Source organism: Strix uralensis, chromosome 13, assembly GCF_047716275.1.
Source record: "Strix uralensis isolate ZFMK-TIS-50842 chromosome 13, bStrUra1, whole genome shotgun sequence".
NCBI classification, from domain to species: Eukaryota; Metazoa; Chordata; class Aves; order Strigiformes; family Strigidae; genus Strix; species Strix uralensis.
In genome coordinates this window covers 15,049,477-15,279,841 of record NC_133984.1, presented here as the reverse complement: position 1 = coordinate 15,279,841, position 230,365 = coordinate 15,049,477, and the positions used below count along the sequence as shown (strand labels likewise).

The following is a 230,365-nucleotide window of genomic DNA, read 5'->3' as shown; positions in this document are numbered from 1 at the left end:
TTAAAGCGACCTGGATAGAATAATACTTTTCAAGACAACCAGGAAAAAAGCACTGTTTAAAGGGATACACTTGCCAGCAGTATGGGTTTTGTGTGCTGTCAAAAAATGGCCTAGCCTGCCATATGTACACATATGTGTGTGGCATGTAATGCAGTGTAATGGACTGTATGCTGTATAAAAAAGGAGCTCATGGTCTTTTGACTTTTACCCATAGGATAGTTAGGCCTTTCTGTTGGCAGGTTTTTTTGCCGCACTCACTAGATATAAAGACACTTCTGAGAAAATTGTGATGGCAAGGTGAGTGCCTGACAAAATCAGTTCTTTGCTGACAGAAAGGCTAAATGCAGAGGAACAGCCTACAACAGGCAAGCAAAGTGCAGGCAAAACAGAAGAAAACAGGTGTGCACTTACAAGAAACAAAATACAAAGATATGTAGACACCCAAACAAATGCATTGCTCACACATGGATGAAAACCTCCAGCCTGTGTAGGCTCTGGGGCAGAGGATCAAGACTTGTCAGAAGGCCTGGAAAAGCCTGGATGGGCCTTAAAGACAGGTTAGAGACACCTGTTTACCTAAGTTATGTGGCAATAAAAGCCAAAATAACACAAGTGGGAACAAACTAATAGGTGATGTGAAATCACCTGTTAGGTGACCACCTATTAGGATGGAGACCAGGCAAACATTACCATAGTTTATCATCTATAGCTATAAATCAGGGTTCAAATTAAATTTGGTCTAGCAATGGTCTCAATATAGACTGCAGAGTAAATCTGGAGTATATCCAGGGGTCCCTCCTGCGAATTAGTAAACCAGTCCTGAACTTCCAATAGCCAGCAGGGTCCTTGTAAATCAGAGGACCTGGACGGTGCTGGCAGTATCACCAGTGGGCAGGGACGTCTGGAAGTACTGAGGCTGATACAACATTCACCACGGCCCAAGAGTCAAATCCTAAACTGGTCCTTTAGGAATCCAGCCTTCCCAGCATCTGGGAGTGCTCCATTTTCAGATCGTCTTCCAGGGTTTGTTCAGCAGAAGAGCTCTCTCGGCTGCCAAGAGATGGTTTTACCCACAGAGCCTGAAGGGCAACTGACAGCAGGTGAACAAAGCTCACATTAAAGGGACTCTGGGTGAGAAGATAAGGAAGGGGTACTCCAGATCCACAGGAGCTGCAACTATTTCACTGTTCTGAATCTATTTCCTTCTCCATGTTCTACTTTGCGCTGTGCTGCTTTCTTCAAAGGCAACGGTTAAATTCCTTGATGCTGACTCAGAAAGGAAGGCTCCTTTCAGCTGAAGTCCATCCTTGCAGCACCTATTACTTTCCCCAGTAATCGGATTAATTCATTAGTACAAGAGCTTGCATGCCACCTCCTAGGGGTAAAAAAGTATGGAGGAGAAATGTCACAGTGCATGGCATGAACGCAGTAACTTGAGCACTCACAGTAATGTAAGATAGAAGATAGCTATATACCACAGCTGACCGAGGAGAGGGGACAGTGGGACACTTGCTAAGCCCCAGTCAGAAGACAGCATTCAGGAATAAAGGACTAAGGGAGACATAAATAAAAATCAGTAAATAAAACCCACTAAGAACACTCTACTCAATAGGACTAACTCCACTACAACCATATTCATCTAATAGTCTATATTGTATAAGAAGTCTGTAGTCATCTGAAATTAGAACCTTAGTGCAGTTATAAGAATCTGTTGTTTCAGGCAGAACTACAGCCATAGTTCATAAGGTGTACTCTGGTTTTACGCTTGCTTGCTTTTTCTCCATATTTTGGTGAAGAACAGAGGTAGGGGAATAGGGAGGAAGTCGCACGAGAACTTGTGGTGGCAGAACATAATTCCAGATGAGATGCAGCCAGGACACCAGAATTTGTGCATTTTAAGGAATTTACAAAGAAGGGGGAAACATTACAGGTGTGTTCAAGACTCAAAGCTCATTTCCATGCTTGAGTCACCTTTCTGTCCTTCCCTCCTGTTGTGAAATATTTGGAATATACTGCAAATATTTAAAGAAAAAAAGAGCCCATGCAAACAGTTCAAAACTTGTGCTTTTAAATTAACCAGTACAACAAAGCCAGGAGGTCAAAGGGCTGGTAACAAAAAAAAAAAAAAAAAGGATCTGGCATTAGACCTGTGACCATCCTAGGAAGTAATTTCTAGGAATACGAAACAGAAGCTGTACTTTAGACTGACATAGCCATCGCCTGTGTGATCCTGCCTGCTTCATTTTGCCAGAAGGAATGGGATTGTGGCAAGTTCAGACAGATCATGGGCTTTGGTGCACTGGCCTGCATATTTATATGAATCAAACCGAAGGGCTGTGGTTTGGAGACCAGTAATCTGCATCTTCATCTGTGTTGCATGATCCAGTCTTCAGAAACTTCCTGCTTTTATAACCACCCTCTGTATTTTAAGCTTCTGTTTAAAGACAGGTTCCAAGTTTTCTTTTCTCCTTGCAGTAGTGCAATATTCAAGCACAGGTATCTTGTAGGAAAGATGAGAGCATTCTTGAGAGAGATGGAAGAAGTTCAGGAGAGAGACTGAGAAATAGCCTTTTAAATTTTTTTTCAAATGCAGGCTCTCAACCTTATAGGCCTAGATTTCAGAAATACAGCATCACTGAATGAGTCTAGAGCAAGACCATTTATATTAAAAGGCTTTTACACATGTATCATATATTTCACTATGGGGTTTTAGTACCACAGTTTAAAAATAAGATTTTTTTAAAAAAAATATTTAAAACCTACTGAATTGATTTGTAATACAGATTTTCTTGGATAATCAAAGCTGATGGTGTTTGGGCCGTGTATTTTGATATTCAATATAAATATCAGACATACTCCCCTCATCAATTTGAACTGCACATTTATCTATTTTAATGCATTCAGCTCCTATCTTTTGCTTTAGACATTTAATACTGCCTACTTAAAAAATGGGTAACAAATTAGTCTAACAATAATCGCCAACTAATAAAAAGACAAATCCCCAGTTATACCCTCCCAATATATTTGGTACTGAACTGTGCATTCAGGTGAGAGTGGTTTGGGGCATCTGCCTCCTTGCCTCTTCCCCACCCCGAGGCTGCTGCCTGAGCCCTGGAGACGTCCCAGCACCCCCTCTTCTTGTGAGGCAGTTGCTGTTTCTGGAGTTTTTAAGAAACAGGGCCCTCTAGGAGAAGGTGGGTGACAAGTCACTGGGAAATGTTAATGCTCTACCAATATTTCTCTGTGGTTTCACAGTTCCTGTAAGGTGCAAGGGAAGGTTTTTCTCTGTCTCTCAGAAAGAAAATTCCTCCCCAAAACTCTGCCAGGTACTCTTTCTATGCTCTTTACCTTTTTCAAGTTACCTGATCCACTCATAGGCTTTCTGCTTTATCATGTTTTCTTCAATTGTGCTTATTTTAATTTACAACTTAAAATTCTTCTTTGTTAATTTGTAATTCACTCAGTTCTCAAATCACTGAGCGCTGAAGGAATAAGCAGATCTTGTCTTTTTCCCCTCAGTTTCTCTTATACCTCCTTAATGAGGGCAATTTCTTACAGCAAAAACCAAAGTTCGGGTGCTCCTGGGTAGGCAGGCTGCAGAGGTGACACCCCACTGGAAAACCATCCCAGCACCAAGTAAAAGAGAGGAGGCAGGAGAAAGCACCGATTCAGTTCTGCTCAGCTTTTGTCTTCTGAAACCATGAACAGGAAGAACCTCAGAGTGCTCTGCTGCTTCTGCACATCAGGCCTTTCGGACAAAGATGTTGTTAATTTCAGGCTATTCTGCATTCACCATGGATGTCTCCTGAGTTCACCTCCGTAGGTGACCGTACCTACTTTGAACTCGAGCATTTTACAGCAGGGAACATTCGTTTACATACTCTGTAAATTATCAGCTAGCTGTGGCTCTGTGGAATTAGCAAAGACTGAGAGATAGAAAAATTACAAGGGATTTGTTTCAGTGTGCATGCACAAGGTTAGCTTTCACCTTTTTATCCTAAATAAAAGGTGGAGTTACCTGCTGGCAAACTTCTCTGCCCTTCAGGGCAAGGCAGGGCCTCCGCCTCCATATGTGATCGCAAAGCACTCACTGCACTGTGAACATTACCAGGTAAGAGCATTGGAATTGAAGGACAAATTAGGCAAAAATATTAAGATTTATACCCACAAACTGACTACTGCTCTGAAGATCAAAGCTTATGTGAACACAAATCTTGTATATTCTCACCAGCTCTAGCTTTGTCTGGTTTTTGTAATCCTTCACAGCTCTTCCTTTTAACAATCGATTGGGATATGGAGTTTGAGTAGCCAGTCTGGCACTGTGGAAAATACTGCCTGAAGCATGGGCGAAATTCAAAGCTTCTAGCACTGCTGTAGCCAGAGAATGAACGTGTAGTCTCCTGGCTGCTCCCATCACCTGCCTAATGTTGGCAGGTTGGCAAGTGATTGTACACAGTCTCATTTCTAACAGTAGCAGGGAATGAAGGGCTTCAGGTCTGTCCGAGTATGGAATTGGATGGGGGTTTAAACTGAAAATCCTAAAGAATCCTACTCTATACACACTGTCTCTTTTTCCTTGCAGATGAGGATGTATGTGTACAGCTGTCAAACTCTCCTTAAGAAATTTATTTTAGAGATGTGTTTAATGGGATACAAAAAAAATAATCTTACCTCTTCAACAGTTTTCATTCATGACCTAGTAGACATGATAGAAATTCACAGCTACTACTTGAATTATCCAGTCAACTGGAAGGAAAAAAAATAACACTGCCAGTAGCATAGCTCTGGTATCAAGACAGATGCTGAATTTTGAGTCAAAGCCTGCCCTTTAGGGCTTGTCAAACTGTTCTGCAGAGATGTTTTCTAAAAATGTTACTTAAAAAGAAAAAAAAGAAAGCGCATCTTAAAAGAAGAAAATGTAGCCATACTAAAAGCATCTAGGGAGTGGTTAAAAAAAATAAATCCGTGCAGGAACTATGTGCTGGTAAAATGGATGCCATCGAGCCTGAAAACATGATGTTTCAGGCAGCAGCTGCAGCGACTCCAACATTAACCAATGGAGTACCTGGCTGTGGTAGGCTGCTGAAATACAACATTTCTATGTGCTTCTGTAATGCCACACAAGAAAATAAGTTTTAGAATACCCTTAAGCCTGTAATTATCTACTATATCATTTTCATTCAGAGCCCTAGAAGCTGATATTTGTTCCACTTATTTCATATAGGGTAAAATGAACCTGTGTTTGATCCAAATGATTTATTTTTTTTCCCCCACAAAAAAGTAATATTGAATGTGAGAGCTCTGCTCACCGCTCTCACGGGTGCTTGATGCCACCAAGAGATGTGAGGCAGGTGAGAGGGTGCTGCAGTAAACACCTATATGAGCCAATGTTAAACTGCAACAGAATTTACTCTGTGACAACTCAGAGTGGTCACTTTGGAAACACCATTGACTTGTCAGATTTCAGGGAAGGAGAGACATTTTCAAATTCCAGAGTCTTAATAATTTTGAATTCTAATACTATTAAACTTAGTGTTACTTGAATCACAGATGATGTATGTTGGCCAGATGAATACAGAGATTTTTGTATCGCACCTTGAACTCAAGAACCCATGCTCCAATTTTCCTCGTCTCTCATGGAAACGAGTTCATGGAATACCTGCCTCTCTTGGTCTAGTATGCTAATCAGCTAGTAAGATGAACTTAAAAGTGTCATTTCACCTTAATTTAACCTGAGGGTATCGTAGAACCTTTACAACTCTGAGCTCCCAGTTGGGGTTGTAACACCAATCTACCTGTGAACAGGCAATAAGGCATGGTGGAGAGGGAGCCTGGCGAACACAGGGAACAAGTGTTTTGGACAGAACAGGTTTTTGTCTGTGTGCTTTTTGGGGTGGGGGTGGGGGTGTTTGTTTGGGTCTTTTTGGTTTTTTTTTAATGTAAATAAGAAAAACAGCTCTAAGGAGTACTGGAGCAATTCAGTCATTGTTTACTTAAAGTGCTTGAGAGATGCTTCTAGAAAGCTCAAAAATGTAAGACCTGTTCAGGCTTTGCACCTTTTTCCTATCCTGACAAACTGAAGGTAGAAGCCCCCCTGCAGATGCGCTGGCCATCAGAGACCACAACCTGGGCACGAGTCAGGCTCCCAGGACCTATTCTAACAGGGTCAGCTGGAAAGCCAAGAAGGGGATCTGTTCCTTCTGTTACTGCTCCTCATAGCTTCAAACACTGTTGAGGACAGTATCTAGGCTTTGGCAGGAGATTTGTGCTAGATTTTGAACCAAATGATTATTTTGGTGATGGGAGTCCAGCCATCCCCATGAGAGGAACACTGGAGCACTCCCATGGACTTTTCTCCACCACTTCATGCTTGGCACTTTTCTTTGGGACACGGAGTGATTGCATAAACCACCACACTTCAGCCAGACTCTTCGCAGTAGCGCCCAGTGAAAGAGGCAATGGGCACAAGCTGAAACACAGGAAATTTCATCCTAACATCAGAAAACACTTTTTCACTGTGAAGGCGATTGACCACTGGAACAGACTGCCCAAAGAGGTTGTGAAGATATTAAAAATCTCATTCCTGGGCAACCGTCTCTAGCTCACCTGCTTTGGCAGGTTTTGTCTATGTGACCTCCAGCAGTCTCTTTCAGCCTCAGCTACTCCACGATTCTGTATTACAGTGATAATCTTTACATGATGATAATTCCACAGTTTCCCAACTTTCACCAACATCACTTGCCAACAGGCCTACAATTTCATGTAGGCTGAATGTCCTCCTCAAGGCCACGCAGTTTAGCAGAGCTGGAAACATACGTAAGAAACCCTGATCATCAGCCTTTTGCCAAACAAGCAAACAGCAACAGTGCTTCACCTTTCCCACTTCACCCAGAGTGCTCTTACTTGGGAAGATGAAGTGCATGTGACATGCAAAGCTGCTTTCAGAACCTCCATCCTGTACACGCACATTTCAACCTCCTGCAGGGCAATCCAACATCATCACATCCCCAAGGTGCCACGCCTGGCCTTTTCATCAAACAGTGCAGAGGAAGGAATGGAGAGAAATTTTGCACAGCTGGCAGTAGAATCTGTTAAGTCAGCTAAAGAAAGATTTGAAGGAAATCATAAAACATAATTTAAAACAGTCTTTGGATGTTACATTTTTATTATATAACTTATAATTGCCATTATAATGATGGAGGCACAGTCCTAAAAGAACAAGAAGCTGAGACTACATGTTTCTAGATGTAAAGAAATGTAACAGCACTAAATTAACATCCCACAACAGCATTCATTTCTCCACTCTTTATACCAAAATTGAATTAAAAAAAAAATATCTCAGGTTTAAAACATTTTGTTGGAAGTTCTAAGCAAAAATATAATCACAGTTTTTAATAAATAAAAATGCTTGTTTCCATTGTGTTCTGTCAACTTCACATTCTTTTTTGTATAAAAGTTCAAGTGTCTACTCTTTTAAAAGTTTATTGGTAAGATTCAAAGAGCAATTTTTAAAGCCTCGAGCATATGTACTTTGTTTTTTAAATAAAGCACAGGTTTTATAAATAGCTAGTTACAGAAAACAATAAAATAGACAAACTAGTAAAACAATTTCATTTGTAACTGTGTGTTTCCAAGTGATATTTTAAATTTCCGAATCCAAACTGTCTCCAACAGGAGTAACCTATTTACATAGTAAAACATTTACATTTGGGAGAACATTTAGCTCCCACATTATTTCACTTGCACTGTACATTCAAACTGAAAAATATTTTGGTTCTTCAACATAAAGCACCTTATATTTTAATCACAAGATAGACATTCTGCAAGTCAATATCACACGTTTGGGGGTATGTTGGACAGATATCCTATTTTCAAAGATCCGGACTCCGAATTTCTTAATCAGCTATACATTACTCAAACACACCGTGTACTATATTCAAGTTCAAAAGACAAGTCCAGACAGGTTTCCCTAAAAGAGGAAAACTGGATTGAAAGGGACTTCCTGGGTCAGTAAGTCCTGACCACTGCTTTTGCTGGCATCACTTCATTGAAGCCTCTTTCAGAAATATGAGAGCAATTTGCTTTCCACCCACACTAGCTCTAACAGAAGCTATCTTGGAACCTAATAGCTGTTATAGTTAAAAAGCTTCATCTCAGTTCAAGCCTAGATTTATCACAACCACCTTATACCCATTCATGCTTGGGCTAACACTGGTCTTTAGCTTAGTTATTTCTTCTCTCTAGAGTTTGATCCTCTGACTGTACTTACAAGCTGCTAGCCCATTCCCGATAATCATCTCCGCACCTCATTAAGTATCCTGGTTTTGAAAAGTAGCCTTATTTTGCTGGAACTGGATCAAATGCTGGGTTTCACAGCATGGAAAACATGGAAAAGCCTAGAAAGACATCTACACTGGGAAAAAGTTGGTGATAAAGCAAGCATTCCACTGTAAACATTCAACCTATGTACAATTTAGACAACAAAAGGTCAAAGCCTTTTGTTGTTCAAAGTGGACTAAAAAAATATATTTGGAAATAATTTAACAAATTCTTCAAGCTGCTTTATCTACCAACCAGAAATTTAACCCTAAATTACTACTCTCTTTCCTGCAGTAAGAGCATGCTATCATTTACATGCCACATATACCATAACCAGCACCTGCAGTAGCGAAACTTCCATATGAAAGCATGCTAGGATCTGCCTTGTGTCTGTTCTGCACGATTAAGACCACCCATCAGCACAATCCAGACAAAAATATGTAGAATGCATATTTCACTATACAAAAATGATGTTGCTCTACAAAAAAATCAGGACAGGCTGAAGAGGGCCCAGAGAAGGGCCACAGAGATGATCAGGGGACTGGGCAGCCTGCCCTGTGAGGAGAGGCTGAGAGAGCTGGGTTTGTTCAGCCTTGAGAAGAGAAGGCTTAGGGCAGACCTTATCACCATGTTCCAGTATTGAAAGGGTGAATGCAAAGCAGATGGAGACTCCCTTTTTACAAGGAGTCACATGGAGAAGATGAGGGGAAATGGGTACAAGTTACTCCTGGGAGATTCTGACTGGACACAAGAGGACAATTTTTCACCATGAGAACAATCAGCCACTGGAATGATCGCCCCAGGGAAGTGGTGGATTCCCCCACATGGGACACTTTAAGATTCAGCTGGACAGGGGCTGGGCCATCTTGTCTAGACCGTGCTTTGCCAAGAAAGGCTGGACCAGGTGATCCTTGAGGTCCCTTCCAACCTGGTATTTCATGATTCTTTCACCTGCAGAATCTTGCCAAGATCAACAGCGAGAATGAGTGTGGATAAACAAGAAAACTGAAATCTTTGGAAACCGTTTGCATGGTTGTGAGGCACTAAAAAACCATCACAACACAATCAGTTTTTAGGTAACTATCTGCTTTGTAAGAAACAGCTTTGTTGCTGAAAACTGGGAACAACATCTTACAGAAAGGCTTTGCAGTAACATATTTCAGCATTTCTTAACACTACTATATATATATATATAGCTATGATCTAATTTAAAAAAATTCTATATTCATATAGAGATATTAAGAACCTAAATCCTGCAACAGAAGTATTTTGTTTCTTACACTAGCAGCAGCAACAAATGACGTTGTTCTCCTCACTGCAATATAACAAGTATACTGATTTACTACAACATATTCCATAGCACAACTCTTGTTTTTATACACTGATATTTTTCCGGTAGTTCTCAGATAAAATGCAAAATCTATTTACTTATGACTTTATACATACACAATCTATGCACTGACATCAGACTTCAAGTTAAAAACTAGACCATTAGAGAGATCTCTTTCATACTCCAAACTGATTATTCCTCCTCTACAACCACAAATTTGAATTATGTGTTTACACCATGGACTGTATTCCATAATGTAATTCAACATTATCAAACCTAGTAATTGCTTTCGATAGCTGTCTCAGCAGAGGATTTAAAGAAAAAGGTTTATTAAATAACAAACACGTAGCTACCTACTGGGTGACAAACACCCTTATTTCTCATTGAGAATATTTTTAATATTAATGATTTAATGATCAAAACCTGCATTTTGATATTTCAGTTCAGTAACAAATGAAGACTGTCTTAATTCACAAAGCCTGGATCTGAGCATCCCAAGCAAAGGAGGTTTGGATCAATCTATGGAGTGGACTCTGGACCATTCCTGGTATGCAGACACTTATCTTTATAAGCAACTGAAGTTAGTGCAGTATCTGACACGTAACAACTTCTTTGATAGTGTTAGATATCTGCTAAGACTGAACTGAAAAGATTTTAAAGTCTGCGTGATACCAGTTCAAATTATTCTGGTTCATTTAAGGAGTGCTAGTAGATATTGGAAGTGAGCACTAACTACATTGCTGCCTTTTAAAAGCTAAACCTTATGGCTAACACCACATCCCATTCGTATCATGTTCAGATGTTGCAGAAGTTTTTGGCTTAGGAGAGGCTGGGAATGAGCAAACCTCCCAACCCATTCAACCTTCACGCAGACAGTCTTAGTAGCAGGAGTGTACTGGGGCATGGATGTATAGAGTCAAATGGGTATGACATTAGAAATCAAACCCAAAACTTCTCAATTATCTCTGCCCCGCAGGAATACAGATCACAAATGGTGAGATGATTTAAAGCTAGGAGTGTGAAGAGCTGGAACCAGATGTCTGTAAAAAGATAAGACATTGGAGAGGAACCGTTTCTGGTAGAAGGCAGGCTATGGAAACAAGAGGGGTCCTGGAAGTTTTGAAGTAAGGCACACCTATCTGCAAACACAGAACCTTCAGTATTTTGCAGATGCAGTAATCTATAATTTTTTAACACAGTACTAAACTTGACTATGCATAAAGTAGCCTGTTACAAGGCTGGGAAATAAGTTTCTGGTTCCTTACTTTCCTTAATTGTATTTTGCCATTTTGCCAAAAAAAATGCTATACTGCAAGCTTTATGGAATGATAACATGGCCCTGTTTGCAAGCATTAACAGCCCCTGCACCATTTTTTTGGTAAGTCTAGTTTTAAAAAACAAAAAAAAACCCTGCAAAAAAAAAAAAACAGTCACTGCAAGAACTATCTTTCTACATTAAAGAAGAAATAAATCTGCAAAGACCCCCAGAAACAATCAGTACATGCATGAACTTCTAGACAGCTCCTTTGGTTGTTTTTTCATTTTGCTTCAGGGTTTGGGGTTTTTTTTTTGCTTAGCAGGGGTGGGAGGGGATGGTTGAGTCTTTCATAATGCTGTGTCATCATCTTCTCCAAAATCTCCCACCAAAAGTGAATGCTTATCTGGTTCATTAAGAACTATGCTGTTCACTGAACGCTTGTCTGAAAAGAGAGAATTTATAGAGGCTCTACTGTAATTGATGATTCGATCCATTAAGCTCAGTTTAGGAGATCCTGTTCCAGTCTCATCAATTCCAATGTGGACACTGATTTCCGACGGGCTCTTATGTCTCATTTGGCCACGGGCCCGGAACTCGAGTTTCTCAGAACTTGGTTTCTGGTACCTAAGGAAGGAAAAAACGAAAAATGATAATACTTCAACCTGAGATGTATTGTATGTAAAGTACACTAAAATACGAAAAAAAACTAGCCTACGTGCTATGATGATGCACAAGCCAGAGACATTTATAATTTGATTGATTATACGAGTGATGAAAGTTTCACATTTTGCAAGGCTACTATACAACCAGAAGCTATTTCAGTGCTTTTTGGCCAGGACGCAGAAGAACAGGTAAAACTGACACGCATCACTCAGTATTTAACTGCTTCATTGATGCTGAGCATCTGCAAAACATACTGGCAAAATGCATCTACTGAGAGTGGATCACTGTAACTATCATTTACCAACTCTACTCTCCTTCACAGAATCACAGAATCATTCAGGTTGGAAAAGACCCTTGGGATCATTGAGTCCAACCATCAGCTCTACTCTACAAAGTTCTCCCCTACACCATATCCCCCAGCATCTCATCTAAACGACCCTTAAACACATCCAGGGATGGTGACTCCACCCCCTCCCTGGGCAGCCTATTCCACTGTCTGACCACTCTTTCTGTGAAAAATTTTTTCCTAATGTCCAGTCTGAACCTCCCCTGTTGCAGTTTAAAGCCGTTCCCTCTTGTTCTATCACTAATTACCTGTGAGAAGAGACCAGCACCAACCTCTCTACAATGTCCTTTCAGGTAGTTGTAGAGAGTGATGAGGTCTCCACTCAGCCTTCTCCTCCTCAAACTAAACAGTCCCAGCTCCTTCAATCGCTCCTCATAGGATTTATTCTCCAGGCCCTTCACCAGCTTCATTGCCCTCCTCTGCACTCGCTCCAGCGCCTCAAGATCTCTCTCATATTGAGGTGCCCCAAACTGGACACAATGCTCCAAGTGTGGCCTCACCAGTGCAGCGTACAGGGGGACTATCACCTCCCTACTTCTGCTGGTCACACTATTTCTAATACAAGCCAGGATGCTGTTGGCTTTCTTGGCCACCTGAGCACACTGCTGGCTCATGTTCAGCTGCTTGTCAATTAGAACGCTCAGATCCTTCTCTTCCACACAGCTCTCCAGCCACACCTCCCCAAACCTGTAGCGATGCACGGGGTTGTTGTGGCCCAAGTGCAGGACCTGGCACTTGGCCTTGTTGAAGCTCATCCCGTTAACTTTGGCCCACCGATCCAATCTATCCAAGTCTCTCTGTAGAGCCTCCCTATGCTCATGCAGATCGACACTCCCACTTAACTTGGTGTCATCTGCGAATTTACTGATGATACACCCTATGTCCTTATCAAGATCATCAATAAAGATGTTAAACAGAAATGGTCCCAACACCGAGCCCTGAGGAACACCCCTTGTGACTGGCCGCCAGCTGGATTTAACTCCATTGACCATCACTCTCTGGGCCCGTCCATCCATCCAGTGCTTGATCCAGCAGACTCCTTCTTCTGAAACCTCATGTGTTAACTAAATAGCAAAAGATACCATTCCCACCCCAGTGCTACACTACTCCTAACTGCAGAGTAAGGAAAAATAACGCAGTGACAAATGCAGCAGCTTGGTTTACTTACTGCAACAATCCTCAGTGTCAGTGTGGGGTTTACAGCTGCACTGTCTCAAAAGCCTGCATGTCCTGACAAGATTTCTCACAAATATACAAAGGAATTTTCCATTCTGAACATACTTCTGATTTGTACATTTCCCTTCACATGACATTTTTAAATATTACTGTCTGAAGCGCTTTGGACCAACTGACTGCTCAAGCAAGAACAAAACCAACTGCTGCTAAACAGAGACCTGCCTGAACTGTTCTTCAAAAAGCTATGAAATCTGTCATAGTCCCATACTTATCTTCTGCAACTCAAAGACCTGAGCTTCAAATCCAAATTACAAACCACGGAATTGTTCATACTCACATCTTTAACAGCAAAGAAGAAAGCACAACAGAAACAGAGGAGGCAGCCATTGCTGCAGATCCCATCCAGGGCTGCAAAACCAAACCAATGGGCAGGAAGACACCTAGAAAAAGAAGATAGCAGTAAGTTCAGAGCAGGAGCACAGCATTATTCATGTATTAACACATACAATGCCACGTAGATTGTCTAATTTTAGCTGTATTTCAGTATGTTAATAAATAGGATTTTAGTTTAGTGTTAAGTGACAAATATTTAATATATAAATATTTGTGGTTTATGTCTGCTAGAACCTATAGGTGAATACAGCTGGATATGCATTCTGAAATTCAGAGGTCTTGCCTGCCCTGCAGTAAACTGCTTATTCATAGGATCAGGCTCATTCAATAAACCTTTTATCTTAAGATTATTTGATGAACATAACTGTAATAGCCATAATGAGGGAGGAGGACAGCTCACAAATATACCACTACAACGTCCCCAGGCAGGGAACTCAGCAGTTACTGACAGTCATAAATAAAGAAAATGGATACTCTTCCACACAACAGTACATCACTGCAATCTTCTACTCACTAAGCACAATCTTATTACTGAAGGGAAACATTCACGTACCAGCAGCTATGGGAACCCCAATGAGATTATAAATTAGAGCAAAGACAAAGTTGATCCGGATTCTTTTCACAGTTTTCCTCGATAAATCTATACTTGCTACCACATCCATCAAGTCATCCTGCAAGTTAATATGTTTACTGGAGAACTCAAAAAGAGAAAAAAGAGCATACATGTAGTGTCATCATACTCCCATTTTAAAGCTAACCACCATAAACTGGATATAACAGACTATATGTAGTAACTATTCTGTAGGCTGCTCTAGTTTGTCTGCATAGAGCCCATACAATCAGCGCCACTCTTATTCCAGATGTCATGGTAACCCAAATAATGTATACAGCATCACACAGTACAGCTCTGGACACTGACCACAATTTCTGTCAAGGTGTTGTTGATATGTAGGAAGAAGTGACAATAACCTTGGAAGTACTGTGGTATGTTACTGAAATATAGTTTATGTTTGCCAAAGGTCAGGTCACTTCTTCCTCCTTTGCCCACTCTCAAACTTCAATTACCCCAAAATTTGTACTACCCAAAAAATGGGGAAGTTTCCTTCATAGGATAACACTACACTAAACAAACATGATTAACATGATCTCTCCTCTGCTCCAGTTCTCCTGGCTTATAAAGGTTGCACACCTCAGCAGTGGTCTGAATCATTCAAGACATCCTGGGCCTTCTAACCCCTCTTATTTTAATCAAGCACTCTTATTTCTTACCCTAATTAGAACCACATCAGCTGCCTCAATGGCTACATCAGTACCCGTGCCAATAGCAATTCCCACGTTGGCCATAGCAAGAGCTGGGGAGTCATTGATACCATCTCCAACCATGGCCACCCGTTTTCCTTCATCTTGTAACTGTTTCACTTTGGCTACTTTGTGGGAGGGAAGAACCTCTGCGAACACTTTGGTGATGCCAACCTAAAGAGAGAGAAAGTAGAAGACTGTCTTGCAGCTTTTCTACTAGCTAGCAAAGCTTCTGCCTTTAATAATGTGACCAGGAAGGCTGAAACCCATGTTATCACTCATGAGCTAAAGACCAAACCCATCTGATATGAAAATAGCTCTGAGTTCAAAGTTGATGTTGCTTCCATTGAAAAAGGCTTCTTTCATTCCCCCCCGTTATTCTGAATTTGTTTACATTACCATTTTTCACAATAGACTGGTTCTGTGCCAGCCACAAGCAATATCAACACAATACAACATGCTTCCTGTAAGTAGGCTGTAGCAAGCTTCAAACCCAAACACGCATGTAACAGCTTACCTGAGAGGCAATAGATCTTGCAGTTTTGCTGTTGTCACCAGTCATTAGGACAACTTCTAATCCCATACTCTTTAAAGTGTAGACTGCCAGCTCAGCTTCTGGTTTCACAGTATCAGCGATAGCTATCAAGCCACAAAGCATTCCTAAAAGAACAAAAGGAAAGAATGTGTTTGTAATAAAGATCTTTATTGCTTCATGAAAAAAACGTAATTTTTTTCCCCCCAACGAGACTAATTCCAGAAACAGTAATATCAACAGTAAAAAGCAGAATGAGAGCAGGTATCAAGGCAGCAATGTTTAGGACAATACAGAGCATGAACTGACCAATCACCAAAAAACTCCTTTTTTCTCCTTTCTTCCCCTTTGCTTTCTTTGAAGTCTTTGCATTATGTCCAACTCTCCTGTCAACTAAGAAAGGCAGGAAGAGGTCTTTCTCAATGAAAGTGTTATAAAACTAGCTAATGATCTCTTTTCATACTATCATTCTGTTTCAGGTATAACTGCTATGACATGACTATTTATTACTTTCTATTTAAATAGTGACAAATCAACCTCTGAATAAAAAAAAGACAGCACTGAACTTACCATCAACCGCCGCTAGAACTGCTGTGCGACCTCTCCGCTCATGTTCCGTCATGGCTTTATCAATCTCATTTTTAACAAGGAGGCCATTTCTATTCATCCATTCCCGGTTCCCAATGAGAACAGAGTATTTTTGAGAAGTCATAGTAGCTGAAGGAAGAAAATAACATCCTACCATCACATGGATAACCAGGAAGCTTCCCTCCAGCTAATCCTACCCAGGTTCTCCCAGTATGCACCAAAATATCATTACAGAGAATCCAAACAGAAAGAAAATACTTCTCAATACTTTCTGCCCTGCCAATCTTTTCACATGTTCTTGACAAGAGAGAAACTAACATATTTCTTGAGTAATGGGTAGTTACCATGTCAGTGGACCAAGAATCACAGGTCAAAGGACAATAAAGGACCAAGTCCCTTTTCTCAGTGATTCTAATTTATATGTAACAACCCAATATAGTTGAAAGATCTAACAATGAACTGTTCTTGACTGAAACCACTCAGCTGTGCAAATTCACATTTTGGCTAGCAAACAGTAACTTGGGGTGAAGCAAAGTAAAAACAGAGAGAGCTGAAAGAAATTCCAAAATGATTTTCCAGCCCCATATTCAACATGTAACTTCAGGCTGTATTTAATCAAAATGTCCTGAGTGATGTGTGAAAATAAACTAATGACCAACTATTTCATGTGTGCCTTTATGCAAGTCCAGTTCTCCAGGGCAGAAAAAAGTGACCTCACTCTTAAGGATTCTAAAGACCCAAAAGCAAAAATTACTTATTTTATTCTACAAAAATTACTTATTTTATTCTACAAACCAGAGTTAGCTTACTTGGTAGCTCAGCATCAATAATCAGAGCAGGCTGTACTGATTCGTCTGTATTTTCCTCAATTTTCACAAGTGTCACATTTTTAATATTGTTTTCTTCAACCATTTTATTTTTCCTGTAGAGTAATGCTTCAATATTGGTGACTTTACAACTAATGCCACAGCCTGGAACTACCTGAAAATCTGTACATGTCCCAAGGGTTTCTGAGTCCAGTTCCTAAAGAAAAAGGATGCAAACTGAGAAAATTTTTAAGTGTATGAAAGCATGCTGCATTTACAAACCCCAGAAAATAAAGTGCAGTCAAACCAACTCTTAACAGGAGCAGAGAAATATTCAATCAATCATCAAAAAGTTTGAGTATCCAGTGCATCTAATATGGTATTAAGTGATTTATGTGGCTCCACAATTTTCAGCTTTCCCAACTGAATACATCAATTACTTTCTAAATGACACAAGACTACTCATACATGTTAAGTACTGGAAGAGAGGTTCTTCCATAAGACAAACTACTCTTTTCCTGTATAAATAACTTACCTTTTTGCAGTATTTTGTTATTGCTACTCCAAGAGGATGTTCGCTATTACCCTCTGCAGTCCCCACTATCGCCAGCATTTTATTATGTGGTAGCTCGTTACTCTCCACTAGAAACTTCACTTGCATCACTTCTGGAGTCCCATGAGTAATAGTACCTGTTTTGTCAAATACAACCACTTTTACCTGCAGCAAAACAGGAAGACTTCATTCAATAAACGAAGCTTTAATGTATAGCTTCCTCAGAAACCCACCCAATTTAACCAAACTTACTAACACGTACTGATCATCCATCCCTTACTAACATGTACTGATGTACACGTCATGATCTGCTCAGGCAGCAGTTGGCAAAATGCCACCAATACCAGCCTTTACAGTTCCTGTAACAATAACCCACATTCCCTACCTTATGGGCCATCTCTAATGGCTCTCCTCCTTTGATCAGTATGCCGTTCTGAGCTCCTACTCCAGTACCAACCATCACAGCTGTCGGGGTGGCTAATCCCAGAGAACAGGGGCATGCAATACACAACACTGTGATAGAGGCTTGGAAAGCAAAGCGGATTATCACTTCGGCTGCAGAAATGCTCTTATTGTAACCCTAGTGACAGAAGTTTATTTTAGTAATAGAAGAAATTGAACAATGGAAACAATGTATTCAACTACACATTGCTTGTGATGTTAAAAAAAATCTGCAAATATGTAAACTAAAGTATTAATATTAAAAAGTAAAGCACAGGCAAATTATGCAAAAGCTAAGGTTAATGACTAAATTAATGACTAATTAACTAATGACTAAGTTCTGTTCTATACTGCATATACCCACAATCTGTTTTATTTACAGGACATTTTCCTAAATAAGGTACCACATGCTATAACTCATTTACACTGTAATGTAATAAAAGACACTCTAGTAACAATTTATACAATAACAAAGAAAGAGGATATGAAGATTGCTTTCCTGGAAAGTAATAAATTCTAATCAGAAATAGTCATGAACCAAGAAACCTGTGTTCTAAGCAACTCTGCGGTACAAGATCCTGATCCTCCTCTGGCATCTGTAACGAAGATGATCTCCACTGATTTCAAAGATGCATTTACACAAAGCTATGCTAACAAACCTAGATGAAGTGCAACTTGTGATGCAAGGGACTTCTATTGCCCACAGAGAAGGAATGGAAATTGGGAAATTTTGATGTATTTTTGTTATTTACTTTTTTTAAAATTAACTTTTTTTTTTTTTTTTAATACTAACTTTCAGGAGTTGATCAATTACTGCAGATTCTCTTTAAGTATAAATGTAGGAGTGATACAGTGCAATAACAATAATATAGTATCTACAGTCAGCAACTGCCTGCAAGGATAATTCAGAAAGGGAACCATTGCAGTCTAATAGACTTGTAGGCAAACTATTTTTTAAGTATTTCAGAAGATGTTTAAGGACACTTACTTACCAGAAAGTACTTTTCCACTATTTCAAAATCCACAAATCCAATTATAATCCAGGCAAAAAGGGTAACCACAGACACAGCCACAATAGAAGGAACGAAGTAGCCACTAAGTTTGTCTGCAAATTGCTGGATAGGAGCCTAGGAAGGAGAAACATGTCAGCTCCAGCAACATTACGCTTACTCTCTTCTATGCCCTCAGACATAGATAAAATCACAGCTTCTGTTTGCAGCACATTTAGCATACCACACTTTATAATTACACGTTTACTTAATCAGATGATGAAATTTGGAACAGTAGACCGTATCAAAGTCCTTATTCAGCAAGATGCTTCATTATGCAACTGCAATTCAAATCTGAACAGTTTTAACCACTCTTCAAATGATTTGGTATGCTGATGCCTAAATGATAAGACAAACCCCAAATACCTGACATGATAAATACTCTACCTTTGAGGTCTGGGCCTCCTCCACAAGTTTAACAATCTGGGAAAGAGTTGTATCAGCTCCAACATGGGTTGCTGAAATCAGTAGTGATCCATTCTGATTAATAGAACCTGCAATAACTGTATTGCCAGGTTTTTTAGTTACGGGCATCGCTTCACCTAAGGAAAGGTCAACAACAGATACTAAGCTATATTTTTCAGCAATATTATAATAGCTACCAACTCAATTAGAAGAGTGAGGAGAGTATCAGCTTCAGCTTCTCTTCTTCAGATTCCTTTAAAGGAAAAGAAAAACATTTTTACACTTGCAAAAAAGAAAATGCTTACCTGTGATAAGAGATTCATCTACCATAGAGTGTCCTTCAATAACACGACCATCCACTGGGAATTTGCCTCCTGGGATCACTTTGACAATGTCACCTCGTTGAACCAGTTCAACATCAACTTGCTCTTCACTAGAGTTATGTATAGTGTTTTTTTAAAAAAAAGAGATTGTTAACTGAAGTTACTCAGGCAAAAGGAATTGTCACTATACACAAAGCATAATCCCATTTCTTGACATTGCTAATGCATGCAAAAATTGTCAGAAGAAAGGCCATTCTAAAGAGTGCTACGATTATTTTAATCATAGTTTTATTAACTTTCCAGTTGAGAAAATCTTCTGATTTTCTTATCACAGCAAAAATTAGCAAGATTCCAATAAACCAAATCAGAGCAGTCTTAATTTTTCTGCATTTTAACATTTATAATTGGCAAATATGCCAGCAAATCTGAAGTTATTGGCTTCATAGTTCTACAGAATAGTAACATTTGTCTGTGAATTAAGCATATTAACTACAAAAAAAGAACAACAGAAAAAGCAAATGACAAAGCAAGATACCTTAAAAGAATGTTATCAGGGCCCAAGGTAACAATAGTAGCTTCAGTAGCTTGTAATGAAATTAGTCGTGCCAGTGCTTCTGATGTTTTACCCTAGAATAATAATTTTCATATTTTTGTGACTATGCTATTGAAAAAAAATGCTGGGTAAATGACAACTGCATATGTTGCAATTTACCCTATTAAGAAAATACTTTCTGCAAACAGACTCACATCATTTCATATTTTTACTAGTTCAGTTACTGAAGATGATTTTACAACAAAGAAGGTTAAAAGAACCTAACAAAGCTTTTTCATGGGATTTTTTTTTTAAAGGTACACAACATTCTGAAATGATTCTTAGTGTATTCCAGCTTGTAGATATCATGGGCTTTTATTTTCCTTACCTTTGCAACATGCTCTAGCCACCGGCCCAATGAGATGAACACAAACAGCATAGGAGGTGTGTCAAAGAAAGTTACAGGGTTTACTTTTGCTTTCTCAGCCATTGCAACTAGAAGAATAACAAACGAGTAGACGAATGCAATGGAGGTTGCCAAAACAATGAGCACATCCATATTTGCAGTTTTGTGCTTCAGTGCTTTGTATGCCTGTATATAGAAGTGCCAGCCTCCAAACATCTGTAACAAGAGCATCAGTTGCATTTTATACACACAGTTGTAACACACAGCACCGGTATTTCCATAAGAGAGAGAGACACTCATTTTATTCTGTTATTTGCCTTCTCCACCTCCTTCTGAACAAAATCCCATCTCTAGCCAAGGGCTATGATCTCTACCACAGTACTCTCAGGTCTTCTCACCTCATGCAGTTCCACCAGCTCCTCCCCGCACCCACCGGTGCGGTCAGGCTGGTGCCTCAGAGGCTGCCCACCTGCAGAGCACCTCTGCACTGACTGGCCTGCCCGCAACCGTCCCTAGCACCACTTATTCTGGCAACAGCAGAAGCACATAGCAACCTCCTCAAAAGCATTTTGAATGGGCATAATTACAGTCACTTTCCAAATTTAATTTCTTCTCCACCTTCCATTTTGCATGTTTAAGCCCAACAAATTAGGAGTTGTCATATTCCCGCTTACCTGTACAGGGACACACAGTAAAAATGACAGAAAATTCATAACAGACAATCCTGGTAGGAGCTGGTATTCCAGGACCATAGAGGAGTGAAGGGCCTCCATTTCCTCACTGCTCATGTTGTGATGTGTGTGAGCATCTGAAAGTTGACTGTCCATAACCATCATGTAAATCATCAGCCCCATGACAGGAATACAGAAAACGAGACTCACAACAAAAGACCTTTTCCACCTCAGATTTTAAAAAAGGGAAAAAAAAAAGAAAAGAAATTTGTTTTGCAGTCACATGCTTGATAACATTTTAGCTAGCAAGTCTGCACACTCACAAAAAAAATCGTAACCTTACTGTTGATTAAAAAAGAAGAATCAAAGATGTTTCTAGAATCTAAGTATGTTCAGGAATACTTACTGCCTTATTTCCTGTTTGTGATCGAGATGACTAGCAGATCTGTCTTTTTTGACTAATGAAGTAGTGAAACCTAAATCCTAAGGAAAAAAGCATAATAATAAAAAAAGATAAGTCAGTTTTTAAAGACACTTTGTGCTCATATAAAGTTATTGTCAGATTATTGATAGTGCCAGCCTTACATTTGATTTACTTTATTAACATTTCTGATATGATTGTTACTATTTTTTAGTTACCCTGCAAACAGGGAAAAGCAATCTGATGTAGAAATCAACCTTTCTAGAACATTAAAACACTATTCTGAAATGTGGCCTTCCAAACTGGTAATTCCTGAAGCACAGAAGTAGAGAAATTGAGGGAGAAAACCAAGCAACTTATTTCACCTCTCTCCTGCCACAGTACTCAGGGATGTGCTTTATTTTTCTGCAAACCTACAGCTGGTATCAACTCTACCATAACCTGGCTTTCCTAGTATTTCTGTTTAAAAACTTAGGCAAAGTCATAATAGAGAATTGCTTTTGAGCCAGAACACAGGTATTCTCTGCAGAAACCTGCACTAAGAAGGCAGTAGATGGAAGAAGAGAGACAGGCCCTTTTCCTTTAATAATCTTCCCTTCTGTTTCTAGGGTATGTAACTCTTCAAAGGACACTGGGTATTTTAAGAGACATGGTGCCTTCATGAAACTTACCTTTATCACTTGTATAACATCTCGAGGACCTATAATCTCAGGATCATATTTAATGTGTGCTTTGTTGGTTGCAAGAGCTACTGAGCAGTATAAAACACCATTAGTCTTCATGAGGGTGGATTCTATTTTGTGTACACAAGAAGCACATGTCATTCCTCTCACCTGTAAAACAGAAGTTCCTTCCTGTTATCAAAACCACAGGTTATTTGGTGAATGCATCTTGAAAAGTAGGAAAAGAAAGAGTGCTTATGATTATCCTGAATTACTTACTGCATATTTCTGGGGTTTGAAGTGATGAGATGGAGCTCTCTAGTTAAGGATGAGAGCACAATAGAGGAAGAAGACCATAGAGACAAGGTTATGAAGCTCTGCTGGCTCTTCAAGCTCAGAGCTGGGGTACACTGAGCTAGACTCAGCTACATATTTAAAAATACAAAAAAAAAAAAAAAAAAAAAAAAGGAAATTCCTGCAATAGGCAGAGTAATCAAAAAACTACAGGAATATTTCTCCAACTTCAGTGCAGTAGTAGGTAGTAGTGAGCCAGCACAGTTTTCAGGACAAAACATAGTTTGTGATACATACCTGATGTACCCTTATACTTAAGTTTTTGTAAATTAAGCTCTAATATATGATTAACGCTTTAGGAAGTGGATGCTTACACAAGCATATCCAATAGATAAAAGTAATAAAGATGGGGGTGTTTGGTTTTCAATTACTAGCTTACAACAAGTTCCAGAATTCCATCTCCTTCACCACAGTTTTCCATCACGGTAGCTCCAAATCCCAGCTCCCGTATGAGCTCTGCAATAGCTGAAGGGTGTATTACAGCAGGATTATACCTCACTTCTGCCTTTCCTGCCATTAGGGCAACAAGTATTGAATGTATTCCTAGAAAAAAAAAATGTGTGAATGGCAGATCATGTTTAAGAAAAACACTGCATTTACAGTAACATGATTACAGTAACATGGCACAATAGGCATCAATTTCAATTTAATCAATTGAAATTGAGAAAGATACCATATTGTAGGTATACATAAAGAAAAACATCACCATTTTTGGAAGATACATCAACAATGCAACAAACACACCTAAGTGTAGGTGTGACAGATGAAAGTATTACTTCACGAGTTGCATGTTTTTAACAGTCTAATTACAAACATTCAATCTATGATACATTAAAAGGTGATCTATTTTTACTTAAAAGAAGTTCTTCTAAAATACAGTTCTGCATATTTCCCCATTCACATTTACCATTTCTAAAAGCTTTTTCTTCAAGAGAGAACACGTATGAGAAAAGGTAGATCTAACAGTGTGCAATCCTACTGTACACTAAGTGAAAAGGATTTAAGTTCATCCATTTTCTAGGTTAACTTGGAACACATCCGTCTTCATTACAATAATTAAACACAGTCTACATTAATGGCTCTTCATTACATCACAGTCATGCAACTATTTGTTCCTGCAAATATAATCATCACAGTGACAGAAGACAGACATAGTTGCCTGACTCACAGAGCTAAAATTAACTTATGTCTCTGTAATCCATATTAATACTGTCCCTCACTAATAACTCCCTTCCTAATACAGGCACACATGCTTCTGCCTTTAAGTTGCAGATCTGGGCATGTCCCTCCAGTAGAAAAGATTTGTTTTAGTTTTAAAAGGATCTGTATTTGATCCCTACATTCTCTTTGGAGTGCTCCAACTCCTGCTTTTGTGAAGGCAGTCCCTAGCCAGCATGCCCACAAAGCAGCAAGAACAACACTGCTTTCATCCTATGAACCAACAGTGAGCGGACGATGTTCTCACCCACAAAACACACCAGCAGTGGTACTTCTCTTGACAACCCACCCATTAAAAATGCTGTAAAAAAGCTAGATGGATTTTCTAAAAGAAACGCTTAGAAATTTAACGATTACACTGACATGTATCTTACCATCTTCTCTTCTCAAATTTCTCTCAATGTTGGCTACACATGAAGCACATGTCATTCCTGTGACTTGGACATAGCACTTTGATACAGTCTTTGTCTCTTGTCTAGCAAGGTGGGTTGGTGACACTTTGGAGGGAGGTTCAGTTTTGTGAGATTCCAGCTGCACTTCGGGTGAGGGCTGAGCTATTGCCACAGGTAGTTCTGCCTTTGCTGAAAAGGAGATTGCAATTCATGACACTATGAAGAGCCATTGCAATGAAGTACGAGCTGGTACTACACCTGCCATGAATACATGTTGTGGTAAATTTAGACAAAAAAATGGCAATTGTACATGCCTTGTCTATCAGATTCATCCATCTGTCTGTCAATTAAGAGTAAGCAAAAGAAAACAAGACAAAGGGTTAGGCCACTAATTAACTTACTGTTTTGTTACTGTTTTTCTGTTTGCTTTTCCTCATTGTATTTGTCTGTTCTATTGCACATTCTTTGTCCTCTTCTGTAGGTTGTAAGCTAAACCTCAGCATTGCAACCTTAGTTGCTCTCAAACTACAGACAACTGCTTCTTACAGCAATTCACGAGCTGCTGTTTATGCAGAAGCAGTATGAAAGGAATTAAATGGGAGCACCTGACCATTTCTTCAGTTATTGCCATAAAATAGCTCACATACTGTATTTCTTGATTACTGAATCAAGAAACAGAGCTTCCCTGCCCCCTCAGGAAATCTCTCTTCCTATTAATATTTACCTGTATTCTCACCATAAGTCTTCTGCATTCTACTGTCTAGCCATCTGCTCCCACTCTGCAATTACTGTTAGTGTACCAGTCATCAAAGTAAGCATCTGTGCTGGTTTTGGCTATGACAGGGTTTTCTTTATAGTAGCTCATATGGTTCTGTCTTTTGGATCTATAACCAAACAGTGTTGGGAACACACCGGTGTTGTAGTTACTGCTGAGCAGCGCTTACACAGAGTCAGCTTTTCTGCTCCTCACCCCACCAAGCAAGGAGGCTGGGGGTGCACAAGGAGTTGGGAGGGGGCACAGCTGGGACAGCTGACCCCAGGGACATCCCAGACCATATGGCGTCATGAAGCTCAACAGAAGCTGGGGGAAGGAGGAGGAAAGGGGGATGTAGGGAGTGATGGTGTTTGTCTTCCCAAGTAACTGTTACGCATGGTGAAACCCTGCTTTCCTGCAGATGGCTAAACATCTGCCTGCTGATGGGAAGTAATGAATTAATTCCTTGCTTTGCTTGCACGTGCAACTTCTGCTTTACCTATTAAACTATCTTTATCTCAAGCCAAAAGTTTTCACTCTTTTACCCTTCTTTTCCCCATCCCACCACGGGGGAGTGAGTGGCTGGGTGGTGCTGAGCTGCCTACCAGAGTTATCTCAACAACATCATTTTAATTTCCTCAGTGATGTCCACACTTTTCAGATTCTTGTCGCTCCTGAGCCTGGTTAAACATTCCTTTGCTAGTTACTCCACAGGAGCCAAGTCTTTGATAATTAGCTATTAAAGAAACTTCAGCTCAGCAATCCATAACATTCTTCACAGCTAGTGAAGCTCAAATTCCATGTCATGAATATTATACAGTAGCAAACTGGAACACCATTCAAACATCAGTATTTATCTGACATATTTATGTTTCCAGGTATCTCAATAATTTTTAATTAATCTGATGTATTAAAGAAAGTGCACATTAATTATCTAATTGACAGTGAAGATATAAAGCTTCTCTTGGCAAGCACAAAGTATAGGTCAACTGCTAAATTTCATCTTGGGTGGTACCAAATCCTAGACAGAACTGCACAGTCCCTTTAAAATTAAAAGTTTAATATGTCATTACCTGATAAAGATGCATCAAATCCTATATCCTCTATTGACGATCGCAAGTCTTCTGGGCACGTTTGCAGAGGGTCGTACTCTATAGTCCCATTACGATTTGAAAGAGACACACGAATAGATTTTACACCTGCCTTTTGGGATATGACACCTTCAATGGACTGCACGCAAGAGTTGCAAGTCATTCCCTCAATATTTATCACAACAAATTGAGTAAGTGGCTGGCTAGCATCCTTCAAAGCTGGATGAGCAGACTTCAGTGGAGATGCCAGCATGGGGAAAAGTGCTACATTTTCATATTCATCAGGAAGGCTGACTTTAAACGTCTCTGGAGACACTGCCTCTATGGCTTTTCTCAGGACATCTATGCTAATTAAGTTTGGGTTATAGTTTATAATAGCAGTTTTCTTTTCTAATGAAACAACTATACTTGTTACGGATGGGAGTGCTGATACGGTACTCTGAATATTGAGGACACATGAACGGCAGTGCATGCCATCAATTCTGAAGACAATTGTCTTTGTATCATTCACATTCGAGTTTTCCTTCAGTGCTGTCTCAGAGCCTTTGGTCTGAGTTTTCTTCAACCTTTCCAGGTCCACAGCGCTGAGCTTGAGGGGTCTAGGCTGCTTTTTGAAAGATGCTGTGAAACCTGCAACTTCAATTTGATGTTTTATTTCTTCTGCTGTAATTAGATGAGGGTGGTAGACAACAACAGCTTCCTGATTGTCCAGGGATACTGAAAATTAATCAATAAAAGTAAGTGTGCATTACTTCCCTAAGCATAATAAGCATGTTGGCCTAAGAGCAACAGATCTTGTCAAAGATTTCCAAGAATACTTTCAATGCTCAGAAATGTAACTACAATGGAAAGGAGATTTAATTGGTTTGGTAAGTATCAAACAATTTAATTCTTCAACCATTTTTTGTTTTCAACTCCTCAATATTTTGCTCTTTCCCCAGGACTTTCACAAATGACATTACTATTTCTTACTAAATTTATCCTTTTATCAGGGGTCTGTGGCAATACAGGTAATTTTGTCTTGCTTTTTAGATACAATCATATATATGCCAGTATTAATTTTTAATTGAACAGAAAATAAAAACTGATTTAATTACAAGACAAAAATAAGGCATCTGGTATTAGAGATTTCTGTAACTGGTAATAAAATTATGGAACACGACTATTCCAGGCTGCCTACCAAAATACAAAGCAGCCACTGAATACTGCCACAAATGTAACAGCAGCAGCCTCACCACAATTTGGGCCCCTTTCTTCACTTCTAATCCAAATTAAACATGTAACTAAATACCTGGGACCACAAAGAGTAGCTGTCACACTAAGCTATCTAATCTAAACCCAAGATATCTCCACAATGCCATCAGAGAACAGCATGGTTAACTTCAACTTACTTAAAAATACACTAAGTTTTACCTTTAATCCGCTGAATTCCTTGCAATTTGCCAATCTTCCCCTCGATGGTGCTGGTGCAGGAATGACAGGTCATCCCCTCTACTTTCAGGCGCAGCACAATGCTACTTGCTTGAGACCAGCTGGAATCTTCACAAGTTCCAGGCGTTACCTCTGGTGCAGAGATATTTAAATCTACTCCTGGGACCATTTGGATAATCTGCTTGCCATTTACAATGGAAGAAATGAAGGTCACCACTGCAGTTTTTTGATCGGAGGACATTTTAACATCCATGATACCTTTGTTCTTTAGTAGTGTACTACAAATCTGTTTAGATGTTAGAGTTGACTGAGTAGGAATTGTAAGAAAAATAGTGTCAGGTAAAACAGGTTGTGGGTTTGAATCAGGCAATGTAGCATCAAATCCCATGTCATATATTGCTTCTTGCAGTGTTGCTGGAGTCTGCAGTTTTGAGTCATAAATGATGGCTGCATTCTTATCCTCTAGAGACACCTTGCAAGGGAAAAAAAAAAAACAATTTAGCTGCAATACTAAGAGATGAGAACTAATACCCTGCATGAGACTAGAAACAGCTTTTACTTGCATATATTAGTAATACTTGTCCAGTACAACTTTATCCATCACAACTCACCTTGAAGAGTAAAGCCATACCAATAGCCACCATAAAGTAACTTCTGCTCATCTGTGCAACATCTTGGCTAGAAAGAACAAATTCCACCTCCCTCCCTCTTTCAGAATCTTTCAAAAGTCTGTCTGGCCACTTTTACTTAAGACATCAGACAGCATCAATGCGTTTAATAAAATTTGCAGAGCCAAACTCTCTTGAATTATGATGACTAACCCAATTAAAGTCCCAAAAGCAAAACAGAAAAAATTCTAATCACATGTACAATTCTGCAGTTAGTAGTAATTACCCTTAGGCTACAAGGATGGAAGAAAACACTCTTTGAAAAAAAACTTCACAGATTTAAGTAGCAGTGAAAGCAGTCCAATATTTCTAGGCATCTTACACACAGGCTGTTAACTTGCTGTGAGCAGTGAAGTGCATCAGACTTCACAGAACAAAATTCAGTTTTGAAATTTGATATATGACAAACATTAAAGCTGTTTTTTCCTCTCTGTACATTTTGGTGATCCAGAAATGTCCTGATTTGGTACTAACCTTTCACATCAGATGGTACAAATATCCTCAATTTAATTTTCTCCCAACTGATGATGTATCAAACACAATTACTGCAGTTTCCAAAAGGGAAAGCCGATGCCTGCCAGAGGCCCAACACATTATCATTCAATTCTATCTTTCCTCTGGGCAAACGTACAACCTAAAGACCACAGTCATGATTAAATTTGACCAGTTAAATCATTTTAAGAACCACCTTTCTTCATTGTTGTCCCAATTACAGGCTTTAGCAGCATTAGCAACGTGGACATTTATTGGTTTCATTGTAGTTGGAGGCAAAATAACTTAAATGCAGCACTGTTTGTCTGTATTAGCCATATAAAATTAATCTTCATTGCTGATCTAATTCATATTCCCTAAACAAAATCCTGTTTTACTATTCTCAGGGATTTTTCTGAAACATATGATCTGGCTAAATTGAGGTTCTGATGCTGTAATGAGGATAATTACTATCAAATAAGTTGAAGTATGACTCTCTCCTCCTTCTCCTATATCAAATCATCTATATATCCTCAGAAATTAGCAGAAACAATAAAATGCAAGGTTGATGAGATTAAATCTTTTGCTAGAATAAGGGAGAAAGGGAAGATTCTGAAGTCAGATTATTTGGGGGTATTATTTCACAGGCTGCTTTTAGCTTTCATTTGACTTCATGCTTGCAGATACCTAGTAATTTATCTGACCATACCGTGCCACAGATGTTAAGAGCAGTATCCCTATTTCTAAAATGGTCTGTTCAGTGGTCCAAGGTTCTGGTGTCAGAGCATAGCCTCATATCACATTAAAGATCCATTAAAGTTGAAGGAAGATGAAAAATCATGAGTCTTGTAAATATTGCTGCTGTTCACCAAAATTTCCGTGTGTGTACATGAACGCCTACTTCAGGCAAAAGGAAACTGTACTAACCAGTGCATCATTTGACTTTGTACAGAATGGTGCCCACAACAGGCCCTTCAATATCAGCTAGAGGTAACGATCACATGCCCCCCAAATTATGACAGCGTACCCTATTCTGGGAAGGAAAGTGTTCATCTAAGACATATCCACTAAAATAGAATCTATCTTTTGATGAAGCCAGGAAGATATTCTTTTCTTTAAGAGTAAAACCAACCACTATAGAATGTTACAGCATGATTTCAGAACCTAGATACTAAGTAATTAAACTTTGCAATTTTCTGTTGCTGCTATTGTTAGGACTGTTCTTTCTAGCACAAATTAGGTTATAAAACTAATAGGAATCTCCCAGCTTTTACATTGTTTCCATTATTAAAACGGCTGTAAATTGGTGTCTTGTGTAAGAATACTCAGCTGACCCTGGAATACTCTACACTCCAATATTTTGCCCATGATAGAAAAATACTAACAAAATATTGTTATCTCCTCTGAGCTAAGGAAAAAAAAAAAAAAGTCATATCAAGGAAGTCTGGATTAAGGGCAAATGAAGTAGCTCTGTTAACAGTTCAAAACTACAGTTCTGCTGTTCTTTCTCTCATTTCCTCATGGACAGTATGTAGGAAAGGCAACTTCTAATGCCTGAAAGAGCTAGCAAGACTATCCTTTGTCACCTGGATTTCACAAATGACAACAAAACTGCTTTGTTTTTCATGGTGGGTCAACTACCACATGATTAACTGGACACCTCAAGGTCACAAATGCTTTTGAACCTGTGCAAGTGGCCTCTGTGTACTATCAGTTTGAAAGAAATGCCTTCAGGCTTATTCAGTATAAGGGACAAGGACAGCTTGGTTTTTTCACCAGTGTAAGTTCTAGGGCTTTTGCTTTATCTTATTTAAAAATTTTCTGTTCTTGCCTGTTTTTGACATTTTTTTCATTACTTCACCGAATTAACTGTAAAGCAGAAAATTACTTAGGAGTAACAGATAATGACTTAGCTCCCATTGCAGTAAAGTAAGCACTTGTTTTTCTCTTATACCAGAAATACACTAATGCGCTTCCAGCAATCAGCTTACCATGAAACATACTGAATATACTCTTTCCACATATTTTCCTCCCTTGGTGCCCACTTCATCATGGTTTCTCATATAAGAACAAAGCTTTGTAAGAAACAGCAATAGCATTACTTACGTTAATGTTATGGATACCATTCATCTTCCCAACATGCTGTTCAATGGTTTGGACACAGGAATTGCAGGTCATCCCCTCCACGCTGATGACTATGGATTTTGCCTCCATTGTGAAGTTCTACTCAAGTCTTCTCATTGCTGTTGGCCAAAAACATTTAAGATATTTGTTCTTAAATCATTTCACTAAGATTGAAATCAAAACAGGGATTTAACAGATGATGTACTTGGCCACATGTAACTCTAGTAGATGTCAAAATCTGAGCAAAGCTGAACAAGAAGAACTTTTAGGTATTTATTCCTACGAATTTTCAAAAAGGCAAAGTGTTCAGACATGTATTATTTGATTTGTGTTAAAATAGAGATAATTTAATCACATGCAGCAAGCTGTGATTCACCAGTGTGTTAGATGAAACTACAGAGAGAAGCAAGTGAGAGACACCAGCTCTTGGAATGCTAGAACCATAGAGGGCAGGATGTAAGCTACAGTGGCACCAGTGATGATCATTCTTTTTCCACATTTATATCTCATACATTACCCTATGCTAGCAAAACCAAGTGATACTGAAATCAGACCTAGGAAGCAAATCAAGTTTTTTCCACATCTCATTCACAGAAGTCTGATTTTTACTCCTCTGAAGATTATCATTATTTTTGCTCATTAAAACAAGCCCAGGAAAAAATGACTGAACCTAAATGAAATTAATTTGTAGAAATAATGGCTAATGCAAAGGACTTTTTATCCAATGCATGAACTGTTAAGTAACAGAGTGGAAAAGAGGGCAAAAGAAGTGATTTACCAATTTTTTTTTTAAACCTTTTGAAAATTTGCATTATTTTTTCCACTGACAAAGAGGTTAGTAACCAGGAAAATGATGACAGTCAACTACTTACTGTTTGGCTGCAGTGGAAGTAACAGCAAATTTTGATGATTAACTGAACAGCTAAAATTAAGCATGTGCTTAACTCGTTTTTTTACCCTGGGGACTTATCTTAGAAAACTAAATTACATTAACAATGTTTAATAAAATTAGTTTTCTTGCTCCTTGATGACATTTCAGAACTGTTCCCTGATATAGAAGGTCTGAAGGTTTCTGGTTTTGCTTTGAGACATGCTACAAATTGTGTAAGAATACAAGGATGTTTTATCATAGAAACCCCTGAATTAGTGAAGTTTCCAACAGATAAAATACATATCTTTCCTTTAACTCTGTTTTGTGTGAAGAGCCAGGAACACACTGCAAATTTCTGTCAGCCACTAACCTGTGGGAGAATTTATAATTTCTAGGTCAAAAAAAGAAAAACAAAAAAAAAAAGTATGACTACGTAAACAACATGAAAGATAGTCTGAGAAGTTGATCTTAAAGATTTATTTTCCCAATGCATCTCCTAAAATCCTCAAATGACCAGCTAATTCATCTAAACTGTGGCATGAACCTTCCTATTCTGATAGGCACTGAGTTTTGCTCGAGCTACGCAATAAATGACTAGACAAACCAAGAATCAGTGCTCATTAATGATAAGCATGGCGTAAAGGAAACCTCATAGCTGTAAGGACTTTTAACACCTGTATGTAACAATGTAGGAACCTTTTTCACTGACACGTGTGGAGAGCCTGAGCAGCGCTCCCATGGATCTTTAAACCTGATCAGAACCTTGAACAATCTGCAACATCTGACCCAAAAGGCATCGAGTATTTACTCTGAATGTATCGTAAAGCGCTAATGCTTCATCCTTCCATTCCAATCATGGATGAAGTTTGGAAGCATAAGGGCTGCAAGCACAGCTCGAGACCGTCAGTGGCTGCGGGATCAGAATCAAAAGCTGCATCCTGCTCTCGTCCTGTGTCTGGATGCAGGCGTGGGTGCACGCAGGACACACGGCAGCACGATGCGGTCTCAGTGCCAGGAGACAGAGGAAAGAGCTCCCACAAAGTGGGGCCTCAGGCAACGTGAGCTTTGACTATTGCTAAGGCTGGCCGAGCAAATAGCGTTAACACTTGCACTGGCTGTACTAACTGGGTGCTGCTGCTTCAGAAGATAGAACTGTGACAGTAAGTTACTATTACTAAAGAAGGCATCATACTATGCTACAGTCAGTAGAAAACAGTAACAATAACTCATCCCTGCTGAGAACAGAAATAAGACAAGTCTACCTGAAGAGTTATTACAGAACTCACTTCTCACCTATTCTTACAAGATCCAAGTTATTAGAAACACACACACACAAATATTTGTATGTAAATATTCACGCATTACAGAAATACAGAACTGTCACCTGACACACAAGAGAATTATGCATCAGCAGAAGAGTATATTTTAAGCAAACTTCATATGGCAGGTCTTTTCTCAGGCTCATCTGCACACTCAGAGGTACAAGATATTTTTAAAAACACTAAAAAGCTACCCAAGAAAATACATGCTTTCATGTCATCATATTGAAATATGATCCTTATTGATTACTTCAGTTCTTCCATAAGGAATGCTCAGTCCATATAGAGCAAGCAAAGACATAATTGTAACTCCACAATCAGGGAGCAATGAATATTCCCACAAGGCTGAAGTACAAATAAAGTTTCAAAGAATACTTGACCCACAGTCTGTTTTGTGAACACAACCAGACACACGCAACTAACTGAGACACAGTAGTCTTATCACAGACAGAGTCAATAAGGTTTGCATAGAAGTGAATTTAAAAGCATTTCAGATACATGATTAACTTTTCCAGTTGCCCTGCCCTGACAACTGCACTATTACTGTATTTAAAAAAAAACCAACAAAAAACAAAGTAAGGAAATACTTTGGCTGTGAGCTGCTACCTAAAATAATCAAAGCTTTGCAAGATGTTGCCTTGGATGAGAGGTACAGCTTGGGGTACAGCTTTGGGCTGTACACCAGTCTCTAAAAGTCTGCTGACCTCCTGGCTATCTTGCCCCTTCTTTGGTTTACGAGACTCAAGCTACAGTAAAATAATATTCAAACTAGGATACAGTGTTAAAGTCTCTTTTGTAAGTCATATGTCAAACTAACAGCAGCCACGTATGTAGTGAACCAGTGAACTAGTACTATTAAAGTGATTACAGTAGCCATCAGCACTGCTAACAAATGCCCACCAATGCATTAAAAAAAAATTAACTGCTTATATATGTAAAAATAACATATTTTTAACATCTACTATAATTATAGTTTGTAATGGACAAAGTATTTTCTCAGTCTGTTTCCTTGCCGTTCTGCTGTTCATTTCACATATAATCACTTCCACCATTTTTTACTCAGCCTCATGTTTTCCTACTTAAAAGGTAGCTTGTGGAAAGAGAACCAGGAATTATAAGAGCCATTCTGTCTCAGCGGCCTAATTAACTAAACAAAGTTCGTAAAGTGACTTCAAATAGGGTGGATGATATTTACAGAAGTGGAAGAAAATACTCTGATTGCAGTAACTCAGGACCACTTACAAAGCATGTTAGAATCCTATTATGTCAATAGAAGGTCCTGTTTATGTTTCAAGTGTATGCTTCATACAGACACAATCCTTCCTTTAAAATAAAACACATCATCTGCTATTTGTGTTTGGAGGTAAATAATAAGTCAAAAGCAATTAAGCTTCAATCATTCCACTGCCCCAGTAAGGTAATTTTGTTGGGTTGGTGAGTTTTTTTTAAAGACTGCTTTCCTAGGACCAACTGATTGGGGCCCCATGGCGTTTGGCATTGTATAAACACAGTACAGAAAATCCTTTCCTGGAAGAGACTCTAATTCAAACATGCAAAAAGCATAAAGGCATAGGAGAAAATGAATTTATTTTTATTTTTTTTTTACCCCTCAAGGACACAGAGTAATAGGACTGAATCCAGAAGTTCCATCATAGAATTTATCCATTGGATCAAACTGTCTCTTGTTTTTGTTCTCCAACTTTTAATTAAGAAACACTACTGGATCTATGTGATTATATGCATCATTAACAGGTCTCTGTTGGTGGGCAAGATGACAAGGATTTTGATTTGGTTTGCTGCAAGCTGCTAACAGTTTTCATACCATTTTTAAAAAGAGGCTGTTCTCTAAAAAATGAGATGTGTCCAAATCTAAAGGTAGAAAATGAGCCCTTGGTAAGCAATACTCTCTCTTCACATCAGTTACATTATATTACTAACACTGAATCGAGAAACAGCACATTCTCAGTCTCAGTTTTCTATACAGCCTTACTGAGATTTCTGAAGACCAAACTGTCTGGATTTCCAGTGCTCCTGATGCTTTAAAGAGATCTTGTTCTTAGAAGTACGTATACACACATCCTTTTTCCTCCCCCTACAAAATGGCCAGGACAAGGAGTTAAATTTAAAAGCTAATACATGCTTACATCTGAGACAGTACTCTACCTTGTTATATTCTATTTAATTTCTAATGCTCTGTCTCACGAGTGCTTCCTGGTAGAAATACTTTGGGTGAAACTTAAAAGAAGTATTTTTGTCATACTTTCCTCCTTCTGACAACATTAAATTAAGAAAAATTAATGACTACGCAGCCTGAAAAATAATTGTTACACCAATAAATTATGACTAGATGCACACAAGAGATGTACAAATATTGACAGTTTAATCCTACTTCTCCTTATATGTGTTAATATTTGACCAAGTTCACATGAAAATGGATGTAGAAGTCAAAAGATCTGCATGAGGGTATATAGCAATCTGTGTATACTACAGTGAGTGCTTGAACTTGTAACACGCCATTTCCTCACTCTTGCCATCATCCATCACTATATATCTGTTTGTTTTCTCCCCCTGTTTAAAAAAAAGTTTGTATATATCATGCTGCATATGTACACATGTCTATATTTATACACATTAGCTCAAAAGAGAACCTCACTGTACAAGGGACAGTTATGCTTCTGGCAGAATGCAGCTGAAACAATCTACGAATCTAAAACTTTGGTAGTATCTAAGAAGTTTTCTATGTGACCAACATATATTTTATAAGCTGACACTGAAGACCTCAATTATTACCACTGACTGCAAGGCAAATGACTGCTAATAAATAACTTGTAATTCAAAGTTATCATGGACATATTCTTTTAAGTGAGATGCTATCTAAGTTATAGATCACACATTATTTTAGAGAAGAATAACAGCTTTATTTTTAACCAATGCATTACTCCATCTATAAAACACCTTCATCATCAATTAGTAAAGAATTTTTGGATTTGACAATGCAAGCAAATGGCAGTCCTCCCCTCCCCCATTTAATCTAAGAGCTATGTATTCAGAATACAAGAAACCAAAAGGCTTCAGTTCAACTACTGTTGGTTTAGAACATCATCTAAAGCAGCTTCATCTTATGATGAACCTTGGCTTTGAACAAACTTTGTAAAAGCTTTTTGTACTTTCTACTATACTACTTACTGCTTAATACCTTCAGAAACTCCCACTTTCTATTCTTTCATTGCTTTCACCTGTGTTTTGCAGTACAAAGGCAGTAGTACTTCTGTGTTTGTATATTAACACCATCAATGAAGCAGCAGAGCCCTAGAAATAATCTGGCTCTGCAACAGTGCAGAACCGAACACAGTAAGCTACATCTGGTGGAGCAATGCTCAGTGACAGAACAGGAGGTGTACAAAGTACAATTAAAACCAAAACAGTATTTGGGAATAGGCATAAGTCCTTGTATGTTTTTTTCAGGTACAATTTTAGGCTTAAAGCTTGGGTTGCATGTGTGCAAATTAAAATCCAAACATTTTGTTTTCTTGAAGAAAGTCAACTAGTGTTTCTATTAAGTGAATGAAGAAACAGAAATAATTTCTACTTCCAACAGCAATTTCTTCCTATGGAAAGGAAAATTAAAGAGTGATCCAGCACAAGGTGACTGAGAAACTCAGATTCAAAGCAGGTTTTCTTGATATGCTAACAGCAGTCTTTGTAAGTAAAATATCTGAAGCAATATAAGGTTTGATGAAATCAAAGCAAAGTCATTCACAAGCTCACACTACCAAAAAAAAAAAAGCAAATATGAGTAATGCGAAAAGGAAGCTACAACACCGGTAAAAACCCAGACTCTCACTTTACCCCACAAAACACACTTTAGTGCTTCTAGTACCTGAGCTAACCCAGGCATCGCTGTGTAACCTGTGCACCACAAACAGGCTTTGTGCCTGTTCTAGGATCAGTAGGGATACATACCTGAGAAGCACACAATGTTTCTGGCTAAGCGTACAACTTCAGTTTTCTATATACAATTATCTTGTATTTATAGCTGCTGAAATTAGGAGGTCAAAGCTAGGCAAAAAAAAAAAAAAAAAAAAATCACACAAACACTAGAAACAGAATCTGTCAGATTTAACTACAGCCTTTGGATTTTATTAGATTTCTAAATGGCTGAATCCTACTTTGTAGCTCGCTTGATTTACAGCAGCAGAAATATAAATTTCTAATTACATTAAATGGAAAAAAGGTACCTGTCCCTAATAGTCTGCAAAGACATATGAAAAAGAGCAAAGGACAGCATGAAACAAAAAAGCTGTATCATCTCATCCATCTCATTCTTGGGCTTTTAAGAGTCCTAGAGAATCGTCCAATACAAAAGAACAAGGTTTTATTATGTTCATTGGCAAACAGACACATTTGAAAGTATGACTAGATATACGAGGCTTAATCACTGAGGGAGAAGCTGCACATCTATAATAAGTATGTCACAGACATGATACTCTAAATAGGTTGTAATTCATGTTGCTCAAGACTTTAAGAAGTCTTGCTTCATCAGCAGACTATGTAAATTGCTCTGAGGGACTTTATTTCTATCAAGCTAGATGAAAAAAAAAGTACACATTGAAAATACAAGTTTTATAATACTTGAGATAAATTCTCACAAATCCTTTTACTTGTTTGTGTCCTTCCACTACCTCTTCAAGTCAGATTTTGGAGAACATGAATGTTCTCCTAGAAGAATTGCAGAAAATATTAAGGACAGAATATAATTTATAAACCCTTGTTATGTGAGCATACTAAGGCCAAGTTGGGCTCCTCACTCTTGAGCTTAGTCTCAAAAATCAAGGCAGAACAATGTGGACTGCATTATACAAGTGAAACAATAACAAACCAGTAAATGACATGTAATGCTAGCTTTCACTTTCCCATTTAACCATCTGGGAAGGAAAAAAGCTTCATGTCTCTTTCTCTACAACAAAATACACTATAATTATTAATTTCTAATCAAATGGTGTTTGTGCATACAGTGCATTGTAATACACACAACTAACTTCCACATTACCAAACAGAAAAAGTTACTTCTTGGTCCATTTACATCCATGAATACAACTCAACAAGTATTTAAGTATGGAAATGCAATCTTTGGTGACTGCATAAAAGATTTTAAGGAACTTTACACTAGCAATAATGATGTGCCCTTTCCAGAACCTAGATACAGACAGGCAATAGTTAAGCCGGATATGGTCTTGCTCATTTCCATGAGATTTTACCCCAAAGCATCATAAACAACTAGCTGCCCTTTTCCAGAATATTTACACTAGTTTTTCAATGGAAACGTTGGAAAAATGTACTTGTGCACAGAGTGCTGCCATCAAAACGCAAAACGCTAAGTAAGATGTTTCAGAGGTACAAGTTAAGCAGCTCAGATTTGAAAAAAGGGACCGTGGAGAAGAGGCTTAGTGACTTGTGCATTCAAATCCACTACAGGCCTTTCTCCAAAGATCCTAATAGTAGAAGAGGTACTTTTTCAAGTCCATCAGTGAGTGCGCACTTACTGTACGCCAAGAAGCAACAAGATCTCACATGCAGATGTCCACTGACAAGAACAGCTGTTATACTTCCTTTCAGTTCCCCGTTTGATACTACTCAACCTGCTGGCATCGGCTGCATCCCAAAGAAGTCACAGGAGTGTTTTTGTGACTCCCAGTCTGCCTAGCACTGGGAGAAAAAAACGAAAGCAAAAGCAGTTTGCAGAGAGTGAAGCGGCCGAGCAGGAAATACCGTTTTGGATTCAGAGCTGTGTTTTGGTGACAGAGCCCTCGTTAGGTCGGGCTGCTTCTGAAACGCCGAGTCCCCCCCCGTACCCACCCGCCGCTCACCCCCCCCGAGCCCACCGAGCCCACGCCAACCCCCCCGGGATAGCGACACGGCGCGGTCTGCCTCGTAGCCGGGGGGGACCTCACCACCCTCCCTCATCCTCCGAAGCAGCAAATCCGCGGCCGAGCCGAAGCTGCTATTTTCGGGCTTGGAGCCCCCCCCGGCCGCGGGTCGCTGAGGGACCGCCCGCTCCCGCGCTGCGCCCCAGGCAGGGGCGCGGCGGGACCTCCCCTCCCCCCGCGCTGAGGGGACACGTAGCGCAGCCCGGCCCCGCAGCCCGGTCCCGCGTCCCGCCGCGGAAAGCGCCGGGCAACCGCCCCCCCCTCGCCCCGCCAGCCCGGGAGGCCGTGACAATGGCTCCGCCGGCGCCGGGCAGCGGCAGCCCCGAAGGAACCGCGTACCGGCTCCGTCTCACCGTGATCAGAGGGGAAAAGAGGGCACAAACCAGGCCGTGCCGCGGCGGAGCAGCCCCGCCGGCGCCCAGGGCCGCACTCACCGGAGGCTGCAGACGGCACCGGCTGCCTCTGCCCGGCCCGGAGTCGCGCCTGGCACTTTGCCCCATGCGACTTTGCCCCGCCCGGATTGCGCCGTCACGTGACCAGGCACCGCCTGTCACCTCACGTGACACGGCCGGGGCGGCCGGAAACTGGTAATTAAAATCTCTGCGAGTAAAGGCAGCCATTTCATACATCTCTGCTGTGTGTTTTCCAGGGTTTCAAACTGACTCTATAGTTTACAGAGTCTGCATATATCCCGGATCTACTGCCAAAGGCATTTTGATTGTGCAAGAATTCATCAGAAAAGTCACGCTTCCCTCCACCTCAGTGGGATACGGCCCACCTCTCTGAAGCATCCCCGACTCAAATAAAGTTCTTCACAACTTTCAAAGGCCTCGGAGAGAAGTAACTTATTTGCAGAGCGATTCAAGACATAAAAATTGGGATCTCAACGTTGTCATTAGACGTTCAGCAGAAGTCAGGGCGATGGGAACATCCCAGTGATGGGAACTCTGCAGTGGGAATGCATGGGAGGTTCATTTAAGCCACACACCTGGCTAAATGGACAATGTTGTGGATCTGTTCATTATCCACTAGTGACCTTTAGAGGAACAACTGCAACTACCTAAAATATGAGTTTAACTAGTTTGAGTTTTTACTGTTTCTTGTACTTCAGCAGACATGGAGCATAGAGGAAACATGGAAGAGCCAAACAGGTTTCTAGGTATGTTTATTAGACCAGGAATGCCACTGTATATGTGGTAATTAGGAAACAAATGCCATTACACAATCATTTTTTCAGTGAGAGTTTAGACCAGTTCATTATAAGCAACGGCTGTTACTCCCTCCATTCTTTTGGAGTGATTCGGCCAACAGGCGACAAACCCCACTCAATTCCAGCTTTTGTGAACACCTGTAGGAGTACAAAAATCAAGATTATTAACTCTGAAAACAGAAACCTTCTGACAGAGGGCTATTTCTATTATTTTCAGTTTAGATTTCCTGTATTAGAACATGACATCTCATTCATCTCCTAAGAAAGCAAGTAGAATATATTTATATCAAACAATATTTAAATTCTGCAGCTTTCTATTTCAAAATATTCAGCTTTAGATAAAGAATCTGGAATGTAAAACCCCATCACCATATTGTTATTTTCATCTATAAATTTTTCTGCTAAAAGCTCTACCTGTATAGCTTAGAAATCCCAATAGAGAACACTTGTGTTTCTACTACATTTTAAAATCAAGCAGTAGACTGACACAGAAATTTGTGTAATAACTCGAAACCAAAATATGAACTAACAAAACTTTCATCTCTATTGCATTACTATTCACTTACATAAAAAGCTTCTAAATTCTGACCACCTAAGTTATTTCAAACAAGTAAGCCCTTCTGAACTTAATAGCTTGCAAGTTTACAGCCATACTCACAACAGAGTGGTGAAAAAAAGGATGACTTACATATCCCCAGACAGCAGTAAAAACTGTGGCTCCACCAAGGAGTACCAGGTTTCCATATTTATCATGGAAGTTAGGCTCATATTTGCGATGAGCTTGTCTTACTGCAGTGCGCTGAATGCCACGAGCTAATGAATGTTACAAAGGGGATTAGAAGTGTAGAAATCAACTAACATATACAGTCAAACCATTCACAATTCTCATATCCCACCAACAGAAAGGCAAGCATAAGCATTAAGAAAGACTTTTAAGAAAAGCTGAAAAAAAATTAGTGTTTTGGACTGAGAGCTCTGGAATGATTCCAAAACATAGGATGTACAGAAAGCCCTACATTTTGTTTCAGTTCTCCCAATTTCTCGCTAGAAAGTTATTCCTGAAGTCTAATTCCCATAAGAAAATCCTCTAAGTTACCTTTTTCATTAATATGTTTTCTTTGGGCCCTCAGTGTGGAAGTTCAAGTACACTTTTAAGTATTACTGTTTCTCTAACAAAATATTTTGTTTTGTACTTAAAAGTTTCAGATTTCTATATGTAAATATCTATATTGTCAGTATGTGCACCTAATATAAGCATTTTCAGGATGAAACTCACCATCAAATTAAGGGGTTGAAGACAGCAGCTATGGGTAACACCTTTCTCATTCCTTCAAGATTTTTGAAGGGAAGGGAGGGAGGTGAAGTGGAAATAACTGTGGGCCTTTGCATGAGGTAAGTAACAGGAAGAAATACAGGAGGATATCTTCAGATGACAGAGTGTATTATGTACATTATAAAAGTACACTATAAAAGGTACGCTTATTAAGGAGAAGACAGAGTGAAGAATCAAATCAACAGCTTCAAAACACAGAGACTGTACAGTAGTTGTGTACAAAGCGTTTGATGAGATCTGTGCATAAACATCACAAAATATCATCTTTTAGTTCCGGGTCAATGGTTCACGTTTACCCAAACACAATGGTAATACCCATTGCGCTACTACATCCCTAGCATGCTCTGTGAGCCTGCACAAGATTTTTTTAAACAGAAAAAAAGAAGCTCAAATATCTACTAAGAGAAACACTTCTAAGCACGTTTATTTTAGGTGCATGCACCTCGGGCTAAGCACATCATGAACCAGGACCAGAGTTGAGAGAACCTGGTTAATCCCTGGGGAGTCTATCACTGAAGAGGTAACTTAACCCCTGAGTTTAAGGGCTGGTCACTGACTACACCTTGCCACCTCAGGTTACAAGACCTGGATGTGCCTTTGGTTACTATCAAGGAGGAAGAGCACTGAGGAAGGGAACCCAAGGTCAGCTCGAGTAAAAGCAACTCGAGACAGAAAAAAAGCAAAGAAAAAAAAAAGCGGCAGACTAAGGACGACGAGAGAGCCGTCCGCAGCCCCTCAGCTGCCCTCACGACCCTCCCGCGGGCACCAAGCGAGCGCAGGGACTGGTCAGGGACAGTCCGCGCAGGGAGGGCAAGAAATCGGGGGGAGGCCCCCTGACGAAACCGCCTACCGCCGAGAAACCCCCCCAGCACTTCCATACTCCAGAGAGCCTCCTCCTTGCTTACCCGTGAGGTTTAGAGCAGCTCTAGCCACAGGGAACATGCTGACAAGCGGAGTACGACCCCACCGCCGGCAGGACGCTGGTACCCTTGGCGAGCGGTGAAAAACAAAATGGTCGCGCCGGAAGTCACCAATTCGCCGCACCACTGAGCGGAGCCCTGTGGGTAATGCAGCCGCGCAGGGGCGGAGGGAAGGTACCTGCTCGCTGCTGTTGAGAGAGAGACGCTCCGGAGCTGGGGGAGAGGCAGGGGCTCGTCTCCGATGTACGGACTCGGAAGCGCTCCCCGCAGAACGCTGGGGAGAACGGGCACGGCCGTGAGGAAAGCGTTAAGAACCTCCCGGCGGGGGCTGCAATCGCAGTGTCAGGATGGCCGAGTGGTCTAAGGCGCCAGACTCAAGGCGTTCCGCGCCTTCCCGCGGCGGGTTGGGTATTCTGGTCTCCGTATGGAGGCGTGGGTTCGAATCCCACTTCTGACACCACTTTTTTCCCCCCCCCTTCCTCATTGTGTTAATTCAAATTTCTAAGAGGACCGGAGCTAGACATTTTAGTGCAAATAGAAATTGCAGCGAAGCCCGTGGTGCTAGAAATAATTTCTATTGTGTACACGTTCTCGAATACAGAGATAAAGAAAGACCGAAGTAAAACGACCATGGAGACATGGCAATTGTGCTTGCGAGCCTGTAACCAGCTGAGGACTTCGCAAGTGCCTTTACGATTTTAACAACCTTTTTAACACACAACAACATAGGCGCGTGCATAAAAATGAGCAAGCCTACGACCTTGGGGAGCTACCGATTAAGTTCCTTGGCGTTTTATTCTAGATTCCTTTTTTGGTTTCTTGGAGCTCAGCGATGCGAGGCCTGACCCCTCTCTGAGGTGCCGCCCCGCCCGGGACCCCGGGCACCCAAGCACACCACGGCTGTGCAGCAGTTTGCAATGTTTAAAGAGGGGCCGGAGCTGAGGAAATTACCGCCCGGGTGTATCCTCAAAGTGAGGGGCTGCTGCAGCAGGGCAGCGGCACGCTCTCGAAGGCGGGTAGCGAAGAGACCGCCACCGCCGCCATGTCCCGGGGGTCGCGGGGCAGCCCGGCCCCCCCTTCGGGCTCCGCCAATCGAAGGGCTCCAGCTTGCCTCGCTCCTATGGGCTAGCGGCAGCGCCTGCCGGAGACGGGCTCAGCGAATGGGAGGCCGGTGGCGAGGCGCGGGCCGGCACCGCCGCCAATAGGAAGTGCGAGGGCGGGGCCGCGCTGCCGGTGGGTCTGCGCCCGCCAATGGGCGCGAGGCGGCCGAGCGGGACGGACATGGCGGCGCTGCCGGTGCTGGCGCTGCTGCTGCTGGCGGCCTGGGGCGGGCCGTGGGCCGCGGGGCAGAAGCGGAAGGAGGTGAGGCGACGCGAGGCAAGGCGCTGCTGCCAGGCCGCCCCCGCCTGCGGCCGCCGCCGCTCTGCCCGGAGCAGGCAGCGCTGCGGGGCAGGGCCGGGCCGGGCCGGGCGCGGTGGGTTCCCGCGGGCGCTGGCCTGCGCTGTGGTGGTGGAGCGCCGAGCGCCGGGGAGGCTGAGGGCGGGGTGGGGGCCGGCAGGCTGCGCCCTGGGCGGCTTGGGCACGCCCTGGGTCGACCGCAGGTCTCGCCAGCCTGAGGCTCGGCCCTCCTCGGAGGCACTGGCCAGGCTCTGAGGGGAAGCCCGCGGGCACGCCTGGGGGCCGAGCGGGGCGGTTGTCTTTTTAGAATTAAACAGTTCTAATTTTTCTTTTATTTTTGAGTGTGTTTAATTCCAGGTTCTTCTGTTCTTGTAAAAATCACTTGTAAGAGTGTTGTCTCCCTACAGTACAGGATATGGAGGGGGAGAGCGGGTGGACTGACTGGCTTTGGTTGTAATCACAAAGGTGTCACTTCCACACGGTTGTCTCCTAGGGTTTGAAAAAATCCCTCCATACGTGCTTGTGTCAGTTGCAATTCAAAGAAGAATCATTGTTTACCCTAAAGTATTTATCTGAAGAAGGGTGTTCATGAGGAGTAGAGAAGTAGTTTATGATAAATGTAACATTTTGGGGTTTGTCACTTATCTAATACTTCTTTATATAATGTTACAGAATTGTTTGGCTCATTTTTAAAGAAGAGCTTAGTGTTGAGCACTCCTGAGTTCTCCAGATATGTACTGAATCAAGTTTTTTCCAGCAATGCTGAAAATTTGATGTTGAGCTCACTTCCACAGTGCTTCTGTCTCTGGTGTTGATTCCACTTCCACCAGGTTTTGAAATCTAACACTTAGTATTGAATAAACACTGTGGAGTGATTTGGGGCAGTTTGTGTATCTGAAAGAAATGTTACAATTAGCAAGGTGAGAAAGTACTAGTGAGCTGACAGTCTTTGCCAGCAGGTGTAATACTAAGTGCTTAAAGCATGTGTATTAAAAATACATTAATAATATTAGCATGACTGTCAAAATCATCGGTGAACACCTTCAAGAATCTTAATGAAGGACCACATCACGTGGTCGGTGTTCTTACGAAATGAAGTGCAGCTGTTCTTTCTGTCAGTTCTAAAAACCTTCAAGATTGTACAGTAAGACTAGAAAAACCAACCAAAATATCAACAGTGTTTCTATGACTTTATTTTCAGATGGTGTTATCAGAAAAAGTGAACCAGCTAATGGAGTGGGCTAGTAAAAGATCTGTTATTCGAATGAATGGTGACAAATTTCGACGCCTTGTGAAGGCACCACCCAGAAATTACTCGGTGATTGTGATGTTCACTGCTCTTCAGCCTCACAGACAGTGTGTTGTGTGCAAGTATGGGCTCAATTTAGTCCTAAATTAGAACTTGAAAGTCATCATATGCTTTGTAGGATATTAAATTTAAGAATAGGATAAAACTTTCACGTATGTGGGAGGAATATACTAGGCACATTATAGTAGGATTATCTTTGAAATTAAATGTGTGGGAGTATATATGTAGTACATATGTGAGAAAACAACATAGTCCTTAATTATGTATCTCCCTCCTAAAATAATCGCTGCTTTGCAGAAACAATGTTCACACTGATAGGCTTCTGGAGAAAGAGGGTGAAAACTCAATTTTCCTGGAATGACCTGCTGAAAAATGTTTGTAGAATTACTGCTGGCCATGCAGTCTAAAACTTGCTGTTAATGAATCTGTTGATTGGCACGTATTTACAATTATAATATGCTGGATCCTTAACCATATTATGACTTTCGTGTATTAATCCGGAGGTGGCAGAGGTCTGTAAAGATGATTTTTATACCTAGTTAGTTGAAGTTAACTGGTTTCCCATCCATCCACTGACATGGAAAAGAGGGCACACCTGTACTCATTTTGGTGCTCTGTGGACTAGCAAATCATGAGCTGCTGTCTTCCATTTCAAATTTCAGTTAGAAATTACAACTGCTTGTGTTCATGGACTCAACAAAACTTGCCCTTGCATTTAAAAAAACAGTGGTGCTGAATGCTTCACTTGATTGTTAGATGAATGTCTGGCCTTAAACTTTTTCTTTTAACAGTAGAAAATTAATGTAAGGGTGTGTGGGATGCACCCATTAATGGGGTGGGTGGCTACAGTTCCCTCAGCTGTTTTATAACATGAGTTCTGGACAAACATGATACAGCATCTCACTTTGTGTGTTTTACAGGCAAGCTGATGAGGAATACCAGATTCTGGCAAATTCCTGGCGATATTCCAGTGCATTTACCAATAAGATTTTTTTCGCTATGGTAGATTTTGATGAAGGCTCAGATGTATTTCAGATGGTAATGTCTTTTTTTTTCCTTTTCTAACATTATCTTTAATTCGTGTTGTGGAGACTGAGGGTAAGAAGGTAAAGATGTATACAAAATTTAGTGTTACAATCATTAAAGAAATAATTAAACAGTTAAAAGCTGCCACTCTTAGAAGAAATGAGAAGAGCAGAGGGCAGTAGCATGTTGGCAATAATATTAACAGAACTGACAAATCTGGAATAGGCACAAGGAGCAAATTTCCTTCTCTGACTTGTTTTTTCTGAGTTTGTCTCCTATAATAACTTACAGTGTAATTCTTAATGGAATTCTTCTATGATACCTGAAGAGGCAAGATAGAAAGCACTGATGTCATTGGGAACAGCTACTGCAATTTTTAGATTACTAGAGAATGACAGCTTAGGCTTTCAGTATGGGTTAACTTAGTTCTTTTCAAGTACCCAGTTGTTTTGCTTTTCTATTAACATTATGTAACCAGATTTTTTTTTTATATGTATGAGAACATTCCATGTACATATGCTTGGAATTGTAGATCCCATTAATAGTTCATGACAGTTTTGCAAGACAACTTTTTTTTTTTTGGTAAGAGATACTCGTCTCCATTTAAAAGCTACACAATTTAGGTAATGATATTTTATTAAATGGAAGCTTTTGGAGTGAAGAAATGGAAAGGGATGTCTTTTATTACTCTTGTTATATTTTCCCATACTGTTACATTAAAAATTCGTCAAGATATGGCCTTTATAAATTATTGTATATATTCCTATTTTGCAGATTTCTCTCCCAAAAGTAGTATTTAGAGAAGAAACGATTCAAAAAACCTGAAATGCTATGGGAAAAACAGTGTTAGGAAAAGATAGAACTGCATTTTGGAAACAACTGCTTTTATTTACCTATTATTATAATAATCCTTTTAACTAGTTTGAATCTTTTGAATCAGTAGCTATAGATCTGAGTGCTAACAAAGAAGTGTCAATCACTTTAGAAAGCATGCTTAATTGTGTTAAAAAGAAAAAAAAAAAAAAAAGGCAGCTTACTCCTAAGTAACAATTTTTTCTAAGACATCCAGAACAACTAGTGACAGAGCTAAAAAAATTGTGTTCCTCAATACTAAAAGGAGAAACTAGCATGGAACACAAGTGGGAAATTGCAGCAGTATATTGATTACTTTTATGAAATACAGAAATACAAGCTACTGTATGGTGGTTTTACTTTTTTTAAGTCATTGTCAATGAAATCTATTGAATAGTTACTTTTTCTGATTGATTTAGTGACAGTGTTGCAAGAAACAAATGGAATAGGGTTATGTTACTAAATAGACCTTTCATGGTGCTGTATCTTCTATGAATTTTCTAAATACAGCTAAACATGAATTCTGCTCCAACCTTCATTAACTTTCCTGCTAAAGGGAAGCCTAAACGGGGTGACACATATGAACTTCAGGTGCGCGGCTTTGCAGCTGAACAGCTTGCTCGTTGGGTGGCTGACAGAACTGATGTCAATGTAAGTATATACAGACTTTTCCCCATCACCACCTCTGCAGCACTCCCTCACTGTGTCATTCCAGCTATGAAATACGTCTGTGTTCTGTGGCTAATGATCTGCTCTTGTCTACAGAATCTAGTTTGGGCACATCTTTACGTTTTCTTACATTCTTACATTCTAATATTTTGTATAATTCTGTATTTGATAAGATAGTAGAACTCATCTTCCTTCTCCCTCTTGTGTTCTTATGGAAGGAGAACAGTTTTTAAATTACTAGGTGGAGTAAAGGTGTATAAAACTAAGGTGATGGTAGTAGGGGAAGAAGCATTACTTCCCAAGTCAGATTTATTATGTAGAAATTTTGTGTGTGTGTTGATATTTTTTTCCACTCTAATATATTGTGGGTTTTGTTAGCAGGAATGCGGGTATAATGTATAATCCCATTGAGGGAAAATAATTTAAATATCCTCTGTTTAGATTCGTGTGATAAGGCCACCAAACTATGCTGGACCGTTGATGTTAGGACTGCTGCTGGCTGTCATTGGAGGCCTCGTATATTTGCGTGGAAGTAATCTGGATTTTCTGTATAACAAAACTGGCTGGGCATTTGCTGCTTTAGTGAGTAATTATAACTCTTGTCTGCCTGTTGTCATGAGTTTTGTACCAATTTAGGTTTTTAAAAGCTTTTGTATTTAAAGATGCTTAAACTTGGTAGAGGAAAATGAGGTGCATTTAGTTTTACTCTTTGGTAGTCTGATAATATTATTTGATCTTGGTCTTTTCAGCTCAGTTAACGCTTGATTAGATGCCTTTTATACAAATAAATGTAACACAATGCCTAGCTTAAGACTGTATTCCAAACCAGTACATTTTGGAATGAAATGAAAAGAGATTGGGTAAAACCAAAATTTAAAAAAAAAAAAATCCTTATTAAATAGTGTTTCTTCTTTCCTTTTCAGTGTTTTGTGTTAGCAATGACATCAGGTCAGATGTGGAACCACATTAGAGGTCCACCCTATGCTCACAAGAATCCCCATACAGGACAAGTGGTAAGTATTTTCTTTGTTTTCTTTTCTGCATTTCTGTTGTGTTTCTACAGAATAAGGCTGATACTAAAAGGGGCAAGTCAGAGTGCAAATTCTGTTCTTGGCAGCTTCTTTGTAAGTCAGTGAGGTTAACCTTTTCTGCAGTGAGCATGGCAGATTAGAGAGCTCTTGATTGGTTCAGAGAGGATCTGTCTTCTCTTAAAATATGTCTGTAAAATAAGGGAGTTGTTTTGTTTGAAGCAGAAGGAGTGTCAGAGCTCCAGTCAAGATTTAGATTTTCTTCCAATTGGCTTTATCCTTTTCTTGGCTCAAGTAAAAGAAGAAACTCTGTTTGCAAACTTGTGCTTTACTACTGAGAAATCACAAAATACTGATCTTAATCCGAAGTGAGGTGCTCTGTTGTGTAATTGCTGTGTCATAACTTCAACCATTACTTAGAATTCCCTTTTTGATAGGACGGTCATTCTGGCAGTCTTTTGTTCCATTATTCATTAATTCTGTAAGAATGGTGGCATTAGTTCTGTGATGTTCTAAGAGTAAGGACAAATGTTGCTTAGGGGCTTTTTAGGTGTATTGCTTTCTGTGCTCAGTAATAAGCTTTTAAGAGATAGGATAAAAAATGCAATTCTTAATTGAGGCAATCCCAAGCACAGATAGAGACTGCATGAGGAGTGGATTGAGAGCAGCCTTGCAGGGAAGGACTTGGGGGTATTAGTGGATGGAAAACTGACTGTGAGGCAGCAATGTGCACTCACAGCCCAGAAAGCCAACCGTGTCCTGGGCTGCATCAAGAGAAGTGTGGCCAGCAGGTCGAGGGAGGGGATTCTTTCAACCCAAACCATTCTATGATCAGATGAGAAATATTAAGATTAATTTATTGTCTAGCAGCATGCTCAGTTTCTTGTTAGAAACTTCTCAAAGTGCAATAAAGCATTAGACTGCAGTCAGATGGATGGTACTTTGTTGGAAATGGGATATACTGGTTCCAAAGTGTTACCTTGGAGTTTATTTTTATTGTGTTAATAATACCTAGAGAGTTCAACATCTTTTTGTGTGGGGAAACTTTGATTATTCTAGTAATCACAGAAAGCTAAGAAGGTACTAAAATAATGCTCTAAGGTAAAGAGGATAGCATATAGAGTAACCAAAACTATTTGTTAACAAGTTACTTGGATGGAGGAGGTTCCTCCTTGCTTCGGAACCTAAGGTAAGCATTTCTGTCATCCTTCTTGCTGGTCTCCTTCCTGTTGTTCCCCATCTCTCCAGAATGTAAAAGTAAACAAATTGATACATTTTGAAGGAAGCATAACGACAGTGCTTTTTTGCCTAGGTTCTGAAGGTAGATTAATTTAAATTACTGGATCTCTTCCATTTCTCTGACTTCCTATGCCTCTTTTAACCATTCTTATTTGTTTTCATGTTTTCTTTTCAGCATTTATTTACCTGTGACATTTGCTTTCCTGTCTTATACATATATTGTATCTCCAGTGATGAAGAGACATGATAGTTATAAATTGCGAACAGCAAAATAAAGGTGTTTATGTTGAGTCTTACACGCTAAGCAGCCATTGCTGAGCCTGGCAATTTCATGTTTAACTGGTCTTTTTAGCTCATATACCCATCTAATGACTTCCATACAAAACCATCTTTCTTCACGATTCTTGAGGTAAATTAATGTCTAGTGACCTTAAGACTTAGGAAATACCATTCTTGGGAAAAATCAGTTTTAACATCACTTGAAATATACTGCTCTGTACGTGATATAGAATGGGATACACTGTAGAAGTAGCCAGAATGTATTGAGAGCATTGCATCTCTTCACATGCTCTTCACATATTGGCTTTTCTCATGTATTTTACTCAGAAGGGAATTAATTTGGTAAAATGTCCTTTCATGCCTGGTTAGGTGGGTCAGGCCCCCTGTATTCTTCCATAAAAAGTGGATCTACTTATCCAACTTGTTTTTTTTTTACTTAGATATAACATCACAACCATAGTGGTGTATAGCTTCCCATAAGGGAGTAAAAAATGGCATTCTTTTACAAATTCCAAATCTTCTGTTAACCCAGTTGGTTAGTAAACTATTAATGTAAATAAAACAGCCAGCTTACTGAGTGGAAGTTCTCATATTTTAAATATTTCCTTGAAAATGCTTCCTTTTGTTTCTTCTGTTTGCATCATTCCTAAGCCTTTTTGAGATTGAAGAATAAAGCTTCAGTGATACTGGTAGTGATGTTCCTTTTCCTGGTATGCCATAGGAAAGGTTTCACATGCTTGGTTCTGGAGCCAGATGAGTAGGGTTCACATGCAGGTTGAAGAGACTGTCCCTAAACTGAGGAGCAGTGTGCGTAACCTAAATCTAAGTCAGGGAACAGATCAGACTTGGATCACAGTGGGTGCAGAAGGGCATAATTATGGTATTCGGCCCTGCTGAACAGGGGATCCGGACCATGAAGGTTGTAGCTGCACTTGCACTTACTATAATCTGGCTGGTACTTTGAGCTGATTGCACATGTTAATAGAAGAAGGATTTTTGATGCTGACACAGCTCTCATGAACAATCAGTGGTCAACAGACAAAATTGTTTGTGCTCCAACTTCTGTCTCCTGAAAGAGAGTGCAAAACCCAGTTCCAAGTTCTGTAGCTGTTGTTAATCATGTCAAAGTTGACTCCAGTCTCTTCTAAATTCAATTACTCTTTGTCTCTTACAGAACTATATCCATGGAAGCAGCCAAGCCCAGTTTGTGGCAGAAACACACATTGTTCTTCTGTTTAGTATCCTTCCTACTGAGAAGCATGTGGTTGGTGATGATTTTTCTGTTAGCTTATGCTGCTGCCTTTTCTATGGGAGTACTTTGTCAAGGCTTGTAACTGTCAACTAATACTGATGCAGAAGCTTGTAGAGCCCTTCTGTGTTGACAATTACATTTTTCCTATGCCAGTGACCTTTAAGTCAAATAGAAAAATGTTTACTGCTTTCTTGTCACCTTCTTCCTTGCTTAATGACTGAACTGAATACAGTGTTAAAGATGTGGATCTTTGTGGAATTGTAAGATTCTTCAGGATAGCCCCTGTTCCTCTGTGCGTGTCTCTTTTCAATCTCACTTACTTAGTTCTTGCTTTGGTGTTGGATTCTTTCCTCTGTTACCAATCTTTGTTCTTTTATTTCTTTGCTTACCGTCTTTATTTTTAATCTTAGCACTTGTTCATGCTAATGATTCAGGATTTTTCCATGCCAGCATTATGCCGTCAAGAAAGGCAAGCCGAAATGTGCAGGTTAAGAGCTTTTGCCTTTCTCATTTGTATAAAAATGCTTCTTTGGAGTCATAAGAATGCTCTAAAATTCAATGTTCTTTTCTTCTGTTCCCACATGTATGTTTTTGATCCATCATCTGTAACTTTAGTCATGTCTGACTCAAGCTTTTCTTCCTTGTCTCATCACTTGTGTCAGCCTGTGTATTTTATCTTTTATTCAGAATTTTTAATTTCATTTAATATTGTATTTTTTCTTGCAGATTCACCATCCCAGATTGTTTACATTTTTTAGTACACAAGCATACAGAATAGCAGACTTACTACAGGCACATAATTTCAAAACTTCATTCAAGTACCTGTCCTCTTCACTGCTTGGCAATGATTAACAAGCCTCTTCTGTTGCAACATCTGTTCTTTAACAGAGTGACTTCTGCTAATGTATCCCTTTTCCTTCTTGCTTTATCTATTCAAAGTCCTAATTTCAGCAAGTGATTAATTATTTTTTGTAATAAAATAGTATAAAGTAAGCAATTGATGTTTAAATATGCAGGTGTTAAAAGAAATTTACTCTCTTGCTGTGTATTCATTACCAAAAATTTTTTTAACTTAAAGTTATATCATTTGGAGGGAGACTTCTGATCTTTTTCTAATTACTACTGTCCTTCTGATGCACTCAGTCATATTCAACCTAGAAACTTTTTGCTGATGTTTATTTGTGTTACTGCTATCCATCACATTATGGACTCAATCTAGCAGTCGCTGGAGACATTTAAAATGGTAGAAATTGGCAAGGTTCCTGTACATTAAAGTCACTTTTCTCTTGTGCTGAAGTAGACCGCATCTGAAATGGAAAAATTTCTTAACGGTCCCATTACAATCAATGAAAAGTATTGCTTGTTTCAGGGGGAGGATTGGGACTGAACATCTATAGTGAAATGGGATGAAATCTTAGGGAATTCTGTCTTTTGTTCTGCTGGATCCACTGTTTTCCTTTGCTAGGATTCATTCTTTGCAAATGTCAGGCCTTTCAAGTTGTCTGTGCTTCCTTAATTTTATAAGCTTTAATTTTTTTTAGTTGAAGAATTAGAAAAAACTAAAATATTGCTACTCAAAAGATATCCTGTTAGATTAAATATTGGATGCATTTTATTCATTCCATTAGCTAAGTAAAATGCAGAAGTTTAATTCCTTTTGGGATTTTCCAGTGGAGTAGAGCAGTAGTAGGAGTGGACTGATCTCTCTGGGAAGGAATGCTGTTTCATTAGAAGCTGAGGTAATAAACGCATGGTTTTAATTTTGTGTCAAGACCTACTATACCTTCCAGTTTATATTTTAAACTTTGTATTTATTTTTCTCTTAGAAGTTGATGTTATGAATGCCTTTCAGTTGCTTTTTTTTCCCCCTGATAGTTGCTGGTTTGGCTGGGAAGTCTTTAGTTTTTCCAGTGAATTTTAAAATTCCTCAGGTGTGGTGCAGGATCTGAATTTACAAGATTATGAATGAGAGTATATCATATTGAGTCTGTTGTATTTTGTTGATTTAGCCTTAAGCAGCGTTCGTAGATGGTGGTGTTACTTTAGGAATGGTACTCCTCCATGAAGCTGCTACTTCTGACATGGATGTGGGAAAAAGAAAAAGTAAGTACTAATACTTTTCTCTCTTAAGAGAAGACGTATTCAGTAAAGATTTTTGATACACTATTTAATAGAAATGCTTTTGTGCTGTGTCTTTTGTATACTTCCCACCTATAAGCAGAAGTGAATTGTTTGGTTTTCTGGCAGCATTTGGAGTTGTTTAGCAAACCGCAACATAAACTCAAAGCCCTTTTGGGAGATGGTGCGATATAAAGATGCTTTGCAGCATTTTGCTAGTAAGGGAGAGAAGGGACTTGCTTTCTCTTAAAGCAGTGGTATAAAATTGATTTACAGTAGGAATTTGAAAGAAAATTGGTGTTAATTTAGTTCTTCTCAGTGACTCCAATAGAAGGCTCCTGTGACCAAATCTGTAAATATTAGAGTGCTTTTGAAAATCCTAGTCACTGTGGTGTCACAGCTAGAATCTTATTGTGCATCTCTTGCAGTTATGTGTATTGCTGGTATTGGTTTGGTGGTGTTGTTCTTCAGCTGGTTGCTGTCTGTCTTCAGATCTAAATACCATGGCTACCCATACAGGTACGTCTTGTTTGCTTCTTCAGTCACGGTTTTCCTGTGCATTGTGATACAGCTTCACCACCATAGACTTTTTTGAAGGAAGTGGATAAACACAGATGAGGACTTAAAGATCAAGCATGATAGTAGAAGTTGTGGTGTTTTGGTTTTTTTTTTAAATTTGGACTGTATGCTTATGAATGAATCTGTTCTGCTGACTGGTATTCCTTGTCTGGTAATATTAATATAAACCAGAATGGAGAAATAGGCAAAGGCCTATTTTCTGAAATCTAATTTGGTGGGAAATACTCTTTTAAAAATACTTCACTTGCTTCTGAAAGAGTGGCAATATCGGTTGATACAATGACCAGAAATAACAGTATTTGGTGGATATCATTATTTATCAGTCTGGCCAAAGGAAGGATTGTGGTACTCTCCTTTTCATGCCATTACTTATTAAAAAAATATTTCTGTTTTCATAGTGATATCTCAGCCAATTTATACTGAAAACAAGTGTCTTTTTTTCCTACTTTTCCTCCATATCCGTATGTCTTGATTATTAATCCTTATTTGTGAGATCAAGGAGGATGGCTGATGCTTTAAAAGCTGCATGCCTCTTGAGATTGCTTCTGTAAAAGAGTCTAACACTATTAATTGACTGCTTTGTATATATATATATGATAGGTATAGATATCTTGTGTGGCTTTACTAGGTTTTATGCATTTTGAAGGAATAAATACATGTTGAGGGTTCAGGTTCTAACCATCTCAGCTTCTGCAAGGAGTTTAATTTGTCTGGAAGGCTAATACCATGGGCAAATATTATCCCCTTTCTATAAGAAGTAATTTCTTATTTAAAAATATCTAAATAATAAAACTTGTTCTTTCCTAAAGACTTTTCTCAAGACCATGACGGAACTGAACTTATTCCCTGTTTAATAACTGGTCAGCTTTTATTCTGGTCTATGCAATGATCTTACATACTTTTGCTAACTTTGTTGTAGGTAAGATGTGGTGGTCTTGGCTTTTGCGTTACTAGAAGACTGACTTTTAAGCAACTTCTCTACAGCTGCTTATGTTGTAGTTAAATCAGGCCCAGTTTCTCATTCTGATTTTCTCAGCATATATGAAAGCTAAGTAGAATGTTGCACACCTTTTGTTTCTTATAAAATTAATAAAAATGTTTGTTATTTTGTTCTTGCAGTTTCCTAATGAGTTAAAGGATTCCAGAATCTGTAACATCAGAAGGGTGGCGACTCCGAAATTACATGTAATGGAATGGAAGAGCTAAATATGTATGGTTCGTGCTACCTCTCTTTACACTGAATGAGATAGTTAAACACTGAACCAAAGACAACATGTAGTGCCTTAAATATAACAAGCAATTTGCTCTGAAGTATCCAGAGTATTAAGATGCAATCTCTTTTTCATAAGCTTTACATCTTCTTAAACAACTCTACTTCTAGTGAAATTCAGAACTTAATGCTTGCATAGACTAACTAGAAACAGTACTTCAAATGCAATTGGATGTTTTCCATGTTTCTTTTTCCCTCAAATATTTATCACTTTATTTCCTGTTTGTGCATAGCAGGTGGCAATAGCTTCTCTGTCATGTCTTTTCATGGTTGAGGAAAACATCTTTATGTACCTAGAAATCTTTTCCATTAATCTGTGCACAACCCTTGGAGTGTACTCCAAATTCCAGTTCGGAATGTGCACATCCTAGAGCTGTATCTCATTTTGGAGAAGAGTACTTAACTGCTGGATGATGTAAGAGGTTGTTTCACAGATGAAGGGAGAATTTTCAGTAGGTAGAACTGAGTTAATTCAATTATTCATTAAAAACTTTCTTTGCCAAATGCTGAAACTGCCACAGTTGTAAGCATTGGCTCAGAGCCAAAAAAAATACTCTTAAACTGACCAATGCTCACACTCTTAAAAATACAAACCAGAACTACAAAGGTAACTAGCTATCTGCAGCATGAATTAAAAGTTTGTAACTGGCTGACTGGCTTTCAAGTTATTGCTCAGAGCCCTGACAAACCAACAGATATCAGATTAGTTCTTGCATTTTCCATTGATTTTCTTCCAAGTTTTTATCCTTGGGGGAGGATATGGGAAAGGGCAGAGATATCTAATCCCAGGATAAATATTGTTACCCCAGGAAAGATTTCTTAGCCTTACAATTGAATGCATGTGCTTTTTGCTCTCTCCTTTTGTTCTCTCATCTCAAAGATACTTTGCCTTAAGGATTCTTGAGTGGAAGACGTTGTGCCTCAGCCCAAACTGTTGTGTAGTTCAACACCTGTACTACAGGAAATCTTTTCAGCCTGATTCAGTAATACTTCCTTCTGTAGACTGTGGTGGCCTTGGAGGTTACTAGTCAGGGGAAAATAGGATGAGACTTTTGTCTTCTGCTTCTGCCTCTCCCCTGTCTCAGGGGGTTACAGAATTTGGACGTTTTAGATTGAATCTTGGAAAGGACTGTGTCATTCAAAGTAGAATGTTATTCTTCTGCAATTTTGCTAAATTAACACTCATCTCAAGTGCCTTAACTTCACTAATTTAGTTGTTTGATGTTTCAACTTGTTGAGCTGCATTTTTCTATGCCATACAGAATGACAAGCCTTAGTGTGCCTGACTGGATTTTGGACAAGTTTCAATAAAATTTTTTAGTCTAATCCATGCTCCTGTGTCTTTTGAACTTTAACATAAAACAAAACAGACAAACCCCTCTTCTTCCACTATTGCTTCAATATGTTAATAAAAATGTCTGTATACAGTAAATAACCTGAGTATGGCTGAGTAGACTGGATTAATAGCATGTATGTGTTTATGCAGGAAATTACAGACCAAAATGTCAACACTAGAGATATTCTCATGTAGCCAACTAATAGCATAAAAATTGCATTGTTTTTACTTGTCTTTGACAGCTGTTCTGAGGTGAAAGTCTTGGCTTCCTGGAGTCCTAGGCAGATCAACTAACAGTGTTTTTTCAGGAGGAATCTAGTTAGCACTGTAGTTTTGCCTGGAATGATTCTGGACTGCTGTGCCTGTTGCTGATTTTCCTGCGCTGTTGTACAGTGCTTCCAATAAACTTGTTAGGTTGGTTGTACTTCAGTCATTAGCAGTGTAGGTGAATGTGGTTTATAATCTTACTCTAAAGAAGTAATGTTTTTTTCTTAAACTTTCAGACTTGTTTCTAATTTTTCTGACATTGTGCATACTTTATTCTATCCCTCTAAAAAGGATCTAGTCCTTTATTGACCAGCTTTACAAAGTTGCACACCATGCTGGTGGATGGTGGAGGCATGTTGGCCTTTCACTTAAGGAGGTGTAGGTGTTGAGAGTTTTGGATTTTCCTCTTTTCCATGATGACATGAAGTGAAAATAATGCTTACTTTTTCCAACAGTTTTTCTGCTCTTTAGACTGAAACTGAAGTGCATGGAGGAGGGAACAAGTGTGATAGTGGAGCAAAAGAAGATTGAGTGCTTGCAAGTACCTGTAGCAGATTGAGAGATGATGCAATTCTAGAAAGATTTGACTTGTGCAACATTTGAAAGGTAATGGCCATCTATAATTGGTACCCAAAGTGATTCTTTGGGACCATTGGCACGTGCATCTCACTAACTAGTTAGTATAATACAGTTCTGGACCAATAGAACAAAGGTGGAAGAGGCAATGCATTTGAGAACTGGTATGCTCAAATTTGGAGTTTGATGAGGCCATCTCCTTTAGAAAGTGAGTCATTGAACAGCTTGGAAGTACCCTAAAAGCTCACCTTTAGAGAACACTTACTATAATAAAGGGAGGAAATGGTATATTCTATAGCTGAAAGTGGACTGTGTAGTTTTGTTAATGTGGCTGGCCTCAAAGATTGCTGCTTTTCCTTTTTTGAGAAGGGGCTGTGGTGTATTTTAAAAATATTTTGGAATAATAGCTAGAAATAATTTGGGGAGCTCTCTGATGAGCTAAGCCCAAGGCAAGATAGTAAATCTAATTGGATTAATCTAGGTAATGCTTTGTGTTGTCTACAATTTACTGGAAGCTCCTGTCTTCAAACCATTCTGGTGTTCAGCACAGAACGTGCTTCTTAATGATGGTGTGTAGTAGTCATTCCTGCAGTTTAGCCTTGAACAGAGATGCTTCATAAATACATGCCCTTCAGGGCCAGAGCTGCTTAGTCCTCCAACAGGACAGAAAATGTGTGCAGCTCTGCATCTGCTGTGTATGGCCTGGTGCTTGTGCAAATAACCTCAGAGTCCCATCTGTGTGGCTGAGTGCACATAGGCAATCATGTGATTAAGATACCATCCCGTCTGAATGTGTAAGAACAAGTTAAACCTTTTGGCAGGCTGTGGGATAGCCATCAGTGTCTGGGGAATACGATGAGATGATGGCTGCCCAGAGGCTTTAGGAGAAAAATGTAGATGCTTTTATGGTTACACCTATTGGACATATCACTAAATACAGCAAGGCTCATTCTGAGCCTCGTTCAAGAAGTATAAAAGTAAGTGTAACAGTGACTTTTTTTTATATTCCTAGTCTATATTTCTGAAAAATCAAAGTAGAATTTTAAAAGTATTGAAAGTCCATGGCTTAATTTTCTAAACATTTGGAACATCAGAAGAAAATCAGATGCCTGAATTGCTTAAGGTTGTTTGGATATGCTGCCCGTGACACCAGATTATGCTAGATTGTGGCATCTTGTAGCCAGACTTTGTCAGGAGATAATAATGGTCTGTAGTGTTCCTTTATGGTTTATTAGCAATGGTTTCTGATAGCGTGTTCTAAAAATTAACCAGTCTATAACAAAATCACTCATGCTAAAATCAGGTATTTTAAGAAGTTAAAATTTCAAAGTGTTTTTCATCTGCTATGAGAAATTAATTCTCATAAAGGATTTGGAAAAGTACTGGTCCTTTTTTTCTGTGTTGGACCATGATGTTTCCTGCTTTCTCATGCTGAAAAGGTTTAATTATCAAATACAAACCACTATTCAACTTATTCCACACCATCACTTTGAACTTTATTAAGGGGAATAGAATAACAGCAAAACAAAGAACAAACCCAGGCTCTTGAGTAAGCAGTCATCTGTTTTCAGTTTTTATCATGCTTTTTGTCTGACGAATAGAGGAGTTTTGTTGCACATAATCTATTGCATTTAAAAGCTCAGATCTTGACCGCTCCTGTAAAATGAATTTAAGCATAGTGTTTTATTGTTCTGGATTAATTGTGCTACTTTTATCACAGATAATAATCTGAAAAAGATATATATGTAGTTTGTATTTCTAGGTCAGGAGCACATAAAGTTATTAAAATATTCTCTTGTCAATTGATAACTATACATGTCTTAGCCATTTTTCTTAAGTAGGCTAATATCTACTTAAGAAAACTAATTACTATCATTATGAAAAAAAAAATCGGTGTGATGAGACTGTACAGTGGCCCTTGGTTTGTCCTGCAAACTAAGCTCTGAATCCTCATTCTTCCAGGTATATTGGAGCAGCCAGCAGTCTTATTAGTAGAGCGCTGGGGGCAGGGGTCCTGTGTGCTGGGGAGACTTAACTTGTAGGTATGTTAGATGTGCAAAATGTTTCTTTACAGGTGCATGTAATAGCTGTCCATGCGCAGATTTCAGTGTGCTTCTGCAATCTGTTTTTCACAACCTCATGACAGTGTCAGATTTTGTCTTCTGGAGTAATTGCTGGGAGACGGAAACATTTCCATTCTTAATCTTGACCTGTTCTCACAACAGGATTTCTTTTTCACATGCAACGTATATGTAAATTTATGAATTGGAAGCAGCTAAATTTGGGGTTTTTTTAAACTTCTTTAAAATACCTTCTTCCATATCCCAAGGAAATAGCGAAAGAAAAAGTATAGAGTAATAGCAATAAATATATCCATGTAGTTATTCTAAATTGGTAGGGTATTAGTACATAAAGCAGACTAAATCCCTTGAAGAGAAAAAGAAATGTTTTGTGTTCTTATTTTAATCACACAGTTGAAATACTAATGCAAAGCTAAGAATAGATGAAGCTTCCAGTTTAATGCATCTCTCTAACAAAAAAATAGAATGTCTTTTTTACAATCTTTTTACAAAATTTGATGCAGTCAGTTAACACTGATTTATTTTTTTCCTTCTAAAACTTAGCTAGAAGGCAGGTGATGCTTTGGTCTTTTAAAACTGTAGCACTGACCATGAAATAGCATTTGTTAACAAAGGTGTTATTAAATCTGCTGTTTGGTATTACTAAAATTCAGCAAATACAGGATGCAGTTCTTGGTTAAAATGTAAAATTCTAAAGCAAATTCTGTTTAGACCAGTTTGTAGAATTTCCCTGGGATGTGTAAGCTTGTATATGTTAAAGTGCAAAAATGCTATTTATTTTGTTATCATTGCCTTTTGAAATGAAATAGATATTAAGAAGTAGTTATACTTAAGATGACAAGGCTTTCATGATTTTTTTCTTGTATGTTTCACATTGCTTTATTAAACCATTGTGAGTTGGTACTTTTTTTAGCTTCTGCAGAAAAATGTATTAGTTTTCAAAACTGGTTGTCTTTATAATAAGTGAATAATACTTGTCACCTGTTTCAGATTCTGTGACTGTGTGGTAGTGGACTTGGTGGTCTGTTCTGTTTTGGTGATGTGGGGAGATGAAGTTTACATGAAAAGCCCAGCCTGTGGAGTTTGGTAGCCTTCTCACAAAAGCATGTCACTTCTTTCCCTCTGAATAGGCATGTATTCCATTCCTCTTCTTTTCAGATTTTTAACATCTGACAGGAATGTAGAAGCTGCTAGTACAAGCAGGGAAAATGATCTTGACATACTCATGTGAGGCTGCCAACGATGCATTTCCTTAACTAATTGTCTGTTTTTAAAAAAAAAAAAAAAAGTTCTAGCAAAGCTGGGCTTAAGTGAAGCTCCAGCCATCAGTGTAACTTGGGTGCTGTTCAACAAGTTCAACCTTGATAATTCTCGGTATAGTTTACATAATTCATATCTTGCTGTCTTTTTACTCTGTACTTGGGAAACTGTCTCCTCCAAAGCTTGCTTCTGTGCTCGTGGCCTGGTCTGCTTTGTGTTGAGCGGCTGATCCCCACAGAGGATTGGGGTCGTTCTGGTGCTGCCGTTAGAGTCTGGCCGGCATGGCAGCGTTGCTCTTCCTGTGGCGGATTTACTGAAGCACCCCGATGTTGTAGAAGGCAGGGCGCAGCCCGCCCCAAGCCGCCGCCCTGGGAACTGGAGGTGGGTGGCTGGGGAGGGGCTGGGGGTGACGACGCCGCCGGCTGCCGGCCTGCACGGGCCGGGCGCGCGCGTGGCTCCCGCCACAGGGGCCGAGGCCGTGGGGGCAGCCGTTGGCTGGAGCCCCCTGCTGGGCAGAGCCCTCAGTGCACGTTGTTTTGAAATGATGTCACGCGACATGGTGCGTGACGCCAGGCCCGTGCCGGTGATGTAACCCTCCCTCCAGCCAATCAGAGCGGGGAAGGTTGGGACGGTGACGTGAACGACCCTAGCAACAGGCCTCGTCGCAGCCGCCCAATTAGAAAATAGCTGGGGGCGGCAAGGAGCCAATGGGAGTCGGCGAAGGAGGAAGGCGGCAGGAGGCAGGTCTCCCTCAGCCTCCCTCCGATAAGATGGCGGCGGAGCTGGCGATGGTGGCAATAGCGGCTTTGTCTCCTTTTAGCGCCTGAGCCCGGTTCCGGCCCGGCCGGCCGCACCGAGCAGCGGCGGCGGAGACATGACCGCAGAGCCCGTCAGGTACGGCCCGGAGCCCGCCCCCGCCGGGCGGCGGGGGGAGCGGCGGCCGCTGCTGGCGGGCGGCCTCCGCGGCTGCACCGCTTGGCCCGGCCCGCGGCCCCACGGCGGGGGTGGGGCGGGGACGGGGACGGGCCCGGGGCGGCGGGCGCTGGCGGGCGGGAGGCGGGATGGCGGCGGGAGGCCAGGTGGGTAGCGCAGGGGGAGGGGGCGGCGGCGGAGGCGGCCGGGCGGCGGGCGCTCGGCTCGGCTCGCTGGTCTCGCCGCGGTCCGGCGTTCGAGCAGCGGCGGCACGCCCGCCCCTCTTCCCCGGGCCCGAGGGGCGGGTAGGGCTGGGCTGGGCAGGGCCGCCCCGTCCCGTCCCGGCGGGAAGGCCTGGAGGGGCGGGGCCGCCATCGGCCGCCGTGCCCCCGCCGCCATCGGCCGCCGTGCCCCTGCCGCCGGGCGCCACGGGATGTGCCCTCCGTTTGTCCGCCCCCGCCCCACGTGTTTGTGCTGTAGTAAAGTCCTTCCTCTCCCGCCGATCCCCCCGTGAAGGATCTGTTTTCATGCTGGTTTACAAACATCTCCCTCTACCCTTGAAGAGCTGTCTCCTACCGTGTTAGTTATTGCAAACAGCTCCTGTTTTGCTGCGTAAAGTAAGCAAGCTGACAAAAACCCAAGTGAAGTCAGTGTTAAGAAAGACGCCATGTTAAACTATTAATAAATAGTTGGCTTTGTGTGCTTTCGGTTTATCGGTATCTCAAGGGATCTGATTAACACAGCCCATCACCCCCAAATATTCCACATTCCTAAGGCACTATATAAACAATAAGGTGTTGTCACTTGACTATCACAAGCGTTGCACGTATCTTCAAACAGTATCAAGAAGAGGAAGCATCACGCTGTCTTAAGTACTGAGCCTTGGATAAAGTTTTTTCTATGGTCATATTTATGTATCTTCACCACCCAGTTTTAGACTTATTTTGAGTAGTTCATAACTACTGTGTAGTTGCAGCTGAAAGTTAAAGGGATGATAGTTTTCTTTCCTTGTATATTACTTAATTTTAGAGCCTTAACATTTCTGAGGAAGTAATGAATGTCATCTACTCCTAACTAACAAAAAGATTTTTAGAAGGTTATCATTGTTATTGATGTTGATCCCATGCTGATGTAAGTCATATTACAAATACACATTATTTGTTTCATCACTTCCCAACAGTTAGTAGTTTATTCTACATATGTTTTCTTCCTTATTTTATAAGACAGGGATTGTCCATCTCTCCACCTTTCTTTTTCTCACTTCCACTTTCTCCCCTCTGTGTTCTTAAAGTACTTTGACAGCTTAAACCACTTCTGTGTTGGATCAATTATTTTGTGTGTAAACTAAAATACTAATTAAGGGGCTTTCTTCTTTTTCTTCCCCAATCCCTGAAAATCAAGAGTGGAGTTTGATTTCTGTAAAAGGTCTGGCTTATAATGTTTATTGACTTCTATGGTCATAATTAGCATTATATATTCTGAAAAATGCTCTTCCATTTGGACCACTTTGCATTTTCCTTTACTGTGACTGTTATATTTTGTTCTCTCTTTTCCCATATTCTGCTTTGTCTTTTTTTGAACCACTTGTTCCTGGTCTACATTATGAAGGTTTTGTACTTAACCCTTTCCATGTTCTTATGTTGTTGTTAGTGCAACAATTAGTGTTACTGCTAAGGGACTCCTTTAATTGATGCTTCAGTGGCAGAGGATACAGAAATTCACACATTTTTCCATGCAATTTTTCAGATTACCTGCAGACAGAAAGGTAAAATGGGTTATTTCAGATTGTTTGTAATCTTGAAGAGCAAAGAGTATGTACCATATAGATGTGAGATTGTATGTAGTCTTTGGGTTGGATCTGTCCCATATAATAGGCCCTGTGACAAACTACTTTTAAGTAGATGGACATAATATTTCTTTTGGCGCTTCAGACTTTTTTCCTGGTCATGAACTCAGTTGTTATTCGGTTTAAATGATTTTTATAATTCTCATCCCATATAGAGCTTGTCTTGAACAGTTTGTTTCTGTTATAAGAACAGTTCCATGCCAGGAACTAGGCATGTTATTGTAGGGTACCGTGGTTTCAGGGGTATAAGCCGATGAACGCATTGTATGGGCTTTTTAAAAATTTCTGTCACTTCAAGTTCTACTTAAAATTGGAGTTGGAAAGAATGAGAGGGAAAAGAATAACATACTCACTCTCTTTTGTTCCCATCTCCCACAAGTCCTGTTGGCCTGTCAGCTGCCTGCATATCTGAACCCTGCACAGTCACCCTACACACTCATTTCATCTTCTGCTCTCTGCAGTTTTGCTCGTGTAAGTCGTGTACAGAAATAAAGCTAGGATTTTGTTGTTAGAATTCTTTGGAAGATACGCAGATGATAGAATTGTGATGGAAAAATCTTTTCCCAGCATTTCTGAAAGATAGTGTTTAAAAGGAAAATAATCAATCAATATTAGTCTGCTGGCTGTGAAGTTCCAAACTTTTGTTATAAGGCACATTTTGTTTAATATTAAGAACCTAGGAGTCTTCCATGTTCAGAATTAGAAGTTTGGAATGCTGAAAAACATGATGAAAACTGGAGTAACTTCTAAGAAAGTTAAAAAAACCCACTGCCTCTGTAAATGTTTATAAAATAGATTTCTCTACAACTTTTGCCCAAAAAACTTGACTTTTTTTTTTTCTGAAGTGGAGGAATCTTTGTCATAGTCACCTAACTGTTCCTACCAATCAGTTCATGCGTTGTACAAAATAAGGACAACAATAGAAAAAGAAGGCAAGCTCTGAATCTTTCTCACTTCAACCATCTGGTAGTCAATGTAGTGATACTAGATTTTTTTAAGTTGGCAAAATAAATTTCATTTTTGTAATGCTTCAGACTTCAACTTTCAGTATAATATTTTGGTAACTTGATCTTAACATTTTGTTAAATTTTCTGTGCTTTTGAGTCCCTTGAATTTCTTTGTTCTGAGTGATATTATAGGGTTGTTTGAGGCATGTTATTTAATGCCACAATAATTTAATTGGAAATAAGTCAATAGCAATCTTCCATATTCTCTGGAGGTACAGTTGTCCTGGTTTCAGCTGAGAAAGCGCTAATTTTTTCTTCATAGTAGCTAGGATAGTGCTGTGTTTTGGATTCAGTATGGGATTTGATACGAGAAGAATGTTGATCATACACTGATGTTTTTAGTTGTTGCTAAGAAGTCAAGCACTTTTCAACTTCCCATGTCCTGCCAGTGCGCAGGTACACAAGAAGCTGGGAGGGAGCACAGCCAGAGCAACGGACCCAAACTGGCCGATGGAATATTCCAGTATCATACAACGTCATGTTCAGTATATAGATAAGGGTTGATCGGGAAGCTCGCTCTCTCTTCCAGGATTGTGGTTTCAGGATTCTCTCTCTTCTGGGATCACTAGCTCGGAATGGGCTGGGCATCGGTCAGCGCGTGGTGAGCGATAGCATTGTGCATTACTCATTTGTATTTTTATTATTATTATTATAATATTTTTATTTTATTTCAATTATTGTTTTTATCTCAATCTACGAGTCTCCTTAACCCTCCAACTGTCCCCCATTCCCCGGGGGTGGGGGAGGGTGAGTGAGCGGCTGCGTGGTGTTTGGCTGCCATCCGGGTTTAAACCACCACAACAGTGTAAGTTAGCTGGCTTTCACACAATCATGTGGAATGGCCATAAGCACATTCTTTGACTCTTTCCTCCAAGAAGAGCAAAACTTTAGGCTGGTTGTTGTCTCCTGTGCCAGATGTGCCCCAGAACTGATGTGTTTGTGCTACTTAAATTCTCTTAGAGTGGAACCTACTACAGTGACTTCATTATTTCTGCTTTAGTACAGTACTGTCTCTGTTAAGGTTTTGTAAACTTTGTGTCAGGGTGTCTATAGAGCTTAACTGAAGGTATCTTCATTTTCTGTGAAATAATTTGGTGTATAATACAAATCCTGCAGTAGGATGGCCTTAATGTTGTGGAAACTTGGAATTTCCAGTTCCATTGTAGATGAGCACTTGTGCCCTCTGCTTGAAGGGAGGAAAAGTTAGTGCTTTTCATGTGGATATACCCCACCAAAAGAAAGTATCAAAAATACTACTAAAATGTGCTGTGTTCATCGTAAAAACAAATGCCTACAGTCTATGACAAAGTACGTTTTTAGATTGGATCACTAAATGTGTCTCTTATAAACAGGAGAGCCTAAGGATACTTCTGAACCTCATGAAATCACATTTTGTATCACTGGAGCTCAGCTTCTGCCTGCAGGTGATTTGGAAACATGAATCGGTTCACTGATAGGTCAGTGGCAAGTTGTTCAGTGGTGACTCAGGAGGAGGAAGAAGAAATTTTAGAAATTCAGTTGCAAATATAATGGAAGGTTTTATATTGACTTAAAGATGGTAGGTAAAGTGCCCAGTTTTACTAAAGGAAGAGTTACGAAGCTTTCATAATTTGCTGTAAAACCTAGCCACCAGACAGTTGTCATTCAAGAGGGATGATGGATTGATTGATGTTGATTTTTTTCTTTGGAAAAGGAGTGAAACCTTGAAAAAAATCAAGAGCTTGATTACACAGGTTGTCAACTTTAGTGCTATTTAGGCAGTTTATTTGTAAGTCTGAAAGTTGCACGGTTGTAGAAATGTCGTGTCTTGGGTCCAACTGCAGGTCTTACTAGGTTCATCTGTAGAAGCCTTGTTGGGTAAATACATCTGTCATGTGAAGTAAAACAAAAAAAATAGGCGATAAATTCAGTACTGACAGTGGGGCAAACTGAGATGACTTTTATCTTGTAAAATAAAAAATGTATGTTTCAGATGGGCTACAACGCTTAAAACCTGTAGCAAACCTGATTGGGAATATCTGGGAGACTTGAAGGGACATGCTTTAGTTCTTAAGAGTTTGTAATGAGTGATGTCTCGTTGAGAATCTGTGATAAAGTCCAGGAAGCAGAAGGCAAATGAAGCAAAAGAGAAGGCAGTTTTAGACTTAAAGGAGGGTGATGCTATTGGATGTGGAGCCCTTCTTTCCCTTTAAACAAAGCATTTTAAGCTTTTTAAATACAACTTTGTTTCGTATGTTATATATGCTAGTTGGAGCTTCCTTTCCTGAATTAATATAGTGAGGTATTTGATTTGCCATGATTTTTGACTCATGAAGGTGAAAATACTGTATTTAGATTTTCAAGTGGTTGATTTCAGTCAGTCTTTTTCAGCTTGCGGATTATTTTGCCATTGAAGTTATAGACTTCTTTGTGGCTTTTGGGCCAACCTAACAATGAGATTGTTCGTCTTAGCTTGTTGTGGGTTTTTTTGTTGAGGTTTTTTTAAGCTTCCACTAAAGAAACAGGTTAAAACCAAATAATTTTTCACCTTTTAGTGAAGCATGGTAACTTTCAGCCAAATCCTGATACAGTTGTTTGTATACCATCTCAACAAAAAGAATGTGTAATTTTCCTTGAACAGAGTAAAGGGTCTCTTGGTGACTTTGAACCATTGCTTTCTTATTCCCCTTGTGTGTCTGGAGGAAGATAATTCTGTTTACTTGTCTGAACCAGTTATGCTGTACTTAAGCTCCAGAGTTACTTCACCCACATCATTGAGTGTCTTCAACTGTACTAGGTATCACTTGATTAAGCCCCTGTGGATTTAAAGTCAGTTCTAAACAATGTAAAAGAGTGAATCTGTGTTAATGAAGTCTTAAGCATAAAGTCTCTGAGTTTGGTGAAGTGCAAGATGCATATCTTTTCAGTCAGAGCTTTGGCATTCTGGTGTTTTCTGACTGTGTCTGATTTAATACGTTTAATGTGGAACAAATTCTGTCTAAACACGAGAAGTTTTTTACTGTGAAAATGGTCAAACTCTGGAACAGGTCACCCAGAGAGATTGTGGAGCCTCCATCTGTGGAGGTATTTGGAACCTGACTGGACGTATTTCTGGGTGACCTCCTGTAGATGTCTCTGCTTGTGCTGGGGGTTGCAGTAAGTGATCTCCAGAGGTCCCTTCCAACCTAAATGATTCTGTGATTCTTGGTGTCACTTACCTGACCAACTAATTCTGCTGCTGTATGATAGTTGAAGCTCGTGTAGCATATTGCTGCCACTGGAGTTACAGTCCCTTCTTCCCCAGCTCGGACTGTCATCACCTCAGCTTGCAGAAGCATTCATACCAATGAGCAGTGAGCTGGATTAGGGAAATTATCTACATTCAGTAGAAGAAATGGCTACTTTTTAATATGAATCACCTTCTGTGCATATCTGTCTTTAATTTTGTTTTACTAATGATTGTTTAATTTTGTCTACTTAATACTTGTTCTGCAGTATTTCATTGCAGCTTCAAAAGTGAAAAATGATTGGGACTTAACGTGAAGCAACTGTAAAGATGAATTTAAAAAACTTGTGGGCTTGAACTATTTTAAAAGTTTAAACGTAGAAAGATTTTACACAAATGTTGAATTTAAGGAAGGTGAATACTTAAGATAGGAAAAATTTTGCAGAAACTTATTTGTCAACATTGAGGTAGATGAAAAGCTGGAAAGCACTCCCGTTTCACTGACTTTGAGGAGCCCCTTGAAATTCAGATGAGGGACACTTGGACTAAAAGTTGGTAGGATCCTGTGGAAGAATGAGAAATTCACTTGTTTAAAGGAAATACAGTTTTAAAACTATTCTTTCGTGGGGTCACATCCCCTTTGGGCACATCCCCCTGCTCCGCCATGGTGTCCCCCCCGGGCTGCAGGTGGGTGTCTGCTCCCCCGTGGAGCTCCCTGGGTGCAGGGCACAGCTGCCTCACCACGGGCTGCACCACGGGCTGCAGGGGAACCTCTGCTCCGGCGCCTGGAGCACCTCCTCCCCTCCTTCACTCACCTTGGGCTCTGCAGGGCTGTTTCTCTCACATATTGTCACTCCTCTCTCCCAGCTGCTGTTCCACAGCTGGTTTTCCCCCTTCTTAAATACGTTGTCCCAGAGTTGCTACCACTGTCGCTGATGGGCTCGGCCTTGGCCAGCGGCGGGTCCGTCTTGGAGCCGGCTGGCATTGGCTCTGTCCGACATGGGGAAGCTTCTGGCAGCTTCTCACAGAGCCACCCCTGCAGCCCCCGGCTACCAAAACCTTGCCATGCAAACGCAGTGCAGGTAAGCTCATACAAGGGGCAGCAGTCAACAGCCGGATTGAATGAAGTATGTTGTGTTGAGATTAGGATTTGGCCTGTCCCTTCGTTTTCTTCTTACATATTCTATGGGTTTGTAGAATCACTTAGCCTAAGCAGTGATTTGCCTGATAGGTACTTTTTTTAATCCTAGTAAGGGCCAGGCATTTACCGTTTAAGATTACAGCAGTTGCTCTGAATGTAGGTAAGAAATGATATTCTTACAAGATAGTTTCCCAAGGTCACAAATCAGGTTCATGGCCAAACCAATAATAGTAGGACACCTTTCCTTTCATTCCTGTTTTAATTAGGCTAAACAGTGTCAAAATAACTCTAGACTGATGGTGAAGCCAATTTGCTTAGAACATGTAAGCCTGAAAGCACTAGTAAATAGTGTAGGGACTGTTGCTATATAGTAGAGGGAGACTGCTTGCTTCACTTAGTGCTTTTGAGATGGTTCTAAATTTTTAGGCTCCTATGTTTTTTAAAAAAATACACATTTTATAGGTTGTGATCAATTTAATAGTGGATGGGTCTACTAATATGTTGCAAAGAATAAAGATTTTGCAGTAGAAGGTTTAAAAAAGATTATAGACAATATATTCTCAACTATAAAAGCATGACATAAAATCGCTTTTCTACAAAAACAGGTAAAGCATTGCCCTAAAATAAACTTTCTTTGTGGTGAAGTACAGTAAGTGTAACACCTTCACTTACATTTGACCTGGTATTCCTTAATACAGGCTTATGGTACAAAATGCTGAATAATCAAGAGGAAAAGCAAGTTGAGAAGACTTTTCAGTATTAGTTTGTAGATTTTATTTTTTTGATTGTTGTTTGTCAGCATGAGCATTTTGCTCTGAAAACAATAATTTTAGGCTAGTTAGGATAGTTAGGATAAGAGTTAATAAATGGTAGTAGATAATGTTTCAAGTGTTAGTACAAAGACACATACATACTATTTTTAATTTGTTTTGTATTGAGAACAATAATATAACTCATCTATAGTTCCCATTTCTTTTTTAAAATGGTGTTACCAAAACAAGTTATTTACAAACTAGATGAGCAGAATTCCACATGTGGGTTTTTTGGTTTTATTACCAAAAATGTACTGTTTTGCGGAATTTCTAAATGTACATTAGTTCTTCAGACCATCTGGAATGGATATATAAAATCTCTTTATGTACTTGTACTATCAAGTAATTCTGGAAAACTCTAAATTTTTTTAACTTAATGTGAATAAAATGTCATTAAATCTCCTTTCTAAAGTAGAGCGTGCAATCTGTTAAAACTGAAGCATACCGTTACAGTGTTTTCCAAGTATGCCCTCAATCCATGACAAAAGGGAAGCTGAAGTTTAGGGACTGGCAGTTGTGTAGAAGCTTGAGTCCAGTAATTAGAGGGAAAGATTTTTTAGACTGATTGAGAGAAAAATTTTAAGATACACTTGAGTAAAACAGACTTTGTTACACTCTCATACAAAGTTGCTCAAGTGATTGATGGTATGTATGGAGTCTCAAAAGAAAAGTGTCCTTTACTCATGCAGAAAATCTTTCCATTATGAAGTGCTATTTTGTTTTGAGTACTTCAGAAGATTTAAAGAAATTACAGATTATTTTTTTTTTAATGGATGTTTTATGCTGGTTTATATGTGGTTATTTTCAGTGGTTTAAATAGTCATTTGCATTAATGTGATAATACCCTTTCGCTCATTGCTCAGGAGAGTGCTCACCTGCATGTCCTTCTTATAAAACAGGTGATTTTTTTGTTTATCAATTGCAGTTAAATTAAAAGTCAGAAGTTAATAAATGGATGTGTTCAGAGAAATAGTAGAGATGGTAAAGGTGAGTAGGTTGAGCTTCTGATAAAATACTCAAAAGTTCCTACAGCATGTAAAACAGTGACAGAAAATCTTATTTCTTCATGCTATCAGAAGATAAAGTTTTGAAAGTAATGAGGAGATAAAAAGTGAAAAGGATGGAAGCCTGTATCCTTTAGCTGGGTTAACTTACGAAGGGGGTAGTGTAGTTCAGCAGTTTGAAAACCCGTATCTAGTAGCAGATAAGGTATGATGACTCAGACATACCAGCTGGCACATTTTAGAGGACTGATAGGGTCCAGGAGGGAAGCAGTGACAAACAGCTCCGAGTGGTAACTTCTGGTACAGGGGGATCTGAACAGGTGACTGCCCTTGGCCTTGGCTGGTGTGCTTGCAGCTAGAAAAAGGCACTTGTCTCAGGAAATTGTAGAAGCTTTGGGAGGAGAAACTCTGAAATAAACAATGTAAAATGAGAGGGATTAACATGCAGGTTATGAAGTGATACAGCTTTTCAGCAAAAGCTTAGGATAAAGGTGTTGTCTTTTTACTGTAATGATTGCATACATGAGACTAACAGTTTCTGGTGTCTAAAACTGCCTAGTGAAAATTCCCAGGGTAGTATTTTTTTATAAATTTATTATGAATACTCATACAAACAGATCAAGAAATGATCTGATCCTACGTGGTTGTTTTCTTACAAAATTAATACCTGACACACAGTATATATGCACATGGCTGATTTAATATAAGCTTTGTGTAAGCAGGTAGATCTGTCAGACTCAACGGACCTGTTTGTTTCTAAGGTTGGAGGTGAAATTCTGCTGTTATTTCTAGTCTTTTATATCCTCAAAGGTTACATTCTTGGTAATAAAATAGAGATTTTATTTTACCTGTTCAGCTTCTGACAAAGTAGAATCTTCATTTTTTGTCATCTTCATGTTATAGCAGCATTACCACTCATGACTTTTTTGAATTTTGTAAATAATTTGAAACAGTAAAAGCTATTTAAAATAGGCTTTTTATTACTATTCTTAACAGAGTCCTTAGTGCTTTTTTGTCAGTAAGGCTGCATGTATTATTTAACTCAGGGTTTAACAAAATTGTATGGTTTTTTATTTACTTTGATATTCTGTTGCAGAAACAAATGTTTAATCAGTAACTGAGTTTTTTTTGTAGGTATGCATTAATTGAGATTAAACATAATTTCTTTCAAGCTTGCTAAATTAGAGAGAGATATATAGGTAACTTCAAGTTTTATTTGTATTTTAACAGTGAAAGCAAGCTGAATACATTGGTGCAGAAACTTCATGACTTCTTGGCTCACTCATCGGAAGAATCTGAGGACGCAAACTCTCCTCCAGCAGTATCTAAGAACAAAACCATAGGTAAAAAGACATTTTATGTTTTTATTTTCAATGTATATATGATTCTAAAATCAAATAACTGTTGTTTCACTATATCACACTTCACTGGGGCAATTATGCAAAGTCCTAATGTGATTTAAGTGGTGATATCTTAAATATACAATAGGCCTTTGATACAGTATTTCTTTCAGTTCTGATTCTTTTCTAAATGTGGAAAAAAGCTAATCCTCCTGGTAACTTACCTTCTGTGAAACATGAGATGGCAAACACGCATGTATTTGCTGTACTGGGGCTTCCTTGTTGAGTTTTTCTGAATGTGTAAGTGCAGTATCTTGTTTTTTCTGCTGAAGTAAAGCTTTTGCAGTCCTTGTAGTTGTGGAAGAAGTTCTGGAGATTATCCTTTCATAATTATTATTTAAGAAGATTTCTACATGTAATCTGGTAACATTTGAAAACAAAATAATACTTCTGAAAAACCTTGAGTCCTACACTATGTCAAATTTGGTATTAGAAATTTTTGCTTAAAAGTTAAAAATAGGTAATGACTTTTAAACACTTTGTTTTGATTACAGTCATAAAAACTGAAATTATTTCATAACAGTACCAAATAAAATTTGCTTCCAAATTGAACTAGATCAAATCTGTTTCCTGGTAACTAGGACTGGATACAGCCTTTCAATCTCTACTGTTTAATGATCTAAAAGTTGTGCTGAAGTGATAGAGTACAGGAGAATGAGCATGTTGTCTGTGTTACAGAGTTTATTTTCAAACTCTTGTTGTCCTAAGTAATAAACTTACATGGCTTTTCAGTGTGCAGTTACTATCTTGTAATGTTTTGTCTTGAGAGAAAGTCTGCTGCCATGTGACCAACCTCTTTGTGTGAGCATCAAACTGAACTGTTAATGTAGGAAGAAGAAATTATTTATGTGATAATTCAGCACTAAACTGATGTGGGTGCATCTCAACGTGAAATTTTGCTGAGGAGCATACTGGGAAAAAGGAATTTTTTCCTTTTATCCTGTGTAGTTATGAAGTAGAATTTGGCTCCTTGCCTTAAAATACAGATGAAAGGGGTACACTTACTAATTAATAGCAGACGTGTTTCAGTGTTGTTTTTGAGATCTCTGATTTTATTTCTTAAAAAAAAGAACATATTAAAGTTGAAAAGTCAAGAATTAAACACTTAAATATTAGGAAATGCCAGAATTAGCTGTGCAAATGTACTTCCCCTCCCAACTTTCTGTGCATAATGATAATGTCTTTAGCAACCCTGCCGCCTTTTTTTTTTTTTTTTTCCTTCTAATCCTCAGGATGCTCATTTAGTGTACAAGTGATAGACACAATTGGGGCCAAATCAGGTTTATATAGTAATGGATCTCGTGCCAGCATTTGGAGGATATGTGAACTACTAGGTAGAGTGTTGTGAGGAGGGAGATGATGATGAAGACAGCTCAGTGTGGCTTGAGAGTTGCAACATGTCCCTGCCATGCACACAGGCCAATTAAAACACGAAGCAGTTGTTCACTGAGCACTTCCATCTTGTGTACTGCTGTGGAGCTGGACTGTACCATTACGCTTATGAGCTAGGAAAATAAGTAATGTGAAATTACACTCGTAACTTTTGTTCTGGCTTTTCTTAATTTTTGAGTACTTGATTTTACAGCCTTAATAATATTGCTTTATCCTCTCTGCATTTGAACTGGATGTCTCCCTCCTCTACATTGTGTGGGTGCCAGCAGGAGAATTCCTGAGAGCACAGGGGAGGTTGACTTCCTGCTCTTGTTTCAAGTGACCAGCCCCTGCCCTGGAGCAGCAGTCACAGGGGAAATCCTGTGCTCTCACAGCCCTGAAGCGGATGGCGTGTGTGCAGCTGGGTCAGCACTAGGAGCCGCGAGGGGGTGCAGCGACCTCCATCACACCATGGGGAGGGCGCGTGTATAGCCCAGTCACACATAGAAACTGACAATGGAGCATGTTTAGTTGCTTTTGGGAATAGCACGTGTGGTCTGGTTAACAGCCTGAATGTGGAATCTACAGAGATAGTAGCTGCCAGAATCAAAGAAATCTCTACTGAGCATGTTCAAACTGGTATTTTCCATTGATTTATCACTTGGGCAAAATTGGTTAAGAGTAGAAGGTGGGCAGTGTCTAGTGTCCACAAGAAATGTCACCCTCCTTCCAAATTTCAAGTTCTTTCCTCAGAACAGGTGAATGCTGGTAATACTTCACAGAAGAAATTTCAGGTACTTAAAAGCACCAAAACCTTTCAACTGTTTCCATTTTTTATTCCCCCCTACCTTAGCTTCATATGCAGAAATGACTGGATAATTTTGCCGAAACAATTCAGCCTAGGTCAAATACTCAGCATTACATTTTCTAAATGAAAGTGATTTAATTTTTTCAAAGTGTAAAAGAAAACTGTTTGGTGTTCCCCAAACTGAAGTTTAAGGATGTAGTAAGTTGCAGTGCTAGCGGTCTTAAATTAAAATCACAGATGGTCATGATCTGTATCCTACAATTATTCTACTACTTTATTTGCATGTTTCTCAGTAGTGCATCTATTAAAATACTGATATTACTAAGCCTTTTGAGCAACTTCATACAAGTATCATTGAATCACTGGGCTTGAAACTTCCCTTCCATTATCTGGACTGGTGGATGGAACAGATACTAACAGGTTGCATGTCTTTAGGTTTTATATTCCACAGTTCCCAAGATCGTTAAATGGGAATTCTCTATCATACCCTGTCTCAAATGGGATTTTTTGTCTCTGGTTCCATGATCCCAGATTTAACGTCAAGATGTGTAAGAGAAAATACTTCAAGTAACTTCTCAGGGATTAAAAAAATACACTAACTATATTACTTCTGCATATACAGTTGTCTGTTCATTTCTTCAGTATTTCTTCACCAATGGGAAGGCTGTCTTTCAGCCTATCAGCAGCTTAACTGAAAGTAATTTCTAAATTATTTCTATAAAATTTATGCCATACAGTGGACTCTTGTTTTGTTGTGCAACAGTTTGTCTCTGAAAGTCAGGCAGTCATCTTTATTCATGCTGGTGAAATGTAATGCTATGATGTACAGCGGGAAGAACTTTTAATATTTCTTGTACTTCAGTGGATTGCTTTAATTTCTCTCCACAGGTAAAAGTAGAGAACCTAAAAGTAGTCCAACATCAATGGAGAACAATAGAGAAGAGGTAAGAATAAAAATGCTTTTGAATTCTAGTTGCATGACTAGTGCAGAATGGCTAGTATAGGAAATGCTGAGTTCACTTTGTTGCTTTTACAGTAAATACTTAAAGAATATTGTCAGAACCATGGCAGTAAACATCATATCTGCTGGATGGAAACATTAGCTGTAAAATATTTTAAAATAAATTTAAATTCTAAGTTTTGAATGATACTTTGATTTATGCGTATGCAAGCAACCCTGTTTCTCTGCACTGCACCCCCCCACCCCCCCCCCTTATTTCTAAATTGTTGAAATACAGAAATTTACTTGGACAACTTCATTGTCTTTCTCATGCACAATATTTCCTGGGGAAAATGTCTCTAACGCAGTTTAGAGAATTAGGTTTTCCCTACCTGAGATATGCAATTGCATTTTTAAGAAACGCAAAGTGTTGTTAATTGATTCAGACTGAGTATATTGCAAAGTGAGTTTTTCTTTTTAAAGACATTCAGTTAATACTCTTTTATCCTTATTCTGTTCTTTGGCTTATGTGTAAACAGGCTCTTACTTATTTTTGGTTTAAAAGAATTGCTTCTCTGCCTTGTATTTGCACTTCCACCCTGTTAGTCAGATAGCAGTAGGTACTTAGTTGTCCTTTTAGGCAAACATGCTTCCTTTTTTAAAAAAGAAAAAAAGGTGGAGATACAGGATCTTTATTAAACATGAGCAAATTTCTTCTATATGGTGTGTTATATACATTAAAGACATTTTTCATGTGGTATGTCTTACATAAAATAATATATATACTCTCCTGTTGGAAACATTCTGGTTGACAATACATTGGTATGTAGAGAAAGCACAAGTGCCAGTGTCCTTAGTTTGCCTTTATTGCAGTAAATTCAGGTATTTATTTGATACTGCTCAAACCTGGTTATGATAAGTGGCACAAACCTCTGAAAAATCAGTTTTCCTGTGAAGGCAGCCGGCCCTTTCTGGTATGTGAGCCAGATAACAAGTGTCTGCGTTCTGCTGGCAATTCTTGGGTGCATACTAGCAATAGCTCCCTAGTGCCAACCTTCAAGAACCCTCTGTATGTGTATGGCAGAAAAGATGATAGTTTCTTCGCATAGCGTGAAAAACATTGATAGACCTTCATAACCTACCTCAGCACTAAGTGCTGTGAGGAATCCCGGTGAGTTGTAAAAAAGTGAAAATGCACAGCGGTGTGGAGGCAGGTGTGCATGTGTGAGTTAGGTCATTCTTCCATGTGCTAATCACAGAAGTTAACATTGCACATGATGAACACAGAGCAGGAGGCTTAGGACCAACCAGTGATCATGAGCCATTCTCAGTCCCTTCTCCAGAAGGCTGAGAGAACTTTTCAGCAGGTAGTGCAAGCTGAGAATTGCAAAGAGAGAATTTCCTCCATTTTATGAAGAGTCGGTGCTTGAGATACATGCAGTGTTTCTCTCTGAATGTCTCAACTTAAAACAGTTCCCTCTCTTGATTTCTTTTAAGATATATGCACAGGGAGGTTAGTAAGCATTAGTGACTTCATTAGAGTTTGGTGACACCTATTCCTAAATCTGTTTTTAGAAGAATAATGACTTCTTGGAGTCTTAGTTTAACTGAACTGGCATGACTATTGAAATTGTACGTCACTTTTGTTAATGCTTTTCCTGCTTTTTTTTTGTGGCGGGGGGGGGGACGGGACGGTAAGAGCACTGGTGACTTCTGAGATGTATTGTAGTTAATGTAAGAATCTGTTTTTGTTGACAGGTCACGTGGTTGCAACTGTGTTGACTTTTTAATTTTTTTTTCTTGTTTTTAGGGCAGTAGTTCTTCAGAAAGAACCAAATCTTTAGGATCATCACGTTCAAAAAGGTTGGTTTGGAAAATAAAAACGAAAAGGTTACTTTTGGCATGTGAAACTAGAAAAGTCCATACACTATGCCACATACTTTAGTATACACAAGTATAATATAAATCCATTCGGTTAGCAGAGTGTTGGTAAAACAAATGCCTCATCGTACACGTAAAATTCAAATGGTCTTTCAGGGTCAGAGTTTAAGATCGTAAAGCTTGATTTTTATTAACAAAGACAAGAAGATTATCCTGTATCTTCAGGACAAAGGTGTTTATACAATTACTCCTTTGCTCTTGCTGTTTCTACGTGCAGGATTCTTCCAAAAATGTGAATTGGGTCATATTGGCGGAAGGCTTTATGTACCTTACTGTTGGGAGACTGTAGAATCAAAATGTGCTGTTAAGTTGTCCTGTGCAGAAGCTGCCATTTGCTGCATCTCTGCTTAATCTTTTTTTGCTCTTTCATTTAAAAGAAGTGTGGAGTTAACCATTTACCACCCAGTTTGAACCTACAGGAGACAAATTGTGACCTAAGTAACAGCAGACTTAATCTAGTAAAATTCCTTCTTATCTTTTGTTCTCACATGATGTTCATTCAAGTTATGTCCTTCATGATTTTTTTAAAATCCTAGTATACTGTATAGGTAGGTGAGCTCTTCTAAATGCACGATTTCAACAGCTGCCTTCTTACTGCTCTTTAAAAAGTATGTATCTCTTCTCACTTTCCTTTTAATTCAAGTTTATTATGTCCACTGGAATTAAACAATATTCTTCATTCTCCCTTTTCTGTTTGTCTTGATTCTGTGTGGTTTTATATTTGGCTTTAATTTCTCCCTCATCTTCTGAATCCAGTGTCCTGCTGAACTCTTTTTCATTTCTATAATTTTTACAGTCGTTTTTTGCTTCATGTCTATCACTAAAGGTATTTTAACTCATACATTTATCATACTGTGCCTGATACTGACAAAACCAGTATCCTGCAGTAGTTCATATCTTAACCTCAGACTACTGAAAATTGTGCTCAACATTTTTTTTCTTTTTTTTTCCCTGCTCTGACATTGTAAATTCATTCATTTTAATGGATTCAGTTCTAAATTATGTTTATGTGAAACTCTGGCAACTGGTCCTTGTATTAACAGTCAGCTTTTTAATTTTTTTCTGCATTTCTTTTATTTCCTTGCAAGCATCTTTTCTGCCAAGCTGCTTTTTGTCATTTGCTAATATCTGTGTGTTCTCTTTGCGCTGACTGTTAAACTTGGGAATGATGTATAAAATTTCTGAGCAGACTTTCACTTGTGTTTCATTTAGGCTCTTTTCCTAGAAGTGTGACTTGCCAGCATACCTTCTTAAAAACACATCAAACCTCAATTTTACAAAAAAAAAATAAAACAAGCCTGTGAAAAATATTTTATATCTTATTTCACACAGGAGGGGAGAATTCCTGTTTCTAACAAGAAAATAAGCCTACAACTTACTGTAATAACTCAGAGCATCCTGTCTCATAATGTCTTTAATGAATTCAGGGAGAACATAGGTTTCCCCAGTTAGTATGGTGTTTCGTTTGCAAAGCGCCAGACTTACCTGTATTGCAATATGTAATATTTGTCATGGTCTGGGTTTTTTTCTGTCTATGCAGGAAACCTACAGTTGTAACAAAATATGTTGGATCAGATGATGAACAAATCTTAGATGAGACTGTAAATGAAGATATTTCAAATGAAAACTCGGAAAACGATGTTGATATGCAAAGCTTGCCTAAAGGTAGTTCATGTCTGTATGTCTTTCTGAATTCAGCAAATTAGCCAAGATTATGATGTGGTATAAATAATTAACTAGAATGCACATGTTTTAGTAAAATGCCTGTCTTAGGTCCTGGCTTTTATATAAAAACATACGTTAGTGCACACCACTCCCCCCACACCCCGTTCATGTGCATTTAAAAGAGAAAGCCAAGCACCTTTGGTTTTGAACCCAGCATACTTTAATCAGTGGGTACACCAGCATGTGCTGGTGGCTAATTTCAAATGTCTACTGACATCTGTATAAAACCAACATGAAACGGGAAATAATTTACTCTTTTGTAGAAGTCTTAAACTCTGTCACTTGCAAGTCTTACTTATTTTAGTGTTCCATCTTTGAGATTATTAATAATTAGATCAACAAAAGCAAAACTAAATCTGGGGGGGAAATGTCATTACTGGATCTATTTTTAAGCCCCCTTTTAAAACAGTTAATACTATAAGCCTACATCCCGCTGCTCTTAACTATAATGTGAGTTTGATTAATCTCTTCCGTTTCTTACCTATGAAAGCTATAGGAAAAATTGGAGGGGCCGCTACTGTTTACTGCAAGAGTAGCAGTATGTAAAACAGTCACTTTAAAATTATTTTTTCAGAATATTAGATTATTTCCGGTGTCCTTGCAACAAAAGTGTTAAAATTGAGCTCTTAAGTAGGAAAGATAGTTTTTCATGCACATAACTTTGATTAGTACTCTTCTCTGTTTAAATAAGAAAAGAATTTCCGAATTTTGTTGAACACAAAACAGGTTTTATTTTATTGCTCTTTCACTTATTTCATGCTCAAATAAATTAAGATGAGGGAAACTGGATAGAAGGGAGGAAAAGAGAGAGGAAAGAGTAGTTACTCTAAAGCTTTTGATAGATTTAAGTGACGTAATCAAAGTCCTTTATTTGTAGCATTGCACTGCAAATTCCTGTACTACACACACCCAGCAGTATGACAGTCCTGTTCTGCACGTACCACATCAGGGCAGAGAGCAGAATTTGCTCTTCATAGCCCATTCAGTCTTTGACTTTTGTCCTACAACTGCAAAACAGACATAATTTGAAGTGTGTGGTGGGTTTTTTGTGTTCTGTTTTTTTTTTTTTTCTGTGAACATCTGTGCATTCAAAACTTTGAGTTTTAGTCAACAGATTGCACTTTTTTTTTTTTTTGAGATACTGTGTTGGGTTTTATTTAAACAGGACTTTTGCACTTCATTTGAATGTGTAATGGTTTCCAATTTCTAAATAAAATTATTCTAGGTACAGTGGTTGTACAGCCTGAGCCAGTGCTGAATGAAGACAAAGATGATTTTAAAGGGCCTGAATTTAGAAGCAGAAATACCGTTAAAATGAAACCCGAAGCTCCCAAAAAGCGTGGAGGTAAATACAATTTAAAACATTTATTAAAACGGGTTTAAATTGTTGCTTATGACCACATTTGGTACATCTAAAAATCGTTCATATTTCTAATAAATTATCCTAAAAATACCTCCACTCTTCTGGCTTTTTGCTCATTAAGGATTCTAGCTGGCTGAAATTAGCCTCCATTGCTGCCCCTACAATGCAGCAGTGAAAGCTAAGATTAGTTCTCATTAAACTTCTTATTTTCAGTGGCTATAGGATGCATCATTAGGTACTCCATATGGACCCTTCTTACTTTGTATTCAGAACGGTTGGTTGGTTGCAATCAGGTATTACAGGTATTCCTTTTTTTAAGGAATTATATTGGAACACCACTGATACGGGTACATTCACTGACTCACCAAGAAAGCAACTGTATTTGAGCAGGGACATGTATAGGCATACTATCAATCAGTGAGCTAACAAGAAACCTAAAACCTCTAACAATTCAAAGACAGTTTTGTTTTGTTTTTAAATTGTGGGAAATTCCCTACCAGTGGGAACCTTCTAAGGGTTATCTTTGGAAAGCTGCCATGCCAGCTGGTTTTCCATAGCTGCTGCTAAAACTGGGAAAAAGGTAGATTATAGTGGTAACAGAAATTAATCTGTCATTTTTTTTCCAAAAAGTGAAGGATAGGGAGGATTATGTATAAAGTAGCCAGTAAGAAGGCAGATATTTTTGTTAATGCTACTAGCAGTGTCTTAGTTCACACACCTACAGCAGTACCCAGGATATTCAGACAAATAACTCTTGTACACACTATTCATTCTTTCCATTGTATCATTTGAGATACTTGCTCTCTTTTAAAGTCTTACTATAATTTAATAAGTGCTATTTCTCCATCTGTGGTTGAAGAGGAGTAAAATGTGACTGTGTGGAAATGTGCTTGTGCATGCATATGGGTTTATGCGTGATTTTGATGACATTTTGAGCATTGACGTTTTCTCTAAATTATTAATCTTTGAAAGTCAGTTCCATTCTATTCACGCAAGATGTCCTGTTCAGCATGTGGGAATACTTCTTCCATTTGTGTTTATAACAATTTTACAAGAGGGCCAACAGAAATCTTCAGGGCTATAGTGTTAAAAAGATAGGACTCTTCTGCCTGAGCTTTGTGGCCTGTGTCTGCATCCCCAGGACAATTCGTATGACCTGCCCTTCCAGTTGTTTTTTTTTTTCCAGCTTTCCTTTGTGTATCTGGACATGTTGCTCATGTACTGGTGCCTGACATAAGATGATAATTTTGGAAGGGACATCAAGAGTTTAAGTCATATCTTTATCCAGGGGAAGCTCAGCTATATCTGTGTCACTACTGATAATCTTTGACTTGATTTTAAAGTTAGCCAGTACATGTGTTAAGCTCCTGTCAGCTTTTGGGAGGAGGCAGTACCTATTCCATTTCCCTGTGTTGTCCCCATTTCCAGACCAGGAAAGGTGGCCAGGTAAAGGACATGACAGCAGTCTACTTCAAGAGCAGCTGGATTAGGAATGCATCAGAACAGTTTGATTTTGTGACATGCACAGAAGAGGTAGTGCAGATTCATTTATTCCACACTCGCACGCAGCAAGTCTAGTCACGTGAAACGGCACTTACCTTTCTCTTGCTACTAGAATGGGGTGCCTAGCCTGTGCACATACAAAGTTAAGCATTACTGGTTTAAGCAGGTAAGCATGTAGTCTCACCTACCTGAGATCCTGAATTCTATGCACAGCAAGTAAATAAATAATAACAATAAAAAAATGCCAGTCTGCCTTGTCCTTGCAGAGTGCATCTTTGCATTTTTATTAGGAGTTACGTGTCCTGTTTATATTAGAAATAGTAGTAGTAATAGAACTCTTGCCTTTATAGCATCAAAACGCTTTTATCCAAGACTGTAAGAGGCATTGTGTCAGTTCTTATTTTCAGGTTCTGTGTCTGCAGAATGCTTATGATTGTGTTTTTGCTAATAAACTCATAGTTTGGAATGTCTTTTAAGTAAGTATTTTCTCAGTATAAATGAATTAGTAGTTGTTTAATTTCTTTGGATCGTCGTAATTTGTAGTAGTAACATGGTTTACTGAGGTTTGCCTCATAAATTACCCTCTTCTTTTTTTTCTGGTTCCAACTTGCAGATTTTTGGGGAAGGAGACAGAAGTGCTTTCCCTTAAAGTTGTAGAGAAGGGGGAAGTAGCTTGGGACTTGACGGTGATAAGCTTGTTCTCCCTCAGTTGGCTGTTACCCTCTGTGATTCTTACACCCATTTAAGGACTGTGATGTTTGAAAAAGCCTGGGTAGGCTTCTTTTTCAAGTAATACAATACGGTGCATGCATTTATTCAAGGTTTACCAGCAACGTTTGAAACAGACGTTTGAGCTGGTTTTGTGGTCATAGGAGGTGCTTTTCAAGTCCACAAGCTCTGCAGTACATAGTCACACGTGCATTGAAGTTGAAAACAACAAATCTTGTATTCAGAATTTCAGACCCACTATTTTCACTGAATTGTAAGGGTGTATTAGTTGTTTTTACTGGCCTGTAAGCTATTCGAGATTGTGCTTCAGTAGTAAATTGCTAGTTGTGTGTATTGTACCTTGAGAACATTCATTCAGTTCCTTAGCATTGTGGTGTTGGTGCTTGGTTCTAATTCTATGGTAGTGATTATTTTAAAAAAAAAAAAAAAGGTCTGTACTCAGACTGTAACTGTTAAGTTAACCATTTGAGTTAATTTTCTTATACTACTTTACTGAACATGACAGCAAACACTAGTCACAGTTAAGTGATCCCATATCAAACCTCTATCTGCTTGATCCCAAATTTAAGTTTTTGAAAGTACACTGTCCTGGTTTTGGTTGGGATAGAGTTAATTTTTCTTCTTAGTAGCTAGAATAGTGCTGTGTTTTGGATTCAGTGTGGGATTTGGTAGGAGAAGAAAGTTGATCATACACTGATGTTTTCACTTGTTGCTAAGAGATCAAGGACTTTCCAACTCCCCATGTCCTGCCTGTGTGCAGGTGTACAAAAGCCAGAGTGATGGACCCAAATTGGCCAGTGAAGTACTCCATATTGTATAATGTCATGCTCAGTATATAAAGGAGGGTCCGGGAAGGAGGGAGTTCTCTCACTTCTGAGATTGCAGTTTCGGGATCTTGGTTTTTTGGGATAGCTAGTGGGGAACGGACTGGTATCAGTTGGCAGGTGGTGAGCAGTTGCGTTGTACTTTACCCGTTTGTAGTTTCTATTATTGTTATTGCTTTATTTCAATTATTAAACTTTTTATCTCAACCTATGAGTCTCCCTTTACCCCTTCAGTTTTTCTCCATGCCCCGGGGGAGGGTGAGTGAGTGGCTGCATGGTGTCTGACTGCCAGCCAGGTTTAAACGATGACCTCTCTGAGCGGATGTATGAGCTTTCACAAATGATCTTCCTTTTTCTTGAAAGCAGTGATGCTGTTGAAAACAAAATGGTCTTACAGTATTAATTAGTCTGTTTAACAACCTGGCATGTAGGAAGCCTCCCAACCCTGAGTTCACCACCTTTCAAAATGAATTGGGGGATTGACAATAAAGAAATGCTTTCTTGACCAAAGTAGATACAGCAGCAGAGTGGTACATGAAATGCGGGAGCAATCGGCAAGATGGTGAGAATATATGTATTACAGCAAAATTGCAGTTTCAAAAAAACCCAAACCCCAACCAACAACAAAAACCCCCATCAAAAAGGGAACAAAAAGTGAAAGATGTTTTTTCAGGCACTATTATAAGCATTTCATGCATCTTCTGTAACTGTTTCCCATATTTTTCTTTGAGAAACGGAAACTGTATGTGAAAGAAATACAATGACACAAACGTGAATTAAAATGGTATTTTATGAACAAAGATTAAACGAGGAAGGTTGTACAGAATACCAGGGCTGCTTTGAAAGAGTTTTAGTGATGACTCTTACGTAGGTGTGTTCTCATGAGGTGACCAGTTAATCCAAATTAAATCTGTCAAAGGAGAAGAATTGTATCTTGACCTTAAGTGGAGTATAGAAATTAGAGGAAAATTCTTTCAGTCTTTAAATGACGAGTGGTTACAGAAAGATTTATCTAACGCTGGGTGGTAAAGAAATAAAGGCATATGAAAAACCTAACAGGCCAAAATATTGTAAGAAAATGAAATAGGTATATACAGATTTCTTTAAAAAATAAAAATGAAAACAATTAATGTGTGGTTTATAATCCTCTCTATAGAGGAAGGACTACATGGAATTGTAAGCTGTACAGCTTGTGGGCAACAGGTCAACCATTTTCAAAAGGATTCAATCTATAGACATCCTACACTGAAGGTTCTTATTTGTAAGGTATGTAGTAAACAGTTCTACAGTTTGTACTGTTTGGTTTTGTTTGAAATGTTGTATTAGTTGATTTGGGTGGGATTTTTGTGGGAGTAGTTCTTGTTTATTATCCAATAAGCTTTTCAGTCATTAACTGTTACAGTTAAGGAAACTAAAAGCAGAAAACAAAAAGGCAAATACAGCTTACAAATTTATATTCCAATTTTCTTACACCCCAGTTAAAGTCATTGTGGCTTATCTTGTAATTTATTTTTACAGTTATATTTAAGTCTATAATTTCAGTGAATTTTTTATTTTAAATGATCTGTCTGAAATTTCTGCCTACTCATAATGTATATAAGAGCAGATTCAATTCTGGATCTCTTGGTAAAGCATTGTATGTAAAACAACATCAGAATGAGAAGTGAAAAAGTAGCTTCAAAGCCATCTCAGTTTCACTTGTGTACAGCTCCTGGACTGTTTTCATTTATGGCAGTGTCCGTAATGATGGTCTAGTCCATAACCCAAAACCAGCATCTGGGTCTTCCGCTACATGGTTTCATGGTGGCTTCAGTTAGGCCTTAAATTGCCTGCAAGAGATGAGGAACAGGGAAGGAAGGAAGCATTCCTTCCTACCTCCTGTTGTGGGGACCTCTTAATTTCCAAGAGATATAGAGACCTCTCTCTTGCATATTTCTATAGCTGTAGAGATCCTGTATTAATAAAGATATCTCTAGAGAGATACAGGTCTGTGTTAGAATGCACATTTAGCATTCCCCTTCTCTTTGCTCCTTCTGCTTCTCCCCCAATTCCCAGTTAATGTTACATGTTCAGCTGACATACTATCTTAGGCATGTCCATCTAGTCTAATATTATGGCTCATTTCTTCTATTCATTCTGGCTTGTTTCTTTTATAAAATATGCTTTAGAAAAATCAGCTTACAAGACAACTGTTTTCAGCCTTCATTGGAGTCCTAGAATTGAAAATCCCTAACATGCAGCTGTACATGTTCTTGTGATGCATGCAAAAAAAACCCCCACACCTTCAAAATTTGGTTTAAAGAATTCAGCAACTGAAGCCACTGCTGTTACTAGATGAGTTGTGTGTATCGTTTGCTTAGTATTACCAATTTTTCAATAAAAATGCTTAGTTTGCCTGGAAATTCAGGTCTTGGATGTTAACATCGGGATAAATACTGAAGACCTTTTTATTTAAAGCCCTATGGGATCAATTGCTAACATAAGGAGCATTCAGCTGGAAATTGTAATTTATGTAGGATGAATTGTGTCAGGGAAGATGTATTGATTTGCCTAGGAAATAGATGGAAAAAACTTACAGGTTAGAAGAGAAGCATTCAGTTGATGTTCTGAAATATCCAAGTCGAAGTTATCAAACAGAAGTCTATTTAATTTTCAAATAGACCTTGAGCCAGCTAAATAAAAAGTCATGGTTTAGGACCTGTTGTATTTATGGAAGATGTTTTTTAGATTAACACAAATGTAAGGGTTGGAATGCTGAAGACCTTGCAGCTGCTGCTTTTAATGGCTTGCTTCTAATACGTGCTGAAATCATATGAATTACTGAAGTCCAGTTGAGATTTAATAAAAAATGCTTTGTGCTATCTCTTTACAGACTTGCTACAAGTACTACATGAGTGATGACATTAGCCGTGATTCAGATGGAATGGATGAACAGTGTAGGTAAGTGCACAAAAACCTGAAATAACACGCACAGCTCTTTGGTTTGTGGGGTTTTTTTCTTGCAATAATGAAATTATTGACAGATAAAGACCAGTACATAAGAGCTTAATCAACAGTTGTTTCTCACTAAGAAATGCTCAACCCTAGGTTTTTTATAAATATTTAATTGTTATTTTAGTAATTAACAGGAAAATGTTCTATAAAGGCATCCAGTAGCAAACACTTGTAAGACATCACATTTGTTCTGGGAGAACCCTCTTTACTAGCAACTGGAAAAAAAGCCCACACCTTCCAAAAAAATTCCCAGAATGTTTCACATTGTTCTCACCAACAGGGAGGGGCTGGTGGGGAGTGTGAAGCTCAAGGGCAGCTTCAGCTGCAGTGGCAGGTGGGGTTCAAGATCCTTAGGGCAGTGAGGAGGATGCACAGCAAGCTCACTGCCCTGGACTTCAGGATTGCAGACTTTGGCCTCTCCTCTTCAGGGATCTGCCTGGTGGAGTAGCATGGGATACAGCCCTGGAGGGAAGAGGGGCCTAAGAAAGCTGGTTAATGTTCAAGGATCACTTCTGCCAAGCTCAGGAGCGATGCAGCCCAAGGAAGTCAGGCAAAAATGCCAGGAGACCTGCATGGATGAACAAGGAGCGACTGGACAAGCTCAAACACAAAAAGGAAATTTACAGAAGGTGGAAGCAAGGACAGATAGCTTAGGAGGAATATAGAGAAACTGTCCGAGTAGCCAGGGATCAGGTTAGGAAGGCCAAAACCCTGATAAAACTGAATCTGGCTAGGGATGTCAAGGGCAATAAGAAAAGCTTTTACAGGTACATCAACAATAAAAGGAAGACTAGGGAAAATATGGGCCCTCTCCGAAAGGAAATGGGGGACTTAGTTACCAGGGATATTGAGAAGGCCGAGGTACTCAACGACTTTTTTGCCTGGAAAATATGTTAGGGTACATGGAGAATAAGGAGGTGATTGGTGACAGCCAGCATGGCTTCACTAAGGGCAAACTACGCGTGATGAATTTGGTGGCCTTCTACAACAGGGTTACAGCATTGGTGGATAAGGGAAGAGCAATTGACATCATCTGCCTAGACACGTGCAAAGCATTTGACACTGTCCCGCATGACATCCTTGTCTCTGAATTGGAGACACATGGATTTGACAGATGGACCACTCAGTGCATAAGAAATTGGCTGGATGGTTGCACTCAGAGCTGAGGTCAACGGCTCGATGTCCAAGTGGAGAGCAGTGATGAGTGCCGTTCCTCAGGGGTCAGTGTGGAGATTGGTGCTGTTTAGCATCATTCTTGGTGACATGGACAGTGGATTTGAGTGCACCCTCAGCAAGTTCACCGACAACACCAAGCTGTGTGGTGCAGTCACACGCTGGAGGGAAGGAATGCGTCACCCAGAGGGACCTGGACAGGCTGGAGAGGTGTGCCTGTGTGAACGTCATGAAGTTCAACAAGGCCAAGGGCAAGGTCCTGCACATGGGTTGGGGCAATCCCAGGCACAAATCCAGGCTGGGCGATAAGTGGATTGAGAGCAGCCCTGCGGAGAAGGACTTGAGGGTATTGGTGTATGGAAAACTGACTGTGAGCCAGCAATGTGCGCTCACAGCCCAGAAAGCCAACTGTGTCCTGGGCTGCATTAAGAGAAGTGTGGCCAGCAGGTCGAGGGAGGGGATTCTCCCCCTCTACTCTGCTCTCATGAGACCCCCCCTGCAGTTCTGTGTCCAGCTCTGGGGCCCCCAACATCAGAAGGACATGGACCTGCTCGAGTGAGTCCAGAGGAGGCCACAAAGATGATCAAGGGGCTGGAGCACCTCCCCTGTGAGGACAGGCTGAGAGAGTTGGGGTTGTTCAGCCTGGAGAAGAGAAGGCTCCGGGGAGACCTTAGAGCGGCCTCCCAGTGCTTAAAGGGGGCTAAAGCTGGGGAGGGACTCTTGATCAGGGTATGTGGGGATAGGATGAGGGGTAGGGGTTTTAAACTGACAGAGGGTAAATTCAGATTAGATATAAGGAAGAAATTCTTCCCTGTGAGGGTGATGAGACACTGGCACAGGTTGCCCAGAGAAGCTGTGGCTGCCCCCTCCCTGGCAGTGTTCAAGGCCAGGTTGGACGGGGCTTTGAGCAACCTGGTCTAGTGGAAGGTGTCCCTGCCAGTGGCAGAGGGGCTGGAACTAGATGATCTTTAAGGTCCCTTCCAACCCAAACTTTTTTTTGATTCTATGATGCGTGCCACCTTACAAATACTTTAAAGGTGGGGATAGAATCTGACGTTCTAAACCTTGTGAGCCACAGAAACTTACTTTTACAGATGAGTTTCCCAATTTTGAAATACTAAAGTACTTCTCTGTCCTTACATCAAATACCTAAATGTGTAATCCAGTCAAAACTGTGCAGTCTGTGATGCCTGTGAGCTTACTTGTTACCTACTTTTCAGGTCTTCATCAAAGCCTATGCAATCTATGCATAGATCAAAAACCATGTGTATTTTTTTCATATGTGCCTGTAGTAGTAATATACCACTTAAAGCTAGAAAGTGTTAAGCTAATTTGTTTTGCTGTAACATAAATAATTTTTTTTAATTCTCAGAAGAAACATGGAAAAGAAAATTTAATTTTTGTCATTTAAAATCGGTGCTGAAATTGTGTTTGGATCTTACTGACCATTTCAGCTTTGTGAACTGTTAATCTAATACCTTAATTTTCTAACTTTTTAATTTGACTTTCTGCTTTTCAGTCATGTTTTTAATATTGTTAAATAAATTAATGGGTATCTGTTTATCGCCTGAATTTTTAAAATGCAAATTCTGTATCAAATAGTGAAAAATAATATAAAATAATAAATATAATAGTGAAAAATAGTGAAATGTCTCAAATTTGTCACCTTGTTGGCATGGAGATAAGACTCTTATATTTCTTATGTTTCATTTCAGGTGGTGTGCTGAAGGTGGAAATTTGATTTGCTGTGACTTTTGCCATAACGCCTTCTGTAAAAAGTGCATTTTGCGCAACCTGGGTCGAAAGGAGCTGTCAACTATACTGGATGAAAATAACCAGTGGCACTGCTATATTTGTCATCCAGAGCCTTTGTTGGACTTGGTCACTGCATGTGACAGTGTCTTTGAAAATTTAGAACAGTTACTGCAACAAAACAAAAAAAAGATCAGAGTTGAAAGTGAAAAAAGTAAAATATATGACCATACAGTCAAGTTTTCTCCAAAGAGAAGCAATTCAAACTGCAATGGTGAGGAAAAAAAACTAGATCGTTCATATTCAGGTTCACTAACATATTCTTATAAAGCACTTATGGTGCCAAAAGACTTGCTTAAGAAAACAAAAAAGCTGGTTGAAACTACAGCAAGTCTGAATTCTAGCTTTGTAAGCTTTTTGAAAAAAGCTGCAGAAAATGTAAAAAGCCCAGCTCTGCAACTTTCTCAGCTAAAAGCTTTTAAATCTGTGTTGAATGACCTGAAAAAAGCTCATCTGGCACTGGAAGAAGGCCTGAACCTGGAGATGCATGCTTTGAGTGTTAAAATCAAAGACAAAAATACCAAAGAGAAAAAACCTGATGTTAGATCAGAGAAAAATGAGGTGAAAAAAGATGAAGGAAAGGAACATGTGGCATTAAAAGAGGATGATGCTGTAAAGACACACAAAAAAGTTGTATCAGAACGGCCTGGCAGTGAGCCCATGGATCAAAGTGTTCCAACAGTGGAACAAACGGAAAACAAGCGTACTTCTGGTGAAGAGAAAAGGTCTGGCAGAAATGAAGAACCTCAGTATGAACCTAATAGTACAGAGGCTTTAGACATGGATATAGTGTCCGTTCCTTCATCTGTTCCTGAAGATATTTTTGAGACTCTAGAATCTGCTATGGAGGTTCAGATTACATCAGATGAGCAAGACAATGGAAATACAGGAACAGATCATGAGACTCTAAATTCAAATGTAAAAATGAACACTCCTATGAAAGATACCAAAGGTGGTACTAAGTTAAAATCATCTGCTAAAGGATCAAAAGAATTGGTTGTAAAATTGACTCCTGTTACCCTTTCAGAGTCTACAGTTAAAGCTGAAGATCAAAACAGCAATCTAGAAAAGGCAAGTAAGGATGTTGATGTAATACCTAGAGCAGAAAACTGTGATTCTGTAAAACAAAATCATCATGGTGGCAGTGAACCTTCCACAGAGAATGAAACTGTCTCACTTGTAGAGGAATCTGATCTCAGGAGATCACCACGTGTGAAGACCACACCTCTGAGGCGCCAAACAGACATCAGTCCTTTAACATCAAATTCAGAAGAAGATAGCAATGACACATGTAATGAAAAACGTAAGAGAAAATCATCAAAACAACCAAGGAGGAAAAATGATAAAAGAAATTCTTCTGACAGCACTGTTGATGGTCCTAGCCCTAATAAACTTTCTAAATCAAAAAAGCCATATGTATTGGATCACAGCTCAGATTCTGATGAGATGCCAGCTGTTCTTAAAGAAGTAGCTATGATGAGTCACAGTTCTTCAGATATTGATAGCAATAGTGAAGCACCAACAAATGATCAGAAGACTTTAAATTTTCTAAAGGATCAACCAGTAAAGGATGAAAATGGAAAACGAAAAAGAAAAAGTTCCAGTTCTGGTTCAGATTTAGATGCTAAAAGAGGCAAATCAGCTAAAAATTCCACTTCTGCTAAAAAGAAACGACAAAACTATTCAGATTCTTCAAACTATGATTCTGAGTTAGAAAAAGAAATAAAAATTTTGAGTAAAATTGAGTCGGCAAAAAAAGCTAAGAAAAAATACTCACAAAAAGAAGATAGTTATGATTCCTCTGAAGAAGAGCAGAGGAAAAAAGTAAGTAGTAAGAGAAAGACAAATTTGAAGAAACAGAGAGAGAAATCTTCTGAAGATGATGATGCTGAAAAGTCTTCCCCAGAGAAGGAGGTTAATCATTCTTCTAAAGATAAAAAAATTGGTAAGGGGTCAGCTGCTAAGGAAAGGATAAACAGAGACTTAAAAGAAAAAAATGTAAAGGGAAAGCATGATGAGTCTTCTGATGTTGAGAAGTCTTTACTGGAGAAGGAGGAGAGTTGTCCTAAAGGTGTAAAGCAAGCTGCAATTAAGAAGAGCAAGGATTTGAAAAAGAAAAAGCCACAGGAAGATTCTTCTTCAGAGAGTACTGAGAAATCTGCAAAGAAAGAGCACAATTTTGATTTATCAAAAGACAGGGTCAAGAATAAAAAAGCATCAGAAAGCAAAGTGAAGAAATCTGAAAAATTGAAAAAGAAAAGTTATAAGAAAGAACAAGATGATTCCTCTTCTGATGTTGAAAAGTCATCTCCAGAGAAAGGAAGTTGCAATTCTTCTGAAAACGACAAAAATAAAAATGAAGCAGTGTTTAAAGAAAAGAAAAGGAGGAATTTGAGGGAGAGACTATCTAAAAGAGTACAGATTGATTTATCCTCTGATGCTGAAAAATCTCCCCTAAAAGAGGAGAGTTCTTCTGAAGATGCTGTGCAGAGTAAAAAACAAACCGAAACTAAAGAAAAGAAAAAAATAAGTCACAAAAAGAAAATTTCCAAGAAGGAACAGAATGACTCATTGTCCTCTTCTGATGAGGAATCTTATGAAGACAGTAAGAAAAAGATTAAAAGAGGGTCAATGAAAGAAAGTAAAAAGAGTAACTTAAAAAAGAAAGTGTCAAAAAAGAAGGTGGTTGTCACTTCCTCTTCCTCATCTGATAAGGAAGAAAATGATGAACAGAATTCAACAGGTGATGGAAGCAGTGATGAGCAGAAAATTATGCCAGTGACTGAAAACTTAATGCTGTCTGCTGGTACAGGATTTTGTCAGTCATCAGGTGTGCAAATGTTCATCTGCATGTATTATTACTATATTAATAGAGAAGTTTGTAAGATTTGGGTAATGTTTAATCATCTAGAAGTGAAAATATTCATAAGTAGGTAATTCTACATTTAAACGTTTGCAGACAGGTTTTCTGATACTGATTTGGAAGCACCCATTTCAATTTGTGCAGGGAAAAGGATGTCACTGTAAATGGAGAGGTTTGAGAAGCTGTAGTCTGTAATTCCCACAGGTATTTCCTTGCAGCACAGCTTTCAGAAGCCTGTTCTTTGGTTGCCCAGGTACTATTTAGCAAAAGCTAGTTTTAAGCAGTAGGTATCTGATGAACTCAAATTTGTCAGGTCATGGTTGTGTACTAGAGACAACTCTGAAGACTTGTGGCATTGTAACAGACATTTTAAAAATCAAGTAGGTGGTTTTTATGCCTCATGAGACCCATGTAGCCTTAGAGCAGCTGGTGTTAGTGTGCTGATTTTGGATGGGATAGAGTTAATTTTCTTCACAGTAGCTGCCATGGGGCTATGGTTTGGATTGGTGCTGGAACAGTGTTGACAGCACAGGGATGTTGTAGTTACTGCTGAGCAGCGCTTACACAGAGTCAGCTTTTCTGCTCCTCACCCCACCAGCGAGGAGGCTGGGGGTGCACAAGGAGTTGGGAGGGGGCACAGCCGGGACAGCTGACCCCAACTGCCCAAAGAGACATCCCCAACCATATGACATCTGCTGAGCATGACTTTATTGTAATTGTTGGCTCAGATACAGCAGTTTGTGACTCTGCAACTAAATAAAAATTAATAAAACAGCAATATGTTTATGAAGGTAGCAGAAGGGCCATAGTTGCATTTTTTTGGAAAAGCCCTTGTAGGCAGACACTAAATGCAAAATGAGGTGACGGTTATTTGTAGTTTCTTAAAAAACCGAACCACCACCACAAGCAAAACACCCAGATTTCAGATTAAACATAATGTTCGTCCTTTTTCATATCAACTTGATGCTGACCCACTTCTTCCCTAAGTTTTCCTGCAGCTTAATTTCTCAAGAGTTGTTAATCTTTGCGCATGCAAAGGTTGCTTTTCACAGGTGCTGTGCTTCTTTGGATTTAGAGCCCTGTAAGAAAGTGAAGTTTGATGGTGTTTTGCATCATTATAGAGTAACAGTTGGAAAATAAGTTTCTTGTTCTCTGTATTATACAGCCCTGTAATGTTTGTTTTTCAAGGTCCCCCAATGAAGTAAGTTTAGTTGCATCTCAGTGCATGTAATACTAGGACTTAAGGCTTTTCCTTGATGGCTGCCAAAACAATGTTTTTCCTAGTGATGCTACTGCTGGGGGAGATTGCAAATAATGAATGGTTTGCATGGTAAAGAACTGGCGTCTTCATGTGGTAGTGGCCATGGCTGTTACAACACTCACTATAGATAGACAACTAATGGTACTCGGTGACACTAATCCCTATGCAACAGTTCTCACCATCACTGGACCATCAAAGAAAAATACTTAAAAAATAAAATTGCTCATGTATGTTCACAGACTTGGTATTGAAATGGCTCAGGAGGAAAAAGTTGGTTTTAATAAATCAGAAGGTGTCTGAGGCAGTGAGGGTGATTTTTTTTTTTTTTTATTTGCAAGTCACAAGTGGAAAGATGGGATAATTATTGAATGGGAGAGATGGATAACAGTCTACAAATTGGAAAAATGAGATGGTGATGTAGCATGACTGACAACAGAGTTAGACAGAAGTGGATTCATATAGCCTGGAGGGAGAATGGTAAAAATGGGGAGTCTTAATTGCAGTCTTCTAATCACCTAATGGGTAGTTCTAGAAAAGGCTGAGCTGGATGCATGACAAATGGATGAGAGGCCATGGGTACAAGTTTTGGCAAGGAAAACTGATTAAACTCCTTATACTGAGGGTGGTCAAAGCCTGAAACTGGTTGCCCTGTCAAATTCTGGAATCCCTGTCACTGGAAATACTCAAACCTTGACTGGCCTGAGAAAACTGACCTCACTTTGGAGTCACCTGTGCTTTGAGGAGGGGGTTGGAGTACATTGTGTCCAGAGGTCTCTTCCAGTCTTGGTGACTGTATGTTTCTATGAGTTTGCCTTATGAGGAGGAAAACTTGCCCTATCTTTTCAGTTTGTTTTTGGCTTAATAGGTGAATAAATAAAGGAGTCTCTTCTGTGTCTGAAGAGGCTATATAGGTTGATCGTTGAATGAGACTTAGAATCTGGTTTAACCAACAGGATAGTTCTATTTATCGAAGTCCCAGATTGAGGGACTTTTCTGTAATCACCTCTTACCCGGTCCTGTCAGACAGCTGGCTAGTGGTAATTCCAGGACAAGTGTACGTTAAAACAATTTGGAGCAAGCCTCTCGCAGCCTAGTTTTAGTCCACTCCCCACATGTAGGAAAGAAACAGTACAATTGATGAATGAGGGGATCCCAGTTCATTAGGATTTTGAGGTCTCTTTTTCCTAAGCTTAATTTTACTAACTAACAGATTTGACTGACTTACATGAGAGTCAGAAAAATGAGAGAAAAGGAAGGGAAAAGGGCTGGGAGCGTGCTAGAAATAATCTGAATTCCTCCAGTTCAACCAGGAGAGTGCAGAGGAGCTTAAAGGCAGGTATCATACTGTGTTATTCTTTATTATGTCCCCCATGCTGCTGGGTTTGATGTGCTTTCCATGAGAGACTGTATCCATGTAGTGCAGCTGAGTTTTGATATTTGCAGTAAGGATAGCACGTGTAGTTTTCACAACGTAAGTCTTCACACATACACAACAAGTGTACGTGCACTGTATTTGATACTCTGAAAGCAATAATACGCAAGGTTTATTGTTCTCGAGTACTTCTTAATGGCAGCAGGATGGCTCATAAGTTTAGTAGGTGATTCTGTAATATATTTGTTTGAGCCTTCTTTTCAGGTTACCCAAATTCAGTAGTGGAGCTTCTGAAATGGAGCTAGTAACTTCTTGGGAAACATAATTTCTGAATCCTAGGTGGAGTATTTAATCTCTGTATGTTTTGGTGTAAAAACCCAGATTTCACAGTATATAGTAGGGAAAGAATTGCACGTTGTACGTAGTAGCAAGGATAGTGTGGATAAAAGTGCTGCTTGAAAAACTAGATCCTTTTATTAATGAAAATATTTTCATATGTCAAGATAGGTAACTGGCTTTTTTGCTTGCTAGTAGAACAAGCTATTTTTATATGGGATTCTTGATGGAGACAATAGTTCATGTGCTGTGTTGTTTATTGCTGATTTTACATGTACTAAGTGTTTCATGTTTTCTGTTTTGTTTTTTTTTTTTGTGTGTATGTGTGTTTTGTTTTGTTTCTCCTTCCTCCCCCAGGAGATGAGGGAGAGACTAAATCAAGGGCTGTTCCAATGGAGGAGGAGGAAGATGATGATGATGACGATCCTGAGAATAGGTATGATACCATCCATAAGGACTTAAAAAAGATTATAACACACCCTAGGCGTGGGCGCAAACCGGCACAACGGAAGAGCAAGCAGGTTGTAAAAACCACGACTGCCTGCCTTGTAAAGACTCGCTCACGGGCCTCCCGCAAGTTTGAACAAGGGGCCAGAAAACAGAGGCCAAAATCCAGAATTGCAAAGAGTATTTAGAAGTGTTAGCTAACACACCTTGCATAGGGTGTGTTATAAACGCGCTGCAGCACTGTTCATTTTATGTTCCTGTTGAAAGTGTGAGGTTTGTGACAAGTATTTTATTCAGACAGATAAAAACCTTCTTCTGACAAATGTGAATTTCAGCTAGTTACATGAATAGAAGGTTAAAATTTGCCTCTGTGCAACATGCAGTGCTAAAATATTTTCAGATTGAACTCGGTTATTACTGTTACACAATTTGCTTTTTTAATTGAAACACCTTTTCTCAATAAAGAGAAAACACAGATGTGGAGAAAACAATATTAGATATATTCAGCTGTTAATTAAACTGAATTTTAATCCACTAAAGAGTACCTGAAGTGACTAATGTGATAGTTAAGGCCCCGATTCTACAAGCACTGTGCATAGGTTCAACTGGTATCAAAGAGACTAATTAATGAATTTTAAGTCTTTGCATAGATATTTTCAGAATTATATGTATTGTTTCAGTTTCAAGTTCAATAAAAAATGAATCTATGTAAGAAATAGTTAATTAAGATTTCTTATTTTACCAGTACCATTGTAGTTATGAAAATTAGCCTGGATAGAAAATGTAAAAGCTTCGTTTTCTAATGAGTGAATGCACAACATGAAGTATTGCTCAATTACGAGCCAGTTTCTTTTTGGAAGTTATTTTAGTTAGACTAAAGAGTTGTTCAGTTTTTTTACACAGTATTTCAGAAACTGATTTTTTTTTTTTTGCCATATAGCATGTATGGGACCAGCTTCATAGCTTTGCACAGTTGCTGATGGAGTCTTTTTCTGCTTCTGAGCCTTACTAGTTTAGAATATGGTATCTTTATTTCACAGAGTTGTATGTTTTGATCTGTGGCTGAAGTAAATTTTAAAAACACTGTTTTATATCCTTTATGGACCTCAGTTTGGCATCAAAATGCTGCTGATGTAGTTCTTTCTTGTTTTCAGTCATCAAATTTAATCAAGTAATTGTAGGGACTTGACAGCCCAGGGTCATAAGCAGAACACATAAACGCTGGTAATACAAGATTTTTTTTTTTTTTAAATGATGCTTTAATTCCAGTCCTGTTTTGATCCCCCCCTTCTTTTTTCTTTTTTGTTTGTTTCTTAAGTGTTTCTGGTTGATAACTAAGTGAATACACTTTTGTCAAAGTTCAGTGTTAACAGTACAAATGTTACTGACAGATCTTAATTATTAGTTTAAGAGCTATATTGGGAAATGAATTGATCCAATTGATAACAAACAAATCAGTAATATGAATTTGGGGTTTAAAAATCAGTTTCTGTACTTTGTTTTTAAGCTGAATCTTTGTTGAAATTTTTATTTAGGGAATATTTTGAATATATATATTTATGAGATGGGGAGGTATTTTGTCAATAAACAGTTTTGTCAACCTTCAGACATGTTAACTGGTAACTGCAGTCTACTTTTACGTTCATTATGCTTTGTACTTGGCACCAAAATCAGTTATATAAAATGTAAAAAGATGGAACAAGTTTCAAGAAGTTAAAAGCTTGTTCTTCTGTTTACTCTACACAAAGTGTTTAAATAGTTTACCTACTATTCAGATAAGTTGCCTATTTTCTTCCAGGCCAAAGAGGGTACATAGTACCTACTGGGTATTTGTAGTGTGGGAACTCTCATGTTTGCAAGTCTAGTTTAGATGTTCTGTTATTTGCATACCTCTGGATGTGCATGACATGAATATTAATAGTCCTGAAATCATCTTTGCCAAAATGCAATACCAAGTGGGTCATAATATGACATACAGCGCTGTATGCTTTCATCTTATGTTGTGTAATTATCTATTATTGGTCCTTCTGATCTTTTAAATGGCACTGTTTAATATGTTTGCGGTAGTTTTGTTTATTAAGAAGTTAATAGTGTATTTAATGCAGAATGCCTTTTAAGTATTTGATGGTTGCAATAAATTTTTGTAAAACGTTTTTCTTGTCCAAGCATTTAATTTAATACAACTCTGACAGCTTGAAAATTGGAGTCTTTCAACAAAGACAGTACAGTATTTAGAACAAGGTGTTTGGCAGTTTTCATTATTTTTTTTAAACATCTATGACATTTCATCAAAATATTCATCTCCTAAAATATATTTTAAAAGGTTCTAAATTTTTTAGTAATGTACCAAAGGCCCGTTATAAATCAGTAGTGCTCTAGCTGAAAGAATGGTGGCTTTTATTAGCCACATAAAAATGTCCTTCCTCCTCCACCCCCCAAAGGCTTGTTTTGGGCAACCTTATTTCTACAAATAATTAGTAGGTATTTATGAACACTACGTGTGAGTTGATACAATCAAATTGGTAAAAATACATAACGATAATTACCTAATATTTAAAATTATTGCTTCTTAAAAAGAAAAATTATTTTTATAGTGGTAGCATTGTCTCATCGATATTTTTGACAGTTTATAAGGGAGTCCATCATACTGGCACTCTATAATTATGTACAAGAATGGTGCAAATTACCATGTGGATTTAACTCCACATTATGAGAGGCTGCACCTACTATTCCGTTTTTCCTGAAATGTCTGAAGGATAATTTAAAGTAGTCATACTGTGACTAAGCAATCCCTGGGTAACTTCCAGTTTGCCTATCTCTTTCTAAAAATGTTTTCTTTTAGCATAAGTTTAAAAATACATAGTAATCAATTCATTATTTATAAATGTATATTGTTGGTGTCATTCTTACAAAGGTGAAATATATTTAAATCCTGATTTTTAGATAAGATTATACATACATACTGTTATTTTACTCTAGAGTTGTTTTTATGTGTCCTGGTTGAGGTTACAGTCCCATTCTGTAAGGCACTGTATAAATATGTGTTGGGAAACTGTCCTTTATACAAACCTCACAGTATGTTTAGATAAGATGGATTGGGGCTAGGCAACATGACATGCTTGAGGTCACAGCAGATCAGTGGCAGAAATGAACAAGATGCAGGGTGGTTTGGTTTTTTTCTTTTTTTTTTTTTTTTTTTTTTACTACCTGAAGTCCTGTGCTGGAGGTCATAAAGCTCTTTGTGCTTCTTAATTAAATTTGTTTATAGTGTTCAACTGTTACATCTGGTTGGCCAAGAATATCTTTTATGTCCTTGACCCAAGTAAATATTATGATATCTTTTGATTTTCATGGGTTTCTGTGGAAGAATGTGAGCAGGGGAGTTTTTACACTATCATAACTTGCTTTTCTTGGTACTTGCAGTTTGATGTTAATGCAAATATTAAAATGTTAAAGCTAGCATATGAAGCTTCTTAGCTTAGAAACCTGGTCACTTCAAATGGGTTTATATCTTAAAATAGAAATGTGATACATTATCCTGAGCCACATGCAGTTTAATTTAAAACCAGTGTCAAGAGTCCAGTACTCAATTTATTCTAATTCATATAAGCCATTTTTTACATCAGTCATTTGTCAGATGCATTCACAAGACTTAGTCCGTTTGATTCTAATATTGCTTACACTTTTAATTCCGATCAGATATATACTTACATTAAAAATAGGAATCTTTTAAATTCTGAACATCTCAACAATGTCTTACGTTTTGCCTAACATGTACCAGTGGAACACATTAAAGAGAATGTAGCTATTTTCACTAAACAATCATTTCCATCTCAGTTTGATTCAAAGTGGTTGAACTTTTATCGTAGCTGAAAACTATGTCTAATTGTCTATCTTGGAGTATAAAATAAAAAAATATTATTATAAATAATTAACTAGAAACTAATAAGTGTACCCAATCTGGTTGGTGGTTATGATGATGATTAGTAGGAAAAATAACAGTGTCTTCTGTTTATGGGTAGTAGATTTTGTTCATGGTACTTTTAGGTAAATGATACATTTGCCTTTTTTTTTTCCCCTTTAAAAAAATTCATAAAAGAAGAACTAAACATGTACGTCTTCTTTTGTTAAGAACCAAAGTCAACCTTTGTTTAAAAATGTATAAATACGTTTTTAAAGGTGACTTGTATGAAAGGTAAGTATCGTTATCCACATACAAGTTGTGTTAATTTTGCTAATGCAATTGAAGACAATCCAAAGTCAGTCAAATGCAGTATTACTAGGCAGTACTTTCAGGATTGAATTCTAAAATGTTGCAGTTCTTTTTAGTGTTTCTATTTTCTCTTTCAAAGCAAAACTTTGGTGACGATGTTATTTTTTTAAACAAGAAAAGTAGCTGCTGTCTGCATTTCCTGGTGTAGGATTTAAGGTTAATAATTTATGGCAAATGCTTTTAAAGAGAAGCCAATCCGTGATATTCCAAGCAGTTTCATTTTGAAGAAAAAGTTCTCCTGACCATTAAGAGATGGAGGAAATACAGTATTAGTTTCTTATATAAGGAGCTATTTATTCCTGCTGCTATTATACATGATGTGGTGGATTTTAAAAAAGCAACAAGAACCAAACAAAAAACCTAAGTTCCTTTCCCAAATCCTCTGGAAGGACCTAATGCAAAAAAAATTTGGAAGAGGATGTTACTTCTCTATGGACTTTAGTAAGTTTTCATTAGATTCACACTGTGATCTGTTGATATGTATGGAATTAAAGCTTACCAAGAGGAGTGCATTTTAAAGTTTTAATCAGCTATTTCTTCACAAGCCATTTCTCAAAAGAGGGGGGGAGTGTTTGGGATGCTGATGGATAGTTGTTGACTCACTGAACAATCTCAAATGTTTATTAAACTGTTTTACTTCCATCTTTTAATAACTGAATATATGGTAGCTTTTGGAGAATATACTATCACTCAAAAGATAGAAAATATTATGTGAAGTGTTAGGAAAGATACCTTGGGAAAATTCCCTTTGAAAAGTTTCTTTGTTTTAGGGACATGTTATATGCTAAAAAATGAAATACACATTCTTTAAAACCTATTTTATAGTGCTACATAAAAGTAACAATTTTCCAGTGTGTAAGAAAATGTACTTAAAAAGATCACTGTTCCTTTGCCATTTCCATGTGAAGCCTAGGTTGTGATTCAGCATCATGGTTTTTGAACTGTTGTTTTGACTGGTATAAAAGCTGTCCTATTCTGAACCATGGACATACAGGGTACGTTAATTCTCCTGAAAGGCAAGACAGACCAGATTTGACCTATGGGGAAAAAAACCCCTTCATTTAAAATTGACTACCATGGAATGAAAACTTTAGTATTTCTGATATTTATATGAGGAAGGCCTGGTTTCATTCTGTCAGGATTTTTTTTCCCCCCTGGAAGTACGAGTTTTCAGATAAGTCCTCTATTTTCCTGTGCTTTTGACATATAATTTTATATTTTGCCTTGGATAGATTCATATAAGATATTTTTTTTGTTGCAAGAGCATGTAAAGAAATCACTTTTCCGTAGTAACTTCTTGTACATTAGCTGAAAACATCCTTGTGCTGAAATGAAACTGAGAAGCTGAGCAAACAGTTTGTGTAACAGGAAATAAGATCATAATTTTTCTTGAAGTTCAGGTCCTGTAATGTTTGATAAAACTTCTTTTGTGTGTGTATATACCCATATATGGGGTTTTGCTATAGTTGCTTTAAGGCAAGTGATTGTAGTTATATGAGAGACTCAGTGTGGGGTTTTTTACCCGAGGCACTTAATATCCATTAATCTTGAGATATCATGAGTTGCTTCGATTACTACAGCATGTCTTTTGCAGTAGGGTGTGCCCAGGAAATTAGAATGGTGATCTGTGAGTTAATGCATATTGCAATAGTCTTTTTCTCCTTGTTTAAAACATGGGTTCAGTGATACACTGTTTTAAAAACTTCCTGTTTATATATATACTAGTCAAGTAGATTCAGTGCCTCAGGAAATTAATCTAATTGATTTATATCAAATAAGTGTGATAACCATTTTGGGGGGGAATTTGAGTATTAGGATCTGGTCTGCAGCATCTTCACATTCTTGTTATAGTTAAGATTCATATAGGTGCCTATGCCAGAATTGATAAGAGTATGTCCAGATAGACCATGAATAAAATCAAATGTTTAGGTTTGTAAACTTGATAGCTGTCTCCAGTCTCAAGATGAGACTTCTTTTTAAAGAAGCATTATACAACTTTGCTTTCTAAAAGCAAGTTAACACGTTACATTTAACATGAGATTTTTGCTGATATATCCTGTCTTACCACAATGACTTTTCATCCTGTATCTTCTTTTTGTTCAGCTTTCAACCTTTTTTTGAAGTTCTGAATGGTATAGGATTACACTTATCATTCACAGATTTACTTGAACAATGGAATAAATAGTTTTTTCTGTTTTACTTCAAAGAATTGCCAAGAAAATGCTTTTAGAAGAAATCAAAGCCAATCTTTCCTCTGATGAGGATGCATCTTCAGATGATGAATCGGATGAAGGAAAAAAGAAAACTGGAAAGCAAAATGAAAACACAGCAGATGATGGTGAGCACCAAAAAGCATCTGGGAAAATGTGGTGCTGTAGCACCTATCATAATTTGAAAGGTCATTTGGGAAAACTAGAGTTACTAAAGTTTCTTCAGTTTTCAACCAAAAAATGTCATTGATGTTGATAGGTAGTTGCCAAATACAGGCCAATGTACATGATCACGAGGATTATAATCTCTTTTACTCTTCGTAAGTGTAATTTTTTGTTAATAGTCTGATTTTTGTAACCAGTTTGGAAGTCCTAGGGATTTGTCTGGAATAATCTACACAGAACAGTAAAACGTGCAAATGCACGGGAGAGATTTGACTAACATACACAGTCATTGGAACAGACATTCCAAGTGTTCAGGCAGTGTAAAATACTTAAAATTTGAGGGAACAACAGTATGTTGTTGCCTGTAATTTCCTGGAAAAGGACAGAATTTAGTCCAAATTAATTCAGATTTTAATTCTTGACAAATTTAAGAAGAAAAATGACCAGTGTGCATGTCGTACTGACTCTTCTCTCTGACAGAAGAGAATGAAAAGGAAGATAATTCTGAATCTGATTCAGAGGAAGAAGAATCAAAGAAGCCTAGATACAGACACAGACTGCTGAGGCACAAGCTGACAGTGAGTGATGGAGAATCTGGTGAAGAAAAAAAGGTGAAACCAAAAGACAAAAAAGAAGGGAAGCGCAGAAATAGAAGGAAAGGTACATAATCCAAATGTTTTTTGTCACAAAAAGTATTTGCTTCTATAAAATAAGTCCAAAGCATGTCAGAATGGAGATCTGAAACATCATCATTTCAAAATCTCTGTAAAAGTTCCTTGTGTATTAAGTCTAGAATTCTCTTATCTATGTTTGATAAACAGTTTTATTTAAAATGTTGAATACAAATGCAACTCTCTCCATTTACTGTATCCTCTGAATTGGATTATCTTGTTGAGTCTTAGAATATTAATCTTTAAGAGAGGCAAGCCCCCTATGTCTAGTTTGTGAAAATCAATCTTGTCCTTTTTGTAATTTCTCTCTTTAACTTGAACTGTTAGTAGGCTCTTATGCATCAGGACTTTCTCCATCCTAGAATTCAAGTGTTGCAGGCTTTAGTTGAACACCAGATGGCACTGTGAAGTGATGCTTGGCTTTGACTTTTCATATTCATTGTTGCATGCAAGAACAAAGAATCTGTCAGCTTCTTGCACTTAATAATTTTGAGCAGAGGATGGGAGTGATAGTAAAGATACGTGCTTACTGCCACGTTGGTCAGTGTAGATGTTCATCGTATTTTGTGGCCAGTGAAAGTGAGGGTGTGCAGTACTTTCCTGTTCTTAGTGTTGTACTAATGGTAGCCACCTTTTGCGGTGTTCCACAGATGCAATGCAATTTGTTTATCATTTTCCTTCATGAAAACTCACATTTTTATCTGAACGTATATGCATGCTTTTCCTCCCTTATTCTACCGCAACACTTTTTTCAAGAAAAGTAATTGTAAATTACAGTGTCAATGTGCAGATAAGATGCAGCCAGACTAATTCTCAGGGTTCTGTGGTGTAAGTCTTTTAAATTCACTAGTCTCAAGTAGAACAATATGCTTCATTTCAGCTTGCTGTTTTTTAGCCCTATGTTACTACTATTACATTTCCCCATGTATGTAAAACAATCCTTTAAGCCTTGTTATTGATAAAACAGTTACTTTCTACTGTGTTCAAGGTCAAAATGAAATTATAAAGGTGCTAAAGGGCATGCTGGTCTTAATTACCTATAAATGCCAGCAATAGCATCTAGAAGTAGTTACAGAAGTATTACCTAATGTGGCTAGTTTAGGTGTATTTTTAATTGTCTTCTGAGTCAGTTCTAAACTTCAAGCCATAAATGCAGTAATACAATTGTATGTGGTGTTTGTAAATAAGGGCTATTTGCATGAATTGTAAAGTACAATTATAAAATTACATCTAAAATGTTTGAAACAAAAGCTTCTGTTTAACTAAAAATCATCTTTGGTTTTCTGAAGTTCTGTACTTTCCCCATTGTGTTCTCTCCTCCTCACTGTCTTTGAAATCTGATGCTTTCTATCATAATGCTGTCATTTGCTTATAAACTACACTTCGATGTGTTGGTGCACAAAGACCTCAATTCTTGTTGGCATAATATGCCATCTGTCAGGACTCAGCTAGTGCTTACATGTTAAGCTTTTTTACTTTATACTCCCGTTGTGGTTTAACCCCAGGCAGCAGCTAAGCGCCACGCAGCCACTCGCTTGCTCTTCCACCCTTCCCAGTGGGATGGGGAGGAGAATTGAATAAAAAGTAAAACTCTTGGGTTGAGATAAGACCAGTTTAATAACTAAAATGAAATATAAAATAAAATATAAAGTAATAACAATAATAACTAATACTGATAATAGTAATGAAAAGGAATATAACAAAAAGAGAGCAATAAAGCCCAACCAAAGACAAGTGATGCACCATGCAGTTGCTCACCACCCGCTGACCAATGCCCGAGCATCAGCCTGCCCTTCCTGGCCAACTCCCCCCAGTTTCTGTACCCCTGATACCCCTTGGGCTAGTTCAGATCAGCTCTCCTGGCCCTGTCCCCTCCCAGCTTCTTGTGGACCTGCTCGCTGGCAGAGCATGGGAAACCGAAAAATCCTAGCTTAGGATAAGCACTACTTAACACACTCATGTTTAGTTGTGTCTATCAACATTATTCTCACACTAAATCCAAAACACAGCATTGTACCAGATGCTAGAAAGAAAACTAACTCTATTCCAGCTGAAACCAGGACAACCCCTTACATTCCTGTTGCTTCTTATTAGTATGTTTAATGAGTCCTGTATTGTCTGAGAGGAACTTTTACAGTGCTTGTTGATCTTAAACAGTTTGTTGTATAATTATAAGATATGTAATGTTGCGAACCTCGCAATAATATTCAACATAAAATCATACTTTATTTTCAAAGTGAGCAGTGATGATTCAAATGATTCAGAGTTTCATGAATCTGCAGTTAGCGAAGAAGTCAGTGAGTCTGAAGATGACCAACGTCCAAGAACAAGGTATAAATAAAATTTAACTATGCTTATCCTGTGTTTGTTTTTTGGTTTTTAATAGTGCAATTTAGGCAGTGAGATGGTAAAAGTTAAAGACTTGGATCAATCCTTAAAACCTTTGATGATACTTATCTATAATTCGGTACAAAGCTAATTAACTTCGCAGCAAATGGGAGAATTTTGAATTTGTACCACAGTATGTGGTTCAGAGCAGTTTGAGTCTGTATGAAAAAAAAAATTAAAAATGAGCATTTTTATGCCAGATATGTCAATGTCAATTGAGGAATTGTGGATTACAGTAGAAGACTAATACATAACAACTCTGAGATTCTTCAGGGTTGTCTGGAATAGACTGTTGCTATGTGTGTTCAGTGAGTTCAGGGGGGAGGAAGGACTTTGGAAGTAAAACCCTGATTAGACAAAAGGAGTATATATTCTATTAATTACCAATATAGTTTTAATCATTGTTTTCAGTGAGGCAATGAATTATCATTGTTAATCAGTAATACTGCCTTTTTTTTTTAAATAGATCTGCTAAGAAAGCTGAGGCAGAAGAAAACCAGCGCAGTTACAAACAGAAAAAGAAACGAAGGCGTATAAAGGTTCAAGAAGACTCTTCAAGTGAAAACAACAATAAGGTGCTATATTGTGTTTTGAATTAATGGAAAAGGAGTTCCTGTCTCTTCTGCCAACTGCTTAGGGACTTGGGTATTTCAAACAGCTCTGTACAAACTACAATAAAAAATTATAACTTTTCGCAATGTTAATTCAGTGCTAAAGTTTGTAAAATGGCACCGTTGTGGAGAAAACCCACTGCATTTAACTAAAGCCATTTCCTGTCTAGATCTTGATAAAAATGCATGGTATCTTTAACTAAGTGTAGAAGATGACACAAATAATAGATTAAGGCTTTCCTGGTATTAGGGTTTCTTTGTGGAGTAGGTGATAGCTGATCTGATCTAGCACCACTAGAACAGAAAAATAGTTCTTTATTAATAGTCATTAGTTACTATCAATTGATAACAGTACCCTCAGTACTGCCTTTGCACAGCTGGGCTTATCTTTAATATCTCAGAATACATTATAGTTAAGGTGGCACCACTTTCGTCGTGCTGGCTAACTTGTTTTAAAATAAAGTATCTTTCTTCCTATGAGCTAAACTCTATCTGTGTGTAATGTTGGGAAATAGTCTAAAAATGAAGGCTTTGATGATCTGTGCCATAATTTTCTTGCTAATACTTAATTTATTTAATTTGTAATAGAGTAATTCTGAGGATGAGGACAATGATGATTCAAAATCTCCTGGAAAGGGCAGGAAGAAAATAAGGAAAATTATTAAAGATGATAAGCTTAGAACAGAAACACAAAATGCACTTAAAGAAGAAGAAGAAAGAAGAAAACGTATAGCAGAAAGAGAACGGGAGAGAGAGAAATTGAGAGAGGTATGTTATGTTTTCTTTACAAAATGCTAGGAAGTTGAATTGTTGATGGTGTTTAAGACAACATATTTGTACCTCAATTTAATTTGATAAGTAATTTTAAAAGTACTTATATTTAGCCTGGTAAGCCACAAGTTTTATTTGTAGTTTCGTGCAGGTTAACAGTGGTAGGTTTTATTTAAGACTACCGAGATCTGTTTCAAGATCTACTGAAAGCTGTTTCAATCGCCTACTGTTTTACTTTCTGTGGGGAAAAGCACTCTCCCAAAGTAGGTTGTGATTCATAGTGAAGAATTAAAGGTTTCTCTTTACTAAATAAATTATTACTTCCAATTTTGCTAAAGCTAGTGTCTGTCAAATGCTTGATATTATTCATGTGTGAAGTATCCCTGTGATGCCCTGTTTCTGCTTATAGGTGATAGAGATAGAAGATGCATCACCTCTGAAATGTCCCATTACAACTAAGCTGGTTTTAGATGAAGATGAAGAAACAAAAGAGCCATTAGTGCAGGTTCACAGGAATATAGTTACCAGACTGAAACCACACCAAGTAGATGGTAAGGAAAGAGAGGTTTAATTTTCCCCCCCACCTCCCTCCACTGGCACAGCACCTTCTGCAGCCTGAATTAGAATTGTAAGAAAAACTCCGTGGCAGGCAAATGCCAGAATGTCAGGTTTAATTCTTTATTTTTGGAACATCTGATCAAAAGTAAGTGAGATCAGCAATACGTGTATATATATATGTTTCTCCTACAAGTGAGGAAACTTAGAAATGTAAAGTTGGAAGGGTCCTCAGAGTCATCTAATTCTCCACACTGAGGCAGAATCAAGTATACATTTACCTGTTCTATTGAGGAATTAGGATGTTCACTTCCCACAGTTCTCAGTGAAGATTTACAAATCTTGCAGTATTTTCCTGGCTTTCTCAACAGAAATTTTTTTCTTCCTGATACTTGACATGACTGCAAATCAAGCCAACTTCTTTCCATGTTCTGTTTCTAGTGAAGAAGGAGAAAAGGAGAGTAACCAATCATCATTTTCTTCACAACTCATTCTGTTATTTTAAATTTTCCTCAAAGTTGATAATCTACAACCGTTCCATTTTAGTAAGAAACTTCTGGTCTTGCTTCCACTCTTAAAGGGAGGCGCCCTGAACCAGACACAGAGTCAAGTTAAAGCCTCATCTGTGCTGAGTGTAGCATAGTAGAATACAAATCCCCAATAAATACATTGGAAAGAACAAAAAAAATCACCCTGCAGACCTCATGTGGTTAATGCTTTTTGTTACGTAGCATATATTTCCTTTCCTTTTTCAGCTGTCATGGTTCTTAACTTGATTTTTTTTTTACCTCTTTAAGCCTAGAATTTCACATCTGATCTGTATTGGCAGAATTTCTTCTAGTTAGTTTCAGATAATTTTGCTAATTTACCAACATCATTTTACTCTTTCCATGAAGTCCTTGCCACTTTTTTTTCTGCCTCCTCTTTTCTTCCTGTCCCCAAGATCCCAGTCATCTGCAGTCTGCCCAGTAATACTTTCTAAGCCAGTTACCACATCGTGTTCAGTGAAAACTGTGAATATAATTAAGTTCAAGACAAAGATCATCCCATATCCCATTGGACAGAAATGAATCAATAATTATCCTGAGCACTGTTTTTGTAAGGGTTATCATGATCTTACAGTGATCACACCTATCTCTTACCAGGTGAAATTAAATAAGATGAATGTTTAATAAGAAATTTTTCAATAATTTTCTTCAGGTGTTCAGTTCATGTGGGATTGCTGTTGTGAATCTGTAAAAAAAACAAAGACATCTCCTGGTTCTGGATGCATTCTTGCTCACTGTATGGGTCTGGGGAAAACATTACAGGTAAGAAACAAAAGCCATCTAGTTCTCTGGTCTATAGCTTACTCTCAAAAGCTGATCCAGCGAAAGCCAATTTTAATGACTTTCAGAACATAGTAAAACTTCCTGTGTCCTAGGCAGTGACTCGATGAGAGTTGCTGGAGCAAACAGTTTGTAAAGAGTATACAGCTGTGATAGTTCTGATACATGCTTGTGCTTTCTCTGCTTTTAAAATATCTAAAAATAAATCAGGTAATCATTGATATTCCTGTGAAAAAGTCATACTTAATTGTAAGTGATGTGTAGCTCCCTAGCAACTCAGGACAAGAAAATACAGCTGGCAGGAGAGAGGCTTCAGGAACCTATGTTTCCAAGACAGTTTAATAATCTTAAGCAGGTTTTGTTTTTTACTGTCTTCCTCATTCATGTGTTGCTCCTTAAACTGCTTATTTTCCTCAGTGGTTTTTCAGTTTATTTGTTGCCCTGATAAAGTAGAAGTTTATCAGGGTTTTGATATTTTTTTTTATGCCAGACTTTTAGTGTCTAAAGTCAGATGCTTTCTGTTTTAGTATAAACAATGTTTTGCTACAATTTAGACTCTTTTGGGTTGAGGGTCAGGGGGCATTTGTTTTCTATTTCAGTAATTGTCCATATATACATTCATATTTTTGTGTTGTTCATCACAGACAGTTAAGACCAGAAACTTTCATTGCCTTGGCAGTTAACTGTAGGGCATACTTTCAACCCCTTTTTCATTTCTTTCTTTCCTTTGGCTTTACAATTCTTTGCTTCCTGAGATCTTCAGGTTCAAGCCTTCATTGTTGCTTCAGTGCATGTTTGTTCTCCTTTACACTGCTGAAGACTGCTTTGTAAAAATCTTTAAAGCAGAACATTGTAGCATTCCTTAAAAAAAGATTTCCATATTTCTTGATCTGATACAAGTGGCTCTTTTTCCATGTTAAAATTTGCATAGTGAACAACTTCCCATTTCTATTAGTCTTTAAAATCTGAAACTCAATCCCCATCCTGAAATGTTTCTTCTGAAACTGATCAGCCAAGCAGTTGCTGTAAAACAATCCTTATAGCTCTTGGGCCTCAGGAAAGGCTTATGCCCTTGACCTTCAAAAGAGGTAAAAGTTCAAAACAGGTTTTCTTGAATTCCTTGCATCTCAATATTCATGCAAGTACCTTTTCAGGGAAGTCAGGAGTGTTGCATTCCTTTCTGTGTTTATTTGTTTCCAGTTTTCTGCCTTCATAAATTTTGGTTTTGCATTTAGACAGATGTGGCGTCACCACAAATAGTATGAGCAAAGACCTGGGGTTGAGTTGCCTGTCTTGCTGCTTTGCTGCCTGGTCAGTTCCCAAGAATCCTTTAGCAGAAGTCAGTTGGCAGAAAACCTTTCCCTCTGGTTCTGGGAAAGAGAAAGGAAAATTTTTGAGAGCTCTGAAGAAGAAAGTTGGGTAACAACCTTATCTGTGCTTGGAAAGGGCCCTTGGAAAAGCAGGGCCGCTTTGGTCTTCCTATCATTGGCCTTCGTTGATGCTTTGTTTCCTCATTTCTGGAGGAAGCAGATATTCCTGTATCTTTATCAGGACAATTGGCTAGTGAAATGGATTACTGTGAACCTTTTTGATCTCTGGCTCAAGCTGAATCATTAGAAATCTAACTTGCAGCTTCTGCAGACTTTGGAATTGATTACAACTGATTTCAATTCATCATCAGTCAGGGCCTTCCTGTGCCAGGAGTGGTTCTTAACTATACAGTCACTTGACAAGAGATCCACCTAGTGCTCTGGTGAGTTTGTGACCGGCAAGTCTAGATCATGTTAGCAGCCAGTACTCGTGCAACACTTCATTCTGAATTCTTCTTCACGTGCTCCGAATATGGATGCACTTTACTCATTCCCTGGAGTGCAGTATCTTTAGCGTGGTGATGATGGTTCTCAAAGAGGTTATTTTCTTCCTACAGTGAGGATGGGATCCTCAAAGCGTCTGTGAGGAAATGCCATTTCAGCATCCTCTTCCATCTTGGTCAGTTGTGATAGAAGCTTTCCCATTGGATTGGGAAGCCCTATCACCTGACCTGAAGGCTCAAGATGTGTTCATTCGTAGAGAGGTCAGTATATCAACATGCTGAATTCCAAGCTGTATGAAAGATGTCTCAACGTTGTTGTGCTGTAGCTAGATTCATAGTCTGCAAGCGACAACAGCCAGTTTTACAACTTTTAGCAAACAAAATGCTGTAAGGTCCTGTTGACAAGCAGTTAGTCTTTGACACCTGTATGTTTGGAATGAGGCGTCTCAGTATATTTTACTCTCTGTAGGGCTCACATCTGCCTTGCTAGTTGGTGTTTGGCATGGCCAGCACACCTGGTTGCTGCTAGATAGCAGACTTGGCGTGGCTTGAAGTCTTTCACTATTATTTTTAGAGACTTGAAATGTGCTTCAAGAGAAACTCTTCAGACAGAATCTAGCAGGAGGTGTCTTATTCTTTGCTAGAATTAGTTATGCCTTACTGGGTCATCAGATGGCTTCCTTATTATTGTGTCTTCCCTCTAAACCATTGCTACCCAGAATTCTTCAAAAAGTGAAGTTAAATGAGAAATACCTAATCCTGCTTTCCTCTGACCGAATTCAGACAAATTTTATTTAGAACATTGTGATCCTGAGAATCTTCCTTCTTGACCTGCAAATTGCAGGATATAGTCACGGAGTGCATAAGCTAGCGTAACATCTTCGAAACATACATACTTCGAAAATCACCTTTGAAGAATATATTTTTACATGCTTGATTCTAGCTTAGGTGTTATGGCTCTTTAGGAGTTAATTTCAATGAGATTTGCAATCTTTTGCAGAACTGTTGTGCTTCAGTGTAGCAATGTAGTCTGGGTGACTTGGTACACTTACACCTTACACACTAGATTGATTGATGAAATATTTCACAGCAGGTGTGTTCATGACATTTATTTTGGCTGTAACTTCTTGATAATCAATGAAAGCCGCAAATATGTATCACGTATTTTTATGGCCAGTATTTGTAGTTTAGGTAGTTGGTTTTTTCCTTAAGTGGTTATTTGCCGGTCCTTCTACTGTACTCTGTAATGCCATTTGTTGTTTAGCTCTTAAAAGAGCTAAATTGGTGATAAGTTTTAGAAGACTCTGCAAACTGCAAAGAATGTCAGTAAAGGATCAGGGAAGTAAGGCAATTAGGGACTTGTTGGCTGTCCAGGAGTCCTATGACTTTTGAGTTTAGCCTTTATGGGTAGGTTTTGCATCTGAACATGAGAGGCTTTTGTCTTGATCACAAAACCACTAGTAATTCCTTTCATATTGCACCATCTAAAAGCAGTTTGTTTCCCAGTGTTCCAAGTATAGTCATGCGGTTTGAAATTACTTTGAACAGTGTATTAAATCAGAGTTGCCAGCCACCAAGGTTTGATCTGGAAAGAACTTTCCAGATGTTGTACAGTTACATGGATTAGAGTGCAGCCTTCACCATTAAAAATCTGGTGTGAGAGCTGAAGCTGCCATGGGATCACTGACTCTTCTGCTCCCAGGTATTTACAGGTTACTTCTAATCCTATCTTTGCTACTGCTGAAAAACAGGCAGCCCGGCAGAAACACTGAGTGACATCAAAAGATTTTAAGTTTTTTCCCAGGCCTCAAGGAGGTGTTATCATCTGCAATATATAGCCAGTCTGGCTACAGGGTGGATACTTGGAAAGCATTTCAATAACCTGCTTCAGAGCTCTTTTGAGAGCATTTGCCAATATGTTGAAAAAAATCTGGAAAACATTGATATAAAACCGAAGTTCACTTTCAAGAAACTTGATACATTTATGAAGTCCAGAGAGGTGAACTTATTTAGTGTTTGGGGCAAGTATTGGGAGAAAGCTTACAAATGACCTAATAGAAATGTTTAGTTTATGAAAATGATTGGTGAAATGTAAAGGGAGGGTTCCTTAGTTATGAAATCATTCAGCTATCTGGCGCAATTCAAAACTACGTGTGTCTTGGTATATGAAGGATGTATGTAGCTGTATAACAGTAATAAGTGTATGACTTCAAAATACATGTGTATTAAATTTTAAGCAGTGAGTTGTTTAACAAACAGAAAAAGAAGTTTTAAACAAGACTGTTGGTAAGTTCTATATGTATATTTTGTATGTTTCTTTCCTACTGCTTAATACCTAGTGTTTTATTTGGTATTTTGTCTGTTTTTTCCTCTTGCAGGTAGTAAGTTTTCTTCACACAGTCTTGCTGTGTGACAAGCTGGATTTTCGGACAGCTCTGGTAGTGTGTCCACTGAACACTGCCTTGAACTGGTTGAATGAGTTTGAAAAATGGCAAGAAGGTTTAGAAGATGATGAAAAACTAGAGGTATAAGGCTTAAAGAGAGTTCTTAAAAATGAAATAACTGAACGGTTTACATAATTGGGAAGCTCCACCACTCAAAATATAGGCTGAGTGCACTTTAAGTATGTGAAAAATCTACTTGCATTAATAAGCCTTAGGTATTTAAAAGTTACAGCAGTACTTTGGTATTTTAAGAGAAATTCAATCATATTTTTCCCCCTTTGAAAGGTCTGTGAACTAGCAACTGTGAAACGCCCTCAAGAGAGAAGCTATATGCTCCAGCGTTGGCAAGATGAAGGAGGTGTGATGATAATAGGCTATGAGATGTATCGTAATCTTGCACAAGGCAGGAATGTGAAGAGTAGAAAACTTAAAGAAATATTTAATAAAGCTTTAGTTGATCCAGGTAAGTGAAAATGAATACAAGCATGCATTATATATATTGTACTTTGTGGTTTACATATATGAGCTAAGTAATCTTGCAAATGGAAATCTGTTGGGCAAATAATTTTAAATAATAATGTTACTAAGATTTATCAGATTTTCTTTGTTGTTTTTTGCTGAGTTAGAGAAATGGTTGTTAGAAACTACTATCTGCTTTTGAAAATAGTCTTCTGTAGCAGTCTTTTCTAATTAGATCAAATACAGAAATGACCACAGGAATATGTACTGGAAACTTTTCCTAATAGGTAACTTCTTTGCTAGCATTGCTTTCTTTGCAAGGTAATTTGAAGTGACTCTGTTGGGAACCTAAAGTTAGTTTAATCTGCTAATTTGTTACAACCACAAGCTGCTTCATCCTTGATAGAAATCTACTGCTAAGGGAGCAACTACATATGAAAAATAGTTGAGAACGTACCTTAAAAGTGTGAACAAACAAGTATTAAGTGCTAATGAACTGATTGCAGATAGAGCCCTTAATTCTTTTTATCAGTCTAAGAAACAGATGTCTGGTTTAAGCTCAACTGAACCAAGCAAGCTTATGTAAGCACTTGAAAACACTCCCAAGTTGGTATAACCAATCTATCAGGTGGTTACCAAAAAGAACTAAAAATTTTAGGATTAGCAAGTTTCACCAAAATTGCAATATTTGCTACAAATTCTGAACTGGAAACTGATACCTGAAAACAACTTATGGTTATGCAGCTGCAGTATATCTTAAAAACTGTTTATAAAAGGCACCTTTGCCGTAACTTTGATATTTATCTTTAAATTGAGAATGCTGATATGGTAAGTAGGGTAAATGGTTTCTTTGATTCTGGAGGTAGTTTTTCTTGGTTTTTAATTATCTGGCTGGACTTTAGGTTTCTTGGCAGTGTGTGGTTGATTTTCTTTTTTCTTGTCTGTTTTTTCTTTTCTTTTTCTTTTTTCTATTTTTTTTTCTTTCTCATTGATGAAATACAGCGTTAGTCTGGTTTATAACTTGACTTGGTGAGCTTGATTTTGTGAAGTTTCAAATAACAGTAGGGCTGTGAATTTTGTTCTAACAGACAAAAGGATTCTTCTAATGGCAAAAATAACTTTGTGATTATTGGTGTTGGCCAACTGGAATTGACATCTCCAGCTCTGCAGAAAGCCTGTTTGAGCAGCTAACACATTAATTAATTTTCTGCCAGTTTGACTCAATAAATCACATAATGTGCAGTCAGGGGAGCTTCAGTACAGTAGATGATGAACTATATTTGTGACCATGTTAATCCATACACATTATTTAAGCAATGAAGAAAATACACTCTTGTCAGTGGGTTTTCTGACTCCTCCTATAATACTGTAGTTAGTAAAAACAAAACAAAAAAAGATGGCGGGGGGAAACCCTGTGCTGTCAGTCTTACTCTGTGTCTGACTTGCTCAGGATACTGCATTTGTTGAGGCTGTTGTCAGGAAAGCTAGAGAAGAAAAGTTGTGAACTGCTGTCTTGAAGTAGTGGTGAGGGGACAGTAGCCTGACAGGACAGTAGCTTTGTGTTCAGTGGCTCATGTTCTGGTGCAGTGATGAAATGAAGTGTTAGACACTCTTACAGTGATTGGTTTTTGTGGGTTTTTTTCATTGTGGAAGATGTAAGGGAGGCTAAACATAAGGGTTGTCACCATGTGTCTTTATAGTTATATTGTCCCTTCCTTCGTGGATTTGTATTTATGTAGCTTCAGAAATACTGGACTGTGGAGTGAGTTGGCATGTTGGACATGCAGTTTTATGGAGGAGACAGTGACTTGTGTAACTGCCCCTGTCTCATCTCTTGTGAATCTCTTGTTTTTTACATTCTGCTTATAGGTGTGGTTCTGTTCTACTTCCAAATGTCTTTAGACAGCTTAGGACAACATGATAGAGCGGTGTTTGTGATTGGATTATTGACTTCTGTAGATGTAATCAAGTTCCAAAGCTGCAGCACATTGAGCCTTGTAGGTTTTGAATAATTTCATATGAACATGGAACCCCCTGTTTTATTCTCTTCTTGGGCTAGTTGGTTGGTAGGATGGAGTCAGACTGTTACGAAAACTAACCTTGAAATAACTCCATGATTATTTTTATGTTGCTTCAAATCTTTCTCTATTTTAACTAATTACAAAAAGACAGAAGTGCTCATCTGTTGTTATCCATTAGTTTTTGGAGACATTTGCATTGGCTAAATTGATGAGAAGTATGTTGCAACGAGCATTTATTTGTTTCTTGCTATCTTTGTGAATCACAGCATTGGCAATATAGCAGGCTGCCAGTAAAAGATTTTTATGAAGCTATGTGCTGGCTTACTGCTGTGACTGTAAATAGGAAAATCTTTGCCTCTGGGAACACTTTTAATTTAAAAAGTTGCAAATTTGGTATTTGAGCGATAATTTAATGATATATGTCTGGTTAAAATGAATACTGCTAGGGTAGACATATTCTGTAGTAGAAGCTTGTGTTGCACTGTATACTACAGAAGAGGGGACCAGAGAGGGAAGGTTTAGCCAAAGTTTATGGGTGGAGAAGTGATTTCATTAATTAACTAGCTCTGCTATGTGAAATAATAGCAGGATTATATATGCATGCAGAGCAACAAATGGTTTCCCATAATGCTTTGTGCAACTGATGAAATGCTGTTTGGTTTATTGATAGCTGTTGTGCTTTGCTTGCAGCATTTCAGTAACTTTGTATTTTTTACTTGTTGCTACTAATAAAAATTCCATTACTGTTTAACTTGGAAACTGCTCTTTAATTGGCAGTTGTATAAAGCAGACTGAAGTTCTTGTAGACTTCAGAGGAAAAGGAGAACTGTGTGTATATCTGTATCTATCACTGAATGTGTTTTATGTGTATCAATATATTAACATGTGCAAGTACAGCAAGAAGGATAAGAAGGTGAAGATGATGATCTTTGAGGAAAGATTGAAGGAGCAAGGCTTTTTAGCCTAGAAAAAAGACAACCAAACTGTAAAATTTTCAACCATGTAAGAGCTAGTTACTGAAAGGACTGTTACCAATTGTTTTTTTACATCAGTTGAAGAAAAGAAAGGGCAGAATTTATTCTCATTTGCAGCAGAGATCATTTCAATTGGGTGTTATGTACAGCGTTTTAGCAAAACAGAAGAGGTCGTGGAATTTCCTACTTCTGTCAGGGAGGGTATGTCCCTTTCTCATAACTCTTATCTCAGATGAAGAAAATGGACTAAATGATCCCTTGAGCTCCCTTTAAGTTTTACATTCCTTTATAATATTTTGAGAAATGTTCTGTTCATAATGAATTGCATTAATGTTTTCTAAGAACAAGGAAAAAACCCACAAATTTATGAAAATCATTGCCACTGAATTGTAGCCAAGATGTTAGTTCAAGATATCAATGCTACATGCCTGCCAAACCACAAATAATTTTACTAAGATAGTTTTTTCATGTTTTTACTATCATTCACTTACTCTAAACAACAGTTTTTTGAGGTGGGTTTTTTGGTTTTGTTTTGTTTTTTAACTAACCACTTCATGTTAATGAATCACAGTCTTTACTGAATCAGATCTGTGGGGTATTTGCACAATTTTGATTGCTATCTATCATTAAGACTTCATTATCCTTCTCTGATGTACTTTGATTCTGATTGTAAACATAATGTACTAGACTGAATCTGTTTCTGAGAATGATATATTAACGCGCAAGCTGTCACATCTGGTGGGGAGATGTTGCAAATCCTTGCAAATGCTTCAGTTCTAGAAAACAGCTCCAAACCATCTTGGTAGTACTGTACACTGCATGAAGAGCTTGCTTGCAGGATCCTTACTCTTCAGGAAATACTAGAATGAGGGCTAGAGAAAGGATTTGCCACTGTTAAGAGATGTTTGCCTAAAATTAAAGGAAGGATTTGTGTGTGGTAACTCTGTTTTGCATGCTGTCAAAACTGAGGAAGGTACAAAAGTCATGAAATAATACGGGGAAATGTTTCTGTGGCAGGTGTAAAAATTCAGAAATAAGTAGGCTTGGAGAAGTCTAAGTGTGTTTGGAATTCATATGTGGGTTTTCGTAATTGTCTTCTAGACTTGGTTAAGAAGACATTTTTTTTCTGCTTGGAAAAAAAAGATCTTCTTGATTCCTTTTCTGTTAGCAGCTTCAGGTCACTTTTTGACACTTAGTGGCATGATTAAGATGACTGGCACTAAATTGTGCAAGCAGTCAAAAGTGTAATTGATTCTCTGTTGTTGTTGATCACTGTCTTAAAGATTTTCTTCTTTACAAGGTGGTTTAAAGTCAGCCTGAGGAAAACTGTTCTTATTAAGTTATAAAAGATTTGATTGTCCATGCTGGTAAATACTCCTTTGCCACCTCAAATATCAGCCTTTTTAGAGCTGCATAGGTGAACCCAGCTGATGGCTTTGTATAGCATTTTTCAAAGGTGCATAAACTTGACTTCAGCTGACTTCATTGACAGTACTGGAATTGAGGTCAGGTTTAGATCTGGTAAAACATTCATTTTAAATTACTAGTTAGATCCTAGAATATATTTTACTTCTCCTTTCAAGGAAAGAGCTTCCATAAATTGCCCCAAATCTGAAAACCATTAGGGTGTGTAAATCTCTGTTCTGCCAAGTTTGTTATTATTTATCTTAAACCCCAAGTTGTAATGCTTAATTCTATTAGAGTTGCTTTCCATAGTGTAGAAATGTATTATGGTGTGGTTTTGACATTTCTTGTGCAACTCACCTGAAATAGCTGTCTAGAACCCTTGGGTTTATCTTCTGGAAGAAAGCTGAGGACATTTCTGTGGTGACTTGCAGCTACAAGGTGGCAATTTGATTGTGCCTTATCTTAGATAAGACTTTTGCACTGCTTATCCCTATTGATACTGACCTGTTGCCTTGATGAAAAATTACTGATTACCTGATTTTTCTTTAGAAATGACTGAGCACCAGTAGATGGCAGCCTAAGCCGGATTAAAGGAACAGTTTTATGAAGTTCTGACAGGGTGGATGGAAATGGAGACATGTACACACTAGTTGTGTGGATAGATAATTTTTATAGGAATATATTGCAAAGCTGTATTTGATCCTTCCCATGAAGACTTCACATGCAACAGCCCGTAGCTTACCAGAATGGCTATTGTGAATGCTTGTGCAAAGGCTGAGAGCCTTAACAGTGCTAAAAAAAAAAAAAAGCCCAAAACCTCACACACACACATTAATAGAAACCTCAATAACATTAGTAGAACAAATTTTGAATTCTTTAGGCTGCCAGCTTCTTTATGGTTATAAAATATGGAAGAGATCTAATGTTATTTCTTTCTAGGACCCGACTTTGTTGTTTGTGATGAAGGGCACATACTAAAAAATGAAGCATCTGCTGTTTCTAAGGCAATGAATTCTATTCGATCTAGGAGAAGAATAATTCTTACCGGAACACCACTGCAAAATAATCTTATAGAATGTGAGTACTCTGGTTTAAGAAGTGTTTATTTCCTTGAATATACTTTTGCATTTCAGCAATACATAGATTTAGTTTGATTAGAAGAAAAGAATTTGATACAGTGAAGCTGTTTGCTAGATTTCTCTATCTAAAAAACCCCTAACAATCTGGTTTTGTATTTTACATTTTAAATCATTGCTTCAAGATGTGGCTTCATGATGGTTTAAGCGAAATTAAAATGAAACTGTTGGGAATCTGGCCTCTTGTCCATCCTTTCCCTTGGCGTGGCCTTACATACGTCTGATACCTCAGGAAGCCTGTATGAGGAGTATCAGAAAATTAACAGTGCAGAAGGGAATAGCTTTCTGACAGTTTAGTTCTTTGATCTGTCTAACCCAAGGATCAGATGAGTCTCAGCATGTCAAAAGGGGAGGGGAGAGAATGTTCACAGGGGAAATGGGTGGACCAGGTCTTGCAGCAGCATCAATTTAAATTGTTTTAAACCATTGTAGAGTAGTGTTCTTAGTGAATTTACTAAACAGTGATTTGTGTTACTGTCTTGGGAGTTTCATTCTAAACTAGCTTGTAACATTTGCTCCCCTTTGTCAGTATGCTGTAATGTTTTTTCCTATTGATTAATATGCCTTTGAATCTATGTAAAAATCTGTGCAGATATGGTGTTGTTGCATGATTGCTTTGGTGTACAGCAGCTTTCAAACTTCATGTAACAGACATGATGAGGGAGTTTTAAATCTGACATTAAATTTAGAAGTTCGCTCTGTGCCTAAAGTATGTGTCAATTGAAGATGCCCTTTCTGGAAAATGGGGTTGTTTGTCCTGTTTTTTTGCTCAACAGAAAGTTCTTAGTTTTAGATATGACACATTTATTTTCTGTTAGAATTAATCCCAGTACTGTACTTTCCATTTGGAACAACTCGAGTCTGATCTTTTTGTCCTAGATCATTGCATGGTTAACTTTATTAAGGAGAATTTGCTTGGTTCAATTAAGGAATTCCGAAATCGGTTTATAAATCCAATTCAGAACGGTCAGTGTGCAGACTCTACTCTGGTAGATGTCAGAGTAATGAAGAAGCGTGCACATATTCTCTATGAGATGTTAGCTGGATGTGTTCAGGTAAGAACAGTTTTACTATAATTAATTACTTGAATTAGCTGCAGGGAGGGGGAGGAGGTATTTCACCTTGTTCTGATAAAAGCACTCAAAGGCCTGTAAACTTGCTATTTGAGAGCTCCATTGAATCCAACTATTACTTTCAGCTTAAATATTTTCACTGATTACTAGATCTCTGCATTATTTATTGTGACTAGAAAAACTATTTTTAAAAAAGTTTTTCTAGTCACAATAAATGAATTTAATAGATTTTATCCAAATGTCAGTGTATCCTAAGCAGGATATATATGTATATTAGAGAATACAGCTGTTTTCCTGCAAGGAAACTAGAAAATTATATGGTAGAGTAGGACATCAGTTGCTTTGAAATACTCTTTTAATTCCCATATACACATTTAAAGAATACACAGTTAAAAACTCAACTGATTTAAAAAATGCACAGAAAGTTGATGATCCATGGTTTGTCACTTGGTTGTGAATTCCTATTTTTTCTGATTGGTGAGAATCAGAACAATGGAGAAGAGAGAATGAAGATTAGTCAGGTCCAGAAGGGTGACGAACTTGTTACCTTAAAGACCTTAGATGAAAAAACAAACCAAAACTGCCTAGATTTCCAGAATGAGGGCTGGATTCCTTGCTCTTCAGTTAACCTTCTATGGTATTGCACTTTGTGTGCTATCGGCATGTAATTACTGCTCTTCTGCTTTATGAACCCAGGCACCGCAGCCTGATTGAGGTGAGACACTCTGTAGGCACTGAGTGCCTCTTCCTGGCTGTGCAGTTGTTGGTAGTTGATTAAATAGTCGAGGTGGGCATGAGCTGGGTAAAATGGTCATAGTGGGATAGTCCCACAAGCAGATAATCTTTCTCCTTGAAAGAAATAAAAAGGTTTATGCCAGTGTGTAAGGGTGATAAAGGACCTCCTATCATAAAATTATGATCTTGGAAATATGAACAGTAGTGAAAGGATAGCATACATAATTCTATACAGCGGTGCAGGAACAGAAACAGAAAGAACAAGAAGAGGAACATAAGTAGCAAGTACATTTTACGTGCCTTCAGATGCTGGGCACCCCGTGTTTGTGTAGCATTGGACAGAGCCCAGATGGATTTTCTCACAGCGCGCTGCGCAGAACAGATCCTATCCGTAGAGAGCAGCTCTCCCTTTTGGTCATTTGAGCTACTATATAATTTCCTTGGAAGAAAATGACTCTGTTCCTAAAGCTCCTTGCTGCGCTTCCAGATCACAGCAAGGCCATGCAGATGGCATAATTGCCGGTACCAAGTGGGAGCTTGTGGCAGCGAGCTGGCTGAGCTTATCCTGCAGCCAAGGAGTTTGTGCAGCACAGCGCAGGCAGGTTAGCTCTGATGAAGGTCTCTTAACTTCTAAAAGTGCAAAGGTCTTTCAGTCAGGATCAATGCACTGTTCACCGTTTGCATGAAGGAGTAGACAGAGAAGTAGACTAGCATAAGAGTCAAAAAAATGAAAACAGAAATAAATTTTGCGTTGCCCCAAGCAAGTATTCAGAAGCTCTAAAACAGAACACAGTTAACCTGAGTGTGATTGAGTTCATCTGTGACACAAACATTGATACTAGCTGCTTGACTTACCCACGCTTTCAAAAGAAGGTTTTAGTATTTTCAAAAATCCCACAAAAGTAGTTACCAGAGCAGCTACTGAAGTTGCACTCAGCTTTGCTAGGACTTGGAACTGGGACATGGGGTTAACAGGTCATATACTTTTGACGAGACAACCACATTTACTAGGTAAGATGGGCTTCTGCAGACAGTGCCTGTAGTTGGATTGTATTTAGTGGGCTATTTTTTCCCCTTGTGGTTGGAAACCGTCTGAATCATTGTAATTTATGCATGGTGCTTTGTCATTCAAGATGCCAGAAGTTCTTAAGCTCTCAGTAATCGTTTCATGTTTATGTGACTAAAGTACTGTTTGTAAAATTACAGAGGAAAGATTACACAGCGTTAACAAAGTTCCTCCCACCAAAATACGAGTATGTTCTAGAAGTTCGAATGACACCTATTCAGTGCAAACTCTACCAATACTACTTGGATCATTTGACAGGTATGTGCATATAATTCTCTCAGGTAACAAGATCGATGGTCATTTAATAAGGGACTTTTTGCCATAATTGGTAGGTTGGGGGTTTTTTATATGTATTATTGGCTCTACAGATGTGTTTTTCTGCTTCCTGTAAGATTTACCTTAGCTCTGAAACTTGCATTATAGCAAAATATTTGGTTGCACATAAAAATATTTTTTAAGGAAAATAGTATTTGCATCTCTTAACAGTAGTCCACCTTCAGGTTTCGGTTCATCTCTCCTTTCTTCCTTTTCTAAACATAAAATGTAATTGATTTAATGTCTTACAGTTTTCCAAGAAACAAGGTATTAACTATAAGACTGGAGGGAGAGAATGCAAAATTGAGAGGTGCTGGTGTAAGCCTGCTGCCAAGCCTTGGAGTTTCCTTTTGCCATTATGCTAGCTGAAGCTGTTTGTTGTCAAATACTGGCTCTTCTGTGGAGCTATCTCTTCTTTTGTTCTAAAAACCCACGGGTCAGATTTTCACAATGACTGCTTTTCATCGGCTTTCAGTGGGGTCTTGACTGGTCTGTCTTGGGGATTTGCATCTTCCCAATAAAACGGAAATTTGCTTAATTGTAAAGCTGTATAAGGAAAAAAAAAAAACCCAGCTGCAAAATATGTTACTTTGAGCTGGTGTACTGTTCACTAATATTAGAGAGAAACCACTGCAGCTTGTAATTTTAGTATATCAAGGTACTGGAATATCAGCAGTTGTAAATGATACACACATATGTACCACACAGTCTATTAGAGTGGTAGTCTCCAGGAGCTCTTGGTAAGGTTTTCTGTACTGCTGTGCTTCACGCAACCAGATTCCTTAGCAGCAGTTTTTGGGTTCTGGAGAAAATCTGGGGTTTTTTATATACTGTTTATATTAATTGACTTAATGATTGGGGTTGAATTCCATAGTCAGGAATGTTTAAGACACTGCTGATAGGATTTTGTCTAAAGCTTGAAGTGTGTATTTACTTTTTGCAGGGAGTCTGTTGTGATTGTCTGTTGCTGATGGATTTTTTTTTTTCCCCACACTTTTTTTCTATTCTGGTTACTCTCCCAAGCTTAATTACAAGAAAGATTAATTGTATCTCAAATTAAGCTATGATTTGTAGCAGTATGAAATTCACTGTGTCATCTTAATGACTTTAGATTCTGGACAGTGTGGTTTGTGATCTAGATAAACTGCCAGCTAGACTTTATTTCCACAGTTCTGTTGTCTGTTGCCTCTGGTTAAATTATAGAAGGAAAGAGTTTTGAAGGACCAGTGAAAGTAATTTCACTTATGCTGATACCTCCAGTAATAATTGGATGCTCAAATGCCAACTGCCTCCTTTGCCCTTTTACTCTAATGGAGTAAAAACTTTTTTATTTTGAAAAAATATGAAATAACCAAAACAAACACACACACACCCCCCCTTCTTACATTAGTAGTACTTCAAAACAGTACATAAACAAGCCCAAATCTTTGTGTAGTGCTGATTCCTAATTAATTGTGTAGTGCAGTCTGTTCTTTGTTGGCTCTTCTTTGTATAAATGTTCTGAAAAGCAGGTTATTTGTATTCTGTTTATTTCTGCATCATGCTAAATCCCTTCTAAAGGCTAGTAGTGTAAAAATGGTAGCCATCAGCTATTTACAGGCATGCATCTAAATGATTTAGGTTAAATCTTTGTAACTCTTCATAGAGACTTTTTAATCACAACAGTTATGGTAGCTTGGTAGATTTTCTTTGGCCTGTTTCCAATACAAAACGGGGCTGGTTTTGTAATTACAGACTCTCCCAACCCTGGCTTGGTCTGCCATGCTTTTAGATGGCCATGTAAATCTTTTACAGATCATTGATTAGCATAAGAGCTAGTGCTGTATGTTTACAACTGTTCTACTCTTTACAGAAGTCTTTACATACAATGGCTTTCAATACTTCCTTCTTTAGTGAAACAGGCAGCAGCTAAGAGGAAGTAGCACCTAATCCAGTGTCTGTTAAGGGAAAGGTTTGCTCTGGTGGAAAGCCTTATTACAGTAAGCTTCAAACTTGCTACATTGTTGGAGCCATTAATTTATGAACAGGTTGCATGTGTAACTGTAAGAAAATGCACCGCCTAACAGGTAGTGTAATGAATCTACCTACACTTTAAGCGCTCAAGAAAGTTATCTGAGTTTAGCTAAGTTTGCATTTTCAAAAGCGGCTGTACTGTTTCATGACTTACCAGCCCTTTGTGGGCTTCTTAAATGCCCTTAAACTAGTGGAAAGCATTATCTGCTTTCTCTGTCTTCATCTTGGATTAGTGTCCTGCCAGTTTGGTCAGCTTAGTGCCAGAGACAATATGAGAAAGAAGAGGGGGAAAAGCTGTTTAAGCTAACCATGGTTTAAGTCTCCAGAGCAAATCTCTATGCTGGTTGCTGATGCCCACATTAATTCTTTGCATTACTTTTATATTTCAAAAGAAGATGACTTGCTTTCTGATTTTCATTAAATAAAAAGAGAGTCTTGCTACTGAAGATGAATATAGAAGGGGAATTGCTGCTTCTCATCTGCAAATTTTTAAAATTGCCTTTTTCTGCACACTATAACAAGCATAAACTAAAATACACATTTTTAGATGCAATTTTACCAAGTTTTTCCTTTGTTTAATGAAGATGATAGATGTTTTCATTCACTTCTGTAATATAGAAAATTTAAGTCTATAGGAATTAAGTTGAAACTTGTTAACAGCAAGTATCTCTGTATCTCTGTGATGTTAGCTCAGCTTTAAGGAAGTCAAATCTAAGAATTTCTGTTGTCCTTACAATTCCATTTCCCAAAGTCATAGGGGAGCACAAATGGGAAGATACTTGAACCTGTAGTATCATTAAAACATAGCAAGAACTTGCTTCATTAAAATATTTATATTCTGCAGATGCTTTCTGGGATTGTCCTGTGCATTCAGCAAATGTGCTGAATAAGCTTTGTGCCTGTTTTGCCGTAGACATTTGCCATAGTTTGTGATACAATAAATACTATTTTACTTCAGGAATACATGCCTTAAATTATGCATATAATAAATATAAAAACCAATCAGTTTCAAGAACCTAAAGTTAATGTGCTGCTTAATGAGAAATTGAGACTACAAAAAAGAAATTTAACTCTCTAAATGTTGTACTACTTTGCACTAATTTGTGCTTGGACAATGAAAAAATAGGCTGGAGTTTTTTTAGATTCTTTATTGTAACAGAGTACTGCAGCATTATAAGTCATTAAATAAAGGTAGCTCAAAATAGTAAGCCAAATTGATTGAAACCTGAATGCAAATTTTATTTTGTGTTTTCTACCTTGGGCTGCTTTTACAAAACCTAAATAGACATGACTGTCCTTTTAAGAGGATTTGGATTCATTCCTATACTGGGGAGAAATGTGCTTTTATGTAAAATGCTAATCATGTTTCTCATTATCAAAAAAAAGGGGAAAATCTAATTTTGACAACTTTAGGAAAAAAATGCCTGTGACTCAGTAATTTGACCTCTTTTACAAGACACGTTACAATATGATGTGCATCTGGAAAGAACACTCAGTACTGCACTAACGGATTGTTCAAAGGGGAACAGTATGTGGCAAACTTACTTCAAGGTTTCATTCTAAAACCTGAACTTTATTGTCAGGTGTAGGTAGTGGCAATGAAGGTGGAAGAGGCAAAGCTGGAGCTAAACTATTCCAGGATTTCCAGATGTTGAGCAGAATCTGGACTCACCCTTGGTGTCTGCAGCTGGACTATATTAGCAAAGAAAATAAGGTAAATTAGATATATCAAAATACTCTCTATTGAGAACTTTCCAAATAAGCTTTGCCAAATGCTAGGTAAAGTTTCGTCAAATTAATGGAAATCTTTGTTGCTGTGGGGTAATTTTGCTGCTGGTTTTGTCATATTTTTGTTTCTGGGTATGTTGTCATTCTTCAAACATTTTGTAGGGCCAACCCTTTGTAGAAGTTACCATTGTTTAAATGAAAAATAAGCGGATTGCTAGAAGTTTAATAAAAGCTTCTGGATGAGCGTACTTAATAAAATTTATGTTTTTTCTCTTTTGAGGGCTATTTTGATGAAGACAGTCTGGATGAGTTCATAGCTTCAGATTCCGATGAAACTTCAATGAGCTTAAGTTCTGATGATTATGCAAAGTAATTGAGCTTTTATTTCTTGTTGTTTGGATTTATTTCCCTAATAGAACTTAAGTGATTTCAATACAAGTGAATGTTTTTTATTTTATATTACCTGTTAGAATATGTTCTCTAGCAGTAGAATTTTTTAAAAATAATGGAGTATACAATGTTACCTTTCTAGGAAAAAAAAATCCAAGGGGAAAAAAGTGAAGAAAGAGTGTAGCTCAAGCGGAAGTGGCAGTGATAATGATGTTGAAGTCATTAAAGTCTGGAATTCAAGATCTCGTGGAGGTGGAGAAGGAAATGCAGAAGAACTTGTAAACAACCCTCTATCTGTTACAAAATCAGATGAAGGTGAGTGTAATATACAAGTAAATAAAATACAAAGCACCTTCATTTTGCAGAAGGCAATCTGAGAGGGCTGTCAGGAGTTCTGCTTTGTTGCAAACTGATGAATTCCTTAATTTCATGAACTGCTTCTATGCTTACAGCTCCTGCTGCTACTTGTAGTACATTCGTCCTGGAAAAACGAGAGGCGTCAGTTTAGAACCTGAGGGTCTTGTGGCAGGGAAGCTGCACAGTTGTTGTTGGTTTTTGGTTTTTTTTTTTTTTATTCATAAGTACGAAACAATAAAAAGTTAACAGAGGAACTATGATGCTTTTCATCTCTCTTTTGTTTAAAGTGAAAGATTGATGGAAATACGAAGAAATACGCATGTCATTCATTGTTGCACCTGCAATTTGAAATGGCTGTTGAGCAAGCAGATATAATGCAGCAGGAATACCAGACCCTCTTTAAAGAATGTTATTCAAACTGCTTATATCTGTACATTTCACGTTTGGATTTTCCTTTAATAATCTAGCTTTTGTCTTGTAACCAGTGTCACAGAGCTAGTTTTCTAATTGTATAATTTATTGTGTGTCTAATCACTTTCTCTGAATAAGTGATTTTTTGGGGAAAGTTAAAGTGAGAGGTTTTTTTTTTGGGTCCCCAGCACAATGACAAACATACTGTAAATGTGTAAGGGGAAGAGTGTGAGTGTGTGTGTGTAAAATACACTTACAGATTAAATGTATTAAAGAAATTACTTGCGTTATAGGCAGGATGAGCTTCTGTATTTGGATCAAATAAAAGTTTACCTCTCATGCAGCCTTGTTCAGTTTAATGTAAGTACAGAATTTCTAAACAAACGTTTGATGCTGCACCAGATGAGGTTTGCGGGCAGGCTTTCAATCTCATTGCAGCTGTTGGAGGCCCTTCTGCAAAGTTTAAGGGTGAAGATAGAAATAGAGAGGTGGTGTGTATAGGATTTCCCCACAGCACATCTAGGTCTCTTATTTGGTTAACTTGTTCATTCTTTGTTCTGATACTGAAAAATACTTTCTTTAAAAGCTTGTATGAGGAGATGCTCAAATGTGTGTTCTGTCAAGATCAGTTCTGTCTTGCACCTGAAGTTTACTGGTGTGTCATGATTGATTTGCAGTGCATAGTCTGAAAATGTAAATGTTTTGAATTGTTCATGAGATAGAACCTTCTCCTACCATGTAAGTAAATATTTCAGTAGATCAAAGTTTTTATGTGAAGAAAGTTAATGTTATAAGTCTAATTAATCAACTTTTATCACTCTAATGCAAAGAAGGTTAAATTGAAGATCATAGAAATATCATAAAAGAAATTAAGTAATGTAAATCAAGATAATTCATGGTTCTTGTCTGCCTTTCTGGTTCTGACTATAATGCTGAATACATGCTTTCTCCTGGTTAAATTCAGAATGAACATAATGGGAGTATTGTTAAAGGTCGGCACGGTCTGCATCTGACACTTTTGAGTGTGTGATACAGATCCCAACAGACTTGTTTTGCTAGGTGCATAGTTATTTTGGTGTATTTTTACAATGACAAACTACATTTTGTAATTTGTTCTAGTGCTTCTATTTTTTTAAGGGGTTAAATCAAATTAACAAAATTAACTTATAGTAACATGTTAAAAATAGGATTGTTCCCATGTATTTTACAGGTTTCATTAGTGAAATGGTGTTTTAGCAGATGAACAGACAAACTTCCTTAAAGAACTTTGAAAAATGGCAGAATGTGTTTTTTTCCTCTATTGTGAATTAATATAAAAAGTGGAGGAGGTGTTTTTTTTTCTTATATGCTAATATTGTCTTCTAAATTAGCTTAGGAAAAAAATATTCTAAATCACCCTAACAGAAGTAAAAGGAGATGGTTTACAGGTTTCATCTGAAACACCTGTACTATTGTAACATTTGGAAACTTTCTTCAGAGAACTCACCTTGATAGGTGAACTGAATAACCCAAAAGACTACTCCCTTTCTTTTTCCAACAATTTTAGGTGTTTGAGATTCAAAATAATTTTATTTATGGAAAGCTTCTTTTCAATGGCTGTAACATTTATAGATGAGTTTTCAAACATGCATACTTGTTGGAAACAAAGATGTTGATAAATACTCTTGGGGAGAAGGTGGAGATGGTGGAACTATTCATCCACATATCCTGCATCACTAAAAGGGCATTTGTGACTTACTAACGACTGGTGCTATTGAAAACTGCTAATCTGATAATTGCTAATAGTGCAAACGCTCTTTTTTTCTTTGTCTGTTAGACGCTTTTCATACCAGTTAAGCCTAATAATGAGGAAACAATTCTGTAGTTCAGATGTTTCAAAGCATTTAAATGGAGACCATGACTTTATCTTTTAATTCTTTCTTTTTACTTTGTTTTTTACAGGCAAAGCTACATCCTCTTCCAATCCTGGTAGCCCAGCGCCAGATTGGTACAAAGATTTTGTCACTGATGCAGATGCTGAAGTGTTGGAACATTCTGGGAAAATGGTGCTTCTCTTTGAAATTCTTCGAATGGCAGAGGAGCTTGGAGACAAAGTGTAAGTCAGTTCTAGAAATATTTTTAATGACCTTATACATATGTTAGTCTAACAGTGTTCTTCAGTCTTCGTAATGCTGTAGCTCAGTTTTCTGAAGCAAATGTGAGTTTTCCCATACATGCATGTACTCCAGTAAAGTCTTTCTCTGTGTCTAGAAAGTCTGTTTGTTTCAAAGGTAATATCAGTGAGGATGGAAGAAAAATAAAGCGTTACAGTAATTAAAATAACCTCAGAGGTGAATTTTCTGTTTCCCTGTGTCTGTTTTCAGCCTAGTGTTTAGCCAGTCCCTAATATCTCTGGATTTGATAGAAGATTTTCTGGAGCTGGCCAACAGGGAGAAAACTGACAAAGAGAAGCCTCCAATTTATAAAGGTGAGTGTCACCTTGAACAATTGCAAAGCTAGTAACTGTTTTACAATACAAGTCTCTATTCAGTCCGAAGGGAATGGATTTTAAATAATTGTTTTAATTAGAAGTATTGTCTGCTCTTTACTATTCCTGAAGGTGGCAGGATTATTGGTCTCCTCTGCAGGTGGTCTCTGCTATCCCATTATCGACTCTTGCTTCTGATTTCATTCTGTATCATCCCTGCTTAATATAGCCTAAGCAGATTAAATGTTCATCATCTGAAAGGAGAGAAAGCATTTTCTTAAATTCTGTACAAAAGTGATGTTATATGCTGATGTGTGGCAAATTGTGATCCTTCCTACTGGGAGAGATAATGAAAGAAAATTAGGCTATTTTAAAACGGTGTGTAGAACATGCAAAATGTGAATTTCGGCTTTATATGTACTGCAGTAGATTGTTTTATGGATTTCATAAGGGTGCAAAGTATTGAATGAATTATTATCCTAGGGATGCTCAAATGGCGAGAAATTTCTCCCTAGCCAGACATGTCTTCTGCATAGGATGTTTCTTCTGTTTACTCTGTGAGATCCTCCCAGAGCTCCTGATGATACAGTTCACCTTTATGTAAAGTTTCAATTCCCAGTACGTGTTGATTGAAGAATTATTTTGAATCTGCCATTCCTTTCAAATACTTTAAGTGTAAGCATGTTGAATAGTTGCATCAGAGAAATGTGGCTTAGCGATACCAACACCATAGTTGGATGAAGATCTCCAATATCTATTTCTCACAGATATATTTCTGGCTGTTGCTTCCTTAGCTTCTGAACAGTTGTCATCTTCAGATGTTACAAGCTGTCTGTGTTTTATGGAGTTTGCGCCTTTAGTCGGAGATGATGTTTTAAGGGGTGGGGTTTTTTTTCTTTTGTGGTAGTTCTTTTGGTAAGCGATTAGACCATGTATCATAGCAAGATTCACCATATAGAGATCTTCCTGACATAACTCAACAATCTGTGTCTCATAATTGATTGTATTGAGTAGTGCTATCTCCTAAAAATACTGTTTTCTTTATCACTGATGGCACAGTGGGGTTCATTTTGTGTACATACACCTTGATGGCCAAAGAAAATTAAAGGTTACTTGTGAATTGGGGAGAGAAAAAAAATCTTCTGTCAGCTGTAGCTTGGGGTTTTTTTTTCCCCCATCTGGCAAGAAGCAGCCATAACTCACAGAGTGATTAAATTGAAAATTATTTTTTCTGAATTTCAGTTCCAAAATGATCAAACCTTGACTTTTGAAATCTCATTTTGAGCATTTACTTATGAATGCTATTTGTATAGGAGAGACTATTTGGAGAAGAGGATGCTGAGGGGAGACCTCATTGCCCTCTACAACTACCTGAAAAGAGGTTGCAGAGAGCTGGGGATGAGCCTCTTTAACCAAGTAACAAACAACAGGACAAGAGGGAATGGCCTCAAGTTGCACCAGGGAAGGTTTAGACTGGCTATTAGGAAGTATTTACAGAACAGATTGTTAGTTGTTGGAATGGGCTGCCCAGGGCAGTGGTGGAGTCCCCATCCCTGGAGGTGTTTAAGAGTTGGGTTGACCCAGCGCTGAGGGATCTGGTGTAGTTGGGAACTGTCAGTGTGAGGTTAATGGTTGGACTAGATGATCTTCGAGGTCTTTTCCAACCAAGATGATTCTGTGACTGACTTACACTAATTGTGTAACATGAAACTACACAGATAATTGGAAAAGTACAATTGGTACTATAATGCCTAAAAATTAGATGTAGTTATTTTAAAATCAACTTTGGCTCCAAGTTAAGGCATATCTCTACAAATGTGTATATACAACTAGAAATAGTGAAAAACCAGAGTAACTACCCAAAAAAAGATCAGGTCTTTTCAAATACTTCAATTAAAACCTAACCTTGGAACATAATTTGATTATAAATTTGTATCTTTAAATTCCAATCTGTATAAAACTGCTTTGAAGAGTTTAATTTAATATCAGTTGGTCTTTTTGTAAAAAAATAACAGAATCTTAATAGGAAATGGATAGTGATAGATGCTGGATGATTTTTGCAAGGTAAAATGGTACTGACAACATTTATTCTATTTTGAATCATTTTAGACAAAATTGGTTTAGGGCTTGTAGGAGCTATTGCAGGCTTGTGGGTAATCATTGTTATCACAAATGCAGTTGCTATTATTTTCTGTCATGTTCCATATTTTGTATTTTGTTATTAGCTTCACTACATAATTTTCAAGGCATGCCTGCGGCAAGCACCTATATCCTCCAAAAACTAACTTTTTCTTGAATAACCTATAGTCTTCTCCCATTGTTTTAAAATGTCAGAGAATAGTATATTTTATGTTCCATATTTGGTTTTTTTTTACTATTTAGGGACTTGTGTGTACTCAGTATTATCAGTCTGGTTACTTCTGCAATCAGCATTTTAGTAATTGGACTATTACATTTACAGGCGAAGGAAAATGGTTCAGAAACATTGATTACTATCGCTTAGATGGTTCAACTACAGCTCAGTCAAGAAAGAAGTGGGCTGAAGAATTTAATGATGAAACTAATGTGAGGTGAGATCTCTACTGATACATATACTTAATTTTCCCTCCTCTCTTTGTTCCCTATTTATTTGTTACTTGTGTTAGCTTAATGACCTTAAGGCTAGGCAAATAACAACACTGTCAGGTTCAGAACTTGCACAAAAATTGTGCAGCAAACTAGGTTTCTGTTTCCTGAGATTACTTCCATCTGTACTAATCAATACTTACTCAGTGTTTCCTTGCTGTTTTCATTCTTGTTTAGATTGTCAACAATTTGGATCAGAGACAGTCTTTTTATTACAATTACTTAAAAGACTACAAGGACCTAGGAAGGTCAGAGTTCCATGGGGTCTGGCCAGGAGACAGCAGTTGCTTGGCTGGTCAGCAGCATACAGCTCTCTTCAGCCATCTCTAGAACTGTCTCCCAGCCATCCACTTTCAGGTCTGATTTGGATAGGTAGATAGATACAAACTTTGGAAAAGTTTAGTGAAGTTAAGGAGCTGCACCTTCCTATATTTGTTTAAAAAATAAAATATGTAGTTATGTTGCAGTCATTTGTAATGTACAGAAAATTAAAAAAAATAAATGGAACAAAGTAAAATATTTCAGTGTTAATACTCTACAATAGTTTATTCTGTCAGGTGTCTGTCAAGAGCTCATTTTAAGTTGAACCTGGGTGAGCTGGTATTAAAAAAATGCAGATACCTCAAAGAGCCAGTGTCATTCTAGAGTAACCCTGAAAGGTTGCTAGCCAGGAAACAGTTTCAACAGCATGGGATGTGCCTGTTTAAAATTATGGTTTAATTTGATATAACTAATTTTATTAGAGTTTGAAAACGCAAAACCAAAAATTTTTTTCTTACCCACCAGTTTTTTAACAGTAGGTTTGCAAAAGGCCCTGATCTGTATTTCTAGGAGTGTTATGTTTTGCTAAAAGTGCTGTCCTTGTAAAATCTGCATCTGTTTTATGCTTAATGCAGTATTTTAATGAAGTGTTTGAGTTATTTCAGTGTATGAACAACTCCATAGTAACACAGCAACATAGGAACAATAGTTGTTTTCCAAAACATTAAAATTTTGTAACTTTTCTCTGTTCCAGAGGCCGCTTGTTTATTATATCCACTAAAGCAGGTTCCCTCGGAATTAATCTCGTGGCTGCTAATAGAGTAATCATCTTTGATGCTTCTTGGAACCCATCGTATGATATCCAGAGTATTTTCAGGGTTTACCGCTTTGGGCAGAACAAACCTGTGTTTGTGTACAGGTTTTTGGCTCAGGTAGGTTTCTGTCTTGATATTTTTGTCATATTCTGGTGCTGCAATCAAATTTATGAATTGTAACTGTTTGGACTTGTATTGAAGTCTGTAGTGGTCCACACTAATCAGTTATTTTCCAGCCCTAATCTGATAGCAGTATTTGGCTACTGAAAAAGCTCTTGAAGGAAGGATTGGTAAAATAAGTAACTACTGAAATTATTCCCTGTTAAGCCCACCTTGTCTGATACGTTGTGTAACAAATTCTGGAATTCTAGCAGTGATTCACATGTCCAGACTCAGGCTCCAAGTTCTCAGCTTTTTTTAATTTGCACAGCACTAAAAATTCTTAATTGAATAGACTGTATAGAGGATGGTTGTTGCTAAGCAATAGGCTTGCTCAGTGTAGCTGTCTTCTACAGACCCCTGCTCTGTGGACCTCTGATGGTCCAACTGGAATGAAAACACAGGGAGCTCAAGAATTTTTTTTATAAAAAGACATCCAGTCATGATTTGAAAACTTGTATCACACTCTACAGATACTAAAGATGTGTAATAATTTTGATGCTCACTCATCTACGCTTTCTTTTAAGTATAATGCCATTATTTCTGTTAGGAAGTATCTTGTTTCATCTTCTAGTTCTTCAGGTGCTATAGGGTAGACTGAAGACCTTTTCCCAGTAACAGTACCTGACTCTTGATCAAAGGTCACTATTTCCTTGCCAATTTAGATTACTTTTTGTAACATGTTGTTGTCAGACATAGGCTTTTTCTTCAGGCTTCAGTCTATTTTTGTCGTTTTCTATGTGCACTTTTGAACTGTTGATATCCTTTTTAAATTACGATGTTCAGAACAGGCTGTGCTGTTCTCACACTTCCAATAGTCATCATCTTTTTTTTTAACAAGAAGTCTTTTTTTCATCAGGGATCTAATTTTTTCATACACAGCTGTGATGAATTAGACTTGTCTGCTTCCCTTCCCTTCTCCTCTCCACCCCAGTGATATGGTATCTGTTTTCCTTTTTACAAGCCGCTCAAAGCAGCAAAATAAGGTACATGGTGTGAAAATAGCCATTTTTTGGGCCATAATCCTACTTTGGAGAATTGAAGTAGAAATGGATCTCTTCAAAACACTACTGAAAAAATACATTTCTTACTCTAGTCAATAGCTAGATGACATCTGTCTTGTACACAATTCATATTACTTTGTGTTCGCTTCCAGTTGTTTTTTTTCTCTTGTTTTTTTGTCAGCAAACAGTGTTTGCAGGTAACTTTATAGATACAGGCTCAAAGAAATGAGGAAAATAGAGTACTGTTATGTTGTTGTTCTAGCTCTTTTTATACCTATTAGGTGGTTTTCCTATATGATAAGAAGGTCCAGTATCTGTGTGAAAGTGTGTATCATCTCTTTTTTTAGGGAACGATGGAAGATAAAATCTATGATCGTCAGGTAACAAAGCAGTCATTGTCTTTCCGGGTTGTTGACCAACAGCAAGTTGAACGTCATTTTACTATGAATGAACTTACAGAACTGTACACTTTTGAGCCAGATTTGCTGGATGATCCTAACTCAGAAAAGAAAAAGAAGAGAGATACACCCATGTTGCCAAAAGTAAGTTGATGCACATCACTAGGAATTACATGCTATAAAAATAACTTACATCTGTTTCAGGACATGATTTTGGAAGGAGAACAGTGCAGTGTTTTCACTTTAGAGCAGTATTTTTCACTTTGAATGGAGGTGAATAGCAGGTAACACAATAAAATATGTAATTAATGTAACAGATGGTATAATGAGCTAAATAATGAGTTTCTCTTCAATGTAATTGACAGTATAAGAAAAAGATCTTCAGCTGAAAGACAAAAATTTTCAATCAGAACAAACAAAAACATATTTGCACACAGAGTGAATAGAAGTTTAACTGCAGGAAACTGTGGAAGCCAAGATTCAAATTAACATCTAAGTGGGTGCTGCTGATACCTAGCATTACCTCAGTTTGTGATAACAAATCTGTGAGGTGATACTGTACTTCACGGTCTGTTTTTCATCTACCTAGGTAAGACTTTGTAAGAGTCAAATTAATCCATGCTCTCCTTAGCCAAGCCTCCTTGGTTTTTAGTTTCTTGTTTAACTGTTCTTGTAGGGACCATTAATATAGATACAGTAGAGATAGGGAGAAAGTTGCACTTACTTACTGTTTAAGTGAGGAAAATTGGACAAGCTAAGATTTTTGTAATCTGTTTTTAGTGTTTCCAGTACTAGCAGAGACCAGTGACATTTTTGTAGACAATCATTTACACAGTTCAGTGAGAATGCTGATATTCTGTACCCTGAGCTAATACGAAGTAGTGATGTCAGACCTTTTTCTGACTCGGTGCTAAATGAACTTTTAGGATCGCAATGGTTTGTTTTCACTGACACCTGCCTAAATCTGTTGGTAATGGATGTGGCATGTGTAGTAGTGGTTCATTGTCATTGCTCTATGTAGTAGTGGTTCACTATCCTATGTAATACTTAAGGAACTGGAAAATCTACTAACTGAATTTAAAAATAAAAACTGTAACTTTTACAGTCAGGCAGGAGTAAACTTCAGGGGAAAAAATAACTGGTTCAGTTATTCTATTCTTTTTTTCCAAGTCAGTTTGTATTTAAGATTAAGCTAAGATTTTGTACTTTGTCTACTTTATACTCTTTGTGTATGTGGTCTGCTAGAGACTAGCTCATCATTAAGCTATTGTGCAATTATCTTTGCTTCTTACCAGGTGAATAGCTAGTAAGCAGTAACATGAAAATGTGTGGCCTGTAGTTAGTTAACTGGTTAAATTTGAGTTACTACTGTAGGTCATTCTACAGTGCTTGGGTGAGGTGAGGGAGGTTTTCCAGTTTGTACATCCTATTAATTTCCAAGGAAAAATGGTATGTTTTCCATTCTAGACTATCTGTAGACCACTACAATATAATAAATTGTGGTCAGGCATTGCGTTGGCATTCTTAATAGTTAAGCCATTCTCTGAAACAGTCTATTAGACCACCTACAGTGTCTGTGCAGCTGCCAGGGGGATTTAGGAAGTGTTAGCCCTGTAAGTGTTAGTCACTGTTACATATGCGTTTCAAAACCCTTGAAAACAAACTTTAATGACTGTATCTAAGCTCTTTTTATTACAGTGTTTCTCACTGTAAGCAGTAAATTGCAGATAACTGAAAATGTATTTCTACCTTTTTCCTATGTTGTACATTTTTATTTTGGCAAAATAATTATTTTACTTCCTAAAACATACTCCTTTAGATTTTAATTAATAGTATTTATTTTATCTTTTTTATGTTATTAGTTATTCTATGCCATATACATTTATGCTTTCACAAACTCATAGCTAATGCTTCACCATTTGCTGCTGCTTACTTATTTTTAAGAAAATAAAAATAGGTTGAAAACCTATGAAGCAACTGTTTACTCAAAGCATTGATTGCTCCAATGCAGTAATTATATTTTGGAAGTTACTTGTTTTCTTTTATGACAGTAAATCAATTAACAAATGACCTATAATGTAAAAGAGAAAATTTATAAACTCCGAACTTAGTCTTTCAATTTTAAATACTAAGTTCCATATTAATTCTGTTCCAACCATTAGTGTAAGGTTCGTGTAAGTTAAGTTGAATACAAGCTTTTAACCAAGTTCCTGGCTGTAAATAGAGCAAATCTGTGTACTGGAATTCTGTTTGGTTTTTTTCATGGTTTTGGCAAATGGTATTGAATGGAATTTCATCCTTTTGAAGATGTGCATCTTGGTACATACTGTGTGCAAATTCCTAATCCCTTTTTTTTTTTATTTGTTGGCTGAAAAAGCTATAAATCATTAGGTAGATTCATCTTATTTTAGCAGTTTCTGTATTCATGTATTGAAAGCAGGGCTTTGCATCCCTGATAGCCTCACAGATTATGGGAAGCTAGCCATTAACCCCCAAATACATTTCCCTTTCTTTGTCCCCCTGAATTAGTCTTGGTAGCGAGGAAGAATCGTGCTGGATGCTGAGTTCCCTCAGCTCCTGCACAGTCGGGAGTTGGGAGCTGCAGCTGTGACGTGTTGTAGGAAGGACATAACTCCCAATGCACGTTTTTAGCTGGCTGGCAGAGTAGTCTGGGGCATGCGTGGTAGATGGTGTTTTCATGTGTCATAGATACTGTTGTGGTGAAAACTTCCTCAAAATGTTGTGGGGAGGAAGTGTTTCTAGGAGTGTTAATAAAAATCAGTAGCTGTCATCATGTAATGTATTGCTTGCAATCTGGGCTTTGGGCAGGGAGTCTGAGGATCAGAGTGGAGTCTGTCATGTATGGCCATCAAATATGCCCAAGTGGCAAGTTACCATGAATGAATCCTGGGTAGTTCAGCCAAGGAAAAGTACCAAGCAAATAGTTAAATTTAGGGTGATTTCTCTGCTGACTTGGCATTGACCTGCCCTACCTGGATGAACAGTGCGTACTGCCAAGGTAGTAAACTGTCACAAAGGAATTCATGTCAGAAAACTCTGTTTCATTTGGTACTTATGTTTACTATTTTGTTCATCCCACTTTTTAAAAATTATTTTGGCTGCATTTGTCTTCCCTGTGAAGCTCAGCTGGTTGGGATATTTTATTTTCATTTTATCCACAATTAGGTTCTTGCTTTGCCCACAAAACTGAGGTAGCCCATAGTTGCAGTGACTCCTTTGATTCCTGTGGTCTGTTTAATTGAATTGTGGCTCATGCCTTATTTATAATATCTAAGTTTAACTTGTATGTTTTATTTCCTATTCTGTCTTTTATTTGGCCTATCCAGTTCTCTAAAATCCTACATAAACAATCAGAAGCAAATATCAGCTGTAGGAAATATTGCAGTGGATGTTATTCTCTAAATTGTGCAAGGTTATTAAATCAGAAAGTTAACTATTTCTATTTCAGTGTAATTTTAGCAGACGTGTATGATTAAGCTTTATAATTACAAAATTTCTTAACACATTCATAGCATAGCATTTTTTTAAAAAGTTGATTAAAAACGTCGGTATGCTTATGAATTTTATTGTAACATTGATTAATTACATAGCATTTGGAGATTAAAATTTTCTTTAAGATCTTGTCACATGATATTCTGATGCTTTGTTCACGGTAAGTTCAGTACACCCCATCTGATCTCTGCAGCTCTTAGCTGGAAACAAAGGCCATTAAAACTTACCTGTATTACTCTTCCATCACTGAGCTGTCTACCCCTTGACTGGGCTGTTCCTTTGTAAGTACCAGCAAAGCAAAATATGCATTTAGGCTAAAAGAGGCATTAGTTCTGGCTTTTACAGGTTTTGTGTACAATTGCCTCTCTTTGTCTTCAGGCCTCTTCTACATCTTCAAAGCATAGTCTGCTGAACATTATTGTGTAATTTTATTGTTGTACAGTAAGGTAAGGGATTACCTTTGTAATCCTTAGCAGTGTTATGAAATGCACAGTAAAACACGTAAATATACTGAAAGTGTCAAGTGGAAATACAACTAGGCTCTGAAAGAACAGACTCCTCGGAACATGGGTACAAAGATGTTGAAAATATGCATTTTAGAACTGACCCCTTCCAAACATGCTTTTCGGAGGGAATTATGAATAGAAATTAGGTGAAATGTTTTCCATCTTTTCTCCGACCATCTAAGCATGAATGTGGAAAAACCTGGAGGGATAATAGGTTTTCTGCTGGATGTTTGCTAAGTCAGAGAGCTTCTTGACTTCAGTGACACCCCACAGTAGGAAGGTTTTTTAGGTGTGCAGCCAGGAATGATGTATGTTGAGGAAGAGTGATTCAGAGCTGAGCATTAGGAGGGTTCTTGTAACCCCTAGCTTTAACACAGCTTTCAACTTCTTTGATAGAAGAAAAAGTTTTCAGTTCTTTTGCTTTTAATGGGTTAGGAGAATTCATTCTATATTGTTTTAAAAGTCAAAGCCATTTTGTGAGTGAAGAAACAAATATTACTTGTTTTTTAAAAATATATCCTTGAGAATTTTGGTTTTGCAATAATTCAAGTTTCAGTCAAAGACCAGTTTTCTTAGAAAGTGTTATTAAGGGGGGGAGGATATTGAATGTTGCTATTTTATATAAAAAATCATACGGCACATGTCCTATGTAGTTTTTCTGGAAGCTTATCAAAGTTTCATGTCAAGTTTTAATTTTAGCAGCAATTTTCTGCCCTTTGCGGTCTGAACAAGACCTTCAGGTTGCTGAGGAGTGCTGAGGAGCCAGTGTGTACAGTTCTCAGGGGAAAATGCCTATTGCACTACAACCATAACTTCATAGCACCATTTCTCTGCCCTTCTGCATCTTGAACAATGTAAATACTTGGTAAAACAGAATATTTTTATGAATGTTGTTCGCATGAATTACTAAATTAGTCTTAAGTTCCACTGCTTGATTTCATTTACCTGCTATCCCTGCAGAGTTGAAAAGGAGTAGTTTAGAAATTCAATACAAAAAAGGTGTAACAGGTGTCTTAGACTGAATAATCACTCAGTCAAATTTGCTGTATTTAAGTATAGAAGTAATTACTGTATAGAGGCCGTGAGCTTTATGCAAATCTAGTGACTAATTATCTAACACAGACTAAAGGCATAAGCGGGTTTTGTTATTACTTCTGTAGAGTAAATTCAAAAGGAAAAGATGGTGTAAAATGAGAAAAGTCTGTTTAATGTATTATGATTGTATTTCGGGTGTTACATTTTACTTTGCTCTGAATTTAACAGTGGATCTGGAGTATTTTTTAAAATCAGTGTGATTTAAGACTGGACTATTGTTTTGGGTTTTTTGAAGTAGGTTCTCACAGACTCTTAATGCTCAGCTCCCGAAGGATTGTATGCTGGGGTAGACTTGGCTAATATGTAGCTAACAGGAAAAAGTTCTTTCACCACAAATACTGATAGCTGGACTGAGTGATAAGTGCAGTGCTTGTGGCTTACCTTGGCCAGTCAATACATATATCTCAGAATAGTATATCTGAGGTAGGAGCTGGACAAAGACATAATGGGAGGGCACTGTGTGTCCCTCAGAGCTGGCGGTATTGCACCCTCTGTTCCTCTCTTATTCTTCCCTAGATCAGCATGTTCAGTGGATTAGAGTCACAGTCACATTTTTATGTGAAATGAAAACTTGGCTCAGTTGAGGTCATGTAATGCAGATTGGAAAAGCAGATTAAAATAATAGTTCCGATTCGGTTGGATATAGTATATCGTTATTTTATATTACCTCAGGACATAGCCAGGACATGTGTTTTACTGTAGGTTCTGTACTAGGGGACAATTTTTTGAATTTTGGAAGGCCGTTGATCTCAGAATCAGAAGAATTTTCTGCTTATTTGAATTTTATTTTTATTTTTAACCTTGGTATTAAATGCTCAATTGGTTGAGAAAAACTTGTTTATGAATTACAACATAACTCACATTCCTTTATGGAAGACTTCCTTCTCATACATTTATCTCTCCATAGTATTTAATTTCCATGAGGATTTTAAAGTTCAGAACCTTTTTTCAGTATCTCTTAATTTTTTCATTCATCACCAGGATTTCATCTTAAAGCTTATAAAACAATTGATAATCATTGTTCTATCTACCAGCTAAATAAATGAAAAGGAATACTTATTCTGATGATTTTTTTGTGTGTGTGTAAGGTGAATTTATTTTTTTTAATTGTAAAATTAAACAAACTAAATGGCAGTACCTTCCATATCCTGGTTTTCAAGCTCCATCGTTAAAGTTAATGCAAAATAAAGTTTAGACAAAGAAAAGCAAACACACAGTTGGATGTAATTTAAACCACATTTCGAAGACTGTGTTGGCTAAGTGAGTGTGGATTATATTCCAGTATTGTTTTCAATAATAGTGTTGCCATGGAAATTAACGCATATGCATGTCCAGGAACCCTCCACACACTGATGTACAGCTACGGTATGCTGAGAGACTTTAATTGTGTTAGCTTACTTTTGTAATATCTTCTTGACTTCTTCACCCACTTCATCTAGATGTTTGTGTCATATCCTATTATTGCATCCCTTTTCTCTCTCTGCCTTCTCTCCCACCATCCCAAAAATACCATTATTTGTTCCTTGTGCCCCTTAGTCATGCAGATATTACTTTGAATATTTTCTTGAGGAGCTGGTGATGAAAGTATTGATTCAGATTTAGGGAGACCAGATAGTAGAAGGATGAAACAAAGACTAGTTTATGTAATTGGTTAACATAATTGAGTATTTAACACACAGAGGAAAAAACAACTTTCTGTAGCTGTTGTGACAAAACCACTGGTCCGGACTTCCACATGCAGTTCCCAGTGTTGTTGCAAAAATCTGTTTGCTTGTGGGTACAAGCCATTCTTTCCAATCCTTGTTTGGTCTAGATTATAAAATGTCAGGGTAGGACAGTTTATATTCCTGTTTGAACAAATGCCTAGCAGAATAAGGGCACGATGTGAAGTGGGTCTGCAGGTATTCATATAATTCTACTGCAAAAAGTATATTCAGTGTAGTTGCTGTCATTCATTTCAGGAGTGGTCCAAAAGTTCACTGAGATAATAGCTTTTGTATTATGAATCTTAGACTGAATGCTGAGCTGTACCGGAGCTTTATGCGTGTGTATATATATGTATATAAAATGTTAGCATGCCTGTGAACAAAACCTTCACGATAGCTTGCCGTTATAAAGGACATTGTAATTTGGTTAACCTTAAAAGCAATTATGCATTAGGGGTATTGTGGAATATAGAGGTCTAAATTGCAACCTGCTGATCAAATCAGATTCATAGCAGTGATTTGACCTTCCATAGTCCAGATGCGGGGGGACTGTTTATCTCAATATGCATCTTAACAGTTTTAAGAAAGCAGCTTTTTTCTGTTGGATGCTGGTGGACAGTTGATGGACCAAAGTACCTACTTAGTGTTTTAAATCCAGTAGAGGTGCTATTTATATATTATAGACATAGATTATTGATAGGTCCTCTCAGGTATCCAGCCTAAGCAAAGGAAAAATCATTGAGCACATTCCATTCTTTTTAGGTTCTTAAACTGCATTTATTGTTGTGGAATCTTAAGTGCATTCCTGTGGTTCATTAAGTGATTGGACTGTCATCTCTGAAACAGATTGTTAATCCATTACCCTCCCTCTGAGGAAAATTGTACTATTAAATTATTTTTTCATTTTGTTTCGTTGTGAAGTGCTCTGAGCTGCTATTTGTGGAATTGGGTCAAAAGCAGTAAGTTAGGCATGCACAAAGAGTAAATATAGTAGAGCTACTGAGTGACCTCTGATTTTATCATCTCTTCATTTGAACAGGATACAATTCTGGCAGAACTGCTTCAAATCAATAAAGAGTATATAGTTGGATATCATGAACATGATTCACTCCTGGATCATAAGGAGGAAGAGGAACTCACTGAAGAAGAAAGGAAGGCAGCATGGGCAGAATATGAAGCCGAAAAGAAGGTAAAGCTATCTAATCAGGTTCACATACATGAAAATAACCTTTCCACATTTAAGTACCTCTTACCTTTTCAGTTTGTTTGGGGGAAGTTAATTTTCTTACAGGCCAAGAAATCACAGAATCACAGAATCATCTAGGTTGGAAAAGACCTTGAAGATCATCTAGTCCAACCATTAACCTCACACTGACAGTTCCCAACTACGCCAGATCCCTCAGCGCTATGTCGACCCTACTCTTAAACACCCCCAGGGCTGCTTCTTTTGTTGTTGCCGTTTAGGAACGTTCTCCAACGAACAGTACTTCTTTCTTTCAGACGCCGTTTTCCAGTTAGATACATGAAGGTCAAAGAAAGGCAAAAAATATGGGGGAAGTTCAAGTACAGAGGCAGTAGCTAAACCCAAACTGATGACCCCATTCCTTAATGCAGATACGCTTCTGCCTGCTTTAGGCTGCCTGTGCAGGAAATAGAGAATAATACACATGAAGATACGTGGGTGTCAAGGCAGTTAGGCTGTAATTGCCAATTATAAAAGGAGATGGTGAGGCTACAATATTGATTGAGTTTTTGGAAGAGAAACTAAAGTAAATATAGTACATTCTGCAAGCATCATATCTTCATTGTGCCAAGTTAGATAAAACAGGGCCAGAGGATTTGTGCTATAGAAGAATGGATATGTAAAGCAAATTTTGACGTATGAAAAATGGAGATTCCATGTCTTGTTTGCTCTTTCGATGCTGGTCTTTTCTGTGTATTTTCTTCGTTGCTTTCATTTAAAAGTTACTTTTTATGCACACATTTTTTTCTATTTCATAATAAAACTCAACTGGTGTTCTGTGTAATACCTCTCTTTTACCATTTGAGGGAAATTTCTAGCTCCATTAAAGGTATACAGTTGATTTCAGGACTTTTTGCCACAATCCCACAAACGTATCAGCATTTGCTAGAAAGAACCTAAAAGTTTTGGGTTTTTTCCTTTTATTCATTGTGTCTTATTTGATACTTAAGCAGGTGGTAGAATGAAGAAAATTGTAAATTGGCTACAGGTTTGGGATTTTTCACTGTAAAAGGAATGTGATAACTTGGTGTAACTGGAGTTTAATAGTAGGAAGATTCCAGAAAAGGCAAAGTTTGGTATTCAGTAATCTGAAAGTACGAAAAGTGGATGTATAAATTGCCACTGACCATCTTGAGTGAATAGATAGGTGACAAATGAAAATGGAGTACTGGGAGAAGGTTTTGTGAGGAAGAAGAAACAGGAAGATATAATACAGTAAGCACTGAAATTGCCCCATGAGCAATCCGTATGGGAGATGAGCTTTATATTCCTGCTAATAAATTATGCATTTGGCTTCTTCAGAATTTGATTACAGTGAGGTCAAACTCAACATTAAGGAGTGGGCTTGCAATATAAAAAAATGCATCTTAAACAACTTAAGATATACTAATAAGTTGTGGTCATTTTTTTTCTTAGTATGCCAAATAATTGTAATTAAGCTAAACTCGCATATTACTCAAGACTGGAATTTAGGTTCCTTTGTGATTAAAATGTCCTCTGAATTGAGGTTTGTAAAGGATCTTCATTTACTGAGATGGGTTAGCCTTCACATGCAACGTACAGTGCCTGTAGTCTTCTCTAAGGGCTGATTCGTCTGCATATGGTATTTCATGGGTTATTATAGAATACCATGAATTATCAGTGTTACTAAAATATAAGTATATTTTGTGTTTTTAAGGGCTTGACTATGCGTTTCAACATGCCAACTGGGACCAATATGCTTCCCACAAATTTCAACTCTCAAACACCATATATTCCTTTCAATTTGGGTGCTCTGTCAGCAATGAGTAATCAACAGCTGGAGGTAAGTAGCCATCAGAGTAGTGTAACATGTCTGTGTTGTTGTAAGGCTGCATGTTTTTTTCTGTCACAGATAATGGATAATGTAATTTTTAAATACTTTGGTATTTATATAACTGTGCCCTGTTTTTAATAGGGGGGGGTTTTGTGTGTCTAGCTATATTGAGGTCTAACCTGTATGCATAGAAACCTATACCTGTGTAATGTCTCAGGATTCTGGAAAACTAACTGCGTTCTTTGCAGACATTAATTGCCACATCTAGCTTTCTACCTCCATCTGTCTTCTGTCCAAGAAGAGATTGGAGAGAGGAACGCATGATCTGTTCCTCAGTTATCTCAGGTCTTGGTTTGCCATCTTAGCTGTAGTAGCTGAGGGCATTTCTTCCTAAGAAGATGCCAGGCTGTGAACTGCAGGAGTTGAAGTCTTGTGATACCTACTAGTGTCTGGTGAGGAGTCTGTGCTAAAGAATTGAAAACCTCTAACAAAGTGTGCAAATCAGGGAGACCTGTGTTGAATAGACCTGAGTAATTATACATAATATATGCTAGTATTATGCTAAAGGAGATAATTTAGCATAATAGATAATATTTTGAGCACACAGAATGAGTTGGAACTGTAACGTCAACAAAGTCAGTATCACAGAAAATTTACCTGGTTAGAAATGTAGCACTCCTGTGATGACCTGAAAACCTTTGGGTACAAAAATAGTTTTTTATAAATACTCTCCACTGTACAAATTAGCAGATTTATACATGCTGTTCAATTACTCTATGCTGAAATTCAGTTGCATGGAAGCTTAGACTTATTGACTTGTGCAAATTGAGAGAAAAATGAAATTAAAGTCTAGGTACACAAGGCAAAGATGAAGAAAACTTACACAAGGTTGGCGAAGAAATGTGTTCTTTATACCTATGCTTTATAATTAATTTTCTGTTTTTTTCTCAGGACCTTATTAATCAAGGAAGAGAGAAGGTTGTGGAAGCAACCAACAGTGTAACTGCAGCAAGAATTCAGCCCCTTGAAGACATCATTTCAACCATAGTGAGTGAAACGGATAACTGTAGGTTTAGGTCAGGAGATGGGAAAACGTTAAATGTTATCAAGCAAAGAAATTACTATTGTATATGGTCATTCAGCTGATTAATTGCATTATTAATGAATATATTTTCCAGTTTGTACTGACCATTATCCATGTAGCTTGCAGTAACCCTTAATGGTATCTAGATGACATAGAGCCTTAGAGGACTAGCAGTTTAGATTCATAATTACTTGGCATGCGCTGAAAATGCTGATTTTCTACAAATAAGAATAATAATTATACACAAACAAGATGTGTTTCCTATATCTTGTCCTTATCTATTTTGTCTTGGGCTGCCACATTTCTTGCTTGCTCCCAGTAATCTAGAGGAGTATTAATTAGAACTAATAACTTGTAGTTCCAATTCTGGTGAAGTATATTTTTGCATTTACTGGAAATTGGGCTGTGTTTTAACTCTTGATACAACTCTGAACATAATGCAGGACCTCAGTTACCGTTACGGTTTTGTTAAATGACTAGTGCGAAGAAAGTTTTGGTTTTTCTCCTTTTCAGTGGAAGGAAAATGTGACACTCACAGAGAGCCAAGTACAGGCCCTGGCACTAAGCAGACAGGCAAGCCAGGAGCTTGATGTCAAGCGCCGAGAAGCCATCTATAATGACGTCCTTACTAAACAACAGATGGTAAAATATTTAATATTTATTTGATCAACCGTTCATGTTTGAACTGGTGTGTTGAGTATGGACTTTGCATGTGTGCATTCATAAAATAGAAGTGTATGTTTAGGTGCATAAATATGTACTTACAGAATGTGTGTATTTGCTGGCATTGTGTAATGGTGTATGTGATGCAGCATCAGGAGATGATGGTGACTTCTCCAGTGTGTTGGATTGCATTGCTCAGCCTCATCGAAGGAGGCTCCATGGGAAGTTCATTTAAAAAAATACTCAGCAGATTTTTCTGTTGAAGTAGTTGTCCTGAAGGTCATGAGGCTTAAAGAGAAATCTGATTCCCAGAGCTCAGAAAGCAACTTATGAAACACACATCTTAGAAAGTATTGGTAATGTTTTTTTAGCTTAGAATTGTTTTGCAGAATCTGAAAGTTGCCCAGATTATGTCAATGGGAAGAGTTTTCTCTTAGGCAAACAAACATTTAGTGACAGACCGCATGCAGGACTTTCAAAGGGAAGATAAATGGTACCTGACAAATAATGTTGTAACTTATACCTGGGAATAATTTCACAGTATAGTGCATGTTGCCCTAGCAATTTACCTAAATGCTGTATGCAATACAATAGGCAAGTCATTAAGAGAACTTGGCCCTAAATGGTGTTACTAAATGGTTTCTACAGTAATCAGCCTGTGAATACCATCACATTAGTGATGGTGATAACAATGGTGCTTTTTTCCTTCAGCCATGCTATCCCTAACGAATTGATTTTAACTCTGAACTTGATACTTGCAGCATTGAGGCAGGTCGTGCACTTACAACAGCTCTACTTTCCCTTCACAGTTAATCAGTTGTGTTCAGAGGATACTTATGAACAGAAGACTACAGCAGCAGTACAATCAGCAGCAACAGCAGCAGATGTCTTATCAGCAAGCAGCAATGAGTCATCTCATGATGCCAAAGCCTCCAAATTTGATCATGAATCCTTCCAACTACCAACAGATAGATATGAGAGGAATGTATCAGTCAGTGTCAGGTGGTATGCAGCCACCACCATTACAACGAGCACCACCCCCAATGAGAGGCAAAAATCCAGGGCCTTCCCAAGGGAAATCAATGTGATTTTGCACTAAAAGCCTAAAGGATTGTTAAAATCAGAGAATGAACTTTTATTTTTTTAGGAATCAATGGCTTAACAGAACTCAACTGTAAAAAATAAAAATAAATAAATAGTTTGGTTGGTCCCCTTAAATGCCATGTTCCATATTAGTGTTTCAGCTTTGTTTAAATGGGACATAATGTTTTCCCTGTTGTCAGTGATGTTGCCTAGAATCTTCTTACATATGTTGAGTACAGGAGATAACAAGTTGTTTTCAGTGAAAACAAGTCCTCCCATAACAGTAGCATCTCCACAGGTTTCCTGTCTAAACTCCTATGCTTGCTTTTAGTAGCTGCAAAGCTGTCATCAGATTCGAGAAGCTTAGGAAGGACTGCAGGTCTGTATGTTTCAGTATACCATATGTGAATTGTAAACAGCTGAGTTCTTGATTAGAGTTGATTCCTCAAATTATGGAATACTTTTCTGCTTACCCATTTCTTTATATTAGTGGGAATATTATAACAGAAATAGTCTAGTTTCCTTTTGACTGAGGTCTGGACTCATACTATATCATCTATGCTGAATGAAACAGGAACTGAAAATACTCTTTGAAACAGAATTGAGTGCAATATTCTTAAATACTACTGCTCTGAAACTTCTGATTCATGCAGTTATATAGAAACTGTGTATACAGCCTTAAATAGTGACTTGGGGAAGGTGATTATTCTTCCCTAGTCTTCTGCCATTTTTTATTTTCAGTTTTATGTGAAGGAATAACAAATGGTGATCTTAGAGTTAAAGATGTTTTTCCTTCACACGCTAATTTACTCTATGCGGAGTCCAATACAAAGCACATTTCTGTTAACTCCTTAATGCTGGTGCTACTGTCTTTTCCCATTGCCGGCAATGGGAGACGGGCCAAGAAAATTCAATTCCTGGTATTTTGGGGGTTAAAATAGTGACGGTGGTCAGGGTCAAACCCTGTTATATGAACAACTTTAAAATGGCAGAACCATTGCTGATTTAAAATTGATAGAAAGTGCTGTAGCAACTTCCAGAGCTGCCAGAACAGTGAAATAACTTTTCCTCTATTAGATAAGAGTTTGGATTATGCACTCCTCCCCATTCCCTTTGGTTTGTGTGAAAAACTGATTTAGTACACAAAGAGATTGATTTCTGTTTTGTTTTAATGTAGACCAGAGATAAATTTCTGGTTAATTATATATCATTAGCACTCTCTTTACCCACACGTTTTGTGCTTGTGAAGATTTTAAGATAATTAAATACAAATAGGACTTTTCTTTGAATATAGTTTGGTTGATTCTTCCCCCCCGCCCCCCAAGAGGTTTATAATCTGGGGGTAAAAGTAAGTGACAGGAACATTTGAGTCAATGGTGTATTGACTACAGAGAAGTCTGGAGAAATGAGTGGATGGAGGCTTTTGCTCCAGATATTGCTGGACTCTTCTGACTTGCTGACATGAACTAAAATTGTTATGGTTTCTGGAAAGTTTCTTGCAGGAGTTTGAGTTCTTGCCCTGAATGGACAAGTGGTTTTTGCATCTAAATATGCAAATCTTACACGATATTTCATTTTGTGATTGAAACTTGGTTTGTGATCTGAACAGAGTTTGATCTGTTGCAAAACCAGCTAACACGCTGCTGTCTTGGACTCTTCTATTACAAGATACCACAAAAGAACCTCAGTATGTTCTAGTGCTTTGCCAGCTCTACGATAAATTTAATTTGGGGGGAGGGGAGCAAAAAGAGACGCATTCACACTAGAAGAAACAAAATGTGAGACTGAGACAAACATTTGAAGGCAAATGTACTCTGGACAACTCTTAACCGATATTCCTACGTGTCGTGAATAAGAGAAATACTTTCTACCAAACCTGGGAATGTTCAGTGGAGTTTTACAGTAACTCAGAGACTTAAATGTGGAAGTTTTAGGCAACATTTAAAGGCACATTTTTTTTCATTCTGGACAAAACTATGGATAACAGAAGACTAATGCATAAGAAGAAATCAGAGATAAGCATTGAAATAAAACTTGGACCACTTTGCATACATGTTTCTCACTTGACATTTTAGCTGCATAACAATGTGCTTTGAGTATAACATCAAGCTTTAACAGATATTTAAAGACAGAACATACATCAATAAGATAATAAAAGGCTCATTTTTATATTTGTTTTAGATGTTTTAACTAGGTGAAATGGCTTAAGATGACGAATAAAAATGTTGCTTGTAATACAGTTTTGCCTGCTAAATTCTCCACATTTTGTAACCTGTTTATTCCTTTGGATGTAAAGCGTTTTTGCTTAGTATTGTGATATTGTATATGTTTTGTCCCAGTTGTATAGTAATGTTTCAGTCCATCAACCAGCTTTGGCTGCTGAAATCATACAGCTGTGAAGACTTGCCTTTGTTTCTATTAGATGGCTTTTCAGTTCTGTATTAAATATCTTAAGTACTATAGAAAAGGTGTCCCTTCTTCCTATAAGGCTGTTTTGTAATATATATAAGGACTGGAAATGTGTTTTTAAAGAGAAGAAGCATTCAAGTATGACGATATACTATCTGTGTTTTCACCATTCAAAGTGCTGTTTAGTAGTTGAAACTTAAACTATTTAATATCTCATTTAATAAAGTGACCAAAATACATCAACGTGCCTTGTGCTACATTCACAATACAGCGTTGACTCCGCAGGGATACAGGCTGAGAGCTGTCTTTTGAGAACTGCACTGCCCTGTGAGTTTAAGCTCTCATTTTTTTTCTGCAGCGAGGTACCCGTTACTGGATGTAGCTGTTAATTGCATTTAAGGAAAACAGTTGTGGTCCAGGTTTTCAAATTATATGAATTAATAGTAGCTTCTGCAGCCAATCTTGTCTATTAAAAATGAAGAGCGAGTTACTGCCCAGCAATGATAAATTGTTAAGTGTGAGGTGAAGTTCTACTTGGTCAAACTAGGATAACCTACTTGCATATTTTAACGTCATAACTGTACTTCTCCCTTCCTCAGTTATTGAATCCTACCTCTTGGGCAAAAAACCCTTTCCTGCACAAAAAAAAAGCATGACAGTTGTGTTTTAAATCTGCCCCTATGCTCCTTCCCTGTACTGGAAGCTTTTCTGTGGCTCCTGGCCAGTGCTGCAGCCACATTACTGCTCTGGATGGGCCTGCTCGGAGAGGTGCAGCTGGTCTTGCTGGTAGGTGAGAAAGAGCAGGTGCTGTGGAAATCATGTCTGGTGTGAAAACAAATTGTGTGTAAGGGGCAGTGTGGGCAATGTGTTTTTAAATATTCCTGTAACTTTTAACTCGATTAAAAACTTTGATAGCAGGTAGCAGGAGGCTTGTGGATGTGGCGGAGGCTGGGTATTGGCTGTCTGTGTCGGGCTGGGGCATGTCCTGGGATTGTCCCCGTACAAACCAGGCCTGCAAGGTGCTCTAACGCTGCTGAACTCTGGCGTTTTGATGTGTCAGGTGCTAAATGCTTACCCTGTGGCATTTTTTGTCTTTACCTCAAAAGCAGAACCACTCTGAGCCCGGTAAATAAAAGTAAATTCATCAGTTGAATCAAAAAGAGTTTTGGATAAATTTTCAACATTTATGGAAAGACAAATGTCCTAAACTTTCCCAGCTGGAGATGTTTGGAAAAATGCTGGTGTTGCAGCATCAGCCACGTAAGTGTGCAGCGTCTGAACTTCCCCGACCTGCTCAGGTGTTGAAGTGAACCCCTGCGCACCCTCTGTGCTGTAGCCTATACCCCGGAGATGTGTCCTTACATAGAGCACCGGCACGACGCCACCCGGCCGCGTCTTCGGGAGAGCTGTGCTGCGGTGAAGAGTTGAGAGCAAGCTGTGGCCTCAGAGGCGGTAGCGGGCTGGGTGCTCTGCAGCCAAGGCTCATCCCGTGGGCAGGCAGGATGAGTGGCCCTGGGTCGCCTCCGGGCGTGCAGCTGCTGCACAGCAGAGACACAGTCATGTTCCATCCGGTCATAGCTCCTGTACCTGCTGTGCACGGGGGAGGTGGTGACTGAAGGAGGGTGTTGGGAAGCGGCTGAGGGCTGAACTGGGGAGGGAAGGTGAGACCCAGGGGTGGTGGGGTCACCCCTTGGGTCTGTGGTAGGCCACTCGAGGTCTGATCTCAAACACCAGTTTGGCTTTGTGTTTAATGACTGGTGCATGAAAAAGCTATTTGAGGCACTGAATATGAAACAATGATTGATACCTGGGGCATTAATCAAAGCCTAATCCGGTGACAATAGCTACTTTCTTAATTCAATAGCACAAAGGATGTTTCTCATTTCCGTGGATTCTTGCTGATGCCCGTTAGCAGCAGCGCAGGCGTGCGCTTGCTGCATCTTGCATGGTGATCTGCAGCATTGGTCACGGGCATCTGGGTGCTACTTTCTGGTACGGTGAAGGAGGAGCCTGAGACTCCTCAGTGGAACTGGCTTTGTAGGTCTCTTACTCAAAGCCAGCCAGTGCAGGTACAAGACTATATTCTTGGTATTTTCCATTATGAGAATTTAACACCTCCAAAGCACTTACTTGTTTTGGAAAAAAAATAATCAAGTCTTATACTCCCTACTGCATGACTTAGTCCACTTGGTTTAAGTTCCTCACTACAGTTCCACTTCACGCTGCTGTCTTGGCTGCTGGTAATGTGTGGATATAGGCCCTGCTGCTAGGTTTTGCTGCTTGTTCTGCCTTTGTAAGTGCAGGTGTGTTTTGTCTTTACCTTAAAAGCAGGATCAGGGTCTGCATTTGTACAGCTTCAGCCACAGAAAGTGCTCTTCCTGCACCACTGCCCACTGCATCCCCCCTCCATCCCAGGAGTGAGCTCTGTGCTGACGTTTCTGACCATGCCTCCATTTTTGACAGCTGCCCCGGGTGCCTGTAGCCCCTGGAGAAGCAGCACACTGCACCTATGTTGCACGTTTGCCCATTAATTACTTTCAGCACAGGTCCCCACTATGTTGTCTCCCATACAAGTCGTTTCCCAGCAAGGTCTTGGTGCTATTTTGTTTGCCAAAGGACAGAGAAATTTACCTGTATCTGGTGGTTAATAAATGATACTGAGATACCAGGTAACCCAAATATTACCCTCAGTGTATTGTATGTCCCGTGGCTTAGGGGTAGTGCTCGGTAACCTCACTTCATTTCCTCGCAGAACCTTTGTCATTATAAAGCTTTTTGGATTGAGCCGAAGCTGGACTTCGCCCTGCAGACCGCTCCCCCTGCCGGGATAGTTGGTGTTTCAGCCAAACCTCCGACTGTTGGGTTGCAGGAGAGGACATCGCCCTTTGGACAAGGTACCTGGAGTCATCTGCAACCACCAGCGCTATCCCAAGTGGTGTGGATGTCTCTGTTTCACCATCAACAAGAATTTCAGCCCTTCTTTGGGGATGCCCCATTCCTGGATGCCCTTTTGGGAACATCTCAGCCACAGGCCGGTGGTGCGATGCACCTCTCTGGACTTACTGCCAGGTAGGGCAGCACCAAACCAGAGGGGCACCTGTCCTGCCTTTCAGCACCGAGTTTCTAGATTCCCTCCACAGCTTTGGGTTCTCCATCATGTTCTTCAGGGGAGGTAAGTCTGGGGCCTCTGTTCCTTTCCTCCCCCATGGAGAAAGGAGCCCTGAGCCGCAAGTCCCACTCAGGAGAGCTCCCCGCAGGCAGCGGGGTCCCTGCAGGGACGTTCCTGAGGCCACGTGTGCGTTGCCACTTGTACATCTGTCTCCTCGGTCCTCTCAGACCATCCCTGTGCCTCGGATCACGCACCAAAGCTGGGGAAATGGGCGCTTTGCTGGGTTGGTGCTGTGCTGTGCTTGGCATCGTGTTGGCTTCATGCAGAGAGTTTCCCTCCGTTTCTGCACCCCTCTGTAGTGAGATTCAAGAAACTGCCCACCTCTTTGCTGCCGACCTCCTCCCTCCTGCTTTGCACAGCTGCTCCTGGGATAATGTTTCCCTTACAACACGCCTACCCCTCTCGGGTGGGAGGAGAAGGGTTGAAAGCGACACCTTTTGTCCTGTTTCCTGTGGTGCTTTCATACCCATGGCTTTTTGTGTGTAAAACAGCACTGGAGGGTGAAGGGCGCAGGGGGGTTTCTGCAGGACGGTGGCTGCCCCCTGCACCAGCCACCTTTGCCTGCCCTTCGGGAGTTTTTCAGCTGGCTGTTATAATTTTGAAGCGCATGGAAACTTGGTGAGCTGAGATCCCAAGCATACATTGACATTTCCTTTTGCTACGTTAGGAGAGATTCTCTCAGGTTGATACACTGCAGATGTTATTTTTCTCTAAAACTTTCCTAGCAGGAGCAGGGGAGCCCTTGGGGCCTGTCCACCACCGCTGGAGCAGATGCACCTTCAGCCGAGGCCCCATGCACTGCCCCGGCTGCAGGGTCCATCTGCCAGCCCTGTCAAAGCCTCCGAGCCGAAGGAGCAGTCGGCGTCTGCAGTTGGCTTTTGCTGAGCAGAGCAGCAGCTGGTGGCTGCGTGAGGGGTCAGCCTGCTCTGCTGCAGGGATGGCCTGGAGAGGTGAGTGTGTCCATGTGAAAGCACCCCCTGAGCCTCGCTGACTGCTCCCCGTGCCACTCAAAATGCAGCCAAAGTCTGCGGTTGTAATTCTGCTGCTATTAAGCTCCCAGGCCAGTCAGATTACTAGTATCTTTAAGTATTTTGTTGAACCAGAACCAAACCCAGTAAATTCCTGCTGAAAGCAACCATTTGGGTGGGATTTAGCAATGCTGAATTCCCCCTTTAAAGAATATTTCACATGGGAGATGACACCAACCTTTACCAAGGGGTCTCCAGTAAATTCTTTGTGGATTTTGTTGTTTGCAAGTATCGGTTTTTTGAACCCGGATCCTGAAAAGGTGTTTCACATCATCTCTCGCACCTGTGCATCCCTTCACAGCAAGAGGCTCTGCTGAGGCAGCTCTTCGATTCAGGTACCGGACAAACGAGTCCACTGTGTTGCCCCCATGGGCCAAATCAGCTCCTTTTCGAGTTGGTGAAAAATGTACTTGGCGTTGGTGAGATCAGGTTTTGACCTTCATTTTGAGGAAGAGGAGCAGGATCTTAACCACTAGATTTATCTTCAAGCACAATGGAAAGCCCTGGCTAGAGGGAGGCAGGATCATCCCGGGGGTCAGAGCAAAGCTTGAGGTCTGAAGGATTTCCCTTCGCGCAGGGGAAGGTCAAAAGTACACTTCAGGACACTTTTCATGAGCAGTCGTGCTCCCGACATGGTGGCTGAGGATGAGATGTTTCAGCAGTGACTCAGAGGAACAAGGTAAATAAACACTTTTTATTTCAAACACAGGATTAAATTCCTTCATGTCTGGATCATTCAAGATAAAGCTCCTGTAATCTCCTCGTTGCGATCCACAGCCCATCATCTGGTGGCTGCTGGACCCGCTGTGCCCGGCACAGGAGCAGTTGGGACAGTGAAAGGATGTGGCAGTGACACAGGAGGTGGCAGAGAGGGCAAGAGACAGCCGGGAGCAGAGCTGGGCACTGTTGGCAGTGCAGCTTGTGAAGAAGCTCTTGTGGATCATCTCTAGGCCAGTGAAATTATCCTGGGAATTCACAGACTGAAGCTGAAGGAGCTGAGATTTTACCTTGACTGCAAGGAAGAGGCTGAGAAACAATACTGTGAAAAATGCAGTTGTGATGAGGGAAACCCCAACTCAAAGCCACTACATTTGTTTTTGTACAGATTTTTGCACGCTCCAGAGAACCACATTTCATACCAACCTCTCCTCTGTGCTGCAAAGTGCCTGTAGCAACTACACGCTCCTGCTCCCACCATGTGCTAAAAGCCCTCTCTGCTGATCGTAGGGGACAAAAAATAAACTGGGATAATTCCTGGAAGCGTCCCCTGCAGTTTTGTGACATCCCGAGCAGGCAGTGAGGGCAGATGTGTGGCACAAGCATCACTGAGGGCCTGTGCCAGCTGCTGGGGTGAGCTCCAGACTGAAGCCTCCACCACAAGCGTCCCTGGCCTGGCCGGCCTGGCACGAGAAGGGCCCTGGCTCTCCAGCACAGCGCTGGCAGCAGGTGGGAACACGGGGCTGGCTCTGGGGCTGCCGAAACGCTGGCAGGTTTGGCTGAGCCCAGCAGCAGGCAGGAGCTGCCCCAGGGCAGAGGAAAGGTGATGGCAGGCAGCTTCTCCAGAGGAAAATGCCAGGCGGCCATGAATGTCCAAGCGCTGCCTGCAGGGATAATCTTCATCCCCAGTAGTTGCCTAAAAATGAGGGTTTTTTTGAAATTGCTTTTGTTGCTTTCTACTTTTTCTTCACTGATTTTCCATGATGCTTCAAGTAAGTCCCGCGTGAGATGTGGTGGTTTTATTACAAGAATGATGGGTCCATCCAAACACTCAGCAGATGCTCCAAATGTTTCCCCACTGGATTTTCAACAGGACAGTTAATCCACAACGGCGAAGCGTCTCGGCTGCCGACGACTCACAGCGAGAGCTGCAGCGGCGCTTCCCAGGGCCAGTGGGGCTGAGGACGCTGACTGTGCCCGCGAGGTTCCTCCCTCCGCAGCCGTGGTGATGCACAATTTGGGGCAATCACAGCTGACAGCTACAACAGCTGAGCTGTGCCTGGTGCTTGGTGGGGCCGATGACCTTTTTTGCTTATATCAGGGTAAAGGAGAGGGCTGGATTTGCAGTTCTTGGACATTATGGTTCATTAGACACCCAGCCGGTCACTGCAGTAGGGTCACGCCTCTAAGGTCCATTCCAGGTATAATTTGATGTCATCCTTGTACAAGAGTTTGGGGTTTAGGTAATTTATCTTTACTGTACAAAGCCTTTTTAGAGGTGGTCTTAATATTCATATTGATGGGGAAATCCAGGGTTAATTGTTAAAGAGCGCCAAAAAAAAGGGCCAGCAAGAAATCTACAATATAAAGACAATTTTATTGCCGATAAGCTCTTAAAACTCTTTTTTTTTTTTTCCTGTTTCAGTAGGACCTTATTCTTCCTGATGAAAATCCGGTCATAGCATCTCTCATTAAAAATAAAATTATTTTGAAATAAATAAATATATAAAATAAATATCATATACATTTTATAAATAGTTTTGTCCTTATGCACAGTATCCATGCTTACATCTGAATAATGTTCCTCGCCCCATTCCCACCCCAACAGCAGGAAAAACCCCACACATCAGGACCAGTCCATGTAGCATCATCCATGTAGCAAACTCCATGGCTGCTTAAGCAGGGTACCATTTTAAAGGCTTTTTCTTAGCAGGTAACCATCCCGAGCTTAGCAGCAGCATCTGCAGCAGTTCCTGTGGTCTCTTGTTTTCTTTCCTTCTCTTCGTTTTAAGATTTTTTCCCCCCCCTGGTGATCAGGTTTGCTCGCCTGCTTGTTCCTTTAAGCAACCATAACATTGAATATTTGGCCTCTCTTGTAGCAACCGGGTAAAGAAAGTGAATGAAAATGAAAGATTATATGTAGGGTTCCCTCCCTTCCCCTACCCCCACCCCCATAAATAACCCAGGTTTGATATACACTTGAAACAAGGAGGAACAGCAGTGTCTGAATTCAATGTAAGTGCTTTCCTACGTCATCTACGCTTACAGGAATGATGGAATGACTATTAATATAGTGCTCTGGGAAAAAGCTTGGGAGCCCAAGTATGTACACTGATGGGGCAGCTGCAGGAAACATCACCTGTAGTGAAAGAGGTCTCTGTACATCGCAGGTATTTTGGCAGGGTCCACAGGCCTGGGTAAAAAATGAGTGAATTTTTGATGTCTCTTAGTCCTGTACCCCTCTCGGGGGGAGCCGTCCTTGTTCAGAGCCACGTAGTAATGCCTCTCCGAGTCGGGGTGCTTGTAGAGGGTCGAGGCGTACGTGTTGTACCAGTTCTCTTCAAACTGCTCGCGGAAAACGCACTCCCGTGTGAGCTTCTTCTGCGTTGGGGCAGAGGCGTGAGGGGAAGAAGAAGACATTTGTGTGAAAAATAAAAAAATAAATCTTTTCCTCCTTCCTTCCCTTTATTTTCTTACAATTTTCCCAGCTACCTTCTCCTGGCTGCCCTGAGGACAGGGACTGAGCTGCCGGGGAATGCTTCCCCTGAGTGACAGCTGGAAATGGGCACAAGCTGTACAAACCAGGACCTCTGCAGCTGAAGAGGAAGGAGACAAAAGGAGGAGGAGAAGGTGGGTGTGTGTTTTGCAAAGGTGACCTATAAAGAAATAAACCAGGGCTGTAGCAAAACTCTAAATCTGACTTTGTGATCAGGGCATGAGTTTGGAGCTTGCTGGGGTGGCTGTGCTGCCTGGCAGGGCCGTGTCCTGGGCAGAGGGCTGCCCACCCGCGGCCACGTCCGCGGGTACCTCACACACACCAACACTGCTCTCTTAGGTGAGAGGCAACCCCGGGAGAAGCAGCAGGCAGAGCATCTGAAACGTTTAAACAGGAGCAAGCACCGCTTTGAAAGTTCAAGGCACATAAATAGTATACACTGCAAGGGGAATGAAAGCATTCCTCAGGCCTTTCATCTTCTGAAGCACCAGAGAGCTGTGATGTGAGGCCATACCAAGACCCAGGGAGGTCTGGATGGGGAGCAGCGCTGCGGGGATGTCTAACCCCAGGGAAGATTTACGGCGGCGATAGGTGATGTGATGAGCATGTGCCAGCCAATGGCTGGTGCATCCCGCACTGGGCCGGGGGGACGGATGACACTGGTGTCCCCGCCACCACAACCAGCCTTTCCCCCCAACCCTTCCGGCCAAGGACTGTCAGTAGCAACTGTTCGATGGCAGCTTCATGCCCGTCGCTCCCTCTGCCTCCCCCATGCCAGCTAAAGGGACGTGCCCAGCCACAGTGAGGAGCGGGGCTGTCCCCCTGTCCCCACCGCCTGTCGGTGGCTTTGCCAGTGCTGCCACGCCGTGCCACAGAGGGACCTGCCATCCCGTCCCATCCCGTGGCGGGGGTGCAGGGGGGACGTGGGAGTCCTTTCAGATGAAAGGCAGTCTACAAACGTAGGATGCTAGAATATTGCAAACACTACCTACACTGTAAACTATTCAGGTAGAGAATGTGTCTTATCTACAGCACACGGAGTGCTAAGTAAATGTTATTAACTGCAGTAGATGTTTTGTAATACGATCCAGGAGCTCACCTGCACTTAGAACCTGTTTTGAATGTTTTGCTGCTAATTAAATAAACCCGGAGGTGAGTTGTGAGCCCTAAAAAAGCCTACGCCACAGCCATCTGAGACCTGGGGAAACGGGAACCGTGGGTTTCTACTCCCAGATCCATCAATAAATACAGACATTTTTTTTCTTCCTGTAGGATGCCATTTACTTGGAATACGTTGGGAACTGCTGACCGGCTGAACTCACGCGCTGCTGCTCTGCCCCAGTTTACGTGCTCTTCACTGGGCTGTCTGGAGGTACGGTGTTTGTGTAAAATGTTTGGAGAGTCTGGGGTGACTCTGCAAGGCGCGATTTATTTCTTTCCAAGCCCCGGGATGTCCCCACTGAGCCTGACACTAGACAGGCAGGATGAAGGTGCTGCCTGCGATTTTTCTGCTCTAAGTATTAGTTGCGTTTCTGAAATCAGTGGAAAGCTTAACAGAAACATTAGTACAAGGTTAACAGGGACAGCAAAAAAGCTGTCTGTCCCGAGGGGACTCCACGTGTCACTGTGGGGATGGCTGGCTCTGGCTACATCAACACACAGATCAGCCAAAATTGGCACAGAGGGAAATAATCAACTTGCTGAAAATTTAAAAATACCGCTGTACTGTCATCTCCTAAAATACCATTGTAATGCTAATGCTGTTGTTAGGCACTATTTTATGGACCTTTAATTAAGAATACTGTAGTGGCTTTCGATTTCGAAAAGCCATCATTGTACAACCCACGTATCCCAGATTTTAAAACTCTAGGGTCATTTGGGGACCTGGCTCGTGACTTTTGGATCAGCAGTTTGACTGCGTCCCTGCAGCGTATTGTCTGGTGTGCAAGATGCAACGACAGAGAGAAAAGTCCCATGATTATGTCTTCAGGTCAATTCTGTTGCCAGATGAAGTATTGTAAAATGTGATGACGTGCTGTAAAACGTTATCCTATTTTTGTTTCTGTGTCGTAACATGAACATAGGCCCTAGAATTTAATTAACCCATCATGAAACTGTTGATTCATAATCAGAGCTGCAGGGTTTGAAAGCACGGAAGGGAATATGCAGGCTTGTGTCCTCCTTTTCAGCAGGCACGTGTAAAAGCTGCAACTCCAGGAGCTGCTGAGAGCCTCAGGGTTTGACAGGAGAGGTGCTGCTGCACGGGTGTAGGCTCCAGCCCTGCTTTCTGAAGTGTGCTTTAAGATTATTTTGTGTTTTATAGAATCCTGGTGATTTTACTTTTTATCTGTCTTGCACATTTGTAATTTAACTGCTGCCTCTAGTTTAACTTTTGTTTAGGGTAGACGTTATAGAAACGAAGTGGAAGAAGAGCAGTTATCTATGCATATAAACATCAGTAACTGCATCTTAAATAGTGAAAGGGTCTGTGGCAGTCCCAGATGGGGGAATGGGAGAAGAAAAGATGATGGAAATTCGTGGTTTAGTGTTACTGTTTTCGAAGTAAAGGTTTTCTGAAGGCTCCTCTATATGCAGAGTACATTAATTCAACGCTGTGAGATTGATCTGATTTGGTTAGAGGAATTATGTGTCTTCTGCTTTGATTTAAAACTGGTTTATTTTATTTCATTTTAAATTTACTGTGATCCATCCTTAAAAATCAGTATCCTCACATACAGTAGTGCTGTGATCTAGAAACAGGCATTTAAAAAATCACACACAGGTGATGGGATGAATTAAAGGCAATGGGGTATCTGAAGAAAAAGCACCAATGCAGTGCAGCAGCTACAGAAAAGGAAACTTAAAAATGGCTACCTAGAATGCAATCAATATTTTAAAATAGAAGTGATTCTTCTAGCTAACTAGAAATAACTATTTTATATTGAGTTAAATAATTAGGAATTGAGTTAAATTAACCTGTAGGAAGCACCTCTGCCCAGTTGTTAAGACCTGACATTTTGACTGCAAGTCTTAACACTTAATTAAATAGAATGAAGCAGAGGAGAGCCCAGATCTCTTCAGGTTGATGGGAGACTTTATCCATGATGCCAAAGCTCTTCACAACACCCTTTCCACACCATCCCGGCTGAGCTTTGCAGAAGCATTCGCTCTGTGTGTGGGTGTTTCATCCAGCAAAACCCTGATACACACTCTCTTTTTGGGGCTGGCTCATCAGAGCACCTGCCCATGTTCAAAATGGTTTACAGGATGGTGCAGGTTCAGTAACATTGGGCAGACAAGCAGCGAGGTGGACCTGAGCTGGTCCCAGCTGTGGCAGTGCAACCCGTGAGTCACGGCTCTAAGGGCATGGCCCAAATCAAGGGAGCAAATGAGAAACTCACAAGCTGCCACCAGAAACCTGAGCCTGGACTGGAAATGGGGTGTCTTCTGCTTTCTCTGTCCTACAGCAGCACAGGATGAGGCAGAATCTGCTATATGTGATGTTAGGAAGAGTCTATAGGTATTCAGGAGTTTGTGTGGAGTGAGAAACTAACAAGGGGTTTACACTTGGTTTTTGGCAAAACAGAAAATTTTAGTCTGAAAAGGGCACTTCTAGAAAATTACGAGCAACCCCCCCTAAGTCCTAAAAGGAGTTGTGGTCTGAGTGTTATTTTATTATAACATTCTCTACAACTTCAGCTTCTGTGAGTTAAAGGGCTATAACATAAAATCTGCAGATAGGTGCAGGTCCTGACCATGCAGAGAAGAAAATTGATGTGTTCCCAGGCAATGAAAACACACAAAAAGCCCCTGGTTTTATGCTAAATTTCCCCCCTGCCTTTAGTTGACCGTTGCCACACTGTTTCTGCAAGGCAAAAGCTCGATAAGCCCCCCCCAGCTCCTCAGGCACTGCCCCAAGCGCTGACTGGGGCTGGCACCACCATGGGCTCTCACTGCACGAGCGTATCCTCCCTCTGCAACCCTATTTCATATATATCATTTATGTCATAACAACAGCAGTATCACGGGTAGGATGGAGGTATGTGGCAGCCCAAGGACTTCGGAGGCCTGTGACACGCACAACTCGTGACACCAATGAGGCCCCGCAGTCTGCATTGCTTGTATGTTATATAGTGTTGTAATCGGCACAAACCCTTAAACTTACCGACCCATACAGCTCGCCTCTCTCGTTCATGCCGAGGTAGAGTCCTGAGTCCACCCCACGGATGCTCACCAGCCCCACTGCCAGGCTAATAAACTCCAAAATCCCTAAAACAGAAAAGAAGTCCAAATCATACAGAGAATAAACCCAACACTATGCTCCAGTGACAAATGTGAACCAGCCTTTCCCAACCTTTGCAGAACTTACTACAGACCCTGTCTTCCTTATTTATAACAACACAGTTCTTAAACCTATAGTCCCACATGCGTGCAATCTTCCGATTTCCACTCTAGGCTTCTCCCCAGCATTGCAAATTTGACTTGCCCAAGAGGAATTACCTTTGCTAATGAGGTTTGCTAGGTTTTGTTGTTTTGAATTATCACCAAGACAACAGATGAAACTTGTGCCTGGCCCACTAGAAATATCAGAAGGCTGTTCCATGCTGGGTTTTATTCTTCACCAAAAGGAGAGTGATTTTTGCCACCATGGGGCTCCTGGTTTGAGATGATAGTCCCATATGTTTTGAAGTGATGAGTTCAATAAAAGTAAGTAAAAAGCACTAGAAGAGATGTCTGTGAGGGCTGTCTTCATGCTGGCACTCCAGTGGGGGGTACTTGCTCCCCCAAATGTATATACAAGCTCCAGGGATAAAATCCAACTTCAAATGTATGCCAGTAGAAATGCCTTCAGAGCCAGGGAGCTGCTGGTCCTTCCTCTGTCACTCCCTGCCACTGTTACTGCCAGAAACCCCCTCCTGCCCCATATGTCCTGCTGCCTGCTCCAGCTTCGTGCCAGCCCCCTCCCAGTCCAGCAGCATCTGTCCCAGCCATCCCCGGCCCTGTGAGCACAACCATTTTACCCGTGGGCTTCAGTCTACAACAATGGCGTCAGATATTTAAGTAATGAGGGGCTGCCTCACTTCCTCTGGCAAAGAAATTAGCGGGGTCTGCTGTGCTGCCTGCTGCACCCCCACTGCCGGTAAGGGGGACGGCAGCTGTTTTGATGGAGGAAAGACTTGTAATTGGAGAACCCTTGGTGAAGCACTTAAAAACAAACAGCCCCCAAGTAGGTGTGTTTTTAACTGGTCTGAACAAAGCCAACATCACAAGTGGTGGAGACCTTCGAACTTCACAGGAAAACCTCCTGAAGGCATTAGTAGGGCTTTGTTAGGCTCTGGATGTCACACGCTCCCCAGCTAGAGGTCACGGGCAGTCTTTACCCGCGTCCAGTGCTGAATTAATTAGCTGGGAGGTAGCAGCAGAGGAAGGAAGAGGGTTTTCACCATCCCATCTGATGACTGGACAAGATGTCTCCACTGACAGGAGGACAAAGTTGCTCTAACCTTTAGCGTGGCTCCAGGTCTCTTAATATAGCTCGCAAAATGTCCAGTCCTGAGCAATTGCCACTCTGATCAGGTTACCTCCCAGAGCTCCTCTTAAAATATGCCTTCAGTAAAATCACCACGTGATGAGGAGCCACCTGAGCCAGCTGACTTCAGTGGCAGTCACAGCTCCTGGTCACCCCTCAGCTTGGGGCACGTGTCTTCTGCTCGGCCAGGCGTGGATGTAATAACTGATAACTGCATCACTGCCTAAATACAGGACAGATCAGAGAGCCACGGACACCCCTCTCCCACTTTGCTCAGCGCAGACTCATCAGTCAGTTGCTGGCAGCTAAGTTGGCTCTTCCTACCTTATATCAGACTTTTTGTCCTCCTTTTGCCCTGCCTACACCTGGGCTTGTGCATCGAATCCAGCCCTGCCTGCAGCCAGCGGGTGCTGGGGGCAGGGGGAGATGAAATACGGACTTGGGAGGAGCAATTCCTTCCCTGTTTGTCTCAAGCAAACAACAGAGAACATGCTTTATGGACCAGTGCAGACGTTTTCCAGGCTGAAATATGCTTAGCATAGAGAGTGTAAAAATTAATATGGGGGGAAAGGAGTACAGGGATGCCTGGAAACAGGGGAGTCTTTCCCAGGCTGGAAACAAGTGGATGTTCAAGTGAAAAATACCCGATAACTGGAGAACAGTAAATCAACTTTCCTATAGGTACAAACACAGTCCTCAGCACCAGCATATATCTTACTTGTCTTCTGCCACCCCTGGGAAGCAGGAAAACATTGCTGGTCCTGTTTAGAAACCAAGGGATGTCTGAGGTAAGGCAACTGAGAGCTTTTCTTGAGTATACTGACAAGCACACTCTGTACGTGTAACGTGAACCCAGGTCTCCAAAGCCCTGGTAAGGAGCAACCCAGGAGGAGCATTAGCATCTTCCCTCTCTGAGTGGGTGAGTGAGACACCCCTCATCTGGTGCAGATTGGGTAAAAACTTGCTGGTTTTGCAAACGAAATTTCTTCAAGGTGTGCCCATGACAATCTCTTCTGACAGCGTCCCTTGCAACAGTCCCCTTTTCTGATCTTTGATTGGCACTTAGAGACGTGCACGGAAGACGACTATGTTGAAACAGCATTAAGAACGTAACTTAAACCCACAAAAGTCAGGAGACAGAGTGAAGGCTGAAAAAATGTGGGCGGATATCCATCCTGTCCTTAACTCACTCCAATTGCTAGACAAAATTGCAGCTTTGTACATCTGATCTCCAGCAGCAGAGGGAGTGGCCACTGGGGCCAGCTCAAGAATTTTCTTTCCAATTGTAGCGGTGTGTTTTTGTGGTAGAACATGCTTTCTTTTTTTCCCCTTTTTCCTTTTTCTCTTTTCTTTACCCCAGGACTTGCCTCTCTTTTCTTGCTTTGATTATTCATTCTGTTTGTTCCTTGAGCCTTCCTAGATAATATTTGAAGAGATTTGATTAAGACTCTGACTGGATTGATTTACCACCAAAGCATGGAATAATCACCCGAGCTTTGCCATGGCTGGACCCACACACTCTGGTCTTACTATAAACCATCCCTCAAAGAACAATTCAGCTCCTTGCACCTGTCTCTTCTTACATGACTATATTCAGGAGCAGGGGTACAGAAACATCAGATGTTGTATTAACGGCTACAAACCTAAAGCTTCGGCTAAAAACCTCAACAACTGTTCAGCAACAGGTGCACTACAGTCTGAATGTCAAAATCTACAGCAAAACTTTCTCTGGAGGTTTCATCAGCTTCTCTAGGAGACTCTGTTACAGATCCATTAGCAGGGTTCGTACCCAAGAAGAGCTTCATTTGCTGCCTTTATTAGTCTGCAGTACAAACTCAAGGCCTTTTTATCTCCTCACTTGCAGTTGAGAGTAGCACCGTTGTGTCACTTGTTTAACGCTGCTGTAAAACAGACATGAGGCAGAAAAGGAGCAATTCCTCCTGGCATTGATTTTCCTGGCAAATTTCTCTCTGTTTCATTCTGAGATGGATTCTCACAGGGAGGCTAATGTCAGTCCAAACTCCCTCCAGATTTTGACCGTCCTTTATTTCTTTGTACAGGAAGGTTCTTAGCAGATGCAGTGAGAATGAGAACAGATACATTTTTGAAAACACTTTATTTTTTCTGGGATTCCTTAGGCCGAGCTGCCAGTTCAGAGAGTGAACTTGGGCACTTCCCTAGTGTGAGAATCAGCCTTTTTCCAACGATGCTGGAGGGCTTCACCAAATTTTGTGTTAAGCCTGTTTCCTCTAGGAAAAATAAGCTGCGCCACATTGTTCTTGCATGAATCTCTATTTTTACAAGTATTAAATACTGTGTTCCAGAAGACAGGTGTGATTTAGGAATGCTCCAGACCTCAACCAATGAGAGGGAATAGTTACTGTGATTGCTCAGGCAGTGTGGGTAGGTGATGCTGCTACCTCCCCTGTGTCCTATCGTCACATCCCCTGAATGCTGTGGTACAAAAGAATCCTTCCCTGTAGCCCTCGCTGTTAGGACCTTGGTAATATGTTCTGCAACACCCGGGCTTTGGCTCTTTATTTTCCTCTCTGGAAGACTTGGATGTCTTGCCCATCTGGTAGCCTTTGGGATGGCTCTGCATGCAAGGGTGCAGATATTGTCTGCCTTTTCCTGAACAGTATTAAGGGATGCAAAGTCTGGTTCTACCCTACATGCCATCTGCATCTGCTGTGGTGTCGCAGCCATCCATGAGCACATTACTTATCAGGTCATGGTATCAGGGAGCACCTTCCAGCCACATGGGCTTGATCTACCAAACCACCATACTGAATTTCTAAGTATTTCCCCAGATGCCCCTAGATTTAAGGCAACTTTAAACTGCTACCCTGCAACCCTCGTCTAGCTCTGTATCCCTCACCAGTTTTGTAGTTCCCCAGAATTGCTCAGGCTGCCTATTTCTGTAATAAGTTACTGCTTTCTGACTGCTGCATGCAAAATTTAGGAATGCATTGATACATGACATCCTAATACAAACCATACCAGTAACATTGGAATTTAAATATTCATGGCTACTGAATGCAGATGGTGAATACTGTGTGCCAATACGTTATTGCTTTGAGTCCCTGCTGAAGCGAGGTTTAGTCCAACTTTATCTGAACACGAGGATTCCAGTCTAATCCTCTGGGGCTTTGTCTTGCAATTACAACAAATAACTATTTATTTTACACTGCCTCTGGGAAAACCCTGAAGCAGAAAACTATAATATTTTATATCTGAAGTCTGGTCTAGTTTACGTAGCTGGATGCTGACTGCTAAAACACTTAGGGAATGCCAATGTTTCGATTTATTGAACACACTGTGTGATTTAAGCTTAAGCAAAATTCATGAAAAGTTTTCGTCCGTTTAGCACATTTTTCCAAAGTTTGTTTGGAAATACACTTCTTTTACACAATCTTTATAAAAAATGTAATTGAGACAAATGCTGCCCTTTGAAACTGGATGTTTACTTGTATAAAGATAAGTAAAAAGAACTGATAGAAATACTACGTGGCAGATTGAACTAAAACCAAGCAGATGCCATGGGTTTGCTTTCAGTTTCCTTTAACATGGAAACCCATCATGTATTGCAGCATGAAAGGTTAAAAGATGTGTGTCTTTTGGGAGGTAATTAAAGAATGCTTGCCCCACAAGCCTATTAGTACCTGACTCTGACCCGCGGGTTATGACTTTCTTGTTGATTTAGGCAGGGACATGCTATGCACACACCTGGTGTTTATGGAAAGCTCAGTACGGAGATAAGTTTCTTCAATTGTTCCAAAAACCTGCCTTACACTACCAACAATAGCAGCAGCAGCGTTCCTGAAGTATCAGAAAGGACCAGTTGCCAACAAGTAAAGGCAAAAAAAAATTCCTTTCACAGAGGAGTTAAATCACTTGAAAACTATAAAAAGTCTTGCGAGCACTTCTTGCAACCTGTTGACAACATAGCTGAGATCACTGACATGGGACTTGTTGATAGCTTACACAGACACCTGCACTACATGCTGAAGTAGCGGGAATTTTTCTTAGCTGTGCTCAAACTTACTGTACTTCTTCGCCTGTGGCTTGGGATGCATTTTTTGAAGATTACATATAGTCTCATTAGAGATCCCTGCTCTTGTGTGACACTGATACAGGCGCTGCGGTCTTCCAGCTGTATCCCGGGCAGCAAGGTAAATCCACGGTGCTCTGCCTATTGTTCCGTCTTCTCCTTTCTTTCTGAGGTCCCCTAAGGGTTTTCCCCCCCTTCAGCTTCCCCTTTCCTTCCCAACAACCTCCCCAAACCGAGCTTCTGACACCCATCCAGCCAACTGATCCCTGCCCGCTTTGGGGAGACGCTCTTCTAATGAGATTTATGCAAGTAAAAGAACCCAGCTCTCAAATATCTGTGGAAGCCAAAAAAAAGGAGGAAAAAAAAATTCCAACGAAACAACGAAAAAGCTAGGAATTAGTTTTTCCAACCTGCTCTTTTTTCTTTTGCCTCCCTCACCGCTAACTTCAAAGGCACAGCTAGAGCTGGTCACCCTCCCGACACGCACTTTTTAAAAAAATATATTTTTTTTAACCCCCCCGCCCCCTAAGGCACGTTTTTGTGCACCTGCAGAAGGGGTGAGCGCCGGGAGAGTAGGAAATTGGAAATAAAAACTCCCGCATTGCTGGAGAGTGAGCGCATTTGTTTAGGAGTCTAATTATATCCGTCCCGGGCTGATTTATATTATTAGCGGGGTAATTAGTTCTGTACGCGGGGCACCTGCTCCCGGGCCGGCCGGGCACCCACCCAGCCGCGGCGGAGCCGCCCGGCCCGGCCCCCCCCGCTGCCCTTACCGAAGCGGCTGTGGTCCTGCCGGGTGCCCTGCACCGTGCCGTTGGGGAAGATCTCCAGGTGGAAGCCGGTGCGGCAGTAGAGCTGCCGCCGCCGCAGGATGCCCTTGAGGTGAGCGAAGTCGGTGGGGGAGCCCCGCTGCAGCCGCCCCTCGATCTGCCCCAGGCGCTCGTTGAGGAAACCGGGGGAGTCGGCGAGGGGCAGCCCGGCGCCCAGCCCGGGGGGGAAGCCGTGCAGGTCGGGGTCCAGCGCGCCCAGGAAGCCGCCCACCTCGGCCATGGGGCCGCGGCCCCGCGGGCGCGGAGCGGCGCGGAGCGGAGCGGCCCCTCAGAGCGCGGGCTGCGGCCGCCCGGCCCCGCGCTGCCGGCCCCGGCCCGGCCCCGCGCTGCCCGCGCCTCCCATAGCTGGATGTGTCCCGCGCTCGGATGCAAACTGCACTTTATATACGTACACACTCCCCTTACATTGACATATTGGATATTTAAATGCAAGCCACACCTCACTGGCATCCCCTTTGGCTATTGCTTTTTTTTTTTCTTCCCCCCTTCTTCTCTGATCCATTTGGCTTTTTTTTTTCTTAAAAAAAAAAAAAAAAGCCAGCTTCACTCCCTCTTTTATTATGAAAAAAATGGCAGGAAAAAGCTACACATCGCAGTGAGGCATAACAGCTCTTGGCAGGTCCCCGCGAAGCCGCCGATGAAATCATGGAGCCCCCGCACGCACCCGGGGATGCGGCGCTGCCGGCCCCCGCCGCTCCCGCCCGGCTCCCCCGCCCCGCCGGCAGCCTCCGGCCCTCTCCCGTCCCCCCGCGGCGGGCGTCCCCCCGCAGCCGCGTCCCCCCGAGACCCGGCACGGAGGCGGCGGGTCGGGCTGGGTCTGCCAGGGCCGCCGGGTCTGTCAGGGCCGCCGCCTCCTCAGCCCCGGCCGTGCCCCCACCCCCCCACCCCCCCCCCGACCGGACACGGTGGAAAAAATAACACGTGAGGAGAGGGCTCGAGACGCGTTTTTCAGATGAATGTGTAAAAACTGAAAGCGATCTTTTTGAAAAGCGATCCCGCGGGCTTTACGGCCGGGTTTACAGGCGGCGGGAGGTGAGGGAGGGCGAGCGGCGCTGCCCGGCCCCGCCGCGGGCTCCCTCCCCGCCTTCCCCATGTTGGAAACAGGTGTTTCCGCGCTCTCCCCGGCCCGCCGACACCGTATCTGTAACGGCAGCTGCCGGCCGCGCTGCAGACAGACGGAGTCGGGCTCGGGGAGACGGGCGGGGCGGGCCGGGGGACACACAAACGCAGACAGGCCGGGGAGGGAGGGAGGCAGAGCGGGCAGGGCCGCCGCCGCCCCGTCGCCCGCCCTGCCCGCCCTGCCCGCCAGGCGGCGCTGCTGCTCGCGCCAGGGCCCCGCCGGCCCCGGGGCGGCCGCCGCTTCGTCGCGTCCCGCCGACGGGGAGCTGAGGAGGCCCCGGCAGGCTGGGGAGAGTCGGCCGGGGCTTTCATGTCCCTAAAGTGAGGTGTCGCCCACGCCCTCCTCCGTGCCCCGTCACGGGCGGAGGGAACCGCAGACAAAGCCCCCAGATTGCCCCCCGCTCACCAGCCCGCTCTGCGGTTGGAGACGCCCCGGGCCGCAGCGGCTCCTCCGGGGAGTATCAGCGTCCAGAACTGAGGTACTGGTCGTGCCCACCTCAGCGGGTGTCCCCCACAGCGTATCCCCACATGGGTCTCATCTCAGTGGGGTCTCTCCCCCAGTGAATATCCCCTCAGTGGGTCTCTTCCCCTCAGCGGGTCCCCCCCATGGTGGGCATCCCCTCAGGGTCTGGCCCCTCAGCAGCTATCGTCCTTCGGCAGGTCTCCCTTCAGGGCGTGTCTTCCTTCAGCAAGTCTCCCCATGGTGGGTATCCCCTCAGCAGGTCCTCTCAGAGAGTCTCTCCCCCACAGTGGACACCCCCTCAGTGGGTTTCTCCCCCCAGGAGGTCTTACCCCACAGCAAGGTGCTTTTCCCCACATCCACCCCAAAGGGAGGGTTAAAAGGGCCGTGGCATGCAGCGTCCTTTCCCCACAGGCCCGGGCAGTGCTCTCTTGTGAAGATACGAAGGAAATTGTGATATTGCGACATGGAGCACCCACACGTGTGTCTGCAGTGGGTGAGGAATCTGGTTTTTAAATGGGGAGTGGGGGTGGTTTTTCCTGTCAGAGCTGTGGCTGTAAAAGGGGTGTATTTGATGCAGAACTTGAGACATGAAGCCTAAACCCGTGGTTTTAATAGAAACATGGCCTGCTCCAGAGGTAGTAAAATCTACAGAAGTGTGTTTGTTGGCTGTTTGTTTATCATGTATGGTTACATGGAGATACCACTGTCTGAGGAGTTCAAGCATCCCACTGCAAAGATTATGGTTTTATTTCTGTAGTATCTATATGGAGACTCAGGTGTGATGAGAGAAATAAACTGCCCTGAAAATGACAGAGGTCCAAGATGGGGAATTACTATTAAGGACATAATCCTGTAAATGCTGTGAACATAATGCATGAAATTCATATGTGAATGATTCCACTGCAATCAAATATGCTCTTCTGTAAAGCCTGGTTTTGCTGAAGTATGTGTGAGTTTTGCCTCTGGATTCATAGCAGTCACCTTATTTCTGAACATGTATGAGGGTTGATACAAGGGGTATTAAGAAGAGAGAGGAAAAAACAGTTTCCGCGTCAAAGGACTAACCAAACTCTGCAGAGACTTCTGCCGCTGACTTCAATAGCCTCTGGATTTGTTACAATATCCTTAAACCCAAATCCATACAAGCACTTAGAGGAACACTTAGGATACTGAAAAAGGTAACAGAGTTCGATTACATCACAATAAAATCCAAGATAAAGTAAAAAACACAAACCTGCATGCTTAACTAATGTATAACAAAAGCAGCAAAATCCCCTGTCCGAGCTGACATTCCTCACTTAACAGTTATGATTATGGTCAGCTTTTGAAGTGTCCGCGATACATTTTATTGAGAACTTGTACAGGCTGGTACAACATGTTCTATTTAGGCACAACAGGATGTGAAAAAGGTAGCTTTCTCTTCTTTTTTTTTTTTTTTTGTCTTTAATTTCCTGGTTTATTTATGTTTTTACTAAGCTGAGGAAAAAGCAGAGAGATTTGTAACCTGTATTGTTAGAAGAAAAAAAGGCATGTATTTTAAATACTGAAAGCTGGAATAACTCCTTCAAAAGAAGAAATGTGTTTAGTGATGTTTTTCATGTATTACATAGAATACAGTTCTGCACTCAGTAATTTCTTAAAGGAGGACAGGAACTTGTACACAATTTGTGTCACAGACCATAATGTGTTACAGAATTAATTTTCTGCCCTGCTTTGTTTCCGTTCATGCAATTCCCCCAGGTTTATTCTTTGATTACAGCTTGTATTGTCTACCTTGGGAACTGAAATGGTTACTGCCAAACTGCTCTGCCTTTCAGTTTACAGAAGAATTAGCAGCATTTATACCCAGTTTGCTAAAATGGACCTTGCAGACCCCTTCCCATACACTGTAGAAGTGTATGTTCAGCAAGGTAGTAAAAATATTGATGGCGTTTATTTACAAAATAATTACAATTCATGGAGACCAGCCACATTTGATGTCTGACTATAAAATCAAAGGAAGAGCAGGACTAGGGTCAAAGCAGTAAATTAATTAGAAAAGAGTAAGATAAATGCAATGAGCAAATCTAGATACTGCATATCCTCTGCCTGGGGCAATTCCATTTGGTAAAGAAAAGATCAAGACAGCTGAAAAAAATTTGGAGTAGTAATGGCCATGAATGAAAAATCAGACGTGAAGAATATCTGAGGATAAAGAAACAACACAGCCTTGAGCTTTAATAAATAATATTTCTTCTTCCTTAGCACTTCCCACCTCAGGATCTCAAAGCAGTTTATGTACACTAATGAATTAAGACTCACAACCAAGGTCTCTATGCATTTCCTTTTTCCCAGACAGTCTCTTTTTCCACTAAGAGATGTTGTTCGAGGGACATTGATGGCTTTCTGTATTTCTTTGGGATTTTGGATGCATAGCAGCCTTGCTGGAGCAGTAGCCCTGATCAGGCTTCTGTATATCCAGACACCAGACACGTCCACCGTGCAGGCACGAGGAGCTCTTCTGCCTTTTGTTGTGTGGTGACCATCTGTGCCGCACATGCAAGAATGTCTGAGGTTTCCCGGCAGATAAATAGGGCAACCTCCTTTGTGAGGGGGTGAATAAACAAATTTTCTTAAGGGGAGCAGAGGATCGTTTATTGGTTTTTGTCTTTGATTGTTTTTACTTCAACTAGTATTATTATTATCTTTTATAGTACTACTTCCAGGCCCCAGACCCTGTTTGTGCTGGATACTGTGTTAAGAAGTGGGTAACAAACCAGAGTCCTTGACCTGAGGAATTTCAACTGCTCTCTCTTGTGGAAGGATTTCTAGTGGAAGGCAACATGAATGAGGCAACAGAATTTCAGTCAGTGTATAGAAGTATGTATATATTTTTGTGGCAGCTTTAGAATTGGTGGCAGAATGAAGGAAAGGGTCTAAGGATAAAGCTCCAGACTTGCCTAACTGGGTCTTGGGATCAGGTGCTTAAATAAATGATGTGATCTTCTAAAGAGGAAGTACCCACCTTTTCCAGTTAATGTTTATTTTGGTGTCAAAACGTGGATCTGCTGGTTTTAGTAATCCCAGTGCGGATTAACAAGTAGGAAGTTCTGGCTCACCTCTGACTCACAGGAGCCCCCGTTTGGAGAGAATTGCTGTAACTAAGATCTGTAGTCTTTAGGGGAACAAGTTATGGACAAGCACGTGCAAACAAACATCAGAGCTTTGTTGACCCTCATGTATGCAGTTTTGCCTTGGTTCTGTCCCATTTGAAAATTGCAGGTACTTATTCTTACCAAAAAATTACACCTTTCCTTGGCATGGCCTAAGCACAGGTTTGAGTCCTGATTCAAATGATTCACGCTAATACATTTCCAAGTACTAGATGCTGAATGAGGAATGGGAAAGATGCTGAATGAAGAATGGGGAAGGCTTCTTTATTGGGGTAAAGTGGTGCATAATGCAGTCATCTCCATTTGTAACTTTTTTTCTTGGGATTTGGGCTAGAATTACAGGACTACTGAGTCATTAGGCCTTGAGTATTTGGCCAAGTGTACCAGAAATACCTGTGTAATTCTACCCCTCAGCATATTACACTCCAATGCAGCTTGCCATGTGGCTACTGACTGACACACAATTTTTCTCTTCACAGTGTTTGTATCTTGCATGTACCTTTTGTGTTGTAGTTTATGCTGTAATTTCATGCCAAGACAGCAGCATTTCCTTCCCAGCTGTTGAACCAAGGGGCACAACACAAGTTAGAATAAGAGTATCCCAGTAAAATCCCTTCATTGTCGTTGTCTTTTTTTTTTTTTTTTTTTTTCAACCATAGTTTGAGAAAGAATTAAGAAAAGGGTGGTAAGTAGTCTGTTATAGCAAGGATTGTCATCTGGTTCATATCATCTGGTTCATAGGCTTGTAGCTGCTAAGGGGTGGTGGGATGCCGAGTTAGCAGTGAGTCACTTCCTTCTCCATTTTCACTGATGGAGAAGGAGAAGATAAGGAGGCCATTCAAGTTGCAAAGCATGTTCAGGATGCTGGAGTCTGTAAGGGAACAAGATCTTAAAGGACTGTTTCACTTACCATGACTTCAAATTCTATCCTAGACCTAGAGCATGACTGGAAGTTTTAAGCTGTGTTTTAAAGCACCTGGGTGTTATGGCTGTATTCAACAAACTTGATGGGCAGTTACTTCAGTAGTTCTCCAGAGTTTCTTAAGCTAAGAAGCTCTCAGTCACCAGGATGTGGCTTACAGCTGAAATTGAGCTAGTTCTTTCTACTGGATTTGTCTCTTTTGCTGTAGTTAGGTAATAAAAAGGAGGATAACATCATAACTCCTCTCTGGAAAGCATAGACTCAGAACATACCTAAGGAAACAGAAAAGCCAGTTCTAGTCCTACTCAAATAAAAAATACTGTCATTTATTATATACTCTTCTAAGTGTGTGCCTTTTAACTATAGCAGCCTTTTACAGAATTATCTGTGACAATGGAGAGGTATGTGTTTAGATCTGCATCAGTTAGTATTGGTCAAATATAAAAAAGAGTCACAGCAAAGGTCTGTCTAGCCCCATATCCTGCCTCTTGATAATGGCTAATAACTTGTGTATGGAAAACAGGGTGAGTATAGAGTGATACTTCCTTTGGTAAACCCGCCCAGCTTCCAGTGGTTTCTGGTTTAGAGACCTTCCTGAGCTGGAGGCTGCAGCTGTATCATTGTTTTTGATACTCCTTGATGGACCTTTTTCCATAAAATTGTCTAATCATTTTTTTTGAAACCCACTTGTATTTTTGGCTGCCATAACATCCCGTGGCAATGAGTTCCACAACATCATTAGGTATTGTGTGAAAATGAACTTCCTTTTGTTTGCTTTTGAACCCACTTGCTGCCTGCCAGTTTGAGTTGGTGCCCTGTGTTCTCTGGTAAGACTACTTTAAAATAATCGTTGCTGTTTACCTTGTCTGGAAGTTAATTGTTATTCTCCTTGTTTTCCAGGTTGAAAGGCTCTAGCTTGCTTAAGTTTTCCTTATGCTAAGGCTTTCCAACATCTCTTGCGCAGCTTTGGTTCTTGCCCTTTCTGTAGCTTTGTATTTCCACAGTTCCTGGAACTGCGCTCAGTATTGAAGAGATGGGTATACTATGGATTTATACAGAGGAATAATGGCATTTTCTGCTTTATTCTTATTCTTCTCCTAAAAAATCCTAACAGGATGGTTTTTCCCAACTGCTGACACCATGCTGATCTTCAGAGAACTATCCACTTCCCCAGGATTTCTTTCATGACTGATGATAGCTGATTTAAAGCACAGTGAGAATGGCTTTTTCCTCATATGTTATTTTTCATTTATGAACTTTGAATTAAATTTACTATTTTAACACCCACTCACTGAATAAATTTTAGGTTTCATTTTTGGGAATGGCTTTGTATCATCAGCCACCTACCTACAGCATTTCCAGATCATATATGGAATGTGAAACAGCAGTGGTCACATCGCAGAGCCTGTTCAGAGGCGACCGGGGAGCTCCCTACATCACTGATGTTGAACATCTATTTCTCTTGCTTATGATCTTTTCACCAGTTATGTCATTTATTCTCACTTTCATTCTTCTTGCAGTAAGGCTCGTTTATGAGCTAGATTTCATACCATAGTTAATAGTCTGGCAATTTCCATGTGGTACCTGTGGGGATTATCAATTAATCCTCATATCATTTTGTTATTTTCATCCATGCTGATGCCTTAAATTAATTCTCCTTGCAAAAAGGCTGTAGGTTTCTGGATTAAACATAAGTACAAAGATTCATTGAGCTTTCTTGCTATCGCCTTATCACCTGGGACCATTTTTTACATATCTTGGTCAACTCTTGGTACTGTGAGCTGTTCAGACTGAGGCACAGATCTGTGCATTGGAACAGAGTTCTGTATTTTTCTGTGGTCAAGTTGCATTGGGATTTTTGGCCCAGTAGCTGAAGCTGAACTTCTCTGTATCTCTCTTTAAGGATAATGACACTGGTTCTCCCACTGGAGAACTAACACTGAAATATATTGGTGTGTGAGGTGGAGTTAGGAAGTCTGAGCTCAAAGTTACTCTAGAAGTAGGTGATTAGATGGGACATACTAAAATAAAGGACAGAGGGACAGAAAAGGGAAAAATAAAATAAATAAAATCCCCTTTTCCTAATTACACTAAAAAGCTTTTCAGTTTAACTGCTAATGGTTCATGTGAGTAGCATTACTCAAGTTCATTTATATAGTACTGGGTTAATTTGTACAGTATGCTTATAAGGAAACACATTAAAATGTTTAAAAATGTAAATAACCTGATTTACTAATTATTCTGTAATTATTCTTTTCTGTATATAAATTCTTTATATCTTACTAGGTTTGTTCTTTTCTCTGATGAATTAGTTAATTAAAATATAGCATTATTCTCCTGTTGTCAAGAAAGCAGCCAGATACTTTGCAAACTTGACTAGGTAAATGTTAATTGTATGAGAATTCCCTGATCAAACAACTGCCTGCCCTAAAAGTCATGTTGTTTCGTCACTGTATCTCTGCAGAGAGAGGAACTAACTGGTTGTGAAAACCACTGTAAAGGCATATTTTCAATGAGTTCTGCAAGCAGCCAAAGTAGGGAGGACATACTCAGGAGAGCACAGTCTTGCTTGCATCTGGTTGGCACCTACTGAAATGTGCATTGACCTCCTTCAGGATGAGATGTGTTTGCTTTCAGGACAGCTACTTGAGCTTCCTAACATGAGTTTCATTAAAATCTGTCATGAGAAATCGGGAATCAACAGAATACAGTTTCTATAGCATTAACCTTACACAAATGCAGTATATAGTAATCACAGTTCAGGTAGATTGAGTTTCATGTGAGATCTCAAAATGTTTATTTTACAGCATCCTTTGCTGTGTTTGTATAGCATTTCTGTTAGCTTTCTCCAGAGGGGAACATGTAGGAATGCGAAAGGCAGGTGGTTTGCTCAAGGACATGAGAATCTGTCTTCAGAGCACTTACCTGGTGCCTCACTAGCACTTGTGTTAGCTGTGCTTTGGTCTCAGTAGTCACCTGGATTGTGTTGCATTCCCTCTGTGAGCTACTAGCATTCCTTAATACCATGTCTTGCAAGAAAGTTACCCTAAGGAAGTGTAGGGCCCTGAGCAATAAGCACTGAGTGATCTGGCTGCAAAGCCTTTTTTGTCCTGGGATCCTATAGGTGAAAGAAAACTACATCAGGTGGTTCTTTGTGCTGAGGAAGGATGACCCTGGTTTATGTTTTCTGTCTCAGTGAATTGTGATAGGTTTTATCTGTCCTAAGTATGGGAGGTGGGGAAGGCACAAAGGCTTGGTCTTCATCCTTCCTGAGAAGTGGTTCCAACATCAAAAATCAAAGTCTTGTTTTGGTGTTGAGAGCTGGTAGTTCTGGTCCTGGGTGATATAGCTCTGTCTGAAGCATCTCCAGCCTCAGAGTTTTGCCTGTGGATGGGAAGCAGAATTCAGGTTGACATTAAGAGCTGGTGTTGACTGTAGTGAGGAAAGAAATAGAGAGCTGAGCGTAGCTGAGCCGAGACCTCAGGAGTCTGGATTCTCAAACCTCTGCTTTAATAGCATGGGATATTTATGGCCTCGATGAAATTAGGGAAGAAAGATGAGGAGCATCTTATCATGCGGTTGTCTAAAAATGTTGGGAAATCCTGTTGCTGAGGTTTTCTAAAAGTTTAGAAACTTCTCAGATATCTCCCTCAGCAATAAATGTGTCAAAATGTGAAAATTAAAATATCCCTTTCAGAAACGGGGAAGCATCAGTGTGTCAATCACTTTGAAGGTCTTGCTGATGCTGGGGCTATGGTTTAATGTACCTGGAGTCTAGTTCTTTCATTAGAGAAAACAGAATCAAATGCAAAAAAGAAAATAAAATAACACTTCTGCAGCTTTCTTTGTAAACAAATCAGAAACCTTAAGGCCAGGATAAGAACATGGTGGCTACCAACTGGAATAACTCAGCTTAGACTTGATAGAAGGAAATGATAGGTCTCAAGTATGTGCTACCTCACAGGAAGATTGTAATGAAATCCAGCCAGCTTCATGAGAAAACCAAAACCTATTGATTTTATTCCAAGGGAAGAAAGAGAAAAAGAACAGATGTATGGAGTCTTCTGTCCACTTACTGCAATCTGCAGTGCTGACTTAGAAACAGATAATGGCTTAGCCGCCTTTTCTTCCTGTGCTTCCTTCTGTAGAAATGCCCTGGCTTAGACACCAAAAAGATTCAATTTGGGGTAGTAGAGAGGAGGGGGAACAAGGACCTCACACAAGAACTGACCTAAACTCTGAGGAGGTTTGTATAATCTAATTTACAATAAAATGGTATTTACAATGTTATCAGACAAAGCTTAGCAGTGTAAAGTTAAACAGCATATAATGTGATTAGTGGGGGAGTCATGCCCATGATGTCATACACATTCTCTGAACTCTTGGAATGGGCAGATAATGTCTCAGGCATTTATTCTCTTGTGACACATAAGAAAAGCTCCGTAAAGGTTTGGGGGATGGGAAGGAAACATGCATGCTCGGCACATGCTTGACAGTGCGTATGCGCACACAGCTATAGTGGAGCCGACAACACTGTAGACAGCTTCTCCCTTTGGCGCAGAACTCGACCTGTGGTTGCACCCTGCTAGCACGGTGCTGTGTAGTGGTTAAAACAGGCCTTTGGGAATAGTTTAGAAGCTCTAAGTTCTATTCTTGACTCTGCCACAGACTTGGTTTTTGACCACTAAATCTTCTTTGCCTCTGGTAACTCCATTTTTAACTAGTAAAGGTAGTCAGCCGTATCTGTAAAGTGCCCTGAGTGAAGAGCTGTATGTAGATGGAAACCACTGGCATTCTGTTCATTATGCAGAACAAATACAGCTAGACCACAAAGAGCTTTGCTGTAGATAACAGCAAGCAATTTCACAGTTAGTAATGGCCCATTCATAGAAAATTAAATCTTTATCTTTCTGTCTCTCCCAGGCATGCAAAATGGTATTAAAAATTTTGGCTAGTCTAATTAATCTGGTAGGCAATACAAATCTCAGCTATAGGTTCACATCAAAGATAATCTAGACCGTATTTATTTTAAAGCATATTTTGGTTTAAAAAAGCTCTTGCTAAAAGCTGCTGAGTCAGGCAAAGCTCCCCTTAAACTTTGAAATCATTGTAGTGGTTGTGACAGGACAGATTCTGGAGTAATTCCATCAAAGAAAAGTATTTTACTCCCCACGTCCACCAGGGACAACGAGCTTAGAATCTAGCCCATGTTAATGTTTAATAGAAACACAAAGATTGCATAAACATTCTTTCTGTCATGGTGTGAAGGCAGTATAAATTGTTTAACTCTGGTGTAGAGATTGACTAGATAGTATTCCTGTTTTCAGTGATGCATGGAATGAATACGGGCTAGACTTGAGTTCAAATGTGAGCTGCAGATGTGGGGAATGAGGTGGAGCCTGCAGACAGAGCTGAAAAAACTTGAAGAAAAGTGGTGGGCAGGAAGGAACAAGTGAGCTTGGAAACTCTGGCTCATGCAATGTCAACTCTATTATATGTTAAAATCAACTGCAACACTTGCGTGATACCCATCTTTTATCACAACAAGCAGTCATTGTCTTGGCTGCAACACTGATGCATGTTTATGGCATTAGTGTGGATTTGTTGAGAAATGCGTACATGCGTTTTATTTGACTGCAGAGGGGTGCCGTCAAGAATAAAACTTTGTTGTTCAGAAAGGATAAGCCAAACTTTTGTCTCTGTGGCTGATAAATCAGGAGCAGGGGCCAAGTGTAATATGAACAGAGTGGAGCATTGGCCGGTCTGATCAGACATGTGGGATGTACTAATAACAACAGTGAACGAAAGCGAAGCCTACAGGTAGACACCTTTTAAATAATCAAGGCTGACAGTTTTACTACAGTAGCACAGTTTAACACTTTGTAGGTATGTGCTACATCATAGGTGCTGCTTATATTAAATAGTCTGCAAGCTTATTTAGAGGAGAACTTCTATTTCAGGCATTTTTATGTTTGTTAATGTTTTTTTTTTCCACTCTTACAGTCATTACAAATGGAATATCTTATTGTTGCAGATGGTATTGCCAATAGATGACTCCGAATCATGTGCCAGAAAGACATTTTAAATGACCTAGATTAAACTCACAGAGGATTGGGCATCCCAGATATATTCTCAAACACAGAACATTTCCAGGAATGAGTATTTCTGACGCTCCTTATTAAAACCATGTACAAATAGTTATCTGATACCCAGGCAATCAGGGAAGCTGTGTGGAGGCAGATTGCACACAGTGCCTGGAGTCCTGAGAACTGGGCTGGGTTAGGAACGCGCCACAATACCATGGTAAGATGTCCTATCCTGTGCCTCAGTTTACCCATCTGTAAAAAGTGGGGTGTGATGCTTTGTATAGCATCTGGCCTGGGAAAGGTGTTTTGAATGGCTAGTGAGAAACGCCAAGTAGGGACATACACAGTCCTTAAAGTAAAAAACTTCACAAATTGTAGAGCCTGAATATCTCAATGAACAAAATGCCTTCCTCCCAGCTCTCACAGGAAGCAAGTTAATTGGTAGGCCAATAACTATAATGAGGCAGAACCTGGGGTTTTGCATGTGTATAGTGAGATCCTCCCCTTGGGGCCAAACTCCTGTTCCATATTATGAAAGCAGTAAAAGGTCCCCTCAGCAGGTGCTGCATAAAGGCATTTCAGCTTTGCCTTTGCAGTGCTGGAATTGCCAAGCTATTGCTTTCCTGAGTCTCCAAATGAATTCCCCAACTCAATGTGGAACAGCTGTGTGATAGATACAGCCTTGAGAAAAGGGGTGGCAAAAGAACACAACAAATGTGATTCTGTGAAATGGGGATTTAATCAAATAGTACAGGGCTGCAAAACAACATCAGCATGTTTCTACTCAGCTTTCCTTTGGGTAAGGGAGACCCTCTCGGTACCGCAGTTCAGAGAAGAGAGGTAGTGTGTGATCGTATGCTATTAAGGGCCATATTGTGTAGTGAGAGCAAGTGAATAACACTGGCTGTGTTCATTAATGCAGTGAATAGCAGCATGGTTTACCTAGAATGATGCCCGAGAACTTTACATCCTGAAGAAGGATCTTCTAACTGCCCGTGTGTTGCTACTGCCTCTGTAGGGTTAATGAAGGAGTGGTTTACCAAAGCACCTAGGCTTTAGCCATTTGAGCCAGGAAGTGAATTAGAAACTGCCATGAGATGGGGCAAGTCTGAGAGGGTGGAAGTAATTCTTCTAGTAGAATTTAATTAGGACAGGGTAGCATTTCTCTTTCTTCATAGATGGTTGTGGAAATAGTTGCTTTCTTTGTTATTGAAGTCTTCTGAAACATAGTTTGCACAAGAAATGCTCTCTCACGTAACAAAAGATTATATTAAGGGCCACAAATGGTGAGAGTTACTGTTTTGTACTTGTCCTTAAAAAGGGTACTTTTAGCGATGCTTTTATTTAATACTTTTTTGAAAGGAAGGTTGTGTGTCAAGTCTACCTGTGCGAGTTTCCAGAGTGCTTCTTAGGAGCTTTTTGGAAGTCTGTCTACCTTGTCTAATACTGACTATGCCTGTTTGATCTGAGTGATTGCTTAGTTACAAGTGTTATGTCTGAAATATAAAACAGACAGGAAAAAAAAGTAAAATGAAGGAAGAGTTTGTAACAAACAGAATATAGCTAGCTAATTATTGTAGGAGGATAATGTCTTGGAAAAATCAACACCATTATGAAACTGCCATTTTTTCTTGTTTCCGTGTCACAAAATTTCCTTGAAATCTTTTGGTTTTGAGTGTGTGCACACTTTACAAAGTGATCAGAAGCTAAACAGCAGCATCTGTCAGAGAAGATAAATGACCTACCAGCAAATCATCTCAGTTAAAAGGAAGACAAAAATCTATGAAGTAGGGGAATGAGTTTTAAATTAGCCATTTCACTTAACTTTGCCCTAATGAAGGGCTAATCTTTGGACCCCTGCAAAACAAATGAGAGCATCTAGTTAGATCCAGCGGAAACCAGTCATTGAAAAGCCTTTTTCCTTATGAAGCTAATTGGAAGCAAAATAATTCCTTTGATAGCTGTCTTCATTTAACAGTATCGTTCCCTTTTCCTGATTTATATACAGTAAACTAAGGACTCTGTTAATTACAAACACATTTGCCTTTTTGCACATTGACAACTAAGTAGCTTGGGTGAACCTGGCTAGAGCAGTCACAAATAAGGTGCAAAGATCTGCAGTGCAAGTTCTTCGAGGGTGCCTGAAAAGAGCCTCATCCAGAAGGCAGTAAGGTAGCCTGCACTTAAAAAGCCTTTTCTGTATGTTGAGGCAGCAATATGTGCAGAGTTAAGTGGAGTGTGGGCCACTGTGGCAATTAGCTAAATTTACACATGTTAAAATCTGACCTGGGATTTCAAGATAATTTTATTCATTAAATTAGCTCATTCTATTTTTATATGGCAAAATAAGTATTTATTTACCTAAATCTGAAGAAATGATAGAAAAACATTGGACACTTGATTGCTGTAGAAGCAGGATTGTGCCTTTAAGGCAGAAGGAAGGAATGTGTCAGTCATGGCCTGTCTGAAACAGAGACTTATCTCAATTACAGTATTAGCTTGGTAGTAGAATATGATCTCATCACTGTGAAAGATTACATGAAATATCAACTTGGCTGGCCTTAAAACAACTCTATTCTCAGTTGCGTTTTCGATTGCTGCAGCTGACATAGGGTTCTGTAATTTGAAGAGATGGCCATAAAGATGTTTTGCAGAATTTGGCCTATGTATTCAAGTAAAAAAATTCAGGAATGGATAAAAGCATGACTGCCTCTGATGTTTTTTCTTTGACTTTTTTTTTTTCTTTGAGTATTTCAAGAGCAAGCAATACTTGAACACCCTTAACATCAGGATACTTAAAATTCGTATCAAACCTGGGAAGATAGATACCTGCCTGATGGAAAGTCACTGAAGTCAATGTAGGCTAAAATGTGAATTATTGTCCACCTTCAAGGAATGATATGCTTGAAGAGACTAAGTGCATAAGACAGTTTTGAGCAGTAGGTGTCCTGGGTACTGTAATGAGAGGGATACGGGAATGCTGTTTGTGGAGCACATGATATGCTGTGCTTGTGCCTTCAGCTATATGCTTGCTCTGAGGCCTTGAAGCCAAATGACGTCTTTCTTGAACAAATTAATATTAGACATAATTTCTTCTTGGGTAGTTTTGGGGAATCAGTTTTGTTTTGAATTTGTATCCTTCTAAGTATATTTCCACACTGAAGATGGTATACTGAAAGGAACGAATACAACTTTCTACCTTGAAATTAAGCTATAGACTAATTTTTTACTCAAGACAGTAATGGCTTCTCTGGGTGCTGGAACTATCAGTCTGACAGATAAGAACCTACCTGGAAAGTAAATTTCAGCTGAGTACTCAGCTGACAGATCTGATATATCTGAGGCAAGTTCAGAAGGTCTATTAATTTGCTGTTTGTTTTATGTTAGCATCTAAAATGCTTCCTAAAATAAGGAAAAAGTCTTTCTCTGCTAAATCACATGGATGCCTGGCTTGTGTATTACATATTTACATGTTTTCCTGAGCTTAAATTCAAAGACCACACCAATGCCCTGGCCCAAAAGTAAGGATGGGAAAAGATACAAAAATCCACAGTGGCTGGGGTTTTTTCATGCACTGATTCCAGCCACGATCTCCTCAGAAGCTGTCTTATTTGGAGAAAGACATTTACACCCCTCAACTCGTATGGAAGAAGGGTAGAGGAAGCTCCTAATACTCATTGTGCAATGTTTTTTCATTCTTCTCTCACTTTTTCTTCCCTCAAATTCCACTGTCTACCCATTTATCTCCCCATTTTTCCCTAAATTCAGTTTTCTTCCCCCAATCCAATTTCCTGCTCAGTGCCTTCATGTCCTCTCCTTCCTCATGTGATGTTTGCCAGCATAATGCTGCTCTCAAAAATAGTTTGTGCTCCTGTGTTTTCTGCTGTGCTTACAAACTCCCCCCGAACTTTTACAAAGGAAAACTCTTGCATGTGCTGTGTTTCCCTTGCACCATCTCCTTTCAGATTTCTGCCAAAGTTTGGACTTGTGTCCTGGCTAGGTATAGGGCAGGTTCAATAGCTACTGCACATTCCTTTGAACTACCTACCTCATCTGAAAACTTTCAGGCTAGAAAGCCTTTCAGCTATTCACTCTGTGCCTATGCAGCATAATCTGTTCAGCTCCTGAACGTTTTACTTTATGGCCAAATGCTGTTTTCAGTTTGATTTCTCCAGTGGGGTAGTAGGTGCCATGCACTAAATGAAGCAAATGTCAAGTGAGGGAGGCCATTTGGGCATGATTCGATCCATGGTCTGAACCCCGGGTCTGTGCAAATAAAATGTTGGTAGACCTGCCAAGCCTAAGAAAAACTCTTTTGTTTCTAGGGATAGATCTCAGGAACTGCATTTGGAACATAGGCACTATTCTGAATGACTGCTGCAGCAGATTTTGCGGCGTTTTGTGTATCTTTTCAAAAGCTCAGAAGAATTACTTTAAGCAGGAAGGGGTTCTTGGTCTTAGTGTAGCAGAGGTCAGGTTCTACTGCATTTGTGTATTTCTCTCTGATTCTTTACCTGAAGACTCAGTGGCAGATGTGAGTTAAGATGGTATCTGAAGGCTGAACGGGGAAGACAGTAGACTTTCTCTGCTATAAAGAGCAAAACTTCTGCTTAAAAGGAATGAGTTGTGGGCTTTCTATTTTATAGACAGTTAATTGAGCTAAAAGATGGTGCTGTAGTCTTTTCTAAACTACTCTTTCTTGCAACATGTGTATAAGACAAAAGCTCTGGTTACTATAACTGAAGTTATATAAAATGAAAGAGTGAGTGATGAAACAGGGTAGCACTTATGTCCTGTATCTCTGTATATCTAGATAATCCTGCAAAAGAGTGCAAAAAGATGAACCATGAAGAGAAGAAAGTTAATGCAGAGCTTTCCAATAGAGTGCAGTGGGTGTTGGCTCAGAACCACGGTTCATTTGACTTGTCTTTTAATGTTCTGAAATTTCTGTCTGTGTCATTCTCAGTGAAGATGCTGAGAAATATTGGGAGCCTAACCTGAAACAGTGAGGTGTTTTCTCTGCTACAAACCTGTAGTGGCTATTGTGAGGTGTAGTGACAGTGTGAGTTTGTGATGAAGCACTCCCCTGCAGCTCTGCAAAGTCCAACAGCTTTTTGGGATGAAATAGAGTTGTGCATTAAGGATCTCAAATTCTTTCCAAGGAATCTCACAGATAGTTGAGAGTGAAGATGTTGAGTCATTTCTTGGGAGAGGATTTTGTTTTTATATCCTCAATACAGGGTGTTACCATAATAGTAATCATTATTATGGATAGAAACAAATGCATCCAGGCTGCAGTTTTAACCTGATCTGTTTTTCTTCTTTTTTTGCATTGGTATTTGCTAGTGTTAATTGTGTTGTGTGTTTTTTCTTTTTCTGCAGTAATGGTATTTCTAATTATGCCAAATGGGAACAGCAGGAAACAGCATAACCCAACTCTAAAAGCAAGTAAGTTTTCCAAGTTTTTGAATTATAAAGGAAAGTGGGTTTTTTTCCCCTATATAATCTGATGTTAATGTAACTGCAAGATCATTTGTTTCTTCTCTACTGTACCTTCACTGATCTTAGAGGGTTCAATCTAGATGAAAACATACATATATTTCCTTGTGTTATTTCTTCTATGATTTAAATGCTGTTAAGCTTTAGAAAAAGAAGTTAGTCCTTGAGAGACTGAGGACAAAACTATATTTGAGTAAGTGGTTAACATGCATTAAGCTCTTGATTTTCTTCCTGTGCTGTCTCCTGTGAGATCTCTTCTGCATTCTCCTCTTGCCCAGCTCCTGTATAATAGGCTGTTGTCCTCCCATTCCTATCTTAATGCTAGTCCTCTTTCTCATTGTACTTTCCTAAACCATCACTTCTCTTGTCCAGAAACCTTCTTTAAATTCACATCTTTGACCACACTCGGAATCAGTAAGGTGCAGTAAGTTAAAATAATGTCAGCTTCTCCCTCTGTCTTCCTTGTCTGTCTTCTCTGTCTTGGTTTTCACACTGCCAACATATTAGGGCAAGCATCATCTACCTGGTATGTATTACACAGTGTCTCATTACTTTGCATGTGGTAACTTCTATCAGAGTATTGGTGCATTCTTAGCAAAAAGTACTTTCTGTTTGTCAAGTAAGATGTGTTGAGGGATGCAGTGTCTAGATCTGGATTGAACTAGGATAATATTTTAAGGTTCAGGGCTGAAATGGAGCCATATTTGATACTGGACCTCTGTATGCTCACCAACAGGATTTTGGCCCTGAAATGGGAGGTTTTGGCCACCTGCTCCATCACTTGAGATTAATGGAGCTATTCCAGGTTGCTGTCACCAGATACTTTGTGCCTTTTACCTTCTCCCTTACCTTTGTTAACCAAAATGTTATGACATGTTCCCATCATGCCTTCACAGATTTCTTTCTTTCTTTTACTGTTTATTTCCTCCTAGTTGACTTGTCACCAAAATGAGTTACACGTGCAAAGAAGACATTGAGCCAGAAATGTCTCTACACTGCTGTCAAATCTCTTCGGTAAAGCTGAAGAGCCCCTGGACTTCATTTTTCACTTGCTCTGATTTTACACTGATGTGATGTAATTGATTTCAGTGGATTACTTTGGTTAGCTTAGTGTCAGGCTCAGAGGCTATGGCAAACACTTGCGTGTCGCTTAACATCAAAGCTTTACCTCTCAGTACAGATGTACTCCCTCATCCCTGGCAGAGAGGAAGTGTAACCCCCTCATAATCTCTCCTGTTCCCTAAACCTAAAAGTGCAAAAGGATTTTGATCAGACACTGTCAAAGTACAAGGCCTGTCTCAAAAGGAAAAAAAAGTTACTGAGGCCAGAGCATTCATCTAACCTTTTCTTTATGATCTTGGGAAGTGTGGGGGAGGGTCTGGCCTTTTTTTGGCCCTGTGTGTTTGTGTTGTGAGTTCAGCCATGCATCCTTTGTGGACTGAGGGGGGATTGCTTTGCAGCATCTCCATCTGCTTGCAAAGAGCTGCTACTGCGGTCTCAGCCATGGGACAAGGAGCTGATCTTCTCCAAGACCCTGTACATGCTGGACAGCTAAGAAGAGGAAGAGAAGAGGCAGGAGCCTCTGGGATTGGCAGACTGATAAGTCTAGGAGTGGGACCAAGGGCTGAAAACTATCTTGCGTGATGCTTTGAAAGAAACGAAATTATGTGAGGATTACAGTATTCATCGTGAAGAGTTTAGAAGCAGTAAGTTACTTGAAAACTGTGTCTAGTGTATCAAGCCTGTGTGGTGATCTACAGTGGATTCAGGGAATAAAATGTATGTAGCAAAAGCTGTGAGGATTGAGGCATAAATTCACCTTTCTTGGAACATAAGTATAGAACCTTTTGCTAAAGACTTAGCAATAAAAGAATCTTGTGTGTGGGCAAAGCATCAGCAATCTGCATACAATCACACACAGATTTGGAAGATCCATTACTCTGTGGACAGAAGCAGCTTTGGTAGGGGTCAGGACTTGCCCTCATTGCTTGTTTCAGGAATACAGATACTAAGTTTAGCTACCCCTACTTGAGATGATGGCTGTTACTCATTCTGTGCCTCAAATACATCCAGGATTCAGCTGAAGTGTAGACAGAGTCTTCTTTGCACTGGAGAACTTTTAGGGGGTTTTGTGCTGTTTTTACAGACCCACCAAACTATGGGGCCTTATGCCTGTTTCATGTAGGTCAAGCCTATGCTGTAGTTTTTTGTTTCTTCAAGGGAGTTTGAATTTTGTTTAAATAAATCCTGAAGCATCTAGTTTTTCATTCATGGATTAGGAATGTCCAGCATGTGTTACACTGGCTTAAGGGAATTTGCTTTTCTTGAGCTGCTGAGACTGTGTACATTTTTCATTAGCTTTTTTCTTTTTTTCTAGTTTCCCTTTTCTTGGTCTCTGCTAATCAAATCTGAACTTAATGCTTGATTCAAATTCTAAACTCTGATGTTCAAAGTAGATTTGTGATTGGTCTGAAATAATTCATTCTGTCCATGCTGAACCCACCTAATCTACTTGCAAGTTGTATTCTTGGCCTTTGTAGTGCAATGTTTCTGTCACCCAAGAAAGAAAAATAGATCTTCACATGCTTGGCTGATTCATGTAAGCCACTGTTTAGTGAATAGGCCCTTTGGTGTGTCATTTTTTTTTCTACTTGTTTGATAAACTTGAGACATAGTTACTTTGAAGACTGGGCATTATCTACCTGCTCTGGGAACAGTTCCATGAAAACTGAGATTGAATCTCTGGGCTGCTGACAAGCTAATTCTGGACATTATTGCAAGCCTCAAGGTCAGTGTGCCTTTCAACAGCAGAATAGAATTTCTGATGCATTCATCTCTCGTTTTAAATAGGTCTCTCTAAACCTGAGCTATGCTTTCCTAGTGGTATGAGAATTCAAGCTTATGTACATTGTAGAGGATTTTAAAGATACTGAGATAGGAAAGGAAGAAGACCTTCAAACTCTGGAGAAGTTACTATGTAACAGAAGGAGTGTTCACCCTAATGAACCTCCATCCAACCTCTTGGCTGAAAAAAGCACCCTACTGTGTTATCGTAACTGGTGTGTAAAGAACAGGTGAACACATGTTTCCTGGGAGACAAATAGAAGGGGTTTCTTGAGCGATTTCTGTTGTTGTTGTTGTTATTTACAGGCAGTACTGCAATAAGCCCATTTATTGGCAGTTTCAGTGGGGAAGTGGAAGAGTTGAAAGGACAGGGATGTTGAGCTCAGTTTCTCGAGAGCAACCACAGGGTGTTGACCTGAGGCTGAAGGGGCCAGTGCGAGTCATGGGTCCCACTCTTCATTTGACTCTTTTTGGCTTGGGGGAGCATTTCCCTCCCGCATTCACTGCTGGCAGTTGTGTGCAGTTAGGGAACTGTACTGCTGTCAGAAAGGACTATTGGGTGGCTTCTGCTGTACTGTCAAAATGTGCTTAGCTCTTTTATTATTGCCCGTTAGTCTTGATCATGTATTTAGGCAGAGTAGAACCCTGGTGTGTGTTGACAGTGTATAGAAATCTCAGTTCATGAGCAGAAAAACTGGCAAAGATGATACTTTGCAACAAATAATAAATCTTAATTCACTCTCACTTCCATTGTCAAACATAGTTAATGCTGTTACCTGCAGACAGCATCTCTTGTTCAGACTTTGTTTTCTTTTCCTAGAGTCATAGAATCACAGAATGGTTTGGGTTGGAAGGGACCTTTAAAGGTCATCTGGTCCAACCCCCCCTGCAATAAGCAGGGACATCTTCAACGAGATCAGGTTGCTCAAAGGCCCGTCCTCTCTGGGCAACCTGTTCCAGTGTTTCACCACCCTCATCGTAAACGATTTCTTCCTATATCTAGTCTAAATCTACCCTCTTTTATTTAAAACCATTACCCTTGTCCTATTACAACAAGCCCTGTTAAAAAGTTTGTCCTCATCATTCTTACAGGCCCCCTTTAAGCACTGGGAGGCCACTCTAAGGTCTCCCCAGAGCCTTCTCTTCTCCAGGCTGAACAACCCCAACTCTCTCAGCCTGTCTTCATAAGGGAGGTGCTCCAGGTCCCCGATATCTTTGTGGCCTCCTCTGGACCCGCTCGAGCAGGTCCATGTCCTTCTGATGTTGGTGCTTCCAGAGCTGGACACAGCACTGCAGAGGGGGGTCTCACGAGAGCAGAGTAGAGGGGGAGAATCCCCTCCCTCGACCTGCTGGCTGCACTTCTTTTGATGCAGCCCAGGACACGGTTGGCTTTCTGGGCTGTGAGTGCACATTGCTGGGTCATGTCCAGCTTTTCATCCACTAATACCCCCAAGTCCTTCTCCACAGGGCTGCTCTCAATCCACTCCTCACCCAGCCTGGATTTGTGCTTGGGATTGCCCTGACCCATGTGCAGGACCTTGCACTTTTTAGTACTAAGCTTCTGCAATGAAGCTGAAATAGATGTTGGACTTGCCAGCACTTTCAAATCTGTACCGAGGCCATCTCCTTGTGGAGCATCAGGAGGAGCTGGGCCGGCACCCCCTACCCTATGAGATCAGTGTCCCTCAACAGGTGTTGGGTGTGCCAGAACAGAGGATCCACCTCTTCCTTGGGAAGTCAGCCAGGAGGCCTGCTGCTTTCATGCTACAATCTCCTGTGTATCTCTGACCAATGAATAAACTCCAGGGTGTAAATACATTCACAGCTAGTTGGAACCAAACCGAATTGTGCGTAAAAAGACCAGCAGTTAGAAACATTTCAGTTTTCAAGCAATAGGGTAGCAAACATAAACACAGTAACTTGTAAAGCAGGAGATTTAGAAGTACAGAGTCCCTGGTGCATGCATTTCCAGGCAACAGAGAAACAGTGTGTTAGGGGAGAGAGAGAGGATGTGTTCTGCAAACCAAGAGATATGTGTTCTGATACACTCACTATACATGAATGTGTGCAAATTGTTCTCTCTCTCCGTTTCTCCAGGAAATAGGGAGAAATTGTAGTCAGATGAATATGCCATGTCAATTATTTTTCTTTCTTATGAAAGATCCTTCCTCTTTATCCACACCCTGCAATGTGTGCCATGGTTTGCAGGCTGTTTTTGAGCCCTCTGACTTGCTGACCTTCTTTGGGCAAATAAAGGTCTGATGTAACTTCCTGTGAGTCCCATCTGATACCACTTCCTTTTGATCCCATCAAAGCTGCTTTATGATGACTGGAGGGACTGCTGCAGAGTTTCCAAAGTTCAGTTTCTTGTCTGACCACTATAGACCCCAACTGTCTGGAAAATCAAAACCGCCTCTGGAGAGAGTCTCTTTGCCTGTTGGAAAGTAGCAGAGAACAGCAGCTATATTTAAACTTTAATAAAGGTCTTTTGAGCAGTATTAGGTGTTTATGGAATGTCTGTGATAGTACATAGTATTAAAGTACATGTTAACATTATTACTACTGCATTTCAAGCAAGGGGGACGATACTGCAATTTTTAATGAAGTGCTTATGGCTTTGTTGATTGCAGGAGTGTCCAGCTCCCTGTGCTATGGGACTGCAGAGTTCTTGAAGAGGTGGTGCTTAGCTTGGGTCTGCATGTTCAGGCTGATCTGGCTGAGTCTGAGATTATTGACTGCTGAAATCTTGCCTTCGATCTTGCAAGATTTGAGTAGAAGATGGCAGAAATCTTGCAGGAGTAACTTTGTCATTCACGGATGGTCCTGTCAGCTTGGGATGAGGTTTATTAAGACAAGACTCTGGTTTGGCCATGCTGGAATCAGATCTGGGTTTCTTCTGAATAGAGGTCTGGATAAATCAAAACCAAAGAAGCATGATACTTGGTTTTGAGAATTTAAATCCAGATTGTTCATCACCCAGTTTTCAAGAGGTTCAGATCTGAGGGTTGGATTTCAGGAAATTTTCGTTTAGGGAGTGACTGTTTAAAGAGTTGCAAGAGCCCTAGAAACCAGAGTTCTTTGTTCATAAGCCATGCACAGTGCAGACAACAGCAATAGCAGTAATCTGTTTCCCCATGAATTGCAAACAAGCTTAACCCTGAGTTGGAAAGACCATACTCTGGAGAGGTGAAAGGAAATTCAATATTTGAGCTAAGTGTGTTCTGACTTCCTTGGAAGAAAGACTGCCAACTGTACAAAGTTATGATGATGATGTGACAAGGACCTATCGTCCACTGAGGCCTCCATGAGCCAATGACGTTCATGGAGGACGGCAAAATAAGCAGTCCCACAGGGTGGGGGGCATGGAGGTAAGTGGTAGGCCTTTATTATTCTTATCCCTGCTGTGCTTGGATGCCTTGGAGAGCTTCAAGGTAAAACTTTTGATGTCTCTTTTACAATGATGTGTTTCTCTACATATTTTTAAATATCTGGTTCCAATGGTACTAAAAATTTGCTGTGACTGAGAACTTTTCCAGTGCAAAGTACTTGTTAAAATGTAACACGTGTCCAGACCAGACTTGAATAGAGATTGTACTATTCTTCAAATTATATTGAAAGTTTGGCAATTTTCTTGAGCTTACAATGTAACTTTCCATTGAAGTCTAATTATAGACTTAAAAGCAAAACGTCTTTCCTGTTTTATAAAGAATAATATTGACCTTTACCAAGTCCAATCTCTATTTTTGAAGTTGGATATTTAGGGATGTGTTGCTATTTGGGTTTTTTTTTTCTTCTTTCTTTTCAACAAGTGATTCTAAAAAACAGTGTCATCTTTTCCAACCTGTCTTCTGAGCAGTACCATTTCTGTTTGTCAGCCCAAGCTTCATCATAGTCTGATAAATGTTCCTGCTGGACTATTTATGTTACCTTTCTATGTGCTGCATTTTTGTCTCCCTTGGTGTGGGTCTTGTCTTTTTATTCTTACAGTATGTTATTTGGTCCAGGCCTCTGTTTGTCTTCCCCAGCTGGAGGTGGATGTTGCATAGGACAACTATTTACGAATCTTTCTTTTCTGTTTGAGGGAATTTTCCTACAGTAACAAGCAGATGGCATTTTCTGATAAAGGGAGGGTCCTCTCTCTTCTCTTGATACCAATATTGTCCTCTCAGTCAGCCATTTGGAGTTTGAGAGTGGAAATGTTGCTTTTTATTTACATATTTCTAATAGTCTTAATGCAGCTACCAGTGATGTCAATCTGTTTAATTCAGTGAAATCTCTGGGTCCTTAGCACTGCTGGGACATAGGTTACTAACCCAAAGCTGTATTTGGAAACATTTATGTCAACTTTTTTGTGCCTGAGCTTATCCATTATACAAATTAATATGATATAATGCTACATAAATAACTGTGTCATCAGGCAGAAGAACCTGCATTTGCAATATGTTCTCAGTATTTGTGACTCTTTTGTTGAAAGACTACAAGATTAAATGAAAGTATTATGGGGGAAATGGTGTGCATTGCTGCTTTTATTCATTACTCTTTCACATATTTTCCTAATGACAGTGGTTTTAACTCAAAAGCTGACTGATTTCATTTGTTCAAGGAGATTATTCTCACTCTGTCATTTGTGGAATACAGGTGTGTTCCTGAAAAGTCTTAAATGTCTTTCTTGAGCAGCTTCACTGCCTTCAGCTTCTTGCAGGACTGGGCCTACAGTTTATTACTGATAACCCAGATATATTGCTTGTTGACCCCCTACTTGTAGGAGATATTCTGTGGAAAAATGCTTTATTTGATTCTGAGGATCTTCACAAAATTCTTTCTGTTCAAGTTTAGATTATTATTTTATGGTTTTCCTTTATAAGTGAGATTTATACTGTGCAACTGTGTCCAATCAGTGCAAGAGCTCAAAGCCTTTAGTACAAAATATTTTTTATGAGTGCTTAATACTGCAGATAAATTCAATCAAAAGCAGCTATTTGCATCGCTCTGTAGCAAATACCAGAGAGATTTTTCAAGGAAACCTTGTGTATGTATTTTATATTTTTCTTTTATTCATGTTTTCTTTGTTTGTCTTTCTCTACCTTAAATGTGAGAGGCCAGAAATTGTACTTTTGTTGATGCCACAGACTTTTCTTTTTGGATCTATACATTCGTAATGGCTCTTGGAGATCAATCAGAAGCAAAATCTTTGATCATAGTTATAGGAACTCAATAATTAAAGACTTATTCCTTCTGACATAATATGGCTAGATAGGTACTTGAACAGATAGATAGATCTTGAATCCGTTATACTGGTCAATAAAATGCTTTCTTGTCATGCCATAAGGTTTTGCCATTATTGAACAGGAAAAAAAGTAGGTGGAAAAAAGCAGGTGAGGAGGATAGAAAAGGAGGGCTGTGATATTTTCTTCTTAAAGAATTTATAAACGCTGGTGCAAGTCTTATCCAGCAGAAGGTATGTAAAATATTAGAGATGTTCCTTTTCTGTCGAAGTTCATTTTTTGCTCTTACAAATAGTCTATATTTGGTTTTGAAATCCTCTGTCCTGAAGGTAGCTAAGACTTGGAGAAACTCGGTCTCAGGAATCTCTATAGAACTTGTGTTTACAAAGAAATATGCAGTCTGATTTTCAAAACCAAAGGATGTCAGATCAATAGTAAAATCATGGAACAATTTGAGGCTTGGTCATCATTCCTCTTTTCTCATATGTTTGTATGCATATGTGCTATTTTGTAAAAAAAGAACTAACACCATTAGAGATTGGTGTCTTCCCTTCAGTTACAGGCTGTTATTATAATTTATTATATTGCAGTGGTACTGAGAGACCGTGATTCCCATATGCTGGGCACTGGGCAGGCAGAGGATGAAGTTAGTTTCTTCAGTGAGGGCTTAGTACTTGTTTGCTTCAGCCCTCCCTGAGGAGGAGGTGGCCTTGCTGCTCAAGTCCCCCAGAGGGGTGCAGGTTTGTATCGTCACTGGTCTTAAAGCAGTCAGGTCTCATATTCTTCACTTGCCGGTAACCTAGAAAATTTACCTAACTAAATGGGTTAGGCTGCAAACATGTTGAGAGTGACTTCTGAGGGCATGTGAATGAATATGGGGTGTGTGTGTGTGTGTGTGTTTGTCTGCATGAATCCTAAAATCATGCTGAGAGAAAGTGTTCTATAGTATGTTCTCTTGTGTCCTCCAATGGGTGTACTCATGTCTGATTTTGATTTGAGCAGATGAATGACTTGATAGCCCATTAGCAAGCATCTGACCTACTGTGTTCCCCATTTCCCTTTCCAGCTTTGACACTCTGTATAATTTATGTAGCAATTACACTTTAGTTGTAACTCAGTTCCCAGTTTTGTTCCTTTAACAGAAATTAGTACTGAAAGGCATCGTAGTGATGGAGGGCTTGGAATAACCACCAAGCTATTTGTCTATTTAATATACATTTTTCAAAGATAGCATTTTAATGACTGAGAGAGCACAATAGGGCTAACTGTACTTCAGAAGTTCAGCGCTGGTTTTCAGACTCTTCAAATTTCAGGCTGCATCGTCAACGCTGAGTGATACCGCTAAAGAACTGTGAAATGGAGAGCTACCCTGTGCCCCCCTCCCTATACCCCTTGAAAAATAAAAAGCAGGGGAGAAAAACAATGCTACTCTGACTTATTTATCTTTATCCAGTTCCTCTGTCAGTAAGGGGATGAAGCGAAAAATTCAGAACAAAGTAACTTAAAAAATCAAAGGATTAAAACCCCATGTATGTGATCCTGATGAATTGGATGATTCAGAAGATGTTAACCAGAGCAACAGCTGTAATGGAAGGAGAGCCTGTAACAAACAGGTTTTCTGATTTATCAGGGTAATCAAGCATAGAAGTGGGCAGGCACTGGGTGGTACAGAATACCAACATTTTTTTTGTGCTGCCTGGGAGATATATTTGAACCTCTAGGGAAGAATTGCCCCCTCCCCCTTAATTCCCCTGAAGATTTTTTTTTTTCCTTTTCCTGAAAATGAAAGCAGGGAACGAGCATGTCCCTGAATCTCATTTTAAATCTTCCTAAGTTTAAAATGGTTACTGCTTGTTTATTACTGTTGGTAGTGTAACTACCCTCACAGAAGACTAGTCCTGCTTGTTGAGGACTCCTTTCCTTAACTTAAGGGAGGTAATAAGTAAAGGAAAATGAACAAATATAAATCTAGAGATGCTGGGCTGCTTAGAGATATGCAACAAGTGCCCTATGCTGTTTTCAGTGTGCTTTAGTTTTGTAGCAACTAATCATCTCTGGATTGAAGACTTTTAAGAAAAGAACCCACCCTAGAATAACTCCTAACCCATCTCTAATGTTATTTTTCTTGCCTGCTAGTGCAATGTCCCAATCTCTCTTTCATGTGTAAAATCAACGGGAACACGATGCAGACGAAGTTTAACATGACTTGACTGTGCTCATGTTCTTAGAGATAACAATCTGTGTTCAGTGTTGGACTGAGGCTTTCATCAAGTTTTGTCCCTTATAATACACATTACATTTTAACATGTTTTGCAAGTTTTCACCCAGGGAGCATGCCCTGCAGTACAGGCTTTATAGTGATACTCCCTGGAATCTCTAAAGTGGTGTATTTGCTGAAAAATACCAAGTCTTGGTATTTATCAGTTTGGGAGTTTTCTCATGCAGAGCTGTTTTTCTTCTTGAGATCCCTGAAGAGAAGTCCTGTCTAGCATTGACCGGGCATTTTGAGCTTATAGATGACTGGTTACATCATCTATTTGTTCCTCTTTATTAACTCTGGGTATTTTCTAAGGTCAGCCCAACAGCATGAAGTGCTCGCCTCAGTTTCCATTGAGGTGATCTGAGTCCCATTCACACAGCACCTTGCAAAGCTGCCTCTGTGCAACACCGGCCATAAGTAATCAACGTATGTAAATTCCAGCCACTTGTGACTGAAAGGAAGAAAGCATTCAGTTATGTCTCCCTAAACTTTTATTTTCATCAGTATCACTATTTTTTTTTCCTTAGTCTTATGATCTTTCTCAGTAGCGCTTTTGTCTGTTATATGTTTGTTAAGAAAATAATTCTTGTTTGCTTGTTCCAAGAAGAAAGAACTTCACTGCACACATGGGATAACATTTGTTTGATTTCCTGATGTGGTTCCTGAAGCCAGAGTGTGAAAATGTTGATATAGCCTCTTGAGATGATTATCACAGGGAAGTAGTCTTTTCTATTGTGTATGCATACAATTGCCCAGATTTACTTAAATTTTTAACTTATCATTATTATTTTAGTATTATAGGCCCCTTAGAACAGGGTTTTAGTGGTGGAATTCTTTGTTGTTGTTGTTGTTTTTAACAAGATGCATGGTGTGGTGGTCAATAATTTCTCTGCAAGTGTTTCAACAAAGCTGTTAACGAGTTGTGAGTTTGCCAAGTGAGTTGAATACTGCTTCTCTTCCCTAACTGGATGCAAGTTCAAAACCACTGCCTGTTCTTAGCTTTTACCATTTGCTATTTCTGCTGCTGAGTTTGCTGCAGTTAGTAGTGTGAGATTAATTTTTCTGTTAGTGAAGCAGTGCCTGATAGTCCAGTCACAGGTTGAGAAGCCATTCCATTAGGCTGAATTCAGTATCTACTTAAATGAGAAACCTCTCAAAAATAATATTGGAATCATATCGCAGAGCATTCAAACAAGCAAAAGAAATAAAAAACAAATTAAGAAAACAGACTGCCTTCTGTGCCTTCAGGTGAAGCAAATCTGGGCTCCAGTAAATATTTTCCCCGAGTTTGTCATTTCATAGCTGAGTGACTCCTGACAGAACCACCTGTTTGCCAGCTTTTTACCAGCCCCAAGCTACTCCTTTCTTCCTTGAGTCTCCCTAAAATTTTCCTGCTTTGAGCACCCCCAAGTCAAAGCCCCTGAAACTACTGTGGTTGCCTGCCTGGCTACAGTTGCTGTATCCCTTTTTCCCTCCCATGCTGATGTTAGCACTAGCTCTTTCCATCTTGTTGGCCATTCTGGTCAACTGAGTCCACCTATTTGTTCACCTTTCACCGCAGAAAGCAATTCTGCATCTTCTGGGGCATTGCTCTGGTAGCAGTTTAACAATTAGCTCTGGTAGCAATTTAAGAAAACCTGGACGCCAGCTGGGACTTCCAAGGAAGAAAAATAAGATGTGTCTGAGAGAAAACAGGTGCACCACAGCTCTGGGTTTGGTGAGCTCTAACAATACATCTGATGAAGCAGCAAAAATATTTTGGGTAACCTTAAGAAAAGCTGTCTCCTGCACTACATTATCATTAGTAATGGCACATTCCTGGTTTCAGTAAGTATATCAAGGATGTTTATTTTAAGGAGAAAGGGCACAGTTTATTTTGCACAGAACATGTTTGGGAATGTTTGTCATGATGTGTCAGTGACAATCCAAAAGACCTGGTGTTGCCCTTTTTGCATATCACTGACTCCCTTGGCTCCCATCAGTTTGCATTCTTGGTATTGAACATGTCTCCCCCAGTGAAATGTTGATAATATTTTTAACAAAAAGAGCCTTCATATAATTGATATCTGCAAGAAACTGAGCTCCAAAAGCATGTTTTAACCTGTGTATTTTGTAAACACAGCATGAAAAATTCACAGAGAATTTCTGTTACATCCTGAGGCAACTGTGAGTCTTTTCCAAAGTAAAGGCTAGGGAGCTATATGGTGTATAAGGAAGAGAAATTGAACAAAGAGAAGTCGGATGGGAATGTACAAGTAGAGCTTACAATTAGTATGTCTTGTGCACCCAGAAAAAATGTTTATTCTGCTGTGGCTACAAGACTACCTCATGGAGGCACAGTATATACTGTCAAAAGGTTTTATACTGGTTTAGGGACTTTACCTTCCTGAACAGCAGAAGTTACGCTGACATGGACTCTGTTGCTAGCACAGATAATATCAGTCCATGGAGTCCCACCAATGTAACAGCGTCAGCTACAGGATGTGCATTTTCCATGCCCTGAGCTGACCTTGGGTGTGCAAAACTTTGGCAAAGCTTTACAGTGTAGACATGGCCTAAGGCAGCTAGAATTTGCCAAACGTAGTGTTTAATGAGACAGCCAAATGAGTGTAATACACAGCAGGTTCAGTAAAGCCCCTAAGGGCTGGGGTCCTAGGAATGTTCTGTGATGTAGCAAAATAAGCTGGTGATCCTTTTCATCCACCTCCCTGGTTAGACTGAGCCTGGCTTCTCAGGGGATGCAGTAGGGAGAGGCTCACAGCACGGGGAAGCTGACAGAGCTGCTTTTCTCTTGAGGCATTTAATGGTGCCTCTCTGCGATGATCAGGCACAGTCCTGTTCTGGTACACGGAGAACAGCAGTGTCTTCAGTCCAATATGGCCAAGAGAAAGGGCCACAAAACCCTGCTGTACCTGAAGTGGTTTGCAACTTCAATTCTGTTGTGGTTTGGTGTTTTTTAATAATTGGGTTTTGGTTCTTTTTTTTTTTTTTTTTTTTTTGAAAAGAAGTGTCCAAGTTCAACAAGACCCTAGGAACTTCTGTCTCCCTTAGCAGTAGGATTCTCTCTGGGACAGTGAAGAAAATTGGTGGGGCTGGTAACTGTCAGCACCTGCTTTTTCACTATTGAGGGCATGCTTTCTATGTGATTACTCTTGCTGCACATTGCTTAGAAGCATACATGTGGCATACAGAGCGATGTAGACCCAGTGCAGAGCCAGGCAAAGGGCATGTGGTATCACGGAAGAGAGCTGTCTCGGCAAGGGGGGTGGTGTGGGCAGAGAGAGGGAACACTAGTGCAGAGGACCACATCCAGGCGAGTACTACAAACTCCCTTGTTACGAGCTCCTGGTATAGGATATTTTATGTGGGATCCCAAAATTTTGGCAGTGTAATTTGGTGCCACTGGGGAACAATCCAGTATGTAATTTTTTTGTTACAAACATGGCTATTCTGAAAAGTGTATTTACTGGTTTGAACAGGTTTAATCTCAAGTACCTGAGGTACAGTAGTTGCATATTATTGTATTCCCCTAAAATGCTCTGATACCATAATTACAAATTCTGTACCTCTCTGGGTAAGTTAACCTGCATCTCTGCACAAATGAGTGCACCATGTCATACAAACACACGGTTCAAACATGCCTGTTGCCTTGTAATTCTCAACGTTTCTACAACTGGAAATATGAGAAAAAACTACCAAGTGGATTTCTAAAGGTTTCTGATGGACAAGAGAAGTTTTTGTGGGAGGGTCTTTTTTGTCTTCTTTTTGTTTTAAAAGGCAAATCCTTTTATGTTGTCTGATAGAAAAGCTGCTCATCGATCTTGTGGTTTGTGGTTGAGGACCAGAACCTATTGATCTGTACACCGGAAGGAAGGCACTGATCACTGGGTAAGGCTTTCCTGTGTTTAGCACCTGCTGGTAGATGCAGTACCTTTTCAATGTCTCAGAAAATGACACTTGATTGAATTTTCTTTCATTTCTAGATAAAGTTATTTTCTCCTTTCACACAGCTTTTTCTTTTTTAGATTGATTTAATCATAGGTTAGAACCATTAGAAACAGATGGTTCAAGAGACCTCCTGGATGTGCATCAGACCACACCCAGCAGGTTTGTCTGTCTTTTGCTGGCAAAAGTTTAAACTGCAAGGAGAACCTAATGGGAATGCTAAGAGTTGCAGTTCTAAACACTGAGCTCTCCAAGCAAAATCTCTTTGAACGTGAGAGAAATTAGTTCTATTTCATCAAGGAGATAAGAAAATAAACATGATCATTCCTTGGCTCTGAAATGCTTTTTATTCAACAAAGTAATCTCTGTTTAGAAAGACATTTAGAGCTAGCCTTCTTGACAGTAGCTTGCTCTCTGACACTCATCTTTAGATTGTAAGAAATAATAGACTAATGCTGTTTGTTTTGTAGAATTTGGAAATATGTTGAGAGATGACACTGTGAGACAACCAGAAGCCAGAAGGAAGCCCTGGAGGATGGTAGCACAGCCCTACAATAGGCTAAGGTATACACTAAGGCAGGGGGGAGGAAGATTGAAGTCTGAAGTGCTGCTTGTTTGGCTCCCCCTTCTCCCATTTCTGCTCTGTGAGCACAACCTAAAACAGATCCCCTGCTGATACGGAGGTCACACAGTTTATTTCTGTCACACTCACGTGGTCTTGCCAATAACAGGGGAGCATGAATCAGAAGCTTATTTTAAAACCAAAAATACATGGTGTCACTTTGTATTATGATAGCATCCAGTTAGGATCAGGGCTTCATTTATTACATGCTGAATCTCTTATAAGTTGAACATGTTGTGTTGTTGATCCTCTGAGAAATTTCAACCCAAGATGCAACAAGCTGTAGGAGGAGAAGGGAGGGTAAAGGAGCTGAAATGTTGGGTGGTCTGCATAATGGTAGAAAGGAGACAAAAGGCTATATGCTAAAAACTGTCACTTATAACTATTTAGGCAAGTAACTGAAAGATAAGACTTGGAACAGAGGAAAAGACCTTCTTTGTTTAACTAAACACTAAAGACATCTGAAAGATCTTGAGTTGATGTGGGGCTCGGGTGGGAGGAGGCAGGACAGGCAGGTGAGCAGATTAATGGCATTGTTGCAGCTTGCCCATATAGTATTCGGGCTCTGTATTTCCTCAACTGTATTTATTTGGTGGAATATTGTTGATACAAGCTTGGTCTGGAAAAATAAAATCAACTTATTTGAAAAGGTCGGCTTCATGAGAATTACATTATTTTGTGCCCCCACTGTTTTTCAGGGCTGGTGACCTATATGTGAAAGCGTGACTAACAGCAGTTGTGACTGCAAATCAAACTGGAGAAGAAATGAAGAAACGCCTCATGCTGAGGATGTAAGATGGGGAAGAGAGAGAATGAAACTAGTTTGTTGCATAGTGCAAAAATGTCTCTCTTTGTCACATCTTCCACTTATTAAAGGCAATATTGTTCTCTCCGGGCACTCAAATGAAAACTCAGAAATGAAAAGTCAGAAAGGCATTAAGTGATCTGTGCGTGGATGCTTAATCAGAATCATAAATTTATAAAACTCTGGCTAATGATATTCTCCTTCAGCCTGAGCACTTCTACTGGAACAGGAGAAGGATATTCAGAATCTTCCTGTCTCCTGGAAAGTCCATGGATTTGGAGGCAGTATCATGGAAACCTTGGTTAGGTATGTAGTATTCAGTAACTTCACAGATGAGGTTCCAGGAAACCTTTACAGCTTTTGTAATAAAAATAGCATTGTATATGACTTTGTTTATGGTGGGGCCCCACAGTGAATTGTTTGGGTTTTGTCTGTAAAATTTCTAGCCAGTTGGTCTTGCAAAGAACAAGTGTAAGTTGGAGCCTTACAGCATTTAAACTCTACAAGAAGGAACTAATGTTTTAAGAGAAATCATATTTTGGGCCCAGCAAGTTTGATATTGACTAGTGCTGCCAGAGTTTTTAGTATTATCGAATTCAGCAATCTTTTCCATCAAATTCCAGAATCATCTGGAACATTCCCTCTTATGTGAAATACACACTTGTAAGCTGCCAGGTGATTAACAATGTTTGCTGAGATGTGAGGGTGTCTCAGGAGACTCTGCTTTGTTTTGCTACTGTAATTTCCAGTAAAGATTTGGTCAAGACTTGAAACTGTCTCAAATGATGTATTTTGCAGCTTTAAGTTAAAATTCAGACCTGCCAAAAGGTTCTTGATTGTTAGTTTTTCTGGCTGAAACCACCTAATTTTTCCACTGTGCTTTGTACATCTAGTTATGGATGACCATTTTATCTTTCTGGCTTCAGAAAAGACAAACACTGTATCACTTCCTCAGTGTGAGGGGAAAAAAAGCCTACTAAAATATTAGTAAGAATTTTCAAAGGATTACAAATTAATCAGATATTGTACAAATAAACAGTGGAAGTGTAGGCCCTAGTGAGATTTGCAGCCTAAAAGAGACAAGCTATTGCTTATGTTTAAAGGAAAGGGTAGAGGTGGAGAAATTAATGGTTTTGAGGAGGAATCTAAATTAAGAGGGCATTTGGGAGACAGAATGAAAGACTAATCAAGCATAAAGAGCAGCAAAAACTCAGTCACCAAATAAAGCAGGGAAGAAATGGGAAGACCATAAGAAATAAAAATTGAAATGAAACCAAGGATACCTGGACCCTGTAAGTGATATCAGAAAGACTGTTAGCTAATAGTGTGAATTCGTTAGCAATTTATTGCAGATTCAGGGTATCATTGTGAAATGACTAAGTGTTCTTTTCAAGTTGTGAGCCACATGTAGCACCAGTGCAGCACCTGCTAATTTTGTTAATGCGAGGGGATGCCTAAATGGTGTTGGGTCTTCAGCATTTTAAGCTATGCAACCCTCACTGTTCTGGTTCATACGGTTCTGCAGAAATTGTAGTGGTCCCATGGGCACAATCAATAACCGTGCCTGCAGTGTTTTAGCTGTCAGCATATGGGGTCCACTGAGTACCTGAGATATTTTGCAGTGGAACTATTTTGATTTCAATGTTGTTTATACCATACTTTCAAAATCACTTGGAAAAGTTTCTGAGTATATGCATGTTCTGCTTTTGTGGAATAAATAAATGTGCATGGGAAGCAGTGGAAAACTGCAGTTGTTGTAAACGTGACTAGAGGGTGAACTGCAACAATGTTTGTTTCACTGACCCAGAACCATGATCACCAACCAACACTGATAAATATGTAAGTGTGTGTGTGCATGTGTGTGCAAGGGCATGCATATATATTTAGACATTTATAGTGAAACTCTAATGGAAACAGCATAAATGTCATAATTAATGACTCTAGCATACTATACAGTCTTCTTTCAGGTAAAAAACTATCATTTATGTGTCTCCATTGTGTATGTATACTTATGTATAATACATTACATAGAATGGATATTTTTCATGGTGGTAAGCCATTCCTTTTAAGTCCTTAAATTTTCTAAACTGTAAAGTGTAATTAATAATAAGTGGAAGTTTTGTTTTCATGATAGGAAGCTTTTATTATTCTTTTTTTTTTTTTTTTCTGTTCCAAGATATGTTTCATTTGTTTTGTATGTTACAAAAAACAGACAAATGGTCTTATGAAGTGTGAGCAGAGATGGCTCTGTGGATTTCTGTAAGAAAAAGAATATGAACAAACAAAAACCTCTGCACTGGTAGCTGAATGGAAAACTTATTAGAAGAATAATTTTAGCTATGATTTTTGAAAATGTGAAAAACTAGGCCAGTATTTGGATTTTCAAAATCAAGTTAGTAAAAGTAGTTAAATCATTTAGTCACTTCTACCTTTTCACAGCTGAAACACAGTTAAACAGATTTAAACATTATTTATAGAAAATAAATGCATTTGGAATGAAAAACATCAGATGCCTTTTTAACATTGCTGCTTTCTAAGCTATGTAAATGCAGGTTTATGAAGAAATGATGACTGATACCAGTAATTTCAAGAACGATTTCTTCTATGTAGTATCCTTCAGCTGGAGACAGTAATGTTTTTCATTCTTTTTCTAGTTATAGCATGGTTTTGTGTTTTAACTGTGCAGCGTATGAATTACCTTGCCCTAACTGAAATGCATGTATGTGATGCAGCATTGGCACAGTAAACACCCATGTGTATATAAATTGTACACCAAATAAGAGTAATTCTTCAGAGTAGTATTAAGATATGACCTCATTCTGATGCTGCACAGAGATTATTTGTGTCATAGTATTAGCAACTTGTGAAGAAAGGTGCAAAGGCAGCACGAAGGCTGACAGGTCTCACTCTTTACACACTAGTTAGAATTTGGAGATTCCCCATATGAAGCAGATCACATATGCAGGAAACTTTCCTGTATATGAATGAAACTTTTTATTGTTTCTTGTTTAGACTTAGGTATTCAAGAGATTAGTTACTGTGAGGAGACCTTAAGAAAATGACATTGAAAAGACAACTAAATTTGCTTGAAGAAGAGTGACAACATGAATTAGGAAGGAACAAATTCCTAAAATTTTGTTGAAGTGCTGCAATGCCAGATAGCCTCCCAGAACAAACATGGACAGCAGACAAAGTGACATGAAAGTCAGATGAACTGAGGAAGCACCTCAAATAGATCCTCCATGAGAAGAGCCAGTTTAGTTTTCCAAGTCAGCAAGCTACATAAAGCTGTCGGCAGCCTTCGTTACACAACCTAGGCAAGTGATACTGTAGTCTCTTGGGCGTGAGCCAGTATGGAGAGGTGCGATGTAGTAATCTTGCACTGGCAGGAGTAGGAAGAGATGCACCAATTGACCTAGTAGGTATTTCCCCTACTCATCAAAAAGAAATAGGCACAGACAAGCCACAGGGAGCACTATGCCACTAAACAGCCTTCTGTCTAGTTATAGTGTCTCACCTTCTATTTTAAGTGTCTCATGAAAGTGCTAAGGAAAAGCAATATAAAAGAGAAAGAATGTAAATATTATGGTTCAGGGCTATCAGCCCCAGTCCAAGTGCAAAAACCTGCCTTTCAGTGAAAGCTTTGAGGGGCTTCTAGTTCAAAGGATTTCAGAGATGTGGAGAGGCAGCTATGTACATTACTTTCTTCTTCTCTATCGGTTACCCCTTATTGATGGCAGATAAGTTAAACCAAGGAAGAGCTTCCCTCCTAAGCAGTTCTGAGAGGACAAAAATACTGGCATGGGAAAGAGCAGCTACAAGGTGGTAAATACTTTTTCAAAAGACAGGATAATTTTTCTGCTGAGGCTGGAAGTGTCAATGTTGAAACAGCTTTTCCTTGTGTCTCAGACCACCTGATGCAATCGGCTATTTCAGTGCATAATAAAATAGGAAAAAACCCCACAGTTTTAAGGCTTTATTTTAGGACGGCTTTCTGCTCTTCATAAATGTAGTGATCTTATTGTGGTTTTATCTTTCAGGATTAAAGGACTACTGGCAGATATCTTGGGACTAAAATGCGGCTTAGACTTTGCTTTTTGTTTTGCTTTTTACAGAGTCTGATGTGAATGGGAATATCTGTGAGCTGGAAAATCTATCCACAGACCCCTGGAAACTGCATATTTTTATTTAAACTTGATCCTGCTGTGTTTAGTGTCAGAGCTAAAAAGTAAACCTGGTATGAACAGAAAGTGAAGCAGAAAACTACAATTTGGCTTCCCCAAATCAACAAACGGCAAAATCAAGTGAGATACTGAATGTAAAAAGTGAATGCTTAAAATGTTTGGGGCTTAATCACAATTTTTATTGTTAAGGACTTTTAAAACTACACTGTTTGCTACAATAGCATTATATGTATCTACAGACTGAAATCACCCTGCATATATTCTGGTCAATTATTTCTTTGCTAAAGCAGCATAAGTTCAAAGATATTGTTACTTTTCTGATTTATTTCTCTCATCTGGGTTTGCATAAGCTCTCTGTGTTGACAATATTAAAATGCTTTCTAATTTGTGATTAGTGTGTGGTAGCAAGGGGAAGGAAGAGTTGGCATGGATAGCTCTTAATAAGTAGGTATGTGTTTCTTTTTTATCTCTCAGCCAGGGCTTTGTCAGAGTGGAGGAGCTGAGATTGGTTAATACTCAGACAGGCTGTTGATGTTCCAGTCTGGTTTTCTAATTTAGAAGCGCTACTGGATGACAAATGGTAGGAATAATTGTAAATTCTATGTGAAAAAAATAAAATGGAAGTCCTTGAGGCTGTAAGAAAAGGTCTAAAGTAGTCCTTTAAAAGCTAGAACAGCTTCAGAAATTATTATAGTCCCAGTTTGAGTGTTATGCTTATATTTCAAGTGAATATTTTTCTCACTGATTCACTGTTTAAACTCACCTTATGATACTCATTTGCCATCTAGTTTGAATCAAGGAAATGAAAAAGACTGAATGGTAATCAGTGAGCTACCCTTGAAAAAAATACAGTATTGACAGACTGAACAAAGCCAGCAAGAACAGATGAATTCTTTATTTGCAGTTTCAGAATTTTTGTTATTGTTGAGAGGTTCTGAGATTATAAGAAAACTAAGTAGACTCTGTACTGCTTTCTGAGTGCTTTAGATACTGTCATTCCTTCCTCCAGTGATTCCTTCTTTCAGCTTCTGCCACCTTCTCTCCCTAAAAACAATACACAAAAAAATAGTATATAAAAATTATAAATTTCACAGGCTGACCAGGTCTTATCCTGTGATCATGTTGTGTCATCTGCTGGCTGTCTTCATCTGCCTGTGCTCTTATTCTTCATTCTGCTGCAGAGTACCCCCATATACAGTTGGCACCAGAAGCTTTAGATTGAGGATTGTCCAGTTCCTCAAACAGAACAACATTGCCCTTTTGTTCCCCATGATGCATCAGATGAATAATTGACTGGGTTGGTGGTGGGACTGCTCTGTCTGTTCACTTTAGCTCCCTTCCATCCTGATCAACAGTTAAAAGTATAGATATTTCCTCTGCAGCAAAAGAATGTTTAGTCTTTTCAGAGCCCTTCTCATCTCTGGAAAGCCTTCACAGGAAAAAAGTTGAGGATGAGGGCAGATAATGGCAATACAGCTTTGGGGTCTTATCATACTCTTGTTTCTCCTCTCCTCTCCTCTCCTCTCCTCTCCTCTCCTCTCCTCTCCTCTCCGCTCCGCTCCGCTCCTCTCCGCTCCTCTCCTCTCCTCTCCTCTCCTCTCCTCTCCTCTCCTCTCCTCTCCTCTCCTCTCCTCTCCTCTCCTCTCCTCTCCTCTCCTCTCCTCTCCTCTCCTCTCCTCTCCTCTCCTCTCCGCTCCTCTCCGCTCCTCTCCGCTCCTCTCCTCTCCTCTCCGCTCCTCTCCGCTCCTCTCCGCTCCTCTCCGCTCCTCTCCGCTCCCCTTGCTCCTCACTCCTCTCCTCTTCCCCCCCCCCTTTTTTTTTCTCCTTATTTTTTTCCCTGTGCAGTTTGCATTGTGAGGAACATGGAAGATTTATTAGGAAATCTGTAGCCAGAGTGCCCTACTACTTCACCACAGACTTTTAAAAGCTTGTTCTCTTCCCTTATCCGTAAAAGTAAAGGTGATCTTAGTTTACCTTGCTTCTCAGCTAACCTGGCCACCTCAGTATTTGAAAAGTACCAAGTTCATTTGAAAAACATTAAGTCCTGCAATAGATTACATTGGAAGAGGGGCTAACTGGGCTGGAGATAAGGGGGGACTCTGAGCAATCTTAATTGATGGAAGGAGATGATAGGGAAGGAAAAACTCTGCCTACTGAAATGCCATGTACCTACGACCAGTCCTGTGTAAACTGTCAGAGCTCCCAAGTACTGGCTTTTATACTGTACTTCAAGTGAGACCAAAGGATGGAAAACTGGTTGTCTGAGTTATTTTGAGGTTTTTATTATGTTCAGGGATTAATTTGGATGACAACAATGGTGTTTTTAGTGCAACAAGTAGAATTAAATAAGCAGTCTGGCAGAAGATCTGAGAAGCAGAAGGTGAAAATAAATAAAATGGAGCAGTGAAGAATGCAGAAAGAAACAGAAAGTGTTCAAAGGCATGTAAACGCAATGAAGGCTGAAGCCAAATTCATATGCAAACATCTAAGGTACAAATCATCTTCGCTCCTTTTTTCCTTCCCCTGACGATGTGCATATACAGCCCCTGCCCCCTCTTGCGTTTACTCTTATGACAGAATTTAAGCGATGGAACAGAGGAAAAAGGAGGCAGATGTGACTATGTGGGAAGTTGCTTTGCCACTCAGTTGTGTATGGGAACCACATCTTTTTATGTAGTTTGTGGGAGGGGGATTTATTCTTTCAGCATTTTGAGAAAGACTTATGATTCCACCTGGATTTATACACAATAGCTTTCCTGTCTGTACTCTTTATCTTTCTTTGAGAGCTCTTTGACTAAGTTATTTTCCTCCTGGGATGTATAAAGTATGCTCTCACCTACACTGGGATAAGAGACTCTTGAATACAAAGGCCTCTGCTGAAGGCCTTCTGCAAGTATTGTCCATTCCCATCAAATTTCACCTGGAGCTCATATGTAGGGCCTTACTCAGGTTGGGTCATGTGGTAGGGCATTATAAACTCAAAATGCTGTAGCTGTGTGCTATTATACTCATTATAGGCAGTTCACACCAAGGCTCTAAACTAGCAAGTCATTTAAGCTTTTTAATTGTAATGATTTCTAAGTCATCTCACTGAAGTCAGTGGTACAGTGCCTGAGCTTAAAGCTGAAATCATGCTGAAGTGCTTTGCTGGCTTAAAGCCCAAGATGGCTTTCAGTGTATTATAGGCAGCCTTTCCTGGGATGATGGTGAATTAGAATTGTGCTAAAGCATTTCCAGCAAGATGAAAAATCACCTCACATCTAAAGGTTTTATTGCTTTTTCCACTTTCTATGAATTAAAAAATGAGGCCATTTCTATGAAAAATGGTACTTGTGAATATGAAATTTCCAGAAGAAGTGGGGATCCCTTTTTTAACAGAAGTTGAATGCACAGTTAACAATCCTTTTGAAAAAAACAGCGCTATCTCTGGAAATGATTGTCCTGTGTGAAGCTTTGGACCTGCAAAATTGACTAAATGCTGTGAACTATGTCTGGTTCTAAATTAAATTTACCTTAGTGCCCCAATCCTGTACTGAGGTCTGCCCAGAGAAGGTGTGATAGGGCTTCAGAGATGCCTGTGGGTCTGCCTGTCTTGTGTTCATTTGCTGCTGGGGACCTGTGTACAATGAGGTGACGTGTATGTATTGTTCTCAGTGCCTGCTAACGGTTGTCTTCACGGTTTCTCAGTACAGAACTGCTTAGTGAGTCCATCCAAAATCCTGCTCCTAAAGAAGAGATTGGTTGGTGTTTATGGAACAGAAAGTGAGTCATAGCCAGCAGTTAACTAGTATCTGATAGTTTCTATTCTTTGCGTATTTCTCCAGACACATTTGTCCTGCTATGGGCAGGGTACTCCTGAAGAGCCATATTCTTCTGTAGTCTGTAGTTGCATAGTGAGTAATTTGAAACCATGTAATTTATTTAATGCCATTTCACTACTTAGCTTGCAGAATCTCTGTGAGAAATATTCCAGGTCCCTTGACCTTATTTTTTTCAGATTTGTTTTGAATAGCATGTCTGGAACATGTGTTTCATGTGTTATATTTCCTCTGTGGATTCATCTTTGACATTCAACGTGTGAACTTTTCTTATAATTAGTTCTGATCAGTAGAGCTAGTTCAAGTACCACTGTAGATAGTTTAACTCTGCTTTTTGTTGGCGGTCACAAAACACTTACAGGATGCAGTCCTGTAGTTGGGTGGGAAGGGGTGGAATTCTGCCCCTAACTGATTTCCTACTGAAATCAGAGGGTACTCATGCACACGTTTGTATGCCCATATCAGGTCTGCAAAGCCAGTGGTCAAGTATTTAGCAGATGCATTCCACACACAAATTTCCACAGATCCTTGGGTTTGTGCATTAGTTAGATAAATCTACCTCTCAGCTTATGAGGTTTTATTCCATGATTTCATGAGCACTTGCTTTACAAACATCTATAAATTTAAAGTGGACTTACTTTCAATACCTTTGCCAGTTGGATTTGACTGTTTCAAGTGGCACCTGAAGAGGAAAACAAAAGGAGCATTACAGTGGTTAGAGCAGACTCACTGAAAATTGAAATATTCCCTTTTTTCCTTTTATTTGCTTGAGGTTTTGGGTAGGTTTTAGGGGGGGGATGTGTTAATTAGTCATTAGAAAAAAAATCCAAAGCAGCAAGAGCAAAAAACCCAGACTACTCTGGAAATGGTATGAAGTTTTTTCTTTACCTTTGATTGTATATCTTGCCTGCACTTTGTTGCCAACAGTTGCAGAAGTCTTGCCTGTTTCGGGAAGGGGGATGAGGGCACTGGAGAAATGTCGACTATTTTATTTATGATTATCTTAGTAGCATTAAATAACGCACTGTACTGTCCATGCTAGTATCTGATGACTTTTGTGGCTTTGAATCCAAGGGCAGAAACAGCAGCAAGGGCAGAGAACATGAGCTGCATTTTGGAAATGCCTTTTGTCAGGCAACCTGTTATGGGTGGGTTGGGAGTCTCTCCTGCTGCTGCTCAGGCCTGGGCACACCCTGTGTGTACATTCTGCACATTCCACAAGTGACTTTGCTTATATAACCCTCGCTGTGCTACCTTCCCCTCCCCACATAGGTGAACTGCTGGCTGCCCTCACTTAAACAGCAGCACCATCCTCACCCACCATCCAGGCTTACTATATACAAGTCAGTCTTCATTTCTGATTCCATTTCTCTTGTTTCTAATAACGAAACACTAAGAGCCACAGTCTTGGGGTATTTATTTTCAGGGCAGAGCTAAGGCAGTTGTCTAGCACTTGCAGAAGCCAAAGTGACTTTGTATGTCACTGTACTTTCCTGAATTGAAATATTAAAAACTGGTCACCCAGAAGAACTGCATAGCATTCCCACTCAGCAATATGGATGATGGAAGGTTGCAGGCTGGAGCCCAGTATATGAGGCAGCTGCTGCTGTTGCTGCTGCTGTTTTCATGGAAATGCCTTGTGCTGGGCAAACCTGTGCATCACCCTGAACCACCTCTTCTCTTTCCACATGGAAGAAATGCTAACACCCAACTTGTAAAAAAAAACCAAAAAAACTGAAAAAAACAAAACCCCAACAACAAAAATAATCCCCAAACAAACAAACTCCCAAACACCAAACCTCTGAGATCCTTGCACAAAGATGTGCGTTAGGTGCAAAGTTTACCTACACACATTTAAAATAGTGTCATTAAAATAGATTAATCCAGGGCATGATTTCAAGTTTCAGCTTTTCTTGCCAGGTGCTGGTGATTTCATAAAAGTGAACATTTTTCTCTTTGGATTGCTGTACCAATGCTGTCAATAATCTGTTGGCAATAATTGGTAATAAATGATTGTAATGATAATGTTGTCAGTGCTAATAATAAATATAGAATCTGCTACTCAATGGTAGGTTGCACAGGTAAAGGGAGTAATAGTCTTGAAAGACTGTGTTCTGTAATAAGCTTACTGTGTTTTACTGGTTTAGGGTTTTTAATTTTAAAATTTGGTTTCCAAAGATTTTAAGTGTCACCTTTAACCATCATCAGATTCATCTGCAGAAATTTCTGCTGGAACACATAGGATGGTTTTCATTTTCAAAGCTGCAGAGCATTTCTGGTTCCTGCTGCAGTCAGTTGGAACTGTGGGCATGCAGGAACTTTAGGAATGAATTGTTAGTTGTTATTAATTTATTTAGGAAACACAAACAGTATGACTCATTAACTCATGTCTTGAAAAATGCTGTACTCTTTCTTCACAATAAGCGAACTACTGGAAAGCACTACCTTCTAACATTGACTTTAAGTAGAATTTGGGCAACAGAATTATGAATGGGGACTTACTTCACTAATCTGCAAAGCCCTGGAAAGTTGATAATATACAACAGAGACAAAAATGTGGGAGTTCAAAATCATATGCTTTGTATCTTTAATGAAACCACCAGAATATGTCTCAATGACATAGGACATACATAAATATGATGTCACCAGCTTGAAAGCATGTCTTCCTGAGGTTTTTTGCATTGGTTCCTGATCTGGGGTTTTAATTTGATGTCATCTATTTGATCATTATATCCTGTTTCTTTTAAAATTCTTGGCTAATTTACTTTCTTTTGCTGTAATTTCCATTTCCAAATTCTTTGATAAGTGTCAGCCAGTGCCTTTTCAGACATTTCCTCTGTATATAACCCAGAGAGCTGCTTAATCGTAAGTCATATGTGCGGCAATATGGTTTTATTATTATTCATGTCTTTCTAAAAGCTGAAGCCAAATCTTAATTTGAGAGCACAATAGCTGAGTCTTTGAAAAAAAGAGAAAGAATAGTAAGTCAGTTACTGTGGACCCAACAATTTCCTTAGCAACCTTTCATAATAAAGGGCTCTATAAAGTACTTTTCACTCTTAGATTCTGTCATCTGTGTGTCTTTGGATCTGCCCTTTGCTCTTGTGACAGTCTTTGCTCAGTCAAGCTCTGTACCATAATTGAAGTGATGTGTTTCAGAAAGCTAGACTGCGGAGGAAATCTTCTTCCTGACTCTTCTTTGGTGTGTTTCTTTTTTGAAAAGGCAGACTTCTTTTGGAAGAGATCTGTATGTGACTGAGTCCCCACAGTTTATAGTGTCATCTCTGGAGGTGGCAACATTCCCAGTACCTATCAGCACTGAGTGCCATAAGCACCAAATTTCACATCTATCTCCTTAGTGAGGAATATAAATAGAAATCAAAACCAGTTGTGCAAATGCATTCTGTAAGTAAGCTGAAAAGAAATGCCTCCTGCCTGTATGTACTGTAACTCCTCTGTCTAGATACTTCCATTGATACATTCTATTTGCTGGTTGTAAATCTAAATCACTGTGTCTGAAGATATTTGCAACTAGATCATCCAATATAAAACTATCGAGAGAGAGAGAGAGAGAGACAGAGATCATCTAGCACAGGAAATATTCTATTGGAAAGGAGAAAAAAATGGAGACATGAACTAAAAAGTCATTACATTTTGCACTGTTAAACATTCTAAAACTAAACTGGGAACATAAAAGTATCTGATACATACTTTTTTTTTCTTTCCCTCTCTTCTTCTCCTTCTCAGATGTGTACTCATAATATTTAATGGAGTGGAATTGCCTGAAAGAACAGAACCATTTTTAATATACCTTTCTGTGGCTTCTTGGTACATATGTGAACAATTTTAATAAAAAATGTTGATTCGTAGTGATTCTTAGACGTCTTGTGGTTGATCATCTGTATTGGACAGATGGATTCAGTCACTGTAAGCCAAATAAATAAATTAGCACTATCTTTGAAATGTATAGCCACACTTGGCATCTGCAGTTACCATACTCCCTCCCCTCAGTTCAGATGCCTTCACCTATACTGCTGAAGTGGCCTAACTTTATATTCTGTTTGGCCTTGAGTTAGAACAGAGGACCACCTGCATGAAAGAGATGTGAAATGTTATGCGTGCCTTTGTAATGGGATAAAGTACCAGAGTACCAAGTCTGCAAATATTTTACTGAACAGGTCATGTATTAAGTAAAGCACTGAAAGGTAAAATGATAAATGATGAGGTCATCGTTTTAGAACTGGTGTCCAGGTGGTGAAAAGCCAGAAGGCTGAGATTTAGAAAAAAGTGACTTCCTTTAAGCTTCACTGACTTGGTGTGTTGCCTTCACTGTGCAGGATGAAGTTGTATTGTCTTGGCTAGCTTTTTGGCCTGTTTGTGTGTAAATCTGCCTGTAAAGCAAGAACCTTGTAAAGGAAGGATATAGATGTGCTTTTGACTGTCATGATTCATCTTTTCAAGTAGCTCATGGGCTGCAAAAATACATTCTGTGTAATGCTAGAATTATAACTAGTCTAATGTAAATATTTGTGAAATGCTTTAATTAATTCTGCCTGACAAGGTGGGATATGGAGGCTGTATTTAGATATTTTCCCTCTCCTCCTTCTCCCCATTTTTAACCCAGCATATCAGCTAGTAACTGTGATCTCCAAACCAACCCAATGGTTCCGAACTCAGTGGAAGCAAATTCAGGTGAAAACTTTCTGTCCTGTCCTGTCTTTTGGGGTTAGCTTTCTGCCAGGTTACTTGATTGCAGAAGAATCTAATAACTGCAGGAGATGAGGGAAAAGGTACTGGATTGATCAGGGCATTTAACGTAACTTCTCTGTCGCTTTCATTATAAAGTATTGTTAGTGTAACTCATAAGGAAATTCTGTTTGATTTGAAATTACCTCTCTCATTTGTGACTGTTCCTTTAGTTCAGTGTGTGATCTAGGTGCCCGGGTGTGAACATACGCATTTAGACTGATGTGGGTAGCACAAAGGTATGGGGTGGAGGGCCTATCAGTCATTTTTCAAAGCACTCGTGCTTTGTCAACTATGCAGCAAGCTGCTTTATTCTTTTTCTTCTGCCTGGGGCAGTGGAACATCAGTCAAGTATTTCCAGAGTGAAAGTCAGTTGTTTTCTGGTGGTCTAGAGAGCTGAATGTGCTTGCTAAAGGGTCAGTTCAAAGCCAGCACTGATGCAAAAGCAGAAGTGGGATGGCATAGGCAGAAGGAGGGCAGGCTGGGGGAGAAAGCTGATCTTTCTGTGGCAGCAGGCTACAAGCAGGTAGAAAACATAATCTTGTAAACTGGCGTAATTTAAAGAGAGTTTCAAGAAGAGAATTCAGGTTTGAATAATATGCATATGTAATTACTGCCCTTAGGCTCCAATCTTAAAGAATAAATTGCACAGATCTTCAAGAACGGTAGCTTCCGTATTTCTTAGGGACTTTGTTTCTGAGTACAGAATTCATCTCCTTATGTTACCTGTCAATGCCCTAACGGGATTCCCCTTTCAGTAATGTCATTGCATCCTTTTGTAAGTGGAAAGCTCATCGCGGATTGAGACATGAGTAGTGGCCTACTACCATTTTACTGGCAGTGCTACCTGGAAGCCACCAGCTTGTTGCCTAAAAGGTCTTCTGATGGCAACAAATTCTTTGGTGCTGTTGGCTAAGGCACAGCACTGGCAAAGAGGTAAGACGGTTTTGTCTAGCCTGGATGTGCACTTGCTTGGTGCCAAGTCCTCAACGCTGTCCTGAACCTTCTTTCTGTTTTGAGAGAGGAGAAAGTGAGAAAATGCATACCTTGCCTAGATGTAGGGGGGAATTAGTCTTTGGGCAGGAGAATTGCACAATTACCACATGTGAATTTTTTTTCTCTTTCTGTGTTTGTATGTGTATAAAAACACTTGGAAAGCACACAAGCACTTGCGGCTCAGCTCTGAGTGAGGTAGTGTTGAAGCACAAAGTAGGCAAATCTGAAACGGTTTGGAGACTTTTCAGAGCTTCTCATTATCTCATCTGTGCATTTAATGGTTATTGTGAGTGCACGCATCAAGAGTTTTTTCGGTTTGGGTGCCACTGGCAGCAGTTGGAGGGACAGAGAGGCCTACCTGCAGCACGGACACACAGCTGTCAGGTGGATTGGTTCCCTGGAGAAGGAATCCTGGAAAACAACAGTGGGGACAAAGCTGGTGTGCGAGTAGTGTGGAGGCCCAGTGACATGTCTGCTACCAGTAGCTTAACGCAAAGAAAAACCCACTGTTGATTAAAGACACCCAGACAAGGCAGAGTGCTGCCTGGTTGGGATAGAGTCCTTACAGCAGTAGGACTTTTCTAGAGAGGCAAGCCATCTGTCAGAACAGCATCTTTAGCTCTCTGAGCAAGGTGGGGGAAGGATAATCTCAATGTATTGGTGGTAGACATTACGTGTTGATAGCCTGGGGCATTCTGCGTAGCCAGAACAGGCAGTCGTGTGGAATAGATGATGTGCTCATTTAATATGGTGAGGAAGGAGTTTGAAAAGAGCTCAGATACGTTAAGGGTAGAAATATCCCTGAAAACCAGGGGACTTTAATGATTTCGAGTCATGTATGAGCTTTTGAAAATTATGTTGTCTCCGAACTCCTCAGCAGAAACTTTCAGCTAATAAAACTGTTCAAAGCAGAAAATCACTCTTCACACAGCAGTGGGCAAAGTGGTGGAGTCCTGGGTGCCTCATGCAGGTACTCAGTAGTGTGGGCTTCTCTCCAGAGTCTGTAGTGCTTAGGCTAGCTGAGTAACTGACAGGGTTAGCTCTGTTGCAACCATTTGTCTGAAAGATCATGAAATCAGTGTAGGATTCTCATGCATGTGTCATAAACCCAGTCCTAGCTAAAAAGAGAGAGAGGCTGGATAATAAGGTTTAGAGTTTTTTATCTAATTTGCTTTTATTACAATAAAATATGGAAGTATGAAACTGAGGGCTGCTTATAACTCCTGTCCAAGGCGCTGCTTCCTTCTGATTAATATGTCTAAAATAGTGAAGCAGCAGGATGCGGTAAGGTGAAGAAATTAAACCACAATAATTGAGTAAAATTTTTGATGAATTAAAAAAATAAATTAAAACCTTATGTAAAAAATATACAGAGAAATCAATCCTTTCTTTCTGTCTTTCTTTTTCTGTCTTTCTGTCTTTCTTGGAATCCACCCTGAACCAGATGTTGGGAGTCTGTAGTTTAGTGTTTTTGGATCACTGCCCAGACTTTTACCTATCTTTTCAGCTATTTACATGGGTTTTATTTCTCCAGCTGCGCTTTCACTGATACTGTAAAGTCACAGACCTGCTAAGTTGGGAGTCACTAATAGGGGGAGTTACTGTATTTTCATTGAGATGAACAGTGATACAAAACATCAAATGGAAATAATTTTGTCTTTGCTCAAAGAGTAAGAGGATCAGGCTTAATGAAGGGTGTGAAGAAATCTGCTGTGGACAATGATAACACAGAAGGAGGGAAGGGAGTGGCATAGGAATTTTCTTTCCAACACCATCACAGAGAAGGAGCAGACAGCTGCTGTATAGGAAAAGGCGCAGGGGAATGTCTTTTGTTTAAAACAGACTAAACTTCCATTGTGTTGTTTGGCTTTAAGTCGTTTTTAGTTCTGATGGTTTCTACCCTTATTACCTTTCAATTTCCATTTAAAATTATTTTCTTCTTTATATGTTTATTAATTATTACTATGAAATTTTAGTAGTTATGGATTTTTGATCCATAAGGATTCAGTATGGAGGAAATAGAAGATTGTTGGCATAACTACTTGTAGTCTCTATGCTCTGGGCATAACAAAGTTCTATCATTTGTCTCTTGTGTTATAGCATGTATCGACAGCAAAATCATGACTCTACACGTCAGTCCTCTGGAAGACCACTAAATCTAGTTCCTAGGGTTGCTCATACAGTTCCACTAAAACTTTTATTTTGTGTTGGCATAACATTTTGCACATTTCTAAATTATAGCCCTCCAACTTGTAGTGGTCTCAGCTATAAGGTTCAGACTGGAGAGAGGAGAAATTTTCTTAACAAAAGATTGGTAAGGGCTCTCCTGAGTGAAGGGGTATAAGTTTTAAAGGTGTCATATGGCAGCCTGCCTAAGAGACTGATGCTTCAAGTTTGGTCCTGACTCTGAATTTAAGCCAATACCCTAGAGGTTAAATATTCCATAGTCTGTTACCAATCCCTTGAGCAATCTAGTGTCTCCAGGTGCTGGTATTTTACACAGGCTTCTTAGCAAAAGCAATTTCATTGGCAGTAAGAATCGGCTAGTTCAGTTCAACTGGAATTTTTTAATGAAGTCTCTCATACCAGTCAGGCTGAGGATCATCTAATGGAAGAAAAGGCAAGGGGAAATGGGGATTTTCTGAAAGGCTGTTTTACAGTGCTGTGTTTAGGAAGAGGTGGCAGAAGGGTGTGCCTAAGAACGGGAGTGATGGGTCTGGGTGTCTGAGCTATCTAAGAACAACCATTTTGTTACTGAGCTTGCTACCTGACATGCAGCACTTGTTATTTCATAAACAGCATTAGCTGTAAGCCTAACTATTTGAAAAAAAAATAAATCTCCCCCCAACATAATTTTTCAGGATGGATATAAAATGGATGCCTGAGCTATTGTCACCCAGCACAGCTGACAGTGGTGGCCCTACTCTTTAAGTGGATTGTATCACACATCACCATGCTTGTCCCTAGCTGGGAGGTACGCTACAAATATGCAACATTTGATACAAATTTGGATATTTGTGAATGTTAACGCAGTACTAGTAGATTCTTTTAAGTCAGTATTTTTGATGGCAAAATAAAATAAGACAGATTTTTAAAGAAAATATAAAGTTGTTACTAACTTTATCGTCTAGAGCTTGAAGGAGGTGACCGATAGGTCAAGAACATCTCTCATTTGTGTTCCTAAATCAGTTACATGATTCCTCTTTAGAGCTAAATTGTGGTCCCACAGTTTGTTTTCTTCCACACCGTTCTCTACGAAAGACAATGTCTGTTACCACAGCATGAACGTTTATCATTAGTGCTTTTTTAGCATATGAATTTTGATCCCTTTGATTCCCAAATAGATTGTTGGGAATTTTAAAGTTTTTTTTAAGATTGAAAAAGAGCACAGTTTATGTGTAAACAGACACATGGCCTGAGTATTCAGGTTTACACATCTTAGGTATGGGGAGATAGGTTTGTGCAAATGTGTATGGCCACATCAGCCAAAAGAGACTGTTCAAAGAGCACTCTTTATACACATAGTTTATGCAATTTGTTAATGCTGCATTGCATTTTAAGGGCCTCTTGAGGCCATCAAGTTTACCACTTGGGTAGATGCTATGTTGCTAACATGGCTCCTGTTAAAATCTGAAGGCTCTGGTTCTCTACTTACATTTTGATTGTGATTCAATCCTTATTTCTACAACTCACATTTCACTGTTTTCTTCTCTTCAATTTTTTCCCCATCCCAGCAGCCATCTGGTACTTTATTCTGTCAGCCAAGTTTCTGTTCTTTACCTGGAGCCTTTCAAACAGAGACTCTAGAAGAGAGTGGATTAACAGTTGTCACTGGAAAATGAGTTTACTTCCAGCTGGAAAAGCTGTGAAATATAACTATTCATTGATATGTTATACATTTGTTCTTGGACACTTTTAATTCTATTTGAAGGCAAATACCTGGGAATAGTTTTCCTTAGGGTTAAAATTCTGTGAGAAGACCCTTAGTATCTTTAAAGTGAGTTGGCTGACTTTACTTGCTCATATTATGCATGGGTTCTCAACATAACAAATGTGTTCTTTAGCAGACAGGTATTTGGGGTTAGCCAAAGATGAGTCTTGAGACTTTAATCTGAGTCAGATTTAGTCCAAATGAAAGAGATTTGTGGGCATCCTACTATGCTTACTTTTCTTTTTCTCTTTTTGTAGTAAACTCTGAAGGTAGTATTTGCCCTGCATTATCTTTGTCCCTTTTATAATAAAAGCAGAAGTGCATAAATCACTTGAGAAGCAACCTATCCTCTTTTCTGTCCGTGGTTTATTCTAAGCATCCAAAGAATAAAATTTGCTTGTGTACTTTTAATTATTTCAAGAACTGAAATGTCTAGGCTAGTAGTAAAAGTGTCATGAAATTACTGTAAGGTTGCATGAGTTTTGGCTGTAAATCTTATTCACCTTGACTAGATCTCATACTTTAATTCACTGGGGTATAAAATACCATTTACATTAGTTCTTAGTTCACTTAATCATAATTAAATGACTTCAGAGGGCAATAATTCCTAGAGACTCTTTCTTTGATGTGACACAAATAACAAACTGTGTTTGTAATGTGAAGGTGTTCTACTTCGCTTTTACATTTGCCCTAGCCTTATACAGCATATAATGTTCTCTTTAGGTATAGACATATGCTCTTGTTACATGCACCATATGGGTCACAGATGTGGCTGACATGGCTACATGACATCTTTTTTAATTTCACTGCACTATACCAAGGCTGTGCATAGACCTTTTCATGATGGTTTGAAGGGATTTCTGCTCAAGGTTTTAATTTTTTTCACCTGAATGATGACCGGGGCAGGGAGGGGGCCCTCTTTTTCTGCTATGAGGTTATATGGTGTTAATACAAACCCTTATGAAAGTAATATTTTGCTGAATTCGTTGTCACCTTAAGCATGGCTTCGCTGCAATGTACTGGTAGTTCCTTTTTTTCTCTGTGTATACCTAATACTTGGGCTTTGCCTTGCTTTTCCTCTTCTGATCACAGTCAAAGGGTACTTTTCGGAAGGAGAAGTGCCATCTATAGATTCTTCATGAACTTAAAGAGTCTGAAAACCAATTTTAAGTTTTACAACTACATTCTGATTTAAATGCAACTTAAGAAATACTTTTATGTTAAGGAACATATTTGGAAGTGGGGGTTTGTTGCTGTTCAATTTTGTCATAGAGTATATAGTTTTACTGATCTGAAATGCTAATATTACCTGTTAACATATACAGCTCACTTGGCCTCTAAGTTCTGAAACAGAATGACAATATATTGCTCTCATGTAGCGTCTCCTATCCATGCACAGTAACCTATGAATGCAGCTACCATGGTAACTACTGTGGACCAAACTTGGGATTTCCATGTAAAGACACAGACCTCCAGCTGTGAATGGGACATTTGGATGTTATCTCAGTCCAAATATCTGTCTGTCTAACTAACTAACTAACTAACTAAAGGCTTAGTCAACTCTTAGTTTTGTTGTGTCAGGTTGGAGGAATAGAAGTTATCTGGACAATAGTATTGGTTAGGAAGTGAACTAATAAAAAAAAGTTCGAGGGCAATACTCGTTACATGTTGAAGACTCTCATAATGTATAAATGGTCTTTTTTGTGTTGCCTCCAGTGGAAGCTGGATTAGTTCCAAGAGGAAACATATAGTTTATCATATCAAAGTTGAACAGGAGACTACCTGTGTTCTTCCAGTAGCAGCAAACTTACCCATGGAAGTTGAGTGCCCAAGTTAGCTTAGAGCTGAAGATGGGTAATTACTTGCTTATGTCTAATAATCAACGGTGGAAAGTGAATAACCACCAAATGGCGTATTTGTATTAGGCAACTCATCCGACACTATCCCTGTTCACTCAGTGAAACCTATCCTTGGCAAGACCAATGAAAACTATATGCTTCAATCACCTAAACTGTTTTGTTATTTATTGTGAATACATTGTGTAGCCTAATGTAAGGATAGGGAGCTTGTACAAAGCCCAAAAGGTAGGGCAGGAGAAGCCATAGGTGGAGGAACACCTATCAGACTTAGAAATAGTCTTTACTTCAATTTGAAGTTCTTTAGTGTGGCCTGTGAAAATCCTAACGCCTTGCAGATTTGCACCTCTTGGGGTAGAAAAAATTGCAATTAAGCCAGAGGTTTTTCATTAAAATATTTTATACATTTAATTGCCAAAATGTGAAAGAACCCATCAGATCTGCAAGTATGGCATTTCTTTTTCACAAAGTGACCACACCTGAAACGAAATACTGAGAGGACATGGGCTGACATGGAACTGCTTCAAGAACTCTGACAACCCAAATAATAGGTCTTGTTCCTTTTTCTGAGATAGAGGATCAGGGATAAGTGATGTTTGGGGATTTTCAGTGCACATTTATTCATTAATCTGAAATTTCTTCTGCCTGTAGGATGAAACAAGAAATGACAAGCACACATAAGATAAGTCTTTGTTTTAGTTTCATCTAATGTCTGTTCTTTTCACATAATTACAAAGTTATTACTTCTGAAATGCAAAATGTTTTCCATGATTAACTGGTCAGGTAGTTTAATGAAACAAGTAGAATAATCTATTACATCTGTTGTACCACATATTGTTAGCAATATCCCATCCTCTGTCTCAGGACATCAGAAATGCAGAATCAGAACTCTAAATGAAAAATTGGGAATTCTATATGTATTTCAGTTATCTACTTTTTTAATGGACATAGAAGCTACATTCAGATATTTAAAAATTGTGCTAAATTATGTATAGTTTCTATTGTAAATGTCTGTTAGTAGGCAAATGTAATGAGAACACATTTTTCTTTTGATAAATTTGCTGCATGTAACTCTGATGCTTTCCTACTCTTCCTGAAAGCCACTCCAGTTTTCTGAATGTACTTGGTAGTCTTTTAATGAAGTTATTATCAGTCTCACTTAACTTTCTATATGACTTTACATGACATCTGTAGCAGTGTATTGCCCTCTCACTTCCCATGCACCTGCAGCCACTGGAAGAAAGTGTGGTGGAGCTCAGGAGATTCCTGCTGACTGAGTCTCAGTGCACAATGAGTTCCCAAAGCACAGGGTGGCTTCCTGTCACTGATGCTATCTATGAGATCAGGGCAAATTTTAGTAAATTTAGAAAGTTTTCATTTCAACTTTGGCCTTCTATTTGAATATACATTCACTTAAATTTGAAAAGCAGAAGTAGATTGCAATTCAGAGGAACTCATTTGTTCAAAAAATTTAGAAAGGACATTTGGATAGTTTCAAAAGGTTCGGGCTTTGTTTTAATGGGAAATTTGCCCAAATTAATTTGCTTCCACAGTTTCTGTTTTGCTGAAGCAGCAAAGAGTTTTCTCACCCCTCCCTGCCCAAATCATCTCTTCTTGATCAACCTCTTTCTGAATCTCACTGATATTGATGGAAATTAGATATGAATGATATTCATGTGGAAAGAAGCAATTCAGAAATGAGTTTGAATTGACATTCACCAGTGTTGGCAACCATAATTGGGCTAATTATACTAAATATGCTTCTTTATTTTGTAATCCAGAGAGGCTGGATACTGCGAGTGGAACCATCTCTGGCCTAAACCTCTTGATCACAGTTTTTCCATCAATGCATGTAATGCATTCAAGGTCCTACTTGATTCCTTACAGCTTTTAAGGAATTTTTTTAGATTACTGCATTGCACCTTTCGTCAAGCTTATTTTGTAAAAGATTATGCAAAGGCAAGTAGTCCTATTTCTGCAGAATAATCTTTATTAAAGGTCATGGCCTTTCTTCCTCCTTCTGAAACCTTAGAAGAGCCATAGGCTTTGTATCCCCTCCAGACATTAAGGGGTCCATTTCAAAGCAGTGAATGTGGGAGGTGTACACACAAATCTTTTTAACAAATAATGGGATTTATTTTTTGACTTGACCCTTCTGAGCACGACTTTGAAAACTTACCCGAGAACATCTATCTGAAAAGTCTTCAGTCACCACTCTCTAGGATAGAGAATTTATGGGCAAGCAGGGTTTGGGCTTTGCTTAACCTTAGCTGTATGGCAAAAGATAATTAATTGTCTCATGGCTATTTAGCTTCCTTGGGGCAACTGCTGCCTAAGTTGACCATGGCAGGGTACTGTTATACTGGAGCCTACTTATATCTATAGTAGAAGGGATGCACATAGCCCTGCTGCAGTACAAGGAATTCGTTTCCCAGCCCTGTTGCTAGCCCATAACATCTTGACACACCATGCTGTTAAACTGATATGTCATCCTGTCTGCTGCTTTTACATCAGCTTTTTACAGCAATCTGGAATGTACTTTCTGGAGAGATTGTTTCTCTACATTCTATGAAGGTTCAGACAACTGAATTTCAGCTTTAAACCATGCATGGAGGAGTTTCTAACACAAAGACTGGTCAACTGAGAAGAGAGACTAATGACTGCAAAAGAGACCTGAAGGAGTGTATTCCTTAGAGTAAAGGTGCATGAAAGATGCACAGACAGGGCTGTGATGATAGTGGGTGGGAGGTCATCAAGATGGAACCGAGATTGAAGTATGGGCCGCAAAGATTAATGCTGAGTATTGAAAAGGAAGACTGAAAAAGTGATCCCCAAGTCCATTCCTGGTTTTTCATGTCATAGGAGTCATTGATACAAAGAACAGCTACAACAGAACAACTTGAAATTCCCCTGGCACATTTACTTGCTAGACCTGCCTAAACTCAAATGGGTTGATACTAACCCTTCCCTCTAGGGAGTCCATGAAGTCCATGGCAGGTTTCTTAGTGCTCTGTGATGTTGCCAGTCAAACCCAGGCATTTGGCAAGTCTTGTAGAGAGGAGTTCTGTGAGCTTGGCTTAACCAAGGCAGAGATCAAATTTGTACTGAAGATGGGAGATGTTTCATAAATTCAGGACAGGTGCTGTAGAAAGGCAGCTGAGACCTACCGCGACCATTTCCTAAAGTGCTTTCAGACTATCTGTGCCCCAAGAGGTTCTGAAACAGGAAAGAACTGGTGCTGAGCCAGAAGCAATCTAAGGAAATAAAAAAACAACTGGATGAATTAGATGGGATAAGTCATATGATTATATAACTGGATACAGTCAGAGGTAGTTTTAGCAGGTCAGTTTCTGACTGTGTGCACCAGACATTAAATCTCCAATATTACAGCATAATTCTTTAGTCTAAATACCACTATCAACTCAGAATAAATCAGTGAAAAAGAATTCTCTTACGCCTTAAGGAATGAGTTTGGGGTTTTTTTGTTGGTTTTACACTGTAAAAAACAAATCGCATCTACCTTTGGCTGTAGCTGTAGATGAGGTATTTCTTTAATAGTGTATTGCTACTGATATATGGCCTCCAGAAGGTATACTCCATCTGGATGCATGATTCATTCAGATAAATTACTTATCCAATCCTGGGATCTGTAGTAGAAAAGCAAGCAATTAACCTTTCCTAATAAGAGCCAGAAGTAGGCCTTAAGGAAGTTAAAATGAAGGGAGGTAGCTGGTGTTTAGTTTCCAGAGCAAGTTTTAACACCAGCAGATGGTGCTAAAATGTCCATTAAAAGGAAAAAAACCCAACAACCCAAACATCTCAAATTTCCTTAAAATCATAAACTGTCAGGGAAAGATAAATTGAGATACTTTAGCTAATTGCTGTGGAAAGTTGAATCTAGGGTGATGTTAGTCATCTTTTACTTAGACTAGCATAACACACATGAAGATGTGTGTAGCCTTTATTTTCTAGTTTGCTTTCAAGATGGATCAATTTTCCTTCAGTCAGATCTTTACCTTGAATAAGGGGACTCAAATATTTTAGGAATTTTCATTCATATTCAAACAGAGGATTAAAAACTTTGTTGTATAATTTTGCTGATTAATTAAAGGAAAGATTTAAGATTCTTAGACTCCTTCACTCTGAATAAGTACTTGAAACAACTGGCAATTGTTTTTCTAAGGACATTGCTGTATAATTTTGTTAGTGACTAAAGGAAAGCTATGGGGGTTTTTTTATGTACAGAAGCCCTTAATATCACATGAAGAATAACTTTAAAAATACATTGTAGAGGAGCTGTGTAGCTAACTTGGGGAAATTTGGTATAGGAATGCAGAACTTTTCAATTCTAGTTCAACTGGTCACATTGGTCTAAAGTGGATAACTACTGGAGGCTGCTAGACACTAAGAAATGTGTTAGGAGGGTTTCATGAGGCAGCCTGCAGCCACCCCAGGCAATCTGCATCCAGGACAACAAATGGAAACCTTCTCGACAGCCTCTGCAAAGGGGACATGCCACTAAAATGGCTTTTTTCCTCTTAGACTAATTCTAATATGTATTTGCATGTGTGCAGTAGCAAAGAGAAAAATGACAGGGGGAAGGGGGTAGATGATGGAGAGTTAAGTGATCTCAGAACTAGCCAGAGTGAGTTTCCTTCCTAAATACCCAATAGTTTAGATAGTACCTGCTCTTATTTGGTTCACTGTTTGAGTCTCATCCCCTCAGGGATGACTGTGTGATTTATATAGTAGTTGTTTGATATGCATGGATTAATAATGATGGTTGAGTTACGGTCAGAGCTGGGCACATTTTGTTAAGCAGCATAAAGAAATTATGCTGAATTTTCTGAGCACTAATGCTACAATAGAGCCCCAAAGCAACTGTCAGGCATTCAAAATGCTATATTCTAGTTTAAAATGTACAGCCCTGTCAGATTTTGGAGGTAAGGACTGCAACAAACTTGGTTTAGATTTAAAAGACCCTGGCTTCATGAACAGTGACTATTTTATGTCACGTCAGAGGATGAAGCAACATAGTACTGAGTCTATAGAGTCTGCGAAGCCAATCCTACAAAATGAGAACATCCTTTCTAAGGATCTAAAAGTTATTCCCAGCAAGATAATTAATATAAAATTACTTCTAGCAGAATAATTTTATCTAATGCATCCAAGAATGATGAGCCACATCCTGATGTCTCTTACATGTACTTCTGACAGTCTTGCCTAAATAAGGACTGAGAAACACCTTCAGAGTTGATCCCAAAATAATGTAATATGGCTTCTAAATATTCATTAATTGTGTGACCACTTGGGACTGCACTTATATACCTCCCTGCTGCTCACTTTGTGAATACTCCTCTGCAAGAATCATCCAGGTGACTGAGTAATGCAAGGTGTAGGCATACACAACAACTTATTATAATGTCCTATTTAATTCTTTTTTTGGCAGTGATGGTCTATAATTATTTACTGACCTATCGAATTGGTTACTGAATTACGGTGAAATTCAGATTCTAAGAAGCACTGTCATTTTGATAATTAGAGGCTCTGTCTTACGAGAATGTGTGCTTGTTAAGTTGTAATTTGCTTAAAAAAATAATTAAAGACAGAGGGTATTTAGGAAGGAAGGCTTAAGACCAAGATTATATTCAAAGGAAATTAAAGACAGGAAGCCCCAGGGTATTACAGCCCTGCCATGCAGCTCCTATTAAAGAAAATGAAGTCTTACAAGCAGCACAAATAGTGATGTCTGCCATAAGGCTGCCCAGCACTTTCTATTATAAGATTCTGTTTTCTATTGCTTATAACTTTGCCAAAATTGAACCATTTGGGCCAAAATTTTCCATGCTGCTGCCTTGGGCAAATATTTTTGAAAGGCTGCTCTAAAATGCTCAGCCATTTCTCCAACTGGGGTTAGGGAAAAAGAAAGATACTATTTTGCCCACGTTTACAGGGATATGTGTAGGTATGCATGTATATATGCCCATATGTATAAGAAATTCTTGTCTTTTTGGGAAATAGTGCTTTCATGGTCTGTAGTGAGGACTTGAAATTTTACTTTTTTTTTTTAAAAAAAAATCTAGAAAATGACAAATTTAACATGCTTGGGGAAAGCCTTTTGAATTTGCCAGATATGTTTTTAGGAAACAGCACCCATGCAGTCAACTTGGAAGATAAACTGAGCATAGGCTGAAGAGGACTTACGAAGCAATTGCATCCCCCTGGTTGCACTGTAGCTGTAGTAAGTCTGGACAGAAGATTAGAAAACAGGGATGACTGACTCTCCAACTCAGCTCGGTATTGCTCTTGACTAGTGTTAAGGCAGTGGAGAAGGGGTCTGCCTTACTGTATTGCAAAAAGTAAAGGACAGTGGGTGAGGGAAAGAATGGCAGGGCAATAGGATAGAGGTAAGAGGAAAGAAAAAAGAACTTACAAAGGTCAGCATATAAAAACAGTGAAAAAAATTAGTGAAAAATTGGAAAAGGTGCTCTGGAGAGAGCGTAGACAGACAGAAGTGCTTTGTAACCACTACACCTCTACATTTGAAACCCAAAGACATGGCTTGTTTTTCCATCACTTTCTAGTGGCAAAGTCAAGCAGAGTATGTTGTATATCTCGGGTTGCCTGACCATCTGGTGTGGTGGAATTCTACCTGATGACATTTGATTTCCAGTGTAAGCATTTTAAAGAATTTAGTCAAGTCAATAAATACCCCTCTTTCCTCTACAAACTATTAAAATAATGTTTACAATGTGAAGTCAAAGGTCTTATGATGGTTAATTAAGAACTTAAACATTATTTTAATAGCTTGTGGGTGTAACTGTTCACTTACTATGTCCATTTGCCATTCACCTACAGCTTCTGCCGTGTGCCCCTCCTACATCACGTGCTCCCATCTTCCTTCTCATCACTGCCCTCTTCAATGAACTTCTTTGCTACTCGCCTCTCCTCATATGCCCTTATTCTGCACGTTCCTTTTTAATTTCTCTTTTTAGATCATCTTTCACAAATCCCAGTCCTTACATTGCACTTTCTTTTACCTTCTCTTTTCCTTTTGCTACTGTGAACAAACCCCACATTCTCCTATTGCCAAAGGCCATATCTTGATTTCTTTTTTAGCCTGGCCTTCTCTTCTCCAGATTTGCACAGGCTGGCTGTGGATAAATCTTCCTGCCTCTTCCAACCTGGCATGCAGAGAACCTGCCCTTTATGTAAACATGTACACGTTTAGCAAAGGCTCCTTTTGGTTCGTGTTCTATTAAAGCAACGTCCTCCTCTCCGGTCTTGCTTTCTGCAACGTTGCCCTTGCAAAGTCCATTCAAACTCTGCGACTTAGATCATTTTCCTGGCTCTTTGTCCTATTTCACATGTTCTGCTGTCTTCCTCTTCCCTCTTCCACTTTCACCTTGTTCTATGTCTCAGATTGTACTGCATCATTATTTACAGCTGTCTTCACTTTTCAGCAACACAAGCTTTTCCCACATGATAGTCTACTGCAATCATTTCCATGCTTTCTGTCATGTTGTGAGATGTCTAAGAAAGCCTACAAAGCTAAAAGTTTATTATCATTTGAAACTTTTCTTAAAACTAGCTTGTATCACAATGCTACTGAACAATACTCGCTGACTAGGTAGTGGCATGCCAAACTATATAAGCATCTCTATTCAGATTACTGCTGCTTTGGCTTTCCATTCATACTACCCCAACTCACCCTTTTTTCCCCTTTATTCCTCTGTTTCCTGAAAATAACCTAGATTATAAGTTATGACCTGCCTTTTTACAATTTATGCACAGTACCTTGCACAATATATCTTTCTCAAATCCTTGACTGGCTTCAGGCAGCAGCACTTTATACATAATGTTTAAAATAATTGATGCAACTTTGAAAAAACCCCAGTAATTTAGAAATTTGCATTTTGAAAAATGAGTCTTAAAGGAGCCAGTCTGTTTCATCACAGTGGGACTATCAAAGCAGTAGCACACTCTCATCTTTTTGTAATTAGGAGAAAATATCCTATGTTATTGTTGAGCATTGGAAACATTTTTTGACATTTTTTTTTCTTTAACCTTACATTGTATGTTTTGTCTTTGCAACAATACTTCTTGCTATGGTAACAACTTTTTTATTGGAATCCAGAGCATGAATGTGTAATGCTACATCGACCCTATTACTCCTGAGAGAAATTAACGTTAGGAAGATTTGTTTTGGCCAAACTTTCAAGGAGGAAACAAAATGTAAAAATATGCATTAACTGAAAAAAAGGGCTTACTTTTAAGCAATATTTCCCATTATTATATGCCATTGTCCTTTCATTACAGCCTTAGGTTTGAAGACATTAGCTGTTTTTTTGTAAATGACAGGGTGGGGAATGTTATTTTGCTCACATTATTTTATTCTCATAATTTTTCACATCAGCAAGTAAATGGTTTCTTTCTTGAGTCAAATGAACAACAGCTGGATCTTCCTGTGCCCCCTCCCATTCTTCCAGTTGGGGATCAACATCAGCTGTGGCTTTGTGCAGAGGCACAGTGTGGGATCACGACTGTAATTTAGCATCTTGTTCAGCTGATATGAATATGTAATTATAATAAGGAGCTCCAGGGTCCATCAGCACATGTATGAGCCTGGAATTTAAGTTGTATTTGGATGTATTATAAGTCTAAACTCTCTAGTGGGTAATAAACCTGCAAGCCAAGAAAAGCCAGAGGCGAGAACTTTGTCTGGAGGTATTGTAGGACTTCCCTGGAGGTCCTTCAAACAGTGAATCATCAATGTTGAAATGCTTGCAGCTGAATTCCCAGCTCAGGCTCAACTACAGAAAGAGAAAGAAGAAAAGTACAGGCAAATTGAGCAACTGAATTGTCTACTCAGGGTGCCTAGTATTTGATAGGCTTTTTCTAGAATCAGGATAACAGTCAATAATGAGTACAACAGTGTGTAATTGGTCCTAATTCTGCTGTATGCTAAGGACTTTTTAAGTTGTTTCAAGCATCATCTTTTCTGTCTAAAGTAAATGGGAGAACCTGTCTAGCAATCGAGTAAAGACAACAGTGTCTAGGGCTGTCCATCTGGCATCAGCCTTGCAAACTTCTTTCCAGAAGCAGGATCTTTCACTTCATAAGTGGACTCAGCTCTCTGATAATTTGGAACAGAAAGTAGTAAATATTGCTACTGTGAAAGCTTTTTTTTTTTAGTTCTTTTTGTGGCTCTGTAACTGTTGTGACCTTCTAATACAGGTATGGATTTGAACTTCATTAATGATGAAATTCAGTGTATTCTTTACCCTTATCTCTGAAGTAGTAGTTACTAGACCATTTTGTCCCTGTTCCACCTTGCAGATACCACATGTTTTCACTACATATTAATATAAATAATACAGAAAGAGGCTAAACCTGTTGTCTTTCACTCAGACAAAACTCCATGGATGTCAGTGGGTTCAGATCTCATTCACAAAAGTGGAGCTGTGATACAAAAATACTTTTTAAAAAATATGCCTTTAGTTTTAGCTGGTTGCTAGAGATATATGAACAGGTGTTTGCTGCTCTAAATGTAGATGGAACTAGGTTCTGTTGCGTCTGCTCTGCTCCAAGTAAAAATGTGAGAAAGCTTTTTGTATGTCTGATGGAGATTCAAAAGTTAGAAAATCTGTGAAAAACTTAGCAGTCCTTCAGGATAGAAGTGTTGGTGAGTGTAATATATAGTTTTAATATAAAGAGTGAGGAAAAAGTAATTTTATTGTGATTAAAAAATACCTCTTGGCTCTTTTGAATTCTCAAAAATTTCCAAAGAGAAGAATTGAAAGAGTAACTGCATAAGATTGTCTGAGTCAAACAGTGTTATTCTAAACTAATTCTCAACTTGCTTCTCAGTAGTTTTTCTTTTTTTAAAGCTAGTCAATTGGACAGCTGTTTGCTGGACTGAATCAAAAATTGTGCAAGGGGCTACAATTGAACTGAGGTCCTGTGTATTCCTCTGCTCTTTGGAAACTTTCCAGTGGCAAAAATATAAAAGTTTGAGGGCTAACCTAGAATTTATTTTTACTTATTACTATATTTGAGGATGGGGATTTTTCAAATTTTTAATTTTATTCATTTTTGATTTTGAAAATTTGCTGCAAAGCCAGTAA

General features: G+C 39.5%; 5 protein-coding genes, 1 long non-coding RNA gene and 1 other non-coding gene across 29 annotated transcripts; 4 read left to right on the top strand and 3 right to left on the bottom strand.

The window, feature by feature from the left end:
• Positions 1-7,147: 7,147 nt before the first annotated feature.
• ATP7A (ATPase copper transporting alpha) lies at positions 7,148-39,307 on the bottom strand. 8 transcript variants are annotated; one of them, XM_074882646.1, is made up of 25 exons: positions 39,228-39,305; positions 38,410-38,572; positions 36,830-36,925; positions 30,659-30,795; positions 27,396-27,885; positions 25,965-26,699; positions 24,120-24,326; positions 22,907-23,070; positions 22,183-22,344; positions 21,497-21,573; positions 21,094-21,319; positions 20,402-20,635; positions 20,017-20,108; positions 19,464-19,591; positions 19,141-19,295; positions 18,697-18,831; positions 17,649-17,843; positions 17,246-17,428; positions 16,714-16,927; positions 15,887-16,033; positions 15,302-15,444; positions 14,755-14,958; positions 14,039-14,183; positions 13,430-13,532; positions 7,148-11,531 (listed from the first exon to the last, which is right to left on the bottom strand). In XM_074882646.1, the coding sequence occupies exons 4-25, from the start codon at positions 30,764-30,766 to the stop codon at positions 11,255-11,257; spliced, it is 4,524 nt and encodes a 1,507-aa protein (XP_074738747.1). In that variant the 5' UTR covers positions 30,767-30,795; positions 36,830-36,925; positions 38,410-38,572; positions 39,228-39,305; the 3' UTR covers positions 7,148-11,254. The 8 variants fall into 8 exon arrangements, with proteins under 8 accessions (XP_074738747.1, XP_074738746.1, XP_074738753.1 ...); XM_074882645.1 differs by having other exon boundaries at positions 39,147-39,293; XM_074882652.1 differs by having other exon boundaries at positions 14,039-14,156; positions 39,147-39,293.
• Positions 39,308-39,941: 634 nt separating this feature from the next.
• On the bottom strand, positions 39,942-42,396 carry COX7B (cytochrome c oxidase subunit 7B). The gene is made up of 3 exons (XM_074882903.1): positions 42,242-42,396; positions 40,692-40,816; positions 39,942-40,141 (listed from the first exon to the last, which is right to left on the bottom strand). Exons 1-3 carry the CDS (start codon positions 42,276-42,278, stop codon positions 40,067-40,069), a joined length of 237 nt encoding a protein of 78 aa, XP_074739004.1. The 5' UTR covers positions 42,279-42,396; the 3' UTR covers positions 39,942-40,066.
• A 201-nt stretch (positions 42,397-42,597) lies between these two features.
• TRNAL-CAA (transfer RNA leucine (anticodon CAA)) lies at positions 42,598-42,713 on the top strand. The gene is made up of 2 exons: positions 42,598-42,635; positions 42,668-42,713. It is a non-coding gene; the product is annotated as a tRNA-Leu (tRNA).
• Positions 42,714-43,477: 764 nt separating this feature from the next.
• MAGT1 (magnesium transporter 1) lies at positions 43,478-56,601 on the top strand. 8 transcript variants are annotated; one of them, XM_074882522.1, is made up of 10 exons: positions 43,478-43,618; positions 44,856-45,025; positions 45,884-46,001; positions 47,352-47,492; positions 47,952-48,092; positions 48,434-48,523; positions 51,231-51,294; positions 53,337-53,411; positions 53,855-53,945; positions 55,125-56,601. In XM_074882522.1, the coding sequence occupies exons 1-10, from the start codon at positions 43,508-43,510 to the stop codon at positions 55,138-55,140; spliced, it is 1,017 nt and encodes a 338-aa protein (XP_074738623.1). In that variant the 5' UTR covers positions 43,478-43,507; the 3' UTR covers positions 55,141-56,601. The 8 variants fall into 8 exon arrangements, 1 of the variants encoding a protein (XP_074738623.1); XR_012630691.1 differs by lacking the exon at positions 55,125-56,601 and adding an exon at positions 52,980-53,047 and having other exon boundaries at positions 43,502-43,618; positions 51,231-51,320; positions 53,318-53,411; positions 53,855-53,933; XR_012630689.1 differs by lacking the exon at positions 55,125-56,601 and adding an exon at positions 52,937-53,047 and having other exon boundaries at positions 43,502-43,618; positions 51,231-51,320; positions 53,318-53,411; positions 53,855-53,933.
• Positions 55,134-149,963, top strand: ATRX (ATRX chromatin remodeler). Of its 8 annotated transcripts, none has more exons than XM_074882519.1 (35): positions 55,134-55,220; positions 71,953-72,065; positions 75,190-75,245; positions 77,052-77,104; positions 78,723-78,847; positions 80,133-80,252; positions 84,483-84,592; positions 86,199-86,266; positions 89,209-92,135; positions 95,495-95,573; positions 102,065-102,195; positions 102,713-102,892; positions 105,141-105,234; positions 105,758-105,866; positions 106,491-106,670; positions 107,083-107,224; positions 108,429-108,538; positions 112,748-112,894; positions 113,099-113,276; positions 118,614-118,751; positions 119,690-119,865; positions 121,825-121,942; positions 125,596-125,726; positions 126,021-126,109; positions 126,273-126,445; positions 128,840-128,993; positions 129,262-129,365; positions 131,827-131,935; positions 133,006-133,183; positions 134,577-134,771; positions 142,487-142,636; positions 144,369-144,494; positions 145,437-145,532; positions 146,083-146,211; positions 147,042-149,963. In XM_074882519.1, exons 3-35 carry the CDS (start codon positions 75,225-75,227, stop codon positions 147,318-147,320), a joined length of 7,119 nt encoding a protein of 2,372 aa, XP_074738620.1. In that variant the 5' UTR covers positions 55,134-55,220; positions 71,953-72,065; positions 75,190-75,224; the 3' UTR covers positions 147,321-149,963. The 8 variants fall into 8 exon arrangements, with proteins under 8 accessions (XP_074738620.1, XP_074738617.1, XP_074738619.1 ...); XM_074882516.1 differs by lacking the exon at positions 55,134-55,220 and adding an exon at positions 61,457-61,689; XM_074882518.1 differs by lacking the exon at positions 55,134-55,220 and adding an exon at positions 63,943-64,024.
• A 6,905-nt stretch (positions 149,964-156,868) lies between these two features.
• FGF16 (fibroblast growth factor 16) lies at positions 156,869-167,985 on the bottom strand. The gene is made up of 3 exons (XM_074882454.1): positions 167,709-167,985; positions 161,520-161,623; positions 156,869-157,239 (listed from the first exon to the last, which is right to left on the bottom strand). The coding sequence occupies exons 1-3, from the start codon at positions 167,983-167,985 to the stop codon at positions 156,994-156,996; spliced, it is 627 nt and encodes a 208-aa protein (XP_074738555.1). The 3' UTR covers positions 156,869-156,993.
• Positions 167,769-205,497, top strand: LOC141949185 (uncharacterized). 2 transcript variants are annotated; one of them, XR_012630682.1, is made up of 6 exons: positions 167,780-167,817; positions 184,890-184,955; positions 199,139-199,223; positions 199,751-199,844; positions 200,601-201,013; positions 204,823-205,497. It is a non-coding gene; the product is annotated as an uncharacterized LOC141949185 (long non-coding RNA). The 2 variants fall into 2 exon arrangements; XR_012630683.1 differs by lacking the exon at positions 184,890-184,955 and having other exon boundaries at positions 167,769-167,817.
• Positions 205,498-230,365: the final 24,868 nt, after the last annotated feature.

Bases quoted from the DNA above. Each gene is read 5' to 3' on its own strand.
- ATP7A (XM_074882648.1), bottom strand. From the start codon at position 30,766: ATGGAGGCAAAATCCATAGTCATCAGCGTGGAGGGGATGACCTGCAAT. The intron at 17,429-17,648 runs GTAGGGAATGTG...GTTTTGCTGCAG, and splicing joins CATTAGAGATGGCCCATAAG to GTAAAAGTGGTTGTATTTGA. The intron at 15,445-15,886 runs GTAAGTTCAGTG...TTGTTCTTTTAG, and splicing joins AGTTCTAGCGGCGGTTGATG to GAATGCTTTGTGGCTTGATA.
- FGF16 (XM_074882454.1), bottom strand. From the start codon at position 167,985: ATGGCCGAGGTGGGCGGCTTCCTGGGCGCGCTGGACCCCGACCTGCAC. The intron at 161,624-167,708 runs GTAAGGGCAGCG...TTTCTGTTTTAG, and splicing joins GCAGGACCACAGCCGCTTCG to GGATTTTGGAGTTTATTAGC. The intron at 157,240-161,519 runs GTAAGTTTAAGG...GCCCCAACGCAG, and splicing joins GAGGCGAGCTGTATGGGTCG to AAGAAGCTCACACGGGAGTG.
- MAGT1 (XM_074882522.1), top strand. From the start codon at position 43,508: ATGGGCGCGAGGCGGCCGAGCGGGACGGACATGGCGGCGCTGCCGGTG. The intron at 47,493-47,951 runs GTAAGTATATAC...TCCTCTGTTTAG, and splicing joins CTGACAGAACTGATGTCAAT to ATTCGTGTGATAAGGCCACC. The intron at 48,093-48,433 runs GTGAGTAATTAT...TTTCCTTTTCAG, and splicing joins GCTGGGCATTTGCTGCTTTA to TGTTTTGTGTTAGCAATGAC.
- ATRX (XM_074882512.1), top strand. From the start codon at position 69,619: ATGCTGAATAATCAAGAGGAAAAGCAAGTTGAGAAGACTTTTCA. The intron at 78,848-80,132 runs GTAGTTCATGTC...AAATTATTCTAG, and splicing joins TATGCAAAGCTTGCCTAAAG to GTACAGTGGTTGTACAGCCT. The intron at 119,866-121,824 runs GTAAGAACAGTT...GTAAAATTACAG, and splicing joins TGTTAGCTGGATGTGTTCAG to AGGAAAGATTACACAGCGTT.
- COX7B (XM_074882903.1), bottom strand. From the start codon at position 42,278: ATGTTCCCTGTGGCTAGAGCTGCTCTAAACCTCACGG. The intron at 40,817-42,241 runs GTAAGCAAGGAG...AACATTCATTAG, and splicing joins AGCTGCTCTAAACCTCACGG to CTCGTGGCATTCAGCGCACT. The intron at 40,142-40,691 runs GTAAGTCATCCT...GTACTCCTACAG, and splicing joins TTACTGCTGTCTGGGGATAT to GTGTTCACAAAAGCTGGAAT.